Raw genomic sequence first — 288,358 nt, forward strand, 5'->3', positions numbered from 1 at the left:
AGTATTGGGAGAAAAACTTCCTCCTCAACTTGAATGACAACAAATCTGTGGTTTACAGCAGGACTGGCAGCCCTTGTATTACTTAGCTCTAGCAAGTACTTCGCTAGTGTAATTGTAAAAGTCATTCATGAACACAGTAAACAGTGTTTTGCCTGTTCAATAATAGCTTAAGTTTGAATTGCCAGCGCCTGCTCTGATGGCTGGCTCAGTATTTCATGTCTATCTCTAATATTAAGCTGCAATTAGTGATCTATTCTCTCTGAGTTTAATAGCAGTATATTTTCAGCTGCAGAGCTGCTCTGGTGATGGCATACTTAAATTACTTAGCCACTTGGGAAACTTTACAGAGAGTGAGTGACATTACTCAGCATTGTGGAACATAGGATAACAGTTTAAATGGAAGGAAAAAACAGCCATATTTGATAGATAGTGCTATGGAGACATCACTTAGGAGTATATATTGGATTTTACCTTCCCTCTAAATTTAATTTTAATAGTCAAATAATGACATGTTAAAACAGCAGTCTAATCTATAGAAGACTAATTTGTTATTTTCTGGCATTTCAAGCTTGTTCCTTTCACTTACACACCTTTTTCTGCCAGGCTAGTACTGAAACATAGGATATATTATCCTCATAAGAACACTTTAAGAATAATAAATGTTTTAAATTAGTACTGAACAGAAGTTGCTATATTTCTAGTTGCAAAGTATTAAAATATAAGCTAAAACAATAGAGTCTTTCATGTAGTTTGAATATTATCATTTGATTTCAAGTTACAAGCCTGTATTGTTTAAAGCCCTATTTTTTTTCTACCTTACTGTGCACTGAAATGGAGCTCTGCTTTGAGCAGTGGTTCTGTAAAGTAACATTTTGCATTCCACTCTGATCAAATGTGCTCAGCTCACCATAAAAGTTGTGTGATTTTTTTTTTTAACTTATTTTTTTTCCTAGCTCTAGCGGTTTGTCTAAATGTGATGCAGCCTTCATGCATGTGTGCTGTTGTGTAGCAGAACATGTGTGTGATGAGACCATGGCCCTTTGGCCACAGTACCACCAGACCCTTAGCCTCTAAAGAGTAGTGATAAACAAAGAACTGAAAATAACCTATGAAAATTTCACTGTGTATTCTAAAGTGGTATAAACTGAAAGTTCTACTCATGTTGTAGTTACCCATGTAAAACTGAGTGCATCTGTTTCATAAACATTTACTGTAGAGTTTTATTATTGCTACAAACAAGGCTAGCTCCATACCTGGAAGTGACATCTCTATTAAATCAGCTAGTATAGTTAAAGCAGACAGGACATGAAGAATGTCAGTGTTCTTGAAAGCTTGGCTGCTTTTCACTAAGTTAATTAGATGGTCTGATAAGAAAACATCCGCTCAGATGCAAACTTTGTTTTACCTATTTAGATCCTCACAGCTTTAAGAGCACTACTGCTAGAACATATGATAAGAAGCATTTTCCTATTTTTTACCTTCCTATACAAGGGATAAACACGTTTGTGGAAAATGGTTATCTGCCTGCAATAATCATGTTTCGTGTGCTTAGAATTAGGTCAATAACAAGGGCACAAATATAGCGCTGACTTGATTGGCTTAGCGCTGTCTTTCTGCTTGAGGAAAGCTGCCTCACCTCTTGAATTTCCAAGTACTTTTCTCTAGGTAGATATTCAAGGAGCAGGCTTTGGCTAAAAAATGTTATCGTGCACTTAGAAACTCACCTTGGCTAGCTTTCCTTTAACCTGTGCATAGATACAGTTGTGCATATATTTTGAAAGACGGTGATATCAACTAATGCTGAAGAGATTCACAAAAGCAGACCCTAAGAGGCTGCAGTACTCTTCATTGCATGTATTGTGGAAATACACAGTTACTGAACACCAAATATTTCACCCTGAGATTTCAGATGTAAAAAAGCATCATTTCTTTCTTCGTCTGTAAGATATTTGATATTAAATTACAGCCTCTGCATACACCACCATTTGTAAACTATGTTGAATTTCATGGGAGCACAGGGAGATAAAAGGCCTAAAACTCGGCAGCATGGAACGCTTGCAGATCTTACTTCTTTCTCATGACCCAAAAGCCAGTGAGTAGACCTGAAGTTGCCTGACTTTTCTGCTGTTAAAAAGGTCTTTCTTTCACCTGTTTGTGAAATGGAAACTCCTCCAATTGTTCTTATTTCAGTTTGAGCTTTCATTTTCCCTACTAAAACTGATGACAATGCAAGAAAATTTTGGGGGTTTAAGTTTTAAGGCTCAGAGTCCCTAACCCAGATGTCTGCAACTGTGAAGGATTTTAGGTATTTTTTTAAATAATTCTGATTTTTAAAGATTTTTTTTTTTTTGTGTAACTTCACACTGATTGAAAATTGAAGCCCAACTATGAGATTAGGCATAACCTTCTCACCTGTGCTGTGCTGCTTGGCACCACATGCAGGGAAGCGGTAGACAACAAGATGGCCGCTCTCTCTCTGCATTCTTGCCGTACTGCACTACAGCTGCTGGTCCAGCTTCTTCTGCTGGAGGTTACCTTCCTCCTCCACTGGAGGAAAAAATAATAGGCTGTATATCAAACTTGGAATAGTGGAGGTATCTGCTGGCAGTAGGTGAAATCGTGGGTGAGGCAATAATGTCTCAAACCATAGAAATCCAGCTACAGAGGCTAAATAATTATCGTTCCCTATCTGTCTGTGCTTATCCCTCTTTTGGAGGTTGCCAACCTATTCAGCCACAGTGTTTTACAGTACAATGTATCAGTTTAAATCTCTGAAATTCATGGTATTCTAGCTGATGAGATTGTGCTCTTTCACATCTTGCCAGACTCTCAAAACCACTGTGCTGGCTATCCACTCATCACAGCCTGAATCTAAGGATGAGATTGTGCCTGAAAAATCCTGTTGGTTTTGAATACATATACTTTCCCAGCTCCTGAATTTGAACGCTGCTTTATGCAGGCAACTCTAGAGCAAGCTGAATACTTTGCATGAATGTGCTTTTAGGGAGGGACCACAGGGATTCTGCCTTCAAAGCATGAATAAAAGCATATGTAGAACACTGAACAGAACTGGAGGGTTTGCCTTTCAGAGCTTCTTCTATGGAAGTGATGTGCTAAGTCCCTTAGTGTTGTTTAAGATTAAGTCCTCAACGACCAGTGAGGGAAAAAGTAATAATTAAAAAAAAAAATTAGAAAAATAGCTTATATAATTGATTGCCTTAAAATGACACTTTTCCTACATCTGACACTGCAAAAGTAAGTGCTATATCTTATGAGCATCTCTGAATTCTTTATAATGTGCTAAATCGCTAGAAAGTGGATATTGCAAATTAGTTTATGTAGTCATGTATTGGCAATCTAATATTCACACTGATTACTAAGTAATTCTTATTCAGTTTGGCTAGATCCTGTATCTAAAGATCATGTTAGTGTTCATGGTGAGATCTCCTCTAGTGTTTTTATTTCCCCTTCTATTTTCTGCTGTGGTATATCTCTCAAGTATGGATGATTCTCTGCAATACTAATTCATAAAGCTGTCCCACAATTCATCATTTAACTCCTGTTTTACCAGGAACACTGACAATTTCCACATTTACGAATTGCATCCATGTGAGAGGGGGAGCTCACCACTTCAGTATGTATTCACTTCAAGCTAGCATCTGAAAAGCCTTACTACAAGGTTTGGACTGTTCAAGTTAGACTGTTTTAATTACACTTCATCCTTACCCCCAGTTTCTACAAAGCAGTACTTACATGACAAAGAGCCATGCAAAGCTGTCTGTATAGGAGTGATTTTCACCTTTGGGGATTAATTATAAAGAGGTTTTGGTGATGAACAATTTTGCAATGATTCAATAAGATAGTTGAATCTCCCAAATGTGTGTTCAAAGAAATTAATTCAAAATGTCAGATTTTTGATGGGGTTGTAGTATCAAACCATAAGCATCTGTGACTATTTTATTTTCTCTTTACTCCCAAATTAATATGAGATGAAACATATAGAAAGAACAGCAGTAATAATTCCTGCAGTTTCATAAAACATTGTACTGGACTTTGCCTCCAGAGCCATTTTTAAGTAACTGACTCTCTGATCCTTTAAAAATTAGCCAGGATAGGCAGCTAAAATTAACTAAATTGAAATTGTCCCTCACTCCTCCAGCTTTTGCCCTCTATTATCTTTGGAGTTTTGACCCAACCCTTGTTCAGAAAAGTGGAATCACTTCTATAAAATCAAGTACAAATCCATGTAAGAGGTGACCTCTTGTCTGGAAAGTCATTTTCATAGAGAAGAAAAACCAGTACAGCTAATGTAAAAATAACACCACTGATGGTTTGACGAAGCAGGATCCTTGGGTTACCTGGTTCAGTTTTAATAAAAAATCTCAAAGGGAAGGACTGGTTCAAAACCTAGTCTCTACAGCATATCTGATGTCTAGGCAGTATTTTCAGAAGGCCTAGGAGTTCAAAGTCTAGGCAACTATAAAAATTCCATTTGAAATTCTTTTTTTCCCCTTTCCTCCTCCTGCTCGCCGAAATCTGCCCACCAACTTTGTTAGCTGGGTTTACTTCTTTTTTCTTTTGTGCATGGAGAAGTCCCTCAAACAGGAGGAACCTTGGAACTACAGCAAAAAAAAAAAAGTGTGAAATGAACAAAATAGGGAGGCAGTGTAGTTTCTTCTCTACTCTTTATTTAATCACAGGGCATCTGTGTCCCTATGAAAGTGATTCATGTCAGATAACCTCAGGGATTCAGATAAATGAATAGTGTTTAGAATTCCTGTGTGTTGAATTCATTAAGTTCAATTAGCTGTTTTACAGAAGTGACAAAGTTTATTTTTATGAAATTTCTTTACAGAAAAAAAGATGTGACCTGCCATCTGTTACCAAAGTTTTGCTCATTCCAGTGGAGGCAGAACTGATCTTCAAGGCTGTGCTCTACAAGCAATCCCTGAATATCTCCTTCACCCGCAAAAAATAAAAGGAACATCTTTAAGAAGTTGAGAAGGAAATATCCTCCATGGAAGGTCTGTAGGAAAAGCATATGCATAACAGATTTTTTAAGCCCATCTTATGGCAAAAACCCCACATTTTTTTACTGGAGGATATTATCAGTTTGAAACGGATGCATTCTATCCAAGTAAGGTTACATTTTATTTTATGTGGGTTTTGATGATGTCTTCCCAGAGTTGCCTTGGGTTTTGCTGTTTCTCTGAGGCAAGGCTGATGATTTTCGTTGCTGTTTGGAGGTCCAGTGCAAATAAGATAGCCAAGGTACTTGCAACAGATTTAAGGTGAAGGAAAAAGCCAGGAAACTGGCAAGCTGCTTGTGATTTATTGCTGACTGCCATAATGAAGAGCTGGAGGAAGCAATAGGCTGCCTTTTCACTTGCGCTTCCAGTCTTGGCATTCTCCTGAAATGCTCCACTTAAAGGTGGTCAAGGACTTTGTTGCCAAATAGCCCTGCTTCTGGTTGCGCTGACACTCTGTAGATATGAAGAGGCCTGAAGGAGTGGGGAACTGCTTCTCATTCTTTGTTCAAAGTTGAAGCCCTTCTGCAATATTGCTGTTGTTAACTCTGCTCATCTTCTAGCACAAGAAAAAAAATTGTGTATAGATAGGGGTGACATGCTGCTTTCCAGCATTGCTCCTTCAACCCTTATGGGTGAGGGAGGAGAGAAGCAAGGGTGTCTTTTCTTTGCTATGGCCTTATTAAATGCTATTTTCTATCACAACCTGCAAATAGGCACAGAAAATGCCATTTCTTGCTGAAGTAATGCCGCATACAAAGACTGTTCTGAGTCTTAGTTTTCTGTCTGGGGAATTCGAGACTGCTAATTGCTCTCTTGCAAGGCATGGGTAGGAATTGTCACGTTAGACTAGTGCTGAGGGCTGTCTGTCTCGTGCTGGAGTCCAGAGGTACAGCGTGAGGGTGACTGTGTGCGCAGAGCAGCAAGACTGACTGTCCAAGGGGTTGTCAAATGCTCCAAGTAATCCAATCTGACGTTTGTGTGTGAACTTTCTTGCAGTTAGCTTAATCTGACTTCGGTTCTGAAGTCATTCGTAGGTCGATAGTAAGCTTTCTCAGGCGTGCTCCCAGATACTGAACTAAACCAACTCGCTTCTTGTTTCCACGCTAGTCTTTTCCAAAGGAGAGGTAGGAGATAGCGCTGTATTTTGTGTGACGTCCATCCCCCGCTCACCTCTGTGTCCGACTCTACGTCATCAACACCCTTACAAAAAGTAAGCTGAAGACAAAGCCGTTACAAAGAGCCTGGTGAACTGAGCAGTAGTTGAGGGAACTTTGAAAATCTCCCTACGGAGTGAATTTGGCCAGCGAATTAGTAAGGCGCAGCATGGTGCCTTCCCTGGGGTGACAGCCGCATCCGTGCCGGTGGTTGAATAAGGGCTGGCAGGGGGAACCGGGGCACGGGTGGTCGAGTAAGGGATGGGGGGCGGGGGGGAGGCGGCTGCCATGATGGGCAGCAGCCCCGGGGACTCGGGTGTGGGCGAGGAGGTGGAAGAGGCTGCGGGGGGACCGCGGGCCATGGGCTAGCCCTGCGGCAAGCAGCAGCCCGGGCAGACCCGGGAATGAGGGCGGGACCTGCGCCGGTTTTTTGAAATCATCTTCACCCAGAGCTGCCTTCGGCCGAGCTGCGGTGCTGAGAGGTGTGTGGCGAACGGTCACCCTGCGAAGTTGGGGCGCGGGCAGCGTGGGGCGGTAGGAAGGACTGTCCGGGATGGGGAAAGCTCCGGGGGTGGGCGCCGTTCCCCCTTCCGCAGCGAACTACAACTCCCGGCGTGCATTGTTGCTGCCTGCCCCGGTTGGGCTGGAGCAGGTGGCGCGCTGCCCCGCGGGATTTGTAGGCCATGGGGGGGCGAGCGGCATCGATGTGCACCAGGGCGGTGGTGGGGAAAGGAGCGGGAGTGTCCGTTTACCGGCCCGGCTACTGAACCGGCCCGCTGCCTGCGGGGGGAGGCTGGAGCGTGGCGGGGCGGGGGCGCGGTACGGAGCGGGGACACGTGTCAATCACCCCGCCAGGCGGCGCGCGCGCTCCCCGCCCCGGATGCTGAACGGGGGAGGGAGGGGGGGGTGGGTGCACGCGGACACGCGCTCAACGAGGCAAAGGGGGTTGGGGGGGGGGAGGGAGAGGAGCCGAGGGAGCGCGCGGCTCTTCTGGGTGGCGCGCGCGCTCGTATGTAAATGAGCGGGCGTGAGGTCAGAGGCAGATGGAAAAGGGAACAGACAGAATGGCCGCCGCGGCTCCCGCTCCTCCTGCCGCCGCCGCCTCCCAGTGCCGGAGCCCTCGCTGCACGGCGGAGCGCAGGGGAGTCCGCCGAGAACTCGACTCGTGGCGGCACCGGCTCATGCACTGTGTGGGTAAGAGAGGAGGGAGGGGAGGGCGCGGTATCCCGGCCGCGGTGGGGGGACCAGGGAGCGGGAGGGGACAGCGAGGTCCTTGAGGGGAGCAGGGTGGCGACTCGGGGAGCGGCGTCTCCGCGGGGGGAGCGGGCGAGGTGCCCTGAGTCTCTAGGCTGGGCGAAACGGGAGAGCGGGGATGGAGGAGCGGCTCTAGCGGCTTTCTTGGAGGGCGGAAGCGGAGACGGGGTCTGTGGGGGAGAGCGAAGGTCCTCAGCCGCCTCCAGGCAGCGGAGGGTGGGTGTTACGGCTTCGGTTGGGGCCTCTCTGTCCCTCCCTTCGCCGCCGACCGAGACCCTTTCTCGGCTCAGGTCCTTTTGTCTCGGCTTCTCGCCGTTGGCGCGGTGAGTGCCGGTGGCTGCCCCCCTCCTCTCCTCCATCGCCAGTGCCTGGGGGGCGGAGGGGGGAGGGAGCCCGCCTGTGTGTGTGTGCGTGCGCCTTTAAGAGGGAGCCGCTCCTGCACTGACGGTTGGGATTTGAAGTTTTCCCTCCCCCCCTCTGGAAGTTGTCATGGCGACGGCAGTTCTCCCCTCGCGCTCCCCCCTCCGCCTCCCGCCCGCGGGGCTGCCCCGGTGGCTCTCGTGCCGTGAGTGTGTGTGTCCCCCCCCCCCGCCCACCCCGCGCTCACGTGACTCCCCCGCGTGTCCGGGCGGGGGAGCGCGGTCCCTGGCGGCCGCCTCGGCGGCGTTCGCGCGCGTGGGGGGAGCCCTGCAGGGGGGGACACGGAGCGGCTCCTCCGGGCGGGTGCTCGTGGCGCGGCGGCCTGCCGGGCTAACGGCCCTTCCCGGCGCGCGGGCGGGCTGCCCGCCGTGAGTGCTGGCATTCGTAACGTGTGCCGCCGCCGCGCTGCGATCGCAAGGCGGCGGGGGAGTCGGGGGGCGCTTCGCTTCGGCGGCTTTGGTTGGGTTTTTTTGTTTGGGGGGTGGGCGGGGGTGAACACTTTGTTGCCAGGAACTGCTCATGGGCGTCGTTTCAGCAGACATTTCCCTTCTCAGGGAAATAGATAAAATCCTTGATCTTTAAGTAGTATGCTAGTGTCAGTACTGATCCTCCCTGATGGCTGGGCGGCGGAAACACACCTAAGTGTAACTGGGAGGGTAAGCAGCAATCCATTCGGTGTTTCTGTGCGTGCTTGAAACGAGATCAAAGTCAGAAGGAAATATCTAACGAGTAGTTACGCTTGCAACTACAGCTTTGTTCGCTTTTGTGGGGTGTTCACGTGTTTTCAGTAACCTGGTAGCTTCTTCATGCACACATGCTTCTTGTTCTTGTTACCTTGCCCCAATAACACTTCTAAACACCTGTTCTAACACCTGTGTGTGTATTATGATAACTGTGTATGCTTGCACTGTCTTTTTAATCCTTCAAGTTACAGTATTGTTTAGGAAAGCAATATTTAAATATTTCTGTACACTGATACATTATATAATGCTTCGTGTGGAAGGAATGTAGTTTAATTAGGATCTATAGGGAGAGCTATTTCATTGGCAGAGATGCTGTGATAAACTGTTAAATCTGGTCATCTGATATCTCGCACAATACGTAAGTGTCCGATCCTCTGGCTACCTGTTACTTAATGGTATTTCAGTTTTAAATTTAAACTAAAATCCTAGAAGTCTGCTTGACAGTTGATGACTGGAGGGACTTTTAGGTGGTAATGGTGTGCTGCCAGATGTGTTCGGAGAACACAATTACACACCACAACGAACACTGATGATGACTGCAAAGAAATGTAATGGATTCTTCATAAGACAAAACTTCACCATACGTTGGATCCTCTGCTGGGCAGATCTGTTGTGTTTAGGGAACTTTTTCAAAGTTGTTTTCTGGGTTGCTCTTTCACTGAGAATCACAAAGTGTAAATGTAATTCTGTGTAATTACACAGAATGTAATTACTTGCATTTTACACTGATTGCACTGTGGTGTTGCTTCACACTCAATTTTCGCATCCTTAGAATAAAAATTATTTAGGATATGATTTCTTTGTAAGTTCATGATGCAAAATTCCATTAATAAAAAGGAGCCCCGAAATGATTAGCAGCTGCTAAAGAGAAAGGACATGGGTTATGGTTTAATAGTTAGTCAAGAGCTATCTCGGTTAAGAGCTGTAACTTGGCATGCCTGTTGAGCAGCCCTTATCTGAGAGAAAGTATAAACAAAGTGGCCAGAAAGTGGGTAGCCAGGATAATGGAGGTAGAGTACACTTAACAGGTTTGGGTTGGGTTTGTTTTTTTTTTCACTCCTTTGAAATTCTGTAAAATAACCTCCTTCATTAGCTCAAATTAACTTTGAAAGTAAAAGTGATTAATTTTCTCACTCGATGAAGTATTCCTAAGGAGTTTAACCAAGCTAGTATTAACTGGAAGCTGTGAACAATTGTCCAGTTGATGGCTGAAACCGCGACATGGTGCGGGGGGGAAGGGGAAAGTGATGAATATGATGAATTTGGCATAACTTATTTTTTTCTTTCTCTGCCTTTCTCAAGAGTCATGCATTTGTAGCAAAGTGAGGAAAATGATGTGGTAAAGTAGTAGCCCACCAATTCTTGAACTAGCTTACTGTCAGTGATGAAACAAACAAAGAACACCACCATCAAAAACTCAGATCATTCTACCCTTACATTTTTTAAATTAAAAAACGTTGAAGGGTGATACAGTTCTGTGTACTATCATTTGTCAAGTATTGTGTTCAGAGAGTGAAGCAAGAAAGTACAGACTCCTTGAACATGTCATATTGTTTCTGCTAAACCCTTCAGATGAACAGCTTTGTTTTGATGTCTTGTATCATTTACCATATTGATACTAAATTTGATATTTGCATTTCTGCAGTCTGATCACTTTGAAATCCTTTATCTGTAAAGGATGCCTCATCCACTTACTTTATGGAAATGGTAAACTGAGCCAGAGATAATACCTCCAAGACAGTGATTGCCCAGCTTGAGGCTCATAGTCAACAGATTGTTCAGGTCTGCAACAGAGACACAGAAATAATACTCAGTTGCCTGCAGCATGCTGTTTGCTTGAGGGTCAGTGATGGTTACGGACCTCTATTCGAAGGGCTCAATTGCAGAATTGTTTGTCTGCCAAAACCTGGTTGCTGACTTGAATATTTGCATAATTTTCATGAATAGGCACAGAGGGGAGACCTAGTAATTGCTGGGGTGAGAGAAAAAGCTTTAGCATGAGGTGGTGCATTTTACTATGTTATCACAATATCCTGTGGGTAAAGTTTGGAGCGGTAACCTGAGGCTTTTTAGTGGATAGTGCCAGGTAGATCCAGTCAGAGATGTTGAAATATTCTTGCTAGGGCTTTGCATTGTATTGTAGAAATATAAAAGCCTCTGAATAATCTTTCATTGTAAAAATGAAAGTTTTAAATATTATCTCAACTACTTTTAAAAAATAAATGCATTGCTATTTGAGGGGAGGGTAAGGGTAGAAGTTTAGCTTTTTCTCTGCTGCAGCTCAAGCACATGCATTTGGCAGGAAATAGCCTTGGTGCTGCTTTCTTGTGAAAACTGAAATCTGATCAAAGTGAAAATCCATTTTTGTATGCTTGTGAAATCTAGCGTACAAATACTCCTTTACTCTAGTTATGTTTTTTTTTTTCCAGACTTTTTCCCCTCTAAACTAGGATACACTGGTGCATCTAATTCTGTTTTGATGGATATAGACTTTTTTTCTTAATATTTGAACTTCTGCTCCACCTTACTATTTTTGAACAAGCTGTCTCGCAAGTGCACTTTCCAGGAAGAAGAATTACTCCCCCAAACAAAAGATTTGTAGCTCCTGTGTTTAGTAATATCCTAATGCTTGCAACACTCTTGCATTAACTAGTTCGTATCTTTATTCTCTCAATATGCAGAAGTATTCTCACTTTCACTGTGGCTGTAAGTACTTTGCAGCAGGTTAGTGTCACTTTTTTGTAATAGTGCTGTGGTTGCAGGAGATTTTCTATAGCTGCCACTGCAGTAGTGGCAGAACTAGTTATTTTACTATATATATCTGTAATGCTTTTGTCTATCTCCTAGTGATTGTTTTGATGGCTCAATGCTTTGTAACCTGTAAAGTCACTAACAGACTGTATGCAAGAATTATTTCAAATTTATATCTGCTTTGAGCTCTTTTGCTTCCTTGACAGTCCAGCTTCTTTAAATAGCAAACAAGCTTGTTATGACCATAGTGCCATCATCCAATATGATGGGCAGAGGTGTTCCTGTGGATTTGTCATGTTTTGATCTGTAATATGAAACTCTTGGTGTGATTCCAGTGTAAAATGGATCAGGGAAGTAATCTCAGTGTTACTGCAAATGTTGGAAGAAGAACAGGGATTAAATCTATATCAGAATCACAGCACAGGTTCACAGGCAGTTTTTGATGCAGTGGTGGAAGATGGTATCATGTAAGGGAATAGTTCAAACTAGTATTACAGAAATAGGTGTTCAAGTCAGCATTAGCACTGGACAGTTATTATGAAAGCACAATCTAAGAATACAGTAAAGTGCCATATTGCATCATCAAGTCTCACGGAATTATTACCAGAAGGGAGAAATTGCCATCCTGACTGTGTGCTCCTGCTGCTCATATGCTTGCATCAGCACTTGTCAAACCCCTGTCTGATCTTTAACTCAGTAGTTGGTCAATTGTTAGTTGAGAGGAGTTAGGGGCTTGCCAAAAAAAAAAAAAATTAAAAAAAAAAATCAATGCTGGTGCTAGCACAAGGATGAGGGTGGGACTGTGCGACAGAGGCAGGATGGGTAATAGTAGAAATAAGCCATTGGATTGATTTAGCTGCCTATAGCAGGAATGGAATGTCAGCTGCCAGGAGTGGAACACAGCCCTAAACGTAGTGTCCCCATTTCCCCTGAACTAAGCAGGTTAACAAAAGAAGACAAAATGATCAGTGTATGTATATATGTCATTGAAAGTTGCTGCAGTGTATGTATCACATTAACTGTCTTTAGGTTGAAGTAAGAGACAACACATGGGGTTTGTTCTGCTTGTATTGCTGTCTTTGTTTCAAATATGTAGTGGTAAATCAGCTTCTTCTCCACATCCTCTCACAATCCGTTTCAACTTATCAGTTTTTCTCTTGGAAAGAAGTAATTGCCTACTGCTGTCGTTATGTTATCTGTTTGTTCTTTTTTTTTAAATAACTTGTTTGACTCTTGAGAGGAGTTTTTACTTGGGAAAACAGTACAAGAAAAGTTAGATTAATGATGCACAGAGGCTTAGTTTAAAAGGCAAGGTGAGGAATTTCTGTGTATCTGACAGTAGATGCAATACTAGTTTACTGATCTCTTGAGAACTTGCAATTGTAAGCATGTGTGGAGCATAATTTTATGAAGGACAAAACCCTACCTGCTACACAGGCTAATCCATGGACTGTACAGGATGCAAGCTATGCTTTGTTTGGATTCTGTGCACTCAGAACAGAAATGTGTTGCAGAGCATGCAAGTAGATACACCTATCTTCAGTAGTGTTGATAAAACCTGTGATTATGTTTTTGGTGCTCCTTATGTCTGGATACTGGTGTATGGAAGCAGTTAATTTTTTAAGTGTTCCAAGAACCACCATAATCTTTGTCAATGTTTTTAAGCATAGCTTGAACTTTCTTATTATATGTTCTTATATGGTAGCTGTTTACTTTTTATGTGGCTGATATAGTGAGCTGAGAAATTAAACTGATAGTCTTTCTACATTGTAGGCACTAAGAGTTTCTTAAGCTGAAGCTTGTGTAAACTAAAAACGTGGAGTATGGATATTGTCACTGCAACTCGGTCTCAGTTCTTCCCTTGAATTGACATTCAGTAACTGTGTACTAATGATTGCGGTTGGTAACTTTAGAGTTTTTTTGTTGGTGTATAACACAACTTAATTGTTTTTGGTTTTGCACTCACTGTGCCTACCTTCATGATTTATGTTGACTGGTATGAATACTCGTTTATTAAACAGTTCAACAAACTAGACTGTAAAACTAATCTAGCTAAAAACTAACCTAGACAGCAGGAAGGGAAACGTGGCAGGAGGAAGAATAGGAAAGAAAAGGTCAGATCTAGTTTAACTTGGATCAGTTTCCTAATCAGGTTTACTACATACCTGTTTTTTCTCCTGAATCAAGTATAAGTAGCTTTACTGGAGAGACCAAGGCTTCTGATTTTTAGTAACTGTCTGTTTTAGCAACGGTTTTTGGGGGGTTTGAAGTGAGCTGGAAACTAAGTTGGCTGAACAGCATCCTAACAAGGTTGTTGACAGGAGCAAGAATAAAGTACCACTAACAGTAACATCTTTCCATTTGTTCTCCCTTTTAGTGGAACTTGTCTGATGTAAGAGTGAACTACCGTTCTGTTTTAAGTTAGTCTGGGGGGCCTGCTGTGATTTTTGTTGTTGTTGCTCTGGGTTGGTTTTCTGTTAGTTGAGTCTCCTGAACTGTCTTCCTCTGGTAATAAGTACTAGTAGTTGTGTAAGGGAAATAATAATGGGAATGTATCATGCTGATCAGTTTGTCAGATCGGTGTATGCTGTTGAGGAGCTGTATTCCAGCTACTGGCAAGTAGCCAGGGCTTGTACTGCCTGCAGCTAAAATAGGAAAAAATAGTACCTCTTCCCCTTATCCACCCTTGCCTTTTTAAATTTTTCTTCTGTATTATATGGGTGTTTTGAATAGATAGTTACAATGAATCCCTTCTTCTTGAATATGACTCAAGTATCAGGGCTTCAAATAAGGTTGTTATTCTAACCTTTAGAGTTCAATGTGTTTATGTAAAGTGTAGAGGTCAGCCAGAGCTTTGTAGACTGCACTAACTTAAAATTCTTCATCCCAGTTAGGACCACTGTCTTTTATGTTATTGTTGAACCTTGCTCTCTTCAATGTGCTTGGAGGGAGCTTTGATAAGATGGGTTGGAACAGTGATAGAGGTTGTAACAGAACTGAAGTTTTGTGATTCACATGTCTAATATCAAACTTCTGGAAAATAGGATGGCATTATAAATTTAGCTAGCATACATTAAATAAAACAAAAACAAACAAAAAAAACCCAACAAAAAAGAAACAACCCTAAAACCCCAAACCCAACTACCTTGTTTGACAGTGTAAAGTTATCATGTGTTTTTTTATATATTTTCCCCACTGCTAATCTACTGCTTTATCCTTCCATCCAATAAAAGCATAGGGACGCCAGGAAGAAGGGAGGGAAGAGTAGGGAAGGGAAGATGGGTGGTAGTGGGTCATCTGTTTGAGCTTGTAAGGGTGTAGAAGATGTATTACAAAGAGTAGGGGACCCTGAATCTGCAGAAATGCATTGAGAGATAGAGCTTGAATTCCTTTTTATGGGGTGTGGTTCAGCAGCATGCGATTGCAGATCAAAGACTTATGTGTCAGGTTGTCATCTTTCTTTTTGTTTCCGCTTCTGGTACAGACCAGGTTCCTATGTAGTATCTTGAGAAGCTGGATTAACTCCTTCTTAGGTAAATGTTTTATTATTTGCAAAATTATTCTGGAGTCTCAGCTACTGCTTTTAATTGTGTTCGGTTCTCAACATCCATCCAAACTTGCCTCTCTGTAGCATGTGTTGTATTGGCATGAATTGGGTAAATATCACTAGATGACAATTTTTCTTTTCTTTGTTTGTTTTTGTATGTGTGTGTTGGTAAATGAAAGCTCACTGAATTTGTGATATCTTTAATTATGTTCCTCAGCCTTCAGTTTCTGCATAACTTGGTAGGGTCCTGCTTTATATTTATGAGACATCCTAGTTTTGTGGCACCTGATAATTGATTATTCATGTTTGATGAGCTATTCAGTGGAAAAAGGTTGTTGTTTTTCAATATGTTTTATTCTAAAATGCTACCAACTGCTTTTAAAAATGCTTAATTTTCAGATTATAACTATTTATCTTCCTCATTCCACAGTTCCCAGCTTCAAATAATCTTAATTAAAGGCTAGTTAAAATCTTGTCTGTGAATAATAGTTCTCACTGTCATAATTCCACTGCTTTATAAACTAGCTTTAGTGCATTTCTAGTCTACTGAACCACTCATAGGTCAGAGGGCAGTGTAATTAATCAAGGGTTGAATATATTGCTGCTGCTTTTTGTAACTACTGTCAAAAAGCTTTGCACATCTTGCTTAAAAGTTTTATTTTCCATTCTAAAAGCACTACGCCATTTTATAATGCCAGGTTAAAATACTCCTGATGCAAAACTGCTGGACATGTTTTGATTAACAGTGAACTGATATTGCTGCCATATATGATATAGAAGACTGCTGTAAAGGACGCCAGGCTGTGATTGCAGCTGTCAGTTTAGCTCATAGAACAGAAAGTGTGCCACAGCAAGGTCCAGTTAAATGTGAAGATTTGAGTTCACCTAAGTGTAGCTATTAAGCCTCCTAATCTATGTATGGAGGGAGGATTATCAAATGGCTACTGCTTTGTGACCTGTAGTTCAGAGGCAGGTCAGTCTTGTGTTAACCATTTGATGAGGGGGAAGAAAAATAGGATCTGCTTAGGATCTACTGCTGTCTTACACTGCTCTGTATAAGGACTCTAGTGCTAACCGTACCAAATTCTGTCTCAAAGGTTTGTGGTGCTACCAGCTGAATAATGTAGTGGCTGTGGACTTAGCTGTGATTCTGGTTTATACTCCTTCAATTTTTTAATTCTTCCTGGTCTACTTTATCTGTCCATCCTTCAGCTTTCATAAGCTAGTTATTTCCTATCTTTGAATTCTCCTTAAAACCGCCCATTTGTCTTTGGTTCCAGACCTTTCCTTTTATTTATTTTCAGTGACATTAAAGAAATTTTGACAACTTTATCTGTCTTCTCAGATAGTTTTCTCTCAGCTTTTGATTTTTATATGTTTCTATATGGAGTGTCTTCACAATTGACTTCTTGCATTATACCACAAACATTCTCACCAAGGCGAATTATACTTTCAATTTTTTGATCCCAAAGACTTGTGATGTCATCCTCTAAGTGTCTTATGTGTTTCATTCTATAGATATTGCTGCTAGATATCTCATCTCGTGACGCTTGAGAAAAAGGGGTATATGCTTCTTCCTGCCGCCTTAGTCAGGAAATGTCAGTCCCTGGCAATCTTACCAGGTCAAGAAGTCTGCTACCTTGTTATCAGACTTTCACACACTAATCAGTAGCCATTTGGAAGGACTTAATTGTTTGGGGTTTGTTTTGTTTTGTTTTTTAAATGGTTCCCAAACTCTTTCTGTTTGGAAGTGTCCTAACTTCTAACCTTAATTTATCCCCAGTTTTTATGAATTGTGTCAAAACAGTCATTTAAGATTTTTCCTTACGTATTTCGCTTCTACTTCTCCCCTTTCCCCTTCCATATTTACTCTTATTCAGATATTATTGCTTATTTAGCATAGTAAAAACCGAGTGTTAGTGGATGACGAGTGCTAATGACTCAAAAGTCTCTATAGTGGATTTGAGTTTTAAACAAGTAGTTCACACAGAAGTAAAAAAAATGTAGCTACAAGTGTACAAGCTCGGGCAAACTGTTAGTAGCACATACAGTCCAAAGTTTACTGTCTGTACTGTGGTACAATCCCAGTTGCAGTGGAGAGGCTATAATAAGGTCTCTGTTCTTGTGTTGTCTGTGAGTATTTTCCTTTCCTCCTGTTCCAATTTGAATGGGTTCCACAGATAGGCTAAACAGCATTTCAAAGTACAGTCCAGACCTTGTTGAATGGGGGCATAATAATCTGTCTGTGCATCATCAGATCAGAACAGGTTACTAGATTAGAGCAAGCCTGTCTAGTCTAGGCTCTACTGTCTGCAGCCGGTGGTGGACTACTAGGGGAAAAAAAATTAAATACATAATGGTATTTCTGAAATACCTTCCAGCCTTCAGTGATGCTTGTCTTGCTCCACGCGAGAAAAACAATTTTATTGGTTTTTATAATTGATTTACTAGATTATTCTACCATAAATTATTGCAGATTTTGTGTGGATGTGTGATTTCAAAGCAACATAGAACTTCAGTGGATCTCTGGTGTCCCCTGGTTATATTATGTTACGTGACTCTTTGGTTTGTCCTAAAACAAGAAGTGGGAGAACCGTATGAAAAAGGCATCTCTTGTTCATGTGATTTTGGAGTTTTCTCCCCCTCCTTTTTTTTTTCTTTGGAAGACCAGACCTATCTTCCCTTCACCATCTTTTCTGTCCCCCAAGCTGAAGAGTTCTTACATGTTCCTTGTAGAGAAACTGTTTATTAAATTTGATTATTCTTCCCGCTTTCTTTTGTTTTCTTAGTTCTGCTCTGTTCCTGAGATGGGAAACTAGAACTACCTGTATTCAAGATCACATCAGTGTGAGTTTGTGTGATGACAAACCAGGGAACAGTGCAGAGGATCTTCCTTTAAGAAGCCAAAGCATTTGACATGCCCTTTATGGAGCTTATTCTTTCATAGAACTATGCCTTGGAACTCCAAGAAAAAACCTGAGTCATAAGTCATTTCCAAGCCCATTACTGTCTATGTAGTATGAAGATTTGCTTTCTCCACTATTCAGCTTAGTGATAACTTGCTTTTGGTAATTATCTTGAATTTCAAGATTTCACCAATATTGATACCTCAATATTTTGATGTTCCCCTGATGTTCTCTTGATTTTCTTTGCTGCTAATACTAGACTGTAGTGGGCAATGGATTGTTGCTTTATTAGATAATCCCTTTGCGTGGAATAGCAAAGGCAATCCTGGGACACTCTTGTGACCTTCTGCTGTGAAAAGTAACCATTTACTTCTGTCTTTTAACAAGTTACTTATCTATGCAAGGACATCACCTCTGTTGTTTGGGAGGTTTTTAAAGCTTTTGGAGGTGGATGTCAATAGATATCTTTTTGAACTCTTGATTTACTCTTAGTGTCCTAAGTCTACATGCCTACTGACATCTTCAAATAAGTCATTCATCTTTGGAGTATGACTTCCCTTTCACGTAAGTTATGTTGGGTCTTTAGTAACAGAATATAATTTTTGATGCATCTGATAATTCTGTTCTTTGGATTTTATTTGCCAAGTTATGAACATTTGACTTACTAGTTTATGAAAGAGCCTCAAGTTGTACCAGGGAAGGTTTAGATTGGGTATTAGGAAAAACTTCTTCAGTGAAAGGGTTGTCAAACGTTGGAACAGGCTGCCCAGGGAGATGGTTGAGTCACCATCCCTGGACATATTTAAAAGACTTAGAGATCCAGTGTTTAGGGACGTGGTTTAGTGGTGGACTTGGCAGTGCTAGGTTAATGGTTGGACTCGATGATCTTAAGGGTCTTTTCCAACTGAAATGATTTTATAATTCTATGTATACCTTTGTTAGCATATATTGTAAGCAGGTGTCTGACTGGTAGGAGTATGCAGGCCAGTATGCAAGATAAGCTCATTGGTTTTTGTGGATTGATGTTAAGTTTTGCCTATTTCATTTCCTCTGATGTTGAGGTAATTAGCTGTCTGACTTCTTTATAAGAAGTACTAGTTTGAGTGTATCATCCTAAAGTTCTGCTCACTTTTTCTTAATGTTGTTACTTTCTTTTTTTGTTCCTATCAACAGGAGGCTGTTATTACAAGAAGCATGTTGTATTTAATTCTTGGACAAACTGATCATAGTATGACTGGGTCAGGTAGGCCCTTTGAGGAGCAGCAGAGGCTGCTTCTTCCCCGGTACTGACTGAACTTGCTTGGCAAAGGGAAGATCCTAGAGACTATATAGTTGGACCATCATGGTAACAAGCTGGGAGCTTGCAGCTTAAGTCAGAAGGTGAGTTAAATGAGGAGGGAGGCAGGTGAAGGAGATGGAGAGAAAGAAAAGTCAGTTGCTCGACCTGAGGGGTTGAAAATGAAAACTTACATAGATCGGGCTGTACAGGTAGTATTTAGCTGGCTAAAACCAAGCTTGGAACTGACACGGTACAGTGTCAAGAGATGCCAGTTCATACATCTATACTAACTCTTAACTGATATGTATGCTACAGGCACTTGATACCAGTCTGCTGTAGTGGTTTCTGGAAACACGCACTCCTCTTCCATGTCATCAGATCCTCTCAGCTGTCTAATGTGGAGCTGAGAAGTGTGAGGTGGCTCTTGATTTTGGCCTTTCCCTGTTTCATCAGGTGCCCTACCATAGTTTATTTTGATTCCTTACTGCTTTTTAAACAGTAACAACAAAAAACTCCCAAACTGATACTGGCTTTCTCTGTTGGAATGCCAAATGTTATACCTTCTCAGGGAGAATTTCTTCAGCAAGACTATCAAACTGGTTAGGATATGTTGGAAAGTAGTTTTATTTCCTATCTGCGCCCTTGTCTAAGTCTACTGACTCCTGAACAAATGTGTTCTGTCCCAAGGGAATGGGATTTAATAAGAAATGCTCTGTTTTTAGCTTGTGGCATCAGGAGTTCTTATCTTGACATGTTGGAAGTGTCCAGAGTGCTCTGAGTTTAGTGCTTATGTGAAGAATTGCACTCCATCACTGACCCTAGGTCAACCTTTGTGTACAGTCCTCAGAAACAATGGTAAATTACTTGAGTCCTGGATACTTATGCATTTATTACCTCACTATTTCACTTGCACAAAGCAGGGTATTTTCTTAAAAATAGGACTTCTTGACAAAACATAAGGGTTTCACTGGAGAACTCACATTAGATATAAAGTGTTCAGTAAATCCTGCAAATGTCAGGAGGAAGCATTTGTCTGTAAATCAGTCATGTCTGAATTACTGGTGTCATCTCTGGCAAGCACTCTTTGTCCCACAGACCTTTAGGGAGTTAACTTAAAATTCAAGGAATTGTGGATTTCTTATTAACTAGTCAATGCTTTCTGCAATGACAGTGCAGGAGAAAAAACTGTGAGAGAAACCCACAGTAGTGTGTCTTGAGGAAACTTGCTTATTTAGTGTGATGATTTTGGTTATTGAATTCTGTGGTCCTACTTGCTGAATATGCTTCTTAATTGGGGACTTTGAGGATGCTTGTCTAGTAGTTCGGTTTGCTGGTCCAAGCTCAACTTTGCAAGACTTTTACTACAGGTTGTCACATACAGTAACATTTTGAGGGCTGGTACTTGATGTCACTTGAAGTAATTTCTGATTCTTTCATATTGTCTGAGGAGATCTTGGCATCTTTTCAGAACCTCTCTTCTGAGGAATCAAATTGCTTTGAGGAAACTGATATTAACAGAGCATCTTAAAGGCAGGAAAGTGACTGCTTGTTTTCTCGAGGCCTTTTTATTAATTTCCTAGGTAGGAACAACAGATTGCGCACCTTCTGCTCACCTTGTCTGCCTCATTCAAGCACCAGCATCCCAAACCACCACAAACTCAGAAGAGCCAGAGCAGCCTCTTCTGCTGTTTTTAAGAGTAACTACTCGGTGGTGATTTGGATGGTGTATTTGAAGAGTTGTTAACTGTCCTTCCTTCTGTATGGTACTGTACTTCTCCACCTGCCCTTTAACAATCAGGTGACCTGGTTGTGGCATACAGAACAATTACAAACTGGATACTCAGCAGCTTTGTTGGCTGTACATCTCTAGTGGTACCCTCGCATTTTTTCCTCCTTTGTTTTCAACCTTACAGATTAGTAATAAAGGCTGTTCCACTCTTTGTGTGCGATATAAGTGGCCTTGACCTATGGGACTGATTAAGAAGTTTGGTACCAGATAAGTAACTTCGTATGAAGTTTTCCAGAATGCTGGAACTGAGATTTATCTGGTTCCTGCAGGAGTTTCCCTCGTGCTGGAAATGCAGACTGTAATTACACCTTTCTTTTAAGAAATCCTATCTCTATATTTTTGACCTTGCAGTTCCGTTGGCTTCCCTAAGTGTTGTCTTTCTAAACTGTTTCATTAAGAGGAAAAAGTACTCTACTTACAGATCAGCTCAAAGTACTGAAGTTTCCTGTTTTGCCTTGCTTGAGACTTGTGGGAAGCAATAGGACATGGCTGTCTTGGATTAAAGAACCTCACTAGATTGTGAATGGAATAGTGAAATCTGGTAAAGATTCTTCCTTTCCTATTTATCTTAACAGTCATGGTCCATCTGGTAAAAAAAACCAAAACAAAACAGAAAAAAAACCAACACCACAACCAAAAAAATCTAGTAGCTGTTTTGCTTAAAGCTTCTGATTCAATTTTTTTTTTTTTTTTTTTTTTTAAATCAGTATAAACTTAGGACAGAATTTGTGCTGAGGTTTTGTTTGTTTTAAGGAGCAAAATAGGGACGTAACTTTTTTTCTTTTTTTGCACAGTATAGAATGGAGAGGTGTCTTTTCTCATTACTTTTAAAGCAAACTAACAAATTTGGAACTGAAAATCAATGTCTCTCTGGAAATAAAGAATGTTTGCTTCTGATAAGGAAGAGTCAGTACTGGAATACAGAAGGAACAGTGTGTTTGTAAGACAAGATAACCTACTGTTTAAATCCATCCACCTTGTGTAAGAGCTCTTGTCTGTTCTCCACAAGATTAAAGTATTCAAAATCTTGCCGCTAGGTACTTGAAATACATATCTGTGTTTTCCTTTGTGGTGTTCCATTCCCCAAGTCAGATTGGACAGTTGTTAGTAATGTGAGTTTTATAGAGAAATTAACTACAGAAATGTTACAAAATGTATTATCTCCCAATAAATTATCAGAACTTGTATATTGCTTCGTTTGAGTACTTTATGAATTCTGTTCCACAGCAGATGGGAGTCTTAGTCCCGCACTTTGAATCTTAACCATTTCGTGTTTTGTCTTTTGCCATTTAATGATTAGGAGGAAGTTTATAAAAAATTTTTACAGATGTGTGCTAATCGTTTTAAAAAAAACCAAACAAACAAACCCCACCCAAACACACCTGCTTAATCTTTGAATTGTGTCCAATGCTAAAAGCAAAACCAAGAGACTAATTAACTTTTTCCTGTTCTCTTCTTATATCTCACATCTTTAATTTGATGAGAGTGCCTAATGTGAAGCTAAAATTTATTTTTAAAGTCTCTGTTTCTGTATTTCTGCTTTTTCAGTCTCCAGTGGGAAATGAAATTCAGCTCTCTTAATCAAATGTTAAACGATTAGAAACGTGTGTATATTCTTTTCAATATATTGTGCAAGTTAAAGAGAAGTACACTTAAAAGGTGTAGATTACAGGTTGGTTGATATGTAGGTAGTGTATCTCAACTTACCTACTTTGAACAATATCATCTTTTATGAACTGAGTAAGTTTAAGAACTGATTTGAAATCATGTTTTAGCTGAATTTAGAGTTCTTCCAATCTAACTGCAGTATCTGAGGCACTTTTTAACCTCAAATTCTAGAAAATCTTTTAGAGAAAGGAGGCATGGTTAATATTTTTTATTTCAAGTGAAGTTTTTATATAGATTAGTGCGTCCAGTTCTTGTTGACCTAGTTGACATCTTGCCAGCTCTAAATTTTGTCAAATTTGCCAAGCCAAATTTTGGCTGGATACAAAAATGATGGCTGTCTGGGGGTTTTTGGTTGGTTTTTTTTTTGTTTGTTTGATTGGTTTGTTGGTTTATTTTTTTTAAAACCAGCTGTTCATAAAAATAAGCTCTAAGTTAAAGGTGAAAATACATGGCATAGGTATTATAAAATGCAGAAAAGTGAACTTATTACAAACTCTACAAATGAACTGCTAGTTTCAAGGTATGTTACACTCCTTTCTTGGTAAAATTGTGGTATGTCTAGGATTATTTAAAATATTTTTTTAATAAACTAGTTCCAGCATTTCTGTTAATAACATGTTTGGAAATAAATACTTTGAAGAATGCAGCATTGAGATGTATAAGGTTGATAGTTCACTTACTGTGTTATAATTTGGCATCTAGATACAAAACGCCATTCATAGAATCATTCTGTAGCTTCAGCAGATAAGAGGTAAGTGTTAATTTATTTCAGGGAACCACCATATTAGTGCCATCTAGTTGCAGGATTTCAATCAATTTCAAACTTTTTTTAATAATAGAAACTAACAAATAGTTTCTGAATATGAGGGAGTTAGATCTACTGGGAGATAAGAATGACTTTTCTCATGTTCATAATTTCAAAATGGTTGGCAGTTTGTTGGGAATAAACAGGTTGTTTGAATGATGCAGAGATGATAATTGAAAAGAAACTTCCTGAAAATTCCCATGAAACTGTGAATCCCTTAGGAAATTCTACTTATTAAACTTACTGTCAGGCATCAGTTTCATGGAATGCTCCTGAAGGCTTGCAGCTTCATTAACTTGCAGTAGATCCATGGTGCTGTACAGAGTCTTAAGCTTCAGTTTCTTGAAAGCCCATCAGGCTAGGAATGTTTTGAATTAAATACTTTTTTGACTCAGTGAACTGATGTTTTCCGATAACTGTGGTTTTTTTCTAACAGCTTTCAGCTAGCTCTTCTTTCTTAGCAGAAAGCTTCTTGTTCTTTGATTCTGATAATCCAGGGAGTGTGCCAGATCTATTTATTCCTTAGTTGACTGCTAGACTTTCTCTCAGATGCTGGTTAGATGTGTGATACTGCACAGCAGTGTTGCAACCTATTAATTGTTACAGATTTACTGTGGACTTCGCTTTTCTGTCACGGTTTAGTGAACATTTCACTAGGCCTTCATGTAGAAAAGAAAAAAGATTGTATGACAATCCTAAACTTTTTAAGTAAAATAGCCAAACTTTTCAGTCCTCTTATACATCTTAAAATTATGGTTAAGAAACAAGAACATGCTTCAGGCACATGGCCTTCTGAAAGTGACCGTTGTTTCATGTTCTATTCTTGGGCGTTATTCTTGTCATGTTGTAAAAAGGCTAAATTGATACCAAATGAGGAAGTTGCAAGCATTTTTCCAAGCTGGCTTTTATAATTTTTTTACAGTGACTTATTCTGTCTGAATTTTGTTTTCTGAGGATACAAACTATAAACTTATAATCACTCCAAATTATCACTAGCACTATTCTGTGTAACAGTTGGTATCTAGATAACTTTTTGATGTAGCATCTTGGGAAAAAGAATAGCAGTAGGATAAGCTTCAGTGTCTGAAGAATACTGATATTCACACCAATTGTATATCTAAATGTCCCTGTGTGACAAGTGGGATTATATTACTCTTTGAAGAAAGGAGAGGGTTTGGAGAGAACAGAAATAAGTTCTAGTAACTGCCACTTAGAAACGTTTTTCTCTCACGCTTTCCACAGAGCAGCGCAGTCACTTCTGTAGTGTTTTGCCTTTTAAATTATAAATAGCACAAATCTCTCAAAATATCTTGCTACTACATTAGAAATTTAAATTAATTTTAGTTTTGACAGTGTCTGGAAGCTACAGTAAAAGATGTCATGTGGACTCTCCTGTTTACAAGTCTACAAGGACACATTGTTACTGGCATGGGTTACTCTGGAGTGTGGAGATGCTTTGGTTTTTATTGAAGCTTGTTTTTCTTACTGTGATTCATAAGTACCTGAAAAATAGACCTGAACTCAGAATTGATCTTAATCTCAGTCTTTACTTAACCTATGAAGCTTATTTTTTTTTTTTTTTTTTCTGTTGGCTGACACACTTTTCTTTAAAGTTGTTGAACAATTGGTTGGGAGGCAGGACGTTTCCTCTTTTTGTTTTGCCTCTGAGGTATGGCCAATGTCAGTCTCCCTAGCACTGGAATATTACTCCCTCTTTGTACTCTACTTAATGCTTGTAACTGCTTAATGTTGTAGCTAGTTCTTTTGATGTGTATATTCTTTTTGGAAGCCATATTTCATCACTGTCTGCATCCCCTTAATAAAGCACAGCGTAGAGTTGAAAGTAAGGATTTTTATCCTAGGTGAAAAGTAGACAGTTAAAACTGAAGCTGTTCTGTAGTCTCATTTCAATTTTTGGTCACCTTGTCTCTTCTCAGTGGCGGCAGCAGCAGTGGCCTCAACTACATTAATTCTTGCAGTCAAGATTTGCATTAGAGAAGGACAACTCTTTTTTAGCTATGGTTTGGAATTTGTATTGGAGTCTAAATAGAGGATTTCCTCCCTTTCACATTGGAATCTCTGGTATGTTGGTTCCTGTTTGCTCAGGGATCTGAATCAATATGGTAAAGAAAATGAGTGTATTAAGTTAAATGTTTAGAACTTTCTATTATAAGAATACGCTAGTGCTATAAGCAAAAAGTGGATTCAAGCTAGACAAGATATTCAACAGAAGGCCCCTCCCTACCTCACTCCTATGCAAAATTTGTCCGAAATTATGTCCCAAGATTTTTTTTCTGCAAGAAAAGTGGGCTGGTTTTTTTACCTGAGAATCTGGCCAACGTTTATCAAATAATTAATTTTACTGAATAGGTATTCTGTAGTGGCATTACAAACAGGAAAAAGATAACATTTGAGTAAAGATTTATTAATTTCTGCTTCTGTTGTTGTCAAGCTGTGTATCTTGAGTTCTTGAGCATTCTGCTCGGCAAGCTAGTTTATTTTTTCCTACCACTTGTATAAATGGCAAAAAGCTGATTGTTTGAGTGCTTGCTTGTTTGGTTTTTTTGTTGATGGTGTGCGTTTTTTTTTTTGTTTTGTTTTTGGTTTTTTCCTAAACTCAGCGCCTCAGTGGTTACATAACCTGGTCAATCCTTTCCAAATTGTTGTTATAGTAGTTTAAAAAAAAAAATAATCAAAAACCTCAAGCCAACAACAAAACCCCTGTGATTTTGAGAATTATGTCAATATGTAAACAAGACTAAGATTATGAATCCATCTTTGGCTGGGGCAGGACGGCAGAGAGCAGACTGGACAGCTGCTTACCTGGAAGGGAGAGGCAGAAGAAACAGACAGAGATTATAACATCTAAATTAAGTTACTGTGTTAAACACTCTGCTCTAGACTTATAAAATATGAAAATAACTGTCATCTCTACAGAATATTCTCCCTTAACAAGTTGTAAGGAAGTTGCTGCTTGGATCCTAATGGTGGGATAAAGGTAACTAGGTGTGATAATGAAAAAAATGGAGGCAACTATTAAAAGCTTTTTAAAATTTTGAATTAGTGCAGCAGAAAACTTGTAAAATGTTTTCTAAACCAATTGAGAGTGATCTGACATATCAAAGGAACTTGGTGATGACTAAGTAATAAACACAGATCTTCTTAAGGAGTTTGAGTTTCTCATGTAATTATTTTTTTTTTTCATATCACTTGGAAGCAGGAGACCATTTATTTGGAGACAAAAAATGCAGAACTTATAAGGAGAGAACCATTTTTTTTCAGGGGAACCAGTGACCTTCTACAGTGTCAAATATGATAGAACACGAAGTGCAAGCAGCACTTGTAAAATCGGGGCATTTACTTCAGAAGGCATAAGTTTATATGATTAGAAACTAAATGGTGACTGAACGTAAGCTCCAAGTCCCTTTCTTATGAAAGGGATAACTTGCAAGAAAGGCAGATAACTTCTTTGCCTTTTTAATTAACTCAAAATAAAACACTACTTTCTACTCTTGGACCTGTATTTTAAAGTAAATACTGTAGCAGTATTTGAGAGAGAATTTGAAGAGAAGCAGGTGTTGTTTTGTTGGTTTTTTTTTTTTTTTTTTTTTTTTTTCAGAGAAACTGAGAGAGTTGGTGCTCTGTCTGCCTGGATTACTTGTTTTGTTTTTTTTTTTTTTAAATCTAAATGGTTCTAATGCTTGATGAAAGTAACGAAGCTGAATTCTGTCTGTGGTATGATTGTTTAAATCCAAGATAGCTGACTTAGTAATGCAAACCACAAAACTTCCTTCAGATATATCCCTGTACTGAGCCAAGCTAAATAATGTAGTCATGAAACTGTATAGAATGGAACTGAAGTTTGTCATCTATATATAATACTTTTTTGAATTACATGTAGTTTTCAGAAGAGATCACTTTGTCCTCTTTCACTCAACTAAAAAGAGTGCCAAGGGAAAAAAAAACCCACCTTTTTAAGTTATTGCTCAGGTGTTGAAGAACCAAGCTCAATGTTTTTAACTTTTTATATATTTTCACATAGGAAGGGAAATTTTTGCTATTCATGGTAATGTCAGTTACATCAGTGAGTTTTAGTTCAGAACTGTGTATTTGTGTGTTGTACCTTGCCATGAAGTTACTGCTACTTAAAAAAGGTGTATGGGGTAAAGGAGGCTAGCAGTTAAGGAGAGTAAGCGTCTTGGTTAGGACAATAAACTGGCGTGTGCAGGATCTGTCTTTTGGTCCTTACTTGTCCAAAATTTCCTTCCAGTGTGATTTTAGTTTCTGAGACTTCTCATACAGTTTATGTAATAGTCCTCATGGATTAAGAAATACCACCTCAAAATATGGGTTATATGACTTCAGAATGGGAACTGAATTTATATGAAAACTAGATAACAGTGTTCTTGTGGTCAAATGCAGAAGCAGAAATTGAACTCTTAGTTGTAATCATGTCTTTTTAACAACTAGGTAAATTAACAGTAACTACTGTTACAGAACACCAAAATATAAAAGAAGTTTCATTTTAGTGCTGTGTCTGATGGTACTGTGCCCAATCTCATTAAATGTAATCCTGTTCTTTGGATTTTCCTAATTACCTTTTAAAGACCGTTTGTTAAATTTTACAGTCCTCTAAGAATTGGAATCTTCCTTGCTGATGCATATTCCTGAACAGCATCTTTTTCTTAAATAGGAGGAACAGTGAGGCCTGATTTTACTTAAAAAGCTAAATAACAAGCGATTTGGACTTTGGTAAAACTACTTGAACTACCATAAATTCAGATGTGATTCTTGGTATAGTAAGCCACAAAGTGGAGGGTGTTGCAAGTTCCTGTGATAATTTTTAGACACATGGATGTTATGAAGATTCTGACATATGATTCTGCTAATTTTGTTAGGTGGGTAACAAAGGTGTGTTTTATAGAGCCTCAAAATCCCTTTTTTCCTTTGATGTCTCCAGAAGCTATAGTGCTTCAAGCTAAAAGTCTCATTACATTGTAGTAAAAATATGGATGCGTGCTCATCCTTCAAAGCAGTGTGCAGCAGTCTTACCCTATGCCTAGCTAAGGATATGCTGGAGAAGAAGGGGAAAAGCAGAACTGGATTTGCATGCACCCTGATTTTCCAAATTCCTTGACACATAGAACAATATGATTTCTTCTAATGGGTAACCTTTCAGCATTAAAATGAAAAATAGAGCAGTAAATATGAATCAGATGAGTAATATTGTAAAGCATCTCCCTCTTCCATTTAAATTTTGTCTATCTATGTAAGGAACATTGATCTACCATTTGATCTAACATTGATCAAAGAGTTGTGGTCAATGGCTCAATGTCCAAGTGGATATTGGTGACGAGTGGCATTCCTCAGGGGTTGATAATGGGGCCGGCCCTGTTCAACATCTTCAGCAGCAACATGGACAGAAGGATAGAGTGCACACTCAGCAAGTTCACCAATGACACGAAGCTGTGTGGTGACCTCGACACGCTGGAGGGAAGGGATGTCATCCAGAAGGACCTGGACAGGCTGGAGAGGCGAGACCGTGCAAACCTCATCAAGTTCAACAAGGCCAAGTGCAAGGTCCTGCACATGGGTCTGGGCAATCCCAGCCATAAATACAGGCTGGGCAGAGAACGGATTGACAGCAGCCCTGAGGAGAAGGACTTGGGGCTGCTGGTGGACGAGAAGTTCAACGTGAGCCGACAATGCGCCCTTGTGACCCAGAAGGCCAACCGCATCCTGGGCTGCATCAAAAGAAGCGTGGCCAGAGGCTGAGGGAGGTGATTCTGCCCCTCAGCTCTGCTCTGGTGAGACCACACCTGGAGTACTGAGTCCAGTTCTGGAGCCCCCAACATAAGAAGGGCATGGACCTGTTGGAGTGAGTCCAGAGAAGGGCCACAAAGATGATCAGAGGGCTGGAGCACCTCTCCTAGGAGGACAGGCTGAGAATTGGGGCTGTTCAGCCTGGAGAAGAGAAGGCTCTGGGGAGACCTTATAGTGGCCTTCCAGTACCTCAAGGGGGCTTATGAGAAAGACAGGAAGAAACTCTTCAGAAGGGTCTGTTGTGAAAGGATGAGGAGTAATGTTTTTTAAATAGAAGGAAGCAAATCCAGACTTGATACAAGGAAAACATTTTTACAATGAAGGTCATGGAACACCGGAACAGGTTGCCCAGAGAGGTGGTGGATGTCCTATCCCTGGAAACATTCAAGGCCAGGTTGGATGAGGCTCTGAGCAGCCTGATGTGGTTGGAAATGTCCCTGCTCCTTGCCAGGTGGGTTGGACAAGATGGCCTTTAAAGGTCTCTTCGAACCCAAACTATTGTATGATTCTATTTCTGGCATGCATCCAGAGATATGAATAAAACAGTCATTATAGCTTGAAAAAAAAAATCAAAACAAAGAAGTTAATTTATTTATAAATATTTTCATTTAAAGCTTTTTATCAGTTTATCTGCTTATATCTTCCTAAACTGGAAAAAACTGCAGCAGATCGGGGAGGGAGCAAGTATAAGTGAAGGGTGGCTTATTGTGAGGTCATTGGTGTGATGAGAATTTGAATTCTAGCGTTTTCCTTCACTTTTATTTTTGAACTCAGTGGCTACTGTGTGGTAGCTAGTTACATGAATTTCCACTTATCCTGTTACAAGTGACTAGACAAGTACCTCAATTTGCCCCTGCATCAATTGTAATTATTATACTTTGCTTATGTCTTGTGAGGCACCTTCTTGAGATTTAGTAGTATTGTGTTCTAGCACTAGATAAAAGAGCAAAGAAAAAGATACACTTTTTTTTTTCACCAAAAAGGATTAAATTTTGGTAAAATATCTCAAATTCAGTGACTTTAAAGAAACAAACAAAAAAAGCCCTGTAGCTAAAGGCTTAGAATTGGACTAATTCCAAAACCAAAACACATAAATTGAAGGGGGGGGGGGGGGGGAGGGGAAGGTTACTGTATGAAGAGTCATGGCTGAGTGGAAATATCTGCTTTTATCATAGTATCAGAGAATGGTTAGGGTTGGAAGGGGCCTTTTAAAGGTCATCTTGTCCAACACCCCCTGCAAGGAGCGGGGACATCTCCAATCACATCAGGTTGCTCAGAGCCTCATCCAACCTGGCCTTGAATGTTTCCAGGGATGGGGCATCCACCACCTCTCTGGGCAACCTGTTCCAGTGTTCTACCACCCTCAGTGTAAAAAATTTTTTCCTTATATCAAGTATGAATCTACCCCCTTCTGTTTTAAAACCATTACCCCTCATCCGATCACAATAGGCCCTACTGAAGAATCTCTCCCAGCCTTTCTTGTAGGCCCCCTTGAGGTGCTGGAAGACCACTATATGGTTTCCCCAGAGTCTTCTTTTCTCCAGCTCTCTCAGCCTGTCCTCGTAGGAGAGGTGCTCCAGCCCTCTGATCATCTTTGTGGCCCTCCTCTCGACCCTCTCCAACTGGTCCATGTCCTTATTATGGGTAGTCCTTCCGTGTTACTTGAATACCTCTGTAAGTCTATATTAGGTGCGCAGCCTGGGAAGCTTTAATGGAATTTATCCATTTAATCATTATTCTGTTTTATTCGTAACAATTTTACAGCCTGTACTGTTCATACTTGGTAACATACACTTCCTAATGTAGATAGGCTTTTAAGATGTGACAAATACTAAGTAGTTTACAGGGATAAAATGTTACAGAAAACTTAAATCATGAAGTTCTGTAAGGGTAGTTTCTTTTTAAGAAGATTTTACTTAAAAGTTGTTAAGGCAGTGTAAGGACTTCTTTTGGATTCAGTAATCCTGTTTTAATACGCCTGAGTAAACTTGTAGAGACACTTAACATACTGGAAATAATTCACAAAGTAATGGTTTATGAGTTGCTCACAAGTGGTAATTACTCTTACCATTGCAATTTTTCTTTATAAAGAGTTAGTCACATAGCTCACTGAAAACCTTGCCATAGGCTCTTGGCCCATTTAAGACTCCTCTAGTTTAGACAAGACAGTACAGCAATTCTACTTCTAGCTTCATTGCACTTCCCCAGCTGTCCTATAGCCTATTCCACATTAAAACTCCATTTGTTCAAGTTCCTTACAGAAATTATAAGCGCTGTCCTTTTTGACTTTCTCGCTTCTCCTTTCTTAAAAGCCATTATTCATCCACTGTAATTCTCCAGTTGTGTGAACTATCTCACCATACTGCGTACTGCCGATGAGATTTTTCAGGGGAACTGTAAGCTCATCACTGTTGTGTTGTCTGTGCATTTACCCACTCTGCCATTCTCCCACTTTCTAGGCTTCAGTCTCCACTTCCCTGGCAAACCTAGTTTGAAGCCCTCCTTATGACGCAAGCCAGTTGGTAATGATGATTTGTGTTGTCGAATGGATCCTGTCTCTCTCAAGCCCTGTGTTTTTCAGAGGATCTTAATGTCTTAAGGGCTGAAGTCCTGCCTGCAGCCATGTAGTCAGATGTTGATTGATGGGATGTGTTTGCTCTTGTAAAAGTCTTTCCCCTGGATCAACAGCTGGGCTCAGTGGCAGTATCATGGTGGCCATGTATATGAACAACAACTAATGATATTGTAATGGCCGGATGATGAGCAGTAAGAGTTTCTCTGCAACATCCCAGATTTAGACCATGGGCAAGCTGCAAAGATTTTAAGACAGCCAGTCTGGCTACTGTGCAGAATCTTTCATCCCCCTGGGAGTTTGCAATTACTGCCACCCATTGCTTGTTTTTAGTGACATTGCTATGACCGTTGGATCAAGCTTAGATGTCAAACCTGATGGAATTTGTTCCTCCTCACCTCTTTTCTGGGCAGTATGCCTTTTTAGCACCCAAATAGCTGAAAAGAGCCCCTTTCCTGTTGCTGGAGGTCACAACTTCCAATCTCCCTTTTCCTGGGAGTCCTCATCCTAGACCTGAGTGAGGAAAGCTATAGATTTGGTAGAGGGTGGTCATGGGGCCAGGGGAAAGTTAATGTAGGGAAGAAAACTGTTCACAACTTTGTTCAGGAAAGCAAAGAAAGCGAACTGTGGAAACTTTTAACTGGGTTAAGAGACTAGATTTATCATAAATTTCTGCTGTTGAAGGAGCCTGACTTAGATCATAAAGGGTGTCAGGTAATGAAGAAAGTTGATATTATTTTTACATGAAGATACAACAAGTAAGACAAATAAGTAACAGAAGAAATTTATTAGAGGTAAATGGAGTTTGACAGATTGGGACATTGCAAGTTAATAGAGCCAACGGTGTTTCTTTTCACTTTGGAGCTAGAAAGTGTCAGAGCTCAAGTTAACAGTAGTTTTGAAAGATAGTTTGGAATCAAGGAGGTGATTAGCCACCAAGAGTCACAAAAAAAAAAAAAACAAACCCTGTAAAATTAATTTAAAGCAGATTTGTTTTTTTTTTTTGTTCCTGGTGAATCACAAGAGACGTAAGCAAAATATATTTCTGACTTGTATCTTTACTATATCTGTCAACTCTTCAGGCTCTGAAACTTCCAAAACAACTACTAGCATTTGCTTATGCGTACTGTCTCATGAAATAAAACGAAGGTGTATTGAAATGCCTGCATTCAGGTACTTACACTTTATGAAACAGTGCCAGCACTTATTCATCAGTAGCTGTACTAGAAACTAAGATGTATCTTTCTGATTAGGCTAAATTAAACTTGTATCAATCCTGCTGAAAAGCAGCAGAAGAACTTCATAGAAAAATGTACAAAGTGGAAATAGTATGTATCGTTTCTGGAAAAACTTTAGAATAAGGACTGGAAAAACAGGTTGTACAAGTAAACTTTCTTGTAAAAAAAGGGGTCCTTTATCCAAAGGTGAGGAGGCAAATAGTCACATTGATTAAGTCATAAGTTGTGAGGAAGCTCTGGGAGGACTGTAAGAGAAGTGTCGCTTTGGATAAGTGGGATGGAACTAAGTTTGGTGAACTAGCAGAGAAGTGGATTGGTGTGTCCTTTGCTCATTTGAAAAAAAAAAAAAAAACAAACCACCTACAGTGTGCTAAGTGCCGTCTTTGATACAAGCTGTATGGAAGTCTGTTTGGAAGTTGCATTCTTCCTTTAAAAAATTGCCATTTCACAGATCTGGTTTTTTTTCTGTGCTCGTGTTTTTGCATTGGCAGGAGCAGGCAGTAAGGCAAGCGTTTATGTAAGTACAAAAGTAAAGGCAGAAACAAGTAACACCCTCCATCTACACCTTGGCAAGGGGAGTCAGGGGTGGGTGGAAAGGTAGGTGTCCAAAGAAAACCAAGGAGGTTTTGGGTGCTAATTTAAACAGTAAACAAACTTCCTGTTGTTTCATTTACAGGAATTAAGGTTTCATTTACAGGAATTAAGAAATGGGAATTAGTGTTTACTGTTTTGGAATAAGTACAATTGTCTCCAAGAGATACTTCACTCCATTCATGTCTTTACCCAGTGACAATAACTTGCAAGAACCTAAGTATTGGCTAGCTGCTGAGCTAAAGTGGCTTGCAGTTTATAACATTAATGATCATAACAATACACATAGTGTGGTTTATATTTCCAGACTGTTGTGTTTGGGGAAGTGCTATCTTAAATTTACGCTTTGTCTCTTGCTTTTTTGTCCATAACCCTTTGAAGCCAGAAGAACTTGGAATTTGTGCAATGCTAATATGATGTGAATTTATATTACATTGGATGAAAGAGTCAGTGGATAATGTTTTAAGGTAATTTTTAGTGTATGTTTGGGGCTTTTGATTTTTGCTTTCTAGTTTTTGCAGATTGTGTGTAAAAAGTGTGTGTGCGCATATATATATTTGTGAGAGGACAGTGGTTTTGTCACTTAATTTGTGTTCTCACATAGGACTACATTTATTATGAAGAAAAGTTGAGTATTAGTCATAGACTCATAAAAAAGGTTACGGTTGGAAGGGACCTATAAAGACCATCTAGTTCAACCCCCCTGCAAGGAGCAGGGACATCTCCAACCACATCAGGTTGCTCAGAGCCCTGTCCAACCTGGCCTTGAATGTTTCCAGGGATGGGGCATCCACCACCTCTCTGGGCAACCTGTTCCAGTGTTCTACCACCCTCATTGTAATTTTTTTTTTTTTTCTCCTAATATCTAATCTAAATCTACTTCCCTTTGTTTTTAAAACCATTATCCCATGTCCTGTCACAACAAGCCCTACTGAAGAGCTTTTCTCCATCTTTCCTGTAGGCCTCCTTTAGGTATTGGAAGGCCACTATATGGTCTCCCCAGAGCCTTCTCTTCTCCAGCTCTCTCAGCCTGTCCTCGTAGGAGAGGTGCTCCAGCCCTCTGATCATCTTTGTGGCCCTTCTCTGGACTCACTCCAACAGGTCCATGCCCTTCTTATGTTGGGGGCTCCAGAACTGGACTCAGTACTCCAGGTGTGGTCTCACCAGAGCAGAGCTGAGGGGCAGAATCACCTCCCTCAGCCTCTGGCCACGCTTCTTTTGATGCAGCCCAGGATGCGGTTGGCCTTCTGGGTCACAAGGGCGCATTGTCGGCTCACGTTGAACTTCTCGTCCACCAGCAGCCCCAAGTCCTTCTCCTCAGGGCTGCTGTCAATCCGTTCTCTGCCCAGCCTGTATTTATGGCTGGGATTGCCCAGACCCATGTGCAGGACCTTGCACTTGGCCTTGTTGAACTTGATGAGGTTTGCACGGTCTCGCCTCTCCAGCCTGTCCAGGTCCTTCTGGATGACATCCCTTCCCTCCAGCGTGTCGAGGTCACCACACAGCTTCGTGTCATTGGTGAACTTGCTGAGTGTGCACTCTATCCTTCTGTCCATGTTGCTGCTGAAGATGTTGAACAGGGCCGGGCCCTAATTAAAATAGAAATAAATACGTTTATATCTCAAATAATAGATTTGTATCAACTATATTCATAATCTATTGAGTTTAATAATATAATTGATATATTAAAATTATAAAATAATACAAAACTGAAAGGTAAATTTTAACAAAATGATCTGTCAAGCTGAATAGTTCCTATGTGTTAAGATAGCTTCTCTTGTCTACATTAGGATTTTAATATTTTATTTAACATGCTACTTAAGATATGGTACATATTTATTCTTTCTTATACTAGTGCACATACAATCAAAACCAAAATGTAAATGTCATTTTTTATGAGAGAGCACTATGTTGTGTTGTGTTGTCTTGGAGGGCATTGCAGCTGATGAGCAAATTTTATGATTCTAAATGTTCTTTGTTGATTGTAGGTAGTTGTTTCCCGAAGATACTGGTGTCTTTTATGTATTGTGAGGATAAAATATTCTTGCAAAGTTCTGTAAAGTAGCTACATCTCTAATACAGACAGGTCTTGAGTATGAAGGAGAACCTTCAAATGCTACTTTGAATTATCCTCTTAGTTGAAAGTAAGCTTATTATTTGGAAGGAGAAAAGAGGTGGCACTTGGAAACTGTTTCTGTATTGAACAGAACTTCTGTTATATTGATGATGATGATGTAAATTCTCACCATATTTTATCAGTTGTCATGTCTCCTTTTTTGTTGTTGTTGTTGTTCTTTTGTTTTGGCATGGGTTTTTATTAAATCTTTTTTTTTTTTTTTTTTTTTTTTTTTTTTGCTATGTCTCTTCTCCCTTTACAGTATGTGGTTTTACTAGATACCTAAACAGATTAGCTGGTAAATCTGGAAAATAATTGGATTTATCTAATCCTCAATTTTAAAACATTTTTGTAAATATGTGGAGGACTAGAGAGAACTGTTATGATATTGGAAACAAAATAAGTGTTATTTTTTCTATTTCTAGAAATAGTCTACTCAGATTATGTAATTTAAGGTGATCATATATGAGAAGTTCCTGATTTTGAGGGTTTCCTTCCCCCTCAACCCCGCCACGCATCCCTCCCCATCTCCCCCCCCCCACCCCACCCCACCCCACCCCACCCCACCCCACCATGGTTCTAATTCTTCGTGTAAGAGAGAAACTACTTCACTTGTTTAGAGCTAGGAGGCTAATCCTCCCATCTTTAAGATTCTGTGGCAGTTATTTAAAGTCTAATGAGGTTGTTGGGGCATGGCTTAATAGGCTGATTGTGTGCAGATGGCAGTTGCCTTGTCTTATTTTTATCTTCTAATTCTGTTGAATAGTACTATAGTGGAAGGAGTAAATATTTGTGTGATAAATGTAACAATTTTGGGAATTGGTCTCAGATTTTGAGAATACTTGTTGCAGTGTTCTTGGATTTGCTTTTTTTTTTTAAGAAACTTTTGATTTACTGTTTTAAATGTTTCTTTTGTCTCCAGGTTTTGAAAGTATTTTAGAAGGGCTTTATGGACCAAGGCTACGAAGAGACCTCAGTTTATTTGAAGGTAAATGAGCCAGCTTTTAGTGCAATTACCTTAATTGATTAGTTTTACTTTTAGTTAAAGGTATTTTAAACTGTTTAGTGAGTTCTAAAAGGGAAATCATCAATTGTTTTTCTTTCTAATGTTTATTTTATGATATTCTTGTCAATACTGTGCATAGGCAAAACACTAGCTAAAATGGTACCTAGGTTTTGTTCCTATGGAGGGAGTTTTTTGGATTAGCTAAGCTTTCCTGAGAAGCTCTCATGAGAAAGACTTACTTTTCTGGAATACTGCATCTCCAACGTCATTTTTTTGGACAGCTTTTAGAAAGGGAAGACAAGCTGCTCGGCTTCCTGTCAACGTTATTTGGGAAAAGGAAGGTAATGAATGCTAGTTTGGTTCTCTTCTAGTGGTCAAAAAAGCTTAAGCTTTTTTTTTTTTTTAACATGTTTCTAGATATATAAGATGAGATTTTAATCTTTATTTATTTATATATATAAGTGTATATATAGAAAGTATCTATACTTAAGTGTATGTCTATATATATGAAATATATTTTTTTCCTTTATCGTTATAAGACCTGGCCCTATTCCAAATGGATTAGGTTTTGCAGGAATAGCTGATCATAACACCTTGGTCTTTACATTAAGTATGAAATGATTTATCTGTCTTTAACAAAAGCAGAGGAGGAAAATCCAGCATAAAATTGCTTTGAAGTGTTGAAAGATGTGTTCTGTCAAGTTCATTTTCATGGCTTTAAAAAAAAATGTTCTTTCTGTTATCAAACCTTCAAAATGTTCCATTGTATTTCTTTACAATTTATTATCTTACAGTGTAATTTGTAAAGCATGTAACTTATACATTTCTAGCACATGACGCAGAGTGTTACATACTGTTTATGCTTACTTAGAATAGGCTTGGAATGATTGCTTTAACTTGATTCTGGTTTTGTCCTCTTCATATTGTCAAAGTTCCTTGGTCTTTTATCATATGCATAACACAATATTTTCAAATAGGAGGAGAACTTGAAATACTACTTTCCTTATGTTTGAAGATATTTTTTGCTATTTATAAAGCTAAGCATGCCACTAGTTGGACTCAAAAACATTTAAGGAATGTGTAAATTTTAGTTGAAGCTTATTTTTGTGAGTAATAGTCCCCTCTGCTGTGATAAACAAGCACAATACTGCTTTGGAAAGGGAACGGGGCATTGTTAAAATAGTGTATGGTATCTTTTTATTTTTTTTCCTGTTTGTAATTCCAAAGTATTGGTATGTATTTGGCTTTACACTGATTAGTGATTAAAGCTTTATTATTCTTTTGCATCAAAGGGCTTACATTTTGAAAGAAAATTCAGGATGCTTTTGTGTAAGAATGCAGAAACTGCTGAGCCTAATGACCAGAATATAAGTGTTACAGTTAAAGGACAGTATAAGGTGTTATATTGCTCCTTTAGAGTTCCTGCATCTATATATTTGAGCTGTCTTATGGGAAAAGGTACAGCTTATTTCCCTCATGCTGTCGAAGATTTCTTATAACCTATTTAAGATCTACTATTTCCATTTTTCACAGAGGATCTTTGATATGTGATGCCCTCGTGACTTTGTCCTGCAAATTAAATTCATGTTTAGCTAGAATGTAAAGTTTTTAAAAGTTATTTTTTCCAATTTGCAGCAATGTCTGTCAGTAATGTGCCTGACTTTTTCAACAGTTTGTCCTGGTTAAAGCCTGTTTCCATGTTTGACACATATATAAAATTGATTTTATTTCTGGAGCAACTGCAGAAGAGATGAAGGAGTGTTAGGTTGGAATGCCCACTTTACTGTACTACTTTTAGTTCACTTATATAGATATAGTATCTGTATTTGAAAGTGCCATGTTTGGTACAAACAGAGTAGAGGTAGATCTTATAGTACAGTATGCGAGGCTATTTCTAATCTGAAGTCTGAATTGCGTTGGTAAAAATTAATACAGAACTGTTGAATAAAATTTGTTATAAGTCTTTCCACTGTCATAATTTATGTGCCACTTTTCGCTGTACACATAATGAAACTAAGATACAAAGTAACAAAATATACAGTTGGTAGAATCAGAAGCAGAAGTTTTTAAACTATTAGCAACATGCCTAAATCACTGCATCTTGTAAGGTGTCCACTGAACCAGTACTATTGACATGCAAAGAGTGTATGTTTCTTTGAAGAAACCTCGAGAAAGCATATGGCTTTCTTATCCAGAAATGTGTGAGAATCCGCTGAAATACGTGATGCTTAGCTACAGTCGCATTTTCTCTCGTGCACTGTTGGTTTTATATATTGTTTGTAACATAAGGAAAAAAAACACAATGTGCATAAAATGTAGCATGAGTATGTTAATTGGTATATTTCCTCCTTAGTTCTGTCTTGAAATAGTATTTGATATGTAGATTATTGTATTGTATTATCTCAAAGTTGCTTCAGAGAGTAGTAAATTGTAATGACAAATTTAACTTGTAAAAGGTACACTTCAACACTGAAATAGCCACTCATAACAACAGGTAGCTACCTGAAGATGGCAAGATATACTGTTGTTATCTTGAAATTCTTCCATGATGTATATATAGGACTTACCTTGGGCTTGCTTAAATGGTTCTTGGCACCTCCATTATTCAGCACTGTTTTGTTTTGTTTTTTTTTTTTTTTCCTGACTGCTTTGATAGTGCAGCTTCTGATTGCAAAGGCTTAAAGTTCTGTATCTTGGCATCTGATCTTGGTCGTGCTCTGGACAAGCTCGAGGCTTCTTCTGTCGTTGAATCCTTAGGGCTTTCTAATCCATTGCATATGGATTAGACCCATTTTCAGCTAAGTAGACTCATATGTAAATTGTTGTTCTTTACATTCTACTTACAGATGTCTAGGTAAACTGTTAGAAAGCTTTTCCTCTAATTATCTGGTTTGTGTGTATTTTCTTTTTGGGATTATATGCTGGAGTTCTATTCTCTTACAGACACAGGAAATGCAGTGTCTTGTGGGAGAAAAGCAGCTTTCATTTTTTTTTACTGGCAGAGAAAAAATTAACACCTCTTTATACAGAATGAAGGGTTTATTTGAGGATGTGTTTTATTTTTCCTTAGGTTGTTCTGGAATATTCATATATAAATTAAAGGGGGGGGGAAATTATATTAGAAACAAGAATTGCTAATATTCAAGTTTTTATGAAATTAAAAAGATGAGGGAACGTGATAAATACCTCAGATATTCTAATGTACTTTTTAGGAAGCAATAGTGCTACATAAGAAGGAAGGGGATGGTTTGTTCAGAATTGTGACAAATAGCTGGAAAATTTATTAGGATATTATTATACTAGCCCAGACAATACTGGAAAGTAAGTGTTGAATTTTTTTAAGCTATCTCGTATTTGGATTTACTAGGCAATTATCTCATCATTTGAGAGGTAAACATGAGATCTGTTCAGTACTAGAGATGTCTGTATTAATTCATTTAATTCGGGATGACTCCTTGGGGAAACAAAGATTTGAATGGCTTAAGAAATGAAAAAAAGGTAGTAGTTTTTTTGACAAAGTTCACCATTATATTTTTTAAAAATTGAAATAGGTTTAACAGCTTTTGTACTAAATGACTCTGGTGTCAAGTAATAATCTGTACCATGCTTAGTATTAAAATGCTCTTTGCACAGTCTTAACAACTTTTTTCTCATGGGCTGGGTAGTATTGTAGATTGTCAGCAAATCTTTCATCAACTGACCCCAAGCAAGATAAAGTGGAGAGGGGAGATGATCATGATCCTAAATTGAATGCAGCTAAGAGGAAGCTTGTTCTGCTTAAGGTGCCATCTGTACCTCTGATCTTTCTGAGAGTATGATTGTCAATGTGTAGTTAAAAACTAACACTAGTCTCAGTATGTTTCCTGTGGTGATGACTTGAGACTGTTGGATGCCTGGCGTTTGATGTATCTGGTATATATCTGCTATCGGATGACAGTTTTGCTTAGCTCACTGGCGTACTTAATGTGTTACGATGTACATGGTTTATACTTCTTTGAATAAATTTAGTATTATGTAGAGCTGATGTTTCTCAAGGTTTGCTTTTTTGGCGACACACAAAAATTGCTTTGTAGTTAGACTTTTAGCAGTGGAACTTCAGGATTCCAAGCCAGAAGAATTTCTCTGAAAACATAAAACCTGTTTTGGAGTTATGTGCAGAATCCCAGCATTCATAAGTAGATTTATTGTGGTTGCAAGGAAAACTATGAAAACATGAACTTGTTATGAAAGAATAGTGTGGTGTTTTTTCATCTGTGGACATCTTAAAGGAATAGCTCTAACAGACTGGGACAGCTATATTAATTCAGAAAAAAAATATCTCCTTATTTTTTTGTTACTGTCCAGTCAAGAAAAATCCATGTCTGTTTTTGGTCATCATCTGTCCAACCTGTCAGAACTGCTGGTTTACATCCCTGGTAGCATATAACACATTGTTAATACAGAATTCTGTTCTAACTTAGCAGTTTAGAGCTGAATAAACTTGATTTAAATAATAATAGAGTTACTTGGGTTATGTTTGCATGCAATTTAAGAACCTGATTTTTTCAGATTCATTTTATTTCTGATGGTGCTTCTGTGATAATACGTTTAAGAAAGAGCCGAAGCGCAGCAGTCTGGCGGTGGGGAGGGGAGGAAAGTGGGAAACGACTCTGCAGTCAGCAAGATCAGAGAATGGAGAGAGCAGAGGAGGTGCTCCAGGTACCGGAGCACAGATTCCACTGCAGCCCATGGAGAGGACCATGGTGAAGCAGGTAGAACCTGCAGCTTGTGAAGGACCACATCAGAACAGATATCCACACTGCAGACCGTGGAGGACACTGCACTGGAGCAGGTGGAGGTGCACTGAAGGAAGCTACAGCCCATGGAGAGCCCATGCAGAAGCAGGTTTTCTCAGGGGAACTGTGGGCTTGTGGAGTGGTCCCTTCCTGAAGGACTGTGCCCTGTGGAGCAGACTCATGCTAGAGCAGGTCATGAAGAACTGCAGCTGTCAGAAGGACCCACACTCTAGCAGTTCACGAAGGCCTGTAGCCAGTGGGAAGGACCCCACGCTGAAGCAGGGGATAAATGTTGAGGTGGGAGGAGTGGCAGAGAGGGAATTGTTATGAACAGCCCCTGTTCTCCATCTTCCTTGTGCTGTTTGGGGTGCAGGAAGAGGTAGAAGAGTCAGGAATAAGGGAGTGAAGTTGAAGCCTGGGAAGAAAGGGTGGTAAGGCAGGTTTAGTTTTGCCTTCCTCATTATGCAAATTACTTTTATTGGGAATAAATTATTTTTCCCCAAGTTGACTTTGGTTTGCCTTTGACAGTGATTGGTAAGTGATTTCCCTGTCTTTTACCTTGACCCATAAGTTTTTCCATCTTATTTTCTCCCTCTGCCTTGTTGAGGAAGGGGGAGCAAGAGCATGGTTGGGTGGGGGTTGGCAGCCAGCCGAGGTCAACCTACTGCAGTGTGTTATTGAAAGCAGATGATCTCAAGAACCTCCCTAACAGAACTGTGATTGTAGTTTAGTGATACCTTAGAGAAAGGAGGAAACGTGTTTGGTAATTAATAAGGGAGGAGGGGAGAAGTTGTTTACGTTGTAAATGCATGAACTGGAAATGAATGGGATGGAGAAGACCTCGGTGTTGTAGTTAACCAGGTTCATATTCACCTACCAAAATGCTGCAGCTGTGATAGACTCATGCACAACTAGGATATAGTAGAAAAAGTACTGTCTATACTTTAAGGAAGTCTGATGTAAGTGTAAAATAAAGGCACCATCTTGAGATCTTGGTCACCTGTGTTCAGGAAGCAGGAGTTCAAGTGAGAATGGTGCGGAAAAGATGGAGTTAGATCTTGTGAGAGAAAACTGGGTGGACTAGAATAGCCTAGCAAAATGAAGTGTAAAGGGGGGATAATGATATTCTCTGTAAATACATCAAGATGCTAAATACCCATGAACAATAACTGTTTAGGTATAAGAACAGTGTTGTCACTAAAGCAAACAGCAATAACTCACTATGAGTAATTTAAACAAGAAATTAGAAGGTTAATTTTAACTGTTAGCACAGTCGGTTTGGGAAAAGCTTTAAAGTAATTCATGGTTCAGGAAGAGACGAGTATGTGGTAGAAAACTCTTAACTTGTGAAATTGAGCTTAATAACTTGTTTAAAGAAAATACATGGCATGTCTCCATTCAGTAGAAGTCTGGACTTGATATAGGTGATCTGTTTAAGTCCTGTATTCCCTCATGGCCAAAGTACGTCTTCTGAAAAAATATAAGAAGTTAATTTAAAGTTTTCTGAACAAATCAAGTGCTACAAGGTTTTAGTTTACTTGTAATGATGGTATAAAATACATTAAAATATTGTAAGTACAACACATTGCTCAAATGGCGAAGAGTCCATATCGTAATTCCTAGCTTAGTTTGCTACAAGTTTGCACGCTTTTGTTAAAAGGAACAATGACTGGAATTCAGAGCTTTATTTACAGGACAGATAATTGAAATGTATGAGCTTACCTTTTGGAAATAGCTGAAGAATTGAATACTACTGCCAAATTGTACCAATAAATGCCTATTAGATTATGATGGAATTTATTTAAGAGAACTGTAGAATGTGTATTTTGTTCTCAAAGTTAATTTTTACTTGTTTAAAACATCTAGCTTTTTTTTCTTCTTTTAAGACTGTGAGCCAGAAGAGCTAACTGACTGGTCTATGGATGAGAAATGTTCCTTTTGTAATTTACACAAAGAAACAGTCAGTGTAAGTATGAACATGATATCAAGCATGACTCCTCAACACCCATTTTTTTATATGAAAGTAAGAATCAGAGAATTGAATTTTGCAGACAGGTTAATACTGCGTTTTGACTCAAGATAAGTTTGGCTGTGAGAGCGAATGAGATGTTTTTGCTTCATAGTAGATACCTTTTTAGTGTTTTTTTTTCACTCAATAGCTCAATAATTTAATTGTATATTGTACTACTAGTAGACTAACCTCTAAAGGATGTTACAATCTTCATGTGTCTTCTAGGATCGTGCATCAGTTATCGGTTCTTCACAGTCAACGCCTACAGAGGAACTGTCATCTCAGGGCCAGTCCAACACTGATAAGATTGAATGCCAAGCAGAAAACTATCTAAATGCACTCTTTCGAAAGAAAGGTAATAAAAACATGTCTTTTATATTAAGAAATATGACACAAATCTAGAATAATCAAATGATTTAGGGTTGAGTTTGATTCTTAAGTAGTTTTTATTGATCTACTGAATGCTATTTCATTGTTCCCTTGGTTTTCCGTAGTGTTTTTCTTTGCTTACTTGAATCACCAAGTGAAGCACTACTCTTCTCGCTTGCCATTGCTGTTCGTCCTATTGCATTGTGTGTTATTCCCTTGAATCCCTGTTTTTTTTGGTCGTTTGGTTTTTTCTGTTCTCCACCATAAGCTGCTATTTTATTTTCATGACAACTTCAGATGCCATCTTCTGGAATTTTAAGCATTTAAACATTTTCTGTTCCTAAACTTTCACTTCTAGTTTTCAGCAGGAAGACCATGTTAAGAGAGAGAATATCTTACAGATTACAAAATAGGATTTGGGGTCTTCTCGCATAAAAGCTGCTAACTCATTAATTTTTTTACTATCCTTGTTCTTTGGCACTCTGCAAATTGTAGCTGCACATGAGTGACTGACAAGTCAGCTTGATTAATGTAAGTTACTTAGCTAGCCACTGGCAACAGCAGCAAAAATACTCATTTTCTTCCTTAAATTTCTGTGTAAGGAATGTGAATGCAGGTCTACTCATGAACTTTCACAGGTTTTTCTTGGGTTTAGTAGGTGTACTTGAATGTCTGAATAGCTGAGTGTGACTAGGGTGACATCCCTCTCTTGTTCTAACAAGGAATTAAGAGGCAGACACATTCTCTTTCTTCACCTAGGCTGGAGAAAAAAAAATGAAGTTAATTTTCTCCCCTTTACCTTACTATAGCAGTAAGAGATTACTATGCCCTTGAACCTGGGGTGGGTACAATCTTTTTCTGTACAGCTCATCTGTCCAGCCTATGTTTTGCTTAGGGCTTTAAAGAACTTTGAAGGGAGTGCAACAGCATTTTGAGTCCATCTTTGTTCTTTGTCTTTCTTTAAAACCAGCTACTTTCCATTCAAAATAAAACATACAGTGAAGTTGCCACTTCATTACTTCTGAAATTCTTATTATATTTTCATCGCAGGCTGAGTTGCATGGCATTTCCCTAGGCAGATATTTGAATTCCTTCAAATTTCTACTTTCTCAAATCTTTTCTTGATCTTGATATACAGTGTTTTTCAACACTCGCCTGCTTTATGCTTCTGCTGGAGATGCTGTCTTTTGATTCTCCTTGAGAGGAACTTTTCTCATGGGAGAAGTGAAATTTGGCATGACTTCGCCTTACCAGAGTGACTTGTGTGAAGTTTTTCACAAAGAGGATTTGGGTTTTAGTATGTTCCTTAGGTTTTTTTGATCTGCCAGATCAGTAATGCTAAGTTAAAAAGGTTTTATCTACTGAAAAACTAAGTCTTTTCCAATTGTTTTTGTGATTCTATGAAGGACTTGTGTATTCTTAGGTAAGCGGCACTTTGCTGAAGAGTTTTCTAAGAATATTGCTTCAGTTCAGGTTCCAGCAAAGTCTATAAGTTCTTCAAATTAAAGGAAGTGAAAAGGAAAAAAAAAATGTATCTACAAAGGGCATGTGAGACCAATTTATGAGGTATTTCAGTAATTGTCTTGGCTTTGTGGGAGGAAGATGTAGACTTTTATTAGGAAAATCCCAAGTCTGCTTTCTGAATTTTTGTAAAATTTTGAGATCAGTTATCAACTTAGGAAAAAAGGAATCAAAATTTTCAAGTAATTGTTTAGCTAAGGAACAGTTCTTATACCTGGTACTAAACCAGATGCCCTTTCATTGTCCAAAAAAAAAAAAAAATGTAGAATTCTTCGTTGGCTGTCTTTAAAATGGATGTAACACTTGTTTCACTTGCTTGGATTGCAAACTACTTAGGATCATATACTGTCTTTCACTATTGTAACTAGCACAGTTTCATTTAGGGCCTCTGTGAACAACTTCTAAGACTAGCGAGCAAATTTGAGTTAGATTTATTGGTCTCATTATCCTTTTATTTTAGAACAAGTTAGTATATGACTAGGTTTTTTAATTTCCAGACTTTTTTTTGTGGTTGGTTGTTTGCTTTTTTTTGATGTCAGGAAACTAATTCAGAAGTTGCAAACTTCAAAACATACAGCCACGTTATATCATTGTCTATGGTATACAACCTTCAGGCATTCATAAGTGAGGATTTGTCTGTAGGATCCCAGACAAAGATGATTCCTCTTTCCTTTTAAGAAGATGATAGAATTACTGCCAAGATAGGTAAACTCTTGAGAGGCTATAAATAACAAAGTCTTTGTATAGGTCTCTATCTTCACTATGTGTTAGTGAAAGACCAGGTAGTTGTCTGTGGGAAAGTCCTATCCTCAACAGAAACCTCAGTGAAGACAAAGTAATTTCTGTCATCAAATATTGATTGTTTCCATTAAACAATTTATCTGAAAACTAGATGTTTTCTTCCTAGGTATGACATCTCTTTTTATCCATTTGGTGTTGTAAGCAGAGTAGACTGGTATTTTTCCACTTACATAACATTAAAATACATAACTTTTCTTTTGTCAAAGAAGCAGTTACAAGTAAAATAATTATGTCCTTTAAAAAATACATACTAGTCTTTTTTTAAAACAATGAATATTATAGAATGTGGCATATGTGCTCATCATTACATGGCAGAACCATAGTTGTTTAAGAGCTTGATCAGACATTTTGATTGTGGATTACTTATTTTCTTGGTTTCCAGTGATCCACACTGTACGTTCTTGAAAGCTTTTATTCCATGCAGTATTAATATGACCTCTTTAAACAAAAACAAAAAAGAAGAAAATATTATTTAAATACAGTCACAGTTGTGAATCAGGTTCTATTGTCAGGACATGATCTACCAAAAGAAGATAGAAACCTGAAAAGCTGCTGTAGCAAGTAAGAAATTAAGGCACAAAATTAGAGGGAGTAAAATGGTCAGGAATTACTTGACTCTTTCCAGATTCTCTGGGTTACTCTGTCAAGTATCTTCAGTGCCATGTTTTCCATACCAAAATAATTTCACTGGAAGCTTTTTGAAGTTCTTAGTTCTTTCTAGGTATCTGTCTTGTATTCTAAAATATTTCCATTTTTAACTATGGCTTTTTTACACCATCTATATACCTACATCTAAGTCTCTGAGTTCTTGTGTTCTTTGCTTAGTTATATGCCAGATACATAGGGTCACAAGCTGGTTATGCTTCTTGCATAGTGTATATATAATTTGACAAACCTGTGGAAATGTAATCTTGCACACGTATCTCGGACTACAAGAAGAAGTTACTTTCTGAGGTGTAGTTTTGAGATGTATGCACTATTTATCTAATACCTGCAGTTCCTTTTTGTTAATAAACATAAGAAATCTAATTTACCCTTTCAAAATCCGAAAGGTTTTCTGTAAGAACTGAGAACTCTGACACAGCTTATGCAGTAAACTTGTATGACATTCTTGCTATTCCTCTTCCTCAGGTTCATCAGGAAAGAATATTTAGCAGGATTTCAGCTGCTTTCTTAAGGAAGTAAAGCATATGTTCTTTGACTGCCTGCCTGCCAGTATTACTGTCTTCACTGGCTTATGAATATCTTAGTCATTTTCAGCTACATTTAAGAAAATCCTTAAGAGATATACCTGTATGTAGAGTAATGAAAATTACCATCTCAGTAGAGGAAGGAAAAATGTTGAATGTTTACAAGAACAAAAGGCTAGAGTCAGCTTGGCCCTTATTCCTTCTGTTTGATCAATCAAGCTAACTCAGCTAATCATGATACATGGCTCAGAATAAATTACTGTATTCGGTTTTTAACTTGCTGGTGATCTGACAGTGAGCTGGACAAATTTACAGGTAGAACTAAGAACATTGCTGGAACAGTTTGGTAGCTGTTAAGGTGGAGTAGTTCTATAAAACTTGGCCTTTTTGTGAGAAATGGAGAGCGAGACTGAATACAGGAAATATGCTGTTAATTTCCACTGCCTTTTGGTATTGTATCAGAAGATAAATTAAGTCACTGTTTTGACTTTTTATGAAAAAATACTGTTTTTCAAGAAATAAGATACTATTTTGGGAGCTTTTAACTCCTTGCCCGTTGTCCTGTCAAACACACATGTAAGTCTGCACTATCTACATTGCGGTCTAATGATCACAGATAGTGTTAATGTACAGAACAGTTAAGAATATGGACTTGAATAATTACGAGGTGGTGCAGTAGAGAAGCTGAGGGAGTCTTAATCCTAAATGTTAGCTTTGAGTTAAAATAAATCATTGCAATTAGTCATAATTACACATCTTGTTTTAGTGCCTTCTCTTGCATTCTGACTGTAATCTTGATAGTCTTAAGCAGAAAATATCAGATTGTATCATACAAATGTGTCATTTAGCCTTCTTTTATGCTCATCATATCAGGAGGTCTTCAGTGATCTGAGAGAAACTAGAGGAACATCAGAGCTACCTTTTACTCCAAATCCTTAGAGACTGTTCTGCTGGGTTTGTAGAATGTATGTAAGTGATCCATAGAGTAAATACAGCTGCCTTGTGTTGCAAATCAACTATGTGAAAAACAGAAGTTTAAACAGATGTAGGGCATGAAAATTTAAAACTTTGTAAGTAGCTGTAATTATGAGTCCTAATAAAACATCTTAGAATAAAAACTTTTTAGATCATACAAATATATCTGGTGCCATCTGCTGATAATAATTAAGAAATATTTGCTAGTCATAGTAATCTCAGAGACCTAATACTTTTCTTACCCCAAAATATATTAAAATGCATTTAAAAATTTTATGACTAATTGCAAGTTTCTCACGTGTAGTGAAATATTACTATTGTGAACTTAAACTTTCGGGCATATGTGTTTTCATTGCATACCTGCAGAGTAATACAGACTTGCAGCCATTGAATGTAAGTAATTAGACTTTATATAATACACTTCAAACGTGTGTACCCTGTTCTGATCACTCAGGAGTCTTATATTGATAAAACATTAAGGGTAAATGCAACTCTATATAAAGTTTGTTTGCTATCAAAAATCAACAGTGTGTAAATAGAAAATAGTATATGAAACTGTATCATTTCTTCTCCTTTCCTTTGAATATCTTAACATCTCTCTCATTTCTGTATCATTTGGAGAGCTGTGGAAAATTATTCCTAACTTCAAACTACTCTGAATTACTTCTTCCTCATAATACAAGTTGTGCATCCACAGCTTCATTCTCCGTTCCTGTTAATGGAGAGGAGGTTACTGAGAAGACAGGGTCAGACTTTTTACAATAATGCATAGCAGGACAATGGAAGATTACAGAGAAGCTTAAATAAGAGATTGGTTTTTTATGTAAGGAAAAGTGAGGACAGGCAAGCAGTGGAACAGGCTACCCGGAAAGGTTGTACAGTCTGCATCCAGAGAAGTATTCAGGACCTAACTGGATGAAACCCAGAGCAACCTGATTTGATCTCATAGTCAACCCTGCTTTGAGCAAGTAGCTTTACTAGAGACCTCCCAAGGTCCTTCCAACATGAATTACAATTTAATTACTTAACACAAGAGAACAGTCAATACTGAAGATGTGATAGCGACACTACTAGCAATTACGGCAGTTAAGCTTAAACTGACTGTGGTCTAGCCCTATAGATTGAATATGCATTAGTGGCAAGAGCACTTCAGATGCACCCCTGCGGCACATCTTCCAGATTATGTGCTCCGATACCTCCCCCTCAATCCCAAGTATTACCTTTTAAGAATAAATTAACTTAAAATTTGTAAACTGCCAGTAGCTGTAGCAGTTGAAGGTATGAGAAATTTTGCTGCTTTTATTCTTCCGTAGGGAGTATTTGGAAATTATTAGGGGAAAAAAAAATAAAACTAATACTAAAGAAAATATTTTAAGAGAAAAAAAAAAAAACCAAACCACCTTTGTTATTCCAGCTAGGTTTAAAGATTACTTTGCTCCTAATGGAAAAGCATACTTCTTCTGCAAGTTTCTAAAAGCAATTCATGCTTGGTTGTTACTAGTGTAAAGAGTCTAAAATGGAATAGAAAGGCAATAGAAACTTGGCAGTTCTGAAGGAGTTTTGTCTTGCAGTTTTCTAATAACTAATGCTGAGGATGGTAATTAATAATCAGAAATTTATTCTAGGCTGTTGTGTTTTCCAGCTAGTGGTAGGTCTACCCTGTACTCTATGATCTTTTACTTTCTAAAGGCACAGATCATACCAGGATGTAAAATAACTATCTTTCCCATTTGCACTGATGACCACCTGTTCTCCAAAAATCTTCTAAGAAATTTTTCTTAGGTGCATGCAACAAACTAATTTCTCTCTATAGAATCATAGAATAGTTAGAGTTGGAAGAGAGCTTTAAAGGTCATCTAGTCCAGCTCCCCTGAGGGACATCTCCAACCAAATCAAGATGCTTAGAGCCCCGTCCGACCTGGGCTTGAATGTTTCCAGGCATGGGCCATCCGCAACGTCGCTGGATAACTTGTTCCAGTGCCTCACCGCCCTCACAGTGAAGAATTTCTTTTTTATGTCTAATCTAAATCTACCCTCCTCCTAGTTTAAAGCCATTACTTCTTGTCCTGTCACTACATGCCCTTGTCAAAAGTCCATCTCTAGCTTTCTTGTAGGCCCCCTTTAGGTACTGGAAGGCTGCTATAAGGTCTCCCCAGATCCTTCTCTTCTCCAGCCGGAACAGCCACAACTTTCTCAGCCTTTCTTCATAGGAAAGGTGCTCTACCCCTCTGATTGTTTTCGTGGCCCTCCTCTGGACTCTTTTTCTTTGTAGATATCCTCCATCCTTTAGAATTTCACCTCATACTTCTCCTCTAGAAACTCCTATCAATTTTAGAAATTTTGGTAGAGATCTCATTGAAAGATTGTCAGAAGATAGAGCTTCAACCATAAGCAGACTTGTTTTGCCGTGCCTTGCGTAAGGTCTCTTGAAGCCGAGATGTCTAGCATATATCAGTCCGTGAAGATGTTGGAGCTTCACCTTATCTTCTAAAGCATTACTGAAAGGACAACCAAAAGATATTGGTAAGAAGCATCTGAACAGTCAGCTGCCCTTTCATATGCTTCAGACAGCAGAACACATATGTGCGTCTTTCTAATTCCTTGCAATACTCTGGTGAAAATGAATTCTCAAAATGGAGTATGTTTTGAATAAACTTGAAACAAAAAAAAAATCTTTTACACATTCATCCTAAACTTGAGCAGCATTCCTTAATCTGTCTCAGTGATCACTCTCTAGTAGATGGATAAAACCTCACTGGCATAAAATGCTTGAGCAAATATGCTGTGTGATCCTCCAAACTACCTATTAGGAAGTTTACACTTTGCTTGTAGACATCTACCTGATCTAATCCTTTCAGTTTCTCCACTTGCGTGAAAACAAAACTGAATTTATTGTCTGTCTCTTTCTGTTTCAGACTAACTTAAGTATCCCAGTAACTGCCACCGTGTCCTCTGGCACTTCTTTCAGGCAATCAAGGCTACCTAAAAGCTGATTCTTCTGTATCACATTCACACTTACCTTATATCTTTAAATCCATGTCCCTTTTTGATGAAATGTTTCACTCATTAGCTATGGACGCAAGGATGGGCAGTGGTTAAAACTTTAAAATTATATTTTCGGTTTGTGTATATATAGAGTTGAAGGAAAGAAGGAAGAGTGGGATAGTGAAATGAGTACTACTGCTGCCACTTTAAGGAAGAACATAGATCTGAGTATGGGCAGTTGTGCTTGTTTTGTGAAATACAGTATTGCAGTCATGAATGCAGTGTTGCATTGATGAGTAACACAGCTTACTTTAAGTGAGTTTCTTAATTACACTGCTACTTATGTGAAGTTGCATATCTTTATTTTGTTGATCTTTCTGGTACTTCTGTTTATATAGAGATTCTTTTTTCAGTGATTCACAAATGTACTTTCAGCTATGCCTCTCAATGAGAGGTTTAACTTTTTTCTAACTGACAGATAATATTAAAATAAAGTCATAGGTATCTCAGCTTTGATCCTTTTTTCTTTGTTTTTAAAATGAAACACTTCTTTCCATGGGACTGTTACATACACAAACAAAAAATAGAGAACGTACAATTTATAATAGGAATTAAAGCTTTTCACCCAAGTGTTTTCATTGGTAGCACTTTGAAAATGTCTTGAAAATACTATAAGTTCTGACAATAAAAATTTACAACTTTATTGTAAAATTCAGTTTTACTGTATTACTTCAGTTTGTGTGGGACGCTTCAAGTAGCATCATATCAGTTTTGACACTGCAATCCTGAATGTACAATGGGGATTATAATCTAATATGTAGGTCCAACTGTTCTGTGTTTTGAAAAGGGACTAATCTATAAACTCTAAAATTTATTATTTTTGTTATAGTTGTTCTTTGAAAGTAACTCCTGTATGTATTAATTCATAGCTTTGTTTAACTTTTACTGTTTTTATTCAAAAGTCTCTATTTTCAAAACTGAAAACAAACAGTCTGCAAATGAAAACTCAGCTTATTTACCAACAATAAATATGGATTCTGACTCCCATACTTGCATTATTTATCTACCCACATAGTTTGACTTCCATGCTATGACAGAGGAATAAGGTAAAAATTACTGATGTGTGCTAAACATGTTCTTCCAAGTGACCTCCAGTGAGGAATGCTCATAAGAAAAATTTACTAGGCATCTGAGTTAAGGTGTTCATTACACATGTACTCATTACACACATTTATTGTGCTTATACTTAGTATGTATTTAAAGAAAAGTAATTAAGTTTTTTTTTAATATATCTGTTGCCTATGTTGTTTTTTATTCCTAGATCTTCCTCAGAACTGTGATCCTAACATTCCCCTAGTTGCTCAGGAATTAATGAAAAAAATGATACGTCAGTTTGCAATTGAGTACATTTCAAAAAGTAGCAAAATTCAAGAGAACAGAAATGGTTCATCGTTTGAACCAAGTCTGATATGTAAAAATATCCAAATGAACCAAACGGAAAACTCCCTTCAGGAAGAACAGGATAGCCCTCTAGACCTCACTGTGAATCGAACTCAAGAACAGAATACTCAGCAAGGTAAATTTCTAGATCTACTTATCTGTATTTTGCTGTCATTTATTACGTTATTGTGTCTTATTCCGTTAAAAATATAAATATGTCTGTGTGTCAAGTATCTGTATATTTTGTCTTTCCAAAGTAGTAATCAGTATATGGGAAAAAAATATCCTGTATGATTAAAATACGGTTGAAGTAAAATTGGCATAGCATCAACTTAACAGTTAAAGAAAACTCATATGTTTTCCTTTAAACTCCAACAAAAATGCTGTAAGAGAACTATATGTTAAAAAAAAAAACAAAAACAAAACAAACCCACATTCTTTCTAAAACCATTTGTTATATTGTGTGTTAGCAGATAAATATTCATTTCTGAGTGCCTGTGTTAAATAAGCTGCATCAGAATTTCTCTGCTATAGAATACTGAATCTAAGTCAGCTCACCTGTGGCTGTCACTGGTAGTAGTGGTTCAAGATTTTGTTTAAGAAATGGCAGTTAAAAAGTCTTCTGAGAAGAGACTGGAATTTCAGAGAGCAAAGGTCGTTCTGTCTGTGTCAGCCCTTGGACACTGATTCTTTAAATACAGACTGATTAGAATGATGGAAATCGAAGATTAATTTGTGAGGAAATTTCTGTACTTCATGTCTTAATCATTATAGATCAGTGCAATTTTCTTAATTGAGAGTAAAGCTAGAAAAACCAAAAATAAAGTCTGTCTCATTATCCTTTAGAAAAAGGAAATAATTTCTTTGCCTCAAGGCAAAGAAACTGTCCAAAACTGATAACAATATAATCTCAAGTGTTTTTTGGACATTGAACTTGATTTGGATTAGCAGCAATTTTCAGGAAGGGTTGTCATTCATGTGCAACTGAAAGCAGTGGCAAAAGCAGCTTTTGTCTTTTACAGATACGAGGGTCCATGTTAATCCAATAATACTGCAGACCAAAGGAAAAGTTTGCTTATATGTCACATACCATACAAAAAAAAAAGTTAAAAGAAGGCAGAACTGCAGAGTTAAGTTTTTTTTTTAAAAAATTACATAGATAGAATGAAAGCAGATTTTGTAAGTGTGTACTTAGTGATGCATTAGATGGCACGTACTTTTGGGGGAGGGAATTCTGACATGGATTTACCTTTCTAAACACACCTATTCTAAATAAAATTTTAAGCATCCCTTCTCTTTGACAGCAGAAATTCTAAGAAAATGTGGAATTCCTGCTTTTATTCTGTATGGTCAGCAGAAACCAGTTTATGCTTGGGTTTAGCAAATACCTTGTGCACATTAAATCCTGAGAAAATACTTGTTGTGCTTTGACATACCTCTGCTAGGGATGAATTACAGAATTTAGAGATTTTTAATTGGCTGGCTTGAAGCAGGTTTCTTTTGCAAGGGTAATAAAAAATACTTTCCTGATATCTATATAATAAAAAGTATTTTCCTGATAGCTATATATCAACTATAGCCTGTTGCTTACTTCAACAGCTGGTTATAAAGACTAACTAGTTTAAAATATTCATGAGGGAGCAAAGTCCCCAACGAGAGGTTCTGGTGCCTGCTGAACCCAAATAAATCTTTGAGGAATGAAAGGGAAGGCACAGGGTGAATGGGGCAGGGATGGGAAGAAAGTTCTGTTGCCACCTTCAGCTGCTTGAAAATCCATTGATCTTTTGTCAAAAAAAAAAAAAAAAACCAAACCCTTAAAATATTGAGAGATTGAGGCATTTCAATCTTTTTTTTCCTAATATAATTTTAATTGCTCTTATAATGAGAGTAAACAGCATGTCTAGTATTGTGTGTCTTCAGCAAAATATCTGAGGCCAAAATAGTTGCTCAGCATACATAGTTGACTATGTAAAACTTGTATACTGTATAACATATTTTAGGTGCTCGGAACTTACACTGCCATGGTGCTGGAGTGCTTTGCAGATGTTACAGTCTTGCTGTGAAGTTTGAGCTACTGAAAGGAGAGGAAGTATTGAAACAAGACTGTAGCTGGAGAAAGGTTTCAAGCCATTTTATCTTTATCTACCAGGGAAGTTGTACTGTGCTTCCTGTTTCCCACAGACATATCAATTTTGAGCTATCTTAGCTTTCCACTGTAGTGGTAGCAACAAAAACAAATAAGATCAAGATGGAAAAAGTCAGCCTGCTCTTTTAATTTACGTTATGTTCTAAGTGCAATGATTCATTAAAAGTTCTTTCAAATAGCTATTGAGAGGGACTATGTAGTAGTATTATTCTACCTACCCCTTCCTTCTGTCCTTTTCCTGAAGAAAGCTTGGATATATTGAAGTGTTACATGCTTACAGAGGGAACTGTGAAATTTTTACATTTTATTATTTTTAAAAATACATTTCTCTGTGTCTAGCATAGTATACTTCTTCAGTCTAGAGACTTGTAAAAGCTATACCTTGGTTCCCTTCTTCATAGTGTCTTTTGATTGTTGTGCAACTCTTTTTTTTTATTATTTGCTATTTGTAATTCCTGTTACGATTTCCAAATTAAGTGCTAGTAAAGGAGTAGGAGGTTCAAATTTTTACATTGCTCTGATGGATCCTTGGAATTGAAATATTTTAAATTCAAATCCTGTGAAGCAGGTAATAACCTAAATATAAGTACTTCAGGTTCATTTTCTGTTGAGGCAGGTGCTTTGTATTTACAGTAGTCATCGTTAAAATGTTCTAAATAATAAAACAGTCATATTCCTTTACTATGTCAATGATTCTTGGACATAAGTTGAGATGGAAGAGTAAGCTTTATTTTCCAGATCACTAGAAGCATTCTTCTACACTGAGCAGGTCCAAGCTAAGTGCTAGCTCAATACTGAAAAAAGATTCTGCCACTGGAGATGTCTGGATGATCTTATCTTAATTTAAGAAGGCTTCTTACTTTCCTCTAGCGTCTGCAGGACATCTCTGAAGTACTCCCAAAATATTCAGATCTGACACTTCCAGACTTGATTACTCCTGTGTATTGGGTTTACATGGTAAGATTTTGGTAGTTGGGGAGGGCTGCAGGGGTTGCATGTATGAGAAGAGGTCATGGTCTCTGCAACAGATGCACAACAGGCCAAAGTGGAGCACATTGGTGAGGTTTGTGGTGCCTCCGTAAAAACACATTTAAGAGAGCAAAAATGCTGGACAGGCAGAGGAATGAGAAACAGCAGGGCAACAGAGAAGGAGGAGGAGGAGGCACTTCAGACACCAGAGCAGGTATGTCCCTGCAGCACATGGTGAGGACCTGCAGCTCATGGAAGAGACCAGTCTGGAACAGATATTCACACTGCAGCCCATGGAAGACCGCACATTGGAGCAGTTGGATATTTTCTGAAGGAACTGTGGCCTATGAAGAACCCAAAGTGGAGCAGGGGGAGTGTGTGGAGGAAGGAGCTGTTGAGAGGAATTGTACTGACTGTAACTCCCACTCCCAATCCTGCCTGTGCCACCTGGGGATGAGAGAGAGAGGCAGAGGAGTGAAGTTGAGCCCGGGAAAAGGTGGGATGGGGACATGCTTTAATTTTTGTCTTTTTCTCATTATCCAAATCTATTTTAATTGACAGTAAATTAATTTTTTCCCAAGTCTATTTTGCCTGTTATGGTAGTTGCTAAGTGATCTCCCTGTATTTATCTTGATGGCTTTTTTCACCTTATTTCTCCCTGCCCCCGTGTTGAGGATGGGAATGCGAGAGCAGCTAGGTGGGGGTCCAACTACTGGTACTGCATCAATCAGTACTGAGTATTTAAGCACTGATATCCAGATCTGTCCAGCTGGCACCTGATACAGCAGAATCCCAAATTATGCTCTGCTTTCTTCCGCATGTGGAAGTGTGTAACTTAGCAGGGTGCTTTAATTCCTGTGCAGCTTGTTGGTAACTAATCAGGCAGTTGCTTCACTGTCGGTCAATTAGAAGCAGCTGTCTCCAGAAATACGTGTATCTTGCTCTTTTTTTCCTAATCCAGGTAATTCTAAGACTCTCCAGGCTTTGAAAAGAATACTCTATATAGTGAAAGAAAATGTATTTTGCGTGCACTGCATCTAACAAAAAGAGGATATGTATTTCTGCAATATTACTTGTCCTCTAAACTAAGCCAATGACAAAGTAGCATCCTTGCAGAATAAAATATTGAGTGAGGAACAGTCTTGAAATATCCTGCAGCAACTTATAATTTTCTTGCGCAGTCATGTTGCTGAGCTCTTTGGAAAGTGTTTTCCAGCAGCAGCTAACTTTGATGCAGAGGTTTCTTTCCCTTGATGGATATAGGAGAGTTGATTACTCTTAAGCTGCTAAGCAAAGTTATTTACAAGAGGCAGAAGTATAAGCTGTACAAATAAATACTCTAAGAAGACTGTTAGTTTAGCTACACAAGCTTATTCTTGTTGCTCTGTCTTCTAGGAACAATGATAGTGTGTAAAACATAGCAGAAAAATGCAAGAGAATTTGCATAAATTCCTTTGTTTCATTGATCCATCATAGACTGGAAGACATCAGAAGGTAGCTGGCAACGTGTGACATTTTACTGCATGAACTTTCTAAAGCTATCCTATAGCTTTGTTGTTGTTGGCTGTTATTTGAAGTAGGAAAAATAAGGATAACCCAAGTCAAAAACTCTTGTTTAAATGACTTAAAATAGCATTTTGTTATCCAGTTGAACAATGTGCATATGATTTCACCAAAATTTGTAGCAAAACAGAAATTTCTGAATAGTGGACTAGAATTTGGAAATACTTCTTAATTTTTTTTAAAAAGTAACTGTTGAAAATCCACCCTGAAGTTAGTATGGCAACTGAAATCACAGCATGTGTGGCCTCTTGATAGCAATCTTCAGGGCTATTGAAAGAATTCCAAACACTTTCTAAAAGAATCTTTTATTTTCTTAATATACTGCTCATACCATATGTATTGGGCAAAATACTGTGCTTTGAAGGTACACATGGTAAGTTCCCAAAGCTAAATTGTGTGAGCTGTAAATATATTCAAGAAACAGTTTGTTTAATACTTTTGCATGAAAAGGTCACCCTAAAAAGGTACACTTTTGAGGGAAGTATGTGTTTAGCTGCCATGGCAGCTAACAGCCGAGCTCCTTGTCAGACGCTTGCTTGCTTCCTGCTCAATGGCATGGGGAGAAAATGGGAAGAACAGGAAAGAGAGCTCCTGAGCTGAGATAAAGATGTGGTCATTGCTCACTGCTTGCCATCATGGGCAGAATAGACTCTGCTTGGGGAAACAAAAGGATACACTACAACACCACCTTTCCCCTCCGCCCTTTCCTAGGCTTGACATCACTCCAGATTCCCTTGTGACCACCACCCTCTCTGTGGTGCAAGGGGAATGGGTGTGGGGTGTCCACAGTCTGTACCTAATGGTTTCTCTCTACCATTTTTCCCTGCTACTGGGCTTCCCTCTGCTGTTTTCTCATTCTTTCTGTTCCCTACTTCTCTCTCCATCCAGTACTTTTTGCCCTTTCTTAAATATGTTTTCCCAGAATTTCCCTACAGGTGGCTGTGGGGCTCAGCTGTGCCCTGTGGTGGGTCTGCTGGAACCAGCTAGATGTGTCTGGCACAGGGTGACCTCTGGCCTCTCCTGCAGATGCTGCCAATACCTTGCCATGGACACCCAATATATAGCGATATACTTTTCATCTGACAGTTTTTCATTTTACAAAATAACACATCAGGTCAGCAAAAAGGGGCTAGTCAAAGCAGTAGTTCAGAATTAATAAAAGGTGTTGGCATTCTTAGTGACAGTTCTCTGAAAACTTTGTTTCCATGTGCATTAGCACAGAAAATGGCCAGCAAAAGGCAAGGCATCATCAGGAAAGGTATTAAAGACAAGATGGTGTCATTTTGTTGCTATAAAAAACTTTATCAAGGTTTACCACAGTATGATGGATAAGGTAAAGGGAGAGTTGTTATTTACCACTACTTATGCCCTACTAGGCAGGGATCACTGAAGCTTCTTAAAAGGGAAAAATGGATAAGAGGCAGCTTTTGCACACCAGTTTGTGAACATCAGGAACTGCTTTGACAGGAGGTTGTGGAGACAGTGTTCAAAAAAGGCCTTAGAAAACTTCACAGCTAACAGAATGAAGGCCAGAAACTAAAGCTAGAGTAGGCAGGGGTGTATCCCTGACATCTGATAGCCAATGATAGCAGCTGTGGGGAGAGCAAGAGAGGAATGAGCTGCGGGTAGTGGCCAGGCTGATGTGCTCTCCCACACTAGAACTGGATATTTTTCCCATGCCTGGAGACTGAGAACTGGGTAGAGCAGGTTGTCTGACCCAGTGTTCTGGTTTTATTTAGTGAGTCATGGGCTACAGTGGCAGCTTCTGTAAGAAGCTGCTAGAAGTAGTTTCTCCTTTGTCCGGTAGACTCAACCAGGCCTAGGGCAGACCCGCTGCTGGCCAGGGCCGAGCCAGTTGGTAGCAGAATGTTCTGTGATAATGCCTCTGTGATAACGTATTTAAGAGGGGGAAAAACAGGAAAAAATAACTATTCTGGAGGGACTGCACCCCGTGGACAAAATGACCCACGCTAGAGCAGTTCATGAAGGGCTGCAGCCCGTGGGAGGGACCCCACGCTGAAGCAGGGGAGGAATGTGAGGAGTTCTTCCCCCGAGGAGGAAGGAGCAGCGTAAAGCAATGTGTGATGAACTGGCTGTAACCTCCATTCCCTCTCCCCCTCCACTCAGGGCAGGGGAAGGTGGTAGAGATAATGTTAAGCCTGGGAAGAGGGAGGGGTGGGGGGAAGTTATCTTGTTCTCTGTATCATTCTCCTGCTTTGGTTTTAATAAAAAACAAATAGTTTTCCCCAAGTCGAGTCTGTTTTGCCCATAACAGTAACTTGAAGGATCTCTCCCTGTCCTTGTCTCAAACCTCGAGCCTTTTTTCTTATATTATCTCTCTCTATTCTTTTGGAGGGTGGGGAGAGAGAGAGAGAGAGAGAGAGACTGCATAGTTAGGTCCCGAGTAGGGCTAAACCACAGTACCTAGCAAGGCAGTTCATAATGGCTAGTGAAAACAGAGAAGTTTGCTAAAATTGCTAAAGAAATACCAACTGTAGGAACTCAAGGGTGACCCATAGAGTTTGCGTTACTTTTCCCCCCTTGTTTCTCTAACATCAGTAGTATGGAGGAGTTTCAACTGTTTGTGGTCCTGATCGTTTTGAAGATGACCTTTGATCACACTTAATTGTATCTTGGTATAACTCAGTACCTTGTGATACGATGCTGAGAAGCAAAGGCCAGAGGTTGAGCAATTTCTTTGAAGATCAAAATAATTTAATTAGCACAGAAATAGCTTAATTAGAAGACCATGAGCAGCAGAGCTGAAAAACTTATAATAATTTTTTTTTCTGTGTTATCCAGTGTTACGTAGTATTGTTTATGAAGACTGTCATCTTGGTAGTCGTGGCTTCAGAGTAGACGTCATTCCATAGCTTTTATTAAAACCACCTTACAGAGTGTTTTTTCTGTTCCTGATGTCATTCAGTTCCTGTCCAGAATTCTTGCTTAAATACCTGTTTTGAGTGATTTGACAGAAATAATAGAAAGTTCTAGCTCGGTTTAAAAAAAACTATTCCTATCTTGCAACAGGTTTTCAAGGTTCATTGCCCACGTGTACTTTTTGGTCATGTACCTAATGAACCAAAGTGAACATTTCTACTGTGTATATATATACACATACATTAATTTCATTAGGTAGCATTTCATTATGTCTTAAAGCTTTATAGCAAATATTCTCGCTTCCCTGCCAACTGTAGGTGCTCCTTCATTATAATAATAATAACTGATATTACTACAAGGCTGAAAGATATACCAAAATCAGGAGCTACTGTGTGTTTTTAATGAATCTTTTTGACTAATCAGCCCTTTCTGCATGAATTCTGTTGTTGTTTTATTTTGTTTTTAATTTGAGTAAAATCACTGAATAAAAGCCAGGTGTGTGCTGACTTTATCTGGTATTTTGTATATATATCAAATTTCTTGCATGGTTCCCTTTCACTCTTTTTACTGAGGATCATCTTGTCATAAAGCATTGTCTTCAGGGAAGCGTCATATACTTCATGAATACATTTGCTGTATTAGAGGAACCAACTGTCTTGAACCTGAAATGATTCTTCAGTTCTGCTTACTCTTTAGAGGCCCAAAATGTATCTAACTTTTTGTTTAAGGAGCCTGCATTTTCAGTACTGTGTTCTTTTTAGTCATTTTTCAGCTTACCGGTGGCCTTGTGTTGTCAGAGCCAATTCTGAAAGATTGAAATGAAAAGTATTTTGGTTAGATTTTGTTATGGAATCTTGCTGAAGTCTTTGAGTTTTGTTTGTTGGGGAAGGCGTCCTAAAAATCTAGTTAGCTCTTCATAACTTGATGAGTTGTGAACTTTGAAGTATTTTTTTTCCCAGTGACTTTGTCCAGTGGTCTATTCAATTTTTTTTTTTTATCATCGTCCCTATGAATGTCAACTGAAGATGTAGTAGAAACTTGTGAAAGGGAACTTAAGATAGGGGGATGTGCTTTGTATGACTGACAGAACACAACAGATGAAATTTATTTGTTGCACAGGACTCAGAGACATTGTGAGCTTAGGTATTTGGGATACTTTGCAGCTGAGTAGGCCGCATAGTCATTGTAGAATATTTCTGTATTGCTTTTAATTGGCTTTTCCTTCTGGAATATCACTGTATCAGAAAGACTGACTAGCATTAACTAGTCCTTCCGTTTAACTTTCTAAGGAGTAAGGAAGACTTTGAAAGGGACATATTCAGGAGAAAAGGAGCATCTTTGATAAGTGGCATATTTATAAATATTTTTTCTCCTTATGCTGATGTATGATGCTACTTTTTTTTACCCTTTTTCACATAATGCAAAATAGTTGTGGAAAAACAGTAAGAAATAGTTAAAAACAGTCCAAAACAAATAGCTGGATTTGATTATTACACAGCACTGTATTTCTTTACAGCATTGGTATAAAGGAGAGTTACTCTAACAATTTTTCTGACTACTTTTTTGAGTGTTGGCATTTGGTTTATTCAGTCAATGCTTTATGTCTGCATCTGAGGCTGTGGGAAAATAGATACAGTTGATTGATGTTTTAGAAATAATATGCAATAACATGAAAATGACACTAATGTAAGAAGGGCTAGCGGAAGGTTGCTTATAGAGGTGAACATTGATCTACATGTTGAAACTCAAAATTGGATTCACAGAGCTTAGGCACACAAAACAGCCTAAGTTTGAAACAGAGAAGCAAGGAAGAAAGGTATGAAATTAAATATATTTAGGGGATTTATCTATCATTTAAATGTGATTTTTTTTTTTAGAAACTGAAAACTTAAACTAGAGGGAGCATTTCAGGTACTAATTAGTTTCTTTTCTTAAATATTGATTTTAAAAATATATGGGTTTTTTGTGTCAATACTTCATAGACTTCAACAGCCAACTGTAAATCTTGAATTTAACATTTGCCAGTCACTTAACAGAGCAGACTCCCACTCAAGTTTAGGTCTTTCCATTTCTCTAGTTTCATTATTACATATATGCGGGGGCAGCAGGGGCAATAAGTATTAAAAAAAACCTGTTAGAACCTTTAATGACATATGTCTCATATGCTTAAAACTCTATATTGTGCTTGAGCTCTCTTTCCAGTTACTGGGGTACTACTTTCTCATCCAGAAACCTGGTCTGGTCTCATAGCTGACCCTGCTCTGAGCAGAGGTTGGTCTAGAGACCTCCTGAGATCCCTGGTAGCCTGAATTATCCTGTAAGCCTATGATTCAGTATCAGGCTTGTTTGTTTGCAGTATGTAAATATGAATGTATGCATAATAATAGTAATGTAAATTGCATTGGTTTGCCTTGAAAGTAAACAGTGCAATATATATATATATATATACACACATTCATGATTTTTAAGAAAGCAGACACATGTTTCTGTTTAAGAAAGATTCTTCTTTTAAATTTTATTATTTCTGAATGAGTTTATTTTTTATTTTTTTCTGAATTTTAAAAACTTTTGTTACAAATCCAATATATATAAAACCATTTACTGACAGCTGATAACATTAAAATAATAAGATGTCAGAAATTTTACAATATAAAGTAAGTGCTTAAAAATTGTGCCATAAGTACAAACATTTGCTAGTAAAATTTCTGAAATAATCATTAAACACCTGCTATCATCCCTACTCATTCTTTGCAGGGGATGGAGTGCTAGATCTCTCTACAAAGAAAAGCGCAAGGTTGGAAGAACCAAAATATGATCCATTGTGTTCTGAAAACTCAGTGTCTGGGTAAGCAACCTTTAGGACTCTTTGACTTATGTGAAAAACAATCCAAGTTTCTCTTCTCTGAAGTCAGGTTTTATGTTCATAACATATTTGTATATACTGACACACACAGTGGTTCCTACTTCGCTTTCAAAAGAATTTTCGTCACTCATAAGTGTGTGTCTATGTATATATCATATGTTTCATTTGTCTTTTTTCTTTTTTCTGTTTAAAGAAAAGTTATCAGAACAATCACCAAACTTTAGTTCATGTTACTAAAAATGAATGGAAAATTTATTACCTAACACATGAAAAGTAGTAGGATAGTAGAAGAAAAAGTAAAGATATTATTTCAGAGTTTATTTAGGAAACTTATATTTTGGACAAAAATTTCCATGTTAATATTTAGATTTAAAATATTCTTCAACTAACATGAACAAGTTAAATGACTATTTTCTATAATATTCCTTAAAAAGAGAGAGAGAGAGCAAGTACCCGAGAGAGAGAGAGAGAGCTCTTAATCATCGTACTTATACTTACATCATGGTTCTGACTATGGTGTGTGGTGGCAAGTGGTTAAACTTCTTTATTCAGCAAGAAACATGTTATTGCATCTACTGAAAGCTACCACAAAACTAGTGAATGAATTGTTTTGTTGGATTTTGTTATGATCTTGGCATCCTCCCATCCACTAGCCATAGCAGGACCCCTGTTGTCACCTGTACGTCTTACCAAATAACTTATTACAAATAGGAGTACAATAGCAGGATTTGTTGAATGATGTAAAATTGCATTTTATTAATTTGCTGATATGAAGAAGCTTTAAAATTAATATGATTTTGTAATTAGAGAGCTGTAAATAGTGACTAGAAGCTTTTAAAACTGTGTTTTATTTTGCCAGAATGGACTTGATTGTTAACTACAGCACTTTATCTTATTGTTGTAGAAAGCCTAGTTTTGTGTAAGTCTGGGATGTTTGTTTGTAGTTATGTACTTATTGCTGCAAATTTTCTATGAGGGGGTTGACTCTTTTATTACTTGTTTAGCGGTAACGTCACGTTTCTACTAACAAAAACTCCTTCAGGATTTGGGTATTTTAACGGAACGTTAATTGTATAATTAAAATTACAACAGTGTTGCTCTGCAAGCATGTGAACAAGGGAATATAGCAAGCACATGAGAATATTATAAAATACTGAGCTAGGATATAAAGTTCTTGGAAGGGCTGCTGTAGAAGCCACCGTATGATTTTTGACACACTGTCCTACCAGAACTGTAACATTTTGCTAGGATAATCATTTAACTACCACATCTCAAAGGCTTAAAAGTATCAGAAGCAGTGATGTTACCGAAGCAAGGAGTATAATAAAGGAGTGGACCCTTCCCTTCCATAGCTGTGTGAGAGTCTCTCATACATCAGTTTACCATCGTTTCATTCCATCCATCCAGGAGACTACACAGACACAGAGAGGACTATGTGGAAAGAAGTGCTGAGTTTGCAGATGGTTTGCTCTCAAAAGCTTTGAAAGACATTCAGTCTGGAGCACTGGACATAAATAAAGCAGGCATACTTTATGGCATACCTCAAAAAACTTTACTTCTCCACTTAGAAGCCTTACCAGCAGGAAAGCCTGCACCTTTTAAAAACAAAACTCGAGATTTCAATGATAGTTACTCATTTAAAGACAGTAAAGAAACTTGTGCAGTCCTACAAAAAGTAGCCTTGTGGGCAAGAGCTCAAGCAGAGCGCACAGAAAAAAGTAAACTCAGTCTACTTGAAACCTCAGAATTAAAATTCCCAACAGCTTCCAGTTACCTCCACCAGTTAACTCTACAGAGAATGGTCACTCAATTTAAAGAAAAAAGTGAAAATCTACAATATGAAACTTCAAGTCCTACTGTACAATTAAAAATTCCTCAGCTAAGAATAAGTTCTGTGTCCAAACCACAGTCTGATACTGCTGGTCTTCTGGATGTTATGTACCACGTTTCTAAAACCTCCTCAGTCTTAGAAGGATCAGCTCTTCAAAAATTGAAAAATATACTCCCTAAACAGAACAAAATTGAATGTTCTGGACCTGTAACTCACTCAAGTGTTGACTCATACTTTCTGCATGGGGACCTCTCTCCTTTGTGTCTTAATGCTAAGAATGGGACAGTAGATGGAACCTCAGAAAATACAGAAGATAGTTTGGATCGTAAAGATAATAAGCAACCAAGAAAAAAACGTGGCCGCTATCGGCAGTATGATCATGAAATAATGGAAGAAGCAATTGCAATGGTAATGAGTGGGAAAATGAGTGTTTCCAAAGCACAAGGAATTTATGGGGTACCTCACAGCACTTTAGAATATAAAGTAAAAGAAAGATCTGGAACATTGAAGACTCCACCGAAGAAGAAACTCCGATTACCAGATACTGGCTTATTTAATATGACAGATTCAGGGACTGGCAGCTGCAAGACTAGTAGCAAGCCTGTGTAGAATAATTGTTAGCGAATTGTTTTGTGTGTGTGTATGTATGTCTGTATACACACACTGTGTGAGAAATACATATGCTCACTCTGACAGAAGACGTGAAATTATACAGTTCAAACACCACATACATGCCTTTTGAAAAATAGTTTTATTCAGGGTTTTCACTGTGGACAGAATTAGAGTTGCTCACTTAATTCTGGTAGTGTGTATTTAATATAATCCTTGTATAAATAGGTGAAAAGATTCAGGTTTTATTTAGTAGTCAGTAGCATAAAGATGTTTTGGGAAAACAAGTATTTGTCATGTGAAGCATAATTTTTAATTGATGAAGAACCACTCCACCCGTTCAATAATCCATCTTACTATGGAAATACACAAGCAAGGGTTAGCAGACTTTTATACTTCACAGAATACTTGCAATAAATTGTAAGTAACTCAGATTATACAAATGAAGGCATTTTTTCAAAAAGCTAGTTCCTTGCAGGGAAGTGGATTTGTGAAGTATTAGTAGGATATAGTACCTTCTGTGAAAGAAAAAAGTTCATCTTACTTAAATATCCAATACAAGTAAGAGAAGCATTTCATTACTAAAAATGTGTGTTTAGCAGGCATAAACTGCATTTTTTTATCATTTTAAGAAAATTTTGTTGTTTGTTTAGAAAGAAATTGGTGTTTACAAAGTGTACACTTATGAAACCTGAGAAATTACTGTAGTTATAGAATTATTAAATATGAAATAAGATGGAATACTAAGAGCATAAAATAATTTAAACTTTAACATAATTTTCCTTTTTTAGTTTGACTAATAAGGTAACTTGTAAGGTTTAAAAAGAAAGTTGGAATGCAACTTAGAGCATGTTCATAATGTGCACAGAATGAGCTTGAGAATGATTTGGGTTTGTTTGGTTTTTTTTTTTTTTTGTTTAAATGTGCTGGTTGATGTTATGACTACTTAAAATTTATTTAAGGATTGTGTCACACTCCTATTGAAAAACCTCACTGTAACTGTAATGTATTTGCTGCTGTGACATTTCAAAACATTTTCAGTTTATCAAAATGAAAACCGTTACATTATCATTTTGCTAATAACCAAATTTGCAGTTCAGGGTCTTGATAGAAATACAAATATTAAACAGTGAAGCTGTTTTGAACTTTCAATAATATAAATTCTTTATAAATTTGGTAGTTAGAAGTTAGGCAGTTAACTTTAAATACGTAACTTTTAATAGAATTTAAGGGAGACCATTTACCTTCATATTGCAGTTTTTACATGAATTTCAAAGTATTTGCATTGGACTTTATATCATACTTAATTTTTTTGTATAATATCACAAAGTATATGTCTACATGTGAAGAATGGGGGCTTGCTTCATACATTCAATACTGAATATCAATGCCCTTTTCCTCTCAAAATCTAATTTTTTCTGTATACATCTAATTTGGCATAGAAAAATATTTTTCTCCAACTTTTATAGATTTGGTGCACATGCATACATTTTTTTCCCTACATAAATTTGCATGTGTATAGGTTAATTATATAAATGAAATGGGGCATTAGATACATATGGGCCACATCAGGTAATCTGGTTTATAGATAGACTTGCCATTAAATTCAGTGGAGAGCATACTGCAATATTAATGGCAAAATCTAGCCCATATTTATTAACGCTACTAAAAAATAACAACTTCCATTTTAAAACAGAATAATCCTTTGAAACTGCACAACCGGTATCTCAGTTCTTTGGTCTCTCACACCTATACTGAATCTTCTTCAGTGATTAAGGTTTACTTGCATATTACAGAATGAATCCTTTTTTTTTAAGCAGAACTGTACCTGATAACAAGGAGGTCACAAAACAGCAGATGTCAGGGTCATCTTTCATTTTAAAAGAATTAAGCCATATTTTGTGAGGGCCAGAAGGATTAATTTATGAATACTTCCCCACTGAAAAATGAACTTGAAAAAAACTTAACTGTTTCAAGATCTGTCTTTATACAGTTTTACTTGCAAAAATTTTGGGCTTCAATACATTGCCTAATGTTTGTACCATACTGATGTTTTCTACTCCTCAGAAAATGCTATAAATTTGAGTCAGAAGTTTATATTGAAGGCAAGTTGCAGTACTCTTTTTATATAATTTAAAAGATGACCTGACCAAAAAACTAACAGGATTCATAAAATCAGGGATCATTTTACTATTGACTTAACAGTACTCAGTAGTTTTGTATGTAATATTATAATTAATTTTCAACATTTTAGTACTTGTATTTATTTTTTGGCCAGAAATAGTATATTAAAATATTTTTTGATAGTTTATAGATGATACTCAACCTTTAAGTGTTTAAAGGAACAGAATTGTTTGTTTCTAATTATTAGGCTAACCTTTGATTACACAACGAAGGAAAGGCAGGGAAATGTGTAGATTCTCCTTATCCAACCCCTATGTATTCCATTAAATGTCATTTAAATTACACATTTTGAACTGTTTTATAAATTCAGTTACCAGTCACTACTTAGTAATTGACAATTTCTGAAAGTTCCTGTTTCAGCAGAATTTTAAATGAAGGCGAAAGCAAGCCCTACATGCTTTCTACTTATTTGAATGTTTCTCAAGTATTTTATATTAAAAAACAGTGCCTCTGTTTTTAGAACTACTGCTCAGTAAAGCTGTTTAAACCATTTCTGGTAGCTAATGACAATTTTATATTAAATTGTATATTAACTTTAGTGAGACTGATTTTTTTAGTTGTTTACAGTACAAATACTTGTATTTGGTTTTTTAATTGCAGTATTTCCATTGTCGCAGTAATTTAGTAAAACTCTGTGGCTGCCTTGATTTTTGACAGATTTTTGTTAACAACTGATTTTTAGGTAATTAGTTATATTTATGCATAAATCAATTGCACTATAATTCATGAATTATTTATTACAATATTTTCTAATGAATTCCATGTATTTGTCTTGTGTTGTAAATGTACTGTAATTCTGTTTCTTCTTTGTGTTGTTATATTCCTAAATCTGATTGTATGAATTTAATTGTTTAGTTAACGTGTTTCTACGTTGTAATTTGTAGTAAAGCACTTCAATGCTTTTGCACATAAATTTACAACACTGATGTGTGATTGATTTGCTCATTCAGTAAAAAAAAAAAAAAAGAAAGAAACAAAAACCTGTACACTGACTCATTTGACTTACTCCTGAGGCACAAGTTTATTAGCAGTGGCATAAGATCAAGAACTGTACAAGTTAAGCACATAATGACTAACTTAGGATGAGAATTTTATATATCAGAAATAGTAGCTTTAAGGAGGGATGATTTCTCAGGATTGATGCATTACTTGTAAATGAGAAGAAATTCAGAAAACTAATTTTATAGCAGTTACATCCTTTAGTTTGCAGCTAAAAATTATTATATATTATAGATAATATACCACTTTTTTGAGGGATTTATTTACTTAGTAAAGTTAGAAAACAAACATTTCTATAAGATAAATTTATATTTCTGTAATAGTTCTGTGCAGTTCATATGAGTACTTGAAAGTATGTTCTGTTCCCAGTTTTGTTCCTGATCCCAGTCTGCAAAGAGGTTGCTAGATTGATCTATATTGTCTGACTGACACGACAGAGGATAGAATGCTAAGGAAGGAAATCTTTTGGGAGTTCTCTGATAGAGCTCTTTCCTGGTTGACTTTTGGATTTGTGGAGGAGACAAAGATTTACTTTTATATACATAAAATAATATGCTGAAAGGCTAGTATGTAACCTTATCACATCTCTGCCTTTGTGCCAGTTTTGGACTCCAATCAATTCCCACTCCGTGCTATTAACTGCATCTGCCTTCCAGCAGGGAAATAATGTCATTCCATGCTTAACTTTGGTCTTCAGAGGTATTATGCACAAAATAAAGGTACTGGGGAGTCGTGCATATTGATCCTCTCACCTCGCAACACTTCCATTTCCTACCCACTCTCTCTAGCTGTCTTTTTGTGTGTAATTTTTAGGAAGTGCAAGACTGTTCTGTGAAGGAAGTATACAGTTGTGAAAGTGATAGCTCTTCCTTCTATGAAATTATTCTTTAAGCCTTTTATCTTAAGGATAGTCTAAACTACTGTGTGACAACACAAATTTAAAGGGCATAGGAAAGAATTGCAAGACACTGAAATGTAATTCCATAATTGTATTGAAAAGCTACTAAAAATTAGTTTGTTTAAATATATGGACATCTCTACAGAGAGACACTTTAAAGAAAATATGTTGCTTTAATCCTTTAATTTGTTTCCGCAGTAAGTTCTCTTCTCAAATGGCAACCAAGTAAGGAGTCAATGTGTTTTCACAAACTTGGAAGATTATTTGAATGTGGTACTATTCCAACATAACAGGGGAAGTTGTCTGTCAGCTTTAGAAACTAACACACACTGAAAGAAAACAGTTTATAGACATTACACAGGGGTAGATAGCTAGGAAAGAAATAATATTAGAAGAACATCCAGTATGTCTGTGATAACCAGGATATTACTTTTATATGATGGGTCAATCTCCACATAGCAAATTCAAAGCAGTTTTGAGGCCTTTGGAAATTTGGTAACTGACTTTGAGAAGGTATTTGGACTCTGGAAGTTTCTTGCACCAGTGAGCGTATTTTAAATAGCAGTTACACATACAAGGCCTCTACAATTAAAGCTCCCAAGTGAAACTCCTGTAGACATACCTTGCAAATCTAGACAGACAAAGATAACTGTCTAGAGATTGAGTCTACAAAGTCTGTACTATAGCCATCTTTTTAGCAAATTAATACTTAACAAATTTACTGTGATTTACAAATAAAACATTGAAGACCTAGTGCCATGTTCATCTTTTTCTCTCTAGCCTTTCAAAACATTGTTTAATTAAAGTCATGGTGGTGGGGAGGGCAATTAGTTTTTATCCATAATTGTATTACCAGAATAAGCTTTCTTTTCCCAAGTGCAGTGATATGGTTCGACACCTTGTGACTCCTGAGTTTGTTGGAGTTTGAGTAACACTCAGACTCTTCTCAGTGTAGTGGCATTGCAAAAGCAGTTAAATTCTTATAATGGCACGCCCTAGAATAATGCTGGTTTTACTTAGATTACAAGTGCAAAAAGGTGTTGTTTTTTTTTTCCTAAGACTTCAATTATTTCAGTTTAAACATAATTGTAATTCCAACTAGTACAATCACAATAACCTTAGACTTTTATGAGTTAGTATAATGTAGGTGCTTGGTTTTGAATATACATAATTTCATACTAAATATAGGAGAAGGAAAAAGCATGAGGAATTATTAAGCATAGTTGGCTGGTTTTAAGCTCTAAACTTTAAAATCTGTGTGGGACAATAAAAAAAGACATATTTGTATGTATAACTTCCAATAAGAATTTTTAAGCTGAAAGTTGTTATTGATGCTAATAACATTGAGTGTGAGCTAACTAATGAATAGATAACTTCATATAATTACATTAAATTTTAAATGTTTGTTCCTCAATCAATACAGTTGTAAACCAAATCGGAATGAACTTTTTCCAAAGTACAGGCTTAAATGCAAAAAATTGCAGGAAATAATAGTAGGGCAAAAAGTTAGTGTCATGTTCAGAGTTTGGTGATATGTTTAAACAATATATACTTTTCTAAAACAGAATTCTTCTAACATTTTCCGCTCATGCAATTGGTTTCAGTAAAACATTTGAATTAGGTGTTAACTATCTGTTGATAGTTGCTATCCAGCATAAGAATTTTGTATTTAATTGAAGAAATATCTGTATAAATTTCTACAATGGAAAATTTTCAGCTTTTCAGTATAAATGATTTATTAGGTAAGTAGTGACATTAGTTTTAATAATTTATAATAAATAGTTAAGGTAGTATTTTATAAGTTATTTTATTTTGAGTTACTATCTTTGAGAACAACTGCTCAGAAGTCTTATTTAGATATAGGCCTACCCTGTATTTGAGATTTCAAGGATATTAATCTTTATCACAGAAGTTATTTATTCCAGTGGTGATTATCTGTTTCTGTTTAATGATGGAATCCGTGTGTGTGTGTGTGTGATATATTGCAATGAAGAGCCTGTGATGCACCACTGCTTTTTATTTAAAAACTAGAAGGAAAAGTTTTACGTGCAAAGAATAGTAACAGTAACAGGTGGCTATTTTTTCTATTTTTTGCTGGCCTATTAACTGTTCTTTAAAAATAAATAGATAAATAAAAATGTCTTTGGAAGGATCTTTAAGAGTATCCTGAAAAGCATTCAATACACTTTGGTGTATTAATATCTTAGGGGGAGTTTAGCAGAAATGGATCCATTCTGCCCTCTGCCAGAACCATGAATTGTGACCTTAGGCAAGTCATTTACCCTCTCTGTGCCTCAATTTGTGAGACAGGAGTAATACTGAGCTCCCTGGGTTTGAGGTTCCTTCATTAAAGTCTAAGGTAGTTTGAAATATCAGAAAGTTAACATTGTTGTAATTACATTTAGATACTAGAAGCTACATTGCAAACTATTCTTTTTGTCCTTTAAATTCTTCCTGTTTATTTTTCGTATAGTAGGACGATCACTGCTATAGATAAGATGCACATCATTGCTAGTAACACTTGCAAGTATGATTGAATAGTGCAAATAGAACAACCGTTTTGTAAGCTTCAGATTTTTAGGCTTGAGTTTAACCATTATAGCAAACATTAGATATGGTGTTTTACTGTAATTTATATTTTGTTTTGATTTGTTTTCATTTTCAGTTCAAGCTCAACAACTGATGCAAATTCAGAGGAAAATTTGGAAAAAGGAAAATCAACATTAAACAAAGTTTTGGAGTCTTTTTGTTCATATCACTGGCAACAGACTTTGGCTATGTTAAAATTTTTAATACAAGATGAAAATGTTCCTATAGCTTGCAGTTGCAAGCAAACACACTTGGTCCAATCTGAAAATCCCACTTCCCTTACTGAAGAGGATGTACACGTTTCATTTTGCAATTGCAATGGACATATGCTGACAAAAAGGTGCTGTTTACAAAATCAAAGACCAAACACTTGTTTATCACCTCTGTCTGTTTGTATTAGAGATTTCCATTCTTTGTCATGCCAAGCTGTAGCGATTGGATGTATTAAGACAATGGTGAACAAAGCATGTAGTTCTCATAAGTATTGTGTTGAACAATGGCAAAACTATAACAGGCATTCTGCAAAAGCGGCAGTATGTACATATTCAACTAAGGATTGTGATCTCTTGAACAGCATTAAAAATGCAAATAGATCTCGCAGCCCATCACCGCCTCCACTATCACCTGTACAGAGTAAAGAATTTGAATCATCGGAAGGATCAGTTATAGATTGTCTTACTTCAGACAATAACAAGCTTGAAATATCCATCAACCAGCCTCCATCTCTCTTGCCAGCTGAAGGAAGCAAAGGAGAATTTGAATATGAAGGTAAAACATGCAGAGAAAAAGGGACTGAATATTCAGATGGAACATTGCTATCAACAGATCAAGAAAGCAACAATTATTATATAAATTCTGAGAAGGCTGAGAAAGGTGAACATTCTGCCATTTTTCAAGATTTAATAGACCGTATTAATGAAAAGTTGAAATCAATAGACACTACAGATATAGCAACAAATCTTGTAAAACTTTCCAGCAGTGACAGGGCACCAGAAAATGATGTCAAATTAGGAGACTTCATAACCTCTATTTTGCATAATGCTAAGGCAAGTGATTACAGCTTTATGGAATTACTTCGCCAACATGATAAACAAATTGAAAATAAAACTATCCAAACAAGATATCGCAAGCGTCAGGAAACTTTATTTGCAATGTATAATTCTCCAGATTCGCCATTCATTCGACGACAGTCTTTGCAAATCAAGAGGGAGCTTGCAAGCCTTGATGAAACTCTTGTAAGAAAAAAGTCAATTTCTGAGAGAAATGCAAAGAAATCTACAAAGAAAATCAATAAAATATATCCAAATAAAAGACACAGTTTTACTGTGGTAGAAGATGAGGCTTTGCAACATCTTGAAAGTAATCCATGCATGAATTGCCAAAACAAACCAATGTGCTTTCCAGTACACCAAACAGAGTCTTTCAAACTACCTCTTACTAATTTTCAAACCAGCTCCAGCTTTCTGGTTCTTTCAGAAAACAGTGCTATTTCAGCTAGCCAGGCGGAACTTGCAAAAACACAAGGAGATTGTGCAGCCTTGAAAAAGACTGATCAGATTCCTGTAAAGGATGAGAGTAATAGAATCTTGGGCAGAACGAAACGTAACATTGTACCTCCTGGATGGTACTCTGTGTACGTAACAAACAATATTGTATTTAGAAAGTCATCTGATGCAAAAAAGTCTTTAGAAAGTTTGGAAAAAATGAAAATAAATAAGGATGTTCATGCTGAAAGATGCAGTGGCATAAATATAAGCAAAATTGTGAGAGACACAAATCTGCAAGTTGTTGTAGAGCGTTTAGAAGATACAATAAACTTAGCTAGAAAGACTAACAACTCATTGCTGGATAATTACAAAATAAGCCGAAAATTAAAAGATAATGCTTATCAACAGGTTATGTACCCAGCTGCTACAAGAGGCTTACCTTTTACTCTAAATGAAATGGGATGCACAGAAGAAAACTTCCTTCCACATTCACACGTGCCAAGCAGCAGTAAAATCAAAACTGTGTGTGTGACAACAAACAAAGAAGAAATGGTTGTAGATCAAGAAATTGATGCCAGCCTTTTGAAATCTCTGACCTTTGATTCATCCAGTTCAACTTCCAATAATGGGGATTTGCATACAACTTCTGAAGCTGGGGAGATCTCATCTCCCTTAAACTACTCTAGTCCTATTAAGCTTATGTTTGTCTCAGAGATTAATAGTAGTGAAGGAGTCAAATACACTTTGACATCTGCAACTGCATCTTCTAAAGGAAGCACAGATATTTGTCTGTTTCAGGGGCTTGCAAACACTTTGTTAGAGAAACGGGCCGCAGGAGATCTTTCTCATACAATCTGTGTCAAGGATTGTGATTACAGTGAAAACGATACTAAGGAGGAGTCAAGCTGTATTTATGGGGAAGCATTTACAAGCTCTTGTCCAGTTGGTCAAACTAACTTAAATGACTTGAAACAAAATGATGAAGTTGTGGAGAAATCAAGCAGTAGCAATGAATCTGTTTTTAAAAGAAAACCTGGTAGACCAAAGAAAATAGGTCCTCAAGTTGTTAAACAGGTTAAGAGACCTATTGGACGGCCTCCAAAACCAAAAATAGACGTAACTGAAAGCACAGAACCTAGACCTGAACTTAGCAATGATGGTAAAAGCACCAAATCTGATGCAGCAGTAATGGAAGAAATTAACAGCAACAAAAATATTACTGTGACAGTTGTTTTTGGAAGATCAAGAAGAACTAAGAGACATGTTTCTGAAGGTAATCCAAATGTCATCAACGTTCTGCCCACACAACGCATTGATTCTAATTTTGCCAATGACCACAGCAAAGCAAGGCATAATGCAGAAACTCAAAATGCTTTGACTGAAATAGTAAAAGCCTTACAGAATTCTTCTAGTGAAAACGAGGTCTCTGGTTATGACTATGTCAGACCTATCAAGAGTAACCTAGCATCACCACATCCTTGCAGCAATATTATACGGCCAATTAAGAAACCATTAACTACCATTCGAAAACCTGGTAGGCCAGCAAAAGTGAAAATATCTGGCATATCAGTGACTGTTAATAGAGTTTCACCTCAGGAAAGAAAAGTGAGTATTAGCAACTGTTTGCCTCCTTTACAACAGCAGAATGTGTTAGAAAAAAACACGCCACAGGAGAGAAAAAATCAACTGTGCAATAATATGGGTCAAGTGAAGAGCACGCAGAAAGATTCTAGAGAGGATGGATCAAACAGTGTTATTACAACAGTGTCAAGAAAACGTGAAATTCCATTGAGACATTCTGCTAGAGACAGAAAACCCTCGCTGCATTTTTTACATTCATTAGCATCTTCTAGTGCATTTACTTGTAGAAGTGCCTTACTACATAAATCTTACAAACTCCATTTGAAAAAAGCTAAAGATCAAAAGGAAAAACATAGGCAATCAAATCAGAGCACAGCATCCAAAGATACCTCAGAACTGAGAAGTTCAGGAAATGCAAAACAGGATCTTAAGGATGGTGAATTTGGGCCTATTAATGAAGTATCATCGGATCCCATTTTTTCATCAAATCCCTCTCTCAGGTGGTGGGCTACTTCCACTTCAAGTGATACTTTGTTGGAAGAACTAAATAATAGATTTGAACAGATAACTAATACCTGGTTGCGAGTGGGGGGAAATGAGTTTGATAAATGTGTATATGAAAAAAGGGATCCTGTTGAACAAGGCTGTAATACTGAAATGTCAAACCCTTTAGACTCCTGCCTTGTAGAACTTGAAACATCACCTATAAAAATGCTTTTTCAGAAAAAGTGTAACATGAATGAACTCTGCACCTGGTTTATGCAAACTACAGAAACACAGTCTCTCTCTCTAGTGAGAAAGGCAAATGCTCGCAATCCTTTAGAAGTGGTTAGTAATAGAGAGATAAAGGTGGAAACTAAACAATCTGATCTTAGTACTTGCCCTTTCAGAAAGCACTTTAAAAAGTTTGCACTATCCTCTCCTTCAAAACCAGCAGGGAAATTACAAATATTACATAACATGGTGAGGTCTCCAGTCTTAACCATGAAAAGTAATTTCACGTTAGCCAGATTGAAAAGAAGTGAATTTAAGAAGTTACAGCGTGATAGGTGGGGACAAAAGAAAAAGCTCTATAATCAGGCTCCCAGAGGCTGGAAATCAAAAAATAAAAATTTGCAGTTCTTTTGCCAAAGCCAGTTGTTTAAAAGTACAAGTGGCGAAACCAATGGGGATGAAATGCGCAAGCTCCAGGAAAAAAATACAGTAGAAATCCAGCCCACTCAGACTTTAGTAGCATCTCAGAGTAGCCTCTTGCCAACTGAAAATGAAGCCAGAGATGCATTTGTTCAACAGATGATGGGATCTTCTGACTTTAGCCCACATCCTGGTTTAGCAAATATACTTAAGTCACATGCAGAGACAAATGGAACACTTTGTTGCCAACAAAATGTTAGAAAAGAACAAAGCCAAGATAAACTGTTTCAAAGTACTTGGGAAGCCAAAACCTTTAAAGATTGTAGGATATTTCTGAGAAAAATCAACCATATTGAGCAGCACAATTCATTTAAGTTAAATAATGTCATTTATTCTCCTGAAGCTCTTGAAAGTAAAAGCAATCAGGCCTATATGGAAGAAAAAAGACATCCTCTTTTAAGGTCTCATTCTTCTAAGCAAAATGCATTAAAGAAACAAGAAAATGAAATGGAAACATCTAAAGGATCTAGTTCTTCTAAAGTGACTGAAAGGCTGGATGACCAGTTTCACAGCAGAAAATTAAGTAGTGGTGTAAACCATGATGATAATCCTGCTGATAGTTCTGAAGTTCTTATCAGAATAAACAAAAGAAAAAACCCACAATGGGAGACCACTGATACAAATATAAGAAAAAGGCATAAGAGACAATCATGCACTAGTGGACAAATGGCAACTTATTACCCAAAGTACCAAGTAGGTAAGTTCCTGTTCCCCCCTTCATCTTAAAATTGCAGTCTTAAAGAACTGAAGAAGTCAAACAACTAAGCACTTCAGATTTTTTTTTTTATTGCATGATACTCATTTTAATTTCAGAGAATTCATGAAGTTAAATATTGTATAGCATCAGAATTATGCAAAAAGTGCAACTTAAAAATATATACAATATTTTACACTAATCTTTTGGCTGCAGTAGGTGTGTTACATTCTGTTATGGCGCTAACAAACCAAGATAAAAGAACAAGAGCTAACTAATATTGTTCAGACAGACAACAAGTCAAGTTCTGACATGTCTGAAGTCAGTTGCAACTGGTTATTGATTTCAAAAGGAACAGAATTTCTTTCCACTGTAGTTTCTCCTATTGTGAGGAACAGTAACTTAAAAAATGAGGCAGAAATTCAGTGTGTTAACATACAGTTGTTTACAAAAAAAAAAGTCAGTGAATGATTTCTAATGTAAATCTGTAATGATTTTATAATTATACAGTAAAAAGTAGTACTATGTACTTCTGAGAAGTATTCAATCAGAGATCCGTTTTAGTATCCATTCAATGCCAAATGAAATCTGCTGACTCTAAAGGGTTTGTGCATTGAATCCTTACAGAACAATTCAGAATGCAAAATTATTCTACACAAGCACAATAATACAGTTACTATGCTAAATGTATTGGCTTGGAATCTTTTTAGGCTAGTGTGAAATTAAATCCATTTTTAAAGCTAGATATTTATAATACATTGTAATACAACTGTGATCTCAGAAATGCCATTATGTTACTTACAAAGAGGGTGCACTTGTGAAATTATTTCTTCTGTTGGGTGAAGAGATCTCCTTAAACAGAAGTCTCAGCTCATTTCAATAAAATAACTAAGTTGTGAAATGCTCACCAAGTGAAAAAAAAATCTGCAATAGGAATTCATTTACTGCAGAAGTCTGCAGAAGTATTCATTTGTAGAAACAACATTGTATTAGCTAATCTGATTATATTGCCCAAAGAATAAAAAAAACTATTCAAAATATCAGAGCAAAATCTTATGTCCCCCCTTTGTATTCTATATTGTGGAAAACTATCTCTGATAATAAACTGAAAAGTTAATTTAAGTTGTAATATAAACAATATTATGGCTATTGTATACTATATTTCTTTTATGCTTTAGGCAATACATAAAATTCTTCATATTATACTCATTCAGTGTAACCCTGCTTTTCCAAAGAACAGCATTTTTTTATCTTCAGACTTATTATTATTTTATTTTATTTCACTGATTTGGAGCCAAACTCAACATTAAAAACTTGTTTTTTAGAAGATCAAACCTTGACACAAGATTGTTGTAAAAGCCAGAACTAGAAAAGGAAAGGGTAACATCTATCTGTTTCCTTTTTTGCAAATGAAGAAAGAGCTCTCTCATACTTTTACTTCATAATTTTGACTAGTTGAGAAAATTTTGCATTCAAATTATATTTCTCTTTAAACTTTCTCTTGCTATGGCAATGTAAGACCTATTAACTGTGATATGTCCTCATGTTAGTTTTAATTGGGACTCAATTTTATTTACCTGATAACTTTCCTCCTTTATTTTGGATCTTTAGGAAATCTGATAACTGTTTTGGTATTTTACATTATTTCATTTACAATTTTTGTTATTTTCCCTTTTACTCATAGTTTCTCATATCAATCGTTGTCTTTAGAAAGGATAGGACAGAAAGTTCATTGATAAAGAAAACGTTCATTGATGAAGACAAAGAATTAAAATTCTGGAATTTTCTCCACAATTGCAACCCCAAATCCTTTTTAGGAGTACTGGTGCAGTATCAGTCTGATATAGAAAAGGATGTCTTGTTTTCGTGTGTTGATTCAACATTGTGTACTGTCTGCACTAGCCAAGGAAATCATAGAAACATTTTTAGTCTAGAGTATAGCTATTGACTAAAAAGAAGGAACATGATTTCTAGCTGTGCATGCATGTGTTTCAAACATAATTCCTGCATCTGGAAGTTTAATGTACATGAAAACATCATTATTCATTCATATGTTCTTTGGACTGTATTTTTGTTGATGTGTTATCATAAATTATATTGTTTTTCTGTTGTCATGCTTGAAATGTTCTTATATACGCATTTATGATCAATATTTAAAGTTTTTCTTCAAGTTTTACTGATCTTACCGAATATTCTTGAAAGAGAGAGGTGTTGTGATGCTGTTTTATTGTGAAGCATTGTGGCAGGTAGGGTGAACATTGTTACCAAATTCTTATGTGTACTTAATTTTTGTTAGAATGTGCAAGTGGGGATAAAGCAATTGAGTTGTTACAGCTCAAGGTAGTATCACGCAACCAGAACTAGCCATGTAGTCATTGTAGCAACAGAAGAGAGTTTAAAACTTTTTCATATTACCTGTTTTATTCAAGATAAGGTGGATGGTAGAGACATTGGTCCATATGCTATTTGTTACTGCTTGACTTCTGAACTGCTGCTTCAACAATGCATTTGATGTGTTGAGGGGCAGTTCCCTTTTACTATAAATCTATGTTCTGACCATTTTAGTTTCTTTAACAACACTGAAATATTATTACTCCCTATGGTGGTGAAGAAAATTACGTACGCATGTTTTTAGGAAAGCATTTATGTTTTCTTTCCATGAGAGCGGTTCAGAGTATTTCCTTATAATACTGAAGACCACATTCTCATGCTGTGGACTTGAACAAACGAGATCCAGAAAGGCTTCAAGAGAGCCAAGCTAAAGTAAGAGAAACTATTAAGCAACAATAAAATGGAATACTATAAAAAACTCCATTTTAGGAATGTAAAATTTACTGAATATTTTAAAAATCTACTTCAGAGGGTGTCGATTTATCACAGATGTGATAGGAACCTGTGAATCTACTATCATAGCAGGCAGTACTGCATGCTGTGGTGACACGACATACCTGTTTACTTACCCTTCGTATCAGGGTGGGAGTTCACATAGAAAAGCTTCAGTTCCAATCACTTGAAGCCAGGATATGTTCTTCATCTAAAATGAACTTTTCCATTTTCTCCCTTATAATCTGGCTTTTCTTCACGTAGTCTGGAGTTTTAAAAGAAAATCCATTGTATTTGTTGGCAGATAATACAAATTTTCAATTTTCATTTCTTATTATATTTGAATGCTGCTTTTAAATGCTATCTTAATGAGATCAAGTTAGTGCAGTACTTAAAATGAGAATTTCCTAATCTTTGTAGTCATTTCAAAGTTGACTACAAGAGTTAGGAATCTATTAAAACTGGATATTTTTATGAGTCTAATTGGTCTGTTGATTGTGCACGTAAAATAACATCTATATTCATATGACAACAGACAAAACTTTTCTTAAACTTGACTTCCGTTACCATAGTTTTCTTTTAAATTGAAAGGGAAAACTTTTTGAACTCTTTTTACACATTTATATTAGTATGGCATTAATATTGCAGTATTGTTGCGTATTTGTCTTATGGTAGTGCAATCCAGTAGTGGTACACCATCTGAGTCACCTTCCTACTACGGCGGAAGACATCAATCTCACACCAATGATCTAGTCACAAAAATGATTGTTCGTAGCAAGTCTCTTCAGCTTCCTTTCATGAAGGAGCACATTCTACGCTCCTAATGGGGAACAAATTTAAAATGTTAGGTTAGGTAAAATGCAAAAGAGACATAGTGGAACAGTCATTAAATCTGTTGATTTTGAGACACCCTTTTCAGCAGCCCTGTCTTAGCTCTTTTCACAAAGGCTTTTCATCAGAAGGTTACTTGGCTTCAGAAGAAGTTTCACCTGTGATGCAGAGTAAGCAGACAGAAATTTTCATGCGCCTAAGTGCTGGAGAAGAAGGTGCTTTTTCACAGACAGACATAAAACAAAGTAAGAAAATTAATACAGAAATGTAGGAACAATATTGAAATGAATGACTGTTCTCAGTAAGTGGGCCATTTTTAATGCAAAAGTATAAAAGCAGAAAGGTAGACTTGACATATAGTTGACTATACACGTATAAATAAATCCTGACTCTTTTAATTAACTTAATGGTCTCTGCCTCATTCCCCCTCATGCAACAGCAGCAGCTCTAATACCACAGTCTAACACTCCATCTTGTTTTACACTCTGGAATTCTACTTGCCAAATGCAATTATATAGTCTTTCCTTCCCTTGTCTTTTTCTCGTGATCTAGTATGAGGTGTATAAATTTAGGATGCTGTTTTGTTTTAAACTGTGGTCATTTACGTGTTGCCTTAGGGTATGCTGTTCCTCATGTTCTTCTGAGGGTTCTAAGCTAAGGATTTTTACTTTTGCTTATTTGAATAGTATACTTCTTTGAAAGAACTCAGCTCTGAAGTCTTTAATTTCCTTTACCTGCAAGAAAATTTCTGTAGTTTAGCGTCATGATCATTAAGCCTTTGTGTAGGATTTATATACCCAGTTTTAAACATGTCGGGGTTTTAAAAATCATTTTATTCAGTATGGTTTGTTATCTCTCTTTAATTTTATTTCCTCAAAACCAGAGAAACTCATACTCATGCTTTTCTATTTGTCCTCAGTCATATCCTTTTTAAAATCCTCTCTTCTCTTAAGAGTTTACAACCTTAAAGCAGAGCTTTGGTTGATGTTAGTTAGAAAAGGCTAGGTTAATCAACGCAGCCTCTGATGATGTAACTTGTAAATAAAGTATTTGTGTAGTTTGGCCATCACAATACAGGTTAATTATACTGAGACAATTCTACACTTTGGTGTTGAGCTCTGGGAAAATATTCCTGTTCAAGATGCTCTAGTTCAGAGGCACGTGTACTGTGCGTCTGTTTGCATTCCTCTATTGTTTATATGCTAAAGCTAGTGATGGGGTTTTTTCCTTTCACTACATTTTTGTAAAGTGTCTTATACTGGAATCTTCAGTTAGTTACATTCAAGAGTGCAGATTCTGGTTCCAGAATTGAAGGGAAGGTTTAAAATGATATGACTGGGCTGTTGTTTGCATGTGTTCTTGGGCAGATTTTTCTTCCCTAATTCCTCTTTAACTCAATCAAAAGATAGTTGTATTCTGCCCTTTGGTGATTTGACACCTTCTTCAGATTTTCAAGCCAAATATAATGCTGCATTTATTCACTGTTTATCCTTCTGCTAGTAGTATCCTTTTGTTTTGCTATAATTACAACATTGTGCCTTAAAGATATTGTTTAAACAAGATTTGAGAGTAATAGAAATGTTTTCATTGTTTTAAACTATTTCAGGAGAAAGTCTAAACATTTGTTTGCAGGGCTTTACAGAGGCGTGCTAAATCTTATTATCTGAAATTTTAATTCAAGTGTAGGTAAACATTTGATAGCTGTTAGAAATTACTTTTCATTTTTTACGTTCCTTCTTCCTTGTATTCATTTGGTAACTGGATATTAATACAAATAAGATTTTTGCTATATTTTAAGGACAGCATTTTCTTATCATAAGGCTTTTTTTCTCTAGTGTTTCCTGTGGTCAACATGAAAATCTCTGCACTTTAAAATGGCCTTGAATCTTGAGTGTTCCCTGGTATATTGAGTGTTTCTGAAAGCTGTTGACAGCCTTCAGGTTCTAATTAAGCCAGATATTTTTTACAGTAATCAACAATTAATTAGATGTTAATGGCGATTTCTGAATGGAAATTGTTTTATACAGGAAGCCCAGGATTTTAAGAGCAGCATTTTGCATTCACATGCACACACCACTACAGCATCACAGCTTGACTGTTTTGCCCTTGGTGGTAGTTAAGGTAGTGTCATGCTTTGTGGCTTCAATGTGATATAAAACATGGTGTTCTTGGGTGTGTAATCTAGCAAGGAAAGTTTATGGAGTCCTCATTAACAAAGTTTACTTCCTAATTATTTAAAATATATTATTAGATATTTTAAAATAAACTGGAATAAAATGTTTGGAAACCCAAGTTACGTTTTTTAACAAATACAAGTATATAGAAATGTACGATTTATAGACCTGTACCTATATATATTTATACAGGGATATGTGCTACATATGAACTGAGAACATTTCTAATGTACTATTTTAAGAGAAAATAACTTCTTTGAAATACTGTAAATAGAACCTAGATTGAGATCTCAATTTAGAAGTTAATTGGAATTTTTTTAATTACTTTTTTGTTTGCAAGGATTTTTTTAATAGTGCCTTATAAAAAGCTAGAAAATAAAATAGAAATTATTTCACTGCTAGTCAAATAAAATACTGAAGTTATTGTAACTGAGCAATAATTTAAATGTATTCCACACATTTTTATCAGGTTCCTAACGAGGTTATGATTCAAAATAATGTTTTGATTGGTTGCAGTGTACCTTGATAAAATAATATTATTCTTGAGACACATCTCTCTCCATCTTCTCCTTTCAGCGCCTAAGGTATAATCTTGAATTTCTTCAGTATTCATATCTCCTCCTTCTGTTATTTCTTTTTCCTCCTTACTGGCTTGCCAACTTTCAGCTGACTGACTTGTTTTCTCATCTAAATGCTCACTTTTTTTCTCCTCAGTGTGTGACTTTTGTCATCATTATTTTTTATATTACACTCTTTAATAAGCCAGACTAGCTAAGTTTTCCCTGCGGCTTTCTACGTTTTTTCTTCTTTCACAGAAGCATAGAAAATGTGCGTGCTTTTTCAGGGAGGCTCTTGAGCCCAAACAGGATCATAGAATCAGAATAGTTTGGGTTGGAAGGGACCTTTAAAGGTCATCTAGTCCAACCCACCAGCAAGGAGCAGGGACACACTCCAGGATGTCTAACCACTTCTCGTAACAGCTTAGCTCCCATAATGAAAACTGCCTCATTGTCACTGGCTATCACTTCCAATGTTAGCTCTCCCTCTGCTCTTTATGTATCGTGATATTTGTATTTTTACAGCAATATAGCATTGTCTTGTGCCTCATATGTGATCTACTATAGCCACCTACGCCTCTGTGAAAGAACTGCCTGCATTGGTACTTTGCCATGGTCCCTGCTGAACCGTCATTTATTTAACACCATTGCTTTTATTCATTTATATTATTCACACCAATGTCTGAACCACTGTTCAGACCATCCAGACCATTACACTCCAGTTTTTCCACATTAATCTGCACCCTGTCTTCATATTTTGCTTTCCCTTTGTATCAAACTTTAATTCATTCTCACATCACGCATCAGCTTTCTTTTTTTTTCAAAGCTGTATGTTTGTGAGTGCAGGAGCACTGCAGAATGAGTGCAGCCCCATTTGTTTCCCTGTTTTGTTTTGTTTTGTTTTTTACAGCATATTTGTCATTATGTACTTCTGCTGGTCCATACTATCTCTTACACCTGATAAGACATGAATAATACATGAGCAAGATGTCAGTCAGCCTTTGTCACAGATTTCTTCAAACTCAGATATGGAAAAACTTTTCTAGCTAGCCATGCCTACATTTTAATCCATTTTTTTCTTATTGAAAACCAGGTAACTTAATTTTTTTTTCTTACAGTATAAAGATACAAGTCTTCCAAAATCAGGATGTATAAACAGAATTTGTCTTCCTAGCTCCATGCTTCTGGACACTTTATAATTCTAGAAAAGTTACTGCTTTGCGCCTGTTCTCATGTCAAATTGTACATTCTGTTCTTGTGGAACAGGTTGAGCAATTTCTATTTCTATTTTTTCATAACTGAAGGAGGGTGACTTTTTTCTGATGCTCATTTCTCTCATGTTCTAGACATCAGTAAAGGCTGCTTAGATTATTCTTCAGTGTTCTTTGGAGTACAAATAATGGTATCTCTTGCTCTATTAAGAGGATGTAAATCTTCAGTGAGAAACTTCATGCTTTATGAAGACCTAGACTTTTTTTCTGTATTCTTTTGTTTGGTTTTCTCAATCTGACATTTTATTGCCTGATTTGTTCTTTCAGCAGCAGAAATTGATGTGACGTATGTCTGCATTCAGCTTTATTGGTTCCTTACCGCAAATTAAATTTAGGCAGGAGTTTCACAAATTTGTATTTCAGTGGCTGTGCCAGCTCACCTACTCTCCTTCCTCTGCTTACAGCCACATGCTCCTTTCTGTCTCCGCTTCTAGGCACAAAGAAAAGGAATCTGTGCCTCTGGCTTTTACCATGGTTTATCTGTAAGTGGGGCAGGTATCTTAACTTGGCTGTAACTCTTTCTTCAGCGATGACTGACTTTAGACCTGCTTATCTTACTGTATGCCTACCAGTAGAAATGGCCTTAATTTATCATTAGCTTAGGACTTAAAATCCTTCAAAAGCATAAGCCTATGCATTTCTACTTGATTTTCACAGAATCATAGAATGGTTTGAGTGGGAAGGGACCTGTAAAGGTCACCTAGTCCGACTCCTCCTGCAAGGAGCAGGGACATCTTCAACTACATCAGGTTGCTCAAAGCCCCATCCAACCTGTCCTTGAATATTTACAAGGATAGGGCATCCACCACCTCTCTGGGCAGCCTGCGCCAGTGTTCCACCACCCTCAGTGTAAATTCATGTTTTGAATGTTTTGTGAAGCCATCAGTGAGTTATGCGACTACATTCATGTGTTTTCAAGCAGGTCTTATGTAGGTGTTCCTATTCTTTGCTTTCACTTTGCAGCTCACAATAGAATATTTCTAAATTGTGGTCCTGCTAGGAATTAGCATAATAAGATTTTTACATTTCATATTGAAATACATGTGTTCATGAAAATTAAGATGCTTAGGGAAATTGGTCTATTCAGATGGGTCTTTTCAGAGGTGGTTCTTATCTAAGGTGCAGATTTCACAAATATGCAGAGATTATGCTTGATATTTTATTGACACAGGCTGGCCCTCAGAGTTGTCTATTTCAAAGTATTGAAATCTCAATTATTTCCTTCAAATAATGGATCCTTATCCTGTACATGAAGTGGAAGCCTAGCTGAAAAATTATTGTCTAGAAGCTGTAAGAATGCCATACGATATTTCTCTTAATCCAAAAAAATATTCTTATTCTCACTTAGATGGTGCTCTTTTATCTACGTGTGATGTTTTCCATTTGGAATGGAGGCTAAATTTTGGAAAAAAAAGCACTTAAAGTTAGGTTTTGTTGTTTTTATTGGGGCACTTAGCATAAATTTCGAAACATTCAGTAACAATTTATTTTTTTAATTTAATAAATTTATTTACAATGCAAGTAAAGATTTAAGAGCTTAAGAGTATAGCTTAAGATTTTAAGAGCTTAAGGTATCCATTCTTAAAATTGTGGTGGTTGTTGTTACCTGTCTTTTTCATTTAAAGTTCTAGAGATGTGTGTTTGAAGAAATAGTCTTGTATTTTCTTTTGTATAATATTTGTTGCTGAGACTACTCACAGCTGTTTTTAAATTATATTTAAGTAGTAGAAATCACAGAAGAGGAAATGACTTATTTGCAAATTATTGTTTGACCTTCCTTAATTCAGCAGTCTGGTGGGTTGTAAACCACCCAGGGACTGTCTCATCATATTTCTAAGATAATCTCCCTGCTTAACACAATTGCATTTGTAATGTCAGAAAACTATTACGAATTAAAGAGTTGAGATTAATCCAGCTCAAATGACAAGATTTATGTACCGTATGCATCACACTGTTGAGATGGTGGCATTCTGTTTCCTCCGAGAACAACCCAAACCAGAATACCAGTTTTGAACCTCCAAGCCTTAGTCTTATTGTACCTCATTCAAAGCCATTTTGAATTATGATTAAGTAGAATAAAGACGGCAAAAGCTTTTTGTTGATAGTATGTTTCTAAGGCAAATGCAATAGTATTCATCTGCACAACAGGTGTTTAGAGGTTTTTTAGTTTATTTGCCTGCTACTAACTTCTAATAATGCATAGAAATTAGGTAGTTTTCTTTCATGGAACTCATGATCAGAGGCAGAATTGTTTCACAGCAGTGCCTGGATGCTAAGAATTAATGATGTTCATCATAAAATTAATGATGTTTCCTTTCAACTGTTAGATTCTTAGCTGGTTTTTGTTTCCAGGGTCTTTGAAGACAGTATGCTATGAACGGTTTGACATCAGAGGATTATTGTTTTCTTTAACAGGTTTAATACTATCAGCACTAGTAAACTATGCCCTAAAATTTTATCCCTTCTTCATGCCCATTTCAGTGACAACTTACATTAATATTTTTCTTCCTTGTTCTTTAAGAAATCTGTGCCTTCTGTGGAGCGCTAAATAATCTGTATTACCACAAAACATAGCGATTCTTGTCAAAAAGATCACAGTTCCATATAACTTTTGATGTCAACCTACTTTAAATAATTTTACCTTACAAAGGGGGCAGGAATGTTGTGTATATCTAAACTTGTCAACATAGTTCAAATCTGTCCTGTATTTTGGGGAGCCACCAGGACTGAGCTCTGTACTTCCATGGCTGCACAGGTCTGACCTTTAAATGTCATCTAGTCCAACCCCCTGCAAGGAGCAGGGACATCTCTAACCACATCAGGTTGCTCAGAGCCTCATCCAACCTGGCCTTGAATGTTTCCAGGGATGGGGCATTCACCACCTCTCTGGGCAACCTGTGCCACTGCTTCACCACCATCATCATAATTTTTTTTTTTTCCTTACGTCTAGTCTAAATCTACTCTCTTTTAGTTTAAAACCATAACCCCTTGTCATATCTCTACAGGCTCTGCTAAAAAGTTTGTCCTCATCTTTCTTATAATCCTCCTTTAAGTACTGGAAGGCCACAATAAAGTCTCCTTGGAGCGTTCTCCTCTCCAGGCTGAACAGCCCCAACTCTCTGCCCTCATAGCAGAGGTGCTCCAGCCCTCTCCTAATTTTTGTGGCCCTCATCTGGACTCTCTCCACAGAGACTCCAAAGAGTCAAACATCTTTGTAAGACTGAACATGCTTCTTATACAGAGCAGTGATATAGCACATACCTGAGGACTACAGAAACATACAACTTTGCTCCCTGAGATAGATTTTTTTTTTTTTTTAATTGCCATTGTTTCAGAGCAAAAAGGTGTAGGCTCATTTCCTTTTTTTTTTTTTAATTTTGACCTTCTAAGAAGAGACAAGAATGATCAGGATCCAGTTATTGTACACTCTGAAATATTTTTTAAATTAAGCAGTAAATATGTTACTGAGGACAAAGGCTGGTAGAAAGTGTAATTAAATATGAAGAAAAGGATCTAAATTTTCAAAAATTATCACTAGTTTATTATACAAATAATGTTTACAAAAATAAAGACTATTTTCTTCTTTTTCACTGGGCATTTAGCACTGTTAGCCTGTCTTCAAATTCACTAGTGAAAGCTGAACTGTTGAATGTGCTGTGGCTGGAATTTATGTTCCATGTTACGGAAGCACCTGTAGCTGACTTCCACAAATCACTTCCATGGAAGCTGGTTAACTGAGTCAATCCCAAGTGAATAAAAACAAAACGGATGATAATTGCTGGAATAGTAAACAGATGGCTTCAGAATTGGAAATTCTAACCTTTTTAGAGACATTATATAAGATCAGTAAAAGCCTGTTGTCTGGGAAGTTAAAGGGACCACCGTCCTCTTACTGGTGCAAGCGTTGGTAGTGGAGAACTGCAGGAGGATGTAGAGTAGAGGTATTCTACAGCCTTATTCCAAGCTCTGCCAAAATAGGCATCTTGGCTTCTGGTAGCATCAGGCTGTAACCTGCAGTTCTTCCTGACAGGAGCGTTGCTGTATGAAACATCTTTCTTTTGCTAGGAATGCTTAATGCACAGAGCACCTTTTGTAAGCAGAGAGAAATAAAATTTAGAGTAGAACCTATTGATGGATCTGGCTGGAGGAATTCTTCTATTTAATTTTATGCCTTAATTACATTTTCTGCTTTAAGAATACTATTTAAATACACCGTTTTTGTACCGTGTTACATCAACAACTAGAAAATAAATCACTACAGGTAAAAGAATAAAAAGCAAGGTGAATGACAAGGCTCTTGGTTAACAAATATATTACTGCAGATCTCTAACCATATTATTTTCCACTTTATTTTTATCAAGGCAAAATTTCCTAAAATACCTGAGCTTTATATGTTGATGTTACCCATACAGAGGAACTGAAGAAAACATTAATTCAACATTTTTTCTATTCCAGCTTTTATGCATTCTTTTGAAATGCCAAACTGTTGAGTTTCCTAAAGTTATTTTGTAAGAGGTAAATTACTGCATGACAGTTACCAGCATGTACTTCAGTTCTAGTTTTGCAAATTCAGCCTTGCCTTTTACACCTTGTACAGAAAGCTGTACAAAAACTCAGATAGAGAGCAGGGCAGTCCCTCAGAGAGGGCAGCCATTACAGTTAACTACTCAGAAAGTGCTGTTTGGTAGCATTATAGCATTCTGCGTTCAGATTTGCATTCCAAGCAAATGGGAAGGAATTACGATCACAATTACACCAAATCCTGGTATCCAGGTTATTGGTAGCAGTGTTGTTTGGAAAATGGGCTGTACTGACTGTGCAATTCCTAGCTTATATAAGGAAGTAACATGCCAAATCACTTGAGGAGCATGAACCTCTAGCTTTTTCTGTCTGGCACTTGCCCAGCATTAAACAAGTTTTAGGTATTTACTGCTTAAAGACAGTAGAAATACTGCTCTTTCAAGCACTTTTCAGGTATATACTACTTGATAGTTTGCAATTTCTGGATTCCCAAGGCATTTATGTTCCTTTCAGATAACAACCACCACCATCAAAAAAAAACCTCAACCCAAGAAACAATAAACCTCAAAACAAAACAACGTTCCAGCCCTATCTGTTCATTTAGCTGTTGATTATTTCTTTTAAGGGTTTAAGTTTTGCTACACCTGGAAAGCACATAATCAGTAGGGGTGAAGCAAGCTGCAAGATTTCAGAAGCCAGCCCTGGCACCTTCTCATATATACACTTGATCCCATGGTCATAAGAAAAGGCTTTGACTTCCCTCACAGCAAGTGAGGCCAAACGTTCAAGTCTGAAGAGGTTGTAAATTCAAGAAAGTAACCTTGCTGACAAAAGGCTTCTCTGCTACCCACACTCACCCTGTGTGTTTCCTATGGGAAGCAAAAGATCAGAGCAACAACAGTGTGTGCAAACAGAAAAGAATGAAGGAAAAGGGTACAAGGCAAAAAACAAGACACAAGGTAGAGGCAGAAGAATAAGGACACAAGGAAATTCAGGGCATGGGAGCAGTACCCAGTTACGGAGGGTTAGGAACTACAGTTAGTAAATTACAAATGCCTGTTTCACCACCATGTCAGAAAGGCACACAACTTTTTTAGAGAGCTTGCTTAAAAATATAAAAGAATGAAAATTGTGTTTCAGATGATCTGTGAAAACTAACGATTGTCACTTTAGCTGTTACACTAGCTGTCTTTCCCTCTTGCCATGACATAGGAAAAAGTTTCATCAAAGTCCATCAGTAGTATTTGAGTAACACGAGCAAATATGTTTTAGGTTATAGTCTTAGAATTACTGAGTGTCCGCAGTGTGAATCCTGTCCACCCATGTGAATCCTGTACTTCAGCAGATTCAGTCCTTGATAATTTGCACCTGAATCCTGTGATGGACCTGGTGTCCTGAAATGCAGCAAGTATGAGCTATTAAGAAATATTCTTGTTGGTCAAACACCTCTTTGGTAGGAGAAGCTGTGTGCGGGTAGTTTATAGCATGATCATTACCTCCCCTTAATTACAATACATAGAACTTTAATTTTAGTATCTGAGTAATTAGCAATATTTCCAACTTTGTGTCATTCTCACAGTTCTTGAAATCTTTAAAAAGAATGGTGAGAAACAGTGAATTGAACATAGGACATGCATCACTGCAGGAGGTAGGCAGCAAAAAAAAAACCCAAAAAAAGTAGAGATGGAGAGGTTTGAAATTGGGATTTCTTGTCTTCTGAGTCTGCAGAATTATAGTGCTTTATATATTAAGGAAGAAATTTTTTACACTGAGGGTGGTGGAACACTGGAACAGGTTGCCCAGAGAGGTGATGGATGCCCCATCCCTGGAAACATTCAAGGCCAGGTTGGACAGGGCTCTGAGCAACCTGATCTGGTTGGAGATGTCCCTGCTCCTTGCAGGGGGATTGGACTGGATGGCCTTTAAAGGTCCATTCCAACCCTAAGGATTCTGTGATTCTGTTCTGTTCGGTGACTCACTTCCACACTAAATCCTTGTGTGCTTAGTGATCCCCAAAAAGGGCTAGGTTTCTTTCCCTTCTTGTATTACTTATTTTCCTGGGTTTGAAACAAAATAAAAACTGGCTATATATTAGTCCTTTCATGGCTGTACTAAATTAACAATGTCAGCAAAAAAAAACACAAACAACAACTCAACCCCAAATTCTCACCCAGTTCCCGCTCTATGTGTTTGCAGTAGTCAGGTGGACAGGATTTAAGAAAGGCCAGCCTGCAGCACGCGCCCCTTCCTCTGCAAAACAGTAGCTAGCAGGAGACTGACCTAGGACAAATTAGCAGGACCTCAGCTATTGCAACACAAACAAGCCCGACCTGCTTTTGCTACATGGAGAGCACAGCACAGTCAGATTCTGATCTTGAGTTTCTGGAACATAGTGCAGTAAAAACAACAACCAAAAAACTCACAGTGTATGCGATCTGCCACCACCTCATCTTGACTCTTAGCGGTTTGCTTGTTTGCAGGGGAAGAGAAAAGTGAACTAAACTTTTTCTCTTTTTTTCCTTCTCCCACCCCCCACTTCTTTTCTCACAGCACACTACAAGTGAAAGTCTCGGAGCCGCAGAATTCAATAGACATGAACACAGAGAATGAACATTTGAAGTCCATAAAGATGTGCCTTAATCAGCCCACTGAGTGGAATCTGAGTATTTCAGCAGCATCTCTCGCCAGCTGTAACATTTTTAACCAAAATCTCAAAACTGATGAGAACAAATAGATTGCAGCTGTTCTTGCACTATTATTTTGTACATTGTTCCTGATTTTTTTTCTGCTGAATAATAAGCATTTATTACATTGATCTTGAAATGATCTTGTGTGATTTGACTTTATATTACTACTAGCATTATTCATTTTGATGTACTTTTTCTTTTTTTTTTTAAATATAAAGTTTCACATCTGACCATCATGAAATTCTTGCAGTACAAGTTTATATCAGAATCCGATGTTCCCCTTTCATAGTATTGTGATTTTTTAAATGTTCTTTAATTATTATTTCCCAATTTTATTTTTGTGCACGAAAGTTAATATATTATGTAATTTGTGGCATAGGTCACCATGTAAAGAGTTATGGTAATAACAATTGAAACAAATCTGTAACAGGTGAAGACTGACTACCTCGAAACAAAGCAGTAAAACAGAAAAGGTAAATTATCCGAGATCTCCTTCACAAACTGTCCTGGTTTCGGCTGGGATAGAGTAGTTACTGGCTGGGGTTAAACCACAATGCAGACTGATTGAAACGTATCGAACAACCAGTTTGTGTCTGCGGTATGTTTTCATCTTCATCTATCTTGAGAACTTTTGTGTGACAGTGTTTAATGACCGTAATGTTTAAGAGGAAGGCCAAGCCTGCAGGAGAATCTCTGGAAAGATTGTCATTCAGTGAATCTGTATCTGCACTTTTTGAGGGTTCTGCTAAATGGTCTTTCTTCCCCTTTTGTTTTACGAATTTATGCCTGCCACCAATTAAAATGGATGTAAATGCTCTTCCTATTTCATTTTTTTTTTCCTGTGTATTCTGGAAATTCAATGTAAACATCAAAATTTTAAACTCTACTCAAAGAAGTAGTAAATGGTTGTAGCCAACTACACTGTAGACGTTCCCTGCTTAGATCAGCTCTAGCAAGGTTCATGTACTTCATTCATCAAAACCTTATTATTAATAGAGCTATAACAAAAGTGTTAGAATAAAACCATATATTTCTCTTTTCTGGAGTCATACATTCAATAGCTAGTGTAGTTTCTTAACTTTTTTATGAAAGTGTCTGTCCTTTACTTGCCAAGAACTAATTTTCCAGAAGGAAATTTCCTTAAAAGACACTATTTTATAAAAGGATTCACTTAACATTATAATCTTACTTAACAAAATGAAGATGCAGTTCTTTCTTTACAGAAATTTGTTGGTTTGCAGGTGCAATCCAGTAACTGAAATAGGAAGATTGTTGTGAATTTCAGTAAGTGTCATGAGAACATTGAGTCACTGAAGCGTCAGACAGCATAGAAGCTGCTTAAGGAATGAACATTCGCCATCACACCACACTGTCTAGGTCTTTATGTATCTCCGCTGTTTAATGTATTTATTTGGATTCTATGGGGGAAAAAAAAAAAAACAAAAAGAGAATTAAACTCCCCAGGGGAGAGGCACTGAAGCTCACTTCAGTGGAGCCCCACCAAAGCACAAGGAAGAGTACGTAGTCAGAGCTGTCCAAGAAGGACACAAAAACAGTCTCACCAGCAGTGGAACTAACGCTGTTTGTGTGCCTGAAGGAGGAGATGGCACATGGATTTTCTCATTTCAAAGAGAGTAAATAGCAGAACTCTTCTGTTAAAAGCACATCTCACCTCCAAGCAGCTGTCTGTTTTCATTAACTTTTACCAATTATGATCCCTGCCTTTATGTCATACTGAGTTTCAGTTGCCTGATTAGTTCAGAAGTTGTCAGATGGGGGTCAGATAGAGGCACAACCCAAGCTCACTAACCACTTCTCTAAGTCATACAATAAACAAAATGAGAAAAATAAGTGTTCTTGGTGCAGCACTTGCCTTTCATCTTGAAATAACGGCCAGCCAAAGGAGACTCTCGCCAAGAGAAAAGCTTTTAGTTTGTAGTCTGAAGACACTGATCAGGCAAACAAAAACAATCACAAAATTGGTTTTAAGAAACAAAAACTAGTGTAGGAATAAACATCAGATCACTTTAAGTTTGACAAGAAGTGTCCACTGCTATTTTACCATTATTTAATACAGAGTCAAGTCTTCTACTCTAGGTCTAGTTTGGCTCATGGGCTCTGGTCACCCTGTTGTGTTTAGCCAGGAAAAAAGACAGCATGCACAGTAATTGGTTCAGAACAATAAAGAGGCTGTTTTAAAATCATTTAGAGTATTTTAGGGATTAAAGTTTTATTCCTTCATTAAGCAGCCAGGAAGGTAGGTACTTTCAGCCCACAGAATTAAAGTAAATAAAAATCAGCAACATCATATTAGCTAGGGAAAGTAATGCAAGTCAAGATTTTTCACTGCAGGTGGTAAGATACTTCCAGACTTGGCCCCTTATCACCTTTGGCTGTACTCTATCTAATGCCTCCACATGCAACTTTCTCAGGAAGTCAGCTGCATACATTTAAACCTTGATTAGTGCTAATAATCAGCTTTGAAAAATACAACACACATCTCATCATCTGACCCTGCAATTAAGCAGCCATCCCTCCTCAAAAGATGATGTAATTCGGTAAGAGCACACCAAATTTTCTATTGCACAGAAAACACTTCCCTTGACAGGGAAGCAGGGCAGGGGAAGAGCCCAGAAGGGCTGGAAATTACCTGCCAGTTGGTGGTCAAGTTTCTACCCTGCAGAGGGTCACAGGGTAATTCAGGCGCAGGACCTCAGGAAGTCTAGTTTTACATCCTGCTCAAAGGCAGGCCCCTGCAAGGTCAGAGGTGGTTGTTCAGGACTTTACCTCGTCAGGTCTTGAAAACCTCCTAGGACAGAGCCTGCACAGCCTCTCCAGGTAACCTGTTCCACTGCTTTCTCCTTATATTCTGGCCCAGGTTTCAATTTATGCGCAGTGGTTTTTGTCCTCTCATTGTGTGCAACAATGAAGAGCCTGGTTCCATCTCCTCACAGAGTCCTTGTAGGTAACTGGGGTCTTCCCAACACCCGCAGGCTGAACAAGCCCAGCTCCCCTCAGCCTCTCCCCACAGGGCAGGCACTCCAGCCACCTGAGCAGCCTGGGGCCTCCACTGAACTCCCTCCAGTTTGTCCGTGTCTGACTCCTATTAACACACACCAGTGAAGCCATCTCCACAGCAGAGACATCCACTGGCTGAGAGGTGACTTCAGGGAAACCTGATTTTTTCAGTACAGCATTCCTAAAGATGCCAGAGATAGAACCTGCATGTGTGGCAAGGCACAACAGAACTGCAAGAAGGCAGAACTGAAGGTCTCCCCTTTATTCAGAAGCCTTTCTGAATTTTTATTGCTCCTGCTTTTCCTAGAAACTCATTTTAACCAAAGAGTGAACAAGCAGCAGCTGTTGAAATTGTACGAGTGGCAGAAGAGCAAATCACAAGAGTGAGGGTGAGAGAGAACTTGTAACTGGAGTAATAATAATAATAATAATAATAATGAACCCTAAAGCACAAGGGAAGGTATACTTCACTATTTTGAACTACGTTTAGACAGGATTCAAGGGGATAGATAGTGCCTCTGATCTCAAGTGGTCGCATGCACGCGAACTTGCACTAGAACACAAGTTGGGGATTTGAAAAATTATCAAAGAGGGAGCTCAGAACTTCAAAACTGTTTAAAATGATGAATAAAAATAATTCATCACAGTTACATAAGCTTCTGAATAGCAAATATCAGCAGAAAAGCATGTCATGGCATTTTGTGGTTTGACAAGTTTCCAACAAAAACCAAAACGGAGGAAAAGCAACACAATCGTGTCTGTTATATATATGCAAGCTTAAAAAATAGCCTAGGAGTTTGGGCATTACACTTTGGGAACGCTACTTTTCACTTAAGCCATTTCTGGGAATTACCAAAGATCACTTGCAGTATATTTACCTATTTTAAATGCAAGTTCCTTAGAAAGCAACATTCAGTATCTGTACTTGAGATGCACATGTCAAGCAATCAACACGATTTTTCTCTGACAGCCTTGAGAATTATCTATATTGTAACAAAACCAGACATGATTGACAGTGTTTCCAAACAAAAACCCTAGCATTTCCAGAGTGAATCTGCTCGGTCAGCAGTGACGACTGTGCAGTTTAAAGTGACACTTCTATTGTCTCTGCAAAACTCATGACTTCCCTAGGTATGCTGTCAGAAGAAGGTTTGTGAGCATCAACGCTACAGAGAAATCACAACTGTATGCCACTTTGAAAAGACAGTACACTGATCTTATAAAGCATTTCATTTTTTGCCCTTTCTGTACTTAAGTATTCCTTTCCTTATTGGATCTTGTTCTGCACCACAAATATTTTTATGCTTTTCTAAAAGCCCATTACTGATTTTATATAACCAGGTCAAGATCAGTAGCAGACTTCCAGGCTTAGGTTTGTAAAATCAGTAACTCAGTTTTACCATTTTAATACTATTTCAAATAAAGTGAACACATATCTGCAGGAAGCAGAATTCACAATTAAGATATAGCTTTACCTAGTAAGTACTTAGCACTGACAGCAAATTTTATTTGCAGATAAAAAGCATTCTTCTCTATAAAGTAAAAAAAAAAAAAATCCAGGTTTTGTGCAGGTAATATTTTAATATGTTTTAATTACATTGATGATAAACTTCATATTGGGAAAATCATCAAAAGTACCTATTAAAAAATTAAAAACTTCTAGAATTACAAATGATCATAATATAAAAACAGTTAAATATGACTAACAACAAAACAAATCTTATTTTTCCAGTCTGATGTTGACTACCAGCATTAGCAAAGGACATCTTCTCTGCTTTTGTCTTCATTCATCTGCTTCTTTATTGAAAAGTCCCGTAAGAGTCATTCTCGTTTTTTCAAGTGCCACTGTTTTTGCTCGTCTTGAAGGCCTTGCACTTGACATTGGGACCGATCCTGGAATTTCATCATCACTGAAATGAGAAATATTTTAAAGTAAGGGCAAAAAGACTAAGCAAACCGAGGAGTTTTTATATTAACAAGCTTGAAACATGATCTTAAAGAGTAAAAGTACTTCTTACTAACTCTAAACTTGTTACTTTTTGAGAATTTTTTGGGGGAAGATGTTTTCCAAGTGTTACAGCAGTATCGGTAAAGATAACTAAGTGTTAGCAGTTGCAAAATAAGCAAAATCCCGAAAAGATTAGGTGGTATTAAAGTATAAATAGGAATGATCAACCCTAGTCACCCGAAAGTCCGTGGATTACTTGCTTGAGAAAGAGTGAGCAGAAATGAAAATTACAAAGATAATGTCTCTTTAATACTTACATCCTACAAGATAATAAGGGAAGGAATGCATGGTGTATATTCACTTCCCAGTCATTTCTAAAAGCTTACCAACTACATGTTGAAAAACAAGCAACAAAAATGGGGGGGGGGGGGGGGGGGGGAGGTGTGAGATTTTAAATTTAAAAAAAAATAAAAATAAAAGTTATTTTCCACAGAACTGTTATTTAAAAAGCAGAAGTGATTGGAAGAAGAGTAATACTTTAAGCCAAAAAGCTAATTCCTGTTGGCTAGAATGTATGTTAACTCTATGCACAAAGGTGATGTTAAAAAAAAAAAAAAGAATTACAGGCTCTTAGGCAATGATAATAAAATGTGAAGCTATCAAACCTGCTATTGCTTCAAAAGTACCACTTCAAATAAAGTTTTTTTCTTAAAAGTTTATTTGTGTATTAGGAATAGAGGCTATTAAAGGTGCAGGTTTTGGGAAAGAAAAGCATTCAAATTAAATTTCCTTGTTAGAACAGACCATGGTGGAGAGAAAAGGATTTACCTTTCACTATTGCATGTTACAGTTCTGCCAGTTTTTCTTCTGCTCACAGACTTCACTTCTGCTGCTGCATTCCGTTTTCCTAAGCGTAAGCAAAAGTCTCTTCTCATATCACGATATTATTTCTTTTCTTATACTACCTTTATATATTTCTTCAGTGTTTGATATTGCATTGAAACATAAATATGCACTCATCTCAGATAGAATCTGGTGACAAAATGAAACCAACAAAAAAAACCTGCAGTGCACCACTTCTCCCATAAACACCTGTACATTACTGTAAATGACAGTGGCGAAATTATCTTGAAATGCTGTAGTTGGACTTTTTTTTTTAAAAAAAAAAAAAGTGTTTTGTTGGGAGAGACTTAACAGCACAAAGATTTCCACAAAACAGACTATTTTAATCTTTTAACAAATAAAATTTTACAAGCTACAATGGAGTATAAAGACTGAATGGTTTTTATATCTGTATGTCCATATAAAATTTAGGATTAAATTATTTTATTAAAAACAACTAGTATTGTAGCCAGAAAAAGCTAGTGCATACCTTTGCCAGTTTTGTTTCTTGTGGATTTCAATTTTGCAGTTGCTTTACTTTTAACTTCATTAACTGGAGTATGAAGAGCATCTTCATTATTTTCTATTCAACAGAATAGCACATGCAAAAGTCAAAGATAATCAACATTTAATTTATCTTAAGTATCAGTATTTTAAATTTTGGCTGTTATAAAAAAGCTACACAATTTTAACCCAAAAGAAGAGCACCAAAGCTGGAGAAGGGTCTGGAGCACAAGTCTTAATGAGCAGCAGCTGAGGGAACTGGAGAAAAGGAGGCTGAGGGGAGATCTAATCGCTCTCTACAGCTACCTGAAATAAGGTTGTAGCGAGGTGGGTATTGGTCTCTTCTTCCAAGTAACAAGCGATAGAACAAGAGGAAACAGCCTCAAGTTGCACCAGGAGAGGTTTAGATTTAGAAAATATTCAGAAAAATTCATTCACCAAAAGGTCTGTCAAGCATTGGAACAGGCTGCCCAGGGAGGTGGTTGAGTCACCATCCCTGGAGGTATTTAAAAGGTGTGTAGACATAGCACTTAGGGACATGGTTTAGTGGTGGACTTGGCAGTATTAGGTTAATGGTTGGACTCTATTTGGACAATGCTCTTAATATGCTTCAGCTATTGGTCATCCCTGAAGTGGTCAGGCAGTTGGACTAGATTATTGTTGTAGATCCTTTCCAACTGAAATATTCTATTCTAATCTTAAAATTTCTAACCATTTTAGGAAATCACTTTCTTCAGTAATCTCTGTTATTGCTAAGCTTTTTTCCTAATATAAAATCTAAATCTTTGCACCAACTGAAGGACAAAAATGGTGTCTGTTGCCCTTTTTGCTCACAGCAATCATTTACAGATTTCAAGTAGTAAATGCTACTTTTTTTTTTTAATGATCCTAAATGTATTTGCAGAGGGATGAGAGGGAAAGGGAACAATGCTTTTCTCCTACAGCATGCTTTTTTTAAAGTGCTCAAAAATCCTTTCATGAGGATTTCATACTGAAAAGTATTATCAGATGTTAGCAGAAAACAGTACAACTGTTTTCTCAAAAGTATACTTCCAACTTCCCATCCAATAAGTATTTGAAAACATAAATATAGAAGATAAAAAACTCAAAGTATTTGATACTTCCAGAAACAACAGGTTAAAGCCCTGAAATAATCCACTAGAAAATACAAATAATTAAAATAAATGTTAAAAGAAAACGTGATGTGCTTAGAACAGTTGCATGTCAATATCTTTGCTTTACTGCTGCCAGAAAACCTAAACAAGTTTCATCCAATTGCTTTTCTGCTGAAAAATGTTAGACTCTGTGCTGCCAGCACAATGTACACTGCTAAGGCACACACAGCTGCAGTGCCTGCTTTGCAGGCAGTGCAAAGTCTTCCAGCTATTTCCACTTCAAGCTCTTAAACAGCAATAAAACCCAATCTGCCTCCAACACATGAGCTCGTAACAAGAACAGACCAGCGTCATCACTAAAGATGTCAGCTATATACTGCTATAATACAGTCTGCAAGAAGCACAGGCATAGTATCTCCAAAGTCTAAAAAACTTCACAAAATACTTGTTTCTTCCTCCACGTTAGCAAGTCACATTCTAAAGATGAGTTAGTCAGCACCAGTATTTAGCAGGCACATCAGTGTGCCAAACAGCTAAGAAAAAAAAAAGTCCATTTTAAATATTGTCTTTGTTGAAGAGAAGGAACTGCAGGGCAGAGCTTAAGACCCCAAATACAGCAGTGTTTATACTAGAGTAATATGGAGAATTAAGAAAACACAGAAACTGATCAAAAAGTAACAAAAACCAGAAGTGCTTCAGTACAAATATTTTAAACTGTATACAATATTTACTGGATGTTATCTCTTCCCGTTTTTCAAGACAATTAATTTAATGAAGGAAAACTAAAACTTATTTTCATACACATGTGAACAAGTCACTCAGTTGTCTACCCGCTACTAAGCTACATCTTTCCTGAATTACCTTCTGCGTTTTGAACAGTATTTCCAGGTAACGTGATGTCAGTTTCCTGTGTCCTTTCAAAGAGGCCTGTTTCCTCAGTCCTTTGAGAGTGGTCTTTGCCCACATTAGGATCTTTGGTCAAGTTCATCTTGATCTTCTCAACAGCTCTTTGACACAGTTTATCTTTCGCTTTCTGCAGAAGAGACATTTAATGTTTAATGCTACTTAATTTTACAACTATTTCTTTTATCTATTAAATTTACCCACTCATAGCATTAGTTAAATTTACTGTATGAAGGATACAATGTGTGATATGAAGATGATTAGTCAAGCTGAAAGTCTCCATCAACACCAGGCACTGAAACCCCAAATGCCTTCCCCCCCTCCCCCCCAAAAGGAAACATAAAAAAAAAAACATTAAAGCAGCTGGACCTTTCCATCTGAGTCCTGAGCATAGCTGCTTCTGGATGATATGCCCACAGTGGATCAGCATTCCGTTCAGCATTTCTATATACCATTGTCTTCCTCTGTTACATTCCCAATTTTTTTTTTTTTCCCATATTAATAAAATGTATAAAAGTAAAAACTTTCACATCACTCTTGTAATCCCTTCCCACTTCATCTTAAATCAAGCACCCTTTTCATGTTGCCTGATGATCTTAGTTACATCGTAAGTTTAGGCATAAAATTTCAGCTCTTAATAATTAACCAAGGATAAGCCATCCAAACTGTAAAAGACTTAACATTCAAGTTTATTTTAACGTACAAAAAATTAACTATGCCACAGTTATCAAAAGAACTTACTGTACTAAGATGTATCAAGTTGGGCACACTATTTCACACTGGTTTTACTATCTATGGTTGCTGAATTATGTAAATTATACAGTGATATCTGCTCGAATTTTTATAAATTATTGAGCAAAAATTAATTTTCAAAGACAGGTTAAAAGAGAAATTCCAGTCACATTGTCATAGTAAACAAGAGGCACTTCATTTTTAATTGTATCAGAATATTAGATTGCTAATGATTAAAAAAGTAAGAACCATGTTATTTATGTACTACCTCGAGAATCTCATTGAGCAGATCCAGAAGATTTTCTGTGGAAGAGCTACTGAGTTCTAGTAAATTTAAAGCTTTTGCATAAATACGAACATCTGGTGCAGTTGGGTCCATCAAGATTTCATTGCAAATTTTCATTGCTAAACTATCATGCACTGTTAAGTCCTATAAAGGAAAGAAATCAGATATCAGAAATTTTTCTGGGAACTGTTTACAAAAGACAGGAATAAGATCATTCTGATTTAAGCAGCTAATGACAAATTTTACATAGGAGACATTTTCTTAAAATGCAGTATTCTGAGTACATAAACTGAGTTTTATAAATACTTTTCCCAGTGTAGACAATTAGGCATGATGGAAGTTCCTTCGAGCATTTTTTAATTGTAAGAGGGAGTGGAAATGGGATGGGAGGTGGTGAGGGGAGGTCAAACTAAAAGATTTCATTAGCTGAACAGTCACTCATTTAATCCAGCTTCTGACACTACAAATCTCAGACAGGCCCAAACAGTTAGCAGTAAGTGAAGGGGGTCAGTTCTTAATCTCTAGACACAAATATTGCTTTCCTGCAGTTTAACACCCTGTACCTGATAGTCCTGAGACTTTTTAGACTGAAGTTTCAGTCCACTTGGTCTGGTCAGGTCCACTAACAGTTCAGAAACGTTACTGATATCTATTTCAGCCAAAGGTGAAGTTGCAGGAGCATTTAACAGCGTTTGCAGAGTTGGAAGATAAGCCTCTTCAAAGCGTTCCTGGTTAGACCTGTTTCAATTGAGTCAAACATTAGTAGCATAATGAGACAAAATTAAATCTTAATTCACCCCTGAATTTTCTCTTTTATGATGAAGGGTCACAGACTCATTACAATACATCAATCAAAGCAAAGTAGGAGCAGCCACCTTAGTAGAGACAGCCAGGAAGATCAAGACATCAAAACTGCTTCACAGAACCAATCTATTTTTGACTTTTACCACACAGCATTGCAAGTAAGTTTTAAGTAACGCTTCCTGCCTCTGAACAGTTTGAAAATTCATCCTTACTACTGAAAACCTAACTGATATATACAGACATATTCTCTCTTAAGGGACAGAAATACATTTCTCTAAATCTTTTATTTAGATTAATCTATCTTCTGCTCACTCCCTCTTCCTGCTAGCATTTTTCTTTGGGGATATTTCTCAATGTGTAAGAAAACAAGGAAGCCTGGCAAAAAAACCGCAGTGGTTAACAAGATTTTTGGAAGAAATACTTGTGCTTTCTTTTCTCAGAAGAGTTTTTAACTCCTGCCAAGGAAGCCTAAAAATCATGTTGCACTTGGTTCTGCAGCAAGTTGTCCAAAAGCGTAGTTCCACAACATAAGTCAAAACAGTTTAAAAGGTAACGTGAAAAAGTGCAAGGTACTAGTTGAAGTGAGGCCTTTTGTTTCTGATACTTGTTACCATCCTATTTGAACCCAAATAACTACAGGAGAAACCTAAGAAAGTAAAAAATTAAAAAAAAAAAAAATTTGTTTGCTGCTGGATTACTGAGACAAATCAGCTGACCAAAGGACATTTTGAGCAATGAAACTGGGGCAAGAAAGAACAGACATAAGAACTCTCCCTCTCAGCAGCTTTAAGGCTTTAGATTGGCTCAAGCATAACTGATGTATCATTCAGATTTTTTCATGTACATGAAAAATAAATAAGTCTAGTAGCATATAAGCACAAGGGAGAACTTTCTCCTCTTAGGCTGACAGAAAGTTGATTACTCTTTGAAAAACATTCTACAAATAAGAATTGTTCACTGGTTAGACGATCCTGTCCCCATTATTAGTGTGCCATGACATGATACTAATATGACAGACTCTTTAAAGAAGTCAGCATCAACATTTTTTTCCTCAGAGTTCAAATACTTAATTTCAAGAACTAAGCATCTTGATTATATCTCTAACCAGATGGACTGGTTAAAACAACTCCCAAAATAACAAATGGAGTTTTAAAGTTTGCTGAGAAATCAGTACCAACATTTGATATGAACTTCACTCCATCTCATTCATTACCTGAGTTTTTCTTTTCTGAATGGCAATTTTGCAGACAGTTCTGCACACATGGTAATTAGTAATTCTCTTCTGAAAATACAGTGCTGTTAACTGAAGACACTCCATGATTAATCTTAAAATGAACCATTTGCAATCAAGAATGCAGATAATGTTTTGAGACAGAAAATTAATGATGTTTCCTAACTAAAGAGGGACTGAAAATATCAGTGAAACAGTCTAAGATTTAGGATGTTTTTCTGCACTGATTTTTCTGATTTTTGCTTAAAGCACACACCATGCTTTTCTTTTCAAGAAAAAGATAATTTATGAGGTGCCAGAAGGAGTTGCCTCATTTGCAAATGTCTTTGAAACACACAGAATTTCTCAGGTGGGCAATCATTAGGCCTCATAATTAAAAAAAAAAAATAATAATTCATAGGGTCAGAAGACGACCTTCACAGGTAAAAGATTAAAGATTATCAACATTAAAAGCTTAAATTCATTACTCAAGATCAGAGATACTGAAGGCACATGAAATTAGTTTTTCTGTTACTTACTTTCAAAATAATTTAAGTAAGGAAAACTCCATTTTTTAAGAGACTAGGTATTTTTCTTTTTTTTTTTTCTGTCAACAGCAAAAATGTATTTGTTTGGTGTTTCCTCCTCTCCAAACCAACTCCTTTTTGAACTACTATTCTTAATGTGGCAATTTACAGGCCACAAAAAATTTAATTCAATTTGTTTTGGAAAACTAGATAAGGTAATACATAATACATCTAAGTTAAATCTTAACCATAAAAAAAAAAAACCAAACAAACAGATAAACACTCAGCTAGTTCAGACTGGCTAAAACCACTAGCAACAAATGAAAAGTACATTAAGCATTTTTCTTTGAGCAAGTGAAAGGAGATGTAAATTACTACTTAAGCTCCTGTCCCCTTACATAAGCTCTCTACCTCCCTTTGTCCACTACCAAAATAAACAGGAGATTCTGAATCTGCTGTTAATTTAGATTGGAGTGTTCTTTGGTTAGAAAATAAAACAAAACCTTTAAAACCCAAACTACAACCAACCACCCTGCTGCTTTGATATCTGCTGAGCACCAATTATTTCCTTTTGAAGCACTCCTGTTAGCTACTTTTGAGTGACACTTCAAAGTCTACCTGTAGTGCTCAACAGTATAAATAAGTAAAGCACATCTTTTTAAATTAATCTTTTATTCTGTATTTCGAAGAACAGTTTCAAGTATAGGCTTAGGAAAGAAAAAAGTGTAAGGCCACAGGGGTAAGAGAATTAATGGAAAGCCTTCAGAATAGTCATAAAGTTGAGATTACATACATCCAAAAGTAATAGGCATAGGAGGCTGAACTAGATCTTTAGGTTTAATATCCATTTGTGCAACTTCTACTTGTGCAAGATAAAAAAAAACATTCCTAAAGCTCCTAGACCAATGTATATTTTCACATAACTATTTACAAAGGCCATACCTATTTGCATAAGCAAATAAAGGGAAGAAAACTCCTAGACAGTGTCTAAGCCGAGCATCCTCTTCGGTCACAGGATTATACCACAACAAAACAAGGCGAGAAAGAAGCTTGGCACTAATCAGCCTCCTAGCGAACATCAGTTTGGCTATGCCTTCTGCAGCTTCTGTCCTAAGTTCTGAAAACTGAAGAAAGAACCGATCATATACACAATACATCAGCCACAGCAGTTTTCACAAATACTGTATAATGAGAGTCTATTATAGTCCCAGTTTGCCAATCAGTTCTCTACATTCATGTATTTGCACCTGCAAAGAATTTAAAGCTAGCTCAAAAGTAACATTAGTCTCTATCAGTGACACAGTTGTGGTCATTTTCTAGGACAACTATTTTAACATTAAACCATTAATTTCAATTACACGATATAATGTTCACATGCAACCTAATGGGATGGCAAACCTCCTGCAAAAATTGTTTTAAAACAAAACTAAGGCAAATTTTATAGTATTTCTTACCTCACTGTCTAAGAAGCCAGAAAGAAGCTGCAGGAGGCTGTGAACTGTAGTAGTTTCTTCTTCCTCGTCTATTGATTCACTTTTTTCCTCAGAGTTTTCAGTTCTAATGTGTGCATCTTCACTTTGGGAGTCATTGCCTCTTCTGGCTTTAAATGGCTCAATCCCAAACAGCATTATCTGATCAAAGATTGCCTTTAAAGCACTGAGCTTTACCTTTATATTATCTATTTGTAAAACCTAGGTTTAATGAGGAAAATACATACATTATCTTACAATAGACCACTGATGTTAACATTAAGCACAATAAGACTTTTTGCTTTAATATAACTGGTTAATTTAGGTAACTTTCGGGGAAGTTGGGAAATTGACAAATTTCAGACTTCAGGAAGGCATAATAAGAGTTAAACTTGAATTTATAATATAATCTGGGAATAAAAAAAAAAAAAAAAACAACAAACCATCAAGTAATCTGTACACTTCCCATTACATTTATACAACTGAATTTCACTCACGAAGTGAGCATGCATATGTGAGATGCAATACATCTATTTCCCGTTAGTAGCTGCATAGTGCTAGGTGCTACAGAAAAAAATACATAAGACAATCCCTGCTCTGAAATACTGTATAGCTTAATTAAAATAAACAGCATGTAAAAAGACAGCAGGAAGAGAGTAATAAGCATAGGTTACTACACGTATTATACTTCAAATTAACATTCAAACAAAACCATACATAGTGGGTTAGCCTAGAGACCCTGGATGTGTTTAGCACAACACCCTGCTTTTGATTGCAGCCTACACAAAGAATATAGATTTTAATACCTACAGAAATGAATTACTTAAGTCTAAAGTCTAAGCTGCTAAAACAACTTAAATCCTCCTTAAACAAACTGATTTTTAATGAGACATACCCAAAGACCGATTAAAAATGACAAGATTTGCTAACTTTTTACAAACCCCAGGTTGTCCTGCTATGGTAACGGACAGCTCTATCATCTTGTCTGAGCTGAGCATATCATCTCAACACCTGCTGTCAGTTCTCTTGAGTGTGTACACAAATGCACTTTTAATAAAGCACAATGGCCACCTACACTCCTCTCAAAGCCAGAGCGTGAAAAGTTAACAATAGTGTAATTCTTCATATAATTAGCTCAGCATCAGAACATTTACCACAAAGGTAGGAGATGTGGGTATTATGGCACCCAACATGTTCCATATTCATAGATGTTTGGCCATACTATCATTTGTTGGTTTGAATATTGCTTTATCATCTAATTAACAGCACTTACTTAATCCCCACAAAATTAAAAATACAGAACGTTAAATCAGACACCCAAGAGCACAGGATAAGTATATAACAGAAATGTAAAAGCAATCACAGTTGCATTTTCAGTTTAGTTTTCCAAAGAAGGCAGGCTTACAGAATTGTACAGCATCTATTTTCAACATTTGAAACATGAATGCGTGACCAATTTGATCCAGACTCAGAAGATAAAGTTGAGACCTTACAGATAAAGAATTCCTACAAACTTTCAAGATGACAGGTGACCTTACAAAAGAAAGATATGCTACCAAGATACAATATAACTTTGAATATCATTAGACATCAAAAAAATCTGATTAAATCACACTCTTCTGATACAGATCTTTAGGAAATAAGGAATGCCCTGGTTCTCAAATAATGTAACTATGTAAAATAGCTTGTTATAGATACAAGACTAGTTTTATTTACTTAGTCATACAGGCCATTGTTTCATTTCCCATCAGATGTTTTACCTGTAACAGCAATGGAAGCTGTTGTCGGGCAAATTCTTTGTTCTGAAGAGTACAGCAACCCAGACACAGAACTGCCATATTTCTCACAGCTGGATGGACATTAGTTATGCCAGGAAATACCTGGAAACAATAATATTACTTTATAGTTGAAATACATAAATTCTAAATAAAAAACTGACTACTAAAATGTGCTTATCCTGAAACAAAAATAATTTCATTTAATATAGAATTGGAAAGTGGTAACTATTATACACCCTGTTTATCTAGATAGAAATAGAAGCAGATTAAGTATGCTGCTGTTTGAAATCAGCAATAAAATAATTGCAAAAATGAGTGGTTTGTCTTTGTTTTTAATATTTTTTTTTAAACAAAAGGGAGCTGACCACTCAATGTAAAATTAAAAAAAAAAACCACAACAAAAAAAAACCCCAAACAAAAAAAACCCCACATCATACAATAACCAACCTACACATTTCTTCATAAAAGACATTAGCATTCTTGCAGAGAAATAATAATCAGTTCCAAGTTGCAAAATACAGATACCACTTTCATATACTTGGACCAGTTTTGAGAAGACAGTTGTAAAAATCCACACAAAAGCCAGACTAGATACAGGGTGAATGCTATGGTGGGATTGGTTTATATTTTTGCATTTACTAAAGAATTCAAGTTTAAACAACATCAAATAAGATGCCCCAAATAATTGAATAAGTGAAAATACAGCTGGAACAAGAATATGAAAGCAAGGTCTTGGAGCAAGAAAGTGGAATAAACAACAAATATTAAAATTAAAGAAAGACCCAATGAAAAAGAAGAGGTTTCTCAGGAACACATCAACACTAATTAGGATTTCTAAGAATACTTCCACACATCTGAAATAAATCAGGTATGGTTTCATGGCATTTTACCTAATCTAAATTGGTGTTGCAATTTTCTTTGCAGTTTCAATTCTAAGAATGCCCATACTGAGTCAAGTCATCTAGCCCATTGTCTTGTTATCAAAAAAGATCAAAACCAAATTCCTATAAAGTACTACATAAACAGACTAAGTAGATACTTCCTAAGAATTCTTGTCAAGGTCCCAACAATTTGCAGCTGAGAAACATCAGAGATGAGAGGCTGTTCCTATCTACCTAATCATTCCATAATTATTTTTCTTGAACTTGCTCAGTATTCCTTGAAATTTATGCAAGCGTTCACCGTTCACAAATCCTGCAATGAGGAATTCCAGAGATTACATGTTCTTTGCAGAATCAACTCTTTTAATTAGTCTTGAGCTTGCTATTTGCTAGCTTTATGGGGTGGTCAACCAACCTTTATTCACTTTCTCCATAACGTTCACATCTTATGACTTCTGCCCGCCTCTCAGACCCTACCCCTAAATCCTCTCTTCTCCGGGTTATGAAGAAGTAACCTATTTAATCATTCTTCATACAGAAACCATTCCATACTTTGCCTTGCTGCCCTTCTCTCAACCATTTCCAGTTCAAATATAAACTTTCTACATAGATGGGATAACAACTGCACAGAGTATTCAGATGTGGTTTTACTATAACATACATACGACATATTACTTTTTTTCCATTTTGTCTGCACACTCAGCAACAGCAAAAAGTTTCTGATATTTAGAAACATTCATCTTAAAATTCCTACTCTTCACAATGAAAACTAGGAAGTATATCTTGTAGACCACAAGAGGCGTATAATACTACTGCTTATTTTTCAATACAGAAATATTTTCCTCTTCAAAGGTGCTAAGAAAACAGATGGGCATGGAGGGGAGCCTCCTCAGACATCTTTCCTTATACATGGAAGGGATGAAAGAAAGGTCTGTAGGGGTTCCAGTCTCTATTAGAGATCTCATCACTTCCACTGACAGAAAATCCAAGTAATTAAAGTACAAGCAAGCGCAGCAAGCAGATGTCTAAGCACCACACTTGGCACAGTATAACTCAGCACTCTCCAACACTGTCATACATTAGTCAAATATTTACCATATTCCTGTTTTATTTTAGTATCTATCTAGCACAACCAGTTCTGGCATAAGAGCTCAGAACACTGTATCTTGACTGCACCTCAAGACACTAGGTTCTGGGAAGGCTTAAAAGCACCACAGACACAGCACTACAGATACATTACTACAGATAAAGCTATTGTAAAATCATTACAACCCATCCTGCCAGCACCTCTGGGCCAGCTATGATGTATCCATTTTTATTATGTAAACTGCATTTATTCCTACATACCAGAGATTTAATGATTTCATTAATGGTTGGACCAATTCCTTTAGAAAGGGATGTGATCTTCAGAAGCTCATAACACATCATCAGACATTTCAACAGTGTTTCAGGATCATTCTTAAGTGAATCAGGGAAAAGAGAAAAAAAGTTATTAATACAAATGGTGGCTGTGATAACGAGAATGGGGACATTAATCATAATTTTTACCTATCAAAATAAACATTTTCTGTCCACTACATATTTATTGTGCAAGAATAGTAATCAAAATTTATCAGCTACGATGGAAAGAGATTAAGGTTCATGTTTTCAGTTAGTTAACAGTAAAAGCAGTAAAAACGAGACCCTTTTAGAATTCTTTAGTTACTCAAAGACAAAAAGAGCAGTTTAGCTGCAATCCACTTTTTGCTAGAGCATACCATCAGCCTCTACACATGCAGAAGCAGAATATTAATACCATAAATGTTCATTTTCAGTTTTAAAAATTTAGATGATACAAGGCCAAACCACACTTTCTTTTAAAACTATGAATAAACATCAAAACATAACCAGCACTTGAGAATACAGGAAGGGAATAGAGACCTTCTCCACACGCATTTCTTTAATTTCAGGTTGCTCTGCTTCTTTTATCAGATCATTTTTTTTGTGTTCCAATTCAGTTATTTTCTCTTTTAATACTGATGCTTTATTAAAATCCTGCAGAGTAATGCATTCTTCCAAAGCTGCTTTTGCTTCAAAAAGTTTCACTTTTATTTCAGCCAACTGAAATATAAAGTAAAAATAAAATTAATATAATACTATAACCTTCATGGTATTAGCAAATAATACACTACTATATAAAACTCTTATTAGATGAATATGCTTACAAAAATATTTTTCTTGCTAACTGAGATCTGCTTACCTTAAGCTCCCGCTTTCTTATTTCAGCAACATCAACAGGCTGGTCAACTGTAACAACTGGCTCACAAACTTCTGATATAATTTCTGCAATCTATTGTTACAAACAGTATATTAGTTCCATTTCAGCTCTGATGCCAGGTACTAAGCATTTAACTTTTCCAAATATAAAATATCATCATTCTGAAAAACTATTGAACATCTGTACAGTTTCCCTTAACAGCTAATTCACAGCAAATAAATCCTCAATTTGACAATACATAGTCTAACCAGGAAAGTCTAGTGTTTCGTACCATTTAATTAGGTAAGCAAGAAAATAGAGAACTGTATAGCTATTAAAAAATTAAGCAGTTTCTATGCCAAAAGTTCACAAGCACCATCTACTCCAGAACTGAACACATGCTTTTAAAAAGAATTACTGGTAACAAGAGTAAGGTTTTTCATTTGTTACTTCAATCAAAATACAACTAAGAACACTGTTGTTTAAAAGTATATAAACTACCATATGTAGTAGAAGAAGCCACATAAGTAACTTAATTTCAAGTCAAATACATGCATAGAACTAGAAGCAGAACAGGCTGAGAGTTTTTCAGTTGGTTAGGGGTTAAAATACAGACTCATTACATTAATAAAATATTAGATGAAACATGAGGAAAACTAAAGACTGATGAGAGAGGATAGTCTTAATTTGATTTATCTTGTATCAGATCACCTCAGATTAAGTTTAACTTCCTCTCAAGCTGCACTAAGCCAACAAAATGTATTGAATCAGTGTATTTCACTAGAATAATAGAAATGCATACAATTACTATTACTATTGTACTAGAATGCTAAGATTTCCACAATTCTTCCATTGTAATCATGTAACAAACCTATATCTTAGCTTTACCCACTGGACTGAGGTTTTCCAAAAGTGGTCTCTGTCCCTAAGTCCAGTGTTCATTTAAAATATTTGAGCAAAACCAAGGGACTATTTTTCAGGCATCAAGTGTATATAAAGACTCTACTATATGAAATACCTTTTCTTGTAAAGGTTTTTAGTACCTATCTCAGCTAAAAAGAAGGAAGAGAATTTTGAAACCTGGAAATGTACATTATACTCAGTTTGAATGTTCTAGTCGAAACTGTTTAGATCTAATATGACAAAGGGTTCAGAAACAAGCTGTTGAAGTATAATACTTCCCTAAATTGAGGATCACATTTACAATACCAGCCAAATCTCTAATGATAAAGATCTTTAGAAAACCACAAAATGCAGCTATCCTAAAAAAACAAAGGGGGGTGAGGGGGTGGTGGAACATAAATGCTTTTCCAAACCTAAAATATTTTTCACTCCTGATACTTCTGTTACAATGCTTTGTAAAGGCTGTTTGATATATATATAGGCAAGGCAGAGCCTAGAAAACAATGAGCCTTTAGAATTACTTACAATTTGAATCCTTTTATCATCATCCTTAAGGATACTGAGTAATCTTTCTGCAAGTAGAGATACAAGGGCTGTTGAAGTTGCAGGTAGAATGAGAATCTTTTGTAAAGTAACTAACAGATGCTTTCTGCATTAGAGAGAAAAAGAAAAAAACCACACAATCTGTTTGCTTCTTCAAGAAAATGGAAGAAATAAGAGTTAATATTTTACCCACTTTGAGTTAGTTAGTGTGATGAAGACTTTGCAATGCATTATAATAGAAACTCCTCTATAGCTATATTAACTGCTGAATGTATTTTCTTACTTAGCAATATTTGTCTTTTCCTGATTTCACCTGACTTTTCTTGATTAGAAAATGCTGAATTTTTTAATCAGGTATCACTACTGTCCAATGAGAGGTCATACCAGCAGAAAACAGTCAGAGTATCAATACTGTAGAATGCTTTTATAGAAATTATATAGCTGGAAATTAAAAAAAAAAAAAAAATTACAAGTTGAACTGTCCTGCCAGTCTGACATACCTATAATGCATTCCACCCAGAGTTTGAAATTATTGCTGTGTTTGTACTATCATAACTGAAATTTTTCATAAAATGCCTGTGATGGTATGAACTTCCAAATTTGTTCAGTCTTATTACTTCACATCAAAAGGCTGTTCAAATTATAGGAATGACTCAGTTAACACAGTCCAATTCAGCTTGGCATCTAAAACATCTGTAACCTTTTAGGACTTAGACTAGACTTAAAAACATAAGAAACACATATGCTACTTACTACAAGTCATCTGCTGAGAAGTAATTCATTTATCTCCTTTCATTTTTCATACACAACATTCCAAATGAACAGTTTTGTAACTTTGTTATTTCAAGAATATTTTATGAAAACAACTGAATTTGTCCTCCCCAAACAATGTTATATCTGCATTAAAACTAATTTTTCCATAAAAGTAAGTAGAGGATATTTGGCACACTTTTGGGAACAATCCCATTAGAGAGACTGTGCCTTTTTTTCTAGCTAGCATTAGAACTGTATTTTGTCTGTTTGATCAGGTTATTGATTGTCCACAGGCACAAGTGCCATAAGGTTAATTACACAGATTTTGTATTTAATTTACCTTCCTCCCTCTTCCATGGTATCCATGCAGCCTATGATAAGAATCAGTTGTTGGCCTATGAATTCTTTTGTCATCAGGTTTTCAAAACAAGTAAAGTCTTCTCTTTGTTCTTCACTAAGAACTGGCATATTTTGAACATAACTGAATCCAAATAGAACAGACAGATATAATTACATTCAGAATCACTGTTGGAAAGTAAAAAAAAAACCAAACAAAAACACATACACAAAAACACACCAACACCCTACCCACCTCCCAGAAATATCCAACACTTTCCTGTCCTAAACAAGTGGTTACCTTAGTTATAAAACTTAAAAATTAATGTTTGTGCTCTCCTTTTCAAAGATTAATAGTTCCAGAAAGTTATTTATATCAAATAATGTACAGTTTAAAAGTAACTCACTTCATTTAAAAAAAGTCTCTTGTTTAACAGTAAGAAACAGAAAATGACAAGTTATGCTTGTACATGTAATTTCATTCCTGTACCCCTGCATAAAGGCAGCATTTTAGGAATAAATTTATATATGTACCATGTTTCATATATACACCTAGTATTTTTCTGCATATTTAGGTATTATGTATTCTTCTACATGTTCAGAAGTGTTATATTGCATACAAGACAAAATACAACAAAACCATTAAAGTGTGCAGTTGTTCTGGTTTTGGCTGAGATAGAGTTAATTTTTCTTCACAGTAGCTAGTATGGGGCTGTGTTTTGGATTTGTGCTGGAAACAGTGTTGATAACGCAGGGATGTTTTAGTTACTGCTCAGCAGTGCTTACACAGAGTCAAGGCTTTTTCTGCTCCTCACACCACCCCACCAGCAAGGAGGCTGGGAGGGAACATAGCTGGGACAGCTAACTCCAACTGACTAAAGGGATATTCCCACACCATATGGCATCATGCTCAACATATAAAGCTGGGGAAAGAAGGAAGGGAGGGACATTCAGACTTATGGCATTTGTCTTCCCAAGGGACCATTACACATGACGGGGCTCCTTTCCTGGAGATGGCTGAACACCTGCCTGTCAATGTAAAGTAGTGAATTAATTCCTTGTTTTGCTTTGCTTGTATGCTTGGCTTTTGCTTTAGCTATTAAACTGTTCTCCACTCAACCCATGAGTTTTCTCACTTTTACCGTTCTGATTCTCTCCCTCATCCTGCCAGGAGGGAGTGAGTGAGCAGCTGTGTGGTCCTTACCTGCTGGCTGGGGTTAAAGCACAACAGCAATGAATTTTCAATTCTTTATCTAATCAAGTACACCATGATGGAAGAATAACAGTCTCTTGCTAGATACACTCAGCCTCATAACACGTAAATTGTAATCAGTTTGCTCAGTTTCTTTTCTTCCAGAGTGATTGGTCTTTTATTGAAATTTTATCCATCAATGAGAGCATGCATGTTAAGAAAATGTAGAGTGAAAAATACTGTATACAAAATTCAATAATTAATATAATGTATTATCTAATATGCAAATACCGATAAGAGTTGTGAAAAAGATGCTTATTTTAACATAACTTTGCAGATACTTTTCAGCACCAGCTCATCGTATATAGCAAATTTTTAAAATCTCTTCAAAGTTAGGATAAAAACTTTGCATGTTCTTAAATGAACATCTACATTTACAAGAATGTGGACAGCTATTTCTGATTGTTTAACAACAGTTATCTGCAACAGATAATAGTGAAATGTCTAGATGAAGCTTCCAATCCTGCATTTTTTTCTTAAGTATCTATGACTTGCAGTTTCTTGCTCCTTTCTAATTGATACTCTCACAGTGCAAATAAAGATTTTGATTTTACAATTGCAAATCTTACGTGAAACAACTGGTGGCACAGCTCACCAATGAATAGTTTAATAGCTGACACTACTAACAAGTACCAGCAAACCTAATTAATCTTACTCAGCCTCTTCCTGAAGGGAAGATAACTGAAGGCATTTTGAGTAAGATCAAATAGTAAAACAAGAAAAATTTCTTTTTGTAGAACAAATGTTTTATGTTTTAAAGTAACTATGTTACTTTATGTTTTAAAGTAACTATGAATGAATAAGTCTACACCCACCAGACTGCATGCACATTTCAAAACTAATGAAGCAAACACTACATTTATTAAATGTTTATGAAACATGTTAACACATTCCACACTGAAAAGTAGTAATAATTTCTGTAAGTATTACTAGTATACTACATCCACTGAAGTGAGAAAAGAACATGCCTATTTTTACTTGGAAACATTGAAACAATGCATTTTTCAGCAGATCTGATTTATAATTGTTTCAGGAAGCTTCACTCTACATTTTGCAAGTACAATACCTCAGGTAAGACTTCTCAGCATTCTCCACGCTCAAAAACATAAATTTTGTTCAAATTTTATGTTAAGACTAAAGTATCCCACTGAGACAAAAAAAAATTACCTTTCTTCACTTCAGTAAAAAGATTGACTTAACAAAAACATGCTTCCCCCCCAATTAAATGTTCTCTAATTGGCTCACTTAGCAGCTCTGTCACTGCCTTCAAACCTAAGGTTCTGGGAAGCATGCCTGTCTGAGCAGGGGAAAGAGAAAAGAATGAACTTTCAGTTTCAAAAACACTTATCTTGGGGACAGCAGCTAAATTTTACTTTATTTTTACAAATTACAAGAATGAAAAAACTATAAGTTTCTGCAAGCTGTAAGAACCTCTTTCTGCAAGCTCTTTGCAAACACACAGCAACCTACATAATAACAGATGGAGAAAGGATAGCTGCATGTTACATAATTATTCTATTATCTTAAATGGCAAATAATTATATGCTATTGATCTAGCAGTCCATCTTGCTGATAATTCATGAAAAAGGACATTCCAAAAATTGTTTTCAAATTATATATTTGCTTTTTACAAATTTTGTTTAAAAGAAGTAAATCCTCTCAAAAATCTTTTTTAAAAGTTTAAAAAAAAAATTTTAAATCACTGTTCAAGCACAACTTTGGCTTTAGAGGAAAACTGAATAGTTGAATAAAGGAAATATTCTTTACTTAAAAAAAGAAAAAAAATCTATTCTAGTGGTAAGAGATTTATTTTTAAAGGCAATGTACCTTAATAAATAATCTGCGTATATAGCTGGTTCTGGCAAAATCTGTTCTAGTAAATCTTCACCTTCTTCACCTTTTGATTTTAGATATTCACAAAGACATCTCCAATATAATACATTCTCAGCTGTTAAGTCTTCCAGTGGAATCAGTTTTCTAAACACAAATAAATAAATAAATAAATACAGAGATAAATAGAATAGGGTCAAAAACAACAAATGCACAGAAATAGATTATTTCCTAAGATAAAAGTAAAATCTTGACAAAGGTATTCCCCACAGAAATACTGAGACTGACAAAACTTAAGTAAGGACACAGAGCTACCTGAGCCTGTCACTACATTGCACGTCTCAGTATTTTAAATCAAGGCTGTTCATAATCAGTTTGCAGAAAGAATCTGCTCAGCCCTTCAGACCTCCCAGAACAACCACTCAAATACTTTATCTGTATGAAACATTGTTATCACTGTACAAATGTGGAAACCCGAACTCCATTAATCTGTAGAAGTGTAACAAATACATTAAATTATTTTTCAGCTTCTGTTTATGAATTGTCTATTCTGTTCTTAATAAGGACCTTCACACAAGATTAAAATAGCAATCATAGTATGTCAAATGCAAAAAGTAATAGAACTGCTTCCCGGCACCTCTGTAAGCTCATCCTCCATTTGCCAGTCACAAGACCCCCACTCTTTCTTACAGTCAGTCTTTTCCATGCTAAGCATTGCATATAATCTTTGTTTTCAGAAGCAGAACATTAAGTTGTGTATTAATTCTATCTCAAAACAGAAAAGACAGAGTATCACTGTCAGTAGTACTTTTCACTCTCTTGAATCCCATTTTACTTGCAACCTATCAATAACAATTTTGTTTTTCTTTTAGGTCCCTCACACACACACTTAAAAAAAAAGAAAACAAAATACCCCCAGCAACATGAAATTTGATCATTTGATGGCTTCCCGTTAATCTGACAAGTCTTTATTTAAAAGTAAATTTAACAAACAGAAATAATAGACTTCAAAAATCTAAGCATTTTTCACACTAATACTGCATCACTCAAGCTGTAGTCAGAAACATCATATAAGAGTAAGCCTAATATTTTCCATAAATCAAATAATCTCATTACAAGCTGAATAATGTCCACTGACTTCTCAAAATGTCATCAGTCTAACATGTCGACTTCTTAAAAAGATTCTCAGCTCAGTCTTTCAGAACAGTTTTGTGCAGGATCAAAGTCAGACTGACAAGTCCATAACTATATAAATTTTTCCTCTGAACCTCTTAAGATTTTGGCACATTTCCAGAGGCTGTAAGAAAGTTATTTCACCATTACTGATGCTTTTTAAAGCCAGATAGGCTCACGTGTGTAGCTTTGGAGTGCAATGCATGTAGCATCTACTGATTTCAAAACATCTGTCATAAGGTACTACTAGAATGCAAGACACTTCATACGATGACATTACACATTTTCCTTCAAAACACAGAATAAGATTTTAGTATCACTTTTTAAATCAGTGACAATTTGTCATTTAAGTTTATCATCTGAGATTATATTTCTACCACTGTTAATAGTCATTCCACTCTGGCTGCCTCAGTTAAGCCGCTTCTTTTCACACCTTTCTGCCTCCCTTAGCAATTTCCTACAACTTCTATTCTTCATTTCTTCCACCTTTCGTTTTTGCTTTATGGATCTTAATACAGTCATTGTGCCGTCTTCTTCATACTTAGTCAAATTCTACCAAGCATCAACATAGGAAAAGAAGCTTCTAAGATACCAACTTCTGTCACGTTCTGTTAATATGAGCAAAATACCTCCAAAAGGCTGAAACACAAGCCAGATAATTCCATTCTAATTGATTCTCCAAACAGTTAACAGGTAACTGAACCAGCCCCAAATTATGCTGCCTCTAGCTCAGCAAAAAGGATAGAGAGAAACCAAAGAGGACTAGGAAATGTGTGAGAAAGACCAGAAGCATTGCTGAGAGGGAGAAAGAACAGGAGAAAATTAGCTTTTCAGTACGACAGGTTAAAAGAAGAGAGGAAAATACTGTTGTGGAGGTAAACTAGATCCCTGACTTTATTGTAAGCTGTACAGACAATAGAGGAAATAAAACAAATTAGACTAAGTTGTTACTCATAGAAAAGTTTGTTTAGTTAATTAGTTTACTGCCTCCTCTTAAATTCTAAACCTGTGATTTTTGAGATGTTCAGAAAACAAGAAGTCAAAGACACTTGTCATCTTTTTCCCCTAGCTTATCTGGCACAATCATTTTCAGCTGGTGAACACAGATCTTTAAAAAAGAAAAAAGCATATCCAAAACACTTAAGAACACAAACATCAGGGAGAAATCATGGCTTACTCAACAATATCAGTCTCATCACAGGTAGTAGTTACTCTGCTCCCCATTTAAATATAACCTTTACTTTAATATTCTTATATAAAATATTCATCTTTTGGAAATTAAAACGGATGTGCAAACCTGCTGTCAAGATTTTTGCAGTTCTGAACAACGTCATGAAGTGGAGATAATGAAAATACAGCATTTAGTACTGGTATGGCCACTTCTGGGCAGTTTTCCACATCCAGTCGATGAAGCAATTCTAAAACATCCCCTTCAGTAAATCGTAACCAGGCTTGAAGCAGCTTCTTCTTCATTACCTCCTTAACAGCATCTAATGATACAGGAATTTAAACCATTTAAAACATTAAATGTAAAAAATACCAAGTTTTCAACATACTTTCAAAAATCATTTTTCTATAGAAGGCTTTTTGGAAATAAGTTATTATATAGTTGACTTTAATGTTACCTTAAAGAAAAAAAACCAACAGTTAAATAAGAACTACCTATGGAGCACTACTACATTTTTGAGGCAACATATTTTTTTTTCCCCCCAACAAGAAATAAAAAAAAAAACCCCACTCCTCTATTCAAAAACTGTTACATCTAAAGACAGCACCTCAACCCAGAAAATCTGGAAACCACGTGTAACAGTGTGCTTCAGCACTTCCCCCCCTCACCCCCCAACCTGACCACTTTTCCCATTACCCTGTTCAAGTGATAGCCATCAGTGATCCATGTGTCTGGTCTTGATGGTAATGGTGGCATCTGACTCAAAGTGAATTTGGGCAAAGACAGATAACACCACAATAGCCAAGAGAGGGTGATGCAGCCCCCTAACCACAGTGCTAGTTAATGTCCAACTCAAGCAAAATTTGGCAGAAACTAACATCTACAGGCAGTGTGCAAATATGATCATTAGTCAATTATCTTACTCCATAAATAGTGAGCAACCCAAGAGCCCTTTGAGCTCTCCTGCACAGCAGTGGGCTGCACCTCAGGATATTCCCTTGGGTAGGGACACCTCTCAAGATTACTCCTTGAGGCTGAGAGATTCCTTGGCGCAACAGATTCTCAGTAAGTGACTAATAGCACACTAAACTTTAAAATCTTAGCTAAGTGATAAAAAGAGATGATTGTGCACATATAATCCCTTAAATATAAATCATTGGTCAAGTCTGGGACTAGGATTTGATCCAGCCACACCTAGACTCCTCTCCGAGAAGGAGCTCAGAAAGCAAGGGGGTCCTTTCTGAATCTCATGATCCAACAGGAGGGGCTCCCTGACAGTTTTGTCTGACCTCATCCTCTATGCAGTAAATAATCCAGCATACCTTGCCATCAAATCTTGTTAAATCACTGTCACATTTACCATTTACTATCAAACTTTGATAAATCACAGTTTTGTATCAATAAAGTATATTGTTGCTTCTCTCTTACAAGTGAAGTGCATCACTCGCATCCATGACACCATGAACTCTTGTAGAGCAAGGAAACATTCTGGGGAAGCATTGTTAGATACTTGGCTCTGTTTCAGGCATTTAGGAATTGGCCACTTTTGGAGGCAGGATGCTACTGTACAGAACTTCAGTTTGAACTGCCACACAGAATTCTTGTTTTAATTCAATAGATCAGCTGGATTGTGAAATTTACATAAAGATACTTATGTCCCTCCTTGCCATTACCACAATGAACAAATCGTTTCTGAATCAGTAGACTGCTAATTAATAAAAAAGTATTTATGGGAACATCTAGAATACATACATCATTAACATACACACAGATTTGAGCAGGGAAGTAGAAAGGCTAATAGTCTGGTGGAAGTAAAAACATAAGTAGGGAGCAATACAAGTATGCTCTTAGGACCTTTTAGAAAAAAATATCCAATGTAAGGGAAACAATAAAGTCCACACACACTGACAACAAAAATTTTTCCTCTTATATGTAACTTATGATAATAAAGACAGCACTTAAATATAGTCAAGAGTTCAAAAAGAGCTGTAAAATGGCCTTGAAAGACCTAAATTAAGGTTCTAAGAATTAGAAACTTCTCCAAAAAAGTGAAAAGCATAAACTAGTAGAATGTAGTAGAGTGAAAGAGAATAAGTAGAGAATTGACAGTTGAATTTTTTTTTTTTTTTGGTGGAAAAACATCCAAAATTTCAACCTAGCAACCTTGAACAAGCTCTTTTTAGCTCGGGAGTTACTTGGATAAGCAAATTCAACAAAGAGATACATATCCAAGGTTATAGAATTTATAAAACAGATCGAAACCAGAGAATACTAGTGGATGTATATATAAATGCAGCCAATTTGGAATATAAACCTCTTTTGCCCAGCAAAGAGCATATCATAGAACGGTTAGGGTTGGAAGGGACCTTCAAAGGTCATCTAGTCCAACCCCCCTGCAAGGAGCAGGGACATGCCTGACTAGATCAGGTTGCTCAGAGCCTCATATGATATCAATGGTATCAGTGAGGCTACATACCCTGGCAGATTTTTTCCCTTGTTATTCTAGGTGTCAAGAAAAAGAGCAAGACCTCAATAGCTAGGGTGAAGACTCATCCTAAGGAAGAGAGAGACACCAACAGAGAAAGTATCTGCTCCAGATCATAAAAGAAGGCAGTTATTTATGTCGAACACCTCAATGTGACTGAAATACAGGCCATGTAGAAAAGCTGTCCTATCTCAGTAAGGGAATACAACAAATACTTGTTCCTGACAAATGAAGGATCACAGGAAAAAATAGTGAAGGTAGCTTCCCCTCCAGTTTTGAAAGATTAATAACAAAACAAAAGAATTATCTGTCAAGACCAAGTATTATTGGGAGACATGGGGCAACATGTGCACAGTAGCAGCCAGCAGACAAGCAGCTAGTTAGGTCAAACAGCAAACTAGCGTACTGATAAGAAATAGTAATTCCAAACATGGGTTTTTTCAGTGCAGGATTTATTAAATATATTTATTAGGTAGAAAAATAGCTGTAATGAAACATATTTCAAAATGCACTGAATTAAATAATTACATTTTTTTACTTCCGTGTTTAATGAAATTGTTGGGTTTTAATTTTAATAGCATTGGTGCTATTTTAGAGCTCAGTGACTTCCAAGTTTTTTCAAAGTGCAATCCCTTCCTAGTTTGTCGGCTATAAAGGGACTGGAAAATCAAAGTAGCAAGCAGAATTTATTGTGCATAAACGTTTCCTAGTACTTCCCGAGTCCCTTTGAGCTACTTATTATTGCCATCACAGCTTCCACATAAATCATCCCCAAAACATTAGAAAGTATTCTCTCTGAAACATTTGTATTAAGATGTTGAGAAAGATGATCTCTTACCAGATCTGTCATTAAGTCCTTGCTGCAACAATTTTACTCTCTGTGCTATTGACAGAGCTCTCATGTGAACTTTTTCTGCCAAAACCTTAAAAAAATTTAAGACATGAAAATACATTTCTACAAATGTAACAACTGAATTAATTAAATAGCTATGGGTATAAACACTCAGTTTTATCCATCCACAGAAACTGTAAGCCCAAAAAGCCTGTAATACCTTTACCCATCAGCATCATACTAATACATTAACAAGCAGATTCTTATGCATGGAGGGAAATGGAAAATAAAATGGAATAAGAATAAAGTTAACAAAAAACTCAGAAGCTTGGCAGCTCCACTTGGACACAACACCTGGATATGAAAACTATTCTCTCTTTAAAGCTCCAACAGCAATGAATACCTGCAATTAAATTATTGAAGTATGTACTTTTCAAAGCCTAGTAACACAGAGGTTCAGTTAAAAAACCGAATTCAATCTAAGTTAAGAAAGAACAAAAGATAGTTGTGTGAAAAAACCTGAACATTTTGTTTGAAGATCTTGCCCAAGATGCCTGCACAAGAAATATACATGGTAGCATGCGTTCTCGCCCTTACTCCTACATGTAAACATAAGCAATGGATGATACTTCTCAAAATTGGAATACCAAAAACATGCTTTTTTTTTTTCCCCACACTGATCCTAACTTTACTTAATTATCTAATAAGAGAGAATAAAAATTGCTTCACAAACATCAGAAAATGCATAGCTAGAAGAGACAGTATACAAAATCTATATTTTTACTGTCTGATCCTGAAAAGCTGAGTTTATCACAAAAGTAATTTCTATCAAGCAAGTTCTGCAGTCAAGTTCAGGGGTTTTAACTTGAAAACTTGTATTGAATCACTCCCCCTCAAAATTCTGGCACATGAAAATAAATTATTTAACCATTCTTAGTGTTTAACAAGTGAAATATAATAAAAGTTTTAAAGCCTTTTTCCTAAGTTAGTCTTTGAAATTAATATTAAAGTGATCCAATTTACCTCATAAGCCAGCTTCCTGACAGCTTCCTTTACATCCATAGTGCGGCCTACAATTTTTGGCAAAGTCCTTGCTGATGGAGCAATACATGACAGCACTGCACGCCTCACTTCTGAATTTGAATCATTTTCAAGTAGTGTATTGTAAACTGAAAGTAAAATAGTCACAATAATGTTTTCATAACAGTTTGAAATATAAAAACATAAACTACTGGGGAAAAAATAAAATCAGCATCTGTTATTAAAACTCCTCCCCTGCATATCTCATACAAATTTAGGGAATGGTTTAGGGTCACAGCCCCAAGATTTTCTGGCAATTATACACTGAGCAATAATCTCAAAAAAAGTTCAGCTATGAAGCATTTGCAATCATAAATAGGATCTTCAGTTAATAACTCTGAAAACTGCTACTCTAGATCCCACCTTTACTAACCACTTTAAAACAAAATGATTCCCAATGTTGGCTCCTTAGGACCTCTACTCATTGGTTATGCATGTCATTACCTCTGAGGTGGATCCTCAGATTTTCTTATAAATTGAAAACTGAAATCTCCATTAAGACTACCAAAACTCAAAAAGTAAATCTCTCATGTAATGCTTTTTGTTATATTCTTGATCTTTCTTCAAAATTAAAAGCAACAACAAAAATAATTTAATCAGCGAATACTTGAATTTGTCTTCTTGCTCCGAGATGATAACTGACTATGAAATTTATGTGCTCCTAAATAAGCAACCTATAAACAAACACTTAGAAAATATAATTTCAAAGAAGGTGCCTTAACAATAAGAAAAACTCAATTAACCTCTTCACAAAAGACAGTATGTAAAGTTTAATTAGGGCACAATTTACATAACAGCTGTGCTGGTAAAAAACTTACAGTGAGTCTACCTTGAGGCAACAGAAGTAAAGGCTTAGTCAAGAATCATACCATACAAAGAAACCCACAAACAGCACAAAAACAGTAACAAGAAACCTGGGTGCCAGAGGTGCTGATCTCTTAAAGGAAGTGATCCATTAACAAGATGATATTTGTGGGGAGGGGGGCGGGGGCCCCCTATTTGAGACAAAATATAAAATTATTTTTTCTGTTATTATCTCTACTCCTCTAGGTATTTCTCTACAAGTTCAATTCAATTAATAGTACAAAAGGGTTCTTAGAGGGCAAGAACTGAGCAATTTGCAACATCCCAATTTGCAACACACCATTATGCTCATCATCCTTCAGCTACATTCAGTTCATAGAATAGCCTGAGCCCAATATGATTTGTGTGTCATTTAATCCCCAGTGGATCTCTCCTTCAAGCAGTTCTGTCTTTTCCTCTTGAACGTACACACCTCTTGCATCTACAACCTCCTCTGGCAAAGAGCTACACAGTTTACAAATTACAAGAATACCCTCTAAGGCTGAACTATGACACTTACTCAATGCTTAAAAAAAAAAAAAAAGATTAAAAATGTTAAAAATGTTTTAAAGTAAAGTAAATCAAATGTTCTTAAACAAAAGAAAAAGAAAAACAGTACTACTTACTATTAACAACAGGACAGTTTTCATCCTTAGGATCTTGCAGTCTTGACAGGGCCAAGACAGCTTGAATTCTCACATTTGAAAATTTATCTTCAAGTCTAATCAGCATAGCTTCATTAATTTTATCAAATAAATCATCATCAATCTGGGCATTTTCTGGCATATTTCCCAAAATCTTATTAACAAGCTGGCATGTTCGAAACCTAACCGCATGGCTGTTTGCATTGTGAGACTTAGGAAAAGAAAAAAAAAAAAAGTATTCTTACAATCACACTTTTCTCATTTACAACACAAGGCTATTAATATGCATATGTAAATAGTTAATATTCTATACAGTACATGAAATATGTACTTCTGTGTTTCAAAAGTTTTTCTGATGTGAGTTAATTTTTAATAAGATAAAAAAGCTATAGAACTGGAAAACAATTATGTCCCATCACTTATATCAGTGGCACTTAACATAATTAGCTGTGCTTTCACAAAGGAAGAAACATGCTTGCCACTCAAAGCAGACTACAGTACACTAGCTAACTTACCCCTCTGTCTCCATAAAGCATTAGAAGGGAAATAACAAAACAAACAAACAAAAAACACGAACAAAAAAAAAATTAACAAATATTTTGGTCTGATCAATAGTTTTTGTATGTCAAAACGCTAGTTTAAGGAAATGTAATTCTGCTTTTGTTTTCATACTATTAGAGCTGTTGATGTTCTTTCTATATAATACCTGCAATAAGCAGAAATGAGTAATACATCCGCCAACCATACTTGTATGAAAGATCTTTTAATATTTTTACTTATAGGAAACAGTATAAATTCATTTCCACAACAGTTGCACAATTTCACACTTATAAATGCACCTACAGTAAACCCTATAATGACACATCCGACAGCCAAGTAAGAAAACAGTTCATATTTTCTCATGGGCCTAACTTTTGAAATTCACTTGTTAAGTCATTGAGGGGGGATGCGGTAGGTTTTGGGAGGTTGGGAGATGTTACTCATAAAGCACTATCTTTGCCTTGCTTTCACTTTTTAAGTTCTAGTTTGTAGGTATCATCTCAAGCACCAGCAAGTCTTCCCCACTGCATGAAGCTTCCATTTGTCATGTTAAAAATTTAATAAGTGTTACTGTACCTCAAGCAGAAAGTTAAACATGTAATTCAGAAGCAAATTATCATCTTCTCCTTCGTTACTACCATCCTCTTTCTCCATTTGATAAAATGAAGTAACAAATTTAGCCACAAAATTTATCACTTGTTCCACTGCTGGTTCCCGTTTGTAGATTATCATAGCATACTTAAGGAAATGAATGAATTTTTCATTAAAATCTTCCTTATCTTCCAACTGAAAAAAAAAAAAATCAAACCACAACAAAAGATAATTACTTGGTCCATCTTTCAAAAGCAGCACCAGGGAAAAATAAATGAGTATAAAATGTTAAATGGAAGCTGTTAGTTATAAAGTCCTAAAGCCCCTAGTTAGGGGGGCTGTTGCACACTCTTCAGTAAATATTTTGCTTTAACTCCACAGCAGGCATACGTCTTGACCACCGGGCTCTATTCTGGAGTTTACATTTACCTGCTAACGGGATTCGGAATGGCAACCGACACCCTCATGCGTAATTATCCTGTGTCACACCTACCTGTCTGGTATCCAAACGCCTTCCAGCAACATCATTAATACCTGCTGTAGGCCATTCTTACGCTCATGATCGCAGGAGACAGCTGTGTATAACGGTTTAGCGTGTCGCTTGGTTTTGGGGTTTTTTTTTAAAGGTTGCAAGGCCTTTCTTAGCCATACCTTTCTTAGCGCTCATTTTAGGGGAAACAAAGCCAAACGCCCTCACTGTCCCCTCAACCCGGCGGGTCACCGCCCTCCCCGCCGCTGGCAAGCCCCGAGGGCAGGCGTACCTGATCATAGGTGTTCTTCAAAGCCACAGCAAGTTTTGCGTGGTTCTGGTGAGGTTTCTGGGCTAGCTGAAAGGCTTCCTTGATTTGCAGAAGCTTCTTTTTAGCGCCCATGGCTGGACAGAAAGGGGACGGTCACACCACAGCTCCCCTGCTCCGCACTCCCGTAGAGCTGAGCCGCCGCAGGAAGGCGGACAGCTGCTGTTTCCCGCACGGGGCCCTACGGCGGCAAGGCTGCTCAAGGAAGGAGCGGCGGAAGAAGCGCCCACCGCAAGCGGACCGAGGCTCCCACCCAACAGCCGGGACAAACCGCTCCCCGCCGCCTGCTCCAGCCGCGGGTCCGCCACCGGACACCAACCGCCACCGCGCGCGCCAGCAACGGCCGCTGCACCCGCGCCCTCGGCTTCAAAATCGGCGCGAGTACCGCTCCCGGTCTCGCGAGAAAGGCAGGTGGGCGGGGGGGGGTGCGCGTGCTCGTTTGTGCGCGCGCTAGCAGAGCGGCAATGGCGGCCGTTATCTGGGAGCGCGCGGTGAAGCGCCGCGCTACGCCGCCATCTTCCTCTGGGGCGGGCTGGCAGGGAGAGGGGAGCGGCCAGGGCGGCGCAGGGTTGCGACCAGCTTTGCTTCTGTCGCGGTCACGGCGGGAGCGGCTGGTTCAGAGCAGACTCGGTATCGGCCCTGTTGCGTCCGAGGAGAAGCGTCGGGCAAGAGAGTTTCCATAATATATGTAGATGCAAAATAGTTGAATAAGCCTGATAAGCTCTGGTACCGCCTTCATCCACATTCTCTAAGTCCTCTCCGGACGTGATTATCTGGAAAAATTAGTATAGTTGTCTTTCGTAAACGGGAGCCTCACACCGAAGTTGGGGTAGCACATCAAGAAAACCCAGCTGCTGTCTAATAGTAATAAAAACCCTGTGGAGAATGGTCATCCAATGAGACAAAAAAATGCTTAGCTACTGTATCTACAGCAAGATACTTTTGCCTATTTTAAAGTTCACTTTTGCCTATATTAAACATTTAGGTAACAAAGGAGATTAAGTTCACTAGGTAACCAATTACATTAACTGCTTACTTAGTTCCCTGGGTGAACTACCTAAGCTGAACCCAGCTTGCAGATGGTGTGCTTCTTATTGAAGCATCTTTCTGTTTTGTATCAGCTGTAAGGGGGTTTGAAAAGATGGATAGTATGGATAACTGACTTGTTGGAGTGCATATTTGTGTTCCTTACACACTGAATCTTTTACTAGTGGAAATCTTCCCCAAATTTTCAAGCATTTCATAGAATCATAGAATGGTTAGGGTTGGAAGGGACCTTCAAAGGTCATCTAGTCCAACCCCCCTGCAAGGAGCAGGGACATCTCCAACCAGATCAGGTTGCTCAGAGCCTCATCCAGCCTGGCCTTGAATGTTTCCAGGGATGGGGCATCCACCACCTCTCTGGGCAACCTGTTCCAGTGTTCTATAACTCGCATTGTAAACATTTTTTTCTTAATATCTAATCTAAATCTACCCCCCTCTATTTTAAAACCATCCATTTGTTGTGAACCTACTGTTTTCACATAAATCCTTTAACTTGAGAATAGTAATAAATTCTGTATCTTGTTAAAAACAGGAAAGATAGCTGAGCTCAAACTCCAAAGATATGTCACAGGTTACAGAACACACTGTGAGACAGAGCCTGATATTTAATGTGAAGCAAGGCAGGAGATGATTAGCAGAGTGGAAATGTTCTGAACATATATTAATTATAGAGTTATGGGCAGCATTAAAAATGTGAACAGAAGTAGTTAACTGTGGACACTAGACATTTAAGGTATTGACATCTCTCTGTGTTTGGGCTTTAAAAAAAAAAAAGGGTCTAATTACCTCAGGTGATGATAGTTATCTAGTAAGAAGAGATGACATACCATCAAATGGCAGTAGGTCAAATAAGCAGAACCAATCCTGAAGAAGGGTAATTTTTGGTTTTCTAAGAAAAAAAAACACCTAACAAATAAAATAGGCAAGCACTAGGGGTCAGTCTTGTTCCAGATCTGAATCTTCGTAGTGTTTAAGTAGCAGCTTTTTATCGACAAAATAATGGAATTATTTTCTTTTTACAATTGTGTCAAGGGTTATGGGGTGTATGAGCTGTATGAGGAGAATGGAGGGCAGCAGCAGGAGAAAAAAAGCATTCTATTTTCATAGTTAAAAATAGATTTTAAAATCATTTATACATGTGGCCCAGAGGGTTTTTTTTCCCTGACATATTGTGTTTTACTATACAGTTGTGTATGTTTAAAGGAGATACCTGCTTTTTAAGGGTTTGTATTTTGTATTAACTTTTTAAATGTATAGATCTGGCCTAATCCCCTTCTGCTCCTAGAGAGCAAGAAATGGATTCTATACGCACAAGTACGATAGTAACATAGAATCATATATATTAACTTTTTCTTAAAAGTTTTTATTTTGGGTTGGAGATATAGTCACTCTACAAAAACACTATAATCAACAGCAAATCCTCAATGAGTTGGTTTTTTTGAATGGTTATATTTTCTAGAGAAATACAATGTTTAACCATATTTCTATTTAAGATATTTTTACTGGAAAATTAACTTAATCTAGCTTTTTTCTGCTATAAAGAAAAAAGGACTATGGATACAGAAAGATAAAAGGATGTGGAGAAGATGATGGAAACAGGAAGAGAAGAGCAGGTAAATCTTTGTGATTGTTGTGGCATTAAAAACACAGGACTTTTAAGTGAAACTAATAATGCGAACTGAATTATTTTTGATTCACGTATGTTTGGGACCCCATTTGTGTCTACCTGCATCTCAGATCTACAGATTAGGATTTTCCCTAGCAAATACCTTGCAGTCCTTTATGATGGATTTCAACCAGGATATAAGATTTATTTCTCCCAGTCTGCTTTAAATATTTCTGCTAGGCTTTGTATTTCTAGGTAGAAATAGAAGTCAGGCCTCTGTTATAACAAACTGAAGTCTAACCCAGTTAGACATGCTGGCTTTCAGGGTAAATATGCCACAGGAGTCCAGATTCCCAGTATCATAATTGATAGTTCATGGGTAGGTATGTAGCGTGCTGAAGTAATCACAGATGCTGGCCATTTAGGCTTTGCTCCATGTAAAGTGTAACAGTCTCCCTGTGACACTAGGTACTTTGTTTAACTGATAGAGGTGTTTGCTGTCAGAGTTTTTACAGGTTATGTTTCAGGGCCTTGATGCCACTAATAAGCCTTAATGGCCTCTGAACAGCCTCACCTGGGACTGGCCTCCAGCCACACCCCTTGCCCGTGGGGCCCTGGGCCTCCAGTCCTTTTCTGAGCTAACTCTCAGGGCTCAGTAAGGGCCAGCTACTTCCTGAGGGATGGATACAATGACTGACTGGGAGGGTAAGAACCTCACAGGCAGCACAGGTCCAGAGGTTGTAGCCACTGGGTTTCACAGTTCTACCCAAAAAGGAAAGGAATTATGAAATTCAGAACCTTGGATGATGCTCTAGGCTCTGGAGGGAAGCGTGCTTTTGGTGGCAGTCTGGTGAGGTCCCCGATGACTGGAAGAAAGGGAACATAAACCCCATTTTTAAAAAGGGTAACAAGGAGGACCCAGGCAACTACAGGCCTGTCAGCCTCACGTCTGTGCCTGGCAAGGTCATGGAGCAGATTCTCCTGGAAACCATGCTAAGGCACATGGAGAGCAAGGAGGTAGTTGGTGACAGCCAACATGGCTACACTAAGGGCAATTTGATGGCCTTCTGTGACGCGGTGACAGCATCAGTGGACAAGGGACGAGCAACAGATATCATCTACCTGGACTTATGCAAGGCATTTGACACTGTCCCACACGACATCCTTCTCTCTAAACTGGAGAGACATGAGTTTGATGGACGGACCACTCGGTGGATAAGGAGTTGGCTGAATGGCCGCACTCAGAGAGTGGTGGTCAATGGCTCGATGTCCAGGTGGAGACTGGTCACAAGTGGTGTCCCTCAGGGGTCTGTGTTGGGCCCGGCCTTGTTCAGCAGCTTTGTCGGTGACATGGACAGTGGGATAGAGTGCACCCTCAGCAAGTTCGCCGATGACACCAAGCTGTGTGGAACTGTCGACACACTGGAAGGGAAGGATGCCATCCAGAGGGACCTTGACAGGCTGGAGAGGTGGGCCTGTGCCAACCTGATGAAGTTCAACCAGGCCAAGTGCAAGTTCCTGCACCTGGGTCATGGCAATCCCAGGCACAAATACAGGCTGGGCGGGGAATGGATTGAGAGCAGCCCTGAGGAGAAGGACTTGGGAGTGCTGGTGGATGAGAAGCTCAACATGAGCAAGCAATGCGCCCTTGCGGCCCAGAAGGCCAACCGCATCCTGGGCTGCATCAAGAGGAGCGTGGCCAGCAGGTCGAGGGAGGTGATTCTCCCCCTCTACTCTGCCCTGGAGAGACCCCACCTGGAGTACTGTGTCCAGTTCTGGAGCCCCCAACATAAGAAGGACATGGACCAGTTGGAGAGGGTCCAGAGGAGGGCCACGAAGATGATGAGAGGGCTGGAGCACCTCTCCTATGAGGACAGGCTGAGAGAGTTGGGGCTGTTCAGCCTGGAGAAGAGGAGGCTCCGGGGAGACCTGATAGCGGTCTTCCAGTACCTCAAGGGGGCCTATAAGAAAGATGGGGAGAGACTCTTCAGTAGGGCCTGTTGTGATAGGACGAGGGGTAATGGTTTTAAAATAGAAGGAGGTAGATTTAAATTAGACATTAGGAAAAAATTTTTTACACTGAGGGTGGTAGAACACTGGAACGGGTCGCTCAGAGAGCTGGTGGATGCCCCATCCCTAGAAATGTTTAAGGGCAGGTTGGATGAGGCTCTGAGCAACCTGATCTAGTGGCGGATGTCCCTGCTCCTTGCAGGGGGGTTGGACTAGATGACCTTTGAAGGTCCCTTCCAACCCTAACCATTCTATGCTTCTATGATTTTTTTCCTTTTCCTTTGAAATAGTGACCTCATCTCCTATGCTATGGTCTACTTCTGGTTGTCTCTACTTCTGACTCACTGCTCTAGATCCTTTCTCTTTTCTTTGTCAGTCCTGGTGTGTGAGCAAATACACAGTGCCACAGGGTAAGCCAGATTTTATACATATCAGTTACTTTGTGGTAATTTTAGATGTAGGTCACTGGGTAAAAAGTAAGTTAAAGAAAGGAAAAAGGAAAGTTGTTGCTATGCTGTTTAGTAGGTGTTCCAGGGCTTTTGTAACTGATAGATCTGGTTGATTCCAGTTTCCATATTAAAAATACAACCACAGTAATACTTCATGCATAATCGGGCCATCACTATGCAGTAGTAATCAGAGGTTCTGTTTACCACATTCCTCCAAAACTTGTGTGCATGTAAGTCAGCTATAAAATTGTATATATTATTATAAATAGTTACTGTTTTCAGTCAGTGAGGAAATCAGTAACGCTTCTAGTGGTTTCTGAATTGGACTCTCAAATCCTGTTTGCTTTGTGAGTGGAAAGAAATTAAAATTATAAAGTAGTTACATATAATATTTTATATATACATAATTATATATAGTATATATAATTACCCAAGATGTACCAGTGGCAGCACTACTTGTCCCTTTTCTTGCGTTCAATCCCCAAGCAAGCTTTATTGGAAGTAGGATAATGAATTAGAAGAGCAGGATAGCTGCTCTTACAAGTCTTCTGATTACTTTTTATCCTTTGTCCCATTTCTTTTTTTTTTTTTCTTTTTTTTTTTTCCACTCCCCATAAGGAGGAAAAACTAATCCCTGAAATCTGTATTTTGGGGTCAAAAAGCTACTCTAGGACCAAAATGAATTCAAATAGAGATCAATAATAAGCATAGTGATTTATTAATTAAATTAGAATCTCACTTAGAGATGCATCCTCCTTTGTTGAGATGCTAACTTGAGAAGTTTTAAATCTGTTTTATTGATACAGCTTTGTCATTTGAAACACAACATGACAATTAATGACTAATTGCATTGTTCTACCATTTTCAAATGCAAATTTTATTGGGCTGCAAAACAGCAGTAAAGTGTAATCTGTTTAACTTTGTCCTCATGTATTATAAAAAAAAAAATTCCACTTCAATAGTACTGGTATTGAGACAAATAGTGGAAGCATTGGCCTCTGTATTAATTGTGTTTTGGGAAAGCTGTTAAATGTTAAACAAAGAAGCAAACTTGGGTATTAAACATTTGCAACACAATTATCTTATTTATGTCCTGGAATTTGAAGTGTGTAGATATTTTAATAGTAGCTAGTTTTATCTTGCATATCACACAAAGATATTTATGTGTAGATATAAATAATGCTGGATTGATAGACTTGAGTTTCAGTTGAGACAGGGAGATAAACTGGGCAAGTTTGATCCGTATGGGTCACATTTTATTTAAATTATACTGACGTTTAAGTCATGCAAGGTGTTATGCTTGAAACTTGTTTCAGCCATTTGAAGCTTATTTGGTTGGTGGCAAAGGATTTTGTAATAACTGTGTCCAGAATTGCACCGTTTCCCATTTGCCAGTCTTGATGGTGTTGACTTAGAGGCTCTTTTAAAGATTTACTATCATAGACTGATCAGCTGTCAGAGAATGTTTCTGATATCTGAGTCACTGTTATGAAATAAATATGTGACAGGACAAAGTGCTTTTATGTTAACCAAGCAATGACAAATTGCTTTGGTACCATAAAAAAAGGATGCGAACTCAAAAGTTACTTACTTTGCATGCAGATTTTGTTCCAAGTTGTTTGTTTTCTTTTTGACAGTGGGAGAAGGGCATTATAAAAACACTACAGAAGGGGGAAAAGTTATTTAGTTTTTGGTCCTCCCACACATGCCTCTAAAATAAGAAAGGATTTGATTCCAAGTCAGAGCTCATCAGAAACCCTATTGATTTCCTTATTGATTGAGAACAGTAAATATTCCTTCAATATTACATTATTTAAAAAAACAGACCTGAACACAAATTTTGGAAGAATATGATTAACAGAACATTTAATTTTTGTTGTGTAATAATGGCCCAATCCACCATCAAAGTAAGAGAAAGAACATGCTGTCACATAATGATAGTCTATGTGCTATGATTTTCCAAATTCAAAGGTTGAGAAGACTAAAGTTTGTAGAACAAAGGTCTCAACTCTATTATACATAGCACAGTTGGCTGAGTTAGAAGGACTGCAAAAAGGGATTATGAAGATTTGCATTTTAAACTATCTTTGCCATATACTGCCTCAAATTCAAGAATATTCTGTAAACTACTTACGTGTTCCATCTGATTTTCACGAAACCCACATTTGTATAGCACACACTTAAATTATGCTTTGTGATGTCCCTGCTTTGTCATCTGATCTGTAGGTGATTCCCAGATCAATTAGAAGAAAAAAAAAAATAGGTCAAATACTCATTGAAAAGCTCTGTTATTATTTGCTGAAATTCTGTTACTGAAATCAACTGGATTTTTGGACTACTGGAACTAATGAACTTGAGTCAGCTATGAATTTATGTTGTATGGTTGCATTTTCTGGTGCATAAGGTCTGACTGAAGCTTTTCCAATGTTTGAAGTATTGACTGAAAAGTCTTGTTTGGACTCAGAATAATTTACCAGTGATAAATTATGGTCTGCTAAAACACCACCTGGTAGCAAAGCCTCAAGTTTTTTTCCCTCAAACCCCCCAAAATACATAAACAACCTGCTTGAAAATATTTAAGTGGTTTATTCCTTTCCCAGTGTACCTGAAGATCTGTACTCCTCTGCTCTATGTGTTTCAGTTCTCTGTCCAGCCATGCACTCAGGTCTCTGCTGTTCAGTAAAAAAAAACATAAGCAATAACACAGGTAACTTACTGTAAGTACTTTGGAAACCTTTTGCATTTTTCTTAATTCACTTTCTATTTCCACTCAGTTTTGTTCTTTTTCTGAGGAAACAAGGTGCTAGGAAATTGCTCTAGCCCGTTGTATTATCTTGATTGTCCTAAGAATCTTGTCAATTTTATCAACATTGTACATATAATTAAGTTCCTACACTTATTTCTCAAATTGATGACTGTGTAGAGGACATATTATAACCATATTAACTGAGTTAAACTTAAGTGTGAGTACATGTCTTATCAGACACCAGACAATTGACAATGGCATATCCTTATGCCCTAGTCATAGAAAAAACTTATGCCTGTGACTGAAACATCTTGAACATTAATGCCAGTGAATTAAGAAACTATACTTAGTCATTCCTGTGTGCAAGGCTCCATTTCTTATTAATGTTCTGTCTGAGCTAAACTTCTCTCCCTGCTTAGCATCTCCCACCAACTGTGACCATCTTTGTTTTCCTTCCTGGCCTTTCCCTTCTGCACTAAGTTTCTTGGTCAGTCTTCATTTCCTCTCACTCCTGGAGTGAAGGTTCTTTCTGCTTCCAGAAACTGAGAGGCCCTCCTTTTCTCCCAGCAATTAAATAGTTTAGTTTCCTTGTCCCAAGGTCTTCTCTTCTTAAATCTTCTCACTCCTCCTTCTACCCACTGCCTACAGGCAATTTTCTTCTGCTCTGATCTTTTTCCTCTTGGAGTGTTTATTCTTAACAGTGCTTTATATCTATTTTTGCCCTCACTGAGGATTTCTTTTTGCTGAGGATTTCCCATTTTTCTTTTTGCCCTGTCCTTAGCTGACACCAGCTACTTCTCCTTCCTAATTCTGATAGTCCTGAGGAAGCTCTTTTTCCAACTTGCGAAGTGGAAGCTTCTTGCCTGAGAAGGGTGGAAAGGCTGCCAGGAGGTGAGATACAAAAGCTGCCTTACCTGTGTGGGGCAGGGGGAAGAAGCAGCCTTATTTCACCTCTGTCTGGCTGCAAGTCAGTGTGAGCCTGCTCCATGAGGTCTCTGGTACTGGAGACACATCAAAGGGATGTTGAGCAGCTCTCAGCTTTTCTTACCTGTTCTTTCTCCCTTTTCCTCTTTTCCACCTCTCTGATTTCACCCTACTTTGCCTTCTTCTCCTTCCCCTTTCTTCTATGCTTGTTTAAACATGTCCACTAACTCGTTTCTTGCATAAAACTTTACTGAACCATTCTTCTTTTTAAATCCCATTATTTTAGCAGCTTGCCTTTTTTCTGCCTTTTCTGTCCTTTTATTTATTTTTTTTACAAATAGAAGCCTGGTCTCTTTTAACAGAGGGAACAGCTTGCAGATGAAGAAAAAATGCCCAGTAATACTGTCATTTTTCTTCTGGCACCTTTCCAACGCCTTTAGTGTCACTGAGAGGAACTAACCAGTCTCTGCGGATCAGGCAGGCGGACCGGATCCTGGACACCGCTCCCGGGCTCAGCTGTGCTCAAGTGTGCCTCTGCCTTCCAGCAGAGCAGCAAAAATTGAATAAGGTTTTCTTCATCACTTTCTTGGTCCATCCGGACTTAGAGAGGATTGCTAAAATAACAGAGCTTATGAAAGGTGCCAACACCGTCCTCTCTGATGATCTCTGCAATCCTTTGGCAGCCCCAGAAGGTAACATGATTTAATCAGCAGACGATCTCTGTGACAGATCCCCAGCAGCGTCTGTGCTGCTGCCCGTATGGCTGGCTCAGCGTCTCCTGTGGGGAATTTGTAGCATCCAGCCGCTGGCATCTTCTCCTGGCGGAAGATCAACCATTTGAAGAGAAGGGGAGGGAAAAAAAAAAGCAGCAAAGCTGATCAGGCTGTTTGCACATGCTGTTCTCTGCCCCCCCGCCTGGCTGTTCTGCTGAAGGACTGGGACATCTGCACAGAAGGGAGAGCAGCGGCGGCGGCTGGGGCTTGCCCTGTTCGGGGCTGAAGTTCCTCCGGCGCTTTGGGGTTTGAGTGCGCGCAGCAGGGACAGGATCGCACTACCTGGAGCGTACAAAGGCAGATTTGATTAAAATATTTCAAACCTGATGGCCTCTGGCATAAACAAGATTCATCAGCTCGGGACTTGCAATGGATCTAAAGCCGCTCGCAGCAGCTCGGCAGAGGAATGCAATCAGGAAATGCACATGAAAATGTGCAAGAAGATCGCCCAGCTCACTAAGGTAAGCCTCGCTCTTGCAGCCTTCCCAGGGAGCTGAGGCTGCCCTGGCCGGGGGCGGCGGGGCTGGGTCGGGCTCTGGCGGCCCCTGTCTGAGAGGAGGGAAGGGAAACCGGTCCTCGCTTACAAGGCGGTTGCTGAAAACAGCGGTGTGCACAAACTTCCTTTCAAACAGTTCCCCCGCGGGTGCTACAGACCAATCTTAGCCGGTTGCCATTGTGGCTGACGATCGACGTTTCGCACTTAACCGCTCTAATTAGCGCGCAACAGTAAACAGAAGAGCGCAAGCTTTGCGCAGACACCGGGTTTGTCTGTGTGCTGCTCGGAGAAGGACTGACGGTATCCGCTTGTTTTCCTGAATTACGAAGACGGCAATTCATTTGCGTTTTATAGGTTCTCTAGTAATTTTTGCAAAGCTGCAGCCGAGCTGTGGTACTAAAGTACAATATTACTTGTTGTCGTGTACTTAATTGTTCCTGATGTGCCTGATATGTAGAAATACTTTAAATGACCTTTGTAAAAGACAGGAGTTGAAAAAGAGACAGGACTAAATTATGTAGTATATTGTAGTAAAACTTCTGGTCAGTACCGAGCTATACCACTAAATATTTTGAACATTTTCCACACCGTGTTAAAAAAGAAGATCTGTAGAAGGTGGCATTTATATTTTAAGCTATTTTTGTGCTGCACCTTTGTCAGTGAGAAAAAGCTATTCCCTGTCCATGTTTACTAATCCAGCTTTTAATGTTCCTCACTGCAATTGGTAAAGACGTTTTAGCAATTAAAAAAACATTGACAATGAAAAAACACTGACTAAAAATACAGATCAAATAATAGGAAATAATTAAGATTTTCAAGTAAGAATGGTTTACTAGTAACAGTGCCGTTAGTCTCATCTAATGATGACTGTATGTGATAATGTATATCCTGTATGAATACGTACACAAGTGCTACCTAAATTTACACCTATACTTGCTATATTATACTTACTATACCAATATTTACTGGTGCCTTGATTTTATATTTGTATAATACTATTTGTACACAATCTGATCCTTTTTGCCTGTGAATGCACATGCTGCTCTTCAAGGTACATCTTTATTCTGTAGTAACTGAAAGAAAACTATCCAAGTAAATGTCAATTTTTGAATTGTTTTAAACACAGATATATTTGAGCAATTAAGTCTAAAAATTCTTAAAGAGAAGCACTTTCTGTTTATTGATAACATTCCTTATTCCTCAGCCAGTGAAATGTACATGAAAGATGACTGTAAATTAGATTAAGATGTCCTGAGCTGTTGACATGTTTTCTGGCTGGTTCTCACTTGCTATCTTTGATCAATTTTCCCTAGAATTATCACTCAATAAATAACAGTATTACCTTTCCGAACAGAAAAAACATAGATGGGTCTGTATTAATTGATAGCTTATACTTCACTGTAACGAGAGTTGAGGAATCACAAACTCCCTCTTTCTGGGTGGTTCATTTCTCAACAGGAGACTTAGAGCATATTGATGAGATCTGTGCAAAGAAACACTTGTTTAAAATTTTCAACTCTCAAGCTAAACTTATTTTCTGTAGAGATTTCTATGCCATCCTTTTTAATATAAAGCCGTTCTTTTTAAAGTCTCTCTAATGCCAACTAAGGTTTGAGAAAAAAAATCTCATTCCTTTCTGAAAACTCTTGTATTACTTTGTATAGTTTGTCTTTGGGTTGGAGAAGAAATTTCTGAGAGCTATTTTAGCAGGGGGAAAAAAAAACACCCAAGTGCACCCCAGTGCAAAGGATCATAGCAAAATTATATTGCAGTGGGTTTTTTTCAGACGTTTTTGCTAAATTTCTACTGTTAAAATGTGAGTGAGATGATTTCTTTACTTTTAATAGAATTTTCCCTTTGGATACTTTTCAGTCATCTGAAATAAAGATTATTTATACCTGAAGCTGAAAAAAAGCGCTTCTAAAAAGCAAATCATTCTTGTTTAGAATATGGCCTTTAAGAACCGATTTTCTCTGCAATAACACCACGCTTACAGAGAACTCATGGTAGAACTGGAATGTTAATGATACGCTTTTCCTTCTATATTCTGGATAGACTAATGCTGTACCAACCGCAAACATCTAGGAAGCAAAATCTGAGACCAGATTAGCTGAAAAATGGCTATATGGAAAATCTGTTATGATCATTTTTGGCCTAGGAACTTTGAGAGCTCTCTTTAAAATCACTATTTTCTTGGCTATATTACAGTTGGGATAATTATAATAAAATCCCTCCTAACTTTAAATTGCCTGTAGTGGTTTCCTTTCCTATTTCTAACCTAGTGTTGCAATACTGCTGTCTGTTGTTAATACAGTTGCAACTTCCTATCACAGTGATGTTAGATTTTTATTGATGGGGAGATAATAATCTAATTTCTAATCCCCTCTGCATTGTGCCAGAAATTAATATAAAATATTTAAATTAGGTGTAGGATAGAGGTTGACTTACATTCTGTGTGTTTGTTACATAGTCAGTAGTGGCCCCCTCCTGCTCTCAAAGGCAAGGGAGGGATGTGCAAAGGCATCAACAGCAGAAGCAAACTGAGTGAGGTGATTGAGTTTCCATTGTTGCATGAAGCGCTGATTACAGCGTAAGATATGGTTTGGTACAGGGAATCCCCGTAGGTCATCAGGACACAGAGATCCTGAAAGCTGCTCCCATTCTACTTCCTTGCTATTTCTGCTTTTGGAGAGATAGAATATAATAAGTTTTCATACCTTCAGCTGTGGATTTTTCTGTTGTGCATATTTTTGGCTCTAGCAGCAAACATGTAAACCTTTAGAAATGTTTTGTTTGCTTTGAACAGCAAACAACTGGTTTTTTTGTAGCCCATTTATCAGTATTTTTAGAAGCCTGGCCATTCTCACGAAGATTGACTTTTTTTCCAGTAGAACATACATTGGTTTTGCACATCAAGCTATCACAATGAGTAAAACCAGTGAGCATATTTGTAAGCTCAGTCAGGCTCCTTGTTCTGCTCTGCCCCCCTCTTTGCCCAAAAGTAAGGTGGCCTTTGCATTTCAAGGCAGAAGTGGCCATAGATCCTCATTTACCATTAGATATCTATGTGCTGACGTTTGAAATACGCTAATGAAAATATGGCAAGGTTTAATTATTAATTGCGCGGTTTAGGTTTTGCTTTTAAAGCCTCAGGTCATAGTGCTATATGAATATGTGGGACAACCAGGTTTGTTTGAAAAATATGTATGTATTTATATAAAGTGTCTATAAAAAAGTGCAAACTGAAATTTTTTTGTTCCCATGGATGCAGGTAAAAAGTTTAAAAGCCCTGGTAAGATTAGTGAATTTGGATGAGAGCTGTCTAGGCCTTCTGAATTTTGATCTTAATGTCAGATAACATTGCAGCTATTTCCAGATGAGTTGTGCTTTGACTTATGAACTTACAGAAATTAAAACACAAACATTCTGCTTGCAAATGGGAATGTACATCTGTAGTTGTCATTCACATATACGAATCGCATATTTAGTTGGTAGGTACCTTTCTGCAACACATCCAAATTAATAGGGACTTGAAGTTAGTGTATTCTTATGATGGTAACAGAATGCTTGACTTTGTGCCAGTAATTACGTTCAGACTTCTCCATCAGAGATTGGACCCTTGGCATACTGTTTTGTGCTTGCCAATTCTTTGTATTTCTGATCTGTTTAGCAGTAACATGGAGTTTAAAATACATTGTGACTTTTGTAAGACATTTTGGGTGTCACTTCCTGCTACTTCAGGCTACGGATTTTTAACATCCATTGGCTATTACAGGATTTTCCTGTGCTTATGGATTCTCAAGACAGTCCTTTTTACTTGAGATAGGATGAGAATGCTATCTCAAATGCAGATAAACTCTTGAAGAGGAGTGTTGAGGAGAGTGGATCAGCTTTCCTTGAGAAGGCAGTTTGGGCAGGGCTGGCAAGAACTAGATACACTGCAAGTATCCATGTCATTTAGGCTTCTTTTCAAACCTCTGCCAGGGGGGCTCAAGCCAAACCTGCTATTCTGGACTGCAATTTTGGAACCAAGCCTAATATGAGTAACTAGGATGGTGACATTGCCTGGTGATCAGAGAGCTACCTAAGCCACAAAACAGTTCTGTTTTCTTTTTAGAGACAAATTCCTGGAAACCAATGGAGGAATATTTTTAATGAGAATAGATAGTTATCCTCAAATTCATTTTCCCTATGGGTTCATCTGAATCTGTATTGGGAATTTGGGACCCTTGTTGTAAGAAGCACATTTGAAATTGCAGTATTTCTCGTCAAGTAGACTGTTAGTAAAAAAAAATTAAGCAGTCTGGCAAGAATTTTGTGTTTGTATGTTGGATACCGTGAGTATCCAGAGGCAGAGTGTGCCAATGCAAGGAAAACTTAATTGCGGTAAAACGTAATTATGAACCCTTTTTTTTTTCCTTCAGGGGTAAGAAATGTCAAAGGGGAGCAAGTGTGTTCCTCTTCTAGAAGCAGCAGCACAGGCAGATATTCCTTAATGACTCTGTGTGGAGCAGTTGAAAATGTTGTGCGCTCCAGCTGCTTATCACCACCAGTCACCGGGAGGTTTATTGCCCCTCAGCTCAGTCAGCAGGGTGGAAAATATGAACATTCTTTAATAAGCTTCAGTGGAAAATCAGCCAGATAAGCAGAACCCACTTTCATTAGTTATTTAAGGAAGGATGTCTGACTTCTGCACAAAAGTGTGTAGTCATATTTAGTTCTATTAGCTTCAATTTGTGGGTAGAAAAATTAGCAAGTGGCCTGGTATGTATGTGAGGGCATAGACTGTTTACACCACACCAGTGTTGTGTAGCATGGCTATATATTAGATCTTTTAACCTTTCCTGTTTTATTTGGTATTTAAAAAATGGCTGAGAGGTTTAGGAATTAAATATGATCAAATTCTAATGGCTTGTTCTGGAAGCACCTGTCAGCTGAGCAACTGTGATGGAGCACTCTTGTTGTCTAGTCGTGTTCCTAGTTGAAATATGTTGCCTTTTTCACGTAGTTTAAGCTAAGTTTGTTGACCTTATTTACTGTGATGTGTTAACAGTACTCAGTAACCACTGCTTACGTTGGCTCAGCTGATGTGCAGTTAGTTGTTTTGCTACCAGAGCTCTGCTGTGTGCTTGAGGCTTTTTGATCTCTGTTCTGTAGAGAGGTATTCAGTATTCTACAGAAATGAAGCAAAATGGAACAGCATGAAAACTAGGATTATACTTTTGGAGCAACAATATTTATCTTTGGACGAGGAATATAAAAACTGGTTTTCCATGTAGGCAAAGAGAGAGAATCTTTTTATAAAGCTGCTTAAATTATGTGCTAACAAGACTAACTAAGTCAGCAATTAACATCCCCAAGTACTGTACTTTACAATGTATTTGTTTTCATTATTTTTATGTACAATTTTCTATCAGGATTTCAAAGCTAGCATTATTTTTGCTTAACAGCTGACAAAAATGAGCAGACTAATATTTCTTAATTTGTCATCACTACGTTTTCCTTATGGAACTAAAAGGGAACTCCTGGATCATAAAATCCATGTGCAATGTCATATAATTGTGTTGATCAGCTAGTCAAAAGCAGTTTTAAAGCCACTATTTCTATTAGGAAGGAATTTAGAATCTTATTATTTTGATGGCTAGAAATTGTAATTTAAATTAATTCAAGGTATAAGAATGACATCTATGTATTGGAATTACTTTCTTACCGTATAAATTTGTCACTGACTGTACCAAGTTTGCAGAAAATCTGACAGCCTTAGTAATCGACAACTCAAAGCTACTTTATAATGGAAACTACATATTAAATTCAAATCACTTTTTCAAGGAACCCTAATTAATATTTATATACAAAATGTTTTGCATTTTATTAATATGTACATTACAGGCAAGAGGTAATAAAATATCTAGTGATCCATTAATTGTACAAAGGAAAATTGCAAGGTTACAGTTTTTTCACGTTCTATCTTTTCTTCATGCGTAATGTATAAAAGTACCCTTTTCGGTGACACTATAAATACCTCTTTCCTAACATTTTCTTTAACTAGTATGTAGATGCCAATATTTTAAAATTGAGTAAATTGTACCCAAGTTAGAAGTCAATGCCAACTCAGCATAAGACATTCTCACTTAAGTATTCTAAAGCTGTATATTTGGGCTTTGGAGCACTTCAGCGTTGTGTATGGTATATAAAATACTTTTGTCCATAAAGTATCCTGTTCTTTTTTCTCTTGAAGTCACAACTTCATTAGGTGTTTTATTTAAACTACCTCTCTTGCCCACTTCTACAGTCAGATCTTAAACACACTAGCTGTCTCACTGTAACAATTCATTTGTTTTTCCTGCCTGTACACAGCCAGACTGTACGTGGTGCTGAAGATCATTTAACCTGTACTTTTAGTAGGGACAGATAGGCATGTGAGTTTTTCTTGCTTGTGCTTAAAGCCATCAGGAAGTGTGTGAATGTAGTTAGTGCAGTACCAAGACTGAGTTAATTTATCCTGCCTCCCGGTGGGGCACAGTAGCTCAGGCTCAGCTGTGCTGGTTCAGACTTGGCATTTTACTTATGTTTATTCGCTTGTCTTCCAAAGGGCTCGAAGGCAGCAGAACACACGTAACTGTTACTGAGGAAATACTGACTTTATTTCATAAATAAACTACAAACTGCCTGTTTTGAAATAGGGATTTTTTCTTAAGTTAATGACCTCAGTGAAATTCATCTGAAGTAAAATTGTACCTTTTTAATGTAGCTGTCATTCAGAACTTTCTATGACTTGACCTTTAAGCACTTAAACACAGTTTTAACTTAAAACAGGCTACTACCAGAGAAGTCTCCTATTTTAATTATCTTTGAAGCTGTAATACTTGGTTGTTACTATGCACTGACATTTAGAGGGTTATAAAAGAGCTACCTTTAGATGTAAATATGAGTTCTGTTAACAACTATATCTGGTACTTTTAAATGTTTAAATGTTTTTACTAAGATGCTGATATACCTTAGTATTTCATAAAAATAATGAATTGTCTCCAAACTACAGTGCAAATACAGTTGCACTGCAACTACATTTCTTGGCAACGCACCTTACAGTCCTTGTCCCCTGATTTTCAAGGTGAGGAATGTGTATTTGAGAATGGTACAGCTCCCTGCCCACTTGTGCACCCAGATGTGTGAACGCAGGCAGGGTGTGGCCAGTGAGTATAGTCAGGTTGGAGTAGTGACAACTACCCCTTGGTCATCCAGTGCAGTCGTTGTTCACAATGTAAACATGACGCTGTCAAACATTTGTGGGGCTTAAAGATTTAAATTTTAATGCTTAAAAATTAAAAATTAAAGCATGATTAAAAATCAGCTTGGGCATTAATATTTGAACTAAGCTCTTATCGCAGACTGGCCTGGGACCAACCCAAGGTCATCTAGTCCAACCCTCCTGCAGTGAGCAGGGACATCTTCAGCTACATGAGGTTGCTCAGAGACTTGCTCTATTTATTCAGACCAGTTTAAATTTTGCAGACTGTTTCCACTTTTTGTGATTATAACTGGTGGTCACATTTTCTTGTGTTTGTGATCATCAGTGCAATCTCAGGAGGTGTCCAGCATATGCTTAATATGCATGTGCTAAATAAGAATGTCTTTCTGAAATGGGAATGTGAATAGTGGCTGTATTCAGTCTACCTCCATTTTACTGTTACAAGTATTTGAGTAAAAATTATGTGAGTATTCATAGAATGGTTTGGGTTGAAAGAGGCTTTTAAAGGTCATCTAGTCCAATCCCCTTGCAAGGAGCAGGGACACCTTCAACTAGATCAGGTTGCTCAGAGGCCTGTCCAGCCTGATCCTGAACATCTCCAGGGATGGGCCATCTGCCACTTCTCTGGGCAACCTGTTCCAGTGTTTCACCACCCTCACTGTAAATTTTTTTTTTCCTTATGTCTAGTCTAAATCTGCCCTCTTTAGTTTAAAAACATTACCCCTTGTCCTGTCACTACAAACTCTGCTAAAAAGTTTGTCCCCACTTTCTTATAGGCTCCCTTAAGGTACTGGAAGGTTGCAATGAGATCTCCCTGGAGCCTCCTCTTCTCCAGGCTGAACAACCCCAAATGCCTCAGCCTTTCATTGTAGGAGAGGTGCCCCAGTCTTCTCATCATCTTCGTGGTCCTCCTCTGGACTCACTGACAGAGGAGTGTCAGTGAGAGTCTTTCCTGTGCTTAGGGCTCCAGAACTGGGCGCAGTACTACAGGTGGGGTCTCACCAGAGAGGAGTAGAGGAGGAGAATCACTTCCTTCAGCCTGCTGGCCACGCTTCTTTTAATGCCGCCCAAGATATGACTGGCCTTCTGGACTCTGAGTGCACATTGACAGCTCGTGTTCAGCTTTTCATCCACTAGTACCCCCAAGTCTTTCTTGGCAGGGCTGCACTCAATTGCTTTGTCCCCTAGCCTGTGTTGATACCAGGGGTTGCCCTGACCCAGATACAGGACCTTGCACTTGGTCTTTTTAAACCTCATGAGGTTCGCATGGGCACACTTCTCGAGCTTGTGCAGGTCCCTCTGGATGGCATCTCGTCCCTCAGGAGTGTTGACCACGCCACTCAGCTTGGTGTTGTCTGCAGACTTGCTGAGGGTGCATTTGATCCCACTGTCTATGTCATTGATTAAGATGATAAACAGTACTGGTCCCAGTACTGACCCTTGAGGGACACCACTCATCACCAGCCTACATCTAGACATTGAACCATTGATCACTACCCTCTGGATGCGACCATCCAACCAATTCCTCATCCACCAAACAGTCCACCCATTAAATCCATCTCTCTCCGCTTTAGAGAGCAGGATGTTGTGGGGGACCATGTCAAAGGCCTTACAGAAGCCCAGGTAGAGGACATCCGTAGCTCTTCCCTTGTCCACTGATGTAGTCACTCCATCACAGAAGGCCACCAGATTGGTCAGGCAGGACTTGCCCTTGGTGAAGTCACGCTGACTGTCTCAAACCACCTCCCTGTCCTCCATGTGTCTCAGCCTAGCTTCTAGGAGGATCTGCTCCATGACCTTACAAAGGCACAGAAGTGAGGCTGACAGGTCGGTAGTTCCCAGGATTCTCCTTTTACCCTTTTTAAAAATGGGTGCAATGTTTCCCTTTTGTCAGCAGGGACCTCACCTGACTGCCATGACTTTTCAATATTGTGGAAAGTGGTTTGGCAACTACATCAGCCAATTCCCTCAGGATTCTGGGATGCACCTCGCAGGTCCCATAGACTTATCTATGATCAGCTTCCTCAGGTGGTCACAAACCTGATCTTCTCTTACAGTGGGAAGGACTTTGCTTCCCTAGTCCCCATCTTGCGGACCGTCCATTCAAAAGGTGTGGGAAGATGTGTATTAATGTGTAGCCTTTAACTACATAGTAATATGTTGATTCTGGCTCCTACAATACTACTGTGAAAGGGAGGAGAGAAATGGAAAGAAAAATATATTTTAAAAAGCATCGTATGCTGAGGTCCATCTGAGTCAGTAGCTTGTCCCTGACGGTGGCCAGAGCATTACAGGAGTATGGCATGCCTCTGGTGCCCTTGTGTAAAGTGTTCTCCCTGCCTTCAGTGATTTGTGCAAGTTTTCCAGAGACTGCCAAAGTATCTTAGTACTTAATACCCCTGACTGGATTTTCTCACTGGTTGGGCAAGTGAGTCAGGACCTTGGTGTCTGCCTCAGTGAGCTGAATTGCTCTCAGGTCTCTGTCACCTTTACTGACTGAATTACATCTCCTATATGGAAGTTTACACAAGCAGCACACCAGTGAACACCTAAATGCCCCTATTTTAATCCGTAACAAAGTTACTTCATGTTCCCTTCTTAGGTGTCTCTCAGCACAGGAAAGCCATGCTTTCTTGTGTTTCTTATTGCATGGAAGCTTTTTTTCATGATTGATTATTCTTGTTGCTCTTCACAATACCCTTTTTCAGTTCAGTTAGACTCTGCTTAAGAGGAGGGGAGACCATAACTCCATGCTGCATGCAAGATATGGGTGAATCACAGCCTTATGGTTGTGATATAGGGAGGTTTTTTCATTTGTTCTGCATTTGTTGCTTAGATGTCCCATTATCTAGCTGTCTGACTGCTGTCTTCAGTGTATATTTTATAGCACCAAGATTTCTTTTCTGAGCAATTTCAGATTCTGTCAGTGCATATGGAAAATTTGGATTTGCTCCTTTAAAGTGCATTATATTACATTTATCTATACTGAACTTTATCTGTCTTTTTACGACTGTATCTTTGAGGTTCTTCTGCAACTCCTGTAGTCAATTATCACTTTGATACTAATTTATTTTTCAAAATTTTAATGGATGTATTCAGTAGGATAGCTGCTAGTACAGCACTCTAGAGACTCTATTCATGGTCTCTGTTGTGAAAACTGACTGCTTTCTCTGAGTGGAGAATATCTTTCGTCGTAACAAAATAAGAGTATGAACTGCATAATTTTAGGGTGAGAAAACTGCAAGGCAACTGAAATCTCCACAGTCGCTAGAATACTGTGCTTTTCTTTTTTAAAAGTGTATAAACCAGGAAGAAAAAAGTGACAACCCTTTTGTTAATACAATAGCAGCAGAGGGTCAGTGAAACTTTCACATGTATTCCCGCTGTTGAATTTGCTTACAGTAGCAAATAACTTAAATTTTGGTGCCTGCAGTAATAGAAACTGATATTATTAATTAACGGATACCTGAAGGTTTTGAGAGTTTCTTTTCTTAATTAGCAAAATATGTAGAACATATAAAGAAATCTTTTTAAATTTAAAAAAGTCCTCTGTCGTAATTTCACCCGCAAGCTACAGGAGAGTAAGAATTTGATCCAATCTATATAATGCTTTGGTCTGGATTAGGAAGAAACAAGGCTCATTTGATCCTATCACAGATCTATATCAGAGGCAGAACCTACAATAAACATTGTCTTTTAAGTAAATTATAATATTTTTATTTAAAAAAATTGTATTTGATTGGGGAAATCTGTTTTACCCTAGACTGTAATTAAATCAATGATACTACAGTTTATATTAGCAAGATTTCCAAATTCTACTGTATTTAATGTAAGGAAATACTTTGAAAAACAAGACTCAAGTGAGAACTTACTTGATGAATTTGTTTGTTTACTGCATTTATTGTAAAATTAGATAGTGTTTCTTTGTCATAATCTGTAATAAGATTATAAAAGATATTTTGGAAGGATAAAGTTTAGATAAATATATAAAATATATTTTTTAAAAAGCTCCAACCCTTTGAAAGCACTGAACATATGTCTGCAATTTTAGACTCCTTAAAAGATCTTTAAAAATCTGGGATTTTCACAAAACTGAGTGTTGATTTGGCAAATTAATTCTTTCTCCAGTGTATTTAGATCTATTTAATGAGATGCATTAGATCATATTTTTTAAGCATAATAGAGATCAAACTTCTGGGATATAAACTTATCAAGCTCTTCTAAAAGTTCTAGGTATGTAACAAGAACCAGACAGCTAAATTGTCAGTGAATTACATGGAAATAAGGCCTTTTTATTCCTTAGATTGGCACAGAATTGTTGACTTCACTTCTGTACTAAAAATTCACCTAGACTACAGTGACCTTAAAATGGAAAGACAGAGGGCATAGATATAAATGTGGCTTGTGTGGAACAAATCTATTTCTTGCATGTTATCTGTCTGAAACAGCTTCGTAAGATGGGAGTTGAACTAATCCGAGACTGTAAAAGCCTAAGATTTATGGGGATATTTGAGATCTTAAGGAGCTATGCAAGAATTTCACCAAGACAGAAATTGCAAAAAGCGAACAGAAAGAACTGCTATAAGGAAGGACTGCTATAAGGAAGAAATTTTTTACAATGCGGGTGGTGGAACACTGGAACAGGTTGCCCAGAGAGGTGGTGGATGCCCCATCCCTGGAAACATTCAAGGCCAGGTTGGACGAGGCTCTGAGCAACCTGATCTGGTTGAGATGTCCCTGCTCCTTGCAGGGGGGTTGGACGAGATGATCTTTAAAGGTCCCTTCCAACCCAAACTATTCTCTTCTATGACTGAAATCAAACAATTTGGCCTTTCTGCTTTTTACCTGTGTGTGTGTTGATTTACAGTAATTTATCAGTGAATAAGCATAATCTTTAAAGTGGTTTTTATCTAGTTCTATGGTTTTTAATAGACAGAAATTTTACCCAATTTAACTTTTACTGAAAAATAGCGTGATTCTTTCTGACAGCATTTGAATACAGCTTAACCTGATAAAAATGCTCAGGATTAATTTGATTCACCTCAGGGAAAACAAAGAAATAGAAATGTATTTTGTGTAAATGTCATGCTGACAGATTTTATTTCTTCTTGGTTTTAATTGCATACAAGATCTACAAAAAACAGTGCTTTTGCAATTTAAGTTTTGCAAAATTATTTCAAAGTTGTGTAGGAAAGGGTTTTGACAGACAAGATATAACATGAATCAGGAACTGTAAACAAAAGTTTTATAATACCATATTGTCGGGAGGCAGATGCGGCAAACATCTGGGCTAGAGCTTGCATTATTTCACATATTAATTAATGGCCTGGAAGTAAAAATAAGCAACACATTAAAATTAACAGATGATACTAATTCAAAGGAAGGAAAAAAAGTAATATAGATGGAAGACAAAATAAACTCCATTCAGTTTGGAAAGAAGATTGTTTTTTCCAAAAGCAGATGTGCATGGTATCTGTATGCCCAGTGTCTGTTTTGGTTTGTAAAGTGTTGGTAAAACAACATGGAGTGGGTATACAGAAATGAAGTCAATATGCAGTGAGACAATACTACAAGATGGAAAGAAACCCCAGAGAATGAGAAACAGGAAAAGGAATCAGTTTAAACTTCTGAGAGTTGAAACTTTTCTCTTCCCTTTGTGTGGGATTCTGTCTCAGCTCTACAGAAGGAGGAAGACCTGGGAAGTTGGGGATGCAGAAGAAACAATAACAAAACAACCAAACACCTGAAGCAATTCGCTTTGCTTCTGTTACCTGATTTAGACACCTGTATTGGAAAGGGAAACGTCCTTTTGGAGACGCCTTTCTTTCTCCTTTGACTAACCTAGACTAGATGTATAATGATGAAATGGATGATGTTAGTTGAGATGAATCCCATCTCTTGTATGCAGGGAACATCCTTGAAATGCTTTTGAGAATGAAATGCATAGGAATTTTCTTGTTTCCTTGCAGTAACTACTGATGACCGCCTTCTGTGGTAGCTGTCTTTCAGAACAACCAGTTTCTCTCAAAATTTTCATGTCAGAACTGGAGGAATCTTTAATTTCTCCATTACAGTCTAGGAAGACCTATTTCTTGAGATGCTGAGGAGGCACTGGTTACAATCAGAGTCATAGCAGGTGGATTTATGGTTAGTGTAAAGAGAAAGAATTAAAGTTGAGTACATTTTATAGAGCAGTTCTGGAAGAAATTTCAGTAATAAACTGCATGTGAGTTACCAAGCGGAGAAGTCTCTGTGTGGAATTAACTTTTGTGGTTCTACAGTATATTTTTGCTTTGCTGAAGTTGTTGAGATGTAGTATTGGTGCCTTTTTTTAGCACCTGCTCTGCTTGTGGAAACAATTAATGCAATATAGTTTTACTTTCCTAATTCTTAAGTTGCCTGGCAATTATTCTACTTAGCTTATTAGAAACTAAAAAATACAAATGAGGGATAGCTGGATGTCTCTTTAGTAAAATTTAGGCTGGGGCTAATTTTATGTTTGATCACACTTTAGATATGAAGTGTAATACATAGGCCACTAAACTAAGGTTTTCTATCTTCAGTATTGCACCACACTAGACAGAAAAGTTAAAAAGTAAAAAATGGGAATGAATAAATGTGCCTGTGGGATTTCCTTGTATAAAATCTAAACTAAGAGGAGAAAAAGGGAAAGACTGAAAGAGGGGGAAAAAAAAAAAAAACATGCCAAGAGAGATTAGAAACCTGTAGGCATTTTATGCTTGTAGTTTCTTGATATGTTTTAGTATTTCCATATGTTTTTTGACTGACTGTAATACATGATACATGTAGGAAAAAGGTCAGTATGTTCCAATTTTAAAAAGGTAAGATCAACTTTCCCTCTTCTACTGTGAATCTCTAGATAAGGAAAACCACAGATACTATGGATACTGTGGGACATTCAGGAGGGTGAGACATTGCACAGCAAGCTTCTGCCCAAGAGACATTAGATCATCTAAACATGAGCAGATTTCATACAGAGCTATTGGCTACCTCTGTGGTCAGCTCCCTCCCCCGCCCCCCCCCTCCAGGATCTGAAAGGATTTATTAACATGGTTGGAGCAATGGATGAAAGGATTTAGATTGACCCTGCACTAGAAGAGAATCTTCTGAAGCAAAATCTTTTTTTTTTTTAGTACAGTAATTAGGATTCATTCTAGTGCAGGACACAAGCAATGCAGCTCTTCTGAAGCCTGGGTAGCTGTATAAACAAGCTTGGGTTGTGGCCAGCACAGATGAGTGATGGAGCTTCCTGAACTTGACCTAAGGCTATGTCAAGCCAGTTGCATGTGTTTGCAGCATGATGCTGGGACCTCTGATCTGGGTTTTCATAGAATTTGTGTCTTCAAAGCTCATTTGTTTCCAGGTATAGTTTCCAGAGCTAAAAGCAGATGTATTGTTTTCAGTGAGGGGCTGTCACCATGAGCTTGTCACTAGGTTCTCAGCTCCGACTTTGAGCTCATGAACACCATTGGACATAAGTTGTCCCTGAAATCTTTGCATCTCTGACTTTGTTAATTTGTTGTCCATGACCGCTACAGATGGACAGATAGAAGTTTGAGGGTTGGGAAATCTTGGAAAAATATTTTTAATAACTTGCTGACAGTGAAAGGTTTGAAATAAGGCCACTGTGTTGGTCTGTGTTGATTCAAGGTAATTTTAATGTACTGTCACAGTGAGTGGATAAATGAACCTTGAAATGTATATATTTCTTGTGAAAAGAAATGTATTTTATAGCATTTTTCTAATGAATTGGATGGTAGTAGGCTAAGCAATCTGAAAGCTCACAAAATAAACTTTCAGTATTTTTCCCCACAACTCCAGCTTTTGAAAACAAAGTTATTTCAGCTGGAGCTGAGCTTTCATTTCAGAGGAAAATAAATTACTTCAGCTTATGTTTTTGCAAGGTGCTGAAGGCACACCTGGAAGACTAAAATAAAATTAAAATTAAAAAAAAACCTTAAAAATATAAATACAATTCCTTGTGTTTTAAAGATATTTTTGTAATTTTAGGTTCTGAAACACTTCTGGATGTTTGGAGTGCCAATTTTTTTAAGGTTTCTCTCATATAAACACATAAATGGGTAATGTTATCAACAATACTGCAACTATTTGGATGCATAAAATTATTCTTGTTCTTTCAGGAAGCCACAGAAGACACAAGGAAAGAAACGAGACTTAGTTCATGAGGTCTCTGACCATATGGGACAGCAGTATCATTCAGTTAAAATTGATATAGGTGTAAAATTGGATCAGCACTGTAGCTAATCATAGCCTAGACCTGTACCTTAATTAAAATACATTCTTCCTTGTTCAGTCTTAGAAAGAACAGAAGATACTTATTAAAGTAGTAATTAATAAATTATGGGAGTTGGTTTTATTTTCTAATCTATTACAGTGGCAGAGGAGGCTAAAAGATACAGAACCATTTCTTTCAGTAACTGAACTTTTAATAATTTCTCTGTCCTTTGCTTTAAAAGAGACACTTTTAAGGCTGACATGTTTAGATACCTCGCTCTGCTGTGGTCTGCTTGGGAAGCAGACAAGACAGAATTCATAGAAACAAATTCACCTGCTAGTGAAGATAAGATACTACTCCTGCTAGTGAAAGGAGATGATGTGGTCACCTGGCCTCAGTGAGCCTCTAGTGAGCCAATTAGCAATTGAAACTTGTCTCCTTCCCTGCTTTGTTTAGGGTGCTGCCAGGAGTACCCTGTTTGGCACTCCCCTCCAGGGCCTTTTCGCATTCTTGTATTTCTTCTTTTTTTTTTTCCTTTAGGCCCTTTCTCCATCATTAAGGATTTGTTCCCACTAGCTTGGGCCTGAAGGAAGAACACTTACAATCTTTTGCCTTTCTTGATTCTTCTCGTCATCCTCACTCCTCACCTTCCATATCAAACTGTTTCAATTCTTACCCAGCTAGTAAAGCAACATGCTACAACAATTTTTTTCATTATGATAGTCAGGTTCCTACAAGAGTAGAGTTTAACACTACTGTAGGAAGATAGAACAGTCTTTTTTTTTTGTTTGAATGCTTTAGTTTTGCCTTCACTGGTGAGGTGCAGTTGAATGTTTTCTCTTTTGTTGTTTCACATCGCCATAAAGAATAGGAGAAGGGAAATGCCTTTTAGATTTACAGCATTTGGAGGATAAAATAGGACTAATAAGATGTATTCCTGTTCAACATGCTGTTTGTGTTCAAGTGTATGTGTGTAATGGTGTTTTTACCAACCTGCCATAAAACTCTCAATTGCTGTAAAATCAGTACAGTGTTTCCCAATGCGTTCAGTTTTGGAGAACTGTAAGGAGGCAGTAGCCATTAGGATTTTGCTAATAACTCAGAGAGTAATGTAGCACTCTTCTCATTTGAAAGCAATTCTGTCTGTATTGTCAAACTGATCAATTTTAGAGATGCTTTTAAAAAGTTGTTTATCAACACAACTGTTAAGAGGTTTATACCACATTAGCCAGCAGTATGTACACTCGCAAAGTACAGATGATGAAATAATTTTTTAGTATTTTTCCTTCTAGAACATAAAGTCCCAGATTCATCTCATGTAACTTCAGTCTCTTAAATGAAGTATCTGGAATAGGAGTATAGTAGGGAGTGAAAGGTGTGTGTGAGGGACTTAAATTTCATAAAGTACAGAGTAGCAACCCTCTAAAAATTAAATCTCTTAAGGAGGTTTATTCTCTGAGGAATAAATTTCAGCGCTCAAGCTTGAAGATTAAATTTAAAAGCATGCATTTTCAAGTCAAAATTCTTCATTATGGTTCTAGCCACTATTGAAATGAAATGAAGGAATAATAGATAGAGCAGGGAGGCTAGTTTCTTCCGTTCTTTTGGATAACTCAGTTAAGATGTTGGTGATGGTCTAATGCGTAGTAGAATTTGGGAAATCTCTGTGACGAAGTCAGACTTTAGAGGAACCTAGGTTCCACCATCAGCCTAAACACAGCATAATATGAGATAGGCAGTGCTGATTTACTAGATAAATTAATCATTAAGAGTGGAAGTCTTTGAGTTGCAAAGGCTAGATGTTCATATCTGTTTTTCTGGTGGAAAGAAACACAGAAATATGATTATCAACATCTGACCTAGTTAATTGAAGAGTTGTGCAAACTAATTACTAAGTCATTCTAAACCCGTAGGCAAAATTAATCTTCTCCTTGTAGTTTTTATGTCTGCCTCCTGAAAAGTTAGGAAAGGTTCCTAGAACAATTTTAGTCAGTGGGGAGAAGGAATCAGCTCAATATCCTGCGACTATTTCTGTTTCAAAGGGAAAATGGTTAAAAATAAGAGAGAAAAATTAACAGCATGTAATCTAAGGCCCAAAAATATACATATCTAAGTGTAGACAATGACTTCTTGTCTGCTTCTCTTATGGAATATGATGCTGTTACTGTCTTTTGTGACATACTTATCCAGAAAAGTATCAAGACCATATTTTTGCATTCGTGACTTTTTAAGATTTCTTTATTTAATTCATTAGTGCCAGGGAGGAAGTTGACTACACGCAAGATGTATTTGTGTGCTTGCTTTCATTTATGGATAACTGAAATTCAATATGTTATTCATATACAGATAGCACAAAAAATGCTTAGACGTAGCTAAGCAAACACAATAATTCTGGAGACATCCTCAGGGCTTATACAACACAGTCTACAGACTTGTGACACTTACTGTGTCAAGATGCCTATTGGTCTCTCAATTGAGTCTTTCTCTGAGGAAATAATGAAGATTGCAGGGCCAAAATTCTAGTATAATTAAATAATTAGTTGTGATCTTGCTTCTTTATTTATTTATGTACTCAAGACTATTATTTTCTCAACCGTTGTCTAGGAATCTTTTGATTAACCTCTACAGGCTCAGGCCAAACTGAAAGTATCTATCATAACTTGTACACTGATTCCAGACCTGGTTTTGTAGAACAATAAATTCTCTCTAAAAAAAACCATCCAAACAAACAGGTGGAAAACCTCCACACATATGTTATACATAATGTGGTGTTCCACTTGACTTAGGTAGCTTCAGCAGAAACTGAATTAGGCCCCATGTGTCTTAATGGGGGCCTAAAAAGACAAGCATGTGTTTTTCTCAAGGCCGTTACTATGTTTTGCAATTGTATATAACTGTCTTGTAAGCTTGACATGCACATTTATCAGTTTTGATTCTGAACTCCTCATTGCAGTCTACTGTGGGCTTCTAATAGCATTTTCTTTTCAAAACAATAGTAGTGTGCTGGTACAACAGCTTCTGTGAAAGGTCTTTGGTGTACGTCATGGGTAATGGACAAGCCTGCTTGGGGTAATAATTTGTCTTATAGTCATGAGAATTATTATTCTGCATTTTGTAGAAGAAAATAAAGCATCAAAAGGTTTAAATCAATTGTTTGAAAAAATTTGCTTATTGTCATCAGAGGCTCACTTGAATCTGCTAAAATCTGATTTCTGAGATTTATAGCTGTTACTGAAGTGAGGAAAACAACCCCATTGCTTGAACACTTGTGCTTGCAGTCAGGTAATACCAATCTCGAAATGCTGACTAAGCTAACTCGCCAGGCATATGGCTTCCAGGAGTGCATTTTCACTGGTATTTTATTTTGAGTCAGAAGTGCAAACTATAATCCTCCTTACAAACTTTCCTTTCATTTAAATCAGAGAGTGATTTTGGTCCACATGAACTGGTGTCAAGACTCCAGGTTTCACTCTACAAACCTTCTACTACGGGTCCCCAGCACTTGTAATGCTAAAGGCAATGTGGCAGGTACCCTCCTGCGCTAAAGGCTAGGTGAACTGGACTACAAATACGGAGTCGGTTAGCTAGAGAAGGGGCACTATTTCATTCCTTGTATCAGAGATCAAACTAGGGGCGTGAAGTGACGACTGGCCAAGAATAAAAAAGGATATTTCTGACAAAAAGTGAAAAAATTTTTTTTCTCACAGTATTGTCTTCTGCCCCATAAGGTTTTGCAGTTTATAATTGTCCCTTCTGTTCCTAGTGAAACAAAACAACACCACGAAGAAACAACAACAACCGAAAAGGATTAAACTGTAGCAGTAATTCTCTTTTAGCATTTAACACCTTGATAAATAGTAACTGAATTCATGACTACCATTTACCAGGTACTTTAATTTCTTATTATTTTTATTGTCTTATAGGTGATATATGCGCTGAACACGAAGAATGATGAACATGAGGCTAGCATACAGGCTCTGAGAGAGGCTCATGAAGAGGAAATTCAGCACATTATTGCCGAGACAAGGGAAACAATTGTCCAGTGTAAAAGCAGAGCTGAAGAAGAGGAATTGCTGAGAAAACGTATTCAGGCCCTTGAAATTGCAGTAGAACAACACAAGAGACTAAAGGAAGAAGCCTTGGCAGAGTTAAATTTGTGCAAGCAGCAGGTGGAACAGAGGGAGCTGAGAACAGAAGCAAAACAAGCACCAACACTCCTTTCTACGGACATGGTAGATACCAATGCAGACTTTGAAAACCACCTTCTACATTTAAATAAGGAGTCTGATGGACTGCTAAATGAATGCAAAGCATCTAGGAGAGAAAATCTATATAAAAAAGTAATTTCAGATGAAAAATACAGTGTCGAAGGACAAGCTCTAATAAATGAGATGAAAAACCTGAAGAGTGAGAACCAGAGAGCAACTGAAGAATATACTCAGAAAACAAGAAAACTGCAAGCCTCTTATGAGAGAGAAAAAGAGGATTTAAAAAATGCTATGCAGCAATCTGTGATAGAGACAAAGAAGAATTGTCAGCAAAGAGAAATGGAGCAAACAAAGAGTTCAGAAGCTGAGGAAGTTTTTTTGCTGCAGCAGGTAAAGAAGCTGGAGGCAGACCTAGAGGAGAAAAGCCAGAAGATAGATGAGAGGAAGAAGCATTCCCAGAAGCTGAAGGAGAGAATACAGGTAGCATATGAGATTGTGATCCCTGTCTCTGCTTATAAAAGTACGAATTATCAATTCTTGAAAATTCTGAGGAGAATAAGTTGAATCAAATGCTTTATAAGCACTAAAGCAGTTTTAGAGGCTTAGAAGAAAAATAGGAGGGATATAGGGCTGAGAGTTTTAAAGAAGGAGTTAAGATGATTAGTATCTCATTAGGAGAAGTCTTTGAACACTAGACTTTGTATTGCCTGAGGGAGGAGTGAGGTAAAATTTGTCTGTTGACTGAGCAGAATTTTAGCATTCCTGCCCAGAATGTGAAGAGAACAGCAAGCAAGCACTAATACTAGCAATGAGTATTTACAGAGTACGTTCTCCTTTTCCCTTGTGGTTGCCAACAGCTCAGTGCATGGATATGAATAGGGTTAGGTAAGAGACCTGAGCTGGCAGGTTAGAAATCAAGTGCTTTGTATTGTATGACTCTTATAACAGTGGCTTGTACCACTTTAATGAAATGTCCTTTACACCTAGGAAGTTTTATGTACTGAGACATAAGACTTTCACCATTAGTTCTCTCCTCACACTTTGCCTGTCTACCCTAGCTGGTGTATATCTTGTACGTTTGCAGCACAGCTCTGCAGCCCCTTTCTGCTTAATTACGTCACGTGTCAATGCAGTTTGAGAGGTTGGCACATCGTGGGCAATTTGCCAACCAGCTGCATTTGGTCCATAAGGTCAGGGTGTGGGAGAGACACTAATGAACAATGCTGAAGCCGGAGCACCCAACCACACTCTGTGTTCAGCAGTTCCACTTCCTTCTATTGGTCCGTCTCATCATGTAAACTCACCCACCAGACCTGTCCTCAATCCTATGACAGTGATCTTGCATATTACGTAAGAAAACACCTTTAAAGTCTAGACTTGGACTATTTCAGAATAACAATAATTGTTTCCGGATGGGAAAGAAAATTTATCTGATTTAAAGTCAGAGAACCCTAGAATCCTGTAGAGAGCAGAGTTACTTCAGTGAGCTGTTTTCCTCCAAGACAACTCTGACCCTTTTCACCATCTGCCCTCACATCTTGCCTGCCAGTATCATTTTGCTGATGGTGCAGAGTTCTGGGCCTCTTCTTTTAGGATGCTCTTTGAGGGAGTTCACAAGGCCAAGTGTCGGGTCCTGCACTTTGGCCACAATAACCCCATGCAGCGCTATAGGCTCGGAGCTGAGTGGCTGGAGGACTGTGAAGAGGAAAGGGACCTGGGGGTGTTGGTTGATGCTCAGCTGAACATGAGCCGACAGTGTGCCCAGGTGGCCAAGAGGGCCAACGGCATCCTGGCCTGCATTAGAAATAGTGTGGCCAGCAGGAGCAGGGAGGTAATCATCCCCCTGTATTCGGCACTGGTGAGGCCGCACCTTGAGTATTGTGTTCAGTTTTGGGCCCCTCACTACAAGAAAGACATTGAAGCCCTGGAACGTGCCCAGAGAAGGGCAACAAAGCTGGTGAGGGGTCTGGAGCACAAGTCTTATGATGAGCGGCTGAGAGAGTTGGGATTGTTTAGTCTGAAGAAGAGGAGGCTCAGGGGAGACCTCATTGCACTCTATAGCTTCCTGAAGGCAGGTTGTGATGAGCAGGGGTTTGGCCTCTTCTTCCAGGCAACAAGCAGGACCCGAGGAAATGGCCACAAGTTGTACCAGAGGAGGTTTAGATTGGACTTGAGGAAAAACTTTTTCTCTCAAAGAGTGGTAAGGCACTGGAACGGCCTGCCCAGGGAGGTGGTGGAGTCTCCGTCCCTGGCAGTGTTCAAGAGGCGGCTTGATGAGAAGCTACAGGATATGGTTTAGTAGCTGTGGCAGCAATGGTAGTGGGAAGACGGTTGGACTAGATGATCTTATAGGTCCCATCCAACCATGTGATTCTATGATTCTATGATTCTATGATTCTTCTATATAGTTGCTGCTTTTTTTGTTTCACAAGATCAGAGGGTGAATTAAGTATGCCTTCTCCAACATTATTCAGACTCCATTCTCTCAGTGTATATATCTGTAGCAGAACAACCTCTATCTTCTGCAGAAAAGTAACGAGGATATAAAGAATGGCAGAGATGCAGATAAGCCATTTTTTTTTAATTGAGTCAGGGAAATCTATAATATCTGTTTCAATGAGGAAAGTGTCCTGGCTCTGTAGAAGTTTGATGCGATAGTGGGGAAGAGGGGAAGTAAGATCTTGTGAGTATTTAAAGTAGTATTCAGGAGAAATGAAGAATGGAGACATGAAAATTTATGTGTGTGGTTTCCTGTTCTGATTTATCATTTAAGAAATGCATTCTTCTAGGAATAAATAATGTAAAACATATTATGAAAACGTAATAGGAACTGGAAATAAGAAGGTGGTGTCATTAGCATTTTAATTTCTAAATTCAGTATCATCTGGATAAAACCGAAATATTTTCTGAGGGACATATGCTCAACTTGTACATTTCAGATCCTCTAAGTCTATGGAGTGAGGCTGATTTACATACCACCGGAGCATATTGCCTTGAATCTTCAAAGAGATTTGTCCTCAGACTAGGATAAATCTGGAAGAAGGAAAACAGACACAATGCTATTTTCTGTTTCTTTCCAGTTTAAATAAAAAAGTATAAGTTTCTCCTTTCTAAATTGGCTATTTCTGATGCCACCATTAAGTACTACTTTTTTTTTCAGAATTCTGTGAAAAATAGCAGACTGGGAAACAGAAAAATTTATTTAATCTGTAATACTTCTGATCATTAGTAAACACTACCAAGAAAAGCTGTTATAAGTCTTGAAAGATAAAAGAGCTGATGTTCAAGCAAGATGAATTTCCTGTTTTCTCCTCTGTGTATGCCAAGAGGTTTGAGACCTTTAGATTAAAGGCATCACATTAGTGCACATTTATTATTATTACTATGGAACAGAGAATACAGGAGATGACAAGTTATTAAGTCTCGTCTGTTCAGTCTAGTTTTGGAAGAATTTTGGTGTATGCAGAGGTAAAAGGAACAAGCTTACCTTTAAGTTTTCAGCTACAGAGAGTGTTAAATACCAGTTAGTTTTCACCCATTAGGTTTTACTTAGCATTCATATAGGAACAAATGGCAATTTTGATTGTGGATTATGTTACAAACTATTGTACTTGAGCAACTGGTAAAAAAAAAAAACCCAAACTAATATTCATTAACTTTTAACACAGATTGTCATTAAATTAATGGAATTAAATCCTGTTCCAAGTTTAGATACATCTTTTAGATGGTAACTCTTGATGACTGTTCACTTTACAATGATGCCTGCATCTGAGGGAATGGTTCCTTATTACAAGTATTCTGGTAGCAGAGACAGTTTAAGGTATGGGAGAGCAAAAAATGTATTTAAACCAGCTCTGTATATGTGAAAGATTTGTATCATGGAACTGCAGCAAGAGAGAATGACCATTTATTTGAGATTACAAAAAAAAATATGTAATAAACGTAGCAGTGATACCATGCATATTTTAGGATTTAGAAGTCTAGCTTTAGGGAACACAACAAGAAATTATCTGATTAAAAGGTATAGTGAAAAAAGTGGAGGAAAATCTAAACATAGTCAAAGAGAGAAATAACACTTAAAGAGAAGGAAATCCTGCAAAAAGCAGGTAAGATGCTCATTAGTGTCATTCTGAAGTATTTCCCTTGTTTGTAGTCACTCACATTGGAAATTCCACAGCTTACTTATGCTATTTGAAATGTAAATTTTGATACCTCAGAAGATAATGGAAACTATATTGAATTCCCAAAGCAAAACTATTAATAAAGTACATGAACTGAAACATCAAATAACACAGCTGCAGCAAATGACTTCTACCATACAGAGCCAGAACAAGAGCAGCTCTGAAGATGTGCAAGAGCATGAACAGGTGGTTTTCTCTCAAGTATTCAAAGGCATGGCATACCAAAAGTACTGAAATCAATGTAATTTTTCTTTTAAGATTAATGGCTTTTTGATTATTCTACAGCAGTCAATCTTGTATGATTCCCAGATCTCTAACCTCATCCAGTGGAACAGTGACTCGTGTTCATTACCTGAAGTACATGAGTTGCTACAATGACACCAAAGAAACTACTGGCATCCTTGAGCTAGTCCAGGGCAGAATGTTCACCAAGTTCTGTAACCAAAACCTTAAAGAGAACAAGGTCCAAGGCAGACTTTCTCTGTTGAGGTCAAGTTGGAATACTGATTTTTTTTTTTTTTTAATATAGAAGACAGTTCTTCTGAAAAGGTATGCAGTAATAATACCAGGAATCAACTCATTGCAATGAGGAATGTGTGTATCCTGAGAGTTCCCTCTGTACGATGTCTCCCCTTAAACGGTCGTCCAGCCCTGAGTCTTTTCTATACTTTTTAGTTCACCTACTGCTAGAATATTGTTGTGCTAGCATTCTGGAAAATTACATCTGGCATCAGAGACGTAACAAAAACTAAATTGTCCTTTGTACTTTTTCAGAGAACTAAGGTTGTCCTTGAAGAAACCTGCATGGTTGGAAGTGAGTCACACACCCAAACTCAAATAGGAACAGTAAAAAAACCCCATCCCTAGACTGCAGAAGAGGCATACAGCCCTGAATCACTACAGTTCTACATTGTTAACTAAAATAAAGCCAGTATTTTTCAGTGGAGTATATCCACCCTACAAAATAGATCACTGTGACCCTAGAATCCTACCATGGTTTTGTCATATTATATAGATGGTGTGTTTTATAGACTATGGAAACTGTAGCTATTTTTTAAAAAACTATATGAATAAAAGACACAGAGAACTTGCTTTTTTAAGGGAAGCATCAGTCCCATAAGGAAAAGATTTGTCTTAAGGAATAGCTGTTAAAAGGGGTGAAAGATCTTGTAATGAAGCATGCAAAGGAAATCAAGCCAATCTAAAACTTCATGGAAGCTGAAAGAAAAAAATGCAGAAGGTAGGAATGTTCTTCTATTTATAGATGCTCTAATTCATCTGGTTTTAATCTGATTGGTCACAGTGACATCATTTGAATTATCCTCACTGGAGGCACTTTGAATTAACATAAAATGCAAGGATTTTCTCGTCACAGACTTACTGGAAAAAAAAGTCAAACTGATGTATTTCTCTGAAAATCTCCACAAGCAGGAAGGTGAATTTATCCTTGATGTGATAAAGTGCCTTCTTAGCAACACTTATCCTTGCATGCTTTGCATGTGACAGTTGGAGCAATTAATATAAGGTCCCTCCTGAAGAAAAATGTATTGTAGGTGTATACCAGTTTGTGACTTAAATTTCCATGGATTGCTGCTGTGAAATACTCAAAATACATCAGTTTAATAAAAATTGTGCATTATATAGGCAAAGGATCTAATTCTGTGAAGTGTTGGTAAATGGATTCAGAGTGCAGGTGTTACCAATGAAATGACAACTAGTTACAAACAAATACGTGCATATATATGTCCTTATTTAACTTCAAACAGAAAAAAAATGCTTATCTTCTCATGGATCCAGACAGGTTGCCTGAGAAATACCTTATCTCAGTGTGTTTTAAGTGGCTGAGCTGTAATTTCTGTTATCGGTACGCTTTAGCAGCAATGAGTTTAAGAGATTCTTCACAGAATTTCATTTTCTAATGAACTGCTGTCAGTGGCTGAATCCTTTGGCTTAAGGAAGTTTGCAATCTGTGATGTTTCTGTGCAGCAGGAACCTAAATGTGAGGTGAAATCCATTCGAATGGAGGAAAACCTTGAAACGTGTTTAGTTTTAAGCACATGCTTTAATGCTTAGTGAAGCTAACAATTCAATGCATGCTGAAGTGGTTTGCCAAATTGATACATAAAGTGAGGAGGAATTTAGTTTCTGTCTCCTAATGCACTTATGTATTTGTCAGACACCTTCTAGACAAAAAAAACCCAACAATTATTAGAGCAGTTTGTAGAATTGGACAGTCAGACAAGTGTTCTTTTGACCCTTCTTGGTGCTAAGAATGTGCTTTTCCCAGTTTTAATACTGCTATACCTTGCCAAGTTCAACATCTACTTGAGAATAATCAAATTGCTTGCTGACAAGTTTTGAAGTTGCAAAAAGTATGCAACTCCTATCACTAAATGTTGAGCTTCATAGTGCCTTCTAGATTTTGGAGACTAGAAATTGTGTTAAGTGCTTGTCAGAAGAATTCATTTTTGCCTATGAAACTGCTGGAGTTTATACATTTGTGCAATATCATTTCTCAAAAGGAACCCATGTAAGTAAATTATTTTATCAAATTGTGTAAGTGCTCACGTTTGATCAGTATGTGAAGATGCAGTGCTTCAAGGTACACAGTTACACTATCAGGTATAAGCCCTGTGAAAATGGCATTGCCTTTTTATATAGTGTATTCTTTTATGTGAATAAGTTTGTACAGGTATACTTAAAATGATGCCAGGCTGAAACTCTTCATGTGAGTCAGATTAAATTTAAATATCAAACACTTTATACTTTAGTAAAAAAGGCATAATAGTAGACATTTATTGCTTATAAGCAATAAATATTACTGCTTATAATAATGTCTTCTTAGAGATTCATATTAATTAGATCAGAAAAATCTTAAGGTAGTAAAACATAAATAAAATTACAATATTTTTCATTACTAATTCTATTTATATCCTCTGATGCAATTAAGCTCTAGTAGCTACTTGAGAAGTATTGTATCTTTTTTCCAGATGATAGAAAAGTTAAGATATAGAGGAGGTCAGTTGGCAGAGTTGCAGTGGGAATGCTGCAAACACTTGATCTTCAGGTTTTAGTCACAAAGACCATTATATCCTGTCCTTTTCTTACAGGGAAAAACTAAAACTATTTTTTTTTCTTGCAATATTCATGTCTCTGTGTGGAATTCAGTGCTTTAGTTGCTACCTAACAGTTATCTTGTTTTTAAACTGTGAAGTGCTAATGTATTCTCCTTTATTTAATTATGAGTTGCAAGGAATAATGTCACTATTGCCTGTACTTCTGTTTCCTAATACCACGCCATCCTCCCAATGATTATTACTTTCTTAGTTTTTGGGTATTTTTTCTGTTATTTTGAACTCTTAAATTTTTTGTGCTGTAAAAATGGGGGCTGGAGGTGAGGGCTGTGAGAAGGTGCTGTACAGGATGGAGGAGATGTGAAATTGCTATTTTTTTCTCTGTTTTCTTCACTTGTGGTGTCTGAAAATATGTAGAATTTTTTTGAGTCAGCAAATTGGCACAAATAGGAAGAGCAAGCATACTAATAAACTTGTAATATATATCACTTCAGGACATTTCTAGAAGTTGCATATTCAGTCTTTCTACGATAAACAATCACTTACATTTACTACAAATGATTGCTACAAGCTCTTGGTCACTGTCTTGCGAGTGGTATTATCGCTTTTTAAAAAACTATTTCCAGCAATAAGGTGATTATATAATAGTCTTCACTTTTTAAATTTAATTTTATTTTTACTTCCTCACTGGGATTTTCTTTATGACTAGTGTAAGATAGTGCTTCCTCTTCCACTAATTGTCCATTATGTAGTCATCTTGTTATTTATATGGTCAATATATATTTACGTTTTTCTCAGATCTTAGGGGTGACTCTTGCATACTAAATTATTTTTGAACACTAACACCACTCAAGGCAAAACAGACTGACTCTTCATGCTGTACATTTTTCCACCTCAGGGAAGCTTTCAGTAGAAGATTAGGATTATGTAAGCTGCATTATCTAATGCTAGTGTTAGAAAGAACCAAACTAAACTTAATACTTCTTTGATTGAATAATATATGAATGACATTAAAAAGCAGTTGCATGTATTACTGTGTAAACTGTTCTATTATCTAGGGTCATGTAGAAGAAATGTTCTTTCTTTTTCATGCTACATGTTTTGTCCCAGCTGTTGGGGACAAACAGGATTTTTTTCTTTTTTCTTTTTTTTTTTTTTTTCACTTTAGGAGCTCCAGACACAGCTAGAGGAATTTAAAAGAAAATCTCAGTGTGAACTAAAGCAGCTAGAGAAAGAGAAAGAAGTCTTGACTGGGAAACTTCAAAACTCTTCACTTGAGGTAAACTGGGCATAAATGTAACCCAGTAATAAAAAATCTCTTTATTTTTCCTCTGATGTGTGAATTCTTGAATTTTAATCATATTTGCTGTGACTACCAGTCAAGAAAATATGCAAGGACTCTAGATAGAAATAACAGCAATTACTGCACCTGAACATCTATGAAGATTTTGACAAGCATTTTCACGCATTTCATGTATCACTCTTTGGAGATATACTAAGGCTTTTTGGTGAGGAGTTGGCTATATCAGGATTGGATAGTGGCTCTGACTGTTCGTCTGTATACAGGGCTAAGTGAGATTAGAATCTTCCTTACAGCTCTTGTTGACCTTCTGGTTTTTGTGTGTGTGTGTGTACACATGTAGAAGGGCCTGCTTGCTTGCTCCCTTGAGCAAGAGAATTGAAAGGTTGAGTTTCTGTTCTGCCTGCTTGATGGTAAGGGTGGTAACTGAAACAGATTGGAATGTGCAATAATTTAGTAGTTGGCTATGCTTCCCTCTATGTTCTCAAGATCAAGAATGAAAGAGAGAAAGCATTGTGACCCCAACGTAGCTTTGAGGATGTAATAGCTTATGTAATGTTCCCTGCTGTGGTTACACCTAAGTCATTATGCAAATCTGCAGACATGGATTGATCTGTAAATAAATACTGAGATGTGTTAGTATTAGATTATCCACCTGTAACAGCTGTAATGTGTAGTCAGTTGCAGGCCAAGTGATGGGAATTTTGCAAATTAGTACATCTACCAAAATACTTATACAGGAAAGTGTCATTATTTGAAAAGCCATAACAGGTTGGATAAATAATTTTCTGCCAAAACAAAAGCAGAACCCCTACAAGGTTATTATTTACCCAGATAAACAATGCCCCTTTAAAATTTCTGACAACTGTGAATACACATTTTCTCCCTCTCAGGTGTTCCCCTTTTGTGTTGTTCAGTTCTTTTTGGCAAATATTATCTGGTTTAAATGTTATGTACAGGATATTTCCTTTTCTTCCATGTGATCATGTGAAGTTTTTGCCTGTGAATGTTTTGATACTTTTATCTCATGGATAAGCTATAAAACAACTGCTTTAACAGAATTGAAATCAATGCCCTAGTGAAAAGTTCTGATGATGATCAGTGCTGCATTTATTTTTCTACCCCAAGTATATAATTGCATTTGATACCTTTTTCAGAAGAACAATTAAATTATTTGTATTTGTCCATTCTGGGAGATTATGGGTGAATGTACATGTTTTCACCATGAGAATTTGTCATCTGTGTCTTTGGTTTTTTTTCTACCAATCCAGGTTTTGAGGCTCCAAGATTTTGTTAAGCAAAATGAGGATATTCCCAAATACACAAAATTTCTTCAGTCTAGTTCAAGCAAAAGTAATGAACAACATGAATTAGGTAGCTCACACTGTGGAACTACTGAACTACAGATAGCCACTGTTGTTCTAAGTGGCTGTCTATAATTTCCATTGCTTTATGTCTTCACTGATTCTAACCGATTTCACTTTCAGCAGGTTCAGTGGGAGCTTGCATGGCAACAGTTCCACAGAAGTTGAAGGCCTAGATCTTTTTCAGCTGGCATTTGTGCACTCTGAGTGGCCATAAGAACAACTTTTTGAGTGTTTGAAGACAGGAAAAGGGATAGATAGGCTCATCAGGGGGCTAAGCAAGATGTTGACCCCCTCTCTGCTACGTGCTTCCGCTTTCCCAGGTGCCATTACTACTGCTTGATGTAGCATGTTCCAGCAATGGAGACATGTGTTGTGATCGTTTACTATGTAACACCTGCTTTTTCTCCCATTTATGCTGTACTAGCTGTACTACTTCCGAGTGCAGCATGGTCTTTTTGCTTTCATTTCTCCTGTAAACCAGATTTATACGTTCTGGTATCAAGCAGTTGCATTCTGACATTCTATCCATTTCCTGGTCTTAGAAATACAGCATGTAAGTGTAGCTCTTAATGTTCTTAAAGTTCTGTCTAAATCCCATTTTTAGGTTTCATTACACATTTGTGCATGCCACCGTTTTCTATGGGTTCTTCTCTAACAGAATTTCAGGTCAATCCAACCTGTGTTGACCTATCCAGAGTGACTTCTTTGCACCTAATGTAAAACATGGGTTCTCAGAAATTAGTGGTCTTTATTCTTTTACAAATTCCCCTAAATGCACATTTTTCTACAAAAATGTCGTAATCCATTCAGAGCTGAAAATTTACCATGATATTCTGGCGTCCCTGGAAAATAACTGAAAGTTATACTGGTTTGAGGTGTGAGGGGAAGACATGGAAGGGAAGAATAGTGGCACATTAGAAAGGTCTCAAAGAAATAAAAAAGATTATGACATGAAGCCATTATTCTTTAGGTTTTGCAGATGGAAAAAGTAAGGCAGTGAGTCATCAAATTACTTTTATTGAAGTCACACTTTCAGGACAGAAAAATAGGAAAGAAACCTGTGTTTCCTAATTGCTAGTCCTCTCATATCATGACATCGTAGTAACTGCAAGGGGTGGTGGGAAATTATTACCACTATAAACATAAATAAATAATATAAAATAGTATGTATCATGCCATATGTTATGTTCACAACACCATGGTAAGTATGAACAGATACACTAAGAAATGTTTTAGTATATCTTAGAATCTAACAGTGCTCCCTAAAGGAGAGAGAAAGAGCTCCCTCTGAAGAGAAATATCGCATTTTTCTTGGTACTCTGTAAGTTACTTTCTGAACCAATTATTTGGCAGTGTTGCCAGGGAAGTGAAGTAATTTTAACTTATAATACTTTCCTTTTATTATTCACAGCCAAGAAACCACCATTTACTATACAACATTATGTTTCACTGAGGGCATGATTCCCAGCTGGGAACCTTTGCAATGGCTCAGCCCAGAGCTTCCGCCTCAAAGGTTAGGTAATGTGCTGTTACTAATCCAGTTCTAACCTGGATACAATTTCAGATCTAAAAATAGCTTCCTTGGCTGCATAAGGCACGTTTTTGTTTGGGCTGACATCGCTAGGGCACTATATAGAGTAGACAGAATCATGATGGTTTCATGTCTCTGGCGATGCACTTCGAAGTGGCAGTATTTCTGTATTATTGAGATTTTTCTGGATGAAGAAATCAGATTCACACCTATTTGGTCCTTTGGAAGGAAGGAAGGATGTGAGATCCTGTGTGGGTCAAATGCTAATTCATTAAAGTCCTCCAGTTCCTTGCTTTTGCACTACAGGATCTCTTCTTGTATTAAAGGGGCTATTCTGGAATTGGAAGGTACGTAAAATGGAAATGCAAGCATCACCTTGTCATGCTACATCTTTGAACAATGCTAGCACAGCAGTGCCCAGAGCCTTGATAGATCTTGGAGGTACCACCAAATAGCAGCAGTGGAGATGTGCCTAGTGTGTTCACATCTGTCTCTCTGGTCAGGAATTATCATATGTTTAGGAAGGTGAACTTAACTGAAGTTACTGTGAAATAAGCCTAAAGACAACAGTAAAATATAATTCCATTAATTTGTTGTTACTTCTTATACCATGTTAGCATTTTGATGTAATAGCATCATAGTATGAGTAAAATTCTGTAGCATGAGTGCCTTGTTTTGACTCTGAACAAATTCTCAATTGTGGTGACTCCTCTGTAATACATCAAACGGCAGTTTCAAGTCTTTTATATAAATTCATCTCCTAGCAATGCATTGAGAAACTCAGATCTTTCTACTTAAAAGGTACGGGAAGTCAAAATATTCTCTCTGATTCCAACTTTACTTGCCTTTGAGATTTCACACTTCTTACGTATAATAATTAAAAGAAGGGAAGAGCAGACATAAAATAGACCTCAAGTATTCATAGTGCTTGCAAGCACAGTGAATTAAAATAATCAAAGCAGAAGTCAAATGGGGGAGCCAACTGTGATGACATGCACAGCCTTATACTTGCCCAGTGTTTTTTACCCATGGGCTATCAAAGTCTGAGAGGTACTTCTTCAAAAGAATCAAGCCATCCTTCCCAAGAGAAGGACAGTAATCATGGTTAGAAAAGAATGAAACTTGAAAGATTTTTGAAATATTTCAAAACTTACGTGTCATCTTTTAGTAATAGTTGTTCGTTTTTTCTTTACTTGGAAGACACTGGGAGGCAAAGTCAGCTATCATAAGAAAGGGCAAGTGTAAACGTAACCCTGAAATTTGAAAAGAATTCAGCAGAGTCTAGAAAAATACTGTTGCCTAGAATTTATACTGTGGATAGGTATTAGGTGCATATTGAAGACCACTTCATGCAATTCTGGTGGATAAAAGTGAATGAATAATGGTATTAGAGGTACAGTTTTTCAAGAGGTTTTGTTTTGCAGCAGGAAGACATTATAAAACACAAAATCACACAATGTTACTCGTTTGTTAATGGTGAAAGAAGCCAAATAGATTCTGAACTGATGCGAGTTGCCATAGTTTCATTGACTTAAACATTGTTTTACCAATTTAAACAATTCAGAATCTGGCTATCTGTTTTGAAGTAATGAAACACAATAAAATACCTGGGCACTGCAAAGTATTCCAGAGAAGGGTTTGCACTGGTGGATTTGAGGGCCCTTTAAATGGAAAGACAGGAGGAGGAAACTTGATAGGATGGAGATGTTTATGTCTTAACCTCTAATGTGTTAGAAGTAGCAGGAGTGTGTTTGTATGCCTATATTTGTATAGGTCTTTTCCCCTAAATCACTGAAAAATAATGTCTTTAGAAAGACTTTTCCATCTGCTTTCTGTTGCTAGCAATTTACTGCTTAGCCTATTTCTAGTTAGTATGATCTCATGTTTCATCTTAGTAGTGCTTTGAACCAGTAATTGTCTATGAAGAGAGTTGGGAAGGTTAATAATGTTGCGACCACGGCTGAAGTTTATATACGCCTCTTTTCATCTTCCCCATGTAGACAAATATTTAATTCACAAAAGAAATATTCCAAGTGACATTTTTCCTATTTCCAATTTTTCTATTAGAAAATATGCAGCCTGCTCTTCTGGCACATGCTTTTTACTCACTGGCTTACTTTCAGGAAGCCCAGAAAAAAATGCATGCTTGTGTGTAGTCATGCTAATGAATATTATTAGGAGTGCGTTTAGCCATCATGAGAAAGGATCCCTATGAACTGGAGAGATCTGGCATAGCTCATTAGCATCTCCCTTTGGACAGTGCAATGCTGACTGTGGACATCAGGTTAATGAGAAGTAAGGGCTTTGCGCAGCATGTCTCCTTTTTCTTATGTAACACAAAATATAGCAGAATATGCGATGAGAATGAAATGTGGAAGGATATAGACATCTTAGCCCACTTAGTAAATATTCATCCAGCTTTTGTGGTGCTGCGTCAGAAAGGACCACAAGTGTGCAGCTGAAGTTACAAGCAACTATTTAGCTAACTAAAGCTACAGTGCTTCCTCAACTAACAAACTGTCTGCAGTACACGTGGAAAAAAAAAAAACTTGCTTCCATAGTTTGAATTCTGTTTCTCTAAGGGTGGAAAGTACAAGTATATAAAAAAGCCTGGAAAATAGACCATCTTCTTTCACATGCTCCTCAAAAGAAAAGGCAAGAGACATAAAGGTTTTGCAGGAGACCTGGCAGAGAAAAAAAAAAGCAGGTTTGGAAGTCAGATACAGCAGAAAAAGAAATGCTGATTTGCCTTACTAATTATGCATGCTTCTTCTATGCAGAAGGCAGTTTTTCAGAATTTCACAGCTATGTTGTTAGGAATGGTAGATCTAAGAAGGGCAAATACAAATTTTTGCTGAAAGAAACTTACCAAATAGGAAAGAGAACAGACTCCTCCTTCCTTCCCCACTAAAAAAAACCCCACCACATTATTCTTATAAACGGGTATTTTGTTGTTACTTTTGTGTCAGCCATTATAGACATGTCTTCTATATTTAGTAGTTAAGCTATGACAGGGGAGAAAATAAAACAAATTCGAAGCATGATGTGCATAATTCTTATTTTCATTGGTTCTAATCTACTGCTTTATATAAATGGGCTCTGCCGTGCTACATCTCCAGGATGACAATAAGCATAGCCTTAGGCCTGCCTCCTGATTTGTGCCGTAATTATTGTGCAAGCTGAACTATGGATTGTATATATGAGATAGAGACGATTTGAAATGAAATAATTTCAGAAAAGTACTTGTTGGGCAACTGACAGTTTATGCGAAAGGGATATAATTATTCACTGAAAAAAAGGGCTCCTTGCATGAAACAAGCATCTCACTGTTTTTCATAGAGAAACACAAGTTCGTAAAATGTACTCAAATTCACATAATTCCTCTCAATTGTGAATGCAGCCATTAATCCTGTCCTGCTGACTTACTTTTCTGGAAGGTGGCTCAGCTGAAGCAAATATTAGATCAACAAGCAAATAATTTCAAGGAGTCACTGAAGAAATATAATCTGCAGTCCAACAAAGAAAAAGAGAAGCTTTTACAGGATCTTCAAAACACCATTAAAGAAAACCAGAATGTTAAACTGCAGCTAGAGGCATCACATCAAAAAGTCTTAAAAACGTTGGAGAAAAGCAAAAATCAGGAACTCAAGGTCAGTTTACAACATACTAGTGTAAAAAAAAAAGATCGTATTTGTGAGATAAAATATATTAGATATATTAGCTAGAGCTCATTATCAAAACTCACTTCTCCAGTTGTCTTAATAGGTTGCCATTGTTGCACATAATTCTGTGATTTTGAAACCTCATAATCTTCAGGTTGTTTTTGGGTTTTTTTTTAACATTTGAACTTAGACCATAGCGTGAATGAAATAGTTGCATAAATTAATATAACCTACCCTCTACAGTTAGGCTGCAATGAATACAAGCTCCTCTAGCTGTGCTCTTGCTTCAGAATCCAAGGGACTTCCTAAGTTTATTATTAACAGCACTCAGTTTTACTATTTTTCATCCATTATTAATTTATACATAAATACTTTAGAAGAATTATAATAGACATGTATAATGATGTGTATTGCCTTAGATACCTTCAAGAAATCAATTATCTAAGTGGATAACCAAAGCTTTTAAAGGTTCAAGTGGATTTATTTCAGTGACAAAATGTTAATGCAATATACTAAAAGAATGGTTGTAAAGAATGTTGCTGATTGAGAAAAATAAAATCAACTTAAAAAATCTACATGTGATTGTGACATAGAGTTCAGATGGCCTTGCTGATATTACACACCTTAGGGAAAACCTGCTTCTAAAACATATGTAGTAAAACCACCCTAAGTAGAATTTAATATCTTGTTTATATATTCAGAATAAGATCCCAGCTTTAACAAAACCAAGCTAAAGGCAGTAAGCTGTTAAAAATGAAACTTAAAACAGAAGTTTGCTTTCAGAGCCACTACAGAGCAACTGCTCCCTTGTTTACAGTGTCAGCAGCACTTACTAACGACAGTGGAAGTTTTAGCCAAGAATGATACAAGGAAAGATAGAAGCCTTTGTCTGACACACTGGGATAAGTAATCACATACAGGTCAAATCTGGGGGGCTTTTTATGTTGAATAATAAAACATCTTTCTAATGCCAAATAGTGCAAAGATGTCAGTGTTGTTGCTTCATGTTGTACAACAAATCTAATAGATGATATCTTGATAATTTCTGTTGTCCCTATTAAGTTCTGGTTTTTTAACTTTAGCTCATTTTTATTCTTGTGTTGATGAATTGTCGTGTAAAGTGGTGATGAAAATGAAAGTTCTACAATGAAAGAGCAGATTCGTCCTGGCATTACAAGTAAAACAAGGTGATAAATAGGCTCCAACTACTCTTTTTTGGGGGGGGGGGCTTTTGCTTACAGGAGGCAGAAGAACGTTTGAAAAAGGAATTTAATGAGACTTTCAAGATCCAACATCAGTCTCATAGACTGGAAATACAAACCTTGGAAGAGAAAGCAAAGAAAGAATTACATTATGAACTCGAGCAGATACAGAAGCAGCAAACCCTGTTGCTAGGTACAATGTCGCATGTCATGCACAGCTCCTACTGCTTGATTATATGCTGAGAAGCACTGACTTTCCTCCCATTCATTTTCTTTCCCATCTTCTGGGAACTCAGGTCTTTGTGAATCTCCTTTTCCATACCCTGCAATTTCCGCAATGCAGACTTAATGTTTTTTGTTAACCTAGCTCTCAACTGTCAGCAACAGAGTGTTGCTGGGAGAGGAGTCTGGTGTACAGCATTCAAGTATGCATTATCAGGTATATTAAATTGGAATACTGTAGTTAGTGTATATGACTTTCTCCTCTTTTTTCTGTGATGCAAAGAATTATATGTGGTTCAAATCTGTTCTCTTGAGTTCAACAGTGGAGATCAGTTGCTCCATACATATTGTTTAATCAGTTTAGACTAAAGTTCCCTAACTTATTCAGAACTAAACAGAGCACTGCATTAGGAGGACTTGTAATATCTCTGAGTTTCTACTTAGGTTATCAAAGCTCATCTATAAAAGGTTTTTTTATTAAAGAAAGATTAATTTGAAAGTACTTTAAGTACAAAATGGATTATCTTCTTGGGGTTTTTTTAGTAATTCAAATTTGCTAGAAAGAGTTCTTGCTCTCTAAAGTTTACATGTTGAATAGATAAATTCTGTTGTTCTTGAAAAATTGTAGGGGGACAACAGAGAGAACTTTTTTTTTCTTTGTACTTGATTCATCTCAAAATTTGTACCTAATATACACAAAAGTTGCATTATATGACACATCTGCTTACATAAGTGTTATACTTCTCTAACACAACCAGACCTCTCCTCAGTCTGCCTTATGACCCTCTATAAAACATCAGTGGGCTTAACAGGGAAGCCCAGGGGTACTCCAGTAAAGTTCAAGGTTAGAAGCAGCAATTATGGTGATCTAGTCTGCAAAACAACTGCCACAGAATTACCTCTCTGATTCCTCAATGATTCTGTTGAATCATTGCTATTGTAGCTCCATATCTTCATAGAATCATAGAATCATTTAGGTTGGAGAAGACCTTTAAGGTCAAGTCCAACCATTAACCTAGCACTGCTAAGTCCACCACTAAACCATGTCCCTAAGCACCACATCTGCACATCTTTTAAATATCTCCAGGGACTGTGACTCAACCACCTCCCTGGGCAGCCAATTCCGATGCTAGATAGCCCTTTCGGTGAAGATATTTTTCTTAACGTTCCTCTTGTCTTCTTGTTCCATTTGTTACTTGGGAGAAGAGACCAACACTGAGCTCCCTACAACCTCCTTACAGGTAGCTGTAGAGAGTGATAAGATCTCCCCTCAGCCTCCTTTTCTCCAAACTAAACAACTCCAGTTGCCTCAGCTGCTTCTTACAAAAGACTCGCCTTCTGGACCCTTCACCAGCGTTGTTGCCTTTCTCTGGACACACTCCAGCACCTCAATGTCTTTCTTGTAGTGAGTGGCCCAAAACTGAAGACAATATTCAAGGTGCGGCCTCACCAGTGGCAAGTACAGGGGGATGATCGCTTCCCTACTCCTGCTGGCCACACTGTTCCTGATACAAGCCAGGATGCTGTTGGCCTTCTTGGCCAGCTGGGCATACTGCTGGCTAGCGTTCAGCTGTCAACCAACACCTGCAGGTCCTTTTCTGCCAGGCAGCTTTCCAGCCACCCTTCCCCAAGCCCATAGCGTTGCATGGGGTTGTTGTGATCCAAGTGCAGGACTTGACACTTGGCCTTGTTCAATCTCATACAATTGCCTTCAGCCCATTGATCCAGCCTGTCCAGATCCCTCTGTAGAGCCTTCCTACCCTCAAGCAGATGAACACTCCAGCCTAACTTGGTGTCATCTGGAAACTTTCTGATGGTACGCTCAATCCCCTCATCCAGATAATTGATAAAGATACTAAACCAAACTAGCCTGAATACTGAGCCCTGGGAAACACCACTTGTGACCGGCTGCCAACTGGATTTAATTCCATCTTCTTACTATTGCTCAACTGAGCTACTTCACTAGTAATAGGAAGCCATTATACTTAATGGTGAAGGAGTTGAGGAACAAAGCAAAATGTAATGCATTAATATTTTCATCTACATTGTCTGTATCTACCTTCCCCATCCAGTTGGCCTCTGACTGCCTTAATGGTTATCTGTCTGATTGTTACCAGGATCTCTAAGGATGGAACTCTCTGAGCAACAGACATCGTGCACTAATCTCAAGAAACAAATAGAAGAACTCCAAGGGGAGCTGAGGAGTGTGAGGACACTGAAGAAGCAGCAGGCAAGGATCTAGTTCCTGCTTCGTTGCCATGTCATGTTTTGCAAAAGCAAATTTCTCTCTTCAGAGATAACAGAAGTGTACAGAATCTCTTTCAGAAATGGAATGGGTTTACTTCCCTTATGTCACACTTTAAAATGCTAGTATTGTTTATAATCTTTTCCCCAAAGACATGCATTTTTTTTCCATTTAAAGATTAGAATCTACAACACAAGTAAGTGAACGAATGTTACAATAAAATCAATTTTATGAGGAGTATAAAATATGTTCAGGAAGTTTCGGTCACAGATTTTGTCTTGCACATAGAATTGCACATATAATTGAAAATCAGTTCACAAAAATTCAATTCCCGTGAGCTCTTTACGTTCAATAATTAGAGGCTTTGAATAACTAAATTTGGCCTTTTTCTTAGGAAGGAAGTAGCCAGAGCCAGATCAGATCTCTTCATGATGAACTGGAAAAATGTCAGAGTGAAATTTCTGAACTCAAGAAAGAGAATTTACTTCTGAAGGACACAATGGAGCTGCTCAGTGCTGAGCTGGAGTCACAGAAGCAAGAAGCTGCACAGCTTCAGGATAGGGAGAAACAGCACAGAAGGTTTGCCTTAAATTCACACTTTATGGTGCTATCTAGAGAGTCAATAATAATGCCTGCATCAGAGATGTTCTAAATGTGATGAGTGTCAGAATCTGTCCCTTCTAAAGTATTAATTTTAGAGGCTAGGAGTTTTGCAAAAGCAGTAGTTCGTTTCACATTTATCTCCAGCCATAATAAAAGCATTTGAACTAACTTCATTGTATGTCACTGAGAAATATGTCCAGTGTAGCCCCACAGGAGTGACCTGAGAAAATCTGCATAACATCAGCCTTTGAGAGGCATTGGAAGATGTAAACAAATCCCAAAGTCACCCAAGAGCTATTTGAAAAGTGTAGAAGTCTCTGAGAGTAAAGATCATTTTTTTTATAAATACTCTTTTGTAGCTGAAACCAATGGGTTGTTAACTCTAAAGGGGACACTTGAGAATGCTGTATGGACTCTGAGAGACTGCTGTGGCTGTAAGAGCCAGCTTTGCACTGGGGGAGTAAGGGCAGAGATAGCAGACACCGACAGTGCCTCTGGGCTGGAAGCCTGGAGCTGTAATATGCTATCAGGGCACAGGAAGGGCAAGCTGGCTTATAGTATTTGCTGTCTTTGTAGAAGGTGGACCACATCCTTTTAGTGTAGCCACAGGCTCAGAGCACGAGTTGTGCTGCAGTAGTAACAGCCTTCCCATTTGCGTACAGTACAAGTGCAGGACTTACCTTTCACATGGGAGACAAGACCGGGGTACGCTGTCCAGTGCATTTGTATGGCTGTTGAACCCTTTGAAATTTCTGGATGATCATACTTAACACATTGTCTTCGCGGAGAGATTAAGGAATCTGGTACATGGGTACCTTTCAATTCATTTCTGCAATGGTGTAGAATATATTCCCCTAACTGTATATATAAAAGGTTTTCTGAAGAGGATACCCTTAAAAGAATCTTTAAAATTATGTCTTATATAGTCTAGAGAAAAGCACTCAAGGGATACAGTCTCCCAGCAGACTGTCAGAACAGCCAGAGTAATTCTGTTGCTGTCTACCAGTCAGTAGATATTTAAAGAATGAGAAGGAAACTTTTTTTTTTTCCTTTGCACTCTTTGGAGAGTTACTTGAAAGTGACTTTCATTTCAAGCTTTTGAAGCAGGATCAACAGAAAGAATTGCAAACCAGAGAGTTTCATCAGTGCCCTCCAGCTACCTTGAAGGAATTTAGATCCTCTGTTCGTGAAGAGAAGAATTATTCACATGTCACTGATGAGGTCTAAAAGGCTTCAAATGCTAAAGCTGCTGGGCTAGAGGATAATCTTTACAGGGGATAGATGGTGTAGCTCTACTACAGTAAGCATTTGAGAAGGAAGCATTAATGGAAATTATGTAAGGAGAAATCCTTCAAATCACAGGCGGTAGAATCAAAGAGCTCAAATGGTCCTGGGCTGCTCTGAAATTAATGCATGGAAGATCTGGAACATTAACTTGCAGCTCTTGTTTTGCTTTTGCAGGCCCAGTAATTTAGGTAGGGGAGTGGTTAAATTGGTCAGTGCATATAAATAACAGCTTTTTTACTGTTGCTTTAACAACAGTGACCTTATCTTATGCTATGTAGTGATATGTAATTGGTTCTGATTTGAAAGCTGATAGTGGCTTGTTATTTGCATGTGCCAAACTTTTATAACCAATTATTTAAAATTCCTATTACTACTGTTGCCAAATAAGTGAAACCAGTAATCTGCTTGAAGTAATCATTTCTATTTCCATTCTTTTCAATTGTGTGAATTCCACCTACAGTACAGAAACCTTTTGCAAGGTCTAGAACAAGAGTAGGCAAAAGGTTTTTTTTATGGTAGGAGAGGAAATTCCCAAAGTGGCTATACTGAAGGAAAGCTTTTATTCTGTCCCTGAAGATCCATTCCAGGGATTCTGCTCCCATTTTTACTTTTATTCTGCTGCTTATTTTGTGGCAAGTGCCAAATCAATCACTCCCATGACTGTGCTTTAATTTCAAGGGCAGAAACCTTTTGGCCTTTCCAGAAACAAGTGAAAGGGCCTTAGAAGTACATTAAAAAGAAAAAAAAAAAAAACAAAAGGTGACTTGAATATCTTTTGTGAAAATCGCAATTGTTAATCTCCTGAGTTTGACATCTCTCAATCAGTAAACAACAGACCATGGGCTCTGCGTTGAGTTAATGAAACAGTTTCTCCAAGGTTTAACAAAATGTTAGCAAACAAAAGGCAACAAGCTAACAATGATGCTTCAACAGATGTCTGTTTGTTTTGGGGTTGGTATCAGAAAGCAATGTTATGGCTAGCCTTGAAAAAAAAATGGTTGGCATTTTTTAGTTTTCAATTCACAGTGTTAAATAGCAGTATCTTTCAAAATATATCATCTGTTAAAGGCAAATGTTGTAGTTAAAGGCATTGTTATAACATTTCTTACCTTCACTTAAAAAAATATATTTTTAGAGCGGTGGTATGCAGTATTAAATGTTTTTGGTGCCATTGTGTGATGAAATATAGCATCAGAGCCTCATAGTAAAATCCCAGAGGTTTTGAAATAATTTTACTTAATACAAGTGAGTTCCTGTGGTAATTTATTGTCATGTTTGACCATTAAGATTGATGTACAAACTAACCATAGACAGAATATCGATAGCATCATTATATAGAATAGACCCTCCATTTCCTCAAGGCTGAAAGTCTCCAAATAATTTTCCTCTTCCTCAGTGTTAGTGTGGTTCTGCTTCAGATTGCAACTGAAGTGTCGAAATCGAATCAGTAAGCAGAAGCTCAGAGCTGCGCCTAGTTAGCTACCTTTGTAGTCAATAGAAGACCTCAAATTTGCATGCTTTGATCCGTGATAATAAACTAGTATTGAAATGTGAGAATTCAGACCTATTTTAATACCGATGAAAGGCTACTGGTAGAAGACCTCAATATCAAGCATAAAAAAGAACTGGACATACTGAAACAAGATCACCGGAAGGAAATCGAAAACATATTATCTGATTTCAGCAGCACTCGGGCACATCTCCAAGCAAAGCTTTTCTCCTTAGAAACTGAGTAAGTTATTTGAATAAACTCTGGCTCATACTGGCAGTGAGTTCTGTTTCAAATTCTTATTCTTAGTATGTATAATTTTTTGATTACTTATAACTAGAATATTATAAGCAGTGAAATAGAAGTGTATAGGTATTTCCATTACAAACACAGACCCAGCTATATTGTAATAAACTCTGGATATCATTTAATGTAAAGCACTGTACATACAGTTCTACAATGCTGAATTAAAACCTGCACTTAGCATCCTGCAATTTTATAAAGTGTAAAATCATCTTTGTCGCAGATGATACAGAGGCCTTGATTCATGATCTTGTACTTAATTTTGCTTAGCAGAGAAGCATCTCTGAGGTTAAGCTCTTGCTCATTCACACTCCCTTGCAAATTTCCCAGGACAGCCCCCGCTAACTCATGTAAATAAATGCACTTTGCAGCCCCCTATGGAGTTAAGTGGTTCTGTGATGCTTCAGACCATACAGGATAGGACCCTCAGAAATAATCCCTGTGATTATACATACCCCTTGCCCTTTTCTGTTATCCCAAATGTGCAGCATAGGTCCAGAAGAGAGACCTACTTGCATGTAAGCAAGTCTCAAACAATTCACATGATAAGAATTATCTTTGTATCTAAATTCTGAGATGCAGTAAATTAAGATTCTAAGATGGGGGGGGGGGTGTCTCAAAAATGCTTATCCTTACCAAAAAAATACCACAAAACAGTGTTTTGCAGGCTGTAATACATTTCTCAGTGTGGCAGGTAAACTTCTTAGCACTCAGTTTCTCACGCAGCGAAATTCACGAACTTGGCTGATGAAATAATGGGTCAATCAAATGTATGTTTCCACACCATCTCTAAGAAGGTCTAAGTCCTCATTTGAATCTTTTCCCCTGATTAAGGCATTTAAAGAGCTGAACTCACACTACAGGTTTTGACTCAGAGGGTTCACTAAAGCAGCATGTATATCCAAGCCTCTCTTTTCATGAAAGTTACAGGAATTGAGTATTTCTCAGGCCTCTATCAAATATGGTTGGAATTCTAAAGTTATTGGGTCAGAAAAATAGAACAATAGATACAGACATGCATAGATACTGTGTCACAGATTTTTTTCTTAGGAAACTAGACTAGCAATGTGACGTGCAAGCTCGTTAGTATTGTACACCTGAGGCTGGATTTTACGTTGGACAAATGTGGGTTATCCCTGGTGGCAATTTATTTTGGAACTCCACAACTCTCTTTTCACAATGAGGGTGATGGAACACTGGAACAGGTTGCCCAGAGAGGTGCTGGATGCCCCATCCCAGGAAGCATTCAAGGCCCGGTTGGATGGGGCTCTGGGCAACCTGGTCTGGTTGGAGATGTCCCTGCTCCTTGCAGGGGGGGTTGGACTGGATGGCCTTTCAAGGTCCCTTCCAACCCTAACCGTTCTATGATTCTGTACTTAAATACAGTCCATGTACACATGCCTGTTTTCTTTAAAATGCTGTTTTATCAGAAAGGCCTGACTGTGTCCCTGTATTTTAGACTTAGAATTTAGGGCAGAGTACAGCCCAGGTATCTCTTGAACGTGGTCTGAGGAAGTTTTTTCTGGTCTGCATTTTCTTTGGTACAGACTTAAAGAATTAGAAGAAAAGTCAAGAAAGTGGGAGTCCAGATCAGAAGATACACACCTTATAAGCTGTCTGCAAGACAAATTAAGTGAGAGAGAAGAGATTATCAAGCAGCTGGTGGTAAGATTTCCTTTCATATGTACATATATATTTTGGAATCTGTTGGAAGGCTCTATACAGTATTTCACGCATTGCTTCAGACTCTTTCTTTCTGTTCTGTAATACTCTGACAAATACATGTTTCCATACCAACTTCCAACAAACAGATGTTTCCATACACATAACTTTCTTTCCCCTCAGGAAGGAAGAAAATTTCAGCATTCACTTTTAGCCAACACTGAATCTTACAGGAATCGATCATTTTCTTTCAATCCTAATACAAGATGTTTGACCCCTTCTATGAAGGTAAGATGGGCAATGCACTTAAAATTACAAATTGTAGTGTTTTATTGCTATTTGAATAATACAGATGATCAAGGCAATAAAGGTCCTATTATTTTTTTATGGCAATATTTTTCAGTAGAATTCTTTCCAGTAAGCCACCTACAGTCACATGCTGAGTATAACATGAATTCAGTATTATGAAGTATGTATGTATATAGATACAGGTGTTTAAGCAAATATAAAACACTAGAACTCCAAAGACTTAAGTCTTCCACTGGGATAAGCACAGCCATTGCTTGCAGATTCGGGAGCTGCTTGCAGATTCAAGAGTTGCTGTTTGCGATATTGCATGCGTTAAGGGAAATTATGAATTCTTTCTGAGCTGCTCAGGATTTGCCCTTTTGTCATTCCAGCCCCTCTGTATGATACAGTCTATAAATAGTCACAAAAGAAGGGAGGTCAAGTTGGTGGAAAACACCTAACTGAGCTCTGCAAAGCTATCGGCTTTTATGTATCTAAAACCTCACAGTCAAATACACAAGTTGTTTTAATTGGAGTACCTAATCCTCACAGCATACCCTGAGAATTTATTTTAAAAGCCTATAGAAAAAAATGGGAATCTTCATTTTTGGGTGCTCCTCACAAGATATCTAGGAATGAGGTATTGTTGAGGTTTTATAATATAGTGTTTAAAAAAAAAAAAATGTGTGTAATGAAGTTTTCTGTTACAATAAAAAGCAGCAGAAGAAAACAGCTGAAGTGCCCAGTCGTGTTGTCAGTGTTCCAAATTTAGCTTCCTACGCAAAGAGCTTTTTGAGCTGCGACTTGAGATCAAAAAGAAGTGCTCCTCAAATAACAAAATCTACAAGCTTAGACCGGAGTCCTGGCTGCCTCAGGGTGGGCTCTCCATCAGCACAGTCCTCAGACAGCAGTGCTGCCACAAGGTATTTGTCCATTTTGCAGTGACTTTTAAGATGATAAATGACTTGGTATTGAGAATCTTGTAGGCATGCAAACACATTAGACATTTGGAAATAAACAATGACGTAAGGTTCTTGTTGTGGAGTGAACTCCATGTGTTCAATTCTCTGTATATAGACCCAGAACTTTACTGAAGAAGTAGGCTGTAATCACTGCTCAGCAGAGCTTATGATTGCAACCTCTCCCGGTACAAAAAAAAAAAAAAAAAAAGACAGGAGTTGCAAGTATTTGAATAAGAATGTAGTTAATAGTGACCATGGCTGTTTAAATCTTGGGGCACGTATCAATGGGTCTGTCAAGGATGTTTTCTTTCTTGCTTTTGTTTCCTGACTTTGTACTTGGTAGATGTAGATGGCATATTTTTATTTTAGGAGATATTTGAATGAATCTAGGCTAATCATTTAGCAAAGGGTTTCAAGACTTAAAGTTGATTAGCAGATACTTAAAACTTCTTAGTTTTGTGGTTTTTCTCTGAAAAGCTAGATTTTTTTCCTTCAAATTTAAGAGTTATTATTTAAACAATGTTTAGTGTTTTATAAACATGACTGAAATACCTCTTCAAGAAATAGTTAAAAATGTATGTAGTTAACATTATACAGTTATAACGATAAATATTTTTTTAAAAAATCCCTTACCACTGTATTTCAGGACAAAAGCCAGCCTTCTCACCTATCTCCTAGGTGGAGATTAGTTACCCTGTAAATTGTGTGCTACAGAGTTCTTTTCTTGACGGCAGATGGTGCTGACTGCTGCCAAAGACAATAAACTGGGACGTGGGCTTGGATCCAGTTTGGCAATTCCTACTTCTTAAATAAAAGCATTCTGTGTCATGCCAGCTGACTGCCAAGGCAAATCAGATTTCTGTTTTAAAGGAAAATGTACAAGGAGACTGAGGGTAGCTTGGCTGCTACTTAGTTTTCTTAGTTTTTTTAATCAATCAATCATAAGTGAAGTTGTATTTGCTACTATAAGCTAACCAAAATTAATATAAATGTTAAAAAAGCATCCTGAATGCTGAAAAATCAAGGACTACATAATAGAATTGATTATAAAAGCCAGTTAATATTCAGATAAACCTCTTAGTTTTAGAAAAAAAAACTTTAGCCAACATTTTTAATGCATTAATTGTATTTCATATTTTTAAGAGTGAATTGCAACTGCCATTTTCTGATATTCAAGATTTTCTGATATTCATATTCTTGAGGCATTCTTTTTTAAAGTTTTTGACATGTCAAGAGTTGTATTCAAACATTTCTCCATAGATTTTCAGCTCTCCTTCATGCTTTCCTTTGTTTTGTTACTACTGGTGCTGTTAGCTCAGTTACCTGGCTAGCACAGATCCCGCTAGAAAGTGTAGCTGGCACCTTTTGGCCTCATCTAGTTCATGTGAGCACAGATCCATCCATAGGATCATGAGTTTTTCCAGGAAAAAAAAAGTATTAAATATTGCTAAAATTGTAAGTGATGCTAATGCTTATTTGTTTGCACAGGACACATGGCAATGAACCACCACAAACCAAAGATTACAAAAAACAAGACCTTCCACATCAAGAATGGTTTACTAAATATTTTTCATTTTAAAGCAAACTATTTCCATACTCCTCAGAATTACTAGGAAAGCTCTTCCTGTTTTCTTTTAAGGAATGATAATCCAGTACATGATTTAGGAAAAAAAAAGTAATGTCTAAGTAAACAATTAGTAACAATTGCACTGTTACATCTAATTACTATGGAGTTATGGGCATGGATTTCAGAAAAATGGGTTTTTTTAAACAACTTCTGTAAAAAATGAAGAAAAAGCAAAATTCTGGATACTGTTATGTGAGGAGACTTTTTAATCCAGAAACTGTACCACTCCACAATTACATTAAATACACAGTTTGGTCTCTGATACGTCCTGTCAATCTGGCTCCAGCTGAAAAAAGATCTTACTTCTGTAAGTGCATTCTGTAGGTATATTCATTTGCTTCATCAGCTGTTTAAAATAATTTCTGCATATAATAATGTAATTTTAAAAGTTTTTAATAGGTTTATATTAAACTTATTTTAAGCTGTACAGCATGCAGTATACTTCCAGTAACAGCATGTTTATAGCAGGATGGTTTAGAAATATTTTCTTGTTTGCTTAATAAACCGTTTTGTATAGTCAGCATTGCAATGTAATATTCCTATTCGATTTCGATACATGTAACAATCAGCCTGATAAATTAGGATAATACGGAAGTATGAACATTAAAACTTGCTTGTAAATTTCTCTGTTTTGCAAAACAGTGCTGTTATGCTGAAGTGTGAGTCAGACTGATACACATATCATTCCAGATTTATGGGAACTGCGTACATTTTATCTCATTATTGTTCTTATGCCCACCTACACGCAAAGTAGGCGAATGTATCATCATATCATGCTAGCGAAATAATTACTGGAAGCAAAGGCAACCATGAAGAAATTAACCCTCAGGAAATTCATCAACAAATGTGAAAGGCAGGGAATTGTGCAACCAGCAGCCTAGTGTTTAAGACAGGATAGTTCATTTTCAACTGCTGTATGATTTGAATTGCCATTTAATTTCAACCAGCAGGGCCCAGCTACGTAACAAGTTTTACATGTGCAAAGAGGCATAACTCCACCCTAACCTCTTCTTACATCAAACAGCCAGCAAGAACTGTACCAACAGACACAAACACTTACTACAGGAACAGCCACTGCACCTCAACTGTGGTAAAAAGCTGACAGAAGGGGCAGAATGCTTCTACAGGCCAATACTTTAATCACAGTTGTCTACTATTTTTTCCAAGATTAACTGCTCGGTTTGGAAGGAGACTTGCGCATCAGATTTGGCACAAAGACACTTTTTATACAAGTAATCAAAGGTATAAAATACCGTACAGCAATACTGAGGAGTGCCTTGGTATCTGTGAGAGGATCAGAAATGCACAGGGGTAAGTTTTTCATTAAATGTTTTTATCCACTCTGCCCCCCAAAATTTTAAAGCACACTAGAAAGTTCAATACATAATTACTAATTCTAATTTCCAGGGTTACAATATTTTAATTATTTAACTCTGTCCCCCAAAAGGCGTCCCTATAAAGTGGCTTTCCTGGCTATATGTTGCCTAGTAATACAGAGACATGACACCTTTGCTATTTCTACCTCCAAAATTTTTTTTTTCTGCTACATTTAGATTACTAAATAGTGCACCCCAGTGGAAGCTAATTCTGTAAACTGGACGATGCTGATGACCTAACATCCACAATGAGTGGTCTTTATTTTGGGGGTAGGTATTTTGGACTATCTCTACACCAGCCTCACAGAACATCAGTAACACTGGGCCTGCATTACATACCCCCCAGAGTGCATTTTGCATTTTCATTTAGTCCTGTAAGAATCCAATTGTATATCCTGAAACCTCTTCATGAGGTGAGCAGAAGTCCAGTGGAGATGGACAATTCACTTCAAAAAAAAAAAAAAAAAGTACTCTTGATCTGACCTAGATACAGACAGTTCTAAGGGTGCTTGTATACCTAAGGACAATTACTGGATCATGAAACATTTAAATCTCCCAGTAAAACCAAACAGTCATCTTTGCAAGTATTTTCATCATACCAGCAAACATACAGTAAGGGGAAAGTTAGGGCCACCCTTTCTAGAAAGAACAAGATGCATCCTGGAAAACACACTCCTGCCAGAAACTATCCTGAATAGCAACTCTGCATATTATCACCTAAAATATAAAACTAATGCACACTAAAAAAAAAAAAAAGAAGATAATTTATTTTGCTTAATTGTCTTAACTATTTATATTTGTAGTACAAAGTACATTATACAAAAAGCATACAAAATAGAACTAACACCACTGCTTTGCATTGTTTAAAATATTCAAGATATGTAAAATCAAAGATCACGTTTGCTTCATTGGAGCAGGAATATTAGCAGATGCTTGTTCTAGGTAAGCTAATGGACCTTGAGGCATCTCTGCAGGCTTTTTGTGCTGTCCACTGATATCTTCCAGAACCTGTTGCCAGTGTCGCAGTTTAGTCAAATGTTTCTGAATTAATGCTTCTTTTCTCTGCAATTCATTTCTTAATTCTGAAACATCCTATGGATGAAAAAACATACACTAGTAAATAGAGAGTATGCATAAAACTAACCACCGAACATAAAGAGCATGTAATTTTTTAGCTTGAGTTTTCAAGCTGATCTTATAGGGATCCTCATAATGGAAAAGTGTCTAATGAAACAGAGGGGAAAGCACTGCGAATGCACTAGTACCGTTCCCCGAGGTCACATATTTCAGAGATCATTACTTCCAGCAAAATCTAACTAGTTTGTTTCTTCCAAGGAAACTATCATTGGTGTTCCAATACTCCACACAGCAGAGGCTTCCAGCTTCTCCAGGTTCATGGCATGCAAACAGTCAAGTTCTACCAACTAAGATACAGCATTATGTTGAAAAACCCCAAATCAATGTGAACTAGGTGATTAACTGTACTTGTACACAGCTTACCTAATCTAGCACAACACAGGTAAATTAATTTAAACATACCTCTTTAATTACTTGCTCTGGTTTCTGGACTGATAGCTGCAGTCTTTTTTGTAGAAAAAAGCATTCAGTTTGTCTTGCAACATCCAGAAACTTCTGGATGCACTGATCAACACCTAAACATAAAATAACAAAACAGAAAGAACAGATTCCAGAAAAGAAGTTACCGGCCTGATACTGATAGTTGTCTGCATGCTATTAAAAACACTTTTCACAGTACTTTCTAGAAAGAAAATCTTCAAATGACATATAAAACCAGGATGTGTATTAAGCCTCTGTACAAAATGTTGCTTTGCACACTTTCAGAACTTCTTTTAAAGCTACAAGACAACAACTCTTCTTCCCAAGTTCTATTACATTTTTGACAATCACAGAGTGATAAAATAATTTGTGGAACTTGGCTGAATAAAGAAAACATTTCAGTGCACGCCCAAGCAACAAACTCAATGTAAGGTTATAAAATATGGGTGTATTTAGGAGAATATTCTGCCTTCATATATTACGCACTACTGTTTCAATACTAAAACGCTGTCCCATTCCAGCATATGAACATGACCCAATATCCAGAAACAGTTTTCAAAATCATTTATGCTGTTTTTGAAATGGCGCTTGACAGTCAGACTTTGAAAATTTTTCAGGGAAAAGTACACTTCTAAACAGTAGTCAAGGGCCATTTTTTAGCTTCCTGTTTATACCAGTATTAATTACGCCTCCCTCAGAGGTGCCTATCGCACAAGTCTGAAAGCACTGCCACGAAGCAATCTAGGCTTTCCTTTCCCACCTTTTATTATTGCTTCATACAGCTTCACAACGCATCACATTAGCTTCCCAGCTTTTGAACCATGCATTTCATTACCCCTTCATTGGGAAGGGGCGAGCAACCCCAAGTTATACCAAAGTCACCGTTCGAAGACCCTGAAATAGTTTTTAAACTTATTTTGGCCTCAAATGACAAGGCACATACATCCCCGGGGAAGCCCAGATGCACCCGCAAAACTTCGCAAGAAGTTCCAGGGGAAGCTGGCCGTAGATTTGTACCGCGGCCGAGCCCCTCAGTATTTCAGGCCTGCAGAACAGAACCGTGGCGTACCCATGGCTTTCGTGAAGCCGAGCAGAACTGCAGCACCTCGGCAGCGCCCGGCAGCCACCGAGGGCTCAGCTCGGCCCGGGGGGTGCTGGGCACGGCCGTGACCCCCCATCTCTCCCCCACCGGGGTCTCACCGGTGCGGATCTCCTCCTGGTCCGTGCCGTTCACGTAGTCCTGGCTCACCAGCGAGGCGAAGCAGGCCTGCCGGAGAGGGAAGCGCGGAGGTCAGAGGGGTGCCCCGGCGTGGGGGGGGGGTGGAGGAACCCGCCGTGAGGGTAGCGCCCACCCGCCGCCTCCCCCACCCCGGCCCGCGCACCTCGAAGGACGCTTCCAGCTCGTCCACCAGCGTGTTGCTGGGATTGCGCAGCCCCGTCGGAGGCGGGATGAGGCCGGCCGGGCCGGGCCCACCGGGAGGACCCGGTCCAGGTCCAGGTCCAGGTCCCGGTCCCGGTCCCGGTCCTGCTCCTGGTCCCGGTCCCGGCGGTGGCCCCGGCGGCTGGCTGGCGAACATCCCGCCGAGGGTACCGGCCATGACGCGCCGCGGCGGGCTACGCAACGGCCACGCATGCGCCGAGGGGCGGGAGCCGTGGGCGGGCTCAGGCTGCTCGGAGGGGCCGCGCCTGCCCCGCCTGCGGACCGTTACCGCGCCTCACGCAGGGGCTGCCCGAGCAGCACCGGCCCTCGCGTTAAGCGGTAAAGAGGAGGAGCCGGGAAAGCAAAGCCAACCTTCCCAGGCGGACCCTCCTCCAGCCTGTGCCCTCCCGCGCTTCCCAGACTCCAGCCCGGGTAAGCAGTAGCTCAGCAGCGCTAGTTACACACCAGCGTTTAACAAAATACCTCACCCTTTCGGCCTGGATCCCACAGTTCTCAAGGAAACCTTGCCCCACGTTGTAAGTGTCACGTCTGTTTGAGGTTTGAACTGATTCTGGGAATACTGTCCCTGCTTGGATCCCGAGGGCCTCATCTCAGTAAAAGGGGAAGCAGCAGGATGACAGAAATGGTGTCAGATGGCAGCGGGTTCCCCCAAAAATACCTCGCCAAACAGTTGCCTTCGCTAGTTTATGTAAAAGTTGCAAGATACACTCTTGTTGGCACTTGTTCAAGACTCACGACGTAATTTAGTGCTGAAGCCATGCTAATCACACTAATTCCAACAGCCTAAAAAGTTTGACAGTGCATCATTTCTACCTCAATACACAGCAACAGCCATTTTAGTTTTTCTAAGGAACAATGTTAGAATGGCATTTTTATAAACAACTCTGCAGTTACCTTTCACACCACCTGCAATTTACACAAAACTGAGGCACAGCTATCACCTCCATCTATTGTTAATTCTCTCTCAATCAGAACACACACACACACACAAATAAGAGATTTGTTGTTTGCAATAATTATGCTTACTTTACATATAAAATAATTCAGATATTTTCCATCATGTTTTGGTACTAAACATCTCAAAGAATTCAGAGTATTTTTTTATTTTAAACTTCATAATATGGAATGACAAATCTCACAGTTGAGACATTCTTCCCCAAGTAATGGTTTAAAAAATGCATTTGTAGTTCATTGCCATAGTGAAAAGCCACTTGGGGCATTCATTTATGAATAATACTTTTTAAGATTTTTTTTTTTTCTTAAGGCAGAATGGATGATTTTAGAATAAGTATTTTATTAGGTATTGTGACTGTCTTGACTTAATCGAGCTGCAAACTCTACTAGCGTTCTTGTAGGCCGCCCTGCCATGCCTTTTCGAAGATACGGCACCTCATCTTTATTGGACATCACACCAGCTATATCTAAATGAGCCCAGTGAGAGGCAGTCACAAATTCCTTCAGGAATGCAGCAGCTGTGCAGGCTCCTCCAGCTCTGTGGGAAGCAGAAAAATTGTATTGTTTCTAAAGCAACACCAGCAACACCAAAATTTTTTTAAAATACATTAAAAAGGAAGTGGCACATGAAGGATATTTGTACATCTTACCTGCTGTACTTTCCAATGTTACTCAGATCTGCAAGAGGACAGTCTGTTACTTGTTTTGTGTAATGTTCAAAAAGAGGCATTCTCCATACTCTGTCTCCTGTCAAAATGCTGGCCTGAAAAAGAAATAGTAATAGTTCAGGCAAATTTTTCTTTTCTTTTCTTTTTTTTTTAACTGTATTTATAAGCCCTGGTATTGTGTATGCTTATTTTTATTTAGCTTTAATCAGTCTAAAAATCTTCAGGTCAGTATAATATTAGGTATTTGGAAATACACTGCAGAACAATACAGCAAATCCTACTTTTTAGGTGCTTCAGTGTTAGTCAAAAGGCAAAAATCGTAAAACTGGTTTTTTTTCATTTTTTTTCCTGACAACACAAATCCTTCCCTTCAGAGACCTCCTTTATATCACACTTCAGCCACTCACAAGACCTTTCTGTCTCAGTGTTGTTAAGAAAGATCAATTATATTTTTAACACGATCTAATTACTGTCAGTAGTCCAGACCTTATGCACATCCACTAAGTTATCAGAAGACGCAGATCCTTGAGATGATGTGCATGCTGTTTGCTGTATGATATTAAACCTCACTAGAGAGCTGGTACTTAGTAGTCAAAATTAATTATTTTCAATTAAATACAGTACTAGCAAACAGTACTTTTTCAAATTGTAATAACATACCTTTTGGATTTGGATGAAGTAAGACTTCCAGTAATGCTCCTACTTTTCAATAACAACAGCTAGTACTGAATTATGATGATGATTTAATAATAACAGAGATAGCCTACCTCATAAAGGTGAGACCAAAGCCAAGAGGAGTTTGTGAACACTCCAGTTGCAGCAGACCCCAATGCAACATCCATGGCACCTACAGAAACACACCTTCAAGGTTATACAGCAAAGGCAAAAGTAGACCTGAGATACTCCTCTGCATCCTGCATCCCATTATCAGCAATTTCTAAAGTCTGCAAAACCTAAAGATTTTAGTACACTTGTATTTATAAAAGTTTAAATGTTGTTAAAACATTTACATAATCTAATAGGACAAGAATTCATTAAAATTATATTCTTTATCTCATGAAACTAGATTTTCTGTTTTCAGCTTGATGTTTCTTAGCAATATTTCTAATACAATGTATTCAGCAGTGTATTCTAAAAAAAAAAAAAAAAATCTAGATTTTATTGTTTCCGTATAGAAAATACGAGTGGACTTGTTCCAATTTATAGACCAATTTTGAGCTGACATTTTTTCCCTTTCCCAATTTCACTTGCATAGATTTTTGTGAAGCATATGTGCATTTACTTTAAATGAAAATAATCCTTATCAAAACACTAAACCATGCCTAAACCAGAGGGATTACATCCATATTTATTTGATGCCACAGAACTGCTTCTCCAATGCCAGCACCCAATCCTCAGTGTGATTAAGAGGTAGTTTAACAAAATGATATGTCAAATAAATTTCTACAGGAGCTTTCCTCCTTCCTGTTTTGTGCCCAAGGATCCCAAACATGGAATAATATATATTGGAAGTAAACTCCTTCTATCATGCCCTTTATATGGGAATCATTTCATATAAGCCAACAATCCTAAAATCGGCTTCTCTTGTGTCTATTGAAATTTTCCCCAGCATTTGAACTGGTAAAACTGATAGAACATAACTTAAAGCACTGGCAGAGAATATATAGAAAGATAATTATTTTGCTTAGCATGTTCATTAAGCAACACAGTGGACTCCTGTCTGAACTACTCTTCATGTTTGCTCTCACTTCAGCCACAGTCACTTCACCCATGACAGCTTGTTACTGCAGTTCAAGAGATGCATACACAATGCTGGTTTTAAATTTAAAATTATAACCTCATTTATATACAACTGTAGAGTTGAAACAGTTACAGCACATTTTATTTGGCCTGAAAGCATGCAAACTGCACATAAAATAAGAGATACTTCAGTTAAATGAATTCCTGAGAAGATAATAACAACTTCTATGCTATGATCTAGAATCATGGAGACCTGAGCTAGTTCCCACAAGGGAAGAACCGGTGCTGGGTGGGTCAGCGCTCGGGCACCCAGGAAGCTGTTCACAAAGAAGCTATTCTGGCTCCAGCATGGCCAGTGCCATATGGACCCGGCAGGATGCTTCCTCAGCCACACCAGTATCTCTGCATCATACAGCCCCGAGAGCTGGAAAGGCTTAGCTCAGAAGTGGAAGCACTGGAAAACATCGTGCAGAAACATCAACGTCTGCTTAGGTTTTCCCATTCTTCTTAGTTCCAGCTTGGCTGGGCCAGCCCAACTTCATCCACATCACCGAGCGCGTACCCTGCATGCCAATACCCTCCCCAGTCCTAGAGACAGGGTGCAGCTGTACAGGTTGTGAGAGCATAAACTGCGCCGATGTTGTCCTACAACATGTAAAATCATCTCCGTTGCTTTCAAATTCAGGTTGGCTTTATACACATAGTGCAACTAATCCACAGCCCAATTAATGAGAGAGACAAAGAATTGTGTTCTGGTTTTGTTTGAGGGGGTGCCTAAGGTGGCAGCTTGTGTAGGGAACTGCTAGAAGTCGCTCCCCTTTGTTCAGTGGACTCAGCCAGGCCTAGGGCCGACCCACTGCTGGCCAAGGCCGAGCCGATTGGTAGCAGAACGTTCCATAACGCCTCTGCGATAATGTATTTGAGAAGGAGAACAGAAAAAAAAAAAAAGAAGAGAAGATGTGAAGCAGCTGAGCGGGGGCAGAGAGGGGGAAGGCACAAACCTTGTGGGCCTTACAGGCCTCACCCTCTGGCCTCTCACCAGGCAGCTGACTGGGCCCAACTCGGCCTGGCCTGGCTGCAAGAAGTGGAGAGGAGATGAGATGTGAATGAGATGTAAAAAGGATCCTGAGAGGCATCTGCCTGCCTGTTGTGAGGAACGGCTGCAGACGCCAAGGTCAGTTCAGAAGGAGGGGGAGGAGTAATGCTGCTCCTGGCCAGATTTCCCCTGCAGCCTGTGGTGAAGACCATGGTGGAGCAGGCTGTCCCCCTGCAGCCCATGGAGGCCCACAGAGGAGCAGAGATCCACCTGCAGCCTGTGGAGGACCCCACACTGGGGGAGGTGGAGGCCTGAAAGAGGCTGTGGCCCGTGGAGGGCCCGCTGGGACAGCTGTTCTAGAGGGACTGCACCCTGTGGAAGAGATGACCCACGCCGGAGCAGTTCCACAAAGGACTGCGGCCCGTGGGAGGGACCCCACGATGGAGCAGAGGAGGAATGTAAGGAGTTCTTCCCCCGACGATGAAGCAGCGGCGTAAAACAACATGTGATGAACTGACCGCAACCCCCATTCCGTCTTCCCCTCTGTGCCACTCAGGGCAGGGGAAGGTGGTAGAGATAATGTTAAGCCTGGGAAGAGGGAGGGGTGGGGGGAGGTTATCTTGTTCTCTGTCTCATTCTCCTGCTGTTTTTAGTAATAAATGATTAGTTTTCCCCAAGTCGAGTCTGTTTTGCCCATAACTGTAACTTTAAGGATTTCTCCACATCCTTATCTCAAACCTCAAGCAGTTTTTCTTATATCATCTCCCCCTATTTTCTCAGAGGGTGGGTGGAGCGAGAGAGAGACTGCGTAGTCTGGTCCTGATCAGGGCTGAACTACGACACACTGACTTGCAAAATGAGCAGGGAAGGGAGACTGCTTACCTGTTAATGTTGCAGCATTCACAATAGCCCTTGCATTAAAATTGTGGGCATAACACAGAGCGTCAGCTAACAGCAGTCTTCCTTCTGCATCTGTGTTATCTACCTTCAGGAGCAAAATCAGTAAAAGATTAACAACTGAAAACATCCCTTTCACTGACTTATTTCTTACATATTATCTTAAATAGCTGTCAGATTTGTAAATGCACTGCCACAGGCCCTAGAACTTCAGGTAATGAAAATTTACTCAAAATTAAAAAAAAAGAAAAAAAGATAGTATTGCTGTACAGATTTTATAAAATAAAAGCGTATCTGTAGTTGAGATTAAGTTATCTTTCAGCACTGCAACCTCCTCTGCGTGCTGGGCGCTCTGTGCTGCTGGCTTCTCAGAAGAGCCTGGAGGCCTGGAGAGGTGCCCCAGTGGAGTGCAGGGTGCTGGTTACCATTCCCAGCAAAGCCCCAGGAATCCCAGGGCCCACTTCTGAGCGAGCACAGAGACCTGGCCAACGGAAACTGCAAAACAGGAGAGGGTGCCACAAAAAAGCACAGATGCATGCCTGGAAACAACTCCTTGTTATACTGCTTTCTCTTTGAATCTTGAAACTTTTTTCCCCTAAAAAAAACCAAACCAAACCAAAAACAAACAAAAAACCACCAAAAAAAAAAAAACCCACCAAAAAAAAAAAACCCAAAAAAACCTAAAACCAAAACCAGTAGCCCCTTCGCTTGTTTCCCCTTTCAGGGAAAATTAATGATGAATTCTGCAAGATTAATTGCATGATGTGCTCTGAGCTACTAGCACTTTCTTACAAATTTCTCCTTGGAGAGGGGAATAATGTGCTCAGTCTTTTCCGTCAAAGCAGAGGGCAACTGAACCCAGTTTTTGGAGAAGAACCTCAAGGAACTGGAAGATTCAGCAAGTTAAAGGTGGCAGAATCACAGAGAGATATCCAGAGAGAAATACTGATTAAGCCATCTACTTCTGCAGGAAATCAGTGGTCTACAGCACAATAACTTGCAGTATACCATTTAATCTTTTAGATGAGTATGGAACAGTTTGAACTAAATATGAAATATGTATTTTGGGTATGGATTTGGCAAGCTCCTTTGAACCAACAGCCCCTATGACTCAGAGTTCTGATTGTACAGAGCAGCTTGGCAGGGTAGAGACTTTGATTACGTCAACAGAAAACTAATATTCTTGTGTCTTACTGGAGATAGCAGGAAAGTGTCCTGAGGGGTCTGCTGGAAGCAATTAATATGTTATTCATTCTGACTGAGAACCGGCGTTTATGAGCATCATAACAGCCTCTTCCGCTAAAAAAAGATTTTGTTCAGCAAATGACCGTACTTTTCAGCTTTTCCTAGCAATTTATAAAACATGTCTGATCTCTTCAATCTATATTTATATTTGAAAGAATCTGATGATAGCAATTTCTAATTAATAGCATGCTTCTTACATTTTTAAAAACAATACATTTGCACTTTTTATCTTTTTAAAGGGGCTTTTCAAACATGCACTCTGACTGCAGTCACATAACTTGATTGATTAAACCAATTCACTAAAGGTATTCAAAGTCAGAGTTTCACATGCATACCTGTATTGTTTTTCCATTCTTGGCTCTAACTACATCCCCAGGCTTGTTTGCTTTACCACTCGGCATATTTTCACAGAGGGGTGCCAAACCTCAGAAAGAAAAAGAAAAGCGCATTACTAGTTTATTTCTTAGAAAAGATGTAGAAAAACACACTTAGATAAACCCAAACACCTCCTTAAGAAACCAGTACTATTCTCATCTTGAATTTATGCTCAAAATCCAAATTTTCCTGGTTACTGAAAGACATGTGGTCCAGTATTCAATCATGGAAATTCCTCTGCATGTTGCACCACCACGTTCTCTCACCTACACCATTCTACCAGTGGGATTTACTTCTACTTTATGCCCAGGCAAGTGAGATCAGAGGAGAAACAAATATCATCTTATGTCTTCCACATATGAATAATCAGTCACAGGTAAATGGATTTCTTTCCTTGTGAAATTAAAAACTTCTCAAATTAACACTCTGAGCCATTCAAGCTCCGGTTATTGTAAATAAACATTGTGTAATGTCAAAAGGGGTCCAAGGACTCGCCAGAGCAGCAAAAAGACAGTCAGCATCAAAACTCCAACTATGAATGGGATAATGGGATGAACGGCACTCCACCATTCACAGGAAAAACCTGCTCCTGGCACAAAGAATAAGCGAATTGCAGACCACCCCATTTCAGTGGAATTACGTACAGAAACTTTTGCTCCACGGATTTAGCCCTTCCCATTGCATACTTTTAAGTGAGGAATGGTCGTGAGGATGTGTATTTCTCTGCCCTCTACTGGTTGAAGTATAAAAGTGACTAAAATATTCGTTTCCTGAAAGTCAAGGTTCTCAAACATAAAACTTATCCTAGAATGAATAACATGTCATCAGCAACTGATTTTGCCACAGTTCCTGAATCAGCTCATTTAATTTTCTCTGTGCAACATTTTTGACAAAAAATATAAGCACAGCTTATACTTAAAAATAGGATCAGCAGACCAGGGGTTTTTTTTGTTTGTTTTCCATTTCTGCTGAGATAGTCACCTAAGGAAACAAAAGCTGATCCCCCTCCTGTTCAGCTGTGGCAAACACTCATGGAGATACCACAGCTAACTCCTTCTCATTTTTAATTGCTTTTACAGATACCCACATTCCTTCTTGTAATGAAGGATCAGAACTTCTGAAAAGATGTTGAAAATAAATTTATTGACAATCATTTCTCACCTAAGATCTAAAAATCACGCCTTCAAAATTTTAATTCAGTGTTGAAATATTTTATTCCACCAAAGCTAGTAATTTTTGATAAGCAAGTAAAAGTAGAAGAGAAGCTGAGATAAGTAAGTCTGCAAGTCTGGCATTTCTGTAAGACTGTTACCAGTGCTGATACTAGAAAATCACTTTGTCAGAAAGAAATATTGTAAAATTAAGATTTTTAATTCTTACATAAACATACTTACCAATTATGTTAAGAGGTAGATTTAAAGCTGCTGCTGTCACAATGGCTGAACAGACAGTTGCTGCTCCTCCCATATCTGCTCTCATTGCATCCATTCCTGATGATGGCTTCAGTGAAATGCCACCACTGGAATTAACAGAACAAATCTCATCCAACATGTAGGAGTTGAAAGCTGCATACATTGATAATATTCTGTCCATGACTATGTTTTAGCACCAAGTATCAGTAAATGCATTTTCAAATATTCCTGCAACATCCTAACAAGCATACTGAAAGCAAGGTATCTGGGTTTTCATTTAACATAAAATATGCCCCTGAATTATTTTGTCATAATTAGGCCACCATAAAAATCCAGGTAACCTGCAGCAGACTAACTCAATGGTCTTCATAATAGCAAAAGAGCAGAAAACAAGAACAAAATAGTGCACTTGGTAAAATTGGCATATGGAAGGGGAACAGACTGATCAAATTCTTCAGTAGTTATGTGACATGAAAAGCAGTTATAAGGAATTGCTGCAAAGAATGAATTATTTTCGCTTTCCTTAAGCATGACCTAGATGTCCAGTGACAGACTGCAGTTCTAAACGTGTAAATTCCTCATCCGGAGGTTTGCTCAGGCAAAAAAAAAAAAAAAAATTTAAAAAAGCAAGTTCTTTGTTCCTCTCCACCCCGAATTTCCATTTTCCCCTTACAAGACAAGGGCATATCAATTCCTACTTCGTCCAACCACTCAAGCTTGTCTTCTCCTCAGAAAAGGCAGCACAGTCTACTATATAGGGCAAGTTCACTGGAACGGCATTCAAAGATGTGCTGAGCAAATAAAAAGCATCTCCTTGTTGAACATGTGTAGCAGGAAGACATTTTTCCTCCCTTAGTCATTAAAATATTAGCATACATACCTGTCAAATGTAACTCCTTTTCCTACAAATACCAACGGGGAGTCATTTGTATTAGCACCACCCAAATAGTGAATCTCCAGAAAGACGGGAGGTTCAGCCGAACCCTTAGCTACACTCAGGAATGCTCCCATCTGTTGCGTTGCTATCCAAGACTCCGGTCTGAAATAAAAGTGTTTGGTTTTTTTTTTTTCCTTTTCTTTCAATTGAACACTTTGACTAAGCTGATTTTCTTTGTTTGTTTTAAAGAGATCACAAATCTTGAAGGTTTGTACAAAAATTATTAATTCCATTTTAGTTGGTTATTTTGGAAACCATCATTTAAATCCAACCATTATTATTTTTTTTTGTGAAACAAAAAAAAAATAGTGCCTCAAAGTTGCTGCTTGGTTTTTGCTTTGCCTTGTTTAAAAAAACTACACCACCACCACAACAAAAACAAACAACAAACGTTCTACACCTTCTGCATCAGAAACATTAAACTTTCACTTGGCCATGAGGCTGCAGTCTCTGAAGGCATACGGAGTAATGCTTTCTGCTATCAAGAGGGTTAATATAGGCAAAGGTGATTTCCCGCAGTCTTTCGCTTTTCAACAAAACAGCCTCCAACACTTGCACAACCCGTTAGCCTATTTCCACTGAAATGCAGTAACTAGAAGTGCCGAGGCAAGAAGCTTTAGCTGTGCACATTCAACTGCAAGGGCTTTGACGACTCCATCTCTCTTTTTTTTTAAGTTAAAAAAAAGCCCCAACAATAACAGCAGTAAGTAGAGGACATTTAATTACCACATCCAAATAAAAAAAAAAAAAAAAAAAAAAAGCAAAGGTATGTATAAAATCCACTTGGGAAAAAAAAACAAAAAGGTATTACAAAAAAGGTACCTGGTATTTGCCCTCTTTTCACCGAGTCCTCATCAGGCTTCCTCTTTCACAGTATATGTGTCAATTAAGCAGTAATTGACTGCATGGCTGATAGTTAATCATTTTACTGTATCACAGTATCTCGCTTACTCTGCTAACTGGAAGCTCACCTTCTAATACTGAGAGTAGCTTGCAGTCTGGGCACCTTTCATACCTGCCAAACATCCCCTGCTTTTGTCACCCGAAGGGGCAGAGTGAAAATAAGAGCATACTGCATATTTGAATAGCCTGGAAAGTATCTTACCCTATAGAGGAATCATTTCAATGGAATTTACCTTACATGGACCTTCACATTGCTGAAACTTCTGAGCTTCTGTTCAATACGTTCAGCAAATTTGATTGGAGTTATGTAATTAGCTGGAGCCTCCATAAGATACCGAGCGAGGTTCTGACCCTCAGCGTAGATAACACCTTTTTGCCAGGCTTCACTTTCAGCACTAAACAACACCATACAATTATCAGAATCATAAACATTTGCAAAAGTAAGATATTGTCAGCATCCATCTGTTCTCTCGTTTGAAAATGCAGTATCACTAATTTGGGGCAACTAAGAATGTCATTGTAATCTTCATGAACTTCAGGACGATATCCAAGGTGCATCTAGTCTAGTAGCTCACCTCTGGTTCTAGTCAGTGCCAAATGCCTCACAGAAAGCTAGAAGAATCTTAGAGTAAACAGATGTAAAATTATCGAATACATTAGGTCTTGTCCTAATCCTTACTAGTCAGAGATTGGCTTAAATCCTTAAGCACAAGGTTTAGTGTCCCTTCCAAAATTTGTAATCACATTCATTGTAACAGCCCTGAAAGTTTTTATTTACCATACAAAGCCTCCAATTCTCTTTCCTGCTTTACTGAAATATGATTATGTGATAAGAGTGGGATTTGCATCTCATTTCACAGTGCACTCAAGGCATTTGACTGGTGAAGGACAAGGCAAATGTTCAAAGAGCTGCCTGCATAGGAAATTGGGATGTATCTCCAGTTACTTCACAACACTACCAGTACAAAAACTTGCATTCTACTGAGACAGAACTGAAAGGCTTATTTTCTTTAAAAGATACCACAAAGCAGGTCATTAAACTGGATTCTGCCTCTCAGAAGAGCAGCACAGTGAAGGAGGAATCTAGACACGTTGCCTGGATATGCAGGGATGGAATTAAGAAGCCAAATCTCAGCTGACATTGAAACTGGCAAGAAGTGGGAAAAGCAACAAGAGGACTTCCAACAGGTACGTCATCAGCAAAAGGAAGGACAGGAATAATGCTGTCCCATTGCCAAACGAGGCAGGCAATCTAGGAAACACTGAGAAAACTGAAATTCTCCATGCCTGCTTTGCATCGGTCAATAATTATTAAGGTCTTCTTCCAGATTCCTCAGTTCTTTGGGCTTAGTAACAGAGTTTGGGGAAGAAAGGTACTACCCATGGCAGAGGAGGATACACTTAGGACCGTTTAAGGAAGCTGCACATACACAAGTCCTTGGTAGGAGGCAAGGTACATCTGAGGGTACAGAGGGAGCTGGCTGGCAGTATTGCAAGCCTGGTCTCCTTCAGTATGAAAGGTCACGGGAACTGGATGTGGTCTCTGATTATTAGAAAAGGACAAGTCCTCATCTTTAAGAATGGCAAGGAGGATATAGAGAATTACAAACCATTTATCCTAGGCTAATCCCCTAAAAGTTTATGGAGAAAGTAATCTTGGAAGCTATTTTCAAGTAACTGAAGAATAAGATGATCACCGGGAACAGTCATGGATTTATTTACGGCAAAGCAGGCCTGACCAACTTGCTTGACTTATGATAAAAAGTGGTACAAAGACCACAGTAGATGTCATTTATCTTGGCTTTAGCAAGGTTTTCACATAGAATCCTTGCAGATAAATTTAGAAAACATGAACTGGAGGTGTGGACTACAAAATGTGTGTGAAACTGGAAGAACTGTTGGGCTGAGAAGATAGCAGACAACAATTCATGATCTAGCTGGCAGTTGTGTGGAGTGTTCCTCAAGGGCTGATACTGGGGCTGATACAACAACTTAGACAATGAAGTGTACCCTCAGAAGTTCATGAACAGCATCACATTGCAGGGAGCAGTTGAAACAGGGAGGGTAGAGCCACCATTCATAGGGGCCTTGACAAGCTGAAGGAATGCACTAAAGGGAACACTGTGAAATTTTAACAAAGACTGGCATAAAGTCCTGTACCCAGGATGGAACTCTATGCAACAGTCAGGCAAGACACTGATTAGGCAGAAAGCAAAGTTGCAGAGAAGAACCTGGTGGTCAAGTCAACAGGAGTAAGCAGCACATTACTGCAGGGACAAAGGCCAGCCACGTACTGGCTTGGATTACACCACAGCCAGCATGTTAAGGGAAATAATTACTTACCTCCTTAGCATTTGTGAGGCTGCACCTGGCTACCCCTTTTGGCTGCATACAGCTACATCCACTTTTAAGTTCCTGAATACAAACCAAAATAAACTGGAGCAAGTCCAAAGGAGGTCCCCTAAGAAGGGTAGGGAGCTGGCGCACGTGGCCTATAAGGAGAAGCTACGAGAACTGCGTTTGTTTCACCTAAAGATCTAATTGCAGGCTTTCCTCTACTCTTAAATAGAGTTTATAGAGAAGATGAACACAGGCACATCTCAGAGCTGCACAGTAAGAGAATAAGAGACAATGGGCTCAAGACTCAACAAGGGAAACTGCAATAGGACATAAAGAAAAAAAAAAAAATCACAATGAGCACAGTTAAGCAGTAGAACAGATGGCCTAGTGAGGCTATGGAATTTCCTTCTCAGGAGATACTCAAAACTGGACTAGACAAAGGCCTGATCAACCTGACTGAGCTTTAAAGTTGTGTATAACTTCCAGGTTGTCCCTAATCCAAGCTGGAGCTGAATTAGGTGATCTCCAGAGGGCCTTTCCAACCTGAATTATTATATGCAAAAACTACTTCCAGTGTCATAAGTGGTCATAGGACCATCTATGTTTTCAGGAAATGTTTATTTAATATAAACATAATTGGCTCCCCAACTATCTGCTGTATTACAAATGGGAAGAGTGTTGCATGTTAGCTTATCAAGACATGCTTGAATTGAGACGTTTTTATTTATTTCACCAACTTCCTCATAAGAAAAGACTTGTTCCTGTATGAAAGTACATATGGGAAATACATCTCCTCTGCATGACAGAATATCTTATATGGAAGGTCCAAAGTCCCCTCTGATAAAGTAACAGTGGATTAATAAAATTTGTTCTTGAACCAAAAGCTCCGATATTACTTTCTGCTCTCAATTAACAGTAATGTCTATTTAGAGGCCAGAAGCACCCAAGCTTCCCTTCTTGCATTATATTCTGTAAATTAAAATATAATAAGTGAACTATGTAAAATGTATCTATCATGGCACAGTCTGGTGTCAATTAGAATTTCCCAGTTCTCAAAAGGATTTATACATTTATGCCTCTGCTCCACAATTTTGTCATGCAATACCAACAAAAGTCCTTTCACGTCACAACTATGCTTCAAGTAAGTTTTTTACTTTTATTTTTATCCTGGGCCTTCTCTTCTGTCAAGCAGCATTTATTTACCTTTAACCTCAGAAGATGGCATACTAACAAAACATATACTTGAGATCTAAAATACTTCAGAAAATTGAAAGGAGTAGGAGGAGTTAAGAGGGATATTGCTGCTAGCCCTATTCTTTCTGTCTTACGTTTTTTTTCACACACAAGCCTGCACACAGTTTTATAAATAAACAGATAAATGGGCAAGCTTTCCTTTTGCCATCACCTTCCATGAAGCTGAGGAGTAACTACAGGTTTCTTTTTTTGCTTCAGCTCGTTATATTCATGCAATCCAAGGACAGCGCCTTCTGCAGCCGCTTGAGCATCTCCACAGGGGTCTACTTCAACACAAGGGATCTCTAGATCTTGGATCTGTCTACAGCCAGCTGAAAAATACAATACAGAACTAGTAGGCTGAGTATTGCACAAAACAGGTGTCTGAGGTGATCAATATGACATTTCAAGGAAAAAGTAAGTTTGATTTGAGATACCTAAGTAAATCAATTTAAAAGATCATGCAGTAGAATAAGTACAAATGCTAATTACTATATACTGACAAATCTTGACTAAGTGTCACTTGATGAATTGTCACAATTAAGACATTTCACGAGAATAAAAAGGAAAGTGCACAGTCGTTCTGATTCCTTTAAGCTCACTCTATATGAAAGAAAAGCTCTATCATTCTGGAGTGCTATAGATTAGGTAGCAAAAAGTTGCTTTAATTTAGGTTTTTTTGCTAAGAATATATGACTGGTCTTTTCTTCCAAATGAGTTTATACACACTTTTATAAAAAACCAAGCAAACAAAATTATATATTCCATAAATTCTCCTTTGTACCCAAATAATTTAACAATATTCTGGCAGCTGGTGAAGCAACGTGGACACTCTGGACATACAGCTGTCATACATTTGTGACTGACCTCCAGTCTCAGATTATAAACTCGGCAGTGAGAACTGTTCTTATTCTTGTTGTATACACACTTAGATGCCGCAGTCATCCTTGATTAAGACAGAGAGGCCTCCTCTGCCTACAGGAGATAGCAAACTGAATCATACTCCTTATGCTGTGAAAGATACCAGTTTATAACAAAAATCTCCATTACAAACTAAGTGGCAAAAGTAAATACATGTGCATACTGAAGTACAGTGTCAGCAGCAAGTGAATCAGTGATGCTCTCTGGCTTCAGAGTGGTAGTAATTAAACAAGTGTCTTTTTGACATCACACTGTCTAGAAAAGTTATTTTGTATAAATAACTGGCGTTACCTGTCTGCAGATTGATTTACATGCCCCATAACTCCTTCCTCGCTAAGGAAAAACTTAATGAATATCAATGACAAGTAAATGTAGTAGGTTTTGCATTTCAAAACAAAATCATATCTAGACTCCCTTTTCAAAAGTGGAACATGCTGCACCATTGCAATAGTTTTATAGACAAAATGCTTAAAAAAATTAAAAAATAGTCAACCTGCCACAGCTGCACGAATGTTTTCTTTGCCTTCATTCCAGTTTTCTTGGTCATTTACTCCAGCATTCTTCTTACCCAAGCCAACTACCACCACACTTGGAAAGTCCTAGATGAAGCCGACACACAAATGGATTCACTTTCCTCATTGTTACAGCCACAGTAGAGAGTTGTTAAAAAGACTTTACTTTCCAAACCAAACCAAGCACAACATTCAGCGCTTTCTCTCTGTCACGCACATTTCTACGCTAAGAGTGCCAGTATGGGGCCACTGTCTTGCACTCCCAATCATTTGCCACAGGCATGCAACCAGTTGTTCTGTTGTCCAGGTAAGTAACTACGTGTACTGCAGTGGATAGGGCTCTACGCTCAACACATAGCAAACCTAATACTTCTAAGGGCAAGTCCTTTGAAAGCAGATCCAGCTTTCCAGCTGCAACAAAGGCCAGAACTGAGACGAAGAAGTGTAACCTTTTTTTTGACACAGTACTATGTTCAAGGAAATAAAATCACTTCAAAGGCTGAGCCTATTAGCTCAGGAGGAGCTGAGCTGGCGTGATGTGCCAGGTAACAAACCAAAGCTGCACAAAAGTACACAGCTCCAGAACTCAAGAAAGCAATGCAGCACAGCAGACTAAATGCTTGCCTTATAAGCTGCAAGTGGAAGGTAGAAAGGAAGAAATAACAAAGATTAAAAGAGCATTTTAAGAATGAAGTCAAATTTGTATAAAAACTCAAGGTTATATATATGAAGATTTCCCACTGCTCTGAAGAAAAAATAAGTTAATCTTAGGCTTTCCCTTCCATCACAAATAGCTGCTCTGTCAGATTCTAACAACCAGCTTTCAAACTGCTACACCGCAGTGAAGTCTTTCAGTCCACAAGATGCTGAAACTAGTGTTAGCTTTCCAGAAGATCAGTGATTCAAGTTAACACTTTGTCATCATTACTGTACACACTTAGAAGTAAGGCCAAATCCTACTGCCTTCTCTTGCAGAGATTCCCTACTCACGTCATCCTGTGTGCAGAACTGGGATAATGGGACCTTCAGCAGACTCAACTTCCATGAAATTTCCAAGAGCCTTGCTATCACCTGTCTGGGGTCTCTGCACAGGAATTTATACATAGTAGGCAATACTCACTACAAATTGATTTATTTTAAATCATTTAAATAGCCCTAATGTAAGACTCATTTACTTACACAGGGACACATAGTGTCATATTACATGTCTGCCTAGCCTCTAGCTACTACTCCAAAAAGGTACAAATCGTACCATATTTACCAGCTCCATGTAGGTGCATTAGATGTATCAGGGCTTCTCAAATGACACCAAAAACTTAACTTCAAGCAGATGAATGCCCATCTCATACCCTTATGGTGTATTATGTCTGTGCTGGAAGAACAGTCCCATGACTTGTTTTCAGAGGTTTCAAGCATATGACTTTTAAAACCTGTGATGGGACCACCTTGTGTTAGAACTGACATGTCTGGAAGGTCTGCGCACATACCGGTACCTACTCGTGCACTCCCTCCTCCTGAACACAGAAGGCGCAGTAGAAGTCTTATACAGAACTGTAGTGCTTCAGCTCATTCAGTAAGCTTATTCAGAGCACGCCACCTTTGGAGAAGATTTGTTTACATCTTCTCAATTTGCAGCACAGCAGAGGGAGTACAGGATTGTGCAAAAGGCCATGCAGAGGGAGGGCAGAACAAGAGGTTTCACCAAGAATCACATCTTTTGTTGAGAGGGGGAAGGAGTGCAGAGCATTTATACAAACACAGCAGCGAACTCAGCTTAGAAGAGGATGTAAGGGCACACCTCACACGTTAGTCACTATGCACACAAAAATCCCAGGTTCATACCTGATGCAAACCATGGAACATCCGTACTTTGCCTTTCTTCAAAGGTGGCCCACATCTAGGACACAAAAGGATTCTTTCAATAAAGAAGTCCTTATTGGTGATAAACCTTATAGTACTACATTCACTCCGCAAGCACACAGTGCTCCTCAGCACCATACGGGGGACACCTGGCTCAGTGCTGATTCACAGAGGACAGTCCCCATGAACATTCTGCATCTCTTTCCTCAGTGCTTGGTTTTTCCACAGGAGCTCCCCTCCAAACTGCTTGGCCTGGCAGAAGCAAACACCAGCCTGAGAAGTGGTATGGCTACAAACACTAATTATGATAAAAAAGATCATTCTTATTGGTGTTTGTAGGTACTTCAATCCATTTCAGGAGCTTATCAAACACTTACATGGACAGAAGTTCTCTCAGCTTTCCAGACACAAGACTATTGAAAGCATCTCCTGCACTAGTGAACTGGGCAGCACCTTCGTCCTTTTCACTCGAGTAGATTCCCAGAACAAGACCCTAAAAAAGGATGTGCATTAATATAAACAATGTGAAACTTCAAGACCCACCTGAAAGACAAGCAGCATGCTGTTCAAACCATAGCTACTGCTGTATTCATCTCAGTTTACCTATTTATCTAACAGGATGCAGAGCAAAACTGGTAAACCAGGATAAACTACTACCACTAATTTTAAGCATGACAAAGAACTCGGATACAGCGTAACTGAAGTTATAATACTTTTGCCTAACACACTGAGACAAAAGCTCTTTCAGTCTGTAATTTTAAGTACAAAAGATCTTCCCCTCCCCTGCAAACGCTGATCTCCGGCCGGAGCGCAGGGAGCGGCACCGCTCCCGACTGGAGCCCCCGGGCAGGACAGTGCGGAACCGGGGCAGGGCACGGCTCTGCCCCAAACGGGGAGCTTCTGCGGGGCGGCCCCGCACGGCTCCGCCGCGGGCAGAGCACCCACCACAGCGCCCCGGGTTTGCGGGGTGAAGCCCCGGGCTGGACCTGGAGGGGCACAGGGCGGCCCCAAAGCTGGGCACTGGGCACGCTCAGCCGTGAGCTGCGGACGCGGGCAGGGGGAAGGGACACTCCGCGCCCACAGCCGCCCCCTCACCTTCCCGCCCGCCTGGCGGCCGTAGCCCCGCGGCGACGGCCCCTGCGCCGAGCAGCTGCAGGCCAGGGGCAGATCCCGGCCGAGGCGGCGCGCAGCCGCCCGGCGCACCCAGCGCAGCAGCATGGCGGGCAGCGGGCGGCCAGGGCGGCGCGGCGAGCGCCTCATCAGCCGGCGCCGGGCGGGGCGGTGCCCGCGGTGGGGAGGCGGTGGAGGGGGGCGGGAGGCGGAGCAGCTGACAAAACTGGGCGTAGGGGACTGCGGTGGATGGAGGTTTTGCCCTCCTGTGGTGGGCTCTGGATAAACGCTCGCACACGCTGCTGGGGATGAAACAGCTTCTCCTGTGGGCTTCCAGAGACTTAAACGCACCGGTCCTGGTACGCGTACAGGGTATTTGATTTCCATATTGAAGATTAAATGGTTTATGAAAAAATAAAGCTTTATTGCAAATGCAAAGACAACAAATTTACAGTAGTTTCCATGTAGGGCGGTGGGTTACTTGCATAATATCAGAGTTTCTGTCTAGGAGTTGATTAGGTTGTAAGAGAAAGCAATAACAATCCCAGAGTCAAATTAAAAAAAAAAAAGAAAATTAAAAAGTGTAAGTCAAAATAAAAGACCAGTGAGAATGACTGTGGTTATATTTTACTAAGAAAATTCACCCCAGAATGCTGGGTCAGCAGTGTCAGGTCAGCAGTAGATTTATGCTTCTCTAGCAAAAGCACTGTATGGCAAAGAACTGTGGAGTTTGCTGACACTGTATCATCGGGACGAAGACACAGAGTTTCAGTGGCACTCAACATGCACTGGATTTTAATGTCACGTGGTACAGAATCGTTTTGGGTTATTTTCCTTTATTTTCAGAAATGTGAAACAGATTACAACGCGTTTGCTTTTAAACATGAGAATCTGACACCTTATGACACTATGTATGACAGTTTGCCTTTCCACGCATCTGTAACTGAACGTACACTGTTATGTCAGCAAAACATGATGAAGAAGGGTAGCTGGGCCTATTCTTCTCCAAGAGTATTTTGCAGTTCCCACCTAACGGCTTTTTCCATTAAGTGGTACAGAGAGACACAACACGTCTTGTTAAGGACAGTGGCACTCGGAGACCATGACTGAGGGAAATTCCATCCACTTTGATTTATTTTGCAAAATTACATTTTTTAACATTAAATCATAACATAATTTAAAAATCAAAGTGGTAATTAGTTTTTAGCTTCATTTATTTTGGAGACGCTCTTACACACTATGAACAGTTTCTTCATTCTTTGAAGAATGGCTCCACAGCTTCTCTATGTCCTGCATGGAGCTTCTATATATTCTGCATGTACAAATTAAGTGGGTGTTTTCAGGGTATATGAAGTTGTCTTTAATTTTATGGAAATACAGAGTTTGACCCATAATCTCTTCAAAGTTCTGGGCAGACATTCCTCATAAATTTTCGCATTTGGGATTTCAAATCTTCCAACGTTAAACGTACTCCCAAAGAAGTCTTCATTTCCACATGTTGAGCATGCATATGATCAGATACACTATGTGAAGCATAACTAAAATGCAAATGTGTAAATAAAATAGATAACACATGTCAAGTTCAACATTTTTGAAAGTATTTTATGATGTACAAGGGAAAGAAGAACAGTGAAGTAAGTGGGTGGTATAAATTAGGAATCACGTTTTCTGCCTTATGTAGTCTCCTTTATGTTAAAATTGTAACAGTGCTCTAGACTCATCAAAACTTTCCAGCTGTCTTAAATTTTTATGGGACTTTTAAAAAAATTTAGTGCTCCTAAAAAAACCAGTGGCTAACACTGTCTTGAAGAAGATAAATTATTAGGGCCTATTGCAGAAGCACCCTCACAGATTTCTGCTTCACTCATAATCCTGCTAACCTCTTAGGGCCAAAACCAGAGATGGTACAGGCTACAGTAACAAACACTGCGCGTTTCATCTGTGGGTTGACTTTGGCTAATAACATTTCCTCCGAAACTAGGCCACTGACTGCCAAATGACTGCTGGTCTTGCTGCATATGTGCTGAAAAGGACTGTCCAGGTTTTGGCTGGGATGGAGCTGATTTTTGTCCCAGCAGCTGCAGTGTTTTGGATTTAGTATGGGATTTGGTATGCCAAGAATGTTGGTAATACACTGATGTTAGTAGTTGATATTAAGAGATCAAGGACTTTGCCAGCTTCCCAGGTTTTGCTAATGTGCAGGTGCTGGAAGCGGGGAGGGGTATAGCCAGTACAGTTGACCCCAACTGGCCAAAGGAAGTATTCCATAGCACAGACATCACGCTCAGTATACAAGGGGTGTTGGCTGGTGGGCACTGGTGCTCTCACTCTTTCTCTCGCTGTTCAGGATCGTTCTGAGATCACTTTTGGTTTCGTTCCATGATTTCTGCTTGGGACGGGCTGTATCCGTCATCGAGTGGTGAGAAATCGTGTATCATTCATTTTGTATATTCTATTATTGTTGTTATTATTATCATTTACATGTATATAAAATTATAATTTTCTCTTCCTCTGCTATACTAGTAATCTGTTTTTATTTCAACCCACAAGTTTTCCTTTCTTCTCCAGTCTCTCCTCCATCCCTCGGGGAAGTCGGGGGGGGGGGGGGGCACTGAGTGAGTGGCTGCGTAGTACTCAATTGCCAAGTGGGGTTAAACCATAACAAGGACATAAATAATTTTCATTTATTACCTCACACAGAGCTTGCACTGCTGAAGCATTTAGTCAACATAGTGATCTGTGTCTGCTGTGTAAATTAAGAGTACTCTGAATAAAGTTTTACAACGGCAAAACTGATTTTCTAAGAATACCAAATGAAAGTAGAATTTACTGCATAAACCGTATGTTTTAATTGGTCTTTAGATGAAAACAAAAAAACCATGGAAAATAAGTATCTGTGCTGAGTATATTAAACTCATAGGCTTAAGCTGAGTCGTAAGTCCTTATTTAAATATCTAAATAAGTGGCCTAATCAGCAAACACGTTGAATATCAGCTTATTCTAGGAACTTTGTTTACTGAGTATTCTGCACACTTCAGTGACAACACTAGTAATTTGGGTACATAAAAGATGGTTTTAGATGTTTCTGAAAATACTTAACCCTTACAGTACTATTTTTGTGAAGAAGTCTTTTCAAATGAAAACTAAGGAATTCTTGTATATCCTGACATGTTCTTATAACACTTTGAATTAATTTTCTAAAAAATGACTTTTTTTTTCAAAATGCTTTCCACAAGAATAGAGGTACACAACCTAGCAGTCTGATGAAGAGTAACTGACTGAAAAATAATTTGTTTAATTTAGATGATAACTTCTTTCATTATTTCAAAGACATTCTTCTGTTACATGTAGGTTAGTATGTGTTCACTACAGTAGTCAAATTCCAAAAACTGCATGCTTAATGACATATTACTTTCTCTGAAATATTTATTACTTATAACCCAAAAACTGGTTGAATGCCTGTCAAAATTCTGGTACTTCCTACCAAACTAACTTTTCCATCCATTTAACCATTTTTAATTCATTTTAATACTGTTTCATCATACATCACTTTTACCTGATTTCAGAGAGAAACAAGATTTGACAGGGTTCTGAAGACCATTAATCTGTCAGATTATTATTTTCCAGGTTATCTAAAAGCACTATTACTTACATTCTGTTTACTTTACTTCCAGAAGCTGCAATGAAACCTTCATCTTGCAGCTAATAATTTTTCATAGTTTACTGGCATCCCATAAACTTTACTTATCTCACTTCTTTGTGAGATTTGATAATTTCTGTTTTAAAAACATTTCACACATACTTAGCCTGTGCTTCCCCTTAACTTTAGCCTCACAGATTATGAAGTCTTCTTTTTCAATGCAGTATAACGTCATCAAACATACCTCATATGGCCCTCTCAACATTTTCCAGATAATTCTGTGACTGCAATTGGCAAACGTCCTTCCTTCTGTTTTGAAATAACACTATCTTATCAAAGATACACATATTTTTGTGATACGTGTATTTTCTTTCTAAACAAAAAAAAAGACACTTTGTTTCAGTGAAATCGTATTTCACCTCAGTTTTCTAAAATATCTCAAAGTGTGACTTTACTAAAAACTGCGAACAGCATATATTCACTGCAGATATTGGTCAGTTTTGAGAATGACGATACTTGTAGCATTTGATTTTCCCGCTTTCCAACACATGTTAATTGCTGGTATTGTAGATTGACCTTAAAAAATACTACAGATTTTCACAAGTGACATCTTCACTCATGTTTATACCAAAATCATCCATCCAAATCAAAAGCTGAAGCTGTTTCTATCATGACAGTTTCCTTGACCAAAGTAGTTTTGTGTAGATTTATTAGTACATGATATCTTCTGCTGTAACATTTGCTTCTTCTGTTTTAGTCCTAATTTTAGGGAAATTAATCCCACTAATGGCTATTAGCAGCAAATTTACTGCATGTGCTGTGGCACTTGCCACACAAAGCCAAAAAGAGTCTTCAAACTGTTCTTCTAAGATAATAAATTGAAAGATGTTTTCCCGAAAATTGGCAATTCTTTCTGTGAGATGATGAAGTTTCACAGCAGCCATAAAACTGGTGACTGCAAGTACTGTAAATCCACCTGCAACAAAATGAAAGAAGTTGTCAAACAAGACAAATGTTTTGGTTGTGCTTCAGAAAGGCTTACTGAATACAATAGTGAGCATTACACAGAATACGGATAGACTTAGGCCTGGCTTAAACACCTGCAAAATGCTTGGTCTTTATTGTATGGCCAAACATCATACCAGCATCTGTAATAAAGTCCTTTAATCAGTGATATGGAGCCTAAAGACTGGCACTCACAGCTCCTGTAAAAAGCTGACTAGACACAATAAGCCAAGATACTGTCTGACAATTCTAGTTTGATAGATGAGAATTCACTGCTACCTTCATTTTATTCGCAAGTACTTAGGTTGAGGAGATATTTAGTAAGGCAAAAGAGAACGAACTTTTGCTTTTTAACATTTTGTGTGAATGTGACTAATGAAAAATACTGGTAAATTATTTTACCTGCAAGGAAGTTCCAAAGGCATACTCCTGCTGGACCTTTAATAGCCCGGTAAGGAACTTTCATTGCATTCAGAATGCAGAATGCAAAACTGACGAGAGAAAAGGAAATGGCCACACAGAGGAACATTATAATCATCACGTGCAGGCCCGTATTCAGCTTTTTCACCATGTGTGGGAAAACTGTCAAGAAAAAAAAAATCATCTATTCAGTGTGTATTTTTTCTTGACAACATAAACATCACACCGTGCTGGTGCTACAAACTTAAATTACACTTAAACAAGACTGTCTTTTACAGAGGCGATCAATTCAGGTAGTTACACACAGCTTAGTTCATGCTGCTTTATTTGTCACTACATCAGACAAACTACAGGAATAATCCTTTACATAGGGTCTGTAAGTCCTGTTTTATTTATCTAGTTGTGTTAATGTCTTTATCTCTGCTGCTGTATTGTCTGTTGCATTCTTTTCGATCTCTTTTTCACCTCTGCTCTCATCCCAAACTCCATTTTTTGAGCTTCCACTGTCCCATGCTCTTAATCTCATTCGTTTCAGGTCCGATAGTCCCAGTTTCTGTCTAGCCCTTTGCTGCCTAAAATAGTATCACTCCTTTCTGCGTTAATTTTCTCATGTTATTCTTCTTCCTCTAATACTGGCTCCAGTGAGATCTGCTCCAATTTCGTACATCCTAATCCCACAGGTTTCCACTTTCATATTCCCTTCTAGGTTTCTCATCCTTCATGCTCTTCTGGGTAGCTGGCAGCATTTTAGTTACAGCTGCAGGAAGCTTCTAAAGTACTGCAGTTGGGTGGGCTTTAGGTGAAGTGCTCACGTGTTTTGCTACAGGCATGAGCTCTTCCTCAGCAGCATGCGGCTCATCTCTAAAGAACAGTAACTTTCTTGGTTTTGTCTTCACAGCCACAGTTAATCCATTACAGGGTCAAACTGGCCAGCAGCAGGGAAGTGTGGAGCACGTGAGTATTCAGTTTATCCTTCAGCCCTTCAGTAACAGAATCAGAAGAAATATGAGTAGGGAATTTTAAGTGACAGGCTGGCTGACAGGAAAGAGAGAAGCTGATCGAGAAGAACCCTAAAATACAAGCTGATCGAGAAGAGCCCTTCAGGTAGCGTAGCACTGCACACTCAGTAATGTTTTGAAGAACTAACTGCCTAATTACTAGAAAGTTACTAAAAAGAAGGTACATTGTATTGTAAACAAATAAATTGATTGCTTCCTATGCTGCACAACTAGAAAAAAATCCAAACAAGCTACATAAAAAGTAGGCAGCAATAACTGGTAGATATCACACTGAATATCAGTTATACAATTTGGTCATCAGGACATGACCGAGTTCTAGTAGATTATGTAGAAAAATTCATACAGTACAAATTCCATGCAAAAATTCATGACTCAACAGTTCAGCATTTTCAGTAGCTCATTCTGGGGTTGTAGCTGGGTCTGGTGTACATGGGAGCTACAGAAGAGACTCCTACAACACAGAAATTAATCAGAAAGTTTATTAAAGAGTACAGAAAGTTGTACAGAGATTTAAAGGAGATTGGCTACTTTTTTTCCTCATTCTTTCTGATAGGATAGGGTGAAAGAAGTGGGACTGTATTTGTGAATGCTCTGAAGAGAAGCAGAGCAGGGCTGGAAGAGCTTGACCTGATGGCCTGTTTGCCAGCCATTTAAACTCACTAGACAAAGCATTTGAGCGTGACTGCTGTGTCCATGTCGTGAAGCTGCAGCTGCAATCAGAGCTTGAGCAAGACTTGGTTATTGTAAAAGCCACTAGTCCAAATTCATCACAGCTTAACAACTGGTCATGCTGCTCTAAGTTGAGGTTGCTCTGCTTCTTTTCTCCATTCCCTCTGAAGTCTCACAGTCCTGCCTTCCTTCAAGTTTTCATAGTGGTGCTTGTGCAGTTAGCCATAATCCTGTGGGAAACTAATTTATTTTTTTTGTAGGTTATGTTTTTGGGCCAGATTCACTTTCTGAACTACCTCACTACAACAACAACCAGAGCCATTGCAAAGGATGAGGCAGGACAGCATTGCTGTGGGCCAGGGAGAGGGTGAGACTGCAGCAGCTTCCACTCCTATTGGTGTAAGTTGCAGTGGATCTGCACACTGAAGAAAAAAATCTTCAGTGCAAAATGTAATTTTCACTACAGCACAGGATGTGTGAAAACTGTAAATTATCCAAAGTACAGATCAAAGTCTGAGTGCTTTTGAGACCTCAATAAAATAATTTAAGTTAAAAGGAATACATTTATAAGAGTTTGCACATCTTTAGAGAATTCAGCAATTTTTTCTCTCCAAAGTTACCAGAAAATAAGGTAAAAATGTTTTCAACATATTAATAAAGTTAGGAATATGTGCTATGGCAGACATCTGCAAGGACAGCTAGAGAAATACAGAAATGTGGCCAGCTAATCATAACTGGAAGAAAGAAGCTAGCCTGAAATCGTAGAGATTTTATGTTCACACTCAGATCCCAAACCACAACGATCACAAGTCAGCCACAAATATATATTTAGTAATAATCATTTGCATTCTGGAAGTTCTGTAAAGAAAATGAATAGAGTGCTTTTAAAGTTGAACTAGACATTAGACTAAAGATGCAACCAAAATGGTACTTACTTGTGAATTTGGAACGCCGCCCACCCAACCCACACTGGCGTATTTTGCCGCCCCGAAAGAGTCCGTAGTAAATTTCTCCCATGAACTTGACCAGTTCTGGATCTGTGGCATTGACCAAATCCGCTCCTGTTTTGCAAAGGATCTTTCCAGTCATCCACTTCGGGGTCCCCATTGCAACAACAATCAAGATAAAAGATGCAAAACTTACGAGCGAAGCCAAGGCAAATAAAGTCTTTTTAAAACAGCCAGGCATCCTCGTGGTTTCAGGGAATCATTGCCAAGGCCTCTCTGCAGCAGTCAGGCACGTTTCCCATTTTTTTTCTCCTGCTCCAAAATCCACAAATGAATAGCAGGCATTTCAAAATACATCTCATTGTGTTTTGAAGCTCCAGAAATTAATCTGTATGGTTAAAAATCAAGTCCAAGAATATATTTTGCTGTGCCAACATCCTGGAATGGTTGCAACGAACAGCTTCGTTACACTGTAGCGTGGCGATGCTTGTTTCTGCAGAAAGTAATCCTATATCTATTGCCTGGCTGATGTTTCATCGGAGGTTTAATTGTCCTGCTCAAATGACATCAAGTTCTTTACTGTAACCTCACGGGAAGAAAAATAGCAGCAGAATCCAGGGGTTTTTAGGTGGGTAGATAGCTGCGTACAAAGGGCAAAGCATTAAAAACACGAAATGGGGCCTGAGGACTCTGCTGCTGACTCCCCCCGCCCCTAAATGTCGCCGCTGCGGGGCCCTCCCGCCCCGGGCCCGCTGTCCGCGGTGCACTGACGGTGTGTGTGCCGCGGTGCCGCGGTGTCCCGTACGAATCTTCCGAATCAGGAGGGGACGCAGGCAGCTCCCGGCAGGCGGGCAGGCCCGGGCGCTGCGGGGCTGAGGCCAGCGGTGTAATTCAAGCTACAGGTGCGGTGCGGAAGCGCTACAGCAAACCGGCCGTAATTGCCAGCGCTTCTACGGTTACCGCCACTCGAGACCTGCGGGGACCTTTGTAACCGCTAATGGATTAATCCCGGCGCTGTCCCCGGGAGGCAGCCCGCCGCCGGACCTCAGGGCGGGTGGGGAGGGGTGCGGCCCGGCCCGGGGCTGTCTTTGGCCAGGGCAGGTGCCCGCCCGCCCAACACTGGCACAGCGCCCCCGGCCGGGCCCAGGCGAGCCGCGGGGGGCGGATTTCCTCAGCTAAAAATTCTCGCGGCGGTAGCACCTCAGCTCTCGGGGGCGGGCCGGGGCACAGCGGCGGCACCGGGATCTCCCTTCCTCCCGACTCCGGCACGGCCCCCGGGGAGGCAGCAACCGGTGTCCCGCCCCTCCACCCCCGGCGGAGCGCAGCCCGCATGCGCAGGCGGGACCGGCCGGGCGGCGGCGGGAGGCAGCGGCAGAGCGGGGCGGGCAGCGGGCATGGCGGCAGCGGGCAGGGTGCTGGTGTACGGGGGCAGAGGGGCGCTGGGCTCCCAGTGCGTGCGGTACTTCAGGTCCAGGAACTGGGTAAGCGCGGGGCCGGGGGGCGGCGAGGCGTGGCGGGGAGCCCCGCCGCGGGGCAGCGGCAGGTGTTGCGGAGCCGGGCCGCTAACGCGCCGTTCCTCTCGCCGCGGCAGTGGGTGGCCAGCATCGACCTGGCGGAGAACGAGGAGGCCAGCGCCAACGTGGTGGTGGGGGCGAGCGGCTCCTTCCCCGAGCAGGCCGAGCAGGTGGGTCCGCGCCGGGGTGCGGGGCGGCCGCGCACCCGCCTCTCTCCCTTCGTGGTTCCCCCCGTTCGCCCCCAGCCCGCCGCCGTAGTAGCAGCGGTGAGGAGGGCACCGGGGTGAGCCCGGCCTCGGGCAAGAAGCCGCCGCTGCGGGGCTGAGGAGCCCGGCCGGTGGCGGTCCCGCCGCCCTACCGGGGATCCGAGCATCCTCATCCCTTATTTTCATTTTTATTTGTAATCTTTACTGCATGCGCGTATGAATATGCAGAAAGAGCTTGATCTGGGATTTTGGAGGTTCAGCGTGTAAGGCAGTTTTGCGTTATTTTTCTCTCGGTGACTTGAAAAGTTGCGGGCTGAAGGAGATGGGTATAATGCAGATGGACTGGGACACCTTAAAATGCAACGCTTCTTTTGCACGTCCTAACTCTTAGGTGTGCTGTGTGTAGGTAGATGCTATACTCAAAGCCTGCAAACCATAAGTCCCAGTGGGATCCCTAGAGAATGCACTGGTTTTCACAAGGGTAAATGTGTGAGAGTCCAGGCTAGCCTAAAAGCTGGTTTGCTTTATTCTCAAGAGGTAGGAGTAATGTTTTTAATTTTAACTTTTGAACCTGTTACTCTTATTGATAAACTGAATCACTGGCCAAAATGTTTTCTTTATATCTACGCAACTCCTAAGGCTTTTAAAGAGTAATACAGAATATTTGCGATGCATTTCTCAGTGCCGAGCCTTTCTGAAAACCAATGGAGTTTTTCTTTTGTTGAGAGATGGATTGTTTGCTTTTCACTCTGGCAAAGAAAACTCATAGCCAACAAATTCAATACCAACTGTGAAGTCTTATATTTGAAAAAGATACTGAGTGTCTGAAGGTATACAAACTCAAATTTAGGGGCCAGACTTGAACTGATGGTTGTGGTCTAGGTAGAAGCAATAAGAAGGCTCATCTTCAGGTGTTCATTTCTTCATCAAAAGTGACACCAGTAGTCCTAGTCAGACCTGGAGTTTAGTTTCCCATACTAAACAGCACCATACCCAGAGAAGAATGTGTCCAAAAATAAGTCACAAATAAAAATTTTTATTAATGATACAGGTAAGGGTCAGATCTTTCAGTCTTGCTCTAATCAGTTATTTCCAGTGACATCACACACTGTACAGTCTGCCTTTCATCAGTCTGACTTTCATCTATAGTTACCTTTCAACAGTTACTTTTAGTTTGAGCTCCTCGATTGTAAATGTTAATTTTCTGCAGCTGTTTAAATTGCTTTGTGTTGTGTTACTGAGCTGCATAACTGGAAAAATGTAACTCTAAGGCACTCTTGATATTTATTCCTTTACCTTGTCAGTCCAGTGTTTTCAGTATGTTTTTGTTCTGTGTATGCAAGGTGACAACAGAGGTTGGAAAACTTCTTGGTGAAGAAAAGGTGGATGCAATCTTGTGTGTAGCAGGAGGATGGGCTGGAGGCAGCGCCAAAGCTAAATGTAAGCATTTGGTACATGCATGCTAGTGAACACATGAATGAAATCTGAGAGGAATCCATAAAAATCATGGTAATAAAGATATTTGAGATCATCTTTCTTCCTGAGCCCAGAGAGGACATGAGTGTAAAAGTACAAAATAACTCAGTCGCAACGCTGCTTAGCACTTCTCTGAGTTTTTGCTGTCTTAAATTTGCGCAGCGCTTAGTATTCTCAGTAATACTTTTTAATGCACCAATTTTCATCAGAAAAATCTGAAAGCATTATTATCTATGAACTAACTTTTGGCCAGATTACCTGTGTCAGACAAGTTGCCTAAGACAGTGACTGGGTAGAAACATTGGTGTTGTTTCCCAGTTCGTTGCTTTGTGCATAAAACCTCAGTTGCCTCCTGCAGCTCTCTGAGCTGTTACTGTGCAATACAGTATTGCAAGGAGCTGTGTAATGACTTGAGATTATGCTACAGAAAAAAAGCCTTCAGGTTTAAAAATATGTAATATTCATAAGGAAATCTTATACTTTACCTACTAGTGTAGAGATACAAGAAAAAGAAAATAGCCCTGTTTTCTGTCTGGAGTAAATCTGGTAAAATGTGTCCTTTTCTTCCTCCCCTTCCAGTTCAGACACTGGTAGGGTAGCAGGATGTCTTGGGATAGGTGGTCGGCTTATGTCACAGAGTTATTTATGTTTATTCCCTGTTGTGTTATGGAAATAGTTCTTTCTGAATACTGAAGTCTTTGACATGCCTAGTTATTGTATTTTTTCTTTTCCCATGCAGCTATTGATAATGAAAAACAATGATGAGAGTTCAAATTTTGCTTTAATTTAAAGTTAATTTAAAGCCCACATCCCCCGGTAGGCTGCCTTACCAGAGGTTATGCTCCAGTATGCCGGGGCACTGGAATGCACCCTTGGTACAGTGCAGATGCACACATCTTTGATATTCCATACCCACATACTGCTCCCAGACAGACTGTTTCTTGATTTATGCAGTAATCTGGTGATAAGACATACTTCTTTTTAGCTGCTTTATCTCTTAGAGTCTTCTATCTGCAGACCTGTGAAGTGTAGCTCTTTTGCAGCCAGGGAGGAAGTTACAGGAAGAGACAGATCATGCTACTGCAAGGGGAGATGAGGCTAACATGGGAGTTTTGAGATCCTTGACGTAGATTGAAGCAACCCCTGCAGGAGTTTCAAGAACTTGGAAATCTTTGAACGGTTAATGGAGAGGCTAGTGGAACTATCTTGTGTTTGGTTTGTTTTTTCATTTCTGGTAGTGAGAAAGCAGATAATTGCCTAGAATATATGCTGTAGAACTGGGACTCGGAGCACAAAGAGAAGGGAGGTACAAAAGACATAAATTTGTGTTTTGCCCAATGTGGAAATACAAAATGGTAGAAAGCATGTTTTCATAGTCCTTTTGCATAGTGCTACAGTAAGGAAATTACAGCTAGAAGTCTTCTGTCTTTTAATTTTGCTAATTCTCTTCCTAATCAGCTTTATACAAAAACTGTGATCTGATGTGGAAGCAGAGTGTTTGGACATCCACTATTTCTGGCCATCTAGCCACAAAACATCTGAAAGAAGGTGGCCTCTTGACTTTGACAGGAGCTCAAGCTGCTTTATCTGGAACCCCAGGTAAAATGCAATGCATGGTAACTGCTGGGTCATCAGCAGTTACAGCTATCTGTTAGTTTGAGCATTCTTGTTTGTGAAGCAACAGTTTCACTCCTCCATTTCTTGACATCTAGTACAAATGGAAAATTGCTGCTGAAACACTTGAAGTGTAATTTTACAGGTAGCAATACTGAATCTCTTGAAGCTGGAGTGCAAACAGATAGAATCAGTATTTAAGTAATATTTGACATGCATTGGTGAAATGTTCTTGGCTAATATATGAAGCACGCAGCAAGCTGTAAGTACAGCACTTAAATAAATTAAAATCTCCTATTTGTATTCTAAAAGGCAGAGTTCTTAATTGCCCAGTTTTTTCATTGGTGATGACTCAGCTGATTCTGTTAAATGTGCTTGTCCTGTTCACGTTCCGATTCCAGTCTACCTTTGCTTCATACATAGATAAGCTTGTTGATCTTTGGCTTTGCCCTTCAGTAGCTATTTCATATGAACTTTATTGAGTTTTTCATCTCTCGCCTCACCATGTTAGTCTGCATGAGGGAAGAAATCTGGGAGCAATTTAAAATTAAAAAAAAAAAGGCACTGAAAAACAAGCTCACAGGCAGGGAGAGGGAGGTTTTTGAGACAAATACTCTTATTTACCAGTCTTTTACTAGTGTGGCTTCAACAACATTTTGAGGAGACATAGATACTAAAATTTTAAAATATATTGTAGAATTTATAAATATTCCTGAAAATGATGTTTAGAACTGTTCAGCAACAATGTGCTATATTTTCTAGTTAATGATTTTTCTTCTATGTTTACAGCTACATCTGGCATAGTCTGAAGATAAAAGGTTTATTTTATGAGATTAAGCAGATAAATAATTTACTGTCTACTACTGACTGACCATATACAAATGAAAAAATGTGAACTCTGTCAAAGTTTCATGTTGTCTTTTGTTTGGGTGATTTTTGGGAGGTAGGGACCACAACACAGGAATCAAAGTGATTTGCTTTCATATTTCGGACTAGCTCGTTTCAACGAGCCTGGATTTTTCTGAAAAACACAGCAGTGCTTTGGGCAAACACATGCTACTTATTAACATCAGGAAGAATTGGGAAAGAGTTATTACTCAACTTTTGCAAATATGACTTGTTAGGCTTGTCACTACCAGCTGCTATGGAAGGAACCATCTTTTTCTTTGTTTGCTGTTAGTGTGATTTTTCTTTTCCTGTGTGAAAATGTTGACTCTCATAACGCAAACTGAAGAATACTGAGAATTACATGAACAGTTACAGAAGCAATCTGACAGTGATGGCTAACAAATGTAGAAGCATGAAAAGGTTTAAGACGACTTGGAATGTTTGTTTTAGACAAGATAAGAGCGGAATATGATAGAGATGCGAGTATTTCTATTGTAACAGTAAAATAAGTTAGCTAATACTGCCCATGATTCCTCCTAATAAAAATTGATGTTATACAGTGTGTCTAATTGAATGTGATGGAAACACTTCTACAGTGCAAAATTACCTTTGTAACTTTGTTACAAAGTATTTCCTCAGGAATGTTGGAAAGAGGTTGTATAGTTATATAGATGGGTAGAAAAACATCCAGTTGTAGACAAAATACATTTATGTTTTCTTATGTGCTTAATCTGTGTCTGGACTGCTTGGCAGATACGTACTATGAGACATCTCAGACCTATAGCATCCTGATTGTCCAGATCTTGTACCCGACCGGTGTGCTGTATGCTCTCATTCTGTTGCTCTTACGCTGCTACTGTCTACCTAGAAGAGTGTTTAGGAAGACGTTTACTTTACCTGCAGGTTATCTATAACTGTCTACCATGAGGGTTTTTTTTTTTTTTTGTAGTTTTCTCCAAAAGGCCTTTCAGACTTGAGATGCTGACCAAGTGAATGACAGTTCTGGAGAGAACTGAGCTATATCTGTTTGGGTCCAAACCTGCAAATACCTTATCCATGTGATTCAAATTAATGGATGATTGCCTTATTAATGTCTATGGGCATCTTCGTGCTTACTCTGTTAGATTTGTATGGTTAGCCCTGTAGGTCCCATCCTTCAGGGTACATTTACTTAACTCAGCAAGCTGCTTATTTCTGTAGTGATGAATAAACTGTGTTCTGTGATAGTTGCTGGGTGTTTAGTAAGAGCTTTTTGGTTTTTTTTTTCTTTTTCCCTAGTTTATTTTAATATGTATGTTTTGATATGTTTTAAAAGACTGGTTCTGTTCTAGCTGTGGTAAGTGGTCTTAATGTTCATCAAACAACAGAGTTTCTATCATACTACTGATGATATTGAGAGCTGTTTTGATGGTGCTCTAATTTCCCTGTTTTTAATTGTTAGGGATGATTGGCTATGGCATGGCCAAAGGAGCAGTGCATCAGCTTTGTCAGAGTTTAGCTGGTGCCAATAGTGGCTTGCCATCTGGTTCTGCTGCTGTTGCCATTTTACCGTAAGTGGTTGCATAGTTGCTTCTGCCTGCGTTGTTTTATTTAATTACTGCTATAACTTAGGGTCACATGGATACGCTTGCGATGTCCTGTTCGCAGTACACAAACAGCTTCTCAGACCTACTTACAGTTTCACAGAGAAAGGAGGCATCTTGAATGTATGAACAAAATGCTATGCAAATCACCCTAAAAATGATTCAGTTCTTTTCCTTTGCAAAACAGTAGTGGATGTTAGGATTAAAATTTTATTTACTTTTAACCATAGCCATGCATTAATGTGTGTTTATTATTTTTTTTTTTCCCATCAGTATAGGCAGAATTGTGACAATGAGATGAGCTATTCAGCATGATTTTAGACTTAGCTGTGTGATAATAGTAAAGCAAAGGGTTAGCTGACAAGTTTTGACTTGGTTAAAGATGCTTCTTCATCAGGTGCTGCATATCTATACTTGATCTGTAAAATTAGGTCATTTTGAGGATCCGTGAAAAGAAAAAGTTTAGCTTGTATTCGCCTGTCACAGTTTTCTTCTTGATGAGGAAAGCTAGTAAAAAGCGGATGGCCTAGTAGGTCTTCACTATGTCTAAATTTATCAATTCTTCTGCAAAAATAAAAAGTATTTTTCTTGCCAGGCCCATACCTATTTCAGGACCCAAAACTTATGACTAAAGAGTTGCGTATAGGGATTTGGAACATTACCTGAATTCTCCCTGCTTTGTTTTCCTTATGTTTTCATTTTCCTGTACACACTCTTATGCGCACTTCTTCAGGTCAGAGAGTGACAGCATTAAAAGTGTTTGGATAATTGACACCACCTTCTATAGAGCTTTGCAGACAGCCAGACACTGAGATCACTGGACTTTTGTGCATTCTGCACTTAACATAGTTCTCATGCAAAACTCTGTTATTGAGAGAGTAATTACACCTTGGATTGTCAACACCATCTCAGTGAAGGAGTTGTGAAAAGTTCACCCCTTAATATAATTGTGTGTAGCGTAAATATGTAGCATCAAAGTCGAAATTTCCTATGCTTGCGCACTTAATCTCTGCACTTGCAGCTGGTGTGAGGCCATTTAAAAGCCTGGATGTAGCACATATGTGCCGCGCAGTACACGTGAACACTGCCATTCCCTGTCTGTGTGAGAGAGCCTGGAAGGGAGCTGTGGGCTAAGCAGTTGCCCTAATGGGCTGGATGTCATCAGCAAGCCAGGAAGACGAGGGGGTATAGGTTGGAGCCTTTGATATATGTTGAAACTGATGGCTATATGCTGTTAACACATGTAGAGGATGCAAGGGAAATCCATACCACGTGGTGTAAAAGTCAAGCGTATGTTACAGCAATGAACAGAAGCAGGTGGTGCTCATCAGAAACATGATATATAAATAAAAGGCTTATCTTTTTTAATCACAGGGTTACCTTAGATACACCAGCGAACAGGAAATCAATGCCTGATGCAGATTTCAGCTCCTGGACACCCTTAGAATTCATTGCTGAGTGAGTATCCGTGTGGTAATTAAGCAACTCCTCACTGTCCCGCTTGCTTCCGCACCTTATTGCATGTTTTTCCTAAATAGCTGACTTGGATGTGGGTGGGTTTTTTCCTCTGTCACCCTCATTGTATATGTTTCTAAATCATGTTGGGTTTATTGCACAAGCTTCTTAATTTGAAAAAATTAGCTCAACTCTTTCAACTTCAGCATCTCTACATCTGCTATTCTGACAAGGAAAATAGCCTTAAACAGTTGGAAGCCAGAGAATCTCATAAAGCCTGTAGACAAATTAAATTGTAGGGAGCAGATGCAGGAGACAGTAGTCTGGCTTAAAGGTAAACTGCAAATAGGGATGTAAACTTTGGGATTTTTTTTTTTTTTTAATTTTAAACACTCTTTACTGCCTAGTCTATGGTGTGTTAGTTCACTTCTCTCAGCTGACAGAATTCCTGCTCTTGTTTAGTAAAATTTAGTCAAGATTTTTTTTTTTTTTCATCATCCATAAAGGCTTGTCCTGAGTGATGTTGCAGAATGCTGAAACTTCAACTGTAACTTATGTAATAGCAGGCTGAGATGATCAGGCTTACCGCTTCTAATTCCTCTCAGTTAGAGAAGGTGCAGCATAAATACTGCTTGCTGTGATGTGATGGGGAGTAGCAAAGATTCTGCTGAGGGTGAGCTGTCAAAAGGAAAATAAGGACACAACTGTCTTGCCTCTTTGAGGAAAAATAGATAAATCTATGTTCATACATTGTAAAGGGCTTTATTCTTACATTTTTTTTAAACTGATGCTGAAATTGCATTTACCTATTGCTAATTGTTCAGAGAGTAGTTTAGCGTAGTTTAGTTCTGACATTAGATTTCCCCTTTTTTGTGTGTGTTTTTTAAGTTTGGTGTTAGAGTGGGAAATGGGTTTTGTTGCAAGAAGCCTATCCAGCTGTTTCATGTGGCTCTTTAAAAGGGCCCCATCAATTGAATTTAGTTGGCCTAAAAATGTTCAAAAAAGCATCTTTATTGTGCTCTAGAGTGCTTAGCCAGATGTTGTGGTTTTGCAAATTCATTTTTGAATTTTAACTTTTAAAGTATTTTTTCCTTATGGGAGAACTAAGTTGGTTGGTTTGTTTTGTTTCTTGGATTCTAGTTCCCTAAACTAAATCCAACTTTGAAAACTGAAAATCTCACTGGCTGTGGAAGAAAAACATCCAGTGTTGTTAAGTGTTGGTAGCTTCTGCATCTTGGGAAGGATGTGGGCAATGTTTTCCCATATGGCACTTGAATTTTGTGCCCTGGAAGCTGTTGTGTCAGATAGCAGGACGTTCCACCATGAGTTGCTATGTCTGCAATATTGGAAGGGTCGATGGACCTGAAAAATATACTGCACTTACTGTATTATATTTTGAGGAAGGAGTTTGCATTACGTCTTGATAAGGAGTGTTCTGGTGTCTCCCTAGGGTGAGTCCCTCTTACTTGGCATTATGTTGGATATCTTAAGGCTTTCTGTGCTTCTGCTGAGACCACTTTCACAGTTAAATACCTAAGTGTTACAGTGGCCTGTTGGCAGAGTAATGGGTTTAGCAACTTTATTTTGGCTGTAAATCTGTGTTCCTGATATATACGATAAAGGCAACTTACGTAGCCTCTCCTTCCCCTTTTGCAAAATTTTTTTTTAACTTGGCAAAAACTTGCCACTTTGACATTTAAAGCTTCTGGCCTTTTCCTTTGAGATGTTCTGAAAATCCTCTGTGTGTGCTGTAAAGCCCTATGGATTTCTCTGGGCTTCTGTGCGGCTCTGAGGGTCTGAATCCAGTGATTGCATTGCTAGCTTACAAGATACATAGAAATCACTAGAGGGGGCAATAGGAAAAGAAAGAAAAGCAGTAGGCTTGATTTTATGCTTCCTGTCAACGTACCCGATAGTAGTATTTTTTCCTTCTCACCCTGTTTTATACTTTTATTTTAAAACAGAACCTTTTTTAACTGGATAACGGGAAAGAATCGACCAAACTCGGGGAGTCTAATCCAGGTGATAACTACAGGAGGGAAGACAGAACTGGTTGCAGCACATCTTTGATGTCAGTCACTTACAATGATGGAACTTCAGCAAAGGAAAAGCTGTGGAGATTCTGTCTGCCAGTATAATTTGTATGGTCTTCTGTATCCAGTGACAGTAGTTACGTCATTAATGGAACCAGATTTCAAGTAATATGTCTGTTGTGAGCTGTCAGCATTTGTTTACCAACAAGTATCGAGTATGTGTCTCTAAATGAAAGTTGCGGGCTTTAAAGTCTGTAGATGTCCTAATTCTGAGCATTTTATGTCTACTTACCTGTTTTCTCTGAAATAGGAATTGTACTTAATTATGTCATGTAATCACATATACAATGGTTGGATTTTTTTCTCAGTCAGTGTGTGTTTCTGGCAACACATTGTGAATCTTTCAGTAGTCTGTCTGTCTTCTATCTGAGAATGTAACCCTGTCCTGCAATATTAAGTTGGCTGTAGTTATAGGAAACCTTACAGTGATCCGTAATGTCCTAGTCTTGTAACATTTTTCTTGTGAATGTTCCACTTGAGTTAATGGAACTGTCTTGAGATTACTTGAGAAGGGGCCCCTAATTTGCCTTGCAGTTTATAAGCTGCTATCACGCCTACAACTGTAGGATAAAATAGTTGCTCTGCCAAATGATTAGTATGTCTGTTAGTCATGATGGTTCTTTGCTTTTTAGAAGAAGCAGAGTACTGTAAAGAAGTACTAGGAAAAACCACACACACACTTCTATTTGACTATGGAACTCTTTGTGCTAAATAAATATACATTGTTTTATGTCCTGGGCTGTCTCCATCACTGTAACCCAAATAGTTGGATAACATTTTAATGAATTTAACCAAACTTGCAGTGCAGTTATGTTGTAGTTTAGCCCTGCTCAGGACCAAGTTACGCAGCCTCTCACTCACTCCCCCCACCCTCCGAGGGGAAAGGGGAGAGATAGTATAAGAAAAAGGCTTGAGGTTTGAGATAAGAACAGGGAGAGATCCTTAGTTACCATTATGGGCAAAACAGACTTGACTTGAAGAAAACTGTTTCAATTTACTATTAATAAAACCAGAGCAGAATAATGAGAGAACAAAAACAACTTACCGCTTCCCCACTTCCCGGGCTTAACTTCATTTCAAATTATCTCCCCCTCCTTTGCCCGCTCTGAAGCAGCACAGGGAGAATATGGAATGGGGGTTATGGTCAGTTCATCACACCATTGCTTTCTGCCACTCCTTCCTCCTCGGAGGAAGAACTCCTCACACTCCTCCCCTGCTCCAGTGTGGGGTCGCTCCCATGGGCTGCAGTCCTTCAGGAACTGCTCCAGCGTGGGTAATTTTTTCCATGGCGTGCAGTCCTTCTGGAACGGCTGCCCCACTGTGGGCCGTCCATGGGCCACAGCCTCCTTCAGGCATCTGCCTGCCCTGGCATGGGGTCCTCCACGGGCTGCAGGTGGATCCCTGCTCCTCTGTGGGCCTCCATGGGGTGCAGGGGGACAACCTGCTCCACCATGGTCGTCACCACAGGCTGCAGGGGAATTCTGGCCAGGAGCAGCATTACTCCTCCCACTCCTTCGCTTACCTTGGTGTCTGCAGTCGTTCCTCTCACAATAAACTCTTCACAGGCTCAGGCAGATGCCTCTCAGGTTTTCTTCACATCTCATCTCCTCTCCACTTCTTCCACAGCTGGGCTGGGCCAAGTCGGGCCCAGTTGGCTGCCTGGCAGGAGGCCAGGATGAGGGTGAGGCCTGCAAGGCCCACAAGGCTCGTGCTTCCCACTCTCTGCCCCTGCTTCTGCTGTTTCATTTTTTTAAAAATTTTTCCCTTCTTACATACTTTATCACACAGGCATTACTGCTGTCACCAGTTGGCTTGGCCCTGGCCAGCAGTGGGTTTGCCCTAGACCCGGCTGAGTCCACTGGACAAAAGGGGAAGCTTCTAGCAGCTTCTTACAGGAGCTGCCACTGTAGCCCCACCTCCACTACACAAAACCAGCACAAGTTACGGCAGAGGACTTCATCTTTTACTTATTGCCTTCCAGTCATGCTGTGTCAAACACATTTCTATGGTAGAGTGCAGAAGAGCTTCTCGCTGTGCCAAGGCAGGCCTTCAGCTGGAGCTAGTGTTTTCTTCAATCTGGCTATGTTACATGGAATATAGTTTGGTTGCAGAGTGAAGGTGTTGCCTGCTCTGAGCATAGGCTTACATGGAACCAGTATTGTCAGGTTTGCAGCCTGGAGAAGAGGAGGCTCTGAGGAGACCTTATAGTGGTCTTCCAGTACCTCAAGGGGGCCTACAGGAAAGAAGGGGAGAGACTGTTCAGTAGGGCCTGTTGTGACAGCACTAGGGGTAATGGTTTCAAAATAGAGGGAGGTAGATTTAGATTAAATCCTAGGAAAAAAAATTTCACAATGAGGGTGATGGAACACTGGAACAAGTTGCCCAGAGAGGTGGTGGATGCCCCGTCCCTGGAAACATTCAAGGCCAGGCTGGATGAGGCTCTGAGCAACCTGATCTTGTTGAAGATGTCCCTGTTTCTTGCTGTGGGGTTGGACTAGATGACCTTTGATGGTCCCTTCCAACCCAAACTATTCTATGATTCTATGATTTTAGAAACAACTGAACGTGCAAAGATGTATGTACATTCTCTCTATGCACTTTTTAAAAATAACTCCAAGGTTTTGTTGGGGAAGGATTTACCGCCATGAGTCAAGAAACCTTTCCCCTCTTCCTTCTAGGAAAAGTTCACATGTACCTATGTTGCTTTTAACATGGTCATACGGCTGCATGATTGCCTGTTTTGGTGTGACTGTCCCTTAACTCCTTTTGTTCTGCTGGATGCAAAGGTGTATAGGGGAATTTTTATGTCCTGTCAAACCAGTCAAGAACTGTCAATTCATGAAGCTACTTTTGATTTTAAATGGAAGACTCGCAGCCATACTGTTTTGACCAGCAATTTCTACAGGCTGAGAGCACAGACAAAATCTGCCAGGCACCAGTAAGGAATGAAACACTAGGGTGTTACTTGGTTAATCTGGAAAAGGCAGGAGCTATTGTACTACAAGCTTACATGATTTGAAGGCTTCCCTTTGCCAAGCTAGCTGAATTTCCAAGTTGCTTTCAAGTTGCTGTGTTGTGGCTTTTTGCAAACATCTATTGAATTGTGACTTGGAAGCTCCCTGAAGGGCAGATCAAACCCTTGAGTGGTGAAGGGAGCACAGCTGGGATTCCAGATGTGCAGTTTACAGCTGTATAGGAGCACAGGGACATGGAGCTAGCAGGATGTATGGCTCATGGATATTTTTACAGAACTTGCAGTGGCAGAAGATGATAACACAGCAACGAGGACTAAGACAAGCAGAGAATCTTTATTTGTGAAGGGCTACAGGGGCTTTTCAGACATCTTTTGTAGATTATGTGCACACATTTGGACCTTAATGTTACTCTTAATAACGTAGTGGAAAAGGCAAATGGCTGGTCGTTGGTCATGTGGAATTAAGTTGAAGGTTGCGACTAACCAAAACTGAGATTATACAGGGGAAAGAGGGAAACCAGGTTTAAATTTTGCTAGAGAACAAAAGGTCAAAAAAAAAAAAAAAGACAAGAAGGTGCAATCCATGCATTTCAGAAGCTAGACTGATTCCTTCTTCACTTAGAAAGACCTGATGGTCCTGGTAGAAAAACCTGAGTCAGATCTTTGGTTCAGACCTAGATGCTTCAGGTACGCTCTGCCAGGGTCAACTAGAGATAGGCCCTCGAACCCAGGGGAGGTGTCTGCACTATGGTAAGGAGAGGGTTGCTAAGCTTGCGGAGACTTAACCTGGCTTGTTATGTCCTCCATGTCACATTGCATGAACACATCAGTGCAGATCCAGCAGCAGAAGAGCTGTGTTAGGACTGTGTTGAACATGAAGCAGTGCCACCAGTCACTCTGTGCTGCTCTATGTGTTCAGATCAACACCTCACAGGGTGTCTGCTGTGCACAGCCTGACTGCTGCTCTCACCCAGCCCATGGAATGAAAGGCAGTGCTTATTGTAAGACAGAGTAGCTGTATAAACACATGAGATGGAAGAAATCCATGTTGAATGGAGCGTGAACATAGTAACAGGCACATTGTCCTCGACTGAGCTTTCCTTCTTCCACTTGTGCTTGCAGGGGGAAGAATGGTGGAACACCTGAGCAATTTCTGTGTTCCACAAAAGATGTCTCCCCCAGTGTCTTCATTCAACTTGTCTGGTGCCTGCTGGATAAGAAGCGGTAATACAACTATTAGAAGAAATAATATGTTGACTGTAGCAATGTAAGAGTGGTGAAATATGCTGACTGTGAAACAGTGAATAGTGTTAAAATGTAATTGTGAATGGAAGACTGTTGACTGGATTACTAGCTTTTATCAGTTGCTGGTACCTAAAAGGGGCTTATAAGAAAGATAAGAAACTCTTTAGCAAAGCCTGTTTTGATAGGATGAGGGGTAATGGTTTTAAAATAGAGGGAGGTAGATTCAGACTGGATGTAAGGAAAAGAATTTACGGTGAGGGTGATTAAACACAGGTTGCCCAGAGAGGTGGTGGATGTCCCATCCCTGGAAAGATTCAAGGTCAGGTTGGATGGGGCTCTGAGCAACCTGATCTGGTTGGAGATGTCCCTGCTCCTTGCAGGGGGGTTGGACTAGATGACCTGTAAAGGTCCCTTCCAACCCAAACAATTCTATAATTCCATGGTATGAGTGGAAAGATATGGAAATGACATTATTGAAGCTTGAGAGTAAGAATGAAGCTGTTGGCAAATGTATGTCAAGATTGCTGCTAGAGGTGAGAGATTTAACCTGGGGAGTTTAATGGAAAAGAAATTTTATGTCACCTGTTTCATCCTGTGTCTCTAAAAACTGTACTCCAGTTAAGTAATTGTCTAGGAAAAAAAGCCACTGTGACATTGCAAACATCTGGGTTGCCTGGCTCCTTCAGCAGGCTCACAGATCTGTTGGTGCTGCAGTGAGAAGTAGTTTGTGGGAACTGCAGGGAGTTAATCCACACTAAACACGCGCACAGGGACACAACTGGAGACTGGAGGTCTGCTGTGAAGATTTTTCACAGAATCACAGAGCAGTTTGGGTTGGAAGGGGCCTTTGAAGATCATCTAGTCCATCTCCCTTGCTATGGGTGGGGACACCTTACTGCTGCTTACAGAAAAGCAATACCTGATGAATTTCCACTCCAGTGTTGTTAAGAACCTCTGAATTGTTCAGCATATTTTACTATTTATATGGCACCATCAACAACAATGTAATATTGCAGAAGTAAGAAGTTTATCCTCCTTTAATTTGAGGAATGCAAAATTTATTCATTTCTTACATATATTAAGCAGCTGAATTGACCATTTTTTTTTATTTAGGACTGCACAGCTGGTGTCATTTTAAAAGAACCACATGCATAGATGCAATTTAGTAAGGCACTTTTCCATACAACCTGATTTTGAAGATGCATACTACTGTTTACTAAAAAAAGAGACAAGTAAGGTTTGGGAAGAAATAAATCACAAATCGTGCCGCATAGATAAGTCTTGCTCTTTATGCTCTAATCCATTTGTGCTTAGCATTCTGGTTTTTACAGGAATAGCAGTCTACCCCTTGTTCTTCAAAAAGGGATATTTCCAGACCTGAGCCAATGTGTCTTTGAAAAGATGATGCAATTACATGGTACATCCATACATGCAATACTGCTCCTCCGTGGGCCTCCACGGGCTGCAGGGTTACAGCCTGCTTCACCACGGGCTGCACCACAGGCTGCAGGGGAATCTCGGCCAGGAGCTGTGTTACTCCTCCCCCTCCTTCTTCACTGACCTTGGCATCTGCAGGGCTGTTCCTCTCACATATTTTCACTCCTTTTTGGCTGTCATTACACAGTTTTGTAGGTTTTTTTGTGGTGGGTTTTTTTTGTGGTTTTTTTTTTTTTTTGGTGTGTTTTTTCCCCCTTCTTAACTATGTTATCACTGGGGCACTACCATCTTCACTGATGGGCTCGGCCTTGGCCAGTGGCAGGTCCATCTTGGAGCCAGCTGGCATTGGCTCTGTCAGACATGGGGGAAGCTTCTAGCAGCTTCTCACAGAAGCCTCCCTGCAGCCCCCTTGCTGCCAAAACTTTGCCTTGCAAACGCAATATAGAGGCGTAAGTGGGTGAGAACCTCAGCTGCTGTTCAGATTGAGACTGCCGTCCTGCACAGCCTGACCCATGCAGGGTCATGTTGCTTTGCAGAATCTTTGGTTCATTGCAGGACTGTCTGAAGTGTTTTCAGATTTCACTGTGAAGTGAAATGCACATATTTTACCAACAGGTTTAATGAGTTTGTCAAAGTTATTTTTTATGGGAAAATTCATTTTCTACCTATTAGCTAATAACAATCACCCCAAAATGAAGGTTTAAAATGATGCTCTGCACCCAAGGAAAACAGATGCACTGAAAATACAATGGTATGGTTTCCAAATACGATGGTAGCTGAGTCATTCAGCAGTTGCAGTTCTACATTAACCCAAAATTGCACTTTGAAACCTTTTGTTGAAATAATTCATTATGCTAAACAAGCACCATTTTTTTTTTCTTTCATAGTGGAATGAAAACCACGACCACAAGAAAAAGTAACATTTATTATCTTGTTTCTTCTTCCTTGTATTGACGTGGAGGGAAACAGATGGGGACTGTAATAGCATGTAGAGATGCTTCAGACTAACCCTTGTAATGCTGAACAAGGTGAGAAGTAGGCAGACATCTGAAAAGCATTGCAGAAGTCAATAGCAAATGTCACTTGAGATTTAGATTCCTGTCAGACACTGTCATTCTTGCACTTCCTGAAACACCACGTTCTAAAGGATTTGGTTCATAAATACGGACAGTGTCAACACCGTCTGCAAGGACTCTGGCGATCGGGTTGCAGACTCCCCCAGCTGAATTGAGGCTGAGCTTCAGGAATGCCAGCAGAGGGCAGAGACTTCCAGTACATGGGGAGATCTCTCTGCTGCTAGGCACCTGTAACTGTGTTCTTTTGGGATTTTAATTGTGCCACAGCCTCTAGTGAGAGGCTTATTCTCTTTTCTTGCTTTAGTACCCAACAATGCAAGCATTCTGGCCTTTCCTCCAGCAAGCACATGCAGCTTGTTACGTATACCACTTCCAGAAACCGTTCTGTTTCAAACAAATAAAAACCAACAAAACGCAACGAACAACAACGCAAAAAAAATAACCCAACAAAAGAAGAAGCCAAGGCTGTGAAGGGAGTCCCACAGCAGGGTGTAGCATTACTGTTGACATGTTATCAGCAAGTGGATTGTCAATCAATATTCTGTAACACAGCTTTAAGGGCTTGGACACAATAGGAAGGGAAACGGATTATCTAACTTCTGTACTGCACGTAAGGATTATAACAAATACCCAAATAACCAACCAAAATAACCAGCATCTATTCAGCAAACAGATGGAATTTGGAGACATACAAATTAATTACTATGGAGTTTTGAATGTGAACATTCTAACTTCTTTGCCTGTGAAATGAAAGAGTAGATAATAGTAAAAAAAAAGTGTTATTTAGGAGGGAATGAGAAGTACCAAGCCGCATGACTGCCATTTCTATAGTTTAATATTCATTATTAATGTCTACACTACTAATCAAGGTATTTTCCTTGTATGAACTTCCTCTTAAATGCTGCTATTAAGTACATATTAGGGCATTCTTACAACTGAAAATTATAGAAAAACCTTAAGATTGGAGCCCCTGGATTCTGTTCCTCCTTCGGCTACTGGAAGACTTTTACTGCATCTCTGCATCTGTGCCAAATACATATGAGTCCATTTTAAAGTCCTCTGAGAGCTACTGATGAAAATCAGAACATATGTATGAAATACAATTATCTTTCTCTGAGTGCAATTACAGAAGCTCAGAATACCTCTCCGGTCATTGATCTTGTTGAAATTAATGTAAAGTTGTTACCACATGCCAAAGTCATATCACTTTGCTATGGGTTAGATTTGGTGATTTGCAAAAGAAGTACTATGCCAAAGATTACCTCAGGCAGGAAATTTGGACATCACTTACCTGTGTATCTGGTAGTAGGTAGTGGTAGTTTCTATCCAGCACAACAAGCACTAATTTTTCATTACCATCACAGCTAGAATTTAAAAAGACAATGCTGTTTTTAATTTTGAACAAACCGATTACTCTTTCTACTAATGTATTCTTACATCTGAGTGAGACAGGGCTAAGGAAATAATACAAAAGGGCCCTATATTGGATTCTGGATCCACACAAGTTAGTGTGACGGTTAGCTTTTTTATTTAAGCCCATACACAAACATCACCTGGAAGAAAAGTCTCTTTGATGCTCAAGAAGGTATTTTTTTTCCAAATTATTAAGATCCTTCTCATATGGTCAGCCTCCCAGATTTTTCTCCATCCTCCGTGTGAAGAATGACCAGATTCTTAAAATGCCAGCTGCTAGTTATCAAAATCTGTGCATACATTTCAGGCATAGCTATGTATGTTTAAAATAAGTGCCTTATGCATATAGCATTGCACTAACCGAATGAAGCAGTCCATAATCTGGCAGCAGTTAATGACCTATTTTATCCACATTACCTGATAAATAGCTTTAGCTCGGCTAATTTTTGTGAATAACAAATTTTCTTTCTCCTTATAAACCCCCCTCAAACTTCCTGTTTGCAAATTCAGACCAAGTTGTTTGCATCTTCAACCAAAGTGTTACCCTGCAAACCTTTACACCATCTGTACAGCTCACATGTAGGGAAACCATGCCATTAGCAATACGGGGCTACACAGACATATAAAAACCTGTATCCTCCCCCTCTTCCCCAGTCTCACCTTCCCTTATTTTCCCTGTGGATCACAGTCTCTCAGCCCAAATTTCCTCAGAGAAGTGTCAGGCAGCGTAGGAGGTTGAGGGGCTGTGTGCCTAATGGCTTTCTGCTCCACTTTGCCCACTGTTTTCCCTATTGCTCTGTTCCTTGGTGCCCCTGTCCCAGCATGGAGTGTCCCCTCAGGGACACCCCACAGGCAGCAGCCCCCTCCATAAATGCACATACCACCATTTTGACACACAACAACCCCCACCTTGAGCATGTCCCCAGGCTGCTACCAGTGTCTTTATTAATTAAGTTTCAGCCAGGGTCTGAAAAGAACCAGCTTGGGAGGAAAAGGGAATAAAACAGGTAAGTTTGCGTTGGGCTGTTGCCACCTTGCCACAGGATGGGTTTGAAAAACTTGTCTGATGTGACTGCAGGCATGCACCATGTTCCTGCTGTGGAGGGGTTTTATCTTCATTGTGCTGGTAGACTAAAAGACTCTTTAGTTATGCTTAGCATACAAACATCTTGAATGCTGCAGAAAAAAGCATGAAGATCATGTGGAAGATATATGGGGGGTGGCAGAAGGACATGTTATTAAAGATATAAGAATTGTTTAGCTGGCTTGTAGTCACCCATTCACTTAAAACCTTTCTTCCTTGGTGCTTATTAGGAAGGGCAAAGCAGTGTTTTCCCTTACAGTCCTCAGGTGGTACAAAATGCTGTTGGAAGGGACGGGGATGGCTTGCTGGCTCTCGCCGTAGGCTGCTCGGCAGCTGCAGGGTACGGCTGGGTCAGGGCTGCAGGCAGGGTAGCGTGCGTGGGTGGCCCTGTGCCGTACCCAGGGACGTGGTTTCTGGAGCATCTGGGCACCGGGGTTAAATAAATACCTACGTTCAAAGCCATAGAGGTGGGTAAAAGTATCTCTAAGAGAGTAAGAGTTGAATTTTCAGAAAAGGTAATAGTTAATTCTTTCACGAGGGTTATATATATTTAAAATTAAAATTTAAAATTGGAACAAAACAGTCACTCTGAAAGTGCCCACTATTCATTTCCAGTGTGGGCTGAATTTTCAAATTAACATCTTCTCCTTAACCCTTGTGCTTTTAGTTAGTAACTTGCCAAAAACACTTGGACTTCAGATGAGGGGATACACCTCCTGTTTTTCTAACTTCTGGTTTTCCAGTTGCTAAGTGGTTTAAGTCAATACTTTCTATTCAGAAAGGTACTAGGTGCATCTGCTGTTAGGTACAACAAAATTACTTGAGTAAGCACCTTCAGGATTAAGGCTTTCTAAAAGCTGTAGCAAATTTGAGTTACATTCCATCACTTAATGCATTAATTTCATCTGAACTGTAGTCAACAGGGAACAGACGAAAACAAAGCAATTGCTTTGTGCACGGCTGCATTCTGTGGATTTCATGCAGAGACTCTGAATGCAGCTAAACATGTCACGATTAGGAAAACTTTTAATGTTTAGGGTTTTATTCTCTATAATGATTTTTCACTGAGGGTGGCATTTACAGGGCAATTTTGAAGTTCAGCACCAAAAAAGAGGGATTGATCTTAAGTAGTTTTCTTCCACATACTCATTGTTAAACTTATTATTATTTGTCCTATTAATTTTTTTGAGATCTCAATCAAAACCACTTTATGTGAGGCATGATTCCAGCCACTGTGATTATAGGTTGTTTCGGATTGCTGAGCAAAGTAAAACTGTTAACAAGAGAGGTGTGGGTGAACTCATACCAGAGCTTTAGAGCAGTTTACTCTAATGGAGAACAAGTGGGAGCAGTACTGGAGGATGATGGTGATACTGAAGACTGGGATAAAACAGATGAGTGAAATGCGAAGACCAAATATGGACATGAGGAAGAAGGGGGTTACTCTCCAAACTGAAGGTAAAAAATATAAGCCCAGAACACCAGTCAAGATCCTGTTTTCTTGTTGAGTAACAGGGCAAACCTGGGGTTGTACTAGCATTAATTGGCAGGGTTTGGTGTGAGGGTATCAACATCATTACAAGATCAACGTTCTAGGTAAAGATGCAAATTGTGGATTTACGACCAAGAGGGGAACAAAGTCTTGAAAGAGGTGACTTTTGAGTCAAGAATTAACCAAAGCAGGCATGAATATTAAAAGGGTATTTTTTTTCTCTTGTTTCTTTCCAGGTTAAGGGAACCAAGACTCCATGTGTTCTTTATGCAGTCATGAAAAAAATCAACTGACTGGGTCAATCTCCAATACAGTGGAAATTATCAGCCAGATGATAGAAACAACATACCTGTTCCAATCAGAAAATATAACATTTTAACCCCTGTTTTATATTTCCTGAACAAACGAGGCTATCTTGTGTTGCTAATTTCAGAAACCAGCCCTCCTTGTAGTAATGGAGACCTCTCAAATGTGTGTCATGAATTATACTGTGTTTCATATGTGAGCAGAACAGTCCACCATGTTGACAGGAAGCTTCGCCAGCAATACAAAATTAATATTAAAAGACTATCAGGTGCTCATTGGCAGCATAAGTTGCAATTTGGATTAAAACATTTAATGTAGTCTCATTGAACCCAGAGGAAACAAACGGGCTTGAATTCTACATCCTTCTGTTTGTACCAGGAGGTGGAACACCAGTAACATCACTGCAGAAATTAAAAATGTGGTTCTTCTCGCTGTCAGCATCTTCTGTTACCCCAAGCAGTTGCAATTTCTGTGTGGACACTAGAGGTATGAGGAGGACTTAATGGAAAGAGTGAGTGAGAAAGAGAAGATAATGACCAAGATTGGGACACTGTGAGCTAAAAAGTTAATTGGCTAGTGGGGAGTGATGTGGAAAATGGAAGATAAAGTATGGGATCATTTTGGAGCTGAAAGACAAATCCACCTCTACAGTTTTCCAACACAGCCTTTGTCTGCTCTGTATGTTCTTCGTTATATTCAGGCTTATTTTAATAATAGCAACCTCCTCATTATGTCTCTTACTGTTGCCCAGTTACCTCTGTTTCTCTGCATCCCTCTTTTATTTTAAGGAGTGTAAGAGATGAAGTTCAGTCTCCCTTCAGTTCTTCCCACTTTTCCAAAGACACTTAGATAACTTGTCATAACCAGTGTGAAATATTACATGGGGAAGGCTCTGAATGTAGCTATGAATGCTTCAGTGCTCGCATTGGTGATGAAACTGGCGTTTTGAGTTGTTAGTGCTCTGAGAAGAATGTTCTCCACTGCTACTAGCTTAATAACCTGAAGTTGTGAAATGTTTCATGGCAAGTGCAGTGAAAAGGAAACTACAAAATATCCAATTTGTTGCTACTCACCCCAATCGATCTTAGCATATCAAGAACCCTTTCTATGTAGCTCTTTGGAACCGCTATTTGAAAGCCAAGTTGTCTTCCATTCATTGAAAAAGTAGTGTTGGAAAACTAAACATTTCACTTGTAAATTTTTGGCTAATCAGATGTTTCTTGTCAAATGAACTAGTGTAAGTTAGAGAAAGTTGATCTTACAAGTTTCAAAACAGACTCTAGCAGTGTTAGTGTCATATCTGTGATTCTTTTTAGCCCGTGGCACTAACTTTAGGCATGCCAAACTGAAACATCTTTTAAAAGGTATACTTCTACCTATACAAAGTCCTGATGTCCCTATAGGTCATAACATTGCATATGGTTTAGTGACCTCCACTGTCACCCAATCCAGCCAGATATTTCAGACTGGAATACAGACTAGTTTTAAATTAAGCCAGGTATGGCAAGAGTACAGGCATCATAGGTCAAGGTTCAGCCTGAGCTATTTACTCTCCTTAGAAACAGTTAAAAAAAAATAATAAAAATTCGCCTGTAATCTTCTTCCCTAAAATGCCCCTTAGAGGCTTAGACTGGTCAGAAAGGAATAGAACCAAAGGAACTATGCTTATTCAGTTAATTTTTATTTCAGTTACGGTTGACAATGAGCGTTTCAAGTTAGTGTGCCTGTTTCTGTCACAGTTAGTATGGCTCCTCCTTGCTCTTCTAGTACTTGAATCTTAAATTCTTTCCCAAAGTGTCCTATACTGCCCACTGTTGGAAACAGGATGCCAAGACAGATGGACTTCAACTTTGGTGTAATATGCTAGTTCTTACATTTCTTGCATTTTTACATCTTGCTACTAAACTGACATAGGTTCAACCTAGAAATTAGAATAAGACTCTGGTCATTAGATCTGCAAGATTTTGGAACAGCCTTCTCAGTGGGATTAGAGAAGGGCAAAATACTGCCCTGCCTTCAAGATGGAGCTCGTTAAATTTCTAAGTAAGTATTGCGTGGTGCAACCATGTGTGACATGAGGGGCAAGGCTTGCTAATCCTAGGAGTTTTCTTCATTCCAGTGTTTCTTATGCAAAAAACCCACAATGGTCTGCTCCTCAGGAGTCTCTTTTGAACCTCTGGAAACCAGGAATAAGGCTATGTAAAGATGATGAGACAAGTGCTGGCAGCGGAGATAGCGACAATCTGCCTTTCTCTTGAGGATAAAACAAGAAGATATATTCATTTGATGACAGATATCAAGAGTAATGGAAATTATAGACTAAAAATCATTTATGCGGGAAACAGATTTTACATCTCTAGACTTCTGTTTTGAAAGAGTGTCACATTAATGCACCATCATCTAAATGCATCATGGGAGCAAAGGCTATGAGAAAGGCTGTGCACTAACAGTGACCTACATCCTGGGGCATACCAAAACCACGGCAACATCAGAGAGGATCTTCAGATTGGCCATTTAACTGTCAGCCACATGGTTTGTAGCTGGCTGGAATAAGGACTAAAAAGCCAGTATTTCCATTAATATGTAGTATGTTAGACAGACATATATAGGGAAGAAAAGCAAAATATATTGTCAGCACTGAAGTTTTTGTAACTTGAAAATGAGGAATTCCTGCTCACATCATCTATTTCTTTAATTGTGAACTGTTTGTTAGGAATGTCTCTCTTTTTTTTTTTTTTCCCTGCCTCTAGAGGAAAAAAAAGTGCAGCTATGAAACACAGGTTCAAAATACATAAAGGGGAGCACAGTATCTCCATTGCCTGTAGACTGTCAACTCAAACAGGCAGAGATTGACTGTGAGTTAAAGTGGGAGTCACAGCCTATGAACCAGCCCTGGCCCTTGAAAAACGGGAATTTTGTTTTAATTTTTTCAGTCTTTAAACTATTTAAGGTGCTTCTTGCTGACTCGCCTCAACCACATCAGTGTGAACCCTGTCAACAGTGACTTTCAGGTGTGCCTCTTCAGTGCTGACCCCTTCAGTTGCTGCCTTCTTGTGGGTCTGTTCTCACCTCGAGCGCTGGGCAGAGCTCGCAGCGAGGGGGAATCAGCAGCACGGAAATGTGTTTCTGGCTCTGTCTGCTGAGGAGAGGGAAACTGAAACACGTCACATCTGGTGTGAAATCAGTACGGTTTTTCTCTTGTCAAAGAAAACCTGCTCTATGTCCAAGAATGGTGGGGCATAGCCATTGGTGTGGGGGTACACACTTAGGAGCTGGGAGCACAGACAGCTCTTGCATTGAGACTTGTAGACTAACCAGTCAAACTGCTCAGTTTGACTGAAGCAACAGAAATAACACAGAAACGTCTCACCCAGTCAAACTGCTCAGTTTGACTGGGTGAGACGTTTCTGTGTTATTTCTGTTGCTTCAGTATGTTGTTGCTGGTCATGCACTATCAGATTGTAGCAGCATGTCTGCTGTGCCCATGGAGTAAACGGCTGATTTGTATTTGGGTAGCATGTCTCATCCTGTGTATTACTAGTTGAATAGGATGTTTTTCTGAGGGCAGGGGATGGGATTCAGAAAAAAAAGAAGAAAAGAAAAGCTGCAGTAGTTAGCAAAATCTGTTACTTAGCAGATCTTCTTGCATTTCTTCATGAAATAGATCTGCTGTTGCTGGTGTTACAAATGATGGATTACAGTAATGAAGAGAACCATTTCACTTCAGACGATTCGATCACCAGTGAAATGTGTCTAAGTTCTCTGCATCTGGTTCTTAAGGCTAGGAGCTGCTCTGTTACTTTGTTAGTAATTCTTTAATCATCACTCCTATTATCAAAGCCTGAGAGACCGGCAGCAACATTTCCTTGCCCGTGCCATACACAGCCTTGGCAGACACAGATAAATGTAAATTATAGCCTGTTCTGTGATGGTAAAACTGCCCTCTAGCACAGCCCTCTAAGCCTTTATTCCCCCTCAAACTGAGATCCCTGAAGCATATGAATGGAATGAAATTGCTGAAGTGACAAAACCACAGTTCCAAACGGCCTTTATATTTACTTAATGATCTGAAGATCTTGCTCATAATCTCTGCAGTTGAATAGAACGAGTGCTGGTGTGAAGACAGGGTGAGTGAATCTGAGGATGCAATGAACTAGGGGAGTGCAGGAGGCATCACCAATAGCTCTTCAGTTTAATGATCAACTAGCCCCAATTTCTTATCATAGTGTACAACAGGAACTGCCTACCTTGCCACAGGCTATTCTTTTCTAAAACTGCTTGGTGGGAAAGGATGGGACTGGTGATGGATAGATGTTCATCTTGGACTTTGTTTCTTAGAGACCTACAAGGCTTCACTATTCCATCCACCACTTATTTTTTCTTCTAGGTGTACTTTGTAATATTTGCATGGACACAGTTTTGATTCTAGATCTTCTTGAAATTATTCAGAGAAGTTAAATGCTACTTGAATACTATCACTTTGTGGGAAACTCAAATTTTTCATTGCCTCCTTACTTGTTCAGTTACTGATTACTCAAATGAGCTTTCATGCTGTGTGTGTTCCAGTGTGCTACCATGCAGCATAAGGAAACTACGGATCTACTCTGCTAATGACCAGATCCACCTAAACATCAGCCTGCAGGCATGGATTCACCGATTTAAAAAAATGAGATATTAATTTACGTATCATGTGGCAATAAAAGTATGTGGGGGAGGTAAACAAAGCAGGATCAGAGATGCTGAATTAAATGTTAAGTGGGAACTTAATTTATATAACCTAGGATGAGTATACTGTATTTCAAAGCAATAATTAATGACTGAAGGTTCACTGATTATCTGTAAGTTGTACAGAACCAATGCGAGAAGCTTTATTCAAAGGTATCTTAGAAGTGCAAGCCTGAGACAAAAGTCTTTGACAAGGATTTCATCAGATCCTTTAGCAAGGTAGTTCTGCTATCATTACAAAAATAAAATCACCAATTTTGATATAAGCAGCCATTAACTAAATAATTTAAACACAATGGCTGAGTCCCAGGAGTACTGAAAGATTTCAAATGGGAGACGGATCCATGCACACAAATTGACACAAAAAGCTTCAAGTTTTGTTTTGGAGATTTGACTGTTTGTCTCAAATGCACTGTGGAGAGCAGTGGATGTTCTGGTTTGGACATCTCCTTTCTTCAATTATATTCGGTAGTTAACTTGATCTACCAAAGCAAGTTGTCTTTTTGGAGGAATTGTAATGCAGCCTATTTTAAGAAAGAGAGGAAGAAAAGCCATGAGTAGGATCAGATGTTTTTTAAAAGCTCATTTAGAAAAAAAAAAAAAGGTAATTTAATACTTCGTAATGTCTGAAAGGCTTTTTTTAAGGCAAAACATCTAGTCAGCCTGCATTATTTTTGCACTAATGTAATGAAATTTCCATTTTGTTTTCTTATAGCTAAGTCTGTAATGAGGAGACTCAAGCTGACTTAAATAAGTAAATAGATTATAAGTTAATTGTGTTAAATTAGAGAAAATAGAAATTATTTTAATGTATATTACACTAAACTGTATCAAACAGCTTTCAAAAGCTATTCTTTCAGATAGGGAAAATCTTGTCCTCTTCCTTGACTTCTACCTAATGCTTTTGGTGTGTAAATATATATATATATATATAAAGAAAACAATAAGACAGTAAGTCTGAGGAAAGTTTGCTCCACACTTTTTTCTTCCTTTTTAAAAAAAAAATAGGGAAAATGCAGTAAAAACCTTAAATAGTTAATGAGGAATTAAACTGTGACTAAAATGAATTTGTTTTTCTATGATAAAAAAAGATGGAAAAATTCCCATCTGTTTTACCAAGAAGTCCTGAAACTTGTATTTTAAGCTAATTGCTGATTCTGAAATAGGTGAGAAAGAAAATTATAAAATGCTTTTCTTCTTTATTTCAAAAGATTAATAATCTTTAGAATGCAATTTCCCCTCTTCATGACATAGGCGGAAGACAGCGATGAATATACTGACATAGGATCCAAATGCTCTTCCGTTCTACATTTTCTTTAAAAATACACTTTATCTGAATGTTGACAATGCAAAGATTGCACAAAATATTAAGATAATATCTATTTACAATCTGCTAAGTATAAAACACAGGAACAAAAATACTGAATAAACATTTGTGTTTGCATAATAAAAATATTGTGCCAAATTGCAGCCAACTTGAGAGTCATTTAGCCACAGTAGATAAAAGTGTTAGTTCTCATATATTCACCCAGCAGCAAAATGCTATACAATCTCTGTCTCTGTTTTGAAGATCTATCATCCTGTGTTCCAACTCTATGCATTCCTTTTTATTACTTTATACTCCTGACTCTTTATGTGAAACTTTTCCACCATTACCAACGTTACTGACATTGTTCAAGTCGTAGCAAAATCAGTAAGGTCAGTAGTGAGTTCCCTATAAGTAACTGAGTTTACGTGCATCTCTCTGCTGTTCGGTGTCGTTAGCCATAATCCGGCAAAGATTGCAGATCATTGCTGTAGAGCTTCATGAGACAGGGCTTTTATTTTACTGATTCCAAAATCACTTGTCTTCTCATTGACTTGTGTTTTCTTTTTGACTATGTGAAGAGTTAGGACTAAGGAACTCAGCGAAAGGAGAAGGGAGGAAAGAATGGGAAAGAATGGATATTGGGGGGTTGCTTTATCTAGGAGAGGGATTAATGGAGTAAAACCTCTTGTAGAATCTCTCCAGACAAAAAGGATTTATCCACTTTATGCCACAAGAATTTTTTTCCCCTAGGCTTATGAATGTTCCTTCAATTTGCTTAAGAAAGGAATGGTTTTTTTTGCTTTTCTTGTGGTAGATACATGGAAGCTTAAGTACGGACGGCATTGTTTTATACTAAATTTCAAAAAAACATTGGAATAGGAAGGGAGGGATTTTAGGCAGGCTCAACAGGCACCATTCAGCCAACAATGGCTGTTCAGAATTGGAACAAGGTTGTGCCTGTCTATCACAGTCACAGAATAAGTGAGGGGCACTAGGGGGTCCTGCTTCTTCACCTAGTCATGGTTCTTCATTACCTTTCATTTAGACATAAACGATACTACTGTACTTGCAGAGCGAGAGGTGTAGATTGCTAAGGAGCCTGTAGAGACAGTATATTTTATGGGATTAAGAGTTTTAACTGGCTTTACTGGTAGGCTAGACATGCACAACCCGAAATAATCTTGTACCCTAAAAACTTAATTTAAAAAGTCTTCCATGTATGATAAGGAGAAAATAATTTCCTGAAAATATTTAATTAGGATAACATATTTTAATAACAGTAAAACAAATTATTTACTATATTTTCTTATTCCTCACAATCTGCAGGCATTGTGCAAGTAATACGCAACCAGATATTTAATTGCTAGCATATTACAAAACATTGAAACAGTAAAGCTAAACAGTGAATGCTCTATAAAAGTTAGTTTAATTGGTGCCAGAGCAAGGATTTTTTTAACAGTTTAATAGGGTAAATTGGAGTTTAATAGAGAGACTACGCTATTATGACTCTCTCTTCCTTGTTACTAAATAATGTTTTCCCTCTTCATTCCCAGTAAGTTCTTGAATCATAATTTGAGATGTACCATGTTTGGATGTTTAAGTATGTTGGTCATACTTGTTACTCTGAGAATTTAAAATAATAATAGTAATTTTTAAAAAATCAAATAGAGAGAGCAGGTAATACCAAAGCTGGTTTGTTCATTTGTTTGTTGTCTGTTTGGTTCTTATCCTTCCTTCCTTCCTGGAAAAAAGAGAAACTTTGTCTCTGTAGAAATATATATTTGTTCTTGCTTAGTACAAACTGTAGGTATAGGGAGGAGGAAAATGAATGCAGTGCTCCTGTCATGGAGTCAAAGACAGAAGATCTTAAATCCTGAAATTCTTTTTTTCAGAGCTTTCCCTAAAAATAGAAAAATGTAAGCTGTAGATATGGTATATTTCTCAAGGAACTATTACACACCTCTTTTCTGCAGCTAGGCTGCTGTGGGCAGTGCAGATGCTAATTTTAGGTGAAGACCATCCTGAATGCAAAGTTTTGCTTGCTCTTTATTTATTCAAAGTCTCAAGTTTTGGCAAATTTCTTAAATCAGGGATATGCAGTACTTGAAATGGGAACTTGTAAGGGACTTGATGACCATGTCCTTGCAATAGACTCTTTAGTAGCCTGCACAAACAATCCTTTAACTGGAGTTACCCAAAGTCATCTAGAAAGGTTTGAGCAGTTACACCAGTTACACCAAAGCTCTTTGCAGGTGTACCTATCCTCGCGAAAGAACTCTGCATATTTTATTGCACCGAAGCCTGGACGGAGTATCAATGCCTGTGCTGCCGTACTTGGGCTGGTTAGGCAGTAGGTTATAAGAGGCATTGCTTTCACACTGCTTTGTCTGCCGTACAAGCAATTAGGAAAGTGTATTATACCCAGCACATGATAGGCCTTCTGGCCCTCTTACCAGGGGACAGCTTGGGAGCAGGCAGCAGGAGGGATGGATTGACCTGAAGATGACATCAGCGATATCCTCCTATTTGGCTGCTGTCTTTACGAGTCCCTGAAGTCTCTTCCCTTTCACCTGCGCTTCAGGACTCTAGATTTACTACTCATTTGCTGAATGAATGTGTGATTTATATCTGTTCTGTCCCTTAAAAAAACCCAAAAAGGCTGCTTTATTGGGCTGATAACATTTACCATGTACATCCTTAGGTAACTTCTATGAAAGCAAAAGAAAACAAATTGTCTCTCTGAGCAGAATGAGTAGATACATGAGATCTGGAACCTGAAGAACACAGATTCTGAAAGATTCTGGACACAGTTCTTTTCTGTGATTCCTAAGGCCTGATTTTTACATTTTCCATAAAAAAAACCCCTCAGTATATGTTCTTCTATGTTGTATCATAGAAATTATGAAAATATTTGATACTAAAACTACTCTTTTTTTTCTTCAGCTTGACTATGAGTCCAAATAACACTAGAAACTTGTGCTATGAGCCATATGCAAACCTGTTTATATCAAATCGAGGAGACTGTATATCCTGAAACTTATAGGAGAAAAAAGGATTAATAAACACCCATCTTGTCACTCTAAAAATAACACATTTTACTTGTTAATATACAATATCCAGTAGATGTAGCTATAGAAGTGTTACAATTCTTAATACTTTTTCTGGCTTTGAAATGTCATTAAATGATACAGTACCATACTGAAAAAGTAGATATCCAAATTAAAGTAAATGCATACCAACATGCACAAAAATCTGCAAAATAAAGGATCATCATAGGTAATAACTTAGTTTGACAGAACATATTTCCAGACTTTTAATTGCTTTTGTAATCTGTTTATACCAAGGGTATAACGTTTACTCAAGCGAGTAAGACTGCCAGGCACCTCTAAGCAATAAATGGCAGCAAAATAGCAATGCTGATTTCATAAATGTGGGAAGATTTAAACTTGTTTTTACCTTTGGCTGCCACTTGTGCTAGTCTGCTCCTCCCCTCAGGCCAGGGACCCGTCAGCAATGTGCTACAATAAGTCTCTGGAGGAACAGTAATAGTGCAGGCTGGATCTGGTACCTAAAGAAAGAGAAGTTAATTTTAAAATCTGCTGGCCCATGAGATAATTAGAGGAGCACATATGTACCAGTCTGCCAGTACTGTGCTAGCACTTTTTTTATAACATCACCAGTTTTTATTTTTTCCTCTTAGATACACCTCTGTTTCATGATTTTTTTCCATGCTATGCCAAAATTTGTTCAGTAAAAGATTCCTGCTGGCTCCAGATTGCTTGCACTATGCTCTTGTGAGTTGACATAAACAGACATTCAGGACTGAATAGCTGTCTTGCCATCACTGCAGGCTTGTGCTGTACATACAACAATTTCAACAAAGGCTGAATTACTCTTCCTTTAAGCACGTCTGCTTTATGTATCATGTATTACTGACAATCTACTAAGGAAGAAAATTGCAGTAAAAAATCATGGCAATTCAGGTTGCCACAGGATAGAGAGAGCAACCATACAAAACCTTAATTATCACAGTACGTGGAAGAAAAATTTACCCAAATTTTCCCTAAACTGAAGAGCTGTGTCTTGCACAGTGTTACTTCTGGGCTAATGCTGAAATGAGCTTTGGAAAGTAAATAAATGAATAAAGGCTTAATACAGTAGATTTATGTACGCTGTCAGTTTCTAGGCAATATAATTATCGTCAGTTTTCTGCCTTTAGCTACTTTAGCTTCTGGGAATAATGAGAGAACATATTCAGCCATGTGACATTTTTTCCTTTGCAGAGCTAACTGCTGTTTCCCCTTTGGTGAATCTTGCATTTTAAAGAAGTCTCACATGTTCTTCCATGAGAATTTTGTAAAATACCATGTGATAAAAAAAACATTTTACAAGATTGTAGCTGAAGTGGCTTTCCAGATCACACAGGCAGCTGAGAAATCAATGTCAAACTTGGATCTGCGGAAGCACGCTGCCTTAAATAAACTGGAATTCAAAAGGTGCAATCTCTCAGCTTTATAGAAAGCTCCAGAGTGGCCATATGATAGATGGGTTTGATTCATGACAACAATGCACTGCATAGTCAATCCCTTCAGAAAATTATTCACTAGAGACATTCTTGTTTCTTCTCTTTTTTGCTTATTGTCCTCTCTTCACACAGTTAGCCCAGAGTGATCCCAGATCCTACAGTCTGGATGGCTGTCCTTACATCAGACTTACATCTGGCTCTGAGAGCTGGTGAATTCGTTCACTGTGAAGTCTATAGATGAGCAGTTGTTTGATGTTGAACCATTTCAGAAAAGCAAGACTGCTTTTTGTAGTCTTGATCAGGAGAACAAACATTTCCTAAATATCTTTTTCATGCTTCTTTTAAATTAACCTACTGTGAGGATTGGTCTTGTTTTGTAATTCTGTGGTGCTGTGAGAAATGACTGATTAAATCCACAGTACTATAATTCCAATGTGCAAAGTCATACAGGTTAAAGTAGTACGTAGCTTTTCATTACTGCTTCTATGTTTTGTCTTGTCTTCCTTATAGGGCCATGAACTTTGGATCAAAATTCTCAGAGAGGTGTACTTGTAACTAATAATGCATGTCTGCATTAAGACTACAGCTCTGGCCTGACTGCTTTGTTAATTCCTAGTAAGAAAGAAAAAGCGATGCATCTCTTGTAGTCTGGGGTTGACTGAGCAGGAAGGGATGTGGTCGGTAATGTCTGAGGTCAGACTAACTGGTTTCAGCTGCTGACTGTAGAATTTACGATCTCCCTGTTTCATGGGAGGGAAGCAGGGGAAAAATACCTTGTGAAAAACAACAACAAAATTACTTGTTGTCTATAAGAACTGCAGCTGAGAAAGTTTTGTTTTGATCTGGATTTTTTTTTTGTTATTTGCATGTAAAGGGGATTGACTTGACCTTTTTCATTCCTGCTAAGAAGTAACTATGTTTTCATTTCTAGGTAATTTGCGTTACAAACTAGGAACGCGATGAAAACATTTTGAGAAATGGAAATGTGACCTTAAAAACTTTCTTTCAAATTTTGTGAAAAAGAGATGATATATCATTAATATTTTTTATATTTGTAAATTTATGGGAAATTATAATAATTCATATAAATGATAGAACTTAACTAAAATACAGGACTAAAATATAGAAATTTGCCAGTATTTTTCCTGTTGTTTTAATAAGACCTGACTGAAAATTTTAAAATTTAGGTCAAAATCAGACAAAATATCCCAAAAATTTATTTAAACTTTAAGGTTATAATTCTGTAGCTTAAATGTGCACAGAATTATGCAGTTAGTAGCCATAAAGCCTTTATGCTTTACAGACTAAATAGCCAAAAAAAAAATTTTAACTATGGTATACCTGTAATGCACTGACACTTGGGGTGCAAACACGGCATCAATGCTCAAAATGGCTATGACAGCTTAACAGAGCAGATGTAAAATTCATGTTGTGGGGTGACATGTCTCGTAGAAGTGTTTGGGCTGTCAGTGGATTACTGCATCAGAGATTTGCCCAGCTTCTTACTTCTGGTTTAGGTCGTAAGTGGAAAAGGAAAAGGATTTAACTGAAGACAGCAGCGATTTCTGTGTATCACAAAGTTATCAGAATCATTAATAGGATTTCTTTTCCTTGGTAAAAGGGTGTGTTAAACCAGGATTAAAATGTGCTGTATGGAGTTATTTTAGGATATTTGTGCAGTAGCCTTAAAGCCGTTATTAGAGATAATAAGATTAATAATAAAAGGATAAGCTTCATTTTGTCAGCCACACAAGGTGAAGCTCAGTCTTACGTGTTTTCATGAAAACTAGGCAAATGTTTCAAGGGATGATAAGATAACATTTAGATGGCTACTGTAATGAGCAGTGGATATACAGCAGATGCTCAAGAGGCATCTAACCTGGGCAGCAGTTAGCTCAGAAACTGAATTTGCTCATCTCTGTGCATTGTCTACACAGGAATAATTTTTTTTTCTAGGAAAAAAATGTTAAAAATGTTTAAACACCAAACTTGCAAAATACCTTTCTTACATATAAAATACTTAGAATATATATATTTAAACAAATATGGGACAACTGAGAAAATGACGCTTTTTGGAGGAGTTTTGAAAGTTAACTGATATTGTGAAACTTTTTTTATAGGCATTTTCACATTCTGTAGTTATTTACAGCTGCTTTGTCATCCTTTCAAGTAAAATACATATTCAAGCAGATGTTTAAACTACTGAATTAAGCCCTATCGAATTTGAACAAGTACAAGATTCTATTTAGGCTTTGTTCTGCCTAGTGATGCTTAAACAAGGTCTAAAATGATCTGGTTTGTACATATCACAGAGCCCATGATTTCATGTTACAAAAATTTGTCACCAGTTCTGACAGAAGATATTTCCCTTCCTTATGACTTGCTTCTATGCAACACGTACCTTTGCTATAGATATGGCAAAAGCAGAATTTCTGGGCCTGATCTGGATTTAACATCTCGTTTGTTTGTTTCTTCCATTTTATTCAGACTGCATCAGTTTCCTGATCTAGCTCCAATTGTGGCCCATAGAAGGTGGTGCTGGTCATACTGAGATGGTCCATATGCCAGCATGCAGGACAAGAGTATTTTAAATCATTGTTGCTGCTCTGCTTTGTGAATAACACAACAGCTAGAACAAGAATTGCTTTCCATGATATACTGCAGCAGGGCCACTCAGTGAATTCTTACTCAGCTCCACAGAATAATTTTATGTACTGGCTCCAGCTCTCCATGCTTTTTTTTGGTAGCACTGGTGGATGTATGATTCAGCTGCTTCTTAGGAAACAGGAAACATTATAATCAATACAGGATCTCTCACTGAAATTGAAAATTTCTTTGGAGTTCAGATTCAGACTGGAATAGCCTTGTGCTGCATTGCTTTGAGTACCTCCAACAAGTTGTGTTTGAAGTTGGCTACTTGAACCAGGAGATGACAGAATTGTTAGTGGCAAATGCAAAGGTCAAGGCAGAGAATGAACTGGACTTTGTTTGGAAAAAAGCAATAACCTCTACTCTTCTCCCACATTCCCACAGCAGCTGAATAATCTTATGATATACCAGTAACTTTCATAATTCTTCTTTTCCTCTTTGAGCAGTTAAAATTGTTAGCTGCTGTAACTGTGGAGGAAAAACCTCCAAACTTGAACACATATTGAGCTAAAATAAAATAGAAATGTCAGAAGAAAGCCTGGAATAGTAAGTCTGAGAAGTGTGAATTGCCGCATGTCCCCATGGGCTCTGCCTGGAGTAGCTTCACTGACCTGCTGGGATTCTTTCAGGTGTGCAGTGGAGTAAAACAGCACAGGTGATGTGGCACTGACGAATTGACTTTTACCTGCCTTAAGTGTTTTATCAAAAACAATGGAGAATTAAGTAGCTGACAAGGTCCTTTGTTCAGATTACATAACCCACCACAGCAATTCATATTTGGTTGCAAAAGCCAGCCTACAGTCTGGGCTCTTGTCTGATGCCAGTGAAACCTAGGCTACTTACAGGGAAGTGGGAAGTAGCAAGGTATCTACTATGGTGTTAGCTGAGGAGCTGCTGCAAGTTGTGAAGCTAATTAAAAGTTCTTTAAATATCTGATAATACGATCTCTATATGTCATATTAATGCAGTAATAAATTATTTGAAAGTCATAAGATTAATCAAAGTTCACATTTTTAGAGTAATTTTTTTCAGTTCTTTGAACTTTTTTTTTGTCAACATAAGAAGGCAATGAATAGAAATGCAACTATTTTAGACTCCAAAATTAAATTTCATTACCTGATGTAGTTTATTATAGAATATTATTCTATTATTACTACTTAAAATGAGTACTGTTGTAAGTTTCCAGTAGTGATGGGAATCTTCAGCATAAATCTCATATGTGTCAGTCCAAGATGCTGTTATGTTTGTGTCGTAGTTCAGCCCTGATCGGGACCAGACTACGCAGTCTCTCTCTCACTCCCCCCACCTTCCGAAGAGAAGAGGGAGAGAAAATATAAGGAAAAACGGCTCAAGGTTTGAGATAAGGACGGGGAGAAATCCTTAAAGTTACCGTCACGGGCAAAACAAACTCGACTTGGGGAAAACTATTCATTTATTACTACAAACAGCAGGATAATGAGACAGAGAACAAGATAACCTCCCCCCACCCCTCCCTCTTCCCAAGCTTAACATTATTTCTACTACCTTCCCCTCCCTGAGCGGTACAGGGGGGAAGAGGGAATGGGGGTTGCGGTCAGTTCATGACATGTTGTTTTACGCCGCTGCTTCATGGTTGGGGGAAGAACTCCTCACATTCCTCCCCTGCTCCGTTGTGGGGTCCCACCCCTATGCCACAGTCCTTTGTGGAACTGCTCTGGCGTGGGTCATCTCTTCCACGGGTGCAGTCCCTCTAGAACAGCTGCCCCAGCGGGCCCTCCACAGGCCACAGCTGCCTTCAGGCATCCATCTCCCCCGGTACGGGGTCCTTCATGGGCTCCAAGTGGATCTCTGCTCCTCCGTGGACCTCCATGGGCTGCAGGGGGACAGCCTGCTCCACCATGGTCGTCACCACAGGCTGCAGGGGAATCTTGGCCAGGAGCCGCATTACTCCTCCCCCTCCTTCTGAACTGACCTTGGCGTCTGCAGCCGTTCCTCACAACAGGCTGGTAGATGTCTCTCAGGATCTTTTTTTTACATCTTATTCACTTCTCATCTCCTCTTCACTTCTTGCAGCCAGGCCGGACCGAGTCGGGCCCAGTCGGCCACCTGGCGAGAGGCCAGAGGGTGAGGCCTGCAAGGCCCATGAGGCCTGTGCCTCCCCCTCTGCGCCTCTGCCCCCACTCAGCTTCTTCACATCTTCTCTCCTCTCTTTTTTTTTTTTGTTTTCCCCTTCTTAAATACCTTATCGCAGAGGCGTTATCATGGGACCTTCTGCTACCAATCGGCTCGGCCTTGGCCAGCAGCGGGTCCGCCCTAGGCCCGGCCGAGTCCACTGAACAAAGGGGAGTAACTTCTAGCAGTTTCCTACAGAAGCTACCACCTTAGGACCCCCCTTACTAAACAAAACCATGACAGTTTGTTTGATTATTACTGATGCAAAGAGTTTGTAAATTATGATACTCTTCTTTGTATTCGTTTGTTGTCCAGCCTTGTGACAGGCTGATGCAAAGAGTTTGTAGATTATGATACTCTTCTTTGTATTCAGTTGTTGTCCAGCCTTGTCCAGCCTTGTTTTGTATTTGAAAATCAGTTATGCAAAGTATTAGGAGTGCATCTAGAACTATTCATTTCTCGATTAAAGTTATCCATATAGCTTTAACTATGCTAAAATGTTAGGATGTGCTAAAGATGTTCCTTACAATGTCAAATCTAATTGTTTCACCAAAGTTTTATTACTAACTTGTATTTTATGAATGTTAAATCATAACCTTTTTAATGTAAAGGTCTTAGGCTTCTCGATTGTAGAAGTGATATACAGTGACATAATTTGTTTCAGACATCAGTTTGAGTTCTCCCAGAATAATCCATGATCCTGTGAGCTCTGCCTTTGAGAAACTTGTTTTCACTCTTGTCCAAATCTGATTTTTATGTAAGTGTCTCTGGAGACAGTTTCATGAAGTCAGCTCTTTCTGTAGGACATGTAATTTTATATAGTTACAGAAAAGTACTTTTGGTAAATAAATAGCAATGTGTGTCATTTGGAAGACAGGAAATATAGAAAACTCATAAGGACGCTAAGAACAATAGGGGAGCAACCCAAAGCTAATGATAACGAGGAGTCAGAGAAATCCCAGTTGTGCTATTGATCCATTACTAACTGGAGATAATTAAATCATTAATAATGATATAAAAGTTGTAGAACTATTCAGTAAGAGTTTCTGTTCTCTACTTGGAAAGCCATGCGTTTGCATTCCATGAGGATAAGAAAGTACTTTTTCAGGGCATAGATAGTCATTAAAGGATAAACACTTTTAGAGTTGCAGATAATTTGTACCAAGCAGTTTTTAAATAACTAGAAAGACTCTGACATGCTGATAATTTTTAATAAGTCTTGAAGTACTAGATAAAATTCAAAAGAGCAAAAATGTAAATGTTGAAGAGAAAAAGGACAAGTTGGATGAGGCAGCCTGTGGTACTATGTTTAGGTGGATGGAAAAGCAGACACAGAAGTGTACAAATCTTTAATTTTATTTTTCTCCATCTATCAAAAGGTTCTATCATCTGGAGGTAGAAATTGAAAAATTCATACTGGAAATATTTTTTAATAGGAGAAGTGATTAAGCCATTGCAAAACATGAAGAGAAGGTGTGGATAGTCCATGACTTGAAGTCCTCAGATCAAAATCACACACCTTTTTGGGAGCTATGTTTGAGTGAACCACAGGTTAGCAGTTCCATATTAAAGTTGGTGGGTAAAATGTACTGTACATTGCAGAGATCACACCAGGTGATCTAATGGCCTCTCCTGGGTTTTGACTTTAACAAGATATCAAGCAATTCCACTGTGTTTCAAGCTTGGAAACAGATCTGAAGATTATGTGACCATTATTTGTCTGTTTACGCTGAGGGTAGTAAAGGGTGGAAAGACAGTTTATTTTTAAATAACTTTTGCATCATGTTCTTCAATTATAATTTTTCTAATGTTTCTTGGCAGACAAGAAAGTTTCTTTTCCTGAAAAATATGTGAATATATATCTGCATGTATGCATGTATATATATATTTATACATATGCATTTCTTCACAGAAAAAATAGAACATGGAACACAATTTAAAAAGAAAAAAGGCTTTCAGATAAAGTATTTCTGACTTTCTGCAGAGAGCTGTGACATGCAGGGCACTGAAATAATACCTCAAGTACAGGTTTCCCTTTAAAGCAAGGCATTGATCCAATGTCTCTGCACTGGAACAGTTTCAGGCAGGGTGGTGGGGCTTTTGCAGATTTGCAGAGCATCTCTAACAATCACTAAATAAATATTATATGATGGGGAAAAGGGATTATGTTCTTTTGATACAAGGGCTAGGATTTGAAGAAGGGCTTGTGTGCCTGAAACTTTGTCTTATTTTCCAACTGCACTGAATTTATGATATAGGTATTGTTATAGTATAGTATAGTAATATATGCAGTAATGTACAATATATTTAATACCTTTGATTGCTGGAAAATCAATCAGTTCTAAAAGATATTATGTCTTCTCACAATTCTTATCTTACTTAGAGCCTTAAAATTTCTTGGTTACAGCAATTCTATTCCTAAGCGTATGTCCTGTGAGCATTACAGTTCAAAGAGTGAGGAGATAATATGTACAATATCTTACAGTGATCGCATTCTAGTGTAAGAATATTCAATTCAGTAAACTGTTTCAAATACATTCTAGATGGATATGTCCTTGCCTGCATTTTTTGGTTTGATTTTGGCTTTTCTTTTGTAATAAAGCTGTTCTCCCTGGTTTATAAAATGTCAAGGTCAGAGAGAGGTGAAGCTGTATGGTGGTGGGAATCTGAGATGCAAATAAGTTTTAGCTAATCCATGTGATGCTCAGAGGCCATCGAGTTTCACAGAGCTATTAGCATTCAGGGACGCTCATTAGCACTCAGGCATCCAGTCAGCATGCATTAGCAAAATGAGATGTGTTGATTAAAGTTACAAATTATGTGTTGGATGTTTAGATTTTACACCATGGTGGCTTCACATTTATGAGAGTATATTTCTATACTTTCACATTAAAAAATGTTGACTTTTTCTAATCCTAGTGCTTTTTCTGTGTGTACTTGAATGTGTTTGCATGTATTTGTTTGTATGGAAGGGGAAAGAAGTGAAAGCGTGGATGGAAGAGAAAGTGAAAAGATAATGCAATTTAAATATTTGAAGTTTTTGTTTTGAAAAGTATTTGTAAAATCTTACAGTTAGAACTGCTGCTGCTCCAATAGTGAAGTAAATTTGAAATAAGTTTAAAGGTACTATAGAGACTAGGATTTTAACCTTTAATCTGTGTTATCCTAGGTACTGACCTAGGAAAGGGAGCTTACATTATTTAGACACCAATATCCCATTGTTTTCATGGAACTTAGGAACTAACACTAACATTAATTCTGGCTCATACTTCAAGGGATAATCAGCATGTATTATCTGATAATATTTCAAAGCTTCAAGTGAGATCTAGCTAAAACCTGAGGATTATGTGGAAAACAATAATATACTAGTTTAATGTCTGTATTAATATTACATTTTATCACAATGTGTCATACTCATATTACATGGGGCTATCTTGTGTAAACACAGTAAACAAGGATACTGTACTTAACATGAGGCTATCAGCATTTTGGATAGCATTAGTAAAATTTATCATCCTTATTGAGCAATGTGCATCGTTGCAGATACTCTAGAATAGTTATCTTAAGCAAACGTAGCATGCCACTCTAATCTTTAAAAATACCAGTCTTCAGTGCTGCCAAGATAAGGTACATCAAGCTGGGAGTTTAATCAGATACATAGTTCATACCCTGAAGTATAGAATATTTTTCTGAGTATCTTCAGCTAAACCTTGTTTCTCATTGTTGTAGAGAAAAGAGTAATGTAGAGTCTTACTAGCTAAATAACTAAGTAACAGTATTTGCTAGTTGTTTTCACACAGCCTAAACTGTGAGTGGCAAGTAAGGATGCTGCTCCAGTAGCTAACACTTGTTCTTACATTTTGTGATTCTGTGGAAGGGTGTGGGAAGACGAGTTATTATGCAGATGACTATACTAGATGAAAACAAGTTATGCAAGGCTGATATTGTGAAAGTGACTTATTTGCAGGACTAGTAAGAAAGTAGTTTATTTGTCTTCTTTCTCAGGAAACAGTGTCTAATATCCACAGCTGAAAAGTACCATGTTGAAGGTAAGAACTATTCTGGGCATGACTCAGCACAGAATTTCTTTTTTTTTTTTTTCCTAGATCTGAAACAGCTATTTGAATAGATACGCTAAATCCAGACACTGTGTTTAGGAGGGGAAGGGTCTTGCAATGTTACTTAAAACAAAGGTCTTTATGGGGAAAGCCTTGCTGTGGGTGCAGCAAGATACTGTATTGAAAACAGCATAGCGTAACTTCTGTTTTTATTTCGCTGGTCATATTTCCTTAAGAACTTTCTTAGTGGGTTAGACGGAAGTGCCAGCTCAAAATCAGATGTTGAGTCCAGCTCAGTATTCTTTTTCTGATAGTTATGTCTCTGCTCCTAGGCAGACCACCACCACTTGGCAGCATCCATCGGCTCCTTGGGTAGCGTCAGGGAGGGGTGGTTGCTGTCAGGAGTACTCTATTTAACATCCCTCTCCAGTTCCCTGGCTTTTCCACTTCTGGTGCTTTGACCTCTTCCTTTATTTCATTTGTTGTAGTCTGGAATCTTTTGATTTCTCAATTTTAATAGCATTGACAAATCAATTTCTTATGATGCGAAAACTTGTGTGTGAAATGGTATTTGTTTCTATACTTTGGAATCTGGAACCAATCATTAAACAAAAAGCTGCCGGTTTGATCAAATCGACACTTCAGGCTAATTTCAGATATTTGAATGTTTGTTTCTAGCTTCATAGTCATTGGTATAAGCTCTGTGATTGTTTCCAAATTAATGAGAAATAAGGTTATTAGAAAGACACACTCTGATGAACTCGTTAAGTGTTTTTAACGTATTTTTATTTAAATTCCTATGTTGTTTTGTTAACAGACATCAAAAGGCTTTATTTTCACAATAAATATACATATGAAATTAGTATTAAACATCTTTCCATAAGATTTTCAGTAGAAATACTGGTCTGGTTTTCCTTGGTACTGGGAATGCGTGCTTTTAACTGAGGTAAGTAGGAATGGCGAATTTTCAGCATATTTAAAAAAATGTTTTTCTCTACCCAGATGCGATTCAGGCATTTTCCACATTGTGCCAGTCTCAGTGAAGATTTTTGAGATGAGGAAATAGCATCTTTGGGGTGAATTGCAGTTGTTACCCATCTTTGCAAAAGATTTGTCAGTGATGCAGGGATGCGGAGGTAGGCCCTGTTACAATAGCCAGTTGGAGCAGGATTTTAGAAATCTGAGAGTAAACAAAATTATCTAAGTTTGCTTTCTGTAGATTTCAAAATCGGTTGGGAGGTAAGGCACATAATGAGTTTGTTTCTCTCCTGCTTGGTTCCTTTTAATCATGTTTCAAATATACAGAAACATTTCACAGAACAAAAATTCATAAAGGTCACAAGTCCTTTCATACTTGGGAGTTCTGAGAGGTATATTTAAGCCCTGGCAGACTTTTAACCTTTTCTAGCTTACAATAAGTTTGCCATCCTTTTAAAACCCTTTGATTGTATGGCTTTTGTTCCCCTGAAAGGGGGACAGGGCTGCCTGGTTACTCAAGCAGATGCCAGGCTTCTGATTTGCATTTGATGAAAGCCACTTGTGAAAGCAGAATCAATGCTCAGATTTACAAACAGTAAACGTGGGTATTGCCTTGTCATTTCTTCCTAGGTTGTTGTCCTATAAAGCTGCTCAAGTTCCTCTCTTTGCGAGAACATCTTCCTGCTATCCCTGCTGCCCATAAACATTATGTTAGATCGAGATGAAGGGTGAGTAATTCTTTTTACCTCTATTACATGATTATTTTTTTTAACAGCAAAAGAAGAAAAGGGAAAAAAGAATGAAAATGCAGCCATTTAGAATAATGCATTATAAGTTGATGAACCATAATAACCAAACTGTGTGTCTGAAGGGGCCTAATTACAGAACACCAGAGGCACAAGAGGGAGCTTATTGTGGACAACAAAATAGTGCTCTAATAATGCTGTCACTGTACTGAGTACAGCATCAGCATTAATCCGTGTGGTTATATCCAGGTAGAGAATGGAACAGAATGTGGCAAGAAGAACAACAGGAATGAGTCTGAAAGGGCTATATATCAAATCAGAGTTACAGGGAGAGAGACGTTATTTTGAATGAGGTTAACTGAAAGCAAAATGGCAGTGACTGAACCAGTGTTTCTAAACTAAGGGTGTTTTTGACTAGTTTATGTATAAACTCCCACTGATTGATGTAGGAGTGTATATGCTGTCTCTATGCCACGAGAGCAGCTGTTACAGACTATGTTAAGACCAGTGCCCAGTAAGAAGAGTTGTGGATGTATCTTTTCTCCTGTTAAAGGCTATCTATGCTTTTTACTTTGGATATGTGGCATACTGTGGTTATTTCATACCTAAGACATCAGTAGAAAAAACACATTGTCAATAATGTGGCCTAATAAAAGGACTATAGGAAAGGTGTTGCTATTTCCCTTTAGTATGAACTGGAATGGATCTAACTTGCTTTGGCTTGGGTGTCCAGCCTCACTAGGCATGCTCCATAAAACTCTGCTCACTGTGATTAAACAGCCATTCTAACAGAAAAGCTGAAAGTTTCACCTGTACCCAAATAATATTTTTTTTTATCATGCAGGAGGTCAGATAGAAAACTCACCCACAAGCAATAGGACTGAACATACATCTCAGGGTATTCAAAAGCTCATTCCTTTGTCTTGGCTGTTTCTGTTTTTCTGTACTACATGCTCTGGTACACTGCATGGACTCACGAGATAGATCTAAATGAGTTGTTGCAAATGTGATTGTTAATGCAGTGTAGTGTCTTGGGCTAACTTAGCTTTCTTCCTGTAATGCAGTTGTGCTATGTACAAGATAAATCAGCTTTAGCAGATGTATAACGTAACAACATGACTGAACTGCTTCCAATGTCTGATCAAGTTTGGCAAGTGCCAGTTTGGGTATCTCTGAATGCAGTTCAATTCTTTGTAATTCTAGATGGCTGTGTAAGTGGGAAGTTTAAACAGATTTATAAATGATCATCTTACTTGTGTCAGCTTTTCCTTTCACTCTTATTTTAGGAACTTACGTGTGCACCAAATATGCCAAAATATTTTTCAAATGTAATATTGAGGGTTTGTTTCTGTAAAAGAACAAACATGTCAGTATGACATAAAATTACAGCCAAAATGTTAATTTTACTGTTGGTTTTAAAGTGTAACTATTTCATACATTTATTTTTCAGAATAATCATTTCCCTTTTTTAAAAAAAGATTATTGCTGTATACAGCTTCTCTTAAAAAAAAACCCAACAAAATTTCCTCATTTAGTGCCTACTTGCCACTTAATGCATAGAGTGATCAGGTAGGCTGTTGTGCGGGGTAAATATCCATATTTGGAGCCTGAAGGTAGGAGTACCTCCACAGAAACTCCAGGTTTAAAGGTTGTCATTGTTTGTTTGCTTGGGTTTTTTTTAATATATAAGATAAGAAGCAAGGTTGTATTACCTGGTCTCTTCCAGGCCTGGCTTTTAGTCTGCAAGTATGATTCTGGTTTAAAGCCTGACTGCAGCAATCAGGATATGAATTTGATTGGCTTAATAACGTGAAACTTCATACTTTGTCTGGTTGTTTAATTTCAGGGAGTATAAAATGGAAAGTTTTCATCCTGAAGTTAAGTATTATGGTATACCTATATCCGTTGCAATGCAGGAGTGTATGATCTGTTGTAACAATGGCAAGTGAAACCTGTATTGAGAATTGGCCTGGTGTGCGGAAGTTTATCTGGTTATATGTCAATACAAACACCTAATGTGAGTAGTTGCAGTGAACTCTCTTGGCTCAAGATGTTACTGTTGCCTTCTCTGATGAGATTTGAATCTACTTACGTTCATTTATCTGGAGGTTAGATCATCCCCTGGCTAAATGATTTATACCTGCTCAGTGTTTAGGTTGTAGGCATTCTGAAACACTTAATATTCAGGACCAAAGTTTGGAACAGCCTTGGGTAGCTGTAGGCACCAGGAAACAAATAAAGGGACAGTTTTTCATGCAGACATATAATCAGGAGACAGGAATGGATAACAGCCAGAATCTTTTCATACTTATGAGAATGAGTTCTCTGACAGTACTGTAGCAGCTGTACCCTTCTTTTCCCTTTCTCTACTATCTTCCAGTTGCACCAGGTAGGTAAACTTTATTTCCAGTTAACAGATTCCACTACAAACTTACTCTCTTATAGTTCTCTCCCTTTTCTGTCACTGGCTTAAAGCTGAATACTTCTTAATGGCCTTCCCAAATCAGGGTTTCTTTCTTGTTCTTGCTTTGCATACTATGTGTTTATCTCTGCCAGCCTTTATCATTCCCATTTCATGCCCCCTCTGCATGTGCCCCTTACCTGACAGCTCTTTTGTGATGACTTTTCCCTGCACTTGAAGACAGACTCTTTTATTTGGGCACTGCCCACCTCGCTCCCTCTTCAAGTCTCTCATTAAACCCATTTCTCTCAGTTTACCACCCTTCACTGCATCTGCTCTGGTGCAATCCAGTTCTTAGTTGTGTGTGTGTGTCTGAAAACAGAAGAGCAAAACACCTATAACTATAAAGGAGAAAAAGTAAAATTAAAGACTCAGAACACCATCCTGCAAATAAGAGTCCTTCTAGAGTCATCTATATGCTCCCTTATCCCACCATCAGTCATTATTTCTTCATTATTTTCTTACCAAGATTCCACACTCTTCAGGTCGGGGACCTGACTTTCTAAGTTGTCTGTGAAGTGCAATCTTTTCAAACACACTCTGAAAACCCACAGACTTGTTTTGTTGGGAACCCAGTTGTTTGTCTGTGTATTCAGAAAGAGAGTTAGAGTTCATTTTCTGTGATCTCTTTTGTGTTTCGGATGGAACAGATGGCTGAGCAAAATAAACATCTGTAAAGTCTTCATGTGCTGGTCTGTGCCAACGTAAAGGGAGACCTTGACATCAATACTTATCCACAATCTATTTCTGGAGGAATATTAGGAAAATTTTGATTTAACATATAAATCAGTAGAAATTTGCTGAGAACTAACAAAAAAGAAGAAACCATTGGCTATTTCTGTGGCATGCTTGGCCCCATACTATACAAAACAGCGTCTCTGTTCCCAGAGGATTTCTTTTATAATAATTTTACTGTAAGCATTCCTGTAAGCTAAGGCTTAGGAGGAGGAAGTCAAGGGCACTGTCTGATCGTCTGTTGTCCTTGCCTCTACTTTCTTTGATGCATGAAAATTACAATACAACTCTCTGAAACAAGCTAATAATTGCATTAGCTGAAATGTGTGTGGTCATGCCCCAGAATTTCTGTTGCATTCGGTATTTGAGCTGACTTCTTTACTGAAATTGGACTCTCCAGCTTTACTTTGATTGACTCCTCTCTGGTTTAGGGAACAGTTCATGTAGTGTGCAGATATGTCAGTTAGTCAGTTTTCCGTAGCCCTTCTACTGTCAGTGCATTTTAGAAAGGGTTAATTTGTATTTAATGCTGAATAACATAGGCGAGGTTTGTAAAGAAAGAGAGTATCTTGCTGCGTATCTGCTGCGACAGTGGTGTGGGTGAGATATAGGCAAGTTTTTGGATGCAGAGGCTTTACTATAATGTATTCAGTAGTTATTCCCCATTCTCCTATCCGTTTCTCCGTGCTTTGCCTGAGGTTTTGTATTGCTGCATCTGTTTTGTTTGACTAACATATAACTGTATTTTAGAAGTTGTTACAAGTTCAAAAGAAAGATTTGGCATTTGTGTGTGGAATAATTGATGCTTTTGACTCCTGGAAAATTATTGGGGGCTATTTGCTCTTATTCAGTGGTTGCCACTTGGGTGCTGGGGAGGAAGTTATTTCCTTGCTCTAAGTACACTGGCAGGAACAGAGGGGTTTTTTTTTTCTCCTTTTCTTTCTCTTTTTTTTTTTTTTTTCCTAGTGAATGTAATGTGAACTCCTACTCTCTTATCCAACAAAGATGACAATCTGCAAGCCTGAAATCTCTACTTCTTTAATTGTTGTTTAATTCAACAGTTATAGATAAACACAATAAGAAAAATTATTAGCAGTGAAAATAATGTAACTTTTATAACCAGGATAACCATCCTTTTATAACCATCCTTTTATTTTCAGGATAAAACCCTGTTGTGATAAATGGGGCAGTTGAAACTTCTCAGAACTTGTTTTACATTGTAGATCTTGGATGAAATCCTGATTCTACAGAAGTCAACAGCAAAGTGCCAGTTGACATTGACAGAGCTGAAAATTTCAATGGAGCTTCAATTTCTAATGCACTTAATGACCAATTTTAGGCACAGATATATTTAAGTGAGAACCCCAACAATGGCAAGTTTTATATGCTTGCTTAATGCACATATTCTGAGCTGAACTTAAACAGAAGCATAATGTGCTTATTTCTTTACAAGACTAAATCTGCTACTGAGGTGAACTGCAGTCAGAAGTTATCTTCACTGCAGACCTAGTCCTACTTTTAATGTTGGGTGAATCTAATTGAGAAGTTTTATTTCAATGGTAAGACAAGGTTTCCAAGATTTTAGAAACTAGGAGACTCCAATATCAAATCTGAAGATCTCAAGGGTTTTATCTGCACAGAGTTCTATTTTTTTTTAAAAAAATAACTTACCTTTATTCTGTTGCAATAAATCGAAGTTCTAAAGTGGTGTTAACACTGTTGTAATAAATCAGTCTTGCCTTGCAGTAGTGAAGAATAAAGAACAAATTCCGGCATTAAAAAACCCTTAGATGTACACGTAATACCAGAGCAGCTAAACTTCTGTTCTTCAAATCTTTGATACTTTACTTATCTCCCATTTACTTTGGACTCATTTTCAGCTTTATCCATTTCTTTTGCAATAGACAACAAACTCCATTTGGTGTTGTCTTATAATGTAAGATTTCTGGGCAAAATTGATGTGTAACTTCACTGTCCTTGGTGCTCTTATTGTTTCTTTTTCCTTCAGGTCTTTGAGAAAGCTGAGTGCTAAACTACCCTGTTGTAGGCAACAGAAAAAAAGGAGTAAATGAATGAAAGTTAATATTGGTGCACTAGGCATACCTAGTTTTCCTTTTCAAAACTCTTTTTTTTTTCTGTTTCTGATTAAAGCCACCCAGCCAAACCAGTTTGTTTTAAATCTGTATTCAAAGGAGAAATTAAAAACATACAAGTCATTCTAAATGGAGGCTGCACAAAATTGAAGTCAGCTTTAGAAAGAATAAGAGGCATGAAATTCAGGATTTGGAAAGTAGTACAACATGCTAAGGCAATCATTCAGGCACATAAAGTACTTTTCTTTAAACCTTAATGAGCAAAGCTGGGATCTGTCTCAAATTTTTCCTGAGTCAGATTTTTCCTTCTTTAGCTGTTCTTGACTAAATTGCATTAAACAATTGCATTGCTTGGCTGCCACACAGCTGCAATGTTAGGAGGCACTTATGTTCCATAGTGTATAAATAGCACAATGAGGAATTCCTGTTTCATTTGAGGTTGTAAGTGTTTCCCCCTTCCCCAGCTGTCAAAAATAAGAAAAGAGTAAAGAATATAAAAAGTTTTAGCAAAGCAAGAGGGATAAAATTAAATGTAATGTTCTTTTGGGTGTACTTCTTTGGGACAAAGCAGTATTCATCATACTTTTACTTGAAATAGGAAATGAAAAGTAGAAAAGAACCCAAAACAATAATTTAAAAGGAAAATATTCTGTTATTTTGAAAAATATGATGTTAATTTCAGGTTTTCAGCTGGCATCGCTTTTTAATAATGCTTTCTATTTCAGCCTTGTGTATTTATTTTTTTTATCACATACTTTTATCAATGTACTTGGTTGCATTTTGGGTGAATGTAAATTATAAAAATTACAGGAGCTAGAATTTATGTAAACTAATCTGGAAATCACTTGGGAACAAAAGAATACTAGACGTAGATATGCAAAAGCCTACATTTTAAAGTTCATCAGGCTTTCTCCCTCTCAGAAAAACAGAACAAAGAACAGGAACAGGAGCCAAATTTATCCTCAGTCTAAAAGTACTTAAATGTGAGGGTTGCAAGCCAGAGGACTCCTTCTTTCCTCAGCTAATTGAATGGATCACAGTGATGTATCAAGCTGTTAACCACATGATCAGAATTCTACTTAATCCAAACAGATCCAAGGCCGTGGCAGATGAGAGAAGCACAAGTGCCTTTTGTTGCATGTGAGAGCAGTTATGAGGAGAGCAGCTGCAGAAGCTGCAGTTTCAAGAGGACAAAAGTAGCATGTTGTAATCTGTTTTAGAAGTGAGGAAGGAATGGGTTACTGCAGTATGAACTACAGCTGGAAGGAGGTGTCTTGACCTTGCAAAGCAAGCATCGGAGGAAAATAGTTCACTCTTCAGGTTTCTGTAGACAGCCAGATGTCTGACTACACCTCAGTCATGTTAATCTATTTAAACTAAATGCAGAAGTATCTCCTAATTTGAAATTGGAGGCAACTTTGTGGTTTCTTCTTAATGTTTCCTGCACGGAAAAATATTACTTACGAATTGTATTAGCTGGGAAGCAGAAACTCAGCCCTCATTCAAGGTGTGATTGTGACTATATAGCTAGGCACAGGTACTTTATTTTAAATCTGTGGAAAGAACATCTACTGGTAAGCTGGCAGCAGTTAATTCTAAAACCTTTCTAGTGGATTTGCATGCACAAATGCAAACTACCAGTTCAAAGTGGTAGTGTCACTGCAGTTCACAGGATCTAGCCAGGAGTCCCTCAGGCAGATGGTAAGGTGTTTTGAAGGTCTGAAAATCATCTGAAAAAAGACAATTCTTCTTTTACCCATACAAAATTAAAGACTCTGTCAATCCTGAGAGAAGGTGGGAAGGTCTGTGAGCAAAGCCTTAGTTATCTAGGAGATGTTGGTACTCTGCTTTTCTATAGGGAAATGTTGAACATTTAGGTTTTGCCAGATATGAGGCACAAGTGTCCACCTTGAAAGTCTCTGTTTGAAGCTGGGCAGAATCAACCCACCAAGAGTAGAGCTCTGGTTGGAGTGGGGCTGGAAAGGGACTGCTAAAGAAAGGACTACTAAAATGACTTGGAAAGCAGTACAGAAAGGACTACTACTAAAGAAAAGCTACTAAAGGACATTCCCTTGAAGCTTTTCGTGTGCACTGTTGTTCATGAGTTTGAGTGAGGAAACAATCTTTGACCGTTACTAGAGCAAGCGTAAAATTAGGGTTGGGATAGAAAGTGTATGCTGATTCTGGTCGGACTGGAAATGCACTGATGAGGATCAGATGTGAAAGTGGGTACATGAACAGGGATTTAATGTCTTTATTATAATCAGAAGGGGCTTTTCTAATTTTGAGGTTCCTGATTTTGCGATCGGTAAAATACTGTTTTGACTTGTGAATACAATAAATGGTAGAGCCTTGGATATTTTACACTTAGAGCCTAAATTAATGCATAGCTATTTATGCATTAGTTATATTGTATTTTTGTGTGCAGTGTATTACATTCAAACATTTTATTGGATTATTAATATTTAACTTCTTTTAATGTATGAAGTCCTTTTGAAATGTTTCTGAGATTTGTCTTCAGCACAGACTGTGTTGGATATAACTTGGTATGGCCCTGGAAACATAGACAGCACCAGGGAAGGCAAAATCATTTTAGCAGATCTGTTAGTTGTTAAATTGGTTTAAGCATTTCCTTCCCTTGATCTGTTCACTCATTTCTGACCAAATTTAGTTCCCTCAGTTGTGCTTTTGCGACTACTTACAGGCCTATTGTTGAAACAGACCACCAAATAACTTTTTTTGGTTTTATGTGGTTCTCAGTCTAGTCCCATAAAATGTTGAGATGGACACGGGAATGAAAGTCAGGGCAGCCTTGCTCAGTAGAATTTTGCTGCTTAGAAATATGGTTTTGAAATTATGGATTTAGGCAGCAAATAATCCTTTTTCTTGGCTTTTTGTTCACAGTTCTGTATTCCTACCCTCTACGGCATCACTGCTGCTGCCAGTGCAGCTGGTTTGGGGTCATGTTGTAAACCAGATCTTCCAGTGGCTTATCAGCACAAAAAATCTGAGTAGCAGTCCTTGCACTTAGCACTAGATCTAGCAAATATTACACCACTAAAACCAAAGCATAGGTTTTCTTACTGATGTCTCTGCTGCTCCTGTATCTCAAAAAAAAAAGTTTTTAAGAAAAACTCCTTGATATAAAAATAGAGCTCTGACCTTAGCTGATCAGTGATATTCTCTAGAACTCCATGAAATATTTTTATTTTCACCTTTGTACCCTCTTTGTACCTAAGTACCATTAACAAATTTGAATTTACATCAAAGAGAAAAATTTGTAAAAAAGCCTGAATCATGACGAATGAAATGTGTTCCTGAGCATGACCTTTCTTTTCAACCAGCAAGCAATAAAGGCTTTATGCTTGCAAAGCCCCATGTTGAACCAAAAGAGCAATAAAATAAAAGGCAATAGAGGACTTGTCAGTTTTGTCAATTTTAACAGGTCTACAGTCCTCATCAACAAGTTCAATATCACTTGAATGTATTTTCAGTACATTACTCTCAATTTTGTTGAACTTAATGGTAAGATCATTAGGCAAAACCACCTAGGAAAATATCTAAGGGTTGATGCAAAGAAATAATAGATCTACAAGGTTGTATTCTCGAATCTTAACATTCCATTTAATTTTGGAACTTTCTGCAAAGTCACAGCCAGCCCACATCGGAGATGGGAACAAAACTGAAGACCTACCAATTTAAGGCAATGTATTTCATTGTTTCTCATTTTTCTGGACCTCTAAACGTTTTCCAGCAGTGATCCCAACTCTTAGAAATTTCATTAAGGTCAAATAATGGCTATCTATCCCTTCCTGTGGATCCCTTAGCAATACTACACAGACTCAGGGCCAGGGTGAAAACTGCCCATCAGAGACCAGTCACACACACAGCAGTTTTCTTGAGTTCAGGAATCTATGCTGTTTCTCCGTTTAAAAGTAACCACTGCCTCGCCAGTAGATTGAGTTAACAAAACTTTTGTTCCTCTTCAAACTTATCTGCACTCTATACAAACCAGGTCAGGGTAATTGGCTATCCTCATCAATTATCTCACTGGTGGTGAGGAAAAGACAACACATGAAACGTGGGACCTTTTCCTCTCTCTGATCTTGGTGCAGTGCGGCTTGTTTAGAGGGCTTTTACAGGGCTATTTCATTGCTATAATCAATTGGTCTCTGTTGGAATTTTTTTCCTGTTTCTTTGAGGAGACCTCATACTATGTTGTGGTACAAATAGGGGCACAAGTGAAGTCTAATGCGATAGTCGTGGGGCAAACAGCTTGCAGAAAGCAGAAATAACACAGCTGGATTTATTTTCGGGTGTAACAAGCCACACATTTCTGACACTGCCAGTGACTGTGCTGGGTATTTTTTTTATCAATATTAAAGATGCAACTGTCATCTTCGGGTAAGACAAAATTCTTAAACCTTCTCTGTCATCAATCCCCAGTATTTTTTATCTCAGAAATTCAAAGAGCAAGTAGTTTTCTTTTGTATTTTTGGACACTTTGTTTAGTGCACGTGTTTTGAAAACTCCAAAGAACATGGATAGCTTTTCTGGCTCTATGGTTAATGATCTTTTTGCTGCTGGTCATGAGTGTCTCTCCTTTCACTGAAGTTCTTTTGCAGCTACTTTAGCTGTCTGTGATTTAAACTGTTTTGTGCAAACATCCTTGCACAAACCAGCATGGTTTCCCCAGTTTGGACATGGCAAGCCTGATTCTCTACTGTGTTGAGGCTTGGATTCACTTTCTCTGATGACAAATGAATACAAAGTGAAGACAAGGGAGACTGATGCAGACTTCACTGTCTACTTCTTCCTATGATAGTAAAAAAAATTTTTTTCTTCCACCATAACTATAATCTGCGATACATTGCAGAAGGAATTGGTGGCTCTGCTTTTGAACTGTACATTTGTCTTTTAATCTAGAGTGTACATCTGCTAACCTCTTCTACTATGGAGTTTGCTCAGATTTTTCCTCCTTAAACATTTTTCTATTTTGGCTGGTCTCTTCCTCTGGAAACTCTCCTAACTTTACTCCTGGGCATCTTTTTAATGTTTTAAATTTCAAGTGCAGTGCGGAGCATTTTATGAATCTTAAAACTCAGTGAAAAGCTGGAAAGCAGAAGTGATTCTCAGGAAGAAAGTGACATCCTTTCCCCCTGAAGCCAAGACTGTTTCCATAACATTGATCAGCATTACTGCAGCTTGCTGAGCTTCTGTGTTACTGCCACTTGGGAAAAGATTACTTTGTGGACAGTATGTTACAAAATAAAGATGACCTATAGGTTTGAGCTGGCCGCCTATTTGGGGAACATATGCAGCTGCATAGCTCTTCCCTAGTAATATAATATAGAACGTATGATCAATACTGGACAAGGTGTATGGGAAGACTGTAGACTTTTCTGCATTCCCCTGCATCCACAAGTCATTGGTCCAGGTAATTATCAGTAACAAAATAATTTTAATTCTAGAGTAGTATGTCCAGATAGAGGGAGATCTGCTCTGGTGTAGGTTAAGTGGAATAACTTATTTTAATATAGCCATGTCAGTGAGACCAGATTAAGCATAACACTAGAGCAGTTGCACCCTGTTCTGGGAGTTTTCCTCTTTGGATGAGATGCAAAACAAGGGTTCTTTCAGGTAGGGAGTGTTCCCTGTCCTTTGGACATCATTCATATGTAGGAATGCTTTACCCTAGAGCCTTTCCAGGTTTCACTGGGTAATTACATTCTACTTCTCCAAATGATTTCTTCCCTGTTTTTGAAAAGCATCCCTTCCTTTCTTTCTGAATTGTAGCATATTGTTCTTTAAAGCAAATGTAATATTTCTATGTAAATTTAAATTACTCCATAGCTAATGTCAGTATTTATTTGCTTTATGTCCTTCTGACACAGCCTAGAGTTTTTGTGGTGGTGGTTTTGTCCACAGGCAACACTGTTTTTTGTGTAATCCAGCAGAGTGAAGATCGGTCCTCTTCAAGCGCTGTTCCTCTAGTACTTGGTCACTAGGTGTCACTACCGATCCAGGAGAAAAGCAAAGCTTTGTTTCCATTTTTGTTTTGGGTTTATACAAAGCAGATCATTTGTAGCCAAGAACTTTTGCATTGTCTATGAAAACTCATACCTACGGACTCCATAGCATGGTCCGTAAGGAGTCATTGTGTTCCCCAACTTCAACAAAAAGTCTGCTATGCAATCCACTTCTCACAAGGAAGAGCTAGTAATTTTTTTTCCCTATATCTTAGTTGTTTTGAGCACAGAATTATTTTAGCTGCTGTTGAAATCCAGGACAATAACTGGAAGGGAACAACATTTTATTATTTTTTTTTTTAAAGAGTACAGAAAACTATGTTGTAACAAATTGAGAAGTCAGACTATATATGCAAAAACCAATTGTCAAAGTACACTTCCTGCTTGGAATTTCATTTGGGGCTTCTGAATTCCTACTTATGTCTTACAATCTGTAGTTAAAAGGGTTAATCAACCTACAAACGTGGTGATCTCAAGCAAGGCTGGAAAAATCAGAGTCAAAACCTGGTTAGGTATTGAATGGTCTGGCCTTTTACTATTGTATATAGGAGCACTAAATTTGAATCGGGACATAAATCTTGTTTACTTGTTCACTGATAGCTCTTGGTAAATGTGAAACACCATTTTGGAATGTATGCTGCTATTCTAAGAAAAGGAACTTTGGCCTTTGAGTGAAGGAAAACCTGCTTCCTTTGCTGCAGTGCTGTATAAACATCTCCTACTCATGTCTATTCTCTGCTCTTGGGGATTCAACAGAGCTTAAGAAAAATACTTTAATTTTTAGACTGATTTCTAACCCCTGTTGAACACTTCAATAAATAAATGTGTAATGATTACATTCAGTTTCTTCTCTTCTAATCATTTAATGATCAGCAATTGACAGCAAAATGCCCCACTTGAAGGGGAGGGCTGGGAGGATGTTAAGTGATCCCTTCATGGAGGAAACCATGTGCTTTGTTGGTCTTTCTTGGGTTTTTTTTGGTGTTTTTTTTTTTTTTTTTTTGTGAGAAAAGCTAAATTCTATATGCCTGAGACACCTTGTGAAGGTCATAGGTGAAGGTGGCTGTGTAAACTATCAGTGGTTTCATTTTCTTTACCTGAGAGTGGCAAGTTTTTGAACGGAGGCAAGAGGTGATTTAGCCCTGCCTGTTACAAATGCTTTTGAATACAAAGGTGTTTTCATGTCATAGAGGAAAAAGCTCAGTTTTCAGCTCATCGTGTCGTACCTTCAGCGCATGGCAATAGTGCTTTGGGTTTTTTTTTGGGTATTGAGGAAAATTATCCCCAAGCACTGCTGAAGCAGTATTCAAAATAATTTTTTTTTGTGTAAAGCCTTTCCAGAAGAGGATCACTTTATTTGCCCTGCTACTTCATCAGCTATCTCAGAGCTGATGACTGCTAACAGACTTGTGATTATACTGTTAATAAAACAGTTTCTGGGTAAAGTTTTTCCTGGTTTGTCACTGAGTAAATCTGTGGGTACCTAATAGGTACCTTTGCTTGTGCAGGGAGTCCTTGCTGCTTTATTTTAGAGAGCATCACTGAACTTTCCTATTGTGACATGGAAGATACACCTTTCCAAATGTTAAAATGTAGAGTTTCTTTCTAGAATCATGGGTTCATATCCCCAAAAGCTGATTCAGCCCCTTTGCTAGCCGAGGCTCATAAGCTTAGAATTGAGGAGATCTTTGTGTTAGTCTTCTGAAAATAGCTATAATAACAGAAGTCCTGTGTCCATACTGAGTAAACTAATAATTCTCCATACTTCTCTGTCAAAGTAGGTCCCCTTTCTTCCTTTTTGTCTTCTTCTCCGAATAATAACCATTCTTTAAAGATTTATTTTCCTTAGTGTGCATGTTGTTCCCAAAATAAGTCTCAGGCAATGTCACAACCTCCAATGTAAAATCTGCCCCCATGTACCAAAACATGCAAATACTGAGAAAGGGAGAGATTGGACTGCTCTGCCAGAACAGGGAGGGAGACGGAAGTATGTAAGAACAGTCACCAAATGATTTTGCCAACTACAGTCTATTGAGCTTCAGTTGGATCACATGTCAATAGCTCCAAATTTATGTTGTTTTAAAGGTATTTGCTCCACTTTTTCCTTCTCTAGCTTTCATATGTCCTATGTACACAGAAAACTCTGAACTCCCTCCCCAAGGAGCCAAGAAAATGTTTCCTTTAAATTTGCAACAGCAACAGCACTGTTGTCTATGTGTTTAATAAGAGCAGAATTACAGTAATGTTCCTGTAACATGTGAGCAAATATAGTAAGTATTTCCACAATGGCTACAGCTGGGATTTTGTAATGCTCCCTGCTTTAACCAGTTTAAATACAGCAAGGCAAGCCTGAACCTAAAAACCCCAATCTGATTTGCTAAACAAGTTCTGTTCTGACTTTTTGTGTATATCCTAAATCTTCCTCCAGCTGTTAGTCAAAACAAATACATAATTAAGGAGAACTACCCCTTATTACTGTTTAATTTCCTGATAAAGACATTAAATTAAATTAAAAGGTATTTCCCCAAAAGCCCCCCTTCCGAACCGAATCTCTGCACTGACAAGCTATTAGATTTTTTACAAAACAGAATAGCAAACAAAAAAAAATCTACTTTTGGGCTTTTAGATTTGTGCAGTTTAATTGTTGGTCTATTTCCCTGATAAGGTGAGAGTAGTCCCATGTCACTGGGGGAATGGTATCCTGCTGTGTTTTTCCATCCTCATTTACAATGATTATGTTATCAGGCTAGCCAGGCAAAAGGGTGGAGCAACTATAATTTCAAAGCAGGATTAGGTTGAAATAACGAGGTCACCAAGTTGTGGTTGTCATGGCAACGTCACATCTAAGAATATGGGATGCTTCTAGGAGATGAGGCAAGCCTGGAGTCTCTCTCCCTTTGCACAAAATCCCAGACTATTTCTGTAGTATTGCTTAATTGCTTTTAAACATTTTTTTTAAAAATTTTTCGAAGTGGTTTTTGCCACAACAATGAATGCAAATTGTCCTTATTTTTATTGACAGTGTCTTAAGAACGTGTTTATCTCCAATCTGCTATTGATCCTGTTTCCCTGTCATCTTCCGAGTATGTATTTTGGCTGTCTTTAGAAGATCTTTTGTTTTAAATATATTACAAAAGCTTTAGGTAACTGAATCACTGTTGAGGTGTTTTGATTCTCCTTGAGACTTCACAATCTTTTGAAACACAGGGTTCTCTGTAAGGTCATATACTGCCCTGGGACCTCTCCCACACCCAAAATAGGAGACCACGTTTTGCTGTTAACTCTTGGATTTCCATGCTAGTGATAGTTTGTGTCCCTTTCCTAGTCCTGCTTTATGCTTTTAAAAATACGTATTAAAATCTTTTTTTTCCTAGTAGCACCTAAAACTATTATTTTTAAACACATTATTTGTCATTGTTTCAAGTTTTATTGGATGGAAAAATTTGAGTGGCTGTAGAGCCTTACTTAACCATGCCACTGCTTGTCACAGGCTTTCATGGGAACTTCATGGCACAAACTCCTGACAAGTGCAGTAGGAAGCAGCTGCATTGTGTGTGTTTTTATTTTAGTATGTAAAATCTCACCAAAAAAGACTTTCTTCCCCTTTCTCAGCTTTTACCTATGCTTTAATATTGGTGTAACATTATGATATAAATCCCACAACACAGATTTCTATTGAAATCAGTTTGATTTTTGTGCTTTTTCATTGTCAAGCATCTGCTCCTATCAGTACAGTGTGGTGTTTAAGTACGCCAGGCTGAAGGATTTGCGGAATAAGGGAGTAAGTTACAAAGAGCATAAAGGAGGAGGTGGGGTAGACTGCAATGGTAGGTTAGGGGTTTTAGTATGTAGTTTGGGAGCTCTGAAGCATGAATTTTCTCACAAGATCTTGTCTAAGTTTTTCTTCAGTAACTAGGGCACTTTTGTCCCTGGACATCTGGGCTCCACACACTATGGGGTCTCTGTGCTGCAGAAGTCTCCCCAGTGGTGTAAGTTCCATCCCATTCCTTACGTATCAGCCTAGTTACATGGAACTTGCAGCAATCTAATGGATCTAGAGACCACTACCTTTTCTCAGATTTTGGTTGAAAGAAGCAGGTGGACATTCAGACAATGACATAAACACACAGAGAATGATCACATAAGGCCTGCTGGTGTGGGGCTCGCATGAAACTGTAGGATGAGAGTTCCTACAAATAGTAAATAGATTGAAAAAAGCTGTTATTTTATAATGCTATGAGAGAATTCTCAAGCCTACCATATATATGGTTTCTTTTATAGGGATTTTGATTTTAAACAAATTAAAGAAAGCAGATAGAAAATACCATATTCAACATCTTGTTTCAAGGACGTGAGCTGCAAGGTCTAAGGGCAGATGGTGTTTTTAGACAACCTGATTTTCGACTGACATCAGATCGCCTTCGTAGGACAGTATGGATGTTTTCTGTTTCCCTTCCTCCCCTTTTCCTCTGCTATCCAGTTAGAGCTTGTGATGAGTGTGGCCTCTTGCACTTTGCTGACATGCTGGGGAGTACAGACTACGCAAAGTGGATTATTTCAATCAATAGTGAGACTAATTGCACAGTTCTGAGAGTAAAAGGAAAAAGAAATCTCAGCTTTGGTGTGGAATGCACTGTTTAACCAACCAGTAGCAGAGTACTATTTGCTCTCTGACTTTGTTTGGAAGAGGTATCTGTTATTTTCCACAAAGGATGAGATCTTTCCACGGCAGCCTGGAAGAGCTGTTGTTTAGAATCCAGCCAGGGGAGGCTGGACTCTATTTATTTTACAGATCTGTCACCTATGATGGTATATGAAAATAGGAATTTCCCCCTTCTTTTTGCAGGTTTGTATCTTGTTCCAAGGAGAAACTATAGATTACTATTAAATGGATTGAATGTATTTTTTCTGTGACATTATGATCTAATATTCTTCAGTAATCTGAAGAATTATCTGAGAAATAAAAAAAAAAAACCCTAAAACCAAATTGTCAGTGGGTGTATCCACCAGATGGTGATGTTCTACCAAATTATTTGCACATTGATCTTGCAGTAAAAATCTTGTACCTTGAGGGAATTCTGATTACTTCTTAAATTTCGGGTGAGTGAGTCTTCCTGTTGCTTCACTGCTTGGAAAGAGAACACGTTTCTGCACATGCTGAAGAGTCTACCCCAGTACAATGGACACAATGAGGAATGGGGAGAAAAATCTGTAGTTTCTACCATATTGAAACTGGGCAAATGCTAGCATACTAGAAGCAAGATTTACATGGCTACTTTACAATTATGGCGGATCATGAACCTGACAGCCTTGTTTACCATTTAGGGCAGTTTATTTCTGTGCAAAGGAAAGCAGCAGAATGAGAAGGGTGAGGAAGGCTTGCATTACTGTGTTGTTCCATGGCTTCTCTTTCCTTAGCCTGGAGGATCATGTGGATGGATGCCAAAGGTTTGGTTTGCTGGGTGGAGCCTCATCTGCATCTCAAGCAGGAAAGGAACAGATCTGCTGCATTCACCCTTCCTTTTCCTTGGCTGCTTGTTGAGTTGAGCCGCGCACAGGAAAACTGTGTTATGGAAAGTTACACAATTTAAAGTCTAGCTTTTCCATCTTGGTATACAATAAACATCACTGCAGCTTATGCATATGCACTGCAGCCACTGAGATGGAAAGAGTTTTGCTATTAAAAATCATAAGAGTTATTGATTTAGTTTGAGGAGTAACTGCCAGTAAAATTGGATCCTTCAAAAGTCTTAACCAATTTTGTCTAACAGAGTAAAAGATTCTCAGAAAATACATGGAATGTTTTTTCTGTTTAGTTTAAACTACAGTCAGAAAAATTAAAATTATAAGTTGTTGGTCTGTTTTATATTTGTTTCTTTCTCATTGTCATTAACACTATTCTGCATGCAGAACTCCAGTGAAGCTCTTCTATAGGATATCAAACACCTGTAAATGGAAACTGTGCTGTATTTGATCCAACAAGGTCAAGAGAGCCAATTAATATACCTGCAAAATTCACCGTTTCTAATGGGAATTCTCTTCCCCGGGATAGAGTATCAGTGACAGTAATGCTAGTCTTAAAGTTAGGTTTGCCAAAGAAAATACTTGTTATTACTTTAAAAAAATAAATGAAACAATGAAATTAAAATGCTATTGTAAAAAATAGCATTTTCAGATAAGAGTTTGAGTAAAAATTATTTCTGTTAATGAATTCTAAATTGTGAGGATGATCTGCCTTTTCTGATAGTAACATCCTAGTTTGGGAGGTCTCATGGTGGGAAGACTGATACTATTGATACTGATAGGGTTTACATATCCAAATTAAATTCTGCTCTTCACCACAGACTTCTTGGTAGAGGTGGATCATCTGGGGCCACAGTGCATGTGAAAGGAAATGGGATGATGTTCCTTCTTCCTGCCAGGACTACATTAGTTACATGCTGGGAGTGCTGGGTATCTCCCTCAATATTGTTAATCCAGTTCTCTTCATGTCTTTAGCCTCCTTGTTCTTAGACAGAACAGCAGGGACTGATTTTTGTGTGGTTGCATCAACACTATGAGCACAAATGTGCTAGTTCTCCTTATCCCTCACTACAGCTATCTGCTTTTGTAGAGCTCCCGTCTGTATGCTGATAGTTGTGTGGGTTTTGTTTTCTTTTGAAGCTAAAAAGGTAAAAAATTGCCCTCTCTCAGGATCAATATGCTTTGGTCACTTTTTTAAATCACCGTTTGGAAACTAGCCTATAATTCCTCATTCCATTCTGCACTGCCATTTGTTGAAGCAGAAAACCAGCTCAATTTGCTGCCATTGATCTTTAGAGTACAATGTATATTCCGCTGAGAATTTTTAATAGTTTAACTTCGTAAGTAGCCTTAGTGAAATGGCTTGAGCTACTTGCACTGGGCTGTAGCACCTAGGGGAAGCTGTCACATAGGCTTTTCTTCTGTACTGCACAAGTCCATGGATGACTTGCTTATTGAATTGGTTTTCTCCCGCGGCCAAGTGTTTGATGGACAACACTGAACATTCAAGAAAGTGTGAGAGAGCTTACATGAGTTTTCCAAGTCTGTAACATTCATTAGGAAATTACTGAGGAACTTGCAAAATCTGAAAAACCCAACAGCTATTCAGATGCACTCTTGCTACGTGTAGGTGGATGGCACCGTGCTTGCCCTGTGCAAGCTGAGAGTGCGCCGCCAATTTATTCTGCTGCACACATGGAGTGTTTGAGCTGTGGCCAGAAATGTTTGTAAACTCTTTGGGATTCTTCAACATTTGCCTTCAGGTATTTGATTTGTTCACATACTTTGATGAGAAGTGTAATCAAAACCAAGTTGTTCTGTAAGAAGCTGTCCTCTTTATAATGGATTTGTGTCTAATGGTTGGATTACCTTCTGCCTACTATCAGTGAAATTCTGACAGTAGCTTCCCCCCTGAGTAAGACAGCATTCACCTGTGTAGATTTTCTGTTGTCTAATAAAGACTAAGTTCACATAGTTGAACCTTCCTCAGTAAATTCATTGATAAGGTCTCCTCTAACCAGCCATTCATTTTAATGGATGAAGGAAAATAACAACTTTGAAACCATTGCCCTTCTCTCTAATCTGGTTGAGATTTGCCAAACTTCTGTAGGAAAGAATAGGGCGGGCTGACAGATGAGGAGTCAGACTGCAACTGCATCATCTCGTTTCCTATGAAACCAGGCTAACAGGGAAGCATTAGATGGCTGATCTTCAAACCTGTCCCAGACAAGGGAATCTTGCAAAGGAAAGGGTGCTTGTAGTGTCATACAGACTATCTTTGTGAAACGTATGCTGGTTTGGCACCTAGACTTTAGTGAAACTGCCCAACTAAATTGTTAGTGGGAGCTGTGCCATCTGAACAGATGGGCATGTGTAGGCAGTCAGTAGTCATGTTTGTTCTTCATTTATGGGAATTTAGACCAGGATTTGAAATACCGTGAAGCATAAAAAGCAAAATGCCTTTGTAGGTTATCCTGAGGTTTACATCTGAACTAGGTATCTTGAGCATTTACCCTATTGCAGTGGGGACATCCTCTCAGTAAGCTAGTCTAGGACAGGACATCTGACAGAAACAGTTTTTGGCTTGAATACTTCACCGATCTCAATATTCAGATTTCTCAATTCATTCTGTTCTACCAATCCAATCCATTTTCCCTGTGACTCTTTAGACCATGTTATTTTTGCTTTTGAATCCTTTTAATGACTTTCCCATATCTACTGCGTTCAGTTCCAGCTTCCTTGCAGTCATAACTGTGAGTAATTCCAGATGTGCCTAGAATTCTTCTCACTTCTTTCCACATCATCTCTTTGCCCATTTGCTGGGATAACATTACTTCTCAAAGCATGGGGGTATATACACAAACTGCCATGAGGTTGGTTAGGTGGGAAACCTACAGTGTGTCCACTGCACCCCCATAACTACCCAACGACATTCTTTTCCTGGCTGTAAATAGATGTGATTTTCCTCTAAATCCTTACCATTTTAAGCATGTGCGTTACTGAGTATGACCAGGCATAGAACTAGTTACATATCTAATTATATGTAACCTTACAGTAACTTACATGTGCATTCAGTCCAAGCTTTCTTCGAAACATTTAGCCACTATCTCCAGTATTGTACCTGGCATTCAGAACAGTTTTAACCTTTGACCAGTGTGAGCATTTTACAATGTTGCTGTGGCAGCAAAACCTTCTAATAGAGACAGGTTATACCAACAAAACAGTTCTTCATCTGCAGTGGCCTGTATCTGTTCATCAAACAAAATAAGCTAGATGGCAAAGACTTTTTTTTTTGCTTGTGACAGTGTTTCATCTATGCTAAGTTTTTGGACAGAATGATTATGTCAAACAGGTCTGATTTTTATCACTTTCCATCTTGACGTAGGTGATCTAAGAAAATCTTTACAGGCACACCTGGCCTTACTGAAAGCACATATTTTCTGCAATAATGTTAGATAATAACAGAGTTGAGTGATGAAATTTTGAGCCTGGCCCTTCATCTGTTCATGCTGTGTGGTATTACTTTGAATGTCTGCACTAAGCATTCTGTCTCATTTAGATTAAGTCTCATGAGACAGGGACCACGTCTTTCTCTCTGTATTGCACAGCCTCAGATACCTTGATGTCATTCAAGAAATAATAAATAATTTAAGGCCAATACTGTTGAGAGATCAGGCACATATGGAGTGTTTCTGGCCCATTTGATACAGAGGAAGTTCTGTACAGGAAGTCAAAGAGGTGGGTAAGGTCAGAGTTGGCGTTTACAGGTTCTCTGGCAACTTTCTTAGGCACATGTTAAAACAAGTGTTCTTCAGATTCCAGGGGAAAGCCGCAGGCAATATGCATTGCCTGCCACAAACTTACACGTGTGTAGAGACCTTTTCCCAGATGTGGCTTTTCATGCATATTTCTGTGTCTACTTGTTTGGAAACTTTCTCTCTGATTTATGCAAAATCATACTAGCATGGGGGATAACCATATCTTTTGTGACTTAAAAGGCACCTATATAAAAATGGTTTTCTTGATTCTTTGTTAATAAATGAATGGATGCACACTTGTACAAATGCAGTACATGGACAGAACAGCTGTTATGCTGCAAGTAAGGGAAGAAAAAGCTCAGATGTCCAGAACAGGGTAGTCTGAGCAGTCAGTAAACAGCCTTAATTGTTTGCTAGGCAGGGACAACTTGAGAGCTGCCAGAATAACTGCCTTTGGATCCCGCCAAGGAGCCAAATACCCTGGCTGAGACTATAATATACAGACTGGCATCTGGGCTGTCTGATTGTTGTCAGTCCCTGAGCATGAGAAAGGAAGAAGTGGATAATAGTGATTGAAATGCTCACTGCAGCATTTTAAAATTAATTATTTCAAATATTTTCCTAAAAAATTCTAACTATTGGGAAAATAATTAAACATGGGGGTTTTTTTTGAGAGGGGAAAGACAGTGCTATCAAAACAATGCAAGACTCATTTCAAGGGATTGTTTTTTAAATGGCTGTGCATTTTTTACTTCACTTAGACATTTCACTCCACACTGCACGCCTACTATTCAGTTAGGCACTAAGATAATTTTCATTTATTCCTGTAGGCTAAGTAGGTGCTATTTGTATGGAGAGACGTGTAATACAGTCAAGGCAAACTGAACGTGTGTGACTGCACCTCAGTTTCCTCTTATGTGCCCTGGGATACTCTTGTGCTACAAAGTTCATGCGTCCACTATGTCATACCTTCAAGAATGTTTGTTCTCTCACAAAATTTGTTATTTCCCTTTTGTGGGCAGTTTTAGAATAGAATAGAATCATTAAGGTTGGAAAAGACCTCTAAGATCATCAAGTCCAACTGTCAACCCAACACCACCATGCCCACTAAACCACGTCCTGAAGCGCCACATCTACATGTTCTTTGAATGCCTCCAGGGATGGTGACTCCTCCACTTCCCTGGGCAGCCTGTTCCAGTGCCTGACTACTCTTTCAGTAAATAAATTTTTCCTAATATCCAATCTAAACCTCCCCTGATGCAACTTGAGGCCATTTCCCCTCAGCCTGTCACTAGTTACTTGGGAGAAGAGACCAACACCCACCTCGCTACAACCTCCTTTCAGGTAGCTGTAGAGTAATAAGGTCTCCCCTCAGCCTCCAGTTCTCCAGACTAAACAATCCCAGTTCCCTCAGCTGCTCCTCATAGGGCTTGTGCTCCAGACCCTTCACCAGCTACGTTGCCCTTCTCTGGTCGTGCTCCAGCACCTCAATGTTCTTCTTGTACTGAGGGGCCCAAAACTGAACACAGTATTCGAGGTGTGGCCTCACCAGTGTTGAGTCCACAGGGATCATTGCTTCCCTACTCCTGCTGGCCACACCATTCCTGATACAAGCCAGGATACTATTGACCTTCTTGGCCACCTGGGCACACTGCTGGCTCATGTTCAGCTAGCTGTCTACCAGCACCCCCAGGTCCTTTTCTACCAGGCAGCTTTTCAGCCACTCTTCCCGAAGCCTGTAGCATTGTATGGGGTTGTTGTGACAAAAGTGCAGGAGCTGGCACTTGGCCTTGTTAAACCTCATGCAATTGACCTTGGCCCATTGGTCCAGCCTGTCCAGATCCCTCTGCAGAGCCTTCCTAGCCTCGAGCAGATTGACACTCATGCCCAATTTGGTGTCATCTGCAAACTTATGGAAAGAACATTCAGTCCCCTTGTCCAGATCATTGATAAAGATATTAAACAAGACTGGCTTCAAAACTAAGCCCTGGGGAACACCACTTGTGACCAGCCACCAACTGGATTTAACTCCATTCACCACAACTCTCTGGGCTGGGCCATCCAGACAGTTTTTTTACCCAGCGAAGAATACACCTGTCCAAGCCATGAGCCGGCAGCTTCTCTAGGAGAATTCTGTAGGAGACAGTGTCAAAGGCTTTACTGAAGTCCAGGTAGATAACATCCACAGCCTTTTGGTCATCCACTAGGTGGGTCACCTGGCCATAGAAGGAGATCAGGTTGGTCAAGCAGGACCTGCCTTTCATGAACTCATGCTATCTGGGCCTGATATTCTGCTTGTCCTGTAAGTGTCTGGTGAGTGCACTCAAGATGAACTGCTCCATAATCTTCCCTGGTCCCAAGGTGAGACTGACAGGCCTGTAGTTCCCTGGATTCTCCTTCAGGCCCTTTTTGTAGATGCATGTCACATTGGCAAGCCTTCAGTCATCTGTGACCTCCCCTGTTAACCAGGACTGCTGATAAATGATGGAGAGTGGCCTGGCAAGCTCCTCCACCAGCTCCCTCAGTACTCTTGGGTGGATCCCAAGACTTGTGTGTGTACAGATGGTATAGCAGGTCATAAACTGCTTCCTTCTGCATTGTGGGGGGCTCATTCTGCTCTCCATCCCTCAACATTGGTGTGCCATCCCTAGGCTCATCTCTAGTGAGCCTGGTTATATCCCCTTCCCCCTTTGAACCTAGTTTAAAGCCCTCTCAATGAGTCTCGTGAACTCGTGAGTGAAAATCCTTTTCCCTCTTTGAGACAACTGAACTCCATCTGTCGCCAGCAGGCCTGGTGCTGTGTAAACCTCCCCATGATCAAAAAAACCAAAATTCCACCGATGGCACCAGCCTCTGAGGCACATGTTAATCAGGTGAGTTTTCCTGTTCCTTTCAGTATTCTTCCCTGCCACCAACAGGATTGAGGAAAACACTACCTGTACTCCTGATTCTTCAACCAATTGCTCCAGTGCCCTGAAATCCCTTTTGATAACTTTTGGACTTCTCTCTGCAACCTCATCACTTCCAACCTCCTAACAGTAGGTAATAATCAGAGGGCGGTACCAGACCAGGGAGTTTCCTAGTAATGTCTCTGACCGGGGCGCCAGGGAGGCAACAGACTTCCCTCTGGGGTGGGTCTAGTCAGCATATTGGGTGCTCTGTTCCTCTCGGAAGGGAATCACCTATGACAATTATCCTCCTTTTTTTTTTTTCTTAACAGAGGCAGTCATAATGCGTGGGGCTGACTGACTCACCCTAGGCAACCCCTGGATGAACCTTCATCTACATCCTCATTTGTCTGGCCCTCAAGTTCCAAAGCCCAATACCTGTTGTGTAAGGGCAAATGGGAAGGTGAGGGAGGCCAGGAGGGGATTCGCCTGAGCAAGGACCTGTTTCCATTCCCCACTGTCCCTTAGGTCCCCTCCTTCTCCCTGGTGGCAAGAGGGTAGGGGATTCTTTGCTTCCTGTGGAGCCTCAATCTGCTGCTTTGGCCTCAGGGATGTACGATGTTTTGGAAGGGCTTTCTATTGTTGGATGTTGTACTTAAAAAAATAACTTAGCCCTTTCAGTAATAATTGGTTTGCAATGTGTTTTTCAAAACTACTTGTATTTTGTTTAATGTTTATAATTTTAAAAGTATACAGTCTGGGTGCTGCAGGCTTAGGAGGTTCCACAAGCAGAGCAGTATGTAAGATTTCTGTCAGTGCAATCAGTGAATGGACATTCTTGCCTCTTGAGTTCTGTAAAGGCCAAAAATATTTAATATTTAAATGTCTTACTTTTGCAGAAAGTAAGATATTTTTCAGCTTAAAGTTAGCGCTTATAACACAAGACACTACTAATGAACTGTAGAGCTCTTAACTTCTGTGTCTCCCAGTTTAATAACACAATAGAAGAATATAAGAAAAAAATTACTGAGTGAGACCACAGATCCATTTGCTCATCGGACATCCCTCATAATAAACAATAATAGATGACTAAGCAAAGAACACAAAAACAGACAAGACAAAAAATACTATAATATTTATTCTCCATACCTTCTCCATTCTTATTGTACTGCAGCTTAGGAACTTCTAGAACTTTAAGTTATATCCAGTTGTTTAAGTTTAATATCCTTAATATATTTTTTCTTATGTTGATTTGTCTGATAACTATTTGAATGCATCCATGTTTCTGGCATCCACAGCATCCTCTTGCATTGAGTTCCTGGGCTATTTAGGCTATTTATTCTTTTCAATTCTGCCTAGTTTAGTAGGGATTCATATTTGTTCCTGTTAAATGGGAAGTTCTGGCAATGGCAATCTGATCAACTCATCAGACTGTTCAGTAAACTTTAGATTGTAAGTGAGTGAGTGCAAGCACCTCTTGTGTCTTCAGTCCCTGATTCACTTGCGACAATTAGTAAGAGCTTTTGTCGTAGACTGATAAGTCAGTCTCATATTTGGGGTTAGCAATTGATTTCCCCCATGTCAAACTAGCTGGGACTATGCAGGGTACTTTGCCTTCCTTCTCCATGAAGAGGAGAGTAACCTAGGGTACTACATATTTTCACTGAGGAAATTCCCTGTTATTGTAAGGGCTTATGAGATTGAATTTTCTCCCCTTTTCCTTTTTAACATTGTTGTATGTGGCTTTTGTTATTTTTGCAAAGTTTCAGACAGGAAGATGGGGGGCATACTGAGCTCAGTTAGTGACAAGATGCATGTGTGCATGGATTCTTCCAAACTATCTGTTACGTGATTACCTGTCACTGTGAAGACCCGGATTCAGTGACATAGGTATCCTAGATTTCTAATAAGACATGAATATATCTAAAATTCCAGATTTTTAAAAGCCTGCTTACTTTTTTTTTTTTCAGATTGGCAGCACCAGGAAGTATTCACCTTTGCTCTTTGGACTATAAATGTTTCTTCAGGCCATTAGCTCTGACTGCAGCTTTGCAGGAGCAAAGACTCCATGTTCATGCTGTTCTGTACTGGCTTCTTCTGCCAAACTACTCCAGAACTTTGGCCACTATATTTCCCTAGGCAGCTGTTCATCTTTCACCCTCTAAAAGACTTATTATCAAGTCTGTCTCCACAGAATAGGAAAGCAATTCATTCCATAGTAAACACCATTGCTAGCCTGCTGTCCTTTTCTACCTGAGAAGTTAGGAAGGTTTTACCCTTTGATTATGGGCTTCAGCTTGGGGAAACTCCAGATTCTTTGATTCAGGTAAAATCTGACCAAAAAAGACCTGAGACCAAACTCCTTTTTCAATGGTGGTTCATCAAGAGATCATATTTCATTCTCAGAGATACATCAACATTCTATGTCATGTAATAAATACAATCTAAATCTACGACACCAAAGTGGCACGGAGGTAAGGTAACTGAAGATTTCCTTGTTCCTACTGGATCCTCTTTTGCTTCCCAGAGTAGAATGTGGTCTCTATAGTGAGAGCCTAATTTGCAGGAAATAAACTTTTGTATGACTGTCTTCAAGCTCAGTGTTTCTCCTTGGAGAAGGAAGCCACAGATTTTCTAGGGCTCAACTAAGAACAGCGATCATGTTGTGAGAAGCCTGAAGAGACAGTATTCCTATTTTTCCTGGATAGAAAAGAACTGGCGTTTCCCCCTCAACCTGATAGGTTATGTTAAATAAACAATGGTCAGGTCTTTGTAGTACCCTTTTAGGTTTTGAGCCTGTAGCATATACTCAGAATGTGTTTAAAGATTTTCTCTGCCAAAAAGACAACTGTCTCCCTTGTTATTTTTAATGAAAGTTCAAATTGTCTCAAAATAACAGCTCTTACTGAATTGGAACAGAAAAATAAATAAGCAGATAACATCTCAATATCATAATTGGTGCAAAATCACAGGGATTTTCAGTGTTTAGTGGACTCTGCTTTTTTAACTTCTCAGAAGGAACAACATCCTCCAGATGCCAGATCTGTACTTCCCAGAACGGGAACAGGAGCATCCATGGAGTGAGATGGGCAGGTGTGTTGTTAGGTTTAGAAATTATGGGCTAGGATGTATAACAAGGGCAGTGATTCAAAGAAGAAGCCAGGATGAAGGAGGGAATGACTGTATTTCAGGTTCACAAGCTATATCAATATAAGCCCTTTTCAGATAGGGAGGAACTTTGCATTATATATCTGATCTCCAAGACGTTAACTTCTGGGCCTGGCTAGAGTTGGAAATGCTGCGCTGCCGTAACACGTGATGGCATGTGAAAAACAAACTTCTTCAGCTGGCTCTGAGAGTCCTTAAAACATTGGGTGAGGTTCTGCCTGGGACTCTGCCAGCTTCCTTTGGCATAAATCTTGGCACAAATACCTGGCACTAGGAAGTCTGCTGGGAGGGAAGGTAATAGCAGTACAAAAGTGCTGCAACATCCCTTGTGCCAAAGGCTGTTCCAAGAGGCCACTGCAAACCAAAGGGCAGACAGTTTTAAAGGTGGGCAAGTATGGCTTACAGATGTGCAGAATAAAAAAATGTTTGAGGTTGGAAGGTACCTCTGGACATCATCTTGTCCAACCCCTCTGTTAAAGCAGGGTCAGCTAGAGCAGGCTGCCCAGGACTGTGTCCAGATGGCTTATGAATATCTCCAATAATGGAGACTCCACAACCTACCTGAGCAACCTGTTCCACTGCTTGGTCACCTTTACAGTAAAAAAATATTTCCTGATGTTCAGAGGAAACCTCCTGTGTCTCAGTTTGTGCCCATTGCCTCTGGGCCTGTCTGAGCACCACTGGCTCTTTCTTCTTTATGCTCTCCCTTTAGATACTTGTAGACGTTGATGAAATCCCTCCTGAGCCTTCTCTTCCATAGACTAAGCAGTCCCAGCTCTCTTAGCCTTTTCTTACATGAGAGATGCTCCAGTGGCTTCATCATTTTTGTGTTCCTTCACTTGACTCTCTCTAGTAACTCCATGTCTTTCTTGTACTGAGGAGTCCAGAACTGGACACAGGACTCAGGTGTGGCCTCAGCAGTGCAGAACAGGGGGGCAGGATTGCTTTCCTTGACCTACTGGCAACATTCCTCCTAATGCAGCCAAGGATACCATTACAGTTTTTTGCTGCAAGGTAGAAATCCTCATGCTAAATTAGAGAAAATTTGAATCTGTGTCATCACTCAGCAGAGGCCTAGACTTGAAATTGTCAGAGGTAACAAAAGTCAAATCCAGTTTTTATATAAAATTGTTTGCAAAAGCCAAGACAACAAAAAGAGACTGTGGCGATGGTTGTGTGATCATTAATAACAGATCTATATTCTGGAGAATCATCCAGCAGGACAAATTAGATCTGGATCAGGCACAAGGACACAATTGGATTTCTGTCTATTTGGTCAGAACACGGTATGAAGTTTGTGCCAACTTTTTTACTTTTACACTGATTTTATGCTGATTGTAGAAAGACAGGTGATATCTGATCCAGAATAAAGCCTAGCAATACAAATGTTTTTGAACAAATATGAACTGCCAGAGTGAGTTTAAGCTCTTCTGTAAATTCTGTTCATCTGTTTAACTAAGGAATCCTTAATTTACATTTGTTGTCTCATATAACCACAGCAAGATTTTTTTTTTTCCAAATCAGGAATCCTACTAACAGAATCTACAAGCTGTATTGCTGGAGTTTCTGGTAAACAGAACCACGTCTTCTCTTGGTACTTCTCTGCCTGCTGTGTGCTTTTGTTCACATGACTGGATGCAGACAAGCAGATGAAAAGCTCCCTGTGACATCCAGACTAGTGCCAAGGCTACTACAACAGCCAGGCTGAACTAAGAGAGCTCAGTCATCATAGCTGCACCTTGCTACTAAGGATACCTATTACTAAGATGCGTTACACCAAAGAGCAGTTACCATGTTTATACAAAATGTCTTAACCAGAGGAAGCACTTTGGCTGTGGTATTTACTTCTCCTATTATCTCTGTTTGATCTTCTCCCCACACACCTTTTTCTTCTTTGCCTTCTGTTTTGACATTTATGGCTAAAAAGGCCAATTTTGTGACACTGCCATGAAGTAATAATTTAGAAGGCAACTAAAAGCAATGTCTTAAGCAGGTTGAGGTTGGTACAGGTCGCTCAAGTCCTACAGTAGTGGATAAAACCCTGTGCAGTGCCTGCCTTTGTTACCAGGGAGGCTGTCAACAAAAAAACACTTTTCCTGCCTTTGCCTGTTATGTTTGCCGTTCTTTTCCTTCACCTTTGGGAGTATGTTTGTCTTGTTTTGTTTTCAAGGAAGCAACACTGAACTTTAACAGCATTTCCCACCCATATCAACTGTTGCTAAAAGTGCAGTTCTTACCATCTTTAATATCACCTGAAAGATTACCAGGACTGTTTCCCTTTAAAAATGTCTCTACAAGTAAAGGGCAGAGGAATAAGGGGTAGTTAATATGAAAGTGTGACTTAATACTTTACAATTTCAGTGCTTTGGCTGTTTCTTCATTTTATCTTTAAGAAAAGGTTAAAGTGATTCGTAATAGTTCCCGCTGCTGAGGACTAAGAAGTTGAATATCAGAATCTTCTTTGCTTAGAATTAGAAAGTGGCAAGACGGACGGTGTCCAGGCCTATTTCTTCTGGAAAAATTAACCCAAAATAATTTGTCTAATGCTGGACTTCGGGACATAAGCAGGATCTCCTTATTTCCATGTTCTCACCATATACTAAAAATGCCCCCCCGAATTGTTATAGATCAAACAAAACATTTTATTTAACCTGAAATGGATGTCTTAAGACAAAAGATTCCCTGGAGTTCTGGTTTCAGGTTGGCCTTTATCTTTTTTTTTTTTTTCAGTTTGGTCTATGTAACAAACCTTTCTAAAACAAATCTTTCCAAAAGCATAAACCAAGATCCAACATCTTAATATTCTTTTTCTCAGTTTTGCAGCTGACAACAAAGTGTCTCACAGGAATTGTATTTTCTCCCCTCACAACTAGGGAAAAGCAGAGAGGAAAAATGACAAATACAAGTGACCAGTTTCAGCCTTAGTTGTCTATCTGTAACTACCTTGGTTTAGTTCATCATTATTAGATAGCCCTGTTCTGATACTTGTCATGTTGACAAGGTAACTGGAAGACAAAATCCACCTAAATGAAACACAATCAAAGCAGTCAATGCTTATTGTTACCACTTTGCATTAGCCTAAACATATTAGAATTGTGATTAAATAAAAACTGTCTTGCTATTAATGTTTTATTTTGTTATAAGAAAATATAAACAGATATGTAATCCTACTTCTGTATAGCAGTCTACAGAATAAAGTTACTGGGAAAACAAAGAAAGGACTAGAAAGGAGTTGATAGACTATACAGAATAATACCTTGTTAGTGAAAGTTAGTTGTCTGATAACTTTGTGCCAGTCCCATCTCTTTTATGTGAATTTATCTCCTGATGGCATAGATCTAGGTCTATAAAGGAGATCCCAAAATCTCTCATGCTTTTTCTTTTTTTTTTCCTCTTTTTTTTTTGTTCTTTTCTTTCTCTTTTCTGTCTCTGTTTCTTATTTCTAACTTAAAATACACCTTTGGCCCCATCCTTTGATCATTTAAGGGAGAAAAATGTCTTTTCCATGTTAGAAGTGATTGGCCTTCCTCAGTTTTATAGAAAATATCTATAGTAAGGCCAGATAGATTGTGAATCTTGAAATACTCCTGAGCTAAATCAATCAAGTTATGTCAGCTTCTGTAGCTAGCAGCACATAAGAGACTTATCAACATCAGACATTGGATAACTTCTAATTCCTAGCCCAAATTATGAGATACCCTTTCACAGCTGGGTAGTCTGAGTCTAGGGAGAGCCTTACCTGTCTTAACTTGCTGGCCTCTGTTTATCATGAGGTATGAAACCAGAAGTGAAGTATTGAATATTTAACAAAGACTTCATTTATCCAAAACATGCACCTATCATTGTAGACAAGTAGGTGCTAATAAGTACCAGAAAAACACCAATAGTTTAAATAGTGTTAGCAAATACCCCTTCCTTTCTTAATTGGTGTGTGCTACTCAGGAACTGAATTTTGAATGTACAACCAAATGTTAAAAGTTGTTTCCAAGCCTTACTCTCTCCTCAATGACACATCAAACTGTTGTCACCCAATCCCTTTTACTTTATTTTTTAGTTCAATACTTTGATCATTCCCCTCTGACATGGCTCCTGCTGTACCAGATTAGCTAGCAGCAAGTCGCTAGCTAGATGAAAAAAACATTTAATGGGGTCTGTTTAGTACTTCATCTGTAAATCATTTATGTAAAGAAAGTGTAACCAAGTCACAAATTGGCAGATAATTTCTTAGACATTTGTGTTGCTTATGAAATTACTACCCAGCTTTCCCTTCTCTTTAAAATGTTGATATAAATATTTTTTTAAAGGAAAACATATAGAAGAAGATTAGGGCAAGCTAACCAAATACTTTCTTTGAGAAAATAATATACCTTTTAAACAAAGGAAATGCACTCCCTCTAATGCACTGGAAGTCAGAAAAGCAGCTGATATGGTACAATAAGGAAAAAGACTATTTGACTTGGAAAGGTGGAATTTGGTACAAGGAACATATAGTAGCAGTGGAACTGTTTAGAAGAGTAACAGAAAGGGATGAAAGAATGGCCCAGGAAAATGATTACGGTTGTAACAAAAGACCCTCTAAGTTAAGGGAAACCCAGAAGAGCATCTTCCAGTACACAAAGGATTTGAGGAAGGAAACCAGGGGTATTATTGCTTGGTTGAGACCAGTTCTACATTACTTTTTGTTGGTACAAGCTGGAGCCCTGGAGGAAAAGAGAATTGGGGTTAGTGAAGACTCCCAGAGATCAGCGCTAGTGCCATTATTCAAAACCTTCATTAATGGCCTGGAGAAGGGAATATGCAGTGAAATATCCAAGTTCATGGACAATACTATGCTCTTGCAGGTTTTCAAGTGCCACACTGATGATGAAGTACTCTGAAAGGACCTTACAAAAAATTGAGTGAGGGGACAAAAATGTGTCAGGTGGTCTTCACTATAGATAAATATACAGTAATGCATCTGCAGAAAACTGACTTAAAATATACATACTGCAGATCCTGTAGTTGCAACTCAGCAAAGAGACCTTGAGAGTTATCGTTGATTTCATTTCTCCGAAGCAATTGGTTCAATGCACAGTATCAGTCAGAAAAACAAATGTCAGGCATCATCAGGAGGGGGTTTGAGATTGAGACAGAGTGTAATTTTGCTGCTATGTAAAACCTTAAAGAACCCACATCTGAAGTACAGTGTGCCATTCTGGTCTCTGCAGAGGACACAACAGAACTATGGAAGGTACAGAGGAGGCCAGCTGAAATGATTGAGAGGGTGACAGCTGTTACATTGCAAGAATAGACTAAACAGGCTAGACTAACAGGGAAAAAAGGAATTTTTTTTACATGGTGGATAGTGAACTTGTGAAACTGTTGCACCAGGAGGTTGTGGAGAGGAGACAGATGGTATCATCACATGGAAAAGGGGCTTGGAGAAATTCCTGGACAAAAGGGCTAAGGCAGATACTTAAGACAGAGGCAGGGATTCCTAATCCAATGATAGCAGCTGCTGGGAGAGCAAAAGAGAAACGAGCTGCAGGTAGTGACTAGGCTGACGTGCT

The 288,358-nt window shown here is 38.4% G+C and overlaps 7 protein-coding genes across 14 annotated transcripts; 3 read left to right on the plus strand and 4 right to left on the minus strand.

Moving 5' to 3' along the window:
* Positions 1 to 6,478: 6,478 nt before the first annotated feature.
* Positions 6,479 to 92,926, plus strand: LCORL (ligand dependent nuclear receptor corepressor like). Of its 7 annotated transcripts, XM_086746934.1 has the most exons (8): positions 7,176 to 7,378; positions 36,609 to 36,674; positions 43,354 to 43,433; positions 43,704 to 43,833; positions 52,641 to 52,895; positions 63,072 to 63,162; positions 72,367 to 77,245; positions 91,974 to 92,926. In XM_086746934.1, exons 1-8 carry the CDS (start codon positions 7,228 to 7,230, stop codon positions 92,031 to 92,033), a joined length of 5,712 nt encoding a protein of 1,903 aa, XP_086603060.1. In that variant the 5' UTR covers positions 7,176 to 7,227; the 3' UTR covers positions 92,034 to 92,926. The 7 variants fall into 7 exon arrangements, with proteins under 7 accessions (XP_086603063.1, XP_086603060.1, XP_086603061.1 ...); XM_086746937.1 differs by lacking the exons at positions 7,176 to 7,378; positions 72,367 to 77,245; positions 91,974 to 92,926 and adding exons at positions 6,479 to 6,666; positions 64,588 to 68,790; XM_086746935.1 differs by lacking the exons at positions 72,367 to 77,245; positions 91,974 to 92,926 and adding an exon at positions 64,588 to 68,790.
* Positions 92,927 to 96,738: 3,812 nt separating this feature from the next.
* NCAPG (non-SMC condensin I complex subunit G) lies at positions 96,739 to 126,520 on the minus strand. Its single transcript, XM_010128203.2, has 21 exons — positions 126,138 to 126,520; positions 125,362 to 125,571; positions 124,228 to 124,456; positions 122,702 to 122,847; positions 121,685 to 121,769; positions 118,491 to 118,683; positions 116,018 to 116,167; positions 112,943 to 113,083; positions 111,832 to 111,955; positions 110,407 to 110,496; positions 110,088 to 110,267; positions 109,515 to 109,625; positions 107,269 to 107,388; positions 105,494 to 105,730; positions 104,982 to 105,163; positions 102,062 to 102,236; positions 101,481 to 101,642; positions 100,439 to 100,610; positions 98,449 to 98,541; positions 97,905 to 97,983; positions 96,739 to 97,038 (listed from the first exon to the last, which is right to left on the minus strand). The coding sequence occupies exons 1-21, from the start codon at positions 126,246 to 126,248 to the stop codon at positions 96,912 to 96,914; spliced, it is 3,117 nt and encodes a 1,038-aa protein (XP_010126505.2). The 5' UTR covers positions 126,249 to 126,520; the 3' UTR covers positions 96,739 to 96,911.
* Positions 126,521 to 136,051: 9,531 nt separating this feature from the next.
* Positions 136,052 to 183,565, plus strand: FAM184B (family with sequence similarity 184 member B). The gene is made up of 12 exons (XM_086747681.1): positions 136,052 to 136,186; positions 155,651 to 156,415; positions 164,359 to 164,469; positions 170,826 to 171,038; positions 172,292 to 172,445; positions 174,592 to 174,704; positions 175,114 to 175,298; positions 178,195 to 178,341; positions 179,949 to 180,066; positions 180,247 to 180,351; positions 181,072 to 181,274; positions 182,802 to 183,565. The coding sequence occupies exons 1-12, from the start codon at positions 136,052 to 136,054 to the stop codon at positions 182,890 to 182,892; spliced, it is 2,340 nt and encodes a 779-aa protein (XP_086603807.1). The 3' UTR covers positions 182,893 to 183,565.
* MED28 (mediator complex subunit 28) lies at positions 182,852 to 187,510 on the minus strand. The gene is made up of 4 exons (XM_086746943.1): positions 187,256 to 187,510; positions 187,074 to 187,140; positions 185,856 to 185,968; positions 182,852 to 185,408 (listed from the first exon to the last, which is right to left on the minus strand). The coding sequence occupies exons 1-4, from the start codon at positions 187,469 to 187,471 to the stop codon at positions 185,211 to 185,213; spliced, it is 594 nt and encodes a 197-aa protein (XP_086603069.1). The 5' UTR covers positions 187,472 to 187,510; the 3' UTR covers positions 182,852 to 185,210.
* Positions 187,511 to 188,300: 790 nt separating this feature from the next.
* On the minus strand, positions 188,301 to 205,574 carry LAP3 (leucine aminopeptidase 3). The gene is made up of 13 exons (XM_086746942.1): positions 205,443 to 205,574; positions 204,725 to 204,840; positions 204,330 to 204,384; positions 202,469 to 202,574; positions 201,227 to 201,386; positions 197,715 to 197,876; positions 196,522 to 196,680; positions 195,624 to 195,748; positions 194,190 to 194,278; positions 192,595 to 192,697; positions 189,704 to 189,783; positions 188,919 to 189,031; positions 188,301 to 188,806 (listed from the first exon to the last, which is right to left on the minus strand). Exons 1-13 carry the CDS (start codon positions 205,563 to 205,565, stop codon positions 188,611 to 188,613), a joined length of 1,587 nt encoding a protein of 528 aa, XP_086603068.1. The 5' UTR covers positions 205,566 to 205,574; the 3' UTR covers positions 188,301 to 188,610.
* A 1,014-nt stretch (positions 205,575 to 206,588) lies between these two features.
* CLRN2 (clarin 2) lies at positions 206,589 to 214,407 on the minus strand. 2 transcript variants are annotated; one of them, XM_086747010.1, is made up of 4 exons: positions 214,358 to 214,407; positions 213,146 to 213,797; positions 210,505 to 210,684; positions 206,589 to 210,073 (listed from the first exon to the last, which is right to left on the minus strand). In XM_086747010.1, the coding sequence occupies exons 2-4, from the start codon at positions 213,396 to 213,398 to the stop codon at positions 209,808 to 209,810; spliced, it is 699 nt and encodes a 232-aa protein (XP_086603136.1). In that variant the 5' UTR covers positions 213,399 to 213,797; positions 214,358 to 214,407; the 3' UTR covers positions 206,589 to 209,807. The 2 variants fall into 2 exon arrangements, with proteins under 2 accessions (XP_086603136.1, XP_010123732.1); XM_010125430.2 differs by lacking the exon at positions 214,358 to 214,407 and having other exon boundaries at positions 213,146 to 214,093.
* Positions 214,408 to 214,505: 98 nt separating this feature from the next.
* On the plus strand, positions 214,506 to 224,716 carry QDPR (quinoid dihydropteridine reductase). The gene is made up of 7 exons (XM_086746714.1): positions 214,506 to 214,638; positions 214,749 to 214,841; positions 216,221 to 216,317; positions 217,812 to 217,952; positions 220,297 to 220,405; positions 221,813 to 221,896; positions 223,858 to 224,716. The coding sequence occupies exons 1-7, from the start codon at positions 214,552 to 214,554 to the stop codon at positions 223,961 to 223,963; spliced, it is 717 nt and encodes a 238-aa protein (XP_086602840.1). The 5' UTR covers positions 214,506 to 214,551; the 3' UTR covers positions 223,964 to 224,716.
* The last annotated feature ends 63,642 nt before the right edge of the window (positions 224,717 to 288,358 follow it).

This window comes from Chlamydotis macqueenii, chromosome 4, assembly GCF_036417535.1.
Source record: "Chlamydotis macqueenii isolate bChlMac1 chromosome 4, bChlMac1.mat, whole genome shotgun sequence".
In the NCBI taxonomy this organism is placed as follows: domain Eukaryota; kingdom Metazoa; phylum Chordata; class Aves; order Otidiformes; family Otididae; genus Chlamydotis; species Chlamydotis macqueenii.

Excerpts from the sequence above, each read along its gene's own strand:
- LCORL (XM_086746934.1), top strand. The coding sequence starts at position 7,228 with ATGGAAAAGGGAACAGACAGAATGGCCGCCGCGGCTCCCGCTCCTCCT. Across the intron at positions 43,434-43,703 it reads TACACAAAGAAACAGTCAGT|GATCGTGCATCAGTTATCGG; the intron begins GTAAGTATGAAC and ends TGTGTCTTCTAG. Across the intron at positions 43,834-52,640 it reads TGCACTCTTTCGAAAGAAAG|ATCTTCCTCAGAACTGTGAT; the intron begins GTAATAAAAACA and ends TTTTATTCCTAG.
- NCAPG (XM_010128203.2), bottom strand. The coding sequence starts at position 126,248 with ATGGGCGCTAAAAAGAAGCTTCTGCAAATCAAGGAAGCCTTTCAGCTA. Across the intron at positions 118,684-121,684 it reads AGGACTTAATGACAGATCTG|ATGCTGTTAAGGAGGTAATG; the intron begins GTAAGAGATCAT and ends CTGTATCATTAG. Across the intron at positions 105,731-107,268 it reads AGCTTCCATTGCTGTTACAG|GTTTTACAAATAGATAATAT; the intron begins GTAAAACATCTG and ends CATTAAACCTAG.
- FAM184B (XM_086747681.1), top strand. The coding sequence starts at position 136,052 with ATGGCCTCTGGCATAAACAAGATTCATCAGCTCGGGACTTGCAATGGA. Across the intron at positions 136,187-155,650 it reads AGATCGCCCAGCTCACTAAG|GTGATATATGCGCTGAACAC; the intron begins GTAAGCCTCGCT and ends ATTGTCTTATAG. Across the intron at positions 174,705-175,113 it reads GGACACTGAAGAAGCAGCAG|GAAGGAAGTAGCCAGAGCCA; the intron begins GCAAGGATCTAG and ends CCTTTTTCTTAG.
- MED28 (XM_086746943.1), bottom strand. The coding sequence starts at position 187,471 with ATGGCCGGTACCCTCGGCGGGATGTTCGCCAGCCAGCCGCCGGGGCCA. Across the intron at positions 185,969-187,073 it reads CCAGGAGGAGATCCGCACCG|GTGTTGATCAGTGCATCCAG; the intron begins GTGAGACCCCGG and ends TTTTATGTTTAG. Across the intron at positions 185,409-185,855 it reads CAGAGCAAGTAATTAAAGAG|GATGTTTCAGAATTAAGAAA; the intron begins GTATGTTTAAAT and ends TTTCATCCATAG.
- LAP3 (XM_086746942.1), bottom strand. The coding sequence starts at position 205,565 with ATGCTGCTGCGCTGGGTGCGCCGGGCGGCTGCGCGCCGCCTCGGCCGG. Across the intron at positions 197,877-201,226 it reads ACTCCTCAGCTTCATGGAAG|TGCTGAAAGTGAAGCCTGGC; the intron begins GTGATGGCAAAA and ends GGTGTTGTTTAG. Across the intron at positions 196,681-197,714 it reads AATGTGAAGGTCCATGTAAG|ACCGGAGTCTTGGATAGCAA; the intron begins GTAAATTCCATT and ends CTTTTATTTCAG.
- CLRN2 (XM_086747010.1), bottom strand. The coding sequence starts at position 213,398 with ATGCCTGGCTGTTTTAAAAAGACTTTATTTGCCTTGGCTTCGCTCGTA. Across the intron at positions 210,685-213,145 it reads GCGGCGTTCCAAATTCACAA|TTTTCCCACACATGGTGAAA; the intron begins GTAAGTACCATT and ends TTTTCTTGACAG. Across the intron at positions 210,074-210,504 it reads CCTTTGGAACTTCCTTGCAG|GTGGATTTACAGTACTTGCA; the intron begins GTAAAATAATTT and ends ATTTTGTTGCAG.
- QDPR (XM_086746714.1), top strand. The coding sequence starts at position 214,552 with ATGGCGGCAGCGGGCAGGGTGCTGGTGTACGGGGGCAGAGGGGCGCTG. Across the intron at positions 214,639-214,748 it reads ACTTCAGGTCCAGGAACTGG|TGGGTGGCCAGCATCGACCT; the intron begins GTAAGCGCGGGG and ends TCGCCGCGGCAG. Across the intron at positions 217,953-220,296 it reads TGCTTTATCTGGAACCCCAG|GGATGATTGGCTATGGCATG; the intron begins GTAAAATGCAAT and ends TTTAATTGTTAG.